General features: G+C 34.2%; 20 protein-coding genes across 35 annotated transcripts; 7 read left to right on the forward strand and 13 right to left on the reverse strand.

Moving 5' to 3' along the window:
* Positions 1–32503: 32503 nt before the first annotated feature.
* Positions 32504–37663, reverse strand: LOC112126484 (immunoglobulin-binding protein 1b). Of its 2 annotated transcripts, XM_024225642.1 has the most exons (4): positions 37509–37663; positions 37267–37398; positions 32965–33525; positions 32504–32904 (listed from the first exon to the last, which is right to left on the reverse strand). In XM_024225642.1, exons 2-4 carry the CDS (start codon positions 37378–37380, stop codon positions 32515–32517), a joined length of 1065 nt encoding a protein of 354 aa, XP_024081410.1. In that variant the 5' UTR covers positions 37381–37398; positions 37509–37663; the 3' UTR covers positions 32504–32514. The 2 variants fall into 2 exon arrangements, with proteins under 2 accessions (XP_024081410.1, XP_024081409.1); XM_024225641.1 differs by having other exon boundaries at positions 37267–37646.
* Positions 37664–42440: 4777 nt separating this feature from the next.
* Positions 42441–72590, reverse strand: LOC106668600 (protein argonaute-2). Its single transcript, XM_024225634.1, has 13 exons — positions 72097–72590; positions 68199–68256; positions 63628–63710; positions 53664–53726; positions 52019–52144; positions 50906–51191; positions 47319–47437; positions 46903–47254; positions 46724–46820; positions 46537–46643; positions 46324–46453; positions 46066–46265; positions 42441–45866 (listed from the first exon to the last, which is right to left on the reverse strand). The coding sequence occupies exons 3-13, from the start codon at positions 63701–63703 to the stop codon at positions 45758–45760; spliced, it is 1665 nt and encodes a 554-aa protein (XP_024081402.1). The 5' UTR covers positions 63704–63710; positions 68199–68256; positions 72097–72590; the 3' UTR covers positions 42441–45757.
* Positions 63966–64428, forward strand: LOC106668606. Its single transcript, XM_014397513.2, has one exon. The coding sequence runs from the start codon at positions 64148–64150 to the stop codon at positions 64337–64339; it is 192 nt and encodes a 63-aa protein (XP_014252999.1). The 5' UTR covers positions 63966–64147; the 3' UTR covers positions 64340–64428.
* On the forward strand, positions 67941–95665 carry LOC106668602 (proteasomal ubiquitin receptor ADRM1). 3 transcript variants are annotated; one of them, XM_014397503.2, is made up of 9 exons: positions 67941–68034; positions 89112–89332; positions 92004–92114; positions 92194–92296; positions 92362–92467; positions 92523–92689; positions 94894–94992; positions 95063–95220; positions 95280–95665. In XM_014397503.2, the coding sequence occupies exons 2-9, from the start codon at positions 89129–89131 to the stop codon at positions 95505–95507; spliced, it is 1176 nt and encodes a 391-aa protein (XP_014252989.1). In that variant the 5' UTR covers positions 67941–68034; positions 89112–89128; the 3' UTR covers positions 95508–95665. The 3 variants fall into 3 exon arrangements, with proteins under 3 accessions (XP_014252989.1, XP_014252988.1, XP_014252987.1); XM_014397502.2 differs by lacking the exon at positions 67941–68034 and adding an exon at positions 88670–88743; XM_014397501.2 differs by lacking the exon at positions 67941–68034 and having other exon boundaries at positions 88886–89332.
* LOC106668601 (coiled-coil domain-containing protein 13) lies at positions 77254–80620 on the reverse strand. Its single transcript, XM_014397499.2, has 11 exons — positions 80320–80620; positions 79757–79837; positions 79446–79683; positions 79215–79387; positions 78985–79150; positions 78693–78916; positions 78534–78635; positions 78369–78478; positions 78235–78307; positions 77910–78017; positions 77254–77851 (listed from the first exon to the last, which is right to left on the reverse strand). Exons 1-11 carry the CDS (start codon positions 80386–80388, stop codon positions 77480–77482), a joined length of 1716 nt encoding a protein of 571 aa, XP_014252985.1. The 5' UTR covers positions 80389–80620; the 3' UTR covers positions 77254–77479.
* Positions 83890–89107, reverse strand: LOC106668604 (E3 ubiquitin-protein ligase RNF181-like). Of its 4 annotated transcripts, XM_014397507.1 has the most exons (5): positions 88863–88991; positions 87603–87647; positions 84390–84589; positions 84214–84323; positions 83890–84159 (listed from the first exon to the last, which is right to left on the reverse strand). In XM_014397507.1, exons 3-5 carry the CDS (start codon positions 84565–84567, stop codon positions 84025–84027), a joined length of 423 nt encoding a protein of 140 aa, XP_014252993.1. In that variant the 5' UTR covers positions 84568–84589; positions 87603–87647; positions 88863–88991; the 3' UTR covers positions 83890–84024. The 4 variants fall into 4 exon arrangements, with proteins under 4 accessions (XP_014252993.1, XP_014252994.1, XP_014252997.1 ...); XM_014397508.1 differs by lacking the exon at positions 87603–87647 and having other exon boundaries at positions 88863–89107; XM_014397511.1 differs by lacking the exon at positions 87603–87647 and having other exon boundaries at positions 88859–88946.
* Positions 86264–87206, reverse strand: LOC106668603 (probable 18S rRNA (guanine-N(7))-methyltransferase). The gene has a single exon (XM_014397506.2). The coding sequence runs from the start codon at positions 87100–87102 to the stop codon at positions 86269–86271; it is 834 nt and encodes a 277-aa protein (XP_014252992.1). The 5' UTR covers positions 87103–87206; the 3' UTR covers positions 86264–86268.
* A 4283-nt stretch (positions 95666–99948) lies between the features above and the next one.
* LOC106668649 (trans-Golgi network integral membrane protein 1-like) lies at positions 99949–108593 on the forward strand. Of its 2 annotated transcripts, none has more exons than XM_014397592.2 (5): positions 99949–100691; positions 104200–104670; positions 107817–107867; positions 107940–108061; positions 108133–108593. In XM_014397592.2, exons 1-5 carry the CDS (start codon positions 100145–100147, stop codon positions 108283–108285), a joined length of 1344 nt encoding a protein of 447 aa, XP_014253078.1. In that variant the 5' UTR covers positions 99949–100144; the 3' UTR covers positions 108286–108593. The 2 variants fall into 2 exon arrangements, with proteins under 2 accessions (XP_014253078.1, XP_014253077.1); XM_014397591.2 differs by having other exon boundaries at positions 99950–100691; positions 107934–108061.
* A 3445-nt stretch (positions 108594–112038) lies between these two features.
* LOC106668589 (ovochymase-2-like) lies at positions 112039–115377 on the reverse strand. 3 transcript variants are annotated; one of them, XM_014397486.1, is made up of 6 exons: positions 115218–115377; positions 113731–113867; positions 113426–113667; positions 113128–113354; positions 112445–112505; positions 112039–112368 (listed from the first exon to the last, which is right to left on the reverse strand). In XM_014397486.1, the coding sequence occupies exons 1-6, from the start codon at positions 115308–115310 to the stop codon at positions 112187–112189; spliced, it is 942 nt and encodes a 313-aa protein (XP_014252972.1). In that variant the 5' UTR covers positions 115311–115377; the 3' UTR covers positions 112039–112186. The 3 variants fall into 3 exon arrangements, with proteins under 3 accessions (XP_014252972.1, XP_014252971.1, XP_014252973.1); XM_014397485.1 differs by having other exon boundaries at positions 113731–113885; positions 115218–115369; XM_014397487.1 differs by lacking the exon at positions 113426–113667 and having other exon boundaries at positions 115218–115369.
* Positions 115378–116209: 832 nt separating this feature from the next.
* On the reverse strand, positions 116210–133964 carry LOC106668574 (transmembrane protease serine 9-like). The gene is made up of 12 exons (XM_014397469.2): positions 133906–133964; positions 133540–133738; positions 133064–133260; positions 132786–132997; positions 131536–131590; positions 131306–131444; positions 118988–119148; positions 117782–117959; positions 117475–117689; positions 116503–116702; positions 116386–116443; positions 116210–116328 (listed from the first exon to the last, which is right to left on the reverse strand). Exons 1-12 carry the CDS (start codon positions 133946–133948, stop codon positions 116210–116212), a joined length of 1776 nt encoding a protein of 591 aa, XP_014252955.1. The 5' UTR covers positions 133949–133964.
* On the forward strand, positions 122455–127849 carry LOC106668680 (trypsin-like). Its single transcript, XM_014397651.2, has 7 exons — positions 122455–122505; positions 124100–124304; positions 124579–124784; positions 124873–125081; positions 125462–125516; positions 127277–127428; positions 127489–127849. The coding sequence occupies exons 1-7, from the start codon at positions 122463–122465 to the stop codon at positions 127516–127518; spliced, it is 900 nt and encodes a 299-aa protein (XP_014253137.1). The 5' UTR covers positions 122455–122462; the 3' UTR covers positions 127519–127849.
* An 11988-nt stretch (positions 133965–145952) lies between the features above and the next one.
* Positions 145953–149101, reverse strand: LOC106668684 (transmembrane protease serine 9). Its single transcript, XM_014397658.2, has 8 exons — positions 149007–149101; positions 148642–148840; positions 148166–148362; positions 147880–148091; positions 146925–146979; positions 146674–146824; positions 146414–146606; positions 145953–146342 (listed from the first exon to the last, which is right to left on the reverse strand). The coding sequence occupies exons 1-7, from the start codon at positions 149047–149049 to the stop codon at positions 146441–146443; spliced, it is 1023 nt and encodes a 340-aa protein (XP_014253144.1). The 5' UTR covers positions 149050–149101; the 3' UTR covers positions 145953–146342; positions 146414–146440.
* Positions 149102–153445: 4344 nt separating this feature from the next.
* Positions 153446–162177, forward strand: LOC106668575 (trypsin-like). Its single transcript, XM_014397470.2, has 7 exons — positions 153446–153522; positions 158827–159031; positions 159161–159366; positions 159784–159998; positions 161316–161370; positions 161434–161584; positions 161655–162177. Exons 1-7 carry the CDS (start codon positions 153480–153482, stop codon positions 161716–161718), a joined length of 939 nt encoding a protein of 312 aa, XP_014252956.1. The 5' UTR covers positions 153446–153479; the 3' UTR covers positions 161719–162177.
* Positions 162178–168240: 6063 nt separating this feature from the next.
* On the forward strand, positions 168241–176099 carry LOC106668651 (serine protease 27). Of its 2 annotated transcripts, none has more exons than XM_024225627.1 (7): positions 168241–168489; positions 171225–171438; positions 171551–171756; positions 171827–172038; positions 175000–175054; positions 175123–175255; positions 175316–176099. In XM_024225627.1, the coding sequence occupies exons 1-7, from the start codon at positions 168447–168449 to the stop codon at positions 175956–175958; spliced, it is 1506 nt and encodes a 501-aa protein (XP_024081395.1). In that variant the 5' UTR covers positions 168241–168446; the 3' UTR covers positions 175959–176099. The 2 variants fall into 2 exon arrangements, with proteins under 2 accessions (XP_024081395.1, XP_014253086.1); XM_014397600.2 differs by having other exon boundaries at positions 168243–168489; positions 171827–172035; positions 174997–175054.
* Positions 176100–176290: 191 nt separating this feature from the next.
* LOC112126119 (trypsin-like) lies at positions 176291–186260 on the forward strand. 4 transcript variants are annotated; one of them, XM_024225629.1, is made up of 8 exons: positions 176291–177203; positions 181369–181585; positions 181749–181954; positions 182025–182236; positions 183927–183981; positions 184049–184184; positions 184246–184510; positions 186123–186260. In XM_024225629.1, the coding sequence occupies exons 1-7, from the start codon at positions 177161–177163 to the stop codon at positions 184472–184474; spliced, it is 1098 nt and encodes a 365-aa protein (XP_024081397.1). In that variant the 5' UTR covers positions 176291–177160; the 3' UTR covers positions 184475–184510; positions 186123–186260. The 4 variants fall into 4 exon arrangements, 3 of the variants coding, with proteins under 3 accessions (XP_024081397.1, XP_024081396.1, XP_024081398.1); XR_002909994.1 differs by having other exon boundaries at positions 176509–177203; positions 184246–184534; XM_024225628.1 differs by lacking the exon at positions 186123–186260 and having other exon boundaries at positions 176509–177203; positions 184246–184655.
* Positions 186261–188614: 2354 nt separating this feature from the next.
* Positions 188615–202471, reverse strand: LOC106668577 (delta(9)-fatty-acid desaturase fat-7-like). 2 transcript variants are annotated; one of them, XM_024225632.1, is made up of 7 exons: positions 202417–202471; positions 201534–201678; positions 201344–201474; positions 198018–198223; positions 197765–197947; positions 197635–197687; positions 188615–189342 (listed from the first exon to the last, which is right to left on the reverse strand). In XM_024225632.1, exons 1-7 carry the CDS (start codon positions 202450–202452, stop codon positions 189053–189055), a joined length of 1044 nt encoding a protein of 347 aa, XP_024081400.1. In that variant the 5' UTR covers positions 202453–202471; the 3' UTR covers positions 188615–189052. The 2 variants fall into 2 exon arrangements, with proteins under 2 accessions (XP_024081400.1, XP_024081399.1); XM_024225631.1 differs by lacking the exon at positions 188615–189342 and having other exon boundaries at positions 197206–197687.
* A 4325-nt stretch (positions 202472–206796) lies between these two features.
* Positions 206797–212464, reverse strand: LOC106668578 (acyl-CoA Delta(11) desaturase-like). Its single transcript, XM_024225633.1, has 6 exons — positions 212333–212464; positions 209081–209225; positions 208775–208908; positions 208496–208701; positions 208254–208433; positions 206797–207094 (listed from the first exon to the last, which is right to left on the reverse strand). Exons 1-6 carry the CDS (start codon positions 212390–212392, stop codon positions 206839–206841), a joined length of 981 nt encoding a protein of 326 aa, XP_024081401.1. The 5' UTR covers positions 212393–212464; the 3' UTR covers positions 206797–206838.
* A 6908-nt stretch (positions 212465–219372) lies between these two features.
* LOC106668643 (trypsin-7-like) lies at positions 219373–240290 on the reverse strand. Its single transcript, XM_014397579.2, has 7 exons — positions 240144–240290; positions 229845–229953; positions 224455–224617; positions 224182–224390; positions 223922–224127; positions 223746–223803; positions 219373–219547 (listed from the first exon to the last, which is right to left on the reverse strand). The coding sequence occupies exons 1-7, from the start codon at positions 240189–240191 to the stop codon at positions 219426–219428; spliced, it is 915 nt and encodes a 304-aa protein (XP_014253065.1). The 5' UTR covers positions 240192–240290; the 3' UTR covers positions 219373–219425.
* A 9114-nt stretch (positions 240291–249404) lies between these two features.
* On the reverse strand, positions 249405–259781 carry LOC106668642 (trypsin-1-like). 2 transcript variants are annotated; one of them, XM_014397578.2, is made up of 7 exons: positions 259520–259781; positions 256707–256818; positions 254261–254386; positions 252957–253133; positions 251435–251631; positions 251315–251372; positions 249405–250241 (listed from the first exon to the last, which is right to left on the reverse strand). In XM_014397578.2, exons 1-7 carry the CDS (start codon positions 259742–259744, stop codon positions 250120–250122), a joined length of 1017 nt encoding a protein of 338 aa, XP_014253064.2. In that variant the 5' UTR covers positions 259745–259781; the 3' UTR covers positions 249405–250119. The 2 variants fall into 2 exon arrangements, with proteins under 2 accessions (XP_014253064.2, XP_014253063.2); XM_014397577.2 differs by having other exon boundaries at positions 249407–250241; positions 252957–253165; positions 254224–254386.
* A 14104-nt stretch (positions 259782–273885) lies between these two features.
* On the reverse strand, positions 273886–287444 carry LOC106668644 (trypsin-1-like). Its single transcript, XM_014397582.2, has 7 exons — positions 287351–287444; positions 282819–282861; positions 279452–279614; positions 278880–279091; positions 276949–277157; positions 276713–276773; positions 273886–275071 (listed from the first exon to the last, which is right to left on the reverse strand). Exons 1-7 carry the CDS (start codon positions 287399–287401, stop codon positions 274941–274943), a joined length of 870 nt encoding a protein of 289 aa, XP_014253068.1. The 5' UTR covers positions 287402–287444; the 3' UTR covers positions 273886–274940.
* Between the last annotated feature and the right edge of the window lie 914 nt (positions 287445–288358).

A 288358-nucleotide genomic window follows, 5' to 3' on the forward strand; every position in this document is an offset into this window, starting at 1 on the left:
AAGGACTGGCGACTTACAGGCAAGCTCAACAAAACGGATCTACTCATTTTCTACCCTATCAGCTAATTTTTAACTAAGCCACCAATGACCAACTAATAAATTCAACCCACTTAGCCACGCCTAACTAATAAAATAAACCAATTTAGCCACGCCCATCAAGTAAAATTAACCAACTTAGCCACAACTAATAAATAAAATCAACCATTTCACTAAGCCAGCAATCTAAGCATAATTAGCTAATAAATTTAAACTACTTAGCCACTTCCAATAGATAAAAATTAACCAACTTAGCCACACCTAAAAAATAAAATCAACCATTTTACTAAGCCAGCAATCTAAGCATAATTAGCTAATAAATTTAAACTACTTAGCCACTTCCAATAAATAAAAATTAACCAACTTAGCCACGCCCATCAAGTAAAATTAACCAACTTAGCCAAACATAAAAAATAAAATCAACCATTTTACTAAGCCAGCAATCTAACCATAATTAGCTAATAAATTTAAACTACTTAGCCACTCCCAATAAATAAAAATTAATCAACTTAGCCACGCCAAAAAAATAAAATAAGCCAACTTACCCATGCCCATCAATTCAAGTTAACCAACTTAGCCACAACTAAAAAATAAAATCAACCATTTCACTAAGCCAACAATGTAAGCATAATCAGCTAATAAATTTAAACTACTTAGCCACTCCCAATAAATAAAAATTAACCAACTTAGCCACTCCCAACAAATAAAATCAACTAATTTAACTAAACCGTCAATATAGACACGTAATAAATTCAAACTATTTAGCATTTAGGTAATACATTCAAAACTTTAATCACGTTCACAAGTAAAATTAATCAAGTTAGCCCACCTAATAAAATCAATTAGTTTTACCTTAGTTTCTTAATAGTAACGTAGTACCTTACACACCATGAGCCAATAAACTCAGCCAATCAGGTTTGTTTGAGATGACTAAAAGATCTATCAAAAACGATTATTGTATACCCAGCCAATGTAGTGTTAATAAGACAGCCAATTTAGCCATGCCCATTTATTAAAATCAACTAATGTAACCATGCCCTCTAAATAACCACTCGTTACCTTTAAACTCAGCCAATGTAGACACTCATGTTATAAATTCAGCCAACTTAGACTCATGTTGAATCGCACTGGGTCAACAATAGGAACGTGTTCACCGATTGGCATATCATGGGTATTGGCATCATCAAATAAAACATAGACACGCTCTATTTGTAAATGTAACAGTTCCACTCACATAGTAACATCAAACAATGCAGCTATGCCCATGTAATAAAATCACAAAACACAACTAAAATACTTAAGCCAACCGAGGCTAGTAAAGTCAACCAATGTAGGTTAGTTTAGCATATTCCGACTAAGAAACGCCCACCTAATAATATAAACCAATGTAGCCACGCCCAGATATCCAAATCAAACAAATTAGACACGCCCTACTAATAAAAACCAACCGGTTTAACTAAGCACTTCCAATGAATAATGTCAAACAATGAAGACACGCCTAGCTAATAAATGAAACCAACCTAGCCACGCAAAATTGACGAATTAAGCGAATAACGATGTAAAATCCGGGTTTAAGTTCACAAAAAGGGTTTTTCCTTAAAAAAATATATTCATTAGAAGAAGTTTACGTGAACTACAACTCAAATTTTCGATTGATATTGATTAGCATATTTTCTTAAATGAAGTTAAAATTAGATATTCAATTAGCTCTTTAAAAATGTAAACAAAGGCAATGGCCTAAAAAGCTTGGCTAATTTTCTATTTAGCCACAGGCTTTGCTTGAATTTTACTAAGCAGAACTAGCCTGTTTAGCTACAAGCTCATTTTCCCCTGGCAACCGAAGTAGTAAAGGGCAAGTCAGATAAGCCAAATAGACATGACTAGATTACAGATAGGACGGAAGCCGGCATAAAATTTGCTATCGCTTCTGCATCGCCGCAGCCACCGCAGACCATTCGATCCATTTCGCAGGTGTGAAATGGGCTGAATTCAGTCGGACAATTAAACGATGAGGAGAGGGTACAATTAGTTAGTTCCATCTGAGGAGGCAGTGTGATCCATTTATCACCGTTGACAGTCTTTGGCCGTGTGACACCTGTTTAAAGAAGACCGGAGAGAAAAAGGCAAAAACAAGCTAGAGCCGGTTTCGCCACAACGGATATCCCAGTCGAAACGGCTTTTAAGTATCCAATTTAAATTTATACAAATCCCCTTTTACGACAGTGAGCGAACACTTCGTTAAATTATTAAATGGTTTTTCGGCGAAATCAGGATATAGATTAAGATCAAAAATGTCAGCCCTGCCTAGCCAGTGCAAAAATTTAAGACGTGTCCTTCCACTAGAAAAGAAATTATATAGGTATAAACGATAATAATTAAATAATAGTTCCTTGGGTGATACATTTCAACCGCATTGATTACACTAACGTCGTATTGCTCGTGTTGAGTACACATTTATTTCCAAGGCCTTTTTAAAAATATTGTAAGAATTTTAATCACCGTTCTCGGAAAACCAACACGTTTTACAGTGAAAAAAGCGTGAAAAGTGCAGATTCATCATAGAATCCCTTTTCAGCTTGTAAGCATTCTTGAATAACGCCATATCAAATTAGCCTCCTTCTTATAGAACAATTACTGCCCACTATTTATTTATTTATAAATTAAATCATTAAGTTATTTTCAAAAGCGAAGTTTTGACCGCTTGGATTCACAAGCACGCACAGAAAAAGGGGCCTTACAGAAAACAAAGCACCATCAAGCACGGAGCACCTTGTTTCCTCCCTCTGGCCCCGGGCATTTTTACCTTCCAATTTACTCGAACGGACGAATTGTTGGAAAAGCCTGCTCCTCTCCTACACTAAATCAAACACTACCCTTAACACCCGCCTATTAGGGCATTTTACGACTTATTAGATTTATTATCTTTTTTATTGCATGAATTTGCCTTGAAAGAAGCCGAGATTCCAGGCAACTTTGAATACAGTAACGATAGTTTATGACCGACCTCTCTCTCTCGTTCTGGTGTAAATCAAATAAGAAGATGTAATAAAAACAATGTTATATTAGTTCGAAGTATAGCAAAACACGGGATGATGCTTCTAATATAAAGTAACTTTACAGATAAGTTTAACGAATGATATAATAACTTTATAGGGCTTAAAAGCCCCCTTGTTTATAATTTGGGTGCAATTAATCGTAAAGCGCAAACAACTGTGTTATTCCATTGTACTATTTCAATTTTATTGCCTGATTATTATTTTAACGTTTGTTTGTTATTACCGTCCATAGATGGTGCGTTAATTATCGAAGTTATGTAATATAATCGTTTTGGTTAATTATGTTATGAGGTTTCCCCTGCGAGAAAAATTACAGAAAATTATGAAATTGTTTACTACAATTTTATCTGTGTTAAAAGCATTTTAAATTAGTTAATTATAATTTTCAACTCAACCAAGATCTTACATAAAAGAATAATTAATTGAAATAAATTATAAATTATAATGTACGTACTCTCAATTCCTTACTCTTTCAACTATTTTTCGGACATGTTAATTTAATTTGTTTGTTTATGTGTCCTTTTCTCTCTCACACTCTCTCTCACTCTCTCTCTCTCTCCCTCTCCCCCTCTCGCTCTCACTCTATCTACCTATCCTTATCTATCACGTCTGTATCCTCTATGTCCTCTATCTAGCTCACTTATTATGTCTCATCTTCTTCTCATTTTCTTTCTGTTTGTTTATTTTTCCTTATATAGTTTACCTATCTCTACGAATCAACTTAACTATTTCTCATTCCCTCACCCACTCTTCTGTCTATCTGTCTGTCTGTCTTCTGTCTCTCTCTCTCTCTCTCTCTCTCTCTCTCTCTCTCTCTCTCTCTTTATCTATCTATTCTACCTACCTATATATCTTTGTTATCTCTCTTGTGGTGTCAGCGAAGTGATGAACCTCTAAATTGGTCTGTCTATCCTCGTTGTGTTTTTACTTATTTAGTTTATATTTAACTACTAACAGAGTCAACTGCCCAACTTGTCGTATAAAACAATATAATATAAATACAAACAGATCAATTCATAATTATAAATAGAATATACAAAACAGATCCTAATACTACGGATATTATGAATATCACTGGAATTATTAAACGAATTCATTACTAACAACAAATATGAGAAAGAAGTCCTCATTCCATAAGTTGTTCTATGGAAGGGCAATTGAAACCTTGCTTTTATTCGTGTTCTAGTATTAGGTATGCGATAACCAATTAAACCTAGAAATTCCGGTAAATCAATGTGATCATGGAACAGTTTCCAAATAAAGATAACTGCGAATAGTTTCATCATGGATTGAAGGAGGTAATAGAGAAAAATAGTGGAGCCAGTAGTCAAATGAAAAGCAATAATAATCGTCATCACCTTATGCTTAATGAAAAGTTTTAGAATTTTATTGAAGTTATCAAAAATATAAGAATGGTGAGGGTACATTGGACAAGTACAAGGCATGATCTGTAAAAATTTGAACAAGAGCAAAAAATAGGCCTTTTAACAACTCTAACATTTCTAAAATCGCCAGTTGTTCTACAGATAAACCCAACCTCTTAAAACGTTTGGAAAATAGCGTATGAATTGCTCAGAAAAGGATAAATGACTATCAAAAAGAACACCTAGATCACAGATGAGAGTAGTGCGAGATATATTCACATTAGATATTTTGTAACAAAATTTAATCATTTGATTTTGAATGATTAAAACTAATTATATTAAATTTTTCAATATTAACAGTAATATACACGTCATTGTGCATTTTATCACAGTCACCAATAGAGGTAATGGCTTTAAATAATTTAAAATCATCAGCAAAAACTAAAACTGAGGAAGATAAACTTGAATCAAAGAGATCGTTAAATATAATATAAATAATATTGGACCAAGGTGGGGACCATGGGGAACACCTGAGTTACAATTATGTCATAGGAAAATTAATCACGAAAAAACCTTCCTTTTCCTGTTATAAAGAACTGATCCATTTCAAAAAGGTCTCCTTGTGTTGATCTGTCAGACGCGTTTCGGCTTTTCGTTAAGTATAGTATTTTTGCCAGGACCAACAGGGAAGATGGCAAAATAATGAAACAGCGAGAATCAGCAGTATAAAATGATCCCTTACCACCAAATTGACAAATTTGTATGTACCTATCCCTTCAACGTTATTTTGTCCGAAAAGTCTATCGCTTACCGCGATACATGATTTATCTGGAATCTTCGATGAACCTCGTCTTTATATATTCTTTAAAACTTCATATTTCCTATGTGCACAGGGTCCTAAATCTTCGCAATCACCGGCTAGCTTAAAAAAACAGCATCAGAAATTATTAGCCACAAAGCATCATGGTTTTCCGCCTGGAGGGACATGATGCAGCAATTCAGCCCTAACATTGAATTTACAAGTGATAACGTCAAAGATTGGCCAGTTTTGGTTACAAAACTCACGTAAAGTATCCAGGCCGTACACATTGATAAATGTCCAGCACAGGCCCATAAGTCATCCAGATTCCTATTGTACAGGAAACTTGCGCTTGATGGAACTTAATATGTCTGAGAGTGCCAAAATTTCCACTGTCACGTTTGCAAGCAGCTTTTTTAAAATTAGATGTGAGTTGCTTCAGCTCAACTACAATCCAACAAGAGTTAACTGCTTCAACCTGTATTCCCTATGCAATAGAAAGGTCAGAGAAGACACCTTCCATTTCTTAGCACAATGTCCGATTCCGGCAGAGTTCAAATTGAGACAATTAGGTCTGTCCTCATTAACAAGAGAATATAGAAAAATTCTCAGTGTTTCAACTTAGTAAATTTTGTTAAAGAAGCCCGGAGTTACAAGAAAGAACTGATTTCATATTTTAATTATTAAAGATGTTTTTATGTCATTTAACATTATATTTAACAGGTCTTTTCTTCCCTAGATATTAATAATGAGATGTTCTCTTCAAATTGTTAAAATATAGAGTAAATAAGTTTAATAATAATAAGTTTCATGTGCTTCTTTATTTAAAAGTATTAATAATAATTTTAAAAAACTTTTTACCCGTTTTTCCGACAGACGTTTGTCATAGTCGTAGTGTGCTTTCATTTATTTTTAAAACTTAACTTTTTTGTCACTAATTACATTGAATAAAGTACATTTTCATTTCATATGTACCTATCTGGATATTTATTTTTTTCTTCACATATTTAACTGAGGGAGGGAGGGAGACAGAAAAACAGACAGCCCGTCAGAAATAGAGAGGAAAATGTACACATTAATATGTTGGAAATTAAATAATCTATAATTCTACTTAGGATTTACACATTTTGAAAGAATTTATCAGATTGATTAACACTGGCTAAGGAAGGTCTATAATTCAAGGCAAGATAGGTATTGGAGATTAATTTACCTTCGCTTTATGAAATCCCATGAATAGCATTTTGCTTCTTCTGTATCCACAAGACCACTTAGATCGAAACTCAAACTAAATAAACTATTATAATTAATCAATAAATAAAAATTTCTTTAAAAACCGACTAAAATCGCTTGAAACGATACACGTGGTATGAGTATGAGCGGAGGATCGAACTGGCCGAGCTATGAAAAAGGACTGAACCCACGTGAATGAGAGGCGGTTCCCATCAGAAAATCATTTTCACACACTGCATATTCTAGGCCCATTAAGAAGGGCGATCTTTTCCGAATGAAAGTCTTCGTTTTATCAAGAAAGTGAAAACATTTGCTATTGTATTGGAGATGAACTGAGAGAAAGCATTCGGATACTTTCGAGCAATTGCCGGTTCAATCTTGTAGTACTGCCACTGGGAATCTCGGCCTCAGGTCTAGGAAGTGTCGGAGAAATTGCTTCATCAGCGATAAATCCATTAACCTTCTAAAGACAGATTGGATTTTCTCTAGTCCTCATTCCGCATACGATTACGCAAAACCGAGCTTACAAGGTTTAATTAATTTTTTGGTGTGTAAATTTTAATTAATCCGGCAAGTCTTGAAAACTAAACGTCAGAAATGCTCTGGCTAATTGAAACGTTTAGATCATAGATAAAATATAACTTCGCGTAGACCGGTTGCTATGCTCGCGATTTGGGCAGTGAGACGTGTTTAGAATTTAGCGATCTTTAACGGTCAGTCAAGGATATAAGCAGTGTGAAACAAGACACGACTACGTTCCATCCAACAGGCAGACCAACATTATCAGAAATGAACTAAAGTTTCATCAAATTTCCTCAATCAAGCATTGCTTTCTATTATGTAACCATGATTCAATTATCAATTTCATTTCAATTCAATTCTATCATATATCATGTAAGACTTGAAATTCTGGCAGTCCAAAATTCCAAACAGAGCTACCGGTAATCTCGGCCTCAGGTCTAGGAAGTCAGGGAGGAAATGCTTCATCAGAAATAAACCCATTAACCTTCTAAAGATATTAGATTTTCTCTAGTCCTCGTTATTCCGCTTACGATTATGCGTATTATTATGCAGCACTGATAATCCAACCTAAGATTAATCAAAAACTAAAAAAAACTGACGACTTACAGAGTTACTTTGAGGAAAAGTTATAATTAATAAAAAATCATTACTTTAATGTTTTCGTGTGTGTAAAAAAGCGGAATATTATGCAACTAAATGATGCTACTATGTTTGAATATTGGCGGTAAATGGGAAAATGTAAATAATAGTAATAATTGAGAGGAGAAATGGCGTCTCATGGACTGAGGTCACGGTAGCTCAAGTGGTAGACCACCGGGTATAAAGCCCGAGGTCGTGTGTTCGAGTCCCGCTCGTGACACTAATTTTTCTTTAAATTCACTAATTTCGTGGTCCGCTTGACCAATTAATACATTACAATTAATTAAGGTTTTTAGTTGAGATGAAAAAAAAGTTAATGGCACGAGCGGGATTCGAACCCACGATCTTCGGCTAGATACGCCGCTGCTCTACCACTTGAGCTATCGTGACCTCGATCCACTCGGACATCAACTTCCTATCTCAACCCCACCTTATGAGTTTTCCCTCCTTTTTGCCATTTTTCAAATGTCGTGTAATCGGATTGGATTCTCGACGACAAATGAAATGGCCACGGAGAGCTTTAGTGAAGTATACTTCATTTTAATTCATTAAATTCACTAATTTCGTGGTCCGCTTGACCAATTAATACATTACAATTAATTAAGTTTTTTAGTTGAGATGAAAAACTCCGTGGCCATTTCATTTGTCGTCGAGAATCCAATCCGATTACACGACATTTGAAAAATGGCAAAAAGGAGGGAAAACTCATAAGGTGGGGTTGAGATGGGAAGTTGATGTCCGAGTGGATCGAGGTCACGGTAGCTCAAGTGGTAGAGCAGCGGCGTATCTAGCCGAAGATCGTGGGTTCGAATCCAGCTCGTGCCATTAACTTTTTTTCATCTCAACTAAAAACCTTAATTAATACTAATTTTTCTTCTCAACTTTCTTTGCATACAAATATGTACAGATTCAATCATACACTCATTACTACACTGATGACAACACAACATAAACACCAAGCGAATAGTCAGAGTGTACAAAACAAAATTTAATGTTTGGGTATAAAAAAGCAAATGGAGCGGTATAATTAATATAATAGGAAACATAAAAAACATAATATCCATTGTGGATATAAAACACATCATACACCTCCGTGACCTACCCAATGCTAAAACCAACAAATAAAACACGATTTGGTCTTTTTGGTCTCGAAACTTCACATCCATCACGTCACAGACCACATGGAAAAATCTCACAGGATAAGCATCCTTGACCTATTAGGCTACAACATAAACACAATTATCGAAGAAATAAACAAACTGTACACGATATAACAAAATCAGACATAAATAGGCAACATTCGCCTATAGAATAAAAGAGACGTAAATCAACTACGCTGAAAGAATGCGAAAAATAAAGACGAGAAGAATTGAATAACTGACAGACCACGAAATAAAGAAATAACATAACGCATTTGATATAACAATCCAGCAGAAACGAGTGAAGCAAAATGATCGAAGATAATGAAAATACAGACAAACAAATATATTTAATGAACTAGACCCTAAAACATGCACTATAGTCAACAAACATCGTATGAAAAATGACGTCTTGCAAATGAAACATACATCGGGCAGATGGCAAAATAATGAAAATACAATGATTCAAAGAAAACATGAATATTTGAAGTAATGACAGAAAAACTATTGTAATAAAAAACAACACAAACAAGTACATAACTCTCTAACATAAAGAGGGACGGAAAATAAACAGATTTTAATATAATTATAATATTAGCATAAAAGAAGAATGGGGGTCGGAATCATCATTTAATGAACTAGACCTAAAACTTGCACTAAAATCAAAAAACATCGTATGAAAAATGACGTCTTGCAATCAAACTCACGCGACTAAGTATGAATCATGTAAGGTTGACACACAGGAACTTACTTTTCGGGGTAAATCGCATGTATTGTCCGGCATGAAGAGAAAGGTTGGCTCCATATAGAGAGCGTGTAAGAATGGCCCCGGTATGATAATTTTACTTGAGCGCTGTATTAAGTGATGGTTATGTTCCGATTTTTTGAGAAAACAGTGCTGTTTTGATAGATATTTTGTTTTGTGTTTCTTTTTTCTGTATATTGAGATTGAATGTATTTATTAGTGTGACTGCGTAGTGCGAGAGGGCCAATGGTATATAAATAGAAAGAATGAAACCGCGGACGGTTAAAACCCGAAGTAAGTTAACTTGAAGCCGCGAAAAGTCGTAAGTTCGATTCTGTACGAAAAGAGTTTAGCTCAAATCTGTGAATAAAAAGAAAAACTGATGAAAACAACAACCGACTGAAACAAATAAACGAAAAACCCCCAACGAATATTAACAAATAAATTCATTAAAGCTTTTATACAGCGTATAAACCAAAAAACGCAAAGGCCTACCATTTAAGATTATGAAATTCAGAAACGCTCTGACATACTGGTTGACCTGGATCTACATTTATTTACTGAAAAGCGTTACTTTACTTAAAATATTTTAATTAAAGCAAAACAAATTGTGAATTCAATAATATATTCGATGAACTCTTGTTTTGACAATTCAATCAAGCTAATTTGCTAAGTTGGATCTGGGTTGAACAAAAATGCCTTCCTTTTGAAAGAGCTAATCACAGTCAAAACTCAAATCCAGGAAACAATAGGACTTGTTCGTACTTAACAATTTAACTGAACCTAATTTAATTTTCCAATTAACGACCAGGTCTGTTTAAATATTCAAAGGAGCATAGGCTGGTTTCGTTAAAGCGCCACTGCTTATGGGGAAATTTTCGTCTGATTAAACTCAACAATATAAATATTTACTAGAAATTTGACCAGGGACTAACGAGAAATTGGTTCAATGAAAGTAATTATTATGTTAGTACTAAGTGGTAAACACGTATTATCATGATGGCGATATTAAAAAGGATAATAAACTTTTCATGGATCGAAGTAACGAGGTTGGTTTTAGTAATAATTAAAATTAACCTTTCACGATAGTGCAAACATAAAAATAATCAGTTTCAATTTGGTTTCTGGTGGGAAATTAAATACGTACTTTACGATATTTTGTATCAGTGAAGATGGTGTAAAACAGAGCGTATAGCTTGATGTTACCAATGCGCCCGCTCAGTCAAATTGAAACCGAAATAGTTAAAATGATTTCGACCCAAGCCAAAAAAATAACAATAATACAAATAAAATACATAAAAAATTGCGAATTAAAACAAAGGTCATGGGAATTTACCTTGATGGACACGTCACATTTCAGCCCGGCGACATGCAACCCATGGTATGGGCACGTACAGATTTGCCATGGATAAACCTCTAATGAGATAAGAGTTTATTAAACGAAATAAAATTGAGGCACGCGCGCAACAAAACAAAAAAATTAAATTGTGGCACAAAAAAAAATCCAAACTGACATTTTCGCCTTTCGTGTTCTTCCGCAACCACTTTCTTTAATCAAATATTTCAAAGTAATGTTAATTAACATATAAAGCAGTCACTTTTAAATACACTTGAAAAAACAAAAATTTTAATATTCTTAAGTGTTTTTCCCTTATATTCTTCATTTCCGTTTGACCGTCTGCTAGTATATACTACACATTATATTAATTAATTGTTATAATAATTAAATTATAAGTAAATAATATATAAGAAAATCTTTTCCGACGATCTTGTTTTGATGAGAGTAATCTGGTCTGAAAATTGTTTATTCCCATGTCAGTCAGCACATCCTCATTTCTCTTTATCTGTCCCCCTCTATCTTTATTCTTTATTGTTACTATATATACACTCTTATCATTTTTATAAATAAATCGTTAATCAATCTCACTGTTTTTTTCATATATAAATAATATTTTTATATATCCATCCATCTTTCTCTCCTTCCTCTTCTCTTCTAACACACTCTCTCTCTCACTCTGTCTGTCTTTCTGTCTCTCTCTCTCTCTCTCTCTCTCTCTCTCTCTCTCTCTCTCTCACTTTCTCTCTCTCTCTCTCGTATAAATCTCTCTCTCTCTCTCTCTCTCTCTCTCTCTCTCTCTCTCTCTCTCTATGTATTCATCTATCTACATAGAGATCTATCTATCTTTTATTTTTTACGTTTTTTCTTCCTCTATAAACAATATTTTTATTTATACATTTGTCTTTCTCCTTCTCTCTCTTGCTCGCTCGCTCGCTCTCCCTGTATCACTCTCTCTCTTTCTTTCTTTACTCCCCCAGAAAGTTCCTTCAGACTTATCTTTTGGCTTTAATTTAATAAATAAATCGTTAATTAACAAATCAAAGTTACTGGTTTCTGAGTGAGAAATAACGATTCTTTCTTTTTATATCTTACTCTTCACTTCTCTTGTTCTCCTCTGTCTTTCTAGGGGTTTTTCTTGGATCTTTTTGGTTGCAGGAAGGAACTTTTCTATAGTGCGCGCCAGATCCTAAATGAAGATGTTTTGGCACGGATTTTATCAACACAAACGATTCGCAATCGTTTGTGAGAAGTTGGTCTCACATTAAATGCTCCTTTGAGACAACCTGCAGCAACAGTCCGCCACTAGCAACTCAGGATAATATGTTGCAGCTAGAAGAGAACACCAATTGAAATGCTTTTATCTTTACTGATGAGTCGCGCTTCTGGCTGTATAGTGATAGCAGGCGCCGAAGAGTCTACCGAGAACAGGGAATGCGTACAATTCCAGTTCGTGCTCCCTTCAGTGCAGTTTCGAGGAGGCGGTGTAATGGGACTGGGCTGGTATTTACACTGGACGACAAACTGGACTCCATATCGTTGAAGGCAACCGTAGACCGTTATGTCCAAGAAATTATCGAGGAAAACATCCCTCAAAACAGGGATCTCGATGGCAGGTATTTCTGGATGACAATGACAGACCTCACGGAGCCCTTCCTCCATTGTCTCCAGACCTGAATCCTATCATCCTATCGAGCACATGTGGGATGCGTTGAAGAGAATGCTTTTCGTTCACCCTCCGCAGCCAGTTGACCTGCAAATACCGAGTGCAGCGCTGCAACATTCCTTATGAAATAACTGACAACCTTATTAACAATATGCATAAAAGGAGCACAGAGGTTTTAGCTAACAGAAGATGTTATACACGGTATTAATTGTTTTAAAAAAATATTGTGTCCAATAAACAAAATTATGGAATTAAAACCTTTTATTTTGTTGTTTTTCAAAATTCCTTCATTAAATTTTCCTTCAGTAAACATGATAATTTCTAATAAATTTTAATGAAATTTATAATAAAATATTGACCACTAAATTTCGTGGTCCGCTTGACCAATTGATATATTTCAATTAATGAAGGTTTTTAGTTGAGATAAAAAAGTCAGTGTCACGAGCGGGATTCGAACCCACGACTATAATTTGTATTTATAATAAAAACAAAACAAAAACGCTATGGAAAGTAAATACCACAAAATTGGCAATATCCCTGTTCATTTTTGAGTAGTTTAGGTAAAAAATTGAATAATTTCATGTAAATTTTTATTCCTAACAGTCCTGTGAAAAATAAAGGTTACAATTGTCAATGAAAAAAGAACAGTAGTCAAACAGTTAGAACAAACAGGCTAAATTTTTCGAAAATCGTGAATTAAGTAGGAATTTAATGTCATACAGACCTTTGTCTTATTTCGTAATCACTTTTGAAATTGTCTTTAATATAAGCCTACTTGTTTCACACAAAAACTATTAGTCAAATTGGTAAAATTCTGCTTTTAATTTTTAACAGCCTTTAAAACAGCAATTAAAAACCGCCTTAGGAGCTAAAAATTTTGGTTGTACAAAACAAATAGTCTGGCAAAGAAATCTAAAATTCCTGCTTGTCAATTAGTTAATAACTGAGCAATTTCTTGTAGAGTCTTCTCTGAAAGTCAAGAAAGACAAAAGAACAAGTCTAATCACATATACCGAAAACCTAGAAGAAAATTAATAATAAAAATGAATAAATGTCACATAACATAATTTTATTTTTATTAATATCCCTTGGCTCATTTCGTAATCTTAGAGCTTAGCATAAAAATCAGACGAACTGGATAAAACATGGATTACTTTGCTTTTTCTTGCACTTTAAAGATCAGTTTTCTCTACCTGGGACAAAATTCTGCTTTTAATACAGTCCTTTCAAATAATTATTTAATGTATTTAACCCTTAGGCATGTATAAATTACAAGATATTAATTGTTTAAAAATTATTGTGAACAATAAACCAAATTATGAAATTAAAACCTTTTATGTTGTTATTTTTTTAATTAAAATTTCCCTTAATTAAATTTTCCTTCAGTAAAGTATGATAATTTTTAATAAATTTTAATGAAATTTGTAATAAAAATAAAATAAAAACGCTAGCGAAAGTGAATACTAGAAAATTGGTAATAACCCTTTTCATTTTAAGCAGGTTGGTTAGGGATGATTAAGGAATAGAATAAAACGCCTATTCATCTCTAAAGTTAATAGAATCCATGTTAAAGTTGGATACGAATTAAGCCCGAAGGTAATTTTCTGAAAGGGTAAATAACTAATATGTCGAACAATAGACAATGTTTGCTGTAGAAGGAGCACCGTGTATTTGAGGGAGAGGCGGGATTGCTGACTAGGTGGGCTGACATGTTCTCAATCGTTCGACTTCTGCAAGGTATCAATTAGTCGACTGAACCTCTATCATTTTCTCTTACAAAAACGCGAGCTTTCAGCTTTCAAAAAGGCTGAAGACGTTTTGTAACTTTATGTACACAAATGGCTCCTAAATGCCATCCTTTTAGCCTTTAGATCAGTCGACTAGAGGCTTACGCCTGTTATTTAACCCGGGGTAAAAAGCAGTAAGTGCGGAAATATTTTAAAATTAAAATGTTTTGTTTGAAAACGTTCCATGTTGGGCAAACGTATTTTTAAAAAACCGTATCAAAATTTTATGCCGTTTAGAATTTGGATTTTGTAATTTGTGATGAAACAAGCATTGATGAAACCGAATAAAGTTAGCGTTTAAATTATTTAATGTAAAAATAAGTAAAAACAAATAACATTTTTTTATTGGCGGTTCATACGTTGGATGTATGCGTGCGTGCATTTCCGTTCTTGTTTGTGTTTATATTGTATAAATAGAAGAGGCAGACCCGACAGCAAATATTCAATATGTACCATTACAACACAAATACAACAATGTGGTTAACTAAGTTATTGTACAGGAGAAACATTATTTACTCATTAATCAAACATTCGACTCCTTTCTTTAACCAAGTTAAATAATGTATGATTATATTATACAAATGCTAGAAATAAATCAATCGTTTAATTTAGGAGATTTAATGTAGGATTTATACCCTAACCCTTGAAGAAAATCGTCAATGGGCATCACATGATAACTTCGTAGAAAAGTGTTCGATGAAACTAGACAAGGTGCATTGTGAGCTTGTCCTTCTAGGATATCGAGTCTGAGCTTTAAACTTAACTATTTTGGGGTTTTTAAATCACTGAATAAACCTAAAACAAGCAATCGTTGAAACAGGCCAAATTTGCAATAATGAGAAGACAGCGCTACCGCCATACCCTGCTTATATCCCTGAAATCAGGGTCATGTTTTAAACAAAAACATTTTCTCTTGAAAGCGTATGGTTACGAAAATAACATAAGAAATGTTACATCAGTTTTTTAAAAATATCTTCTTTTTTAATCCGAGGGTATTTTTGAAACGACTTAATTATACATTTATACCGTTTGATCCTATCTTTAATGGAAGTATAATTACCGTTTTGTTTAATTTATCATGCCGGTTAAGAGGATTACAGATTATTAAGCTCCGGTACATGATAATATCGTTTGCGATTAATTGAACATTCACTAGTATGTAATGAAGTTACATTTAATTTGGTGTAAAATTAAAAGCTACGTTTCGATTATGTCGTATAGAGAGAATAAATACAAATTGATGCAAAAGTTGACAAGCTCGTGTTATAATAATTGGCTGAACAATATTAAATGTTTAGAAAATATGTCTCTCTCTCTAAATAACTATATATCTATATCTATCTCTATACTCACTCTCCCTGACTATTTGATTTTCCTACATTCAATACATTTTACGTTTTTTGTACATCTATAAATAACATTTTTATTTATAAATGTGTCTTTCCTGTCGTTTTCTCACTCTCTCTCTCTCTCTCTCTCTCTCTCTCTCTCCTCTCTCTCTCTTCTCTCTTTTTTTCTCTCTCTCTATCTCTCTCTCTCTATCTATCTATCTATCTCTCATACACACACAAAAATCATGTAAAAATTTCCATGATTTCCAGAATAGTCTTAAAAATCACCTCTTATCAAGTTATGATTGATGTGTTAAATTTAACTTATTTTGTTTTCTTGCCTTGTTTTAGTTTTTTTACTATTTATTGAGTACAAGTGTTATTTCTAAATTTATATAGGCAATTTATAATTCATGAATTGTACTGCATTGTATTGAAAAAGTATTTTTCACTACATACAACACATACTACACACACTTTTTTTGTGTTCACTTATTTTATTTGTAATTTACTTTTTAATTGCTCAATTATTATGTAAATTAGAATATTTACTACAATAGGCAATTTTAAGTAAATACGTACGTAGTTCAATGTAAAATGACTAGATGTAACATATTGACCATAAAAATAAGGTTATTCGAAGTAATTAATGTTTAATAAATTAGAAAAAGAGTAAAATTAATAACCATTGTATTTCACAATAGATGTAATAATGGTCCTTGAGATCAAATTTTGTGTGATTTCGTTAAAGCGTTCAACATCATCATCACCACCATCATCATCTATCTATCTATCTCTTTCTCTCTTTCTATCTCACTCACTCTCTCTCCTTTACATTCTTCCTCTTTCTTTCTTACTCTATCTATCTATCTAGTTATCTCTTACTCCATCTTACTCTCCCTCTCTCGCTCTCTCTCTCTCTCTTTCTCTCTCTCTTTCTCTCTCTCTCTCTCTCTCTCTCTCTCTCTCTCTCTCTCTCTCCTTTACATTCTCCCTCTTTCTTTCTTACTCTATCTATCTATCTAGTTATCTCTTACTCCATCTAACTCTCCCTCTCTCGCTCTCTCTCTCTCTCTTTCTCTCTCTCTCTCTCTCCTTTACATTCTCCCTCTTTCTTTCTTACTCTATCTATCTATCTAGTTATCTTTTACTCCATCTTACTCTCCCTCTCTCGCTCGCTCTCTCTCTCTCTCTCTCTCTCTCTCTCTCTCTCTCTCTCTCTCTCTCTCTCTTCTTTCTTTCTTAGGCTTACTTTATCTCAACTTTCAGTTGTATTTATAATCCATCTATCCCTTTATGTCTGTACATGTATATCTTTCTACCTATCTATTTCTCTTATTCATTTTACTGTTTTTTCAAATATATTTTTTATATGAAATCCAAAAAATAATTGTAACTAGGTATTTGGATAATGTCATCGAATCTTTTATTTTAGTTTCATTATTGATTGTCTCAACTAAAAGCTAAATGTAACAATGAATTTCAGGTTTGGATCGATAAGTATGTTAATTTTAAAAAGGAGAAGAAGAAGAAAAATATTCATTCTGGGACAGAAGTCCCCTTTAGAATAATACTCAAGTTAAAGTAAATGTTAATAACATTTTGACATAAAACTAAACCTTGTCGTAGTGATCAACGTAATAACAATAGACTTACAAAAAACAAAACTAAAATGAGTTACTCTGAATATTAGCACGCAACAGAAACAGAAAATTAACAGAAAATAATAATTACTGTGTAAATTTAAACAAAATTTTGTATAAATTAATAAATTTACAATAACATTGGTCATAATTGAGTTTTGCTATTCAGGAAAAATTCGTTTAAAAATGCATAACAATTATAAAATCTCTATGAAATATAAAAGGAATAAAAATCAAAAATAATTAGTAGAAATAGTAATTATTTTAATGACTTTTAGTTAAGCAGTAATAAATGTTAATAAAATTTAATTATTTTACGGGTGTATATTTTTTCATGTTTATAGATATGTTTTAGATATTTGGAAAAGATGAATTATCTGGATCAGATGGAGGAGATTGTTACTAGTAAAATTATTGCATCAGGAATGTTTAAACTATTTTAAAGGTAAGGTTTTTTGTAATAAAAAAACTGGTTTTCAGTTTAATTTTACGCGTCTTATTATTTTGTTTTCAAAAATACAATGTAAGAGGTTAAATGTAATACATTATCTTAAGCTTGAGTAGACAAAAGGTGTTTGAGAAGTTGTGATGATGGCGGGTCGTACGGGTTGGATCCTTACTTTCCGGCCGCTATCCCGCTTCCGGCCGACGTACCACACAATGAACACATTACCATTATAATTATAATCAAGTCGGCTGTGATGTAGACACTTCATTAATACCCCGGTCGTACGACTTGCGACAACGGCCCCAGTCCGTTCTCTTTAATTAAGTTGACCCTTTTATTAAATTAGGAACCTTTAATTAAGACGTAAGTAGAAACGGGCTCGTTGTGATACAATCGGGCCAATATAACGACAAAATGAATACCCTTTCATACCATGAATGATTAACGAGGGGGGAAAATGTCTACCGGGTTTAAAAGTCAGCTTCCAGGCTATAAATCCAATATTTCTGTTATAAATCCTGCATACCTAGTTGTTTAGTGCCTCAAACAAAAAGTTGTGGCTAGACAAAAAGTGATTCCAAAGTTTCATGAATTACTGCTTAAATAAGGGAAAGAAATTTAATCCTCTTTTAATCGAGTAGGAAAGTCAGGCGGGAGAAGGAATTGTCCTCCGTACCGGGTTAGTTTAGAGAATGTTAATAGATTCTGGATTCCATTGTACGACTGTTAATTGCAACACCGGGAGGGTGACATTTTTCACCACTGGATTCCCAACTTAGTAATTGTCTGGGGCTTCACCTTCAACTACCAAAAGCCTCGAGCAATTCCAGCTTTTAATTTCCGTTGGGAGGCAATATAATAATAACTGAGTGCTAGACGGACAATTAATTAATCCAAACCGCTGGTCATTTACCAACAAAAGTTATATGAAGACAATCCTTAAGTATTAGTTGAGAAAAGGGCTATATTTAAAGAAATTTGCAGTTGCCCAAAGCATGTTCATGATTCGAGAAATAAAATGAAATTTGTCAAGTGTTGCCAAGTTTAGATAATAATAAAATTATATCGACAGTTATTACGTCATAATATAATAATAACAAAACTATCGACAAACGAAAAACTCAAAGAAAAAATGTACATAGCCCGTTACAAAGCTAATCTTTACGCGCAACTCAACCCCTCGAGTCTTCATTTCCAGCTTTTAAGTCGTTCAATGTATGGAACGTTTTTCCCAAAGCAGGACATTGCTTGGAAAAAGCGGTTCCTAGGTCAACTTATTTTTCAGCCTTCACCTTTTTCTAAATGTGTAGCACGGACTTCACTAAGTAGGTCATAGCAAGGAAGAGGTGACAAGCTAAATGAGACAGGAGAGAGAGAGAACTGTAGGTTTGTGGTTGAAGAAGGCCAATTCCCTGGTAGTTGGTAGTCTTTCTATGTAAAGACATCTCTTTCCGAAGCAAGCCATTGCTCGAAAGAAATTATTGTTCGAAAGATCACTCCTTGGATTTTTATGTTAAAAAGTATTTTTCAGTTTCTATTTCAAAGTATGTAACATGCACGTAAATAAGTAGGTCGTTGCTAGGAAAATGTGATAGCCTGGGTGAGAGAAGTCAGAACTGTAGGTTGGAAGCTGAAGAAGCTCATTCCTGGTAGTTGGCATTTGATTCAAAAGGACTGGTATCAAAAGATAGTATCTCTTTGATTTCGACTGAAATTTGACTAAAAACATTGTCCATTTTTTATGCTATAAACGTTTATCGTTGTCTAAAGAAGAGCATTTTATTTTTTGAAAAGGCGGCATTCGGAAAGAGCTAGATCAGGACTGTTCAGAGCTGTAAAACTCTCTGGTGGATACCATTTCTTGGATTTAAAAATGTCTTTTCTAGTCTTTACCTCTTATAATAAAATAAGGGCAAAGAAAGAATTTGGTCAGCGCTAGAAAAAATGGATAGTCTGAAGGAACGAGGTCAAGACTGCTTAGAGGGTAAAAGTCTCTGGTGGTATGATACCACTCCTTGGATTTAAAAATGGCTTCTTCAGGCATTACCGCCTACAATCTATGAAGTGCGGTACAGATAAACGATTTAGTTAAAGAAGAAGAGGTGATAGTCTAAGGAGCGAGGTCAGGACTGTTCAGAGTGCAAAAGTCTCTGGTGGTATGATTTAAAATGTCTTTTCTAATCTTTACCTCTTACCCAGGACTCATAAACCACTCCTTGAGTTATGAAAATAATTACAGTATTATTTTCTTAGTGCCTACAAATTCTTTAGTTTACTATAAATTCACTCGTTTCCCTTTATGTTTGAACGCAAAAATTGTGTACTTCAGCGCTATGATGTGTCGGAGACTGTTTTCTACCGTCTGGAGCAGGGATTAAATAACTCCTGGTCAACCCAAGTTCTTTTCGATATCCTTCAGTGTTGAATACAAAGGCAAAACAATTTCTTGAACCAAATAAATTAAACAACTAGGAAAAGATAATATTTTCCGTTGATGTTATAAACAATGTAAATTTAAATTTTGCCAGTCGTTTTTTCAGGTGAATAAATTTATGAAGTATTGTTTTATATAATTATATAATGAATACAGAATACATTCAAAGAAGTGGCCGGATGATATTTGTAATTTAAAAGTACTCAATACAATTTTAACTTTTAAAAAATGTGGGTTTGTGGGACAGCGCGTTTTTTATATAAACAAACATTTGTCTGTTCGATAATTTCCCATCGTTTGTGGTTTCTCTGTCGTTTTCAAAATTGAACGACCTCAGTGGCCGTCAACATCTCAGATTCCTCTCTGGAAAAAGTAGCCCAAATGATCTTCACCATGCTCATCAAACTCGTCCGCTATTAAATCAGGGGTCAGAGCCGGGAAACAGGATTTCTCCTGCCCCTCCTCGTCTCGCTGCCAATGATCAACTGCTGCTGTACTCCATCATTTGAATTTAATTGAAAACTGAACATTTTCTACGAGATTTTCAACTGAAAAGCTACAATCCAAATGTGTCAACGGTCTCGATTTAAAAATGTTGGCATTGCTCTGAAGCAACTTTGGATTAAAAAGTGTTAAATTATAAACTGGATATGAGAAATTTTATATTTTGCTAATATAACAATCGATACAAGATTACATGGTGGAGTGAAGAGTCCATGTTGTACATAGAAGATTCCAAGATGGAACTTTTAGGTTGCTGCCAAAAAAAATCAGTGTTGCCAATACAACAACCCAAAAAAAACCCTAAACTCATAGAATTAGCAAATTAATTAAATTTGTTGTTGCCATGAAGTAACGTTGATCTATAGAAAAGTGGTAACATATTAAAGTTACTTAGATGCGCAGTCTTGAAGTGAGACCTTTCAGCCACGAAGGACACAGATTACACGAAGACACCAAGAGTCGGGGGCGTGGCTATAAATTTATTCATAAGAAAAGTTTTGCAATGCGAATTAGTTAATTGAAGAGGACAGCACTCTTACGTGTACCCTGGAAGTCCTATGTTTTAAACTTTCAAACTGAACTTTACACTTCTATATTCAAGTAACGGCAATGTAGAAAACCTAGAACATCTTTCAGGGCAATGAAATCATTTTTGCCGGTAAAATCCATAAGTTTCTAAATCTGTATGAACTTTAAAACTCAATCAATTCATATTCTATAAGCGTGTCACTGATTTACTGGTGATAAGTTTAATTTCATGAAGGGGTTGGCCCTTGGGCGTGGACGACGCTGAACACCGTCACCTGTATACGTATACATTATGTATACAGCTTTGTATTCTAATGCCGGCGACACTTGAGAGTCATTAGTCGAACAAAGAGACATCATGGAAGAATCCAATAAACATCTGCTCGATCCACGAGTCGGCGGACAGAATTTATCTACGTTCTTAACGCTACAAAAACAAGCAAAAACAGTTTCATCCTCTTCATCACTTATTATGTTGCAATGCTTTATAAAAATACTGAACGATAAAAGAAAAACAAATACGTCATTTTTATTTTTAACGAACTTATCACATTACAGATTCAAAAAGCGAAACAACAAGAAAATGTGAAAATTTACAAAACAAACCTCGATAGTACTTTTGCGGTTTACTTTCAAGAATCAAATCTTCACGTGACCTCAAAAGATTTGATTGTGCACAAGGCAATAAAAGATCGGTATTGAGACACAATGTTAAAAAAAAAAATGTTTTTGCTACGTGGGTTATAAATTTTAACAAGTCTGTAGCTTTGCAGTAATACCGTCCAAGGAACATAAAAATGTATTAATCCTTTACTCTCATGATTATTTACTCCTTTTTCGTGCGTGTGTTTGTTCGTGGATTTTTTTATGTTTTTAATTTTTCAAGCGGGTTTAATAGTAGCTGTTTACATGTTTGTTCAATGTTTTTGTTTCGAAAGTGTGTTTGTTAGTGTGTTATTTTTTCGTTTGTGTTCTTATGTGTTTGTTTGTGGATGTTCGTTTTATCTTTTTTCATACGTGTTTATTTTTGGCTGTTTATATGTTGTTTTTTTCAGTTTTTTTTCCATACGTGTTTATTTGTGGCTGTTCATACGTTTGCTGGATGACATTTTTTCGAACGTGTCTTTGTTAGTGAGGGTTTATATGTTTGTTTGTTCTTTGCTTTTGTTTTTTCTGCGTGTGTTTGTATATTTGTTTGTGGGTGTTTTTATATTTTTCGTATGTGTAAGTGTTTGTTTTTGGATCTTTATAAGTTTGTTTGTTCGTTGTTATTTTTTTTCGAACGGTGTGTGATTGTGAACGTTTGTATGTTTTTTTCCTGGGTGTTCTTATGTGCTTGTTTGTAGAAGTTCGTTTTATCTTTTTGTAGCTTTTTCATACGTGTTTATTTGTGGTTGTTTATACGTTTGCTCTATGTTTTTTTCGAACGTGTGTTTGTTAGTGGGTGTTTATATGTTTGTTTGTTCTTTGTTATTTTTTCTGCGTGTATTTGTATATATGTTTTTGGATGTTTATAAGTTTTTTTGTGAGTTGTTATTTTTGTTTCGAACAATATTTGATTGTGAACGTTTGTATGTTTTTTTTTCGTGGGTGTTCTTATGTGTTTGTTTGTGGGTGTTTGTTTTATCTTTAATCATACGTGTTTATATGTGGCAGTTTATATGTTTGCTCGATGTTTTTTTCGAACGTGTGTTCGTTTTTGGGTGTTTATATGTTTGTTCATTTTTTTCTGTGTGTGTGTATTGTTTGTGGATGTTTATGTGTTTGTTTTTCTGTATGAATATGTGTATTGTTTGTAGATGTTTATATGTTATTCGTGTGTGTTCTCGGATCTTTTTGGATGTAAAATTAGTAACCATTGCATTTCACGTTAGATGTAAGAATGGTCCTTGAGACCAAATCTTGTGTGATTTGGTTAAAGCGTTCATCATCATCATCATTTCTCTCTCTCTCTCTCTCTCTCTCTCTCTCTCTCTCTCTCTCTCTCTCTCTCTCTCTCTCTCCCTCTGTGTGCGTTCATTCTTCTTTTACTTTTTTCATAAATTCTCTGTACACTGTCTTTTATGTACACTAGATTTAGATTGTAGTTTGTTTTTAGTTGTTTTTTTGAAATTAGATTATCCCCGTTGGACGTACTGCATCATATGTTATTATAAAACTGAAAGAAGTTGTCTTAGAATGGGCGTCGTTCGTCTTAATCGTATTTTAATTAACGGCCTCCCAGTCTTGATTAATCGTGTTGATTTTGGGATACCTGTTAATCTAATCTCCATGTTCGAATAAGGCCCAGTAGTTATTTTGTATCCACCAGTCTCTAATAACCGTGCATTTAATTAAAAACGAGCAATTATAATATTGATAGAGGGACTAAGTCAATTCGAATGGGAAGCTAATAGAAAAATTAATTGTTAAAAATGTCAACCTCGCTCTCTGTCGATTTGTTTTATGCTGCAATCTTGAACTTTTTAACGGAGTACAAATTAATTTTTTTTAATACCCATTCAATCTTTATTGGAACACGGTTCGATTCTGTAAAGGCTTGTTGTGTGGTCTGTAAATCTAAGCATTTTTATGCGCACTGAACCCTGTATGCGTCTTTTCTCTGTGTGTAGACCGGATGAGGCTTTAGACAAACAGTTTGTATACATTAAACTAACGGGAAAAAAAACAGCTTGTAAGAAAATCAAACCAACTGTTTTAATATTGATTTTTCATTCGTACCGCTTAATCATAGGTACCTCCTGTGTTCATGGCACCGCCTTCGTTCTTTTTACACGTGTGATTATCCCAGCGGGGTGCCGTTCGCTTCACACCGGGTCATCATCAGCTGAATAAGCTTATAACATGAATTATTTAAGGTTTGGATAGCACATGATACACGTATATTTTTAATTACACGAGTAAAGATCATTCAGACGCATTGCTTCACTGCATTTTATCTTGACTTATATTCAATTATCTTTTATTTGCTTTTGTAAGTACTATTTTAATAAGTGTTATTCAAAAGACAGCAAAAAGTCGAAATAACTTCCAATAAAAGCTATTCTTCGTACACTATTTTTGATCGGCGAAGTGGATTTTGTCTTTCGGAAAATGTTGGTTTCGATTTGTCTGGCCCGTTTTTGAAGTTCACCAGCTTCGGTGGTGGGTTTGTCCGTTGCCATGATTCACCCTGCTTATATCCCTGGCCACAATAACAAGAATAGGCACACACCAATATGATTTAAAAAAACCCTGTAATTTGATCATTTCTTATCAAAAGACCATACAAAAAAATGTATTTGTAAATTGACCGTCCTCGATCATTTGCCAATACCAAGTATGTAAGAAATTATCAAAAACAACAAAAATACAGATAAATTGAGTAATTCGCCATTGCAAAAATATATTTGTAATAAGGCACTCTCAACACGACACGCAAGAATGGCACAATTACACAGAAGACAAACACTTTGAACCCTGAAGATGATCTCAATAAAGATCGAAACGTTGGCACGATAAAGAAAATCTTTTTCTGAAACCTACATCACACCAGACCGCATCTCACGATTTCTGAATAATTATTTGTAATAAGATCATCTCCGGTCATCAGCCGGTACAAAATTATTTGTAATTTGATTATCTCCGATACGTTTCCGATAGAAATAAAAAAGTATTTGCAATTGCTACTCGGAAAACACACCAATGAAGATGGCGAGAAGCCGAAACGTGTCCGACATAAAAACAGCTTGGCCGGGCTGACCTAAATGATTCGAAACGAGCAAATTAAATTCTGTTGGATCAACAATGATGCTTAAACTTCAAAAGTAATCCTTCTGCCGTAAATTTGATTATATTAACTCGAATAAATAAACTTGATCTGTTTATAAATTGGTCCAAAAATAATTTAATATAAACTACTACCACTGATACTTTGTGTATAAGATTGTTTTAAAGGTAATAAAATTTATATAAAAATTTCCATGAATCTCTAACCTACGCATTTCTATTGTTTAAAACCCTGGAATCATCTGACATTGCATACACGCCGAAAGTATCGCTCGAGCGTTGATAAATTCATCATTTACCATGAGAGGTAACGCTCGAGAGTACTTAAGGGAAATTCTCCATGTACAATCTGCCACGGTACAGCTTCGGTGCTTTCGTACCAAATATGGAACTTTAACGACATTGAGGTCGTCACCATTAAGCACGTCAGCGGATCATTTATTTCATCGTAATACGATTATGTTTCACATGTCGCATCGGCCATTACGTGCCAGAGGTTTTATTTATAATTTTAACATTGTATAACATTTAACAGAGCGAATTGTTTAGAGTTTTTTTTTCCTGAAGAAGTCGAGCGACTTTTCGGCCATAACAGGATTCAGCCCAGCCCGGACGGGCTTCTTTTAGGCAATTCAATTAATAAATTAATTCAATTTCGCGCCTTGGAATTTTTTCTATAGAAAATTCAATTTGACCTAGGTAATTTATGATCATATATTTGTTAAATTACCATAGACAGTCATTAATTTTTTTTTAAATACATATTTCCTAATGCTCTGTATTTTGTGGGTTTTTCAATCTATTCAACCATAAAAAATTACAACTTGGAAATCTTATAAAATTTCTTATTAATTTATTCAATAAATCGATGTATAACTGGCCTAAAGTTGTAAAGGAAGAAGTTAAAATGACAACATGGATGGTAAAGTGGTACAACTTCGTACAACGCGCCCGTTAGGACAAGAAATGTACAGAACAACTATTTAACTTGAAATTATGTGATAGATGTTTTTGAGAAGTTATGTTTTATGTTAAACTCGTGAAAAAATTAAGAAAAGTGTCGAGTACCTTTTTAATTATATTGACTATCTTGGAACTGTGAGTTTTCTTTTTGAGGTGTGCTGGTGTGATTTAATTCTAGTTTGCTCAGATCCGATCATCCTGACCTGCCCATCTGGCTTTTTCTAGTCTGCCAAACTTAATTTGTCATCTTTAAAAGTTATTCTGTGAATTATTTTGTCTGTCAAATTGATTTTATGCATATATAAAAGGTTTCTTTGATTTGTTCTTTTCGGTTGTTGTGTTATGATTATTTAGGTTTTCGATTGTTTGGATTTTCCATTTTTTTATGTCTTCAGGTTAGGATAGTTAAGCAACCATGGGGTTTCTGTGTGTTGTGTAGTTGGCTTTTTCCTTACTGTACTTAAAAGTTATTATTTCCTTGTACCCTGGTATCTCTCTTAAATTTTCATTTGTACATATAACATTTACTCTTGTCAGTGTTTTGTCTCGGAGGTTTTCTTATTCCATTTGTTGTCTTAAGAGCAGATTTTGGTCTAGTTTAATAAATAGATTAGCCAATTTGCACGCATTGACTTTGTTCTAATGGCTTCTTTGATTTATTATGAAAATTTTTATTGTGGCCTTAAGTCAAATGTTGCTAATTGGTTTATAAGTTTTAAAGTTTATAAATTGTCTTTTTATGCAAGGTATTGGTTGAAATGAAAAAGTTAGTGTCACGAGCGGGATTCGAACCCACGACCTTCGGCTCGATACGCCGCTGCTCTACCACTTGAACTATCGTGACTTCGAGCTTCAAGACAACTCAATTGGTTAGAGCAGCGGCGTGTTGAACCGAAGGTCGTGGGGTCGAATCCCGCTCGTGACACTAGCTTTTTCATTTCAACCAATACCTTACATAAAAAGATTAATTGAAAAAAGTGATTTGGTCAATCAGACAACGAAATATAATCGATTTGTAAATGATATTTGTTTTGTTCTGATAGCTTATTTGATTTATTGTGGAACTGTGTATACACACTGGTCATTTCGATTTTGTGGTTTCTAAAGAGTTCCTGCGGTGTTTAGAGTGGTTTTTATTCCCCAGTTTATTATACAGATTAGCTCATTTGTTTTATTTTTCTCTTTAATCGTCCCATTTACCTGCTTCTGAGAAGACCATAATTTTTCACCTATTGTATAATTTTTGTTTATTATTTTGATAATTGTGTTTATTTTGGTTAATTAAGTACTTCATTACTGACGTTTTCCATTTTATACGGAACGTTTTGAATCCTGCACTTGCTGGATTGATTTATTTCTGTAGTTTTTATTTATGATTTTCTTCACTGATATGTCTGATGGGTAGAGTTTGCATGTATGTATACATATATCGTATGTATATATTGTTTCTTTGTGTATATAGATTTGTTTTTGGCAATGGCAAGTTCTGCCAGTCTTTTTTTGTTTTGGCTTGCCTTCTGCTAATCTTTTTTTCTCCATGCGTCACAATTATTATCTGCTTCTGAGGTGTATTGTTTTTGCCTTATTGTAGAATTTTTGTTTATTATTGTGATACTTGTGTTTATTTTGTAGGCTTGTTGTGTTTCAGCGCTGACGTTTTGTGATTGTGTGGTCTATCGTTCTTATTTGGATTTTTCGGTTGTCAATGGCTCATGTCAAAATCTGATGAGTTTGAACCAAGTTTACCTGTTACTATAGATTTTCTCTATAGTAATTTTTATGTTGTGTCGGTCTTGTTTTGTACGTGTAGTTTATTCGATGAAACTGATAATTGTAGTCTGGTCGTTTCTGATTATCTGGCCTGTCAGACGAGACTGGGCATCTTTATTTGTTGTTCTGTGTGTTTGTCAGTCCTGCCCCTTTTATCTGTCTGGAGTGAAATACTGAAACAATTCTGACAGACCAGACTAACGAGAATTGGCAAACTAGGATGATCGAAAACGACCAAACTACACTGAAAAAATAAAAGATGAAATATTTTATCCTTTGAGATTTTGATGAATGATTATTATTCGGGATTTTGTTTTAAATTTTACATACGTCTGTTTTAAATTGATGAAGGAAAGAAACGCCGGTCACTTTCAACCAAGTCTCTATAAAAAGACAAAGTTCTGGAAATAAATCGGCTCACCTTAATTTATCCAACAAAGCTCCGGCATAATAGAAATTCACGGCTTGAAGAGAGAAAAACAAATTCACCAAAATAAAAAACCGCGTGTCAAAATTACATCGAGTGGGCACCGAAGGACATGTCTTACCAGAGTTGCCTTGGCGACTGACTGCTACAACAGCGAGACGAGCCGGGCCGGGTGGTGGGAGCGCGCCGGGGGTTGACTTCCACTTCCTTCCATTCCGCCGGATGATCATCATCAGGAATCCCTGATTTTTTTTTCTTCTTCCACCGTGCGCCGTCTTGCTTTTTTTTCTTTTCTTCTATTTATCTTGATTATTCATCTTCGTATCAATGGACTCGCCAGTCATTATGTTTGTTATAACTCGGGATGATGTTTGTTTTAAGAACTCGAAAACATCAAATGGAGTGGGCGATGTTTCAAGGGCCTACAGGAAATTTGTGGTTTACTACCGGCTCCTTTGGTTTCTCTTTCGCCTCCCCCGATTTAAAAAAAATCCTACGGAAAATTGCCTACATCTTCAAAAAAATCCTTGGGAAGAAGAGTAAAAGACAGATCATGGAATAAAAATTCGGTTGCCTACTTTTTGGACGTTCAGGAATTTACACTCATCATCAGAGTCTTATTTAAAAAATAATAATAATTTTAAATTTTTCATTGTATATAGCTTTTTTTAAGATTTTTGCATCGACAATCTTGAGTCCTTCTTCCATCTTGGTCATGCAGCTTGCTGATTAAACAATTAATGGGCAAATAAAGCAGGAAATTTAAAAAAAAAAATTAACTCGCAAATTATAAAGATCGAAAAACAATAAGCCTTTTTTTAAAAAAGCCATGTTACATAATAAATATTACTATTTTTAAATTCGGAAGGATTTTGAAACAAAACTTGTTAACTTGATATTTTTCATGCCTAACTAGCGCGAAAATTGACCACATTTTCAAAAAAAATCCTTGGGATGAAGAGTAAGAGACCCATACATCATGGAATAAAATTTCGATACTGTTCAAATAAAAATTACATGTAGTTATCATCGAGATAACTGAAAAAAAACCATCTACATATCTCTTCTGAAAATAATAATACGTTAATATTTTAGAGGACGTAATATTTATTTACTTCTGTATCAGATTATTTTATTATACCCTCTCAACTCACCTAATTTTATTATGCCGCGGAAAATTGTTGAAACTGTAAGAAAAAAACATCTAGACGGATCGTTTGGATGGAAAAAATTAGTCAAACAATAACATTTAAAAAAAATGTTTATTTTCTGTAAAATACATACTTTTTATTATTTTTGTCATTATTTGTGCACTTTTTCAACTTTTTCGTGGTATTTTAAAAAATTTACTGCTTTATTTTCACATTACATTTTTTTCGAAAAAAAATATCGAAACAAGCTCACTCACAAAATCAGAAAATGAAGTATACAAACTTAGAATTAATGGAAAAGGTCTTCGTGGCCGCGACAGTGCGTTGACAGACTTATAACTGTAACTTAAGCAGTGGAGTACAAAGTAGTAAAGAGTACTTCCAAAAAAAAAAAATTTTTTTTGTTTTAAACGCCGGATTAACTGAGGTTAACATGACTTCTGATTTTACAAATTACCATCTGTCTGCTTATCTACATCCAGGTCTCAATAAAAGAATAGATATATTTAAAATGGGAATGAGATAGATTCAATTATAAACAGATACATAAATAAAGTGAGATAAATAAAGAGAGAGTGGGAGTTGGCAAGAGTACAAGAAAAGGACAGAAAGGTAAACAAATATAGTTGAAAACTATATGGAGAGAGAATTAATTACATAGGCAGATAGATAGAGAGAAAAAGAATGAGAGGGTGGAAAATGAAAACGTAAAAACAAAAAGAGAGAGAGAGAGAGAGTGAGTGGGGAGGCGGAAAATGAAAAACGGAAAAAAAGACCCAGAGAGATCGCGAGAGATAGATAAATAGACAGAGAGGGAGAGAGAGAGAAAGTGGGAGGGCGAAAAATGAAAAATGGCAAAAAAGATACAGAGAGATTACGAGAAATGATATATAGATAGGCAGAGAGAGGGAGAGAGAGAGAGAGAGAGAGAGAGAGAGAGAGAGAGAGAGAGAGAGAGAGAGAGAGAGAGAGAGAGTGAGAGAGAAAGAGCGAGGGCGGAAAATGAAAAACGGAAAAAAAGACCCAGAGAGATCGCGAGAGATAGATAGAATAGATAAATAGACAGAGAGAGAGAGAGAGAGAGAGAGAGAGAGAGAGAGAGAGAGAGAAAGTGCGAGGGCGAAACATGAAAAATGGCAAAAAAGATACAGAAAGATTGCGAGAGATGATAACAGATAGGCAGAGAGAGAGAGAGAGAGAGAGAGAGAGAGAGAGAGAGAGAGTGAGAGAGAGAAAGAGCGAGGGCGGAAAATGAAAAACCCAAAGAAATCACGAAAAATAGATAGATAGAATATATGGATTAAGAGAGAGAGAGAGAGAGAGAGAGAGAGAGAGAGAGAGAGAGAGAGAGAGAGAGTGCGAGCGCGGAAAATGAAAAATTCCAAAAAAAGGCACAGAGACCGCGATAGGTAGAGAGAGACAGATATATTGAAAGAGAGCGGAAAATGAAAAACTGCATAAAAGAAACAGAGAGATCGCGAAAACTACAGTGATAGATTGATTGATTGATTAATGATTTATTTATTAAAATACACGGGAATATAAGGACGCTAGGACCTGTCTTACATTTAACGTGTAATTACAATTGTAATATTTGTTTATAGTCCCATCATACATAAAATAAAAATAACAAATTATTGTAAAATCGGCAATGAAGTAAGAAACTAAAGACTAAAGTGAGAGTAAGTTAAAGTTGTAAGTTATAGTTTTATACAGAGCATATTATTGTTGAATAACATCGCAAGAATAAATAAACTTTGTCTAAGTACTGTAAAGATGAATAAATAAGTGTAATACAAGGTAGATTCTTGAAAACTAGATTAGGAATTGAAACATAATTTTACAATTTAAAAATGAATAAAATGAGAGAGAGAGAGAGAGGGGGGGAGTTACTTAATACTTATTAATGATGAAGATTCCAAATGTTTGCACGAGTAGAAAATTATGGAAATTTGTTAATTGTCAATCATTCGAGTGACAAAATTTTAGATATACAAGCACAACTGTAACAGTTTTGTAAGGTACTTCTTTCCTATCATCCTCAGTGAGCAATTAAAATTAACCATTACTGGAACCAAGTGCATTTATTATTTATTGCTTTTTTACACTTGCTTAATTTAATTGTATAAATATAAAATTTCAAAAATTTAAAAGGATAAAGTGTTATAGCAGTAGGTAGTAGCATACGCTTTTACTTGCCAACAAATGTAAAATAATTAGGTACTTGGTAGTAATGTGTTTTAGTATTAAAAGAAGTACTTAAATATGGACTGAACTTTTGAAAATTTAATATAAATTGTACTTGATGATGTTTTATATCATGGATCTACATTACTTTTTACTGATTTTTTAATTTGCGTTGTATTGAACAACTGGCATACTTGTCTCTATTTTTAGTTTATCTTTTATTAGTCAAAATAATCAGGAAAAAAGTGTCGTTCCCATTAGTTTTATCTATGATTAAACTTACCTCAAATTTGAAAATTAGGAGTCATAAAATGATTAAAATGCTATTATACTAGCTTATCAATTGTTTCTTTGTCATTACCTTGGAATAATCTTAAAGATTTATTTTCATTTATTGTTAAATAGCATTAAATCAAAAAAGTTTTTTTTTATTCATTTGATAATCAGGTTAAAAGTAAAATACAAGTGTTCAAGTGCAATAAATCTATCATTAGTCTTTTTTTTTTCTTTTTTTTAAAGATAAAGGTGAATGTATAATATAAATAATGTATTAGGTGGATATATTCATAAAGAAGAGTTTTATTAATTATTTTAATTAATGTTTATGTACATATATTACAACATTTAAAACAATTAATAATAATTGCAAAAAGATGCACACAAACAATGCTGTTTGTGACTTGACTCGATATTTGATTGATAGCAATCGATTTTCAAACTAACTTGTACTTTATTTCACTTATATGATTATACTAATATTTATACACTTATATTTATTGAATATTTTTTGTAAAGATTTTTAGTTGGGACATAACTGGACTTTAGTTTACTACTGAAAATCCTAAGGTGTTTGGACTGTCCTTGATATTTTTAGGAATTTGTTATTTTATTATACCAATAAAAATGTTTATTAAACAATAATTCCAGCATATGGTTACTTATTTGAATTGTAATTTAATTTTAAATCAAATGTTGAATCAAAATGTATTTGTAGAACCCAATGATTTTAAACGATTTAAATAAATTTTTATAAAGATTTAGTTAGCTTCTATTGTATCGGTTTCCATAACCACGCTTGTTATCATCCTTGAATTCGTCCATCGCTCTTTGCCTATTGAGCTCCATTTGGTCGTCTCTGTCTTCGCGCGCTTCCTTTTCCTTATTTTCACGTTCTTCCTCATCCCTCGGGCTGATACCTTGAGATGCCATCGCCATTAAGCTGGTGCTCTGTTTTGACGGGTCGGGAAAAATCCCATCACGGACCCTTTTGTCATAGAACTCCTGGACGGTCATTGTAGGCAGACTCGGGTAGCCGGCTCCGTAAACCGCCTTTTGGACCTCATCTTTTGTTATAATGACCGGCATCAATGGCTTAGGTGGAGGGATCTTCCCTCGCCTCTTTGTGTCTTCACTACTGGCCAACGAGTCATTCTGAAAATTAAACAAAAATTTGAACAAAAATTCAATAAAATTTATATTGTAATAAAATACTTTGGCGTTGTTCTTTATGTGTATTAGAATTTTCTTTTCCGACTGCAAGCAATCCAACTCTTCTTCGGCCTTACCGACATAAGATTTAATAAGTTTAAGATAATATTCTCTTTTAATTTCTTCATCGACATTAGGACTTTCTACTGCTTTTAACAACTGCGCCAATTCTTCCTCTAGCGCCTTTTCTTCTTTGTACCTCTGAATTTTGTGCGCTCGGTTTTTGGCAGCAGACAAGATGTCAAAGGTGCATCGTTTCTGTGGTGGTGACTGTTCAGACTGAATGATGGCTTCAGGGGCGGGTATGTCGACGTTGGATATCTCATAGTCGTTACACCTTTGCAAAAAGTCCCTGAAATACGTGTCTCCCGTTTCGACGATCTCTATTCTGTTCGAGTTGCCTGTTAATTTAAGCGCTAACGAGCCAAGCAGCGCTGGCAAGAGGAAAAGGCGCAGATTCTCAGTGGCAATCTCGTCCACGTTCTCATTCGTGCTGAATATCCCAACAGCGGATGTAAGCCGAGTCGCCTCTTCAAAAATCCTCATCGCCTGTTTGACTTTGTTCTAAAAAAAAGGAAACAAATTTAAACTAGACATATTGATGAAAACAAGAAAATATTAAACAAAAATTACATTGTCGTTTCTGATAATCCTGATTGGATTTGACTGTAAGAACCCATTCACCAACTTTTGTATTTTGTGCATAATTCATCAACCGTTTCACTTTTAAAATTTATAAAATGTGATGTGATAATGTCAATAAACTCCAAAAAGTACAAATATGATAAAATAACAATCAGACCAACTACCGACAATGGTGAAATATTTTATCTTGACAGGCAAAAATTGTGACAATGAGCATACATTATAACAAAACTAGCATTCTGATTGACATCTGCTTGGTAAAGATCATCAAATTTGATCATCCCATTCCAAGTCCTGCCTATTCACACTGGCACTATCATACATATTTTGGTATTTCATCACCTTGAAAAAATCTGCATTTTTTATCAATTATTCTTATTTATAAGTTTGTAATATGTAAAAGGCTTTAAGTTAGCGCTCCAAAAATTAGTTTACTGTTAAAGTCACAGTCTGTCCAATGGTGATAGCAAAATTGCCTCGTTTTTAGCAGTCCAAAAAGTATTATCAGAGATAATCAAGGTTTGTCACATATCACACAAGTTGTTTTCCATCAATAAAATCATGCATTAAATATATTTTATGATATTAAGTTGAGTTTTGATCTTTTTTTTTTCTGTTAAGAATGTGTAGTTTGATCATCTCATCTACCTACTCTCACTGTCTTACAGTTTATACATCTGTGTGTTATTTTGTCAATTGTGTCCTTTTCTAAGTTTATGAAATGTCACATTTTGATAGGCCAAAACAGTGCCCAACTCCAGATCAGTATAATCAAATACGATAATTGTTTGTCTCATCAAAATATCACAAAAGTTGTTTTCTATCAATAAAATCACATATTAAACAATATTTGTATGATATTAAGATGAGGGTTAAGAATGTGAAGTTTGGTCATCTCTGATCACCCTAGTTTATCAATTTCTCACTGGCATTGTATTTCAAACATATTTCACTGCTTCATAAACTTCACTGATAAGTCTGTTTTTTTTTTTTTGTCAGTTGTGTCCATTTGTGTCAAGTTTATGAAATAGTTCACTCACTAGTTTTCGTGGTCCATTTGACCAATTAATATCTTTCAATTATTAAGGTTTTTATCTCAACTAAAAACCTTAATTAATTTATGAAATAGGATGACAACCAAAATGACACTAATGACAAGAAAAAAAAACACTGTCCACTGACGAAAGCAAAATACCATATTTTGATAGGCTAAAACAGTACACAAACTCTAGGCCAGAATTATCAAAGATAATCAACATTCATCTCATCAAAATATCACAAAAGTTGTTTTCTATCAATGAAATCACATATTAAACAATATTTGTATCATATTAAGATGAGGGTTAAAAATGTGAAGTTTTGTCATCTCTGTTCATCCTGGTTTATCAATTTCTCACTGGCATTGTATTTCAGACATATTTCGCTGCTTCATAAAATTCACTGATATGTCTGTTTTTTGTCAGTTGTGTCCATTTGTGTCAAGTTTATGAAATAGTTCACTCACTAGTTTTCATGGTCCACTTGACCAATTAATATCTTTCAATTATTAAGGTTTTTATCTCAACTAAAAACCTTAATTAATTTATGAAATAGGATGACAACCAAAATGACACTAATGACAAAAAAAAACACTGTCCACTGACGACAGCAAAATGCCATATTTTGATAGACCAAAACAGTACACAAACTCTAGGCCAGAATTATCAAAGATAATCAACATTCATCTCATCAAAATATCACAAAAGTTGTTTTCTATCAATAAAATCACATATTAAACAATATTTGTATGATATTAAGATGAGGGTTAAGAATGTGAAGTTTGGTCATCTCTGATCACCCTAGTTTATCAATTTCTCACTGGCATTGTATTTCAGACATATTTCACTGCTTCATAAACTTCACTGATATGTCTGTGTTTTTTGTCAGTTGTGTCCATTTGTGTCAAGTTAATGAAATATAGTTCACTCACTAGTTTTCGTGGTCCGCTTGACCAATTAATATCTTTCAATTAATTAAGGTTTTTATCTCAACTAAAAACCTTAATTAATTTATAAAATAGGATGACAACCAAAATGACACTAATGACAAGAAAAAAAACACTGTCCACTGACGACAGCAAAATGCCATATTTTGATAGGCCAAAACAGTACACAAACTCTAGGCCAGAATTATCAAAGATAATCAACATTCATCTCATCAAAATATCACAAAAGTTGTTTTCTATCAATAAAATGACACATTAACCAATATTTTATGATAATCAGTTGAGTTCTGAGGGTTAAGAGTATGAAGTTTGGTTGCCTCTGATATTCCTGGTTTATCCATTCTCGCTGGCATTGTATATCAGACATGTTTCGGTATTTCATCACTTTCACTGATAGATCTGTGTTTTTTGTCAATTGTGTCGTTTTATAAGTTTGTAAATGTGCTGTAAGTTAGAGGAGTACACTATTGACAAAATAACCCATTCTCTGTCCACTGACGATGTCGAAACACCACATTTTGACAGGCCGAAGCAGTGAGTAAATGCAGACCAGGATGAACAGAACTGTTCAAGCTGTTCATCTCTTCAAAATATCACAAGTCATTTTCTAACAATAAAATCATACATTAAATAATATTTTGATATTAAGTTGAGGTCTGAGGGTTAAGAATGTTTAGTTTGGTCATCTCTTATCATCCTAGTCTGTCTATTCCTGCTTGCATTGTCTTATTTTGTCCATTGTGTCTTGTTGTGAAATATGATGAAAGTAAAAAAAAAAACACTATTTATATAAGTATATATTGTCCACTGACAACTGTGCAATGCCACATTCTGACGAGCCGAATGTAGACCAGGATGATCAGAAATTTTATAGTTTATACAACTATAGTTTATCATTTTAAAATCTCCAACAAGTTGCTTTTCTGACAATCAAATATTGTGAGATCCTGGCTGCTGTTTGTAAGTTAAGAATATGTAGTTTAATCATCTCTGATCATCCTGTTTTGCCTATTCTTGCTGGCAATATCGATTAGACATGTTTATGGGACTGTGGGTTATTTATGTTAAAGTTATGTATATGAAACGTGAAGGGATTGGAATCCACAGAAGTACATTATTGTCTGGATAACCCACAACCCGTCCGGCAATGACAAAAGCCAGCGAGCAAAGGCAGACCAGGATGATTGAGAACGATCAGCTACAGATTCGCTGAAACACAATATTTAACTAAACAATTTTGGCTTTAATGAGAGCCTGTATCACATTTCTGATCATCTTGCCCAAATGTGACTCATATTAGTTGGCCAGTAGATCTGACAGAATATACCTATTGTTATATAGATAAAACTATCGAGAATAGGCAGGCCAGTATGACATGAGATGAAATACAGTAAACAAAATGTCAATTTATTGTGCAATTTCACGTTTGCTTCCAAATCACAATCACAAATCAGATAAGTTTTAGAATATTCACGGCTAAAGCCTTTTTTGTTATGCTGGCAGAATGTGTCTGTTTTCAGCTCAAGAGCTCATTAATACTAAAACATAAGATTCTGCTGAAGTTAACATAAATAACTGGAAGAGCAGGCTGAGTACTTTTATGCAACTCTTCCTTTCTATTTACGGCGTCAATCAGCATTAGACAAAATATTACAAATAAACTCATAAAAACATACCTGAACGCATAAACTATTGGTCGGTTCGTCCGTGTTGTGGACGAACTGAAATAGTTTGAACCCTTCGTCGAACAGTTCCAGCAGTTTTTTCTCGTCATTTTCGGCTCCTGCCATTTAAAAGCGTCGAGAGGGCTTGTAAATAGAAAAAATTGTGTTGAAAAGAAAAGAAGAAACAAAGATATTCACAGATTCTATTAATAAAAACGAGGTTTTTGGTAGCCAGGTAGTAAACAACTACTCACGGGCAGCCTCAGTCCTCACGTTTGGCCAACATGCTCACACACCCTTCAATCGTCATTCATAAATTTTTAGCTTTGTGGAATGAAAAAATAACTTTTAAAAAATTAAATAACGAAGCTTTTGTTTTATTTCTATATAGCTCTACTTTGCATATCTATCTATCTATCTTTATATAAGTATCTATACTTTCCAACTGGAAACACGCTTGGCCAACACACTTTCACGACCTTCAATCGTCATTCATAAATTTTTAGCTCTGTGGAATGAAAAAATAACTTTAAAAAAATTAAATAACGAAGCTTGTTTTATTTCTATATTGCTCTACTTTAAATATCTATCTCTATTTCCAACATGAAAGATTTCTATATAAAGAATTATAAAGTATCTATACTTTACAACTTCAACATACAACACGCTTGGCCAACACGCATTCACTTCCTTCAACGTCATTCATAAATTTTTATCTTTGTCGAATGAAAAAATAACTTTAAAAAAAATTAAATAACAAAGCTTTTGTTTTATTTCTATATCGCTCGACTTAGCATATCTACCTCTATTTCCAACACAAAAGAGTTCTATATAAAGAATTATAAAGTATCTATACTTTCCAACTGGAAACACACTTGGCCAACACGCTTTCACGTCTTTCAACGTCATTCATAAATTTTTAACTTTATCGAATGAAAAAATAACTCTAAAAAATATTAAATAATAAAGCTTTTGTTTTATGTGTGGTGATTAGTGACCGTTAATCGATAATTATTCAGAAATCGTGAGATACACCAGACCGCATCTCACGATTTCTGAATAACTTTTGTTTTATTTCTATATAGCTTTACTTTGCATATCTATCTCTATTTCCAACACAAAAGAGTTCTATATAAAGAATTATAAAGTATCTATACTTTCCAACTGGAAATATTTTACCTATGTTCGGCATTCAAGAGAAATCCATTAGAAAATGTATTAGTTTATTATGTAAAAAATAAATAATAATTTTTTAAGAATAATTTTCAATGTAACGTTCTGCATTTTGACCTAACAATTTATTTAATTATCGCACACCCACAAGAAAACACAACACAAAAAAAGAAAATTTTACAAGAGAGACAGATGGAAGTTTACTTTTTTTAGTTATATATTAAGTATATGCAATTACAGTTGTTAATAAAACTAAAAATAAAATAAAAACTCACGACTCATCAATATTGTCTTTCATTTAATTTAAATCATTTACATTTTAGTGGTTACCAAGTTACTTCTTTCAATTAATTATTCCTTTTATGCAAGGTCTTGGTTGAGATTAAAAAATTTTAGAAATAAAATAAAATTTAATTTAAAATTCAATATTTGTTTGTAAAAAAGTTAAAAACAATCTCAAAAAGTTTATTATTCCCCAACAACATGGCTTCTGATCAGATCAACAGTTATTCATTTGCTAATACATATATCAAAATTGTATAGCTGATGATTGTCAGGTGGATTATGTATATGTATATTTTTCCAAGGCCTTCGACAAAATTGATCGTAACAAACTTATTAAGAAGCTAGAAGTGGAATATCTGGAAATCTTCAGCTTTGACCACACTGTTATTTATCTGGCCACACCCAAATAGTTAAAATCAAGTTTTTTTTAGATCTCTTCCCTTTTCTGTTTTATCTGGTGTGCCACAAGGCTCCTACCTTGGTCCTTTTCTCTTTCTCCTCTTCATTAATGATATTCACCTTGTTCTGGTACCAAGTTTTTTCTATTCACTGACCACCTAAAAATATATGCAAAAATTTTGTCTACCTTAGATTGCATTAATGTACAAAACGTTCTAAATAATCTTTCTGGCTGGTGTCACAAACTATTCTTAAATAATTCTAAATTTTTTACTATGACTTTGTCTTACAAAACATCTCCTTTTTCCCACTCTTAAATTGTAGAATTTACTTAGGCTTAATTAATCACAGCTTGTTAACCAGAGTAACTTGTATCAGTGTCATTTTTGATAGTAATCTTACCTTTTAGCTAAATTTACAATAAATCAAAAATCGCTTCTTTAAAATGCTTGGCTTCATCATCCGAAGTATCTATCAGTTCAACAATATTTCTTGCTATGTCCATCTACATAAGTCACTTGTTTGATCAATTTTTAAATATAACTCAATCATCTGAAATCTCCACTTCTACACTGATATAAAACTTCTTCAAATTGTTCAAAATAAATTCCTTCATACATTATATTTCAAATTAAACTATCACTATGATAAATCTTCTCATGCTCCCATTAAATCTTACAGCTGCAGAAGAAAGTATTTTGAGATTATTTTTATTTTCAAATTAATTAATAATTGTACAGATTCCCCAGAAATCGTTGGTTAACTCCAATCTCGTGTGTACGAAGAAAATAAGATTAATATTAAATTATTTGGGTAGCTGCACACTGCGGAATTCATGGTAACGAAATAGTGGATGTGTTGCATATGTAAAAAATATTTAAAAAAGATAAACCTGTCCATGGACGAGTTATGTGCATGCGGAGCAGTGGAAACACTGGAACATATAATGGAATGTAAAAAATATAATTGAGCTCGAGAAGAAATGTTAAATGAGGTGGTAAGTCACCTTCCAAAAAATACAGTAGCAAGCTACGAAGAAATAATAAAATCGGAGTCAAGGTGCATTTACTCCGCTATTGTCGACTTCGTTGATAGAACTGGAGTGAAAATTTAAATAATAGTATAATAAAAGAAATAGAAATAATAAAATAAAGATGGTGGCTCTGGCCTATGAGCTGATGCTGGAAAAAAAGCCTGAGCTAAAAAAAAAAATCCAATTTTATGTACCGCCTTCCACCTCAGAAATCAGTTTCTTGTTTCATCTTGATGTCCTTTGTTTTTTGAGAAAGAAAAAACCATGGAGCAAAAAAAAAAAAATTAAATCGTATAAGATTTGAAAAATATGACCAATCAAGGAATTTGTCCTATGTTAGAACCTAACGATTTTGCACTTGTTACTGAGTTACACGAAAATCACCATGAAGAGCAAGATACTAAAACTATTTCAACAGTTAGTAATTTCAAAAATTTATAATTTTTTTTTTCAAGATAAGTTTTTATGTTGAAAAATATGTAATATTTTTTTGACATTCCGAATTTTGTCAAAGCAGGAGTAGAAGCATCCTCGAGCAGAGTCAAAGAATAGCGCTCCTGAGAACGTCTAAAGCTTATAGGACAGCCCCTACTCACGCCCTCCAAGTCCTTGCTTCCGCTGCACCAATAGACATTGTCCTCCACAGTAAAATTGCAATCCGGCAGCTAAGAGATGGAAAGGAGCCAACAATGGTAAATTTGGATGCGTCAGATAGGGAAAGGCTACGAACTGCACCTAGAAAGCAGATCCGGGAGATCCTTACAGTTTGGATAGACAACTTGTGGCAGGAAAGATGGGACAGAAGCACCAAGGGAAGACTAACCCACGAGTTTCTACCCAGTATTGAGGACCGAGCAAAAGCAAAGTGTTTTCAACCAGATTACTGGATCACACAAATAATGACAGGTCACGGAAATTTCAATGCTTACTTGCACCGATTCCGTAGAGCTAACAGTCCACTGTGTCCCGACTGCGGAGTTGATGACAATGTCCAACACAGACTGTTCAACTGCCCCCTCCTTGAGAGTGTGAGGGAACCACTAAAGCTCCTCTTCTGCCACACTTGGCCACTGACCCTCAACGAACTAATTAAAGAAAAGAGGACGTTTGAGGTCCCCAAGCCTGTTAGCCGAGCTACAGTGGACAAAGTACCTGATTAGTTTTGTCTTTCTTTCTTTTTTCTTATTTTTCTTCCTATGTTGTTACTTGTTAAACAATCTTAGCATTTCCCTGAACTTTTAATTCCGGGCTGGTTACTCCTTGTACCCATAATTGTTATTTATTAATTAAAATATTGCATTTATTAGAAAGTGTGTTCAAAAGGATTAACCAGCAAGGGGGAGACCTATTAGAGTAGATAAATTAATAATTTAAAAAAAATTCCCTTCTTCCTTGGGTCTTCCCTTTCAGGGCAAGGTCGAAGGAAGACTTTAAGCACAATAAGATCCCCTAAACTTGCATCCCAGTTGAATTAGTTTAGTGGCCGTGGTCCGCCGGTATGGGATCTCCCTTAGGTATGGTGGGGAGGTGGATGGGGAAAAAAAAATTCCGAATTTTGTCATGTTTGTTAAATCACACATAAGTGTGTAGTGCTGTTTGTGCATGTGTCCATTAATTTTAAATTCATTAGATTTTGTGGTCCGATTGACCAAATAACATCTTTCAATTAATTAATCTTTATGTAAGGTATCGGTTGAGATAAAAAAAGTCAGTGTCATGAGCGGGATTTGAACCCACGACCTTCGGCTAAATACGCCGCTGCTCTACCACTTGAGCTATTGTGATTTACTTAAAAATTTACTTAACATTATTGAAGCATTGCCAAGACAGCCGTACCGGCGGACACCACATGGAGCCAGGTCAGGACGAGTCAAAATGGGTCAGAACGCAGGTAGTCTACAGCCGATCGGCCTCCAGAATGAGTGTTAATTATTAATTGTAATCGTATATCTTTAATTATATGCAAATTTTTGAATTCAACTTACTGTATTTATTAAAACTGTATAAATGTATCGTATTTGATTTTCTTTACCAACCCAGTCATACTAAGATAATTAATTCCATTTGAAAGAGCATTGGAAATCTTTCATTTGCAAAAGGTCCCTCCGCATAACACTCATTTTAACATCTTTTGTTTCCAAATTTTATTCACTTTATCTCTCTTCTATTAATACCTTAATATTAATAAATACCTTAATTAATTAATAGTCACCTGTTAAATCTTGGCTACATAGTACTACAAGTACATTGCGGTTAATAAATAATGGGAAGTAAAAAATGAATAACAAGAGTAGAATAACATACATAACGTATTTTATTAATGATATTAATGTACACCTAGTACTTACACTAAACATTGCTGAATAAGAACATTTCAATTGCTTTTAATTGAACGAACGGTAATGCTAAACAACAATTCTCACAACAATAACTGCAATTTCACTTGTCTCGCAATAATAATAATAATATGAAGGCACAAGGAAAAACTAAAACTTTATTTTTATATTTCTTTAAATTTCTTGGAATAATATGGAATATTATAAACAGCTTAGAAGACTAATTGATTAATTTCCCAGGTACTTTCTTTCCCCAGTTGTCTTATATTGAACTGGTTTTTTTCTCTTTTTTTATGATATTTAGAAATGATGATAGTAATTTAAAAAAGTTAAATTAAATTAGGTAATACCCTATACAATAAATTAAGATTGCTCTCCTGAACACTAGTGACATTAAGTCAACTATTTTTTTTTTTAAATATATTCTTACTAATTAGCTCATGAACCACATTAATACTACTTATCCACTTCTTAAGATAATTTTTTTTATATAAAAGAAGATATATATTTTTTTCTCAAAAGTACAACATATTAATTTAATTCTTAAAACTATATGCATTTTTTAAATGCGATACTACAGTATATTTGGTGTATCCCCAAAAAGACAGTCCATAATTTAATTTGTATTTTTTTAAATAATTTTTTTAATGGTATTCCAACAAGTAAAACTGGATCTCACATTGAATAAAATACAACTTACTCATTTCTACTATATTTTCAAGGAATGTTAGACATTTGTAATTCCTGGCACACTTATTATACTTACAATTACTATTCAATTTTTAGTACTCTTAATATGTTCTTTATTAGATTAATAAAAGCCCATTGCAATATTATATAATAGATCACAGTGAAGATGGAAATTGGATAATAAAAAGGGCAATGCCGCTTTCAATTTTGACAAGGCATGAATTTGATTGTTATTTGATTTGAAAACCAGGGGATGGTGTATTTATGTCAAAAATCCATACACAACGGACACCAAAATAATTTAGCGATTTCTTTACAACTTTTATCGTTATAAAAATAATTCAATCATCAAAAGCTTAATATAACGATCTCCATTGGAATAACAGTAGAAATAAATTAAAGATGCAGATGCTACCAGCACAAAATAAAAACTATTGTTATAACACACAATGCACAAAATTATAACAAATTTCCCTTTAAATAACGTGACTAGTAACTAAACAGATTAAATTCTATGAAATCCGTATTTAAATAAAGCATTAGAAAAACTTTAATAAGCACTGTTTTCTAACAACTAAGAAAAAAACTAATAATTCAGTCTATAATGTAAAAAAAAAATTTGTTGGATTTATATTTTGAGAAATTTGTTGAGACTAATGATAAAACAGATAGCAATTACATTATATTAAAATTACTGTAGAGAGCTTGACAATATATAATTTAAATAAAATAATATGAAACCCACTTATTCAGCATCTGTTAGGCGATTTTACAAAAATATAAAAATTGGTTTTGTACTGCTGCAATTGGCAAAGCGTAAAAAATTCAAAATCTACCTCAGCATAACCCCTTCGAATTGAATAAATTGTCGACTAAATTAATCAAAACACGATCATTTCTGATTTCACATTCAATGATGAATTTTGATCTGGCTTGAGTTAAGAACAATTTGATCACAGGTTATTGGTACTGTTCAAACTGGTAACAATTTATTAACACGGGATTTCGAGAAATGTTCACCATGGCGTAAGGGATATTTGAAAATGTTATTGCAATATGTACTTTAGGCCGTTTTCCGGAAAATTCTACATGGTCCCGGTCCTTTGCACTGTCAAATTGGGAATGTTATCATCACAGTTGAGAAATTCCCACGCCGAACTCTACAAAACGCACCCACATCCAATGATAAAAACTTAACCCTAAAATTGAACTTTTCTTCACAACTTATAAGTCTATTTGGAGTGCATTATCTATTAAATACAATTTTGTGCTAGTTTATTTGAGTTTTCATTATAAATTAATGTAATACGCTGATAGCACGGAGAAAACTTGATTTTTTTTAAAGATAATTTTTTTTATAAAACATAATTTTTACTGTGAATATGATTTAATTTGTTTCTACTGTCATCACAATATTTTGAACACACCTATAAAAATTTACAGTACATTAAAAATCTGTTTGTGATACATTCAAATTCAATCATTTTTTTAACCTATACACAAGTTTTTTTTATATAATATTAAAACAATTGATTAATTGATAGCAAAAAGGTTACAAAATAATTCTTTTAAGGGTTAAAGGGAATTGATAAAAACATTTATTATGAACCTCAAACCTATGGGCAAGATTTTTTTCCTTAATTGACAGACATTTTTGAATTTATCTAAGGTAACATTGTACAAATTAATGTGCCAAATAAGTGATGAGCAGATTTCCTAGTCTGTCATACGTTTGGAAAGTGTCCCCAATTTAGTGAGCACAATTGTAAACCCCATAGTTCAACTTACACTAAATGTCACACACTTAAGAGGCTGGCAATGACTAAAACTAATTGAATAAATGTCTAAATAGCATATTATAGAAAAAAAAAGTTACAATATATATAGTATAAAAAAAATTATACTGAACTATTAAAGTTTGAGTGGGGGGTCGATAAAAACTAAAAACGTACTTCAAAAAAACACTGAGCGAGATTTTCAGACGTTGAGAGCTGCAATTAAGAGAAAAAGAAAAACCGGCCTTTTTACCAAACCTTACAACTAATAAAATATATTTTAAAATAATAACAACCTTTAAAGAGCTCATTTTAACAACTTAAGTACGACTGAAATGAGCAACATTTTATTTTAAAGCTGTGTAATAAATACAAAATAGATTTAGACATTTATTTAGTGGGCGTTAAAAAAGAAAAGAAAAAAAAAGTACTGTAGTAATAACTTAAAAAAAGTAGTCAAATAAGTAAAAATGTAAATATACGGAAGTTAAATTTACTTATTATATATACAACAATGTTTTGTAAATAATAAAATTGGACTTTTTTCACCCCATTTTAACTCTTGGCAGAACTAATGCAGTTTCATATTTCTTCTTCTCTCATTTTTTTTCCCTTTTTCTCTCTGATTTATATGTATATAAAATTATATATAATATATATAATATTATTATGTAATATAATTATTATCATATTATATATTATATATATTTTTATGTAGAATATATACTTAATATATATATACTTATGAAGTAATATTAAAGTTGGTTATTTCCCATGTATAGTGGCAGGTGGTCTTTGGTGTTTTTTTTTTCTTATGCAAAATACATGACTTTCTTTGTATCGGCATGTACTGTGATGGCCCTGGCCATCGCTCCAGGAGTCCTGTCCTCACTACAGCCTGACTGATGAGATCCTTCACCACTGGAAATAATAAAATGAAACAACCATGTAGTTAAATGTTGACGATATTTAGAAAAAAAAAAATCTATCGTCAGACTTTCTCAAACAGACATTTCTAATAACCAAACATCCCCTCATACACAGACAATTTTATTTCCCCCGGCAATAATTTTTGTCCTGTTGTCCGACAGTAAAACACAAATAAAACAATTTATATTACCTGTCGTGTTCTTTCTCAACGAGGTGATATCTGGCTCTGAAAGCGACAAGATGGGCATAGTACGCTGGAGCGGGTATGGAGACAGACCGCGTACACCTAACGTAAGTATGGCAGAGCTGGTAAGTGAGACACTGCAGCTCATCCGAATCGAAGTGGTTGTCATCCCACAGGACGTGATAATGTGACGGTCGACTCGTCCCCTGTAACAAAAACGTTTCGTTACCGCTGTAAGACAAAAAAGATTCGACTCGTTAATACCTGAATTCCTTGATGGCTGCAGAGGTAAAAGTCAAACTCAGTCGGATGTGTAATGCCAACGTCGACTGTTGTACCTGCAGGAATGTTTCCTGATTTCCCACTTTGTTCTTTCTTGTCGGCACAAAACAATCTAAAGAAAACAATTATAGTAATTTTTTTTTAAATTTATTATGTTTATTTTTATTATTTTATTTATTATTAAAAAAAATTAACCTTGTGTGATGTCGTTTTTGTACGACAATAAAAGTTATTCCAGGCTTGTAATCTCCTTCTAATTTAATACAGGCTTCCCGAATGGCAGTAAGTTCATGTTGAAGTACCTAAAAACAAATTAATGATTTAATACCAGTTGTGGTTTTAAATTTAACTTGCATCTTTAATTTAACAAAATAATATTTACATGTAAAAATTGCCCTTCTGAAACACCATCTCTATATAAAATAATCCTATGAGGTTTATACCCTCCAGTACTCTTATAAAACATAATCAGCAACTCCCTGGAAAAAAAAAAAAAAAATGAAACAATAAAATATAGCAGATTATAATTTTCAAAAATTGGCATGGCTTAAAATCCCGTACCTGACCATCGAAGACAATTCCTGTATGATTTCTTGTCTGTGTTGTTGAACGCGAACAGTAGCAGCATACCTGCTCGGATGGGCGTCCATTGAGCCAACCACAGCGGCAATCGACGGCTTCTTGTTGTCACCCGCCGGAGGGTGGGTGACATCGGCGCCGAGGAAGATGACGGGTTCGTTGAAAACCTTGGGTCTTATGCTCGGAACGAGAATACTGTTGATGCCGCCAAGTTTCACGTTGATCTTGAGGCAGAGGTTCGACAGAGTCTGAGGCGATGTCTTGTTAACATTTTTCGCTTGGACACACTGTGTAGCCATTCCTAATACTGTATCACCTACTCTCTTAACCTCAGCTAAAATAAAACAATAATAATTTATATTGCATATTGTTTGGGACTTAAAAATATTAAAAAATACCATAAACTGGGGTCTTTCCTGGAAGTACTACAACTACAAGTTGTAAAGCTTGGAAAGTTGATTTCAGGTAGCGGAACATAGGTTCCACTTGATCAGGTCCAGTGGCATATTTACCTAAAAAACCATACATTTAATGTATAGCATGCTACAACTAGCATAAGTTTTTAATATTTTCATTTTTCTTTTGCTCAAATTTAATTAATAATCACTTCAACAATTGCTTGTAAAGTAAATCTATGATTTTGCAATTATTCAATTTTACCAGTTTTGAGTTTTGAAGCAATGTTGATTTTGTCATTATTGTTTATATACTCTAAAAATGGATTTGAGTTAATGTGTTTTTATTTGTCAGTACCATTTGTGATCTCATATTTTTACAAGGTGTTTTGTTTAATTTAAAAATGGAGGAAAAATTAGCGCGTTTTTGTCACTTAATGGTTTTTTATTACAGCAAAGGGAAAACTGCAGCTCAAACTGCTAGGAAAATTTGTGAAATGTAGGTAATGGCAGTTTAGGAACCTTCCGCCTTAAGTGGTTTGCTCGGTTCAGAAGCGGAAATTTTGATTTGAAAAACGCAAAATGCTTTGGTCGTCTTTCAACTGTTGATGATAAATACAAATAACCAAATGACACAAGACATATCGCAGAGACACTTAACATATCTCATTTCATATATCTGAGAGCAGCTGGATATGTTTGTCAAAGCGATGAGAATAATTTATTGGACCGCATCTCCATCTGCGTTCTATTCTAAAACGTAATGTTTCCTACTCACTTTTAAAAATATTAATAATTTGGGATGAAAAGAGGGCTTAACATCCAACTATCCGGAGAGCTTTAAACTTTAAAAATTTTCATACTACAGTAAAAACCATTTATCAGGACTTGTTCAGATGATCAAGAGTCCGGATAATCCGAAAATTTATGTTTTATTAGGATCATGTCATAAGAACAACTTTAAAAAATTAATTAATTAATTTAAAAAAAATAAAAATAAAAAACCACATACAAAACACACTTTTATTCATATAAATTCACTAGTTTCATGGTCCGCTTGACCAATTAATATCATACAATTAATTAAGGATTTTTAGTCGAGATAAAAAAGTCAATGGCACAAGCAGGATTCGAACCCACGATCTTCGGCTTGGTACGCCACTGCTCTACCACTTGAGCTATCATGACCTCGATCCACTCGGACACCAACTTCCCATCTCAACCACACCTTTTGAAAAATGGCAAAAAGGAGGGAAAATTCAAAAGGTGTGGTTGAGATGGGAAGTTGGTGTCTGAGTGGATCGAGGTCACGATACCTCAAGTGGTAGAGCAGCGGCGTATCAAGCCGAAGATCATGGGTTCGAATCCCACTCGTGCCATTGACTTTTTTATCTCGACTAAAAAACCTTAATTAATTGTATGATATTTATTCATATATCAAGTTACATTTAAAGTAATAGTCTTTTATTGACTTTTGTTTAAGTCCAGTGGACATGCATTTTGCGAAAAATTTAAAGAAAAAATACCTAATAAAGATTACATAAGAAAAACCGACATATCTAGTATTTTAAAATAGGACACTCCTTTTTTCATTTTATTTTTATTTCAAGAAGATTTCATTTACATTTAAGCATTTATCCTATTTTGTATTATAATTTACATGGAAAGAAAAGTAAAGAAACCACTAACATGAGGATGTACTCTGTTATTATAATAATATTATCCATGCAAATTATAATACAAAATAGGATGTGAATGAAAGGAAATGAATGCTGAAGATGGTACGATATAAGTGAAAAGCTTCCAAAAATGAAATAAAAAGAAAAGAGTTTGAACTATAATTCAGTTTTATTGATTCAACCTTTGATAATATGGAGTTCCACCAAAAAAATTCACCGATTCCCCAGAAAATCACTACTGTCAGCATAAGGATAGTAAATTAGTTTATTAAAACGATTTTTTATTTTGAAATATTCTTTTAAACATTAAAAAATTCATTGCTGTTAATTTTTTTAAAAATTTTTTTGACCATGTCTGCTATTAAATTGTTACTATTTATTTAGTTTAATTTTTTGAAATTTATTTTATGACCCAAATTATTATCAGTGTTGATAACCTACAGTGTATTTATTGGGGCTCATTTGGCCTTTAGTACTGCTCAGAATATCACTGGGTATCTTAACATATTAATTTTTTGAAGGCAAAAAAATATAAATTGAAAAGGGATGCTTAATGAAAAATTAGGAAGACCTCCGGTAGCTGAGTGGTCAGCATGAATGACCCAGTGGTCGTGGGTTCAATTCCCACCGTTGCCTTTGGCCCCTTTTTTCATCCTATCCTTCCCCCAACTACATTTTTATGAAAAAACAAATACATACAGCTAATACGCATGTTCATAAAGCTATTAAAAAAAAAAATTAGCTNCAGGTAGCATCGAGTACAGTCGAAGACAAAAGAACCGGACACTCATATTTTTATTCAAACTACATGTATTATTGTCGTTATATTAATTACAACATACTTATTTCAATGTAAACCAAATTAACCGAGATCAAAAATTCATTAGTTTTTTTTTTAAATTAATTTTAATGGTTTGGTAGAAAACTGATCAAAACACTGGAATATCATTTTTTTATATAATAAATTTAACTAACAATTTATTACAGTTTTGTTTTTAAAATTTAATTAACAATTTATTTCATGCTTTTGCTCATACCATTACACCATTTTCTTAGAGTAGCATCAGAACAGGACACTCATATTTTTTGTAATTTATTTCTAACCATGTATATGTAATTTTGTCATTACATTAATTACAAAATATAAATCAAATTAAACGAGATCAAAAATTCATGAGTTTTTATCAAAATTAATTAATTATGATGGTTAGGCAGAAAATTTATCAAAACACCGGAATAACTTTTTTAAAACAATGAAATTTAACTAACAATTTATTACACGGTTTTGTTTTTAAAATTTAATTAACAATTTATTTCATGCTTTTGCTCATACCATTACACCATTTTCGTAGAATAGCATCAGAACAGGACACTCATATTTTTTGTAGTTTATTTCTAACCATGTATATGTAATTTTGTCATTACATTAATTACAAAATATAAACCAAATTAAACGAGATCAAAAATTTATGAGTTTTTATAAAAATTAATTATGATGGTTAGGCAGAAAATTTATCAAAACACCGGAATAACTTTTTTTAAAACAATGAAATTTAACAAACAATTTATTACATGGTTGTGCTCGTAAAATTTAACTAACAATTTATTACGCGGTTTTGCTCAAAATAATGCATTAAGAACAAAAGTGGCGTTGCAATTGTGATACTGATTTGTGATGTACGCTGTGGACTGTACGTGGCGTGCACTTGACGTCGGATAGATGTGCACACCCTATCAAAATGTGGCAAGGTGTCAGGTAGCATCAGGTGTGTTCCTGGCTTAAGTAAGGTTATAGTTCTTCGTAATAACGCACACACCCAGGAATAAATATTTACTAAATATATGTGCCTACGTGCATATGCTATTTGTGCTTTATACAATTTAAAAAATTAATATTTAAATGTCATCAGCTTTACCTCCAATTCCATTCTTTCATTCCCTATAGATATTGGGTCCCTTGTGTATAGGTTGCTCCTCCCGTCAAAAACTGGTTTCAAGTTCCCGAAGATCTTCGAATAAGCGTGAACCATAGTTTCAATAATTTCTCTGTTGACCTTCCTCGGGCATTTGTCTGGTTGTATCGATATTTCATAGTGATGGACGAACCCCCTCGGCATCGTTATTTGGAAGTGGTTCGCCCTTAGGACAATCGCCCGGCCTTCACGTCCGAGGTTCGGCCTTCTCGGGCATGTGAACACTAAAAAAACCGAATATCAATATTGTTTTTAAGGATTGTGTGGCTATTATTATTATCACTAATAAAATTAAGACATTCCACAAACTGAATGAAAATATTTAAAAATCAATCATACATACTATCGATATAATTTATTATGAAACAAATGTGGATGAATTTTTTTTTTTACAAATATTATAAATTCTTTTATCAGAAGGGAAAATAAAATTACATTTAATCAAACAAATTCCACAGAACAAGAATTTAAAAATAATGTACTTTTCAAACTTATAAATAACGTGTCTACCTTTCTCCTATTAGAATGTTGGAATTCAAATAATAATTGTGCCGGCCTACAGCCACAAAACAATGATTGGTTAAATGAAAAAAAATCATGATTTTAAAAGAATATTCCACATTGTGAATTGTTCAGTTTGTAAAATATGAGTTAATGCGATGTTAAGCTCATTAGCATGACATGAAAGATAGGTCTTAAAATATTATATTGTCAATAACGATTATTTGGTGATCGTGAGATGCAGTCTAGTGTGATGTAGATTTACAAAAACATTTTCTTTATCGTGCCGTTTCGATCTTTATTGAGATAATCTTGAGGGCCTGGGATTTATAAACATTGTTTAAATTTTACAAATACACGAAAAAAATAATTTTAACAATGTTTATAAATCCCAGGTCCTGAAGATGATCTCAATAAAGATCGAAACATTGACACAATAAATAAAATGTTTTTCTAAACCTTCATCACACCAGACCGCATCTCACGATCTTCAAATAATCATTAACTAATGGTCACTAAACACCACACGTTGTCAATAACCCATACTCACTTGGTAAATCAGGAGGTTGATGTGGTGGTTGAGGCTGAATGAGTGCGATGGCTCCCGGGGGCACACCAACCGCCCCAGGAGGCGCTGCCCCTCCTGGAGGCCCTCCAGGCGGTCCCACTGGCGGCGCTGTACAATCATCAATAGAATCTTCAGATATTTATTTTAAACTATGACATCCATTAATTTAAATCTATGTGTTATTTATTCAAAACATAATAATTTTTTAAATATAAAGAAGGTCTTTCTTTACTAGAGAAATTTTGTCAAAATTGTTGATTTGAGAAAAATTGGTCAGGGCTCTAGCATAAAATGAAAACACATTTTTTGCCTTACTTCCTTGCGTAAAGGGTAAGTCGTAAATGTTCATAGTGGAACAAACTATTTAAAAAAATTTACTCAGTACATTTAAAAAATAATAATAACAACACAATGTACTTTGTTAAGAGACACCTACATTAGCAGTACAATGACTAAATAAGTAATCAATATATTTTTTATAAATACGGAAGGGTTAATATAGTTGTACAACATACTACTTTGATTTCTGCTATTACTACATAATTACAATATAATTAAATACTACAGATTAATTGAAATAAACAGCAATCAAGATACTGGAACTGGAGCATTCATTACTAATTATTTTTTCTTATTTATTGGCTTGACAAAATTTTGCCACAGCAATAAAAAGAAATGCAATATTTTAACTTGTATAACAATGATCTAAAATGTATACTTTTCTTATAGATAACATTACGACAGATTAAGATTTATTTGTTGCCCATGTTTACTTCCAGTTTAACTATTTTTTCAAGTTATAGTTTCTCATTTGAAAGTCTGTGAGGCGTATCAATGTTTGAAAGAATTTGTATATCATAATAGCGCATAATTTATTGAAAATAACTTGTCTAAAATCTTATCTGACCAGTAGTAAACAAGCTTATCTTTCCTCTTTCAATTTGTACCATTTTGGTTATCTCCCTTATAAACAGTATTTTACTTTCAGATGTCAAAACTAAAGATTGTAAAATATACAAAAAAGAGCATACTTTTATTCATTAACAAAGAGAAATTAATCACCTAAAAGAAAGCGATTGATTTGACAAACAAACAAATTTGTATTAATTAATAAAACATTAATATGTTTTACACTTTTAAATATGTTTTTGTGAGCATGCTGTTTTTTTTTCTTTCTTTTCCGACCATGCGAGGAATATTATGCATAACATATAACGTGTCAATTTTTAAAATTTATAACAGAAAACAAAGTACCTCTGTAGAGAAAAGTGTCAATCGGATTTATTTTTTTAATATATCTATTTTTTAATCGAATAAACCAGTTTTATACACAAACCACTAAATAATAATGAAAACTAAAAGAAGAAAATATGACAATATTGAATAATACGCTTATTATTAAACTATTTGCTAAACAAGAAAAACAAGAAATATTAAGAAAACAAACAGATCGGATGAAGTTCTTCAAAAATAAAAATAAAAATTTGAGAGAAAAAATTAAGCATTTACAACAAATAATAAGAACACTATGTACACGCCATGCACGTTTTTAAAATATAATTTTTTGAAGAAAAAAAAAATGTTTAAGATTATAACAAATGCAGGTTAATGCGTGCAAGGGACATACCCAGGTCTTGCGGATCCTGCGTGATAGGAAGTGAGCCCTGACCTGGTGAGGACCAGCCGCTCTCTGCGGTCAACATTAACAATAACAAAAGTTCATGGACAGGCGTTTTAAAAATCAGAAAATAAAAAAACAAAAACAGAGCGACAAACAGCAAGTGCATCATCTCGTGCCTCAGTTGCGGCTAAAATATTTATAAAGACACCTTGTTTTTTCATTTGCACATATTTATGCCAATTGTAAACCCTTTGCAAATGAGATGACACTATAAGAAAAAGAAATGGGTAAAGAGAAATTTGTATCAAATCTAAGTCTCACAACAAAAACAGCTTTTAACGAACACGACAATATTCCTTCAATGTACTTTCCACGAGACTTATAAGTTTATTTTGTTTAATAATTTTGCTATATTGTCAAACACAGTAATATATTATTAGATCAAAAGGCCTAATTAAAAATAAATAAATAAAATAAAAAACGTTTTTCCAATCTGTCGTTTATTATTAACAAGTTACTGAATTTTTTAAAAATAATTTGTGCCCTATTAATCCATTGAAATTCTGCGCCCATTTTTTTTTTTTTTTTTAAGATATATATTTTCTGATCCGATATAGTCTGTAGTCCGGAATTTTATATATCAGCATGTATATAAAATTAAGGTAAGCATATATATCACAGAAGGAAGATTATTTTTTTCCAGTCTAGTCAGATTTATATGTAAGGAGAGCCGAATCCACATTTTGATCAATCCTCATCAGAAAAGAAATTATTTTCTATGACAATACTTCTTGAAACATCCCAGCCTTTAAAAAACAATCTTTGAAAATTTCATGTTTAGTTTTATCTCGCTAATTTTATTAAAAACTAGTGTAAACAAAAATAAGGATACAGAAAAGCAAATACTTAGGAGGCTAATTAAAGAAAGCCTAATGAAAATTCTAAATCCTAACAGAGAAATTTGTGTAAGTTTTAGCAAGAATCATTAATATACTTTGTGTTTTTCTATTATAATTAATGATGTTTCAACTGGGATGTCTGCATCAATCTGTCCGCACGGAAATAATTTGACCTTTGACTAGGATCTTGTATATTTATTGCAAATTCACAAAAAGGATTTTTTTTTTCTAAATAGTTATAGTCATTTAATCATTAAGGAGTCATTTATAATCCAATCTGTCTTCTTTTTGTTAAAATGATTTAATTAAAATGCAAATGGGTGATAAAAGGCATCTATTTTACTAAGTCACTCTAAGAAATTAATAAATTTCAGTTAATAACACATAAAATAAAATTTCCCGTGTACACCTGCACCATTTCTGAAACTGAATGAAATTAGGTATAAAAAAAAGGAGCACACACAAAATGTTCTATATAAAATTACAGTTTAAAAAAATACTAGTAGAGACAATTGTCTTATTGCAACAGAAAATTCTGACCCCCTTCTGACAACTAAAATAAATTCATACAACCTTTTCCGTTGTTGCCGGGTAACATCCTCTTATGAAATTAGGATAGATCCCTTCAAGAACTTTTCTTGGTCGCCACTCTTTATCTTGTTAAAAGGGTCCTTTGGTAGTATACCTCCGGAACCCTATTAACACATGCAGAAGAAGATTAATTTCAAATTAATTATCATATGTCTCAAATTAAAAAAAAAGTTTTTTCCTTTTTATTCTTGCTAAAACTTATCACTCACTGAGATATTCAAAATGTGGGAAACAAAAACAAAATAAACGAAAAGTTCAATTCAATCAGAGGCTAATTTGTTATTATTAAAAGAGACAATGTAAAAAGGCAAGTCCCTTTTTGCATGCACAATCTTTGGTAGCCACATCTCTTAGAATATTATTTGAACACATTAACATAGGGCAAGCATAATTTAAAAATTTTCCAATGAAAATAATAAGCATAAGGCATGCTCAAATCTTTCATGAGGTCGGTGAGCAGGAGCGTAAAACTATTAGTTACTTTTTTCATAAAATTCACTCTTCTTTAATTACTCAAGTTAAAAGAGAGAGTGAGAGTGAGAGTGAGAGAGAGTGAGTGAGTGAGTGAGTGAGTGAGTGAGTGAGTGAGAGAGAAAGAGAGAGAGAGAGAGAAAGAGAGAGAAAAAAACAGTAGTGTCATGAATTACAACATTAGTTTTAATTTATTCATACTATTCTTCTTTTGAAATAAGAATGTTTGCAAGACTAAAGATATTAAAGCCGTTCATGCAATTAGTAAATTATTTATTTACAGGTTATGTAAGAATAATACTTAAATATTTAAATTATTTGGCAAACATCATTGCGGGTTGCGCCAGTGAGTGTATACAAAATATATATTTATACCCATTTAATATATAATTTCTATAACATCAAGTATTTAAATAAATTATTGAAAAAATTATTAAACAATAGGTCGCTAAGAAACACATATTTAAATAAATGCATTTATAAGCATACATCATAAACAACACATAAATAAATTCTGTGCAGCTCTAGTAAGAAAAAAATGACAGTTAAAAATAGCTGTATGCAGAAAAATTAGATTATAACATCTTTAATATTATTCAAGGACAGCAGGTTTCTTGTTTCACTTCAAATTTGTAATTGAATAAGGTTTTTTGTGGATATTGAAATGTATAACATTAATCATGAGAATTATAGATAACTTAATCATTCACTGATTATCCTGATCTGTGTATTCTTGCTGGTTTAAACTTTCAATTTTTTTTAAGTATACAATTGAGAAATTGGCCCACAGAATATTGTGAGAGAAAACCAGCAAGGACAGGCAGACAGGCAGACAAGGATGACCTAGACAGATTGACCTAAAGGTTCATCACTTCACTGAACTCACAACAAAATATTGCAATAATGATTGGCTTGACAATTTTCAAATCTAAAGTAACCAAACGCATTGTTCAGTCAAAATATACTGTAAAACAATGTGATGGACCAGACACGCCCAGATAATGTTTTTAGACATGTTGGAGTTTATTGGCTAGACAGCAAAACCATCCAATTTTTTGAGGAAAAATGCAATGTTGTTCATTACTTATAACTCCAAAGAGTCACATTTCACATGCCTTGATATCATGGTTGAAAAATTGACTGATAAAGATTTTCCACTAATCAATAATATTTTGTGGGGGCATAAAATTTAACTAAAAATTAACCTATGTTTTTAGTTGGTCCGAATTAGCTAAAGTGATTTACTAATTTTTATGTAAAGTAAAGTAACTGACTCGGTCTGGGGTATAGACCGGGAGGTCAATCAAGGGTTCAAGTTTCACACTAATTTTTCATCTCGCCCACACTTTGCAGAAAAATTATAAATTAACTAAAAATTAACATTGACTTGTTCAAACAATATGGTAATATTGAACTGCAGGCGTTTATCATAAATTCAGAGATGCCTGGAAATGTATGAGCATGTGATGGCAACAGAAGAATCTAACTTAAAGAAACATACAAAATACGCTATAAAATGTTTATATGTATATAGTAAAATATACTAATTATTATTTAGGGATCGTGAGATGCTGTCTGGTAAAGGTAAACATAAAATATACTTATAAAAATGAGGGAAACTTTGGAGAAAACTATGAATCTTCCAAGAAATAATGAAATATTAAATAATGGTTCTGAGGTTATTGAGAAACTCTTTAAACACACAAAAATAATAAAATTGTGTCAAATAGAACATTTTAAGCAAACATTCAACTTAAATAAGAATATCAGTTGAAACTGCCATCAAGGTTACTTATATTTAAACTTTCCACTGAATCTGTTTTCATTTATTGTAAATGGACCATTGATACTCTTCGTCGACCGATATGAGGAAAGTTGATCATATTCCACTAATCTATAATCTTATTTGAAAGTTGGCATGATAATTACAACTAAAAATGATAATTTGCAGCCACATTTCAACATCTTGGCAAGAAACTACAAGTTATTACTAATTTAGACATGCCCAGAGATGTTTAAACACATGAGGAACTTCCTGCGCCTAGAATGACCAGAAAATAATGTAATTAAAGGAAGAGCATTTGGTTAAATTATTATTTTAGGCACAAATTAGCCATTTTTCTGAAACTTTTTGAACCTCTTTTTAACACAAAAATAAAAATATTGTATTGAAAAGAATATTTTTTATTTAATAATTGTATAAACAAACTGTCGGATGATTTCAATGAGATTATTAATTGAAACTGTCGTTGAGGTTACTTACATTTTAAAACTTTCCTACAAATGTTTTCAATTATTGTAAATGGACTATTACAGTTGGAAAGTTGATTGATCCAATATATTCAACTAATCAATATTCTTTTGAGGGGTTTAAAAGTTAAATGGTTAGGCGTGATAATTGAAACTAAAAATTTACATTTACATCCATGTTCAAACATCTCGGCAAAAAACTACAAGCAATTATCACTAATTCAGACAGCCCAGAAATGTTTAAATAAGTGAGGAACTTCCTTGGCCAAGAACGAACACAAAAGACTCTTATATTAAATTAGTGTGCAGAATATTTTGTTTATTTAATATTTTTTAGTAGAAATCATTGAGAAAAAACATGCCCAGAATATCACATGGTGGTGAATTTTTAAATTTTTTCTCTTCTTTTTAAACAAAGCAATGGTTCTGAGTTTATTTGAAAGTATTTAAACATGTTTTAACACAAAAATAATAAAGTTGTGTCAAATGGAATATTTTTAATTTTGCAACTGTTATTTTCCAATAAGATTATTGATAGAAACTGTCTTTGAAGGTTACTTATGTTTAAAACTTTCCAACGAATCTGTTTTCAATTATTATAAATGAACTATCACAGCTAGAAAGTCGATTGATCCAATATATTCTACTAAATAATATTCTTTTGAAGAGCTTAAAAGTCAAACGATATGAAATGACAATTTGGACTAAAAAATTTATCGATGGAATCCATGTTCCAACATCTCAGCAAAAAAAACTGCACGCAATTATCACTAATTCAAACACGCTCAAAAATGTTTAAATAAGTGAGAAACTTCCTTGACAAAGAACAACAAAAAAGACTCGTAATTTAAAGAAATACGCAGAATATTTTGGTAAATTATTTATTAATAGAAATCATTGGAAAAATATAAACAACATACCACAGGGTGGTAAATTTTTTTATTTCTCTAATCTTTATTTGATATTTCTTGACTGCAATATACTTTAACAAATAGAGGAATAGTTATAGAAACAAAATGATAGTTCTGCATTTATTCCGAAACTTTCTAATCCTTGTTTTAACACAAAAATAATAAAATTTGTGTCTAATAGAATATATTTAATTTTAATAACTATATGAACAAACAAGACGATTTCTGTAAGATTTTTGATAAAACTGTCATCGTGTTTAGGTTTAAAACTTTCCAATGAATCAATTTTCAAATATTGTAAATGAACTATCACATTTTGAAAGTCAATTGATTAAAGATATTCCACTAATTAATAATCTTTTGTGTAGCTTAAAAGTCAAACGATAAGAAAATATAATTTGGACTAAAAATTTATTCATGGAATCCATGTTCCAACATCTCGGAAAAAAACTACTTGCCATTATCATTAATTCAGACACGCCCAGAAATGTTTAAACAAGCGAGGCACTTTCTTGGCCAAGAATGACCACAAAAGATTCTTAAATTAAAAGAAATACACAGAATATTTTGTTCAATTATTATTTTATTAGTACAAATCATTGGAAAAATGTAAACAGAATATCACAAGGTGGTCAATTTTTTTATTTCTCTAATCTTTCTTTATTTGGTATTCTTGACTAAAATATACCTTAACAGATAGAGGAATAGTTACAGAAACAAAACAATGGTTCTGAGTTTATTCTGAAACTTTTTAAACCTTGTATTAACACAAAAATAATAAAAAATCATGTTGAATAAATATATTTAATTTTAATAACTATATAAACAAACTAAGATGAATTCAATAAGATTATTGATAGAAACTATCATCGAGGTTAGTTAGGTTTAAAACTTTCCAATGAATCTGTTTTCAAATATTGTATATGAACTATCACAGTTGGAAAGTCAATTTATTCAAGATTTTACTAATTGTCTTTTGTGTGGCTTAAAAGTCAAACAATAAGAAATTTCAATTTGGACTAAAAATTTATACATGGAATCCATATTCCATCTTGGAAAAAACAACTACTTGCAATTATCACTAATTCAGACATGCCCAGAAATGTTTAAACAAGCGAAGCACTTCCTTGGTCAAGAAAGACCTCAAAAGATTCATAAATTAAAGAAATACACAGAATATTTTATTAAATTATTATTTTATTAATAGAAATAATTGGAAAAATGTGCACAGTACATCACAGGGTGGTTAATTTTTAAAATTGTTCTCTTCTTTTTCTTTAGTTTGTATTTCTTTACTAAAATATAGTGAAATGTGTGTAAGAAAAATGGGGGAAGACTTAGAAGAAACTATGAATCATCCATGAAATCATGCAACATAAGGTGGTTCAGGGTTTATTCATAAACTTAAAATCACATTTTTATAACACAAAGAAACAAATAATAAATACAAATGATGAAATATTATATTTTATATTTAATAATTGTATAAACGACTGCCAGGTGATTTCAATAGGAATATTGATAAAAAGCGAGTACTGTATTAATAATAACCGTCGTTGAGGTTACTTATATTTAAAACTTTCCAACGAATCTGTTTTCGATTATTATAAATGAACTATTATAGTTGGAAAGACGGTTGAAAAGAAGGATCCACGGCCCTTTTGTGACAAATAAAATCGAGAAACTGGCTGACTTAAATCAGGTCATTCACCCTGCCATGGGACAATACACCAAGTGGAAGAAATCGTCGTACCCCGGGGTGAAATAAATCCGACAAACTGAAAGAAGCCGACGGTAATGTTTTAAAGAGAAAATCGCCCACTATGGCGAATAAAGGTGGGAAAATATTAAAATCCCCCTTACGAAAATGGATAAAGATTGGAATTGACCTTCCCCAGATAGGGCCTAAATAAAGCGCGTGGCTACATTATATTAACCTAATTCCGGTCGGTGGTATCTAGTCGGTTAAAACAGATATAAATATTACTTACGTTGGCCGACGGGATACATCCTTTTTTAGGATAATTTGTTTCTAACAGGGAGAAAACCTAAAGGGAATGGTCGGGTCCTCTTAAAATACACTGATGTCGGAGTTTATCAACATGGCTGCTTACTTTGTGACCGTGACGTCACGGAGGGCGACTGGCGACAGATGAGCCATCGGGCGTCCGTCTCCCCTACCAAAACGCGAAACTCCACGGGCCAATTTGCACGACGGGGCGCGCGCCGTTTCTGGTCATCGGTGCAAGCCGAGGGAGGGGATCGGACACACTAGGATTACCAAAAAAAATTCTTTTGATTTCACTGAAAAATTGGTGATCGTCCAGCACTAAAAGGGAAATGAAACAGTAGACAATTTTTAAAAAATTGACGTAGAAGATCTAATTAATTATACATAACATACCAATTCCAATAATAACAATACAAACCCCACCTTGCATGAATAAATCAAGACATATCATACAAACAATGTATGTAGAAAGAAAGAAATTCACCAGGTGCAAAACAATCAAAGAATATTTGGAGATCATGAGATGCGGTCTGGTGCGATGTAGGTTTAAAAAAAAATTTCTTTATCGTGCCAACGTTTCGATCATTATTGAGATCATTTTATACTCATTATTGTATTGTGTTGAGAGTGCCAGTGAGATATTGCTCAATAAATCAATCCCAATAATGACACATCTATGCAGAAAACAAACACTTTGAGCCCTGAAAATGATCTCAATAAAGATCAAAACATAGGCACGATAAAGAAAATATTTTTCTAAACCTATATCACACCAGACCGCATCTCACAACCTCCAAATAATCATTAACTGTCACTAAACATCACAAACAATCAAAGAAGTTTCATCAACATCAACCAAGAAAACAAAAATCTCTCTCTCAGAAGGCAGGAACTAAGAAAAATATGTCTTTGTACTGACCATTTAATTACCATGTTAAAAAAAAGGCAGAAACTTTCCAACTTTGTCATGAAGAAACAGAGAGAACATTGGAGCGTGTTCTTTGCGACTGGAAAGCTTTAGCCCAGAAACGTTACAGCCTCTTCGGAATTTGATGCCTAAATAAATATGTGAAGAGGAACCGTAGAAAGTGCTAAAATACCATAAAGGGTTGTGCACTTTTCGAGGCTTGAAAAAAAAATTCTTGTAGGTTGTAATAGAAAGAAAGGAGAGTTTGTGACCAGTGACACTGCGGGGAAAACATAAAATGAATGTTAGACTAACAATATAAATATACTATAATAAATATTAAGTTATTTTAAAAAAAATAAAAATCTTGGGGGAAAAACTTTTAAATTTGTTAATTAAGTTTGCAAATATGTATACAAATTAAGAGAAACCTAACTAAATGCAGAAGAGAACTAGAATAGAGAAATAACAAGTAATAAACAGATTAGTGGATAGTTCCACAAGAAAATATTACAAAAAATAATAATAAAATTTAAAAAATAGTTTTTGATATTTCATACAATATAAGGATTTAAAAAAAAAAATTATCGCGGTACAATTTGGCTTCTTACTTAAAATGACAATTTACTTAAGAAAGTCATTTTTTTCCATTTATTCAAATAAATGTCCTTCTAATGTGTTTCGCATCACACCATTTATTCTGTCCTTTGGCATATTTAGGGCAGATAGCAAGAAAATTATATAGGTCTTCAATTTACATTAGCGTATGAGACATTATTCTTCCAATGGTGAGAAACGATTAAATTTCAATTTTAATAGGTCACTTTGATCTATCACTAAATGATTTTCCGGTTTCAGTGAATTTTCTTTCAAACTACCGTAATTTTTTTTTTTAACTCATAAATTGCTTTGTTCAATTTGGTTAACATCAAAATAAATATGAATAAAAATACATATTGTTTGAAGTAAACAACAAAATAGGAGTATGCAGATGTTTTGTCTTTGAGTAGGCTATATGAATATTTTACTTTTTATTATCATTTTTATTTTTATTAGATATTAATCCATTTATGTTTAGTGGTCTAATTGACCATATTAATTATTTCAATTAATTATTCTTTTTATGTAAGGTCTTGGCTGAGATGAAAAAGCTAATTTCATGAGTGGGTTTGAACCCAATAATTGTCTTTATCTGTACGTACATTTAATAATGTTTTTTATCCAGCATGTAGTAATTTATTGGAGCATGCAAATGAAGGAAAATACACAACAATGATAACAAAAGAGACTTGACTTTCTTTTAAACTCTTTCCAATTTGCTTCACATATTAGAATGTACATTAAGCATAAAACTTGCTGATTATTATCGTTTTCAATAAAAGGATAAAATTGGTTTGGGTTTATTAATAGTAGTTATATTTTCCTATCTCAGGTATGAGAGATTATTGATTTTTCTCATCCCCGCTTTTCTTTGTTCAATTAACCTCTGGGCTATTTTTTTATTTTTTATTTATGCAAGGTAGATTTTTGGGGAAAACTTTTAGTTCAGTTGTTCAAGTTGGATTTAGGTAGAAGAGTTAGGAGTTAGGGAAGAATGAAAATGATGATGAAAGAGCGGGAATTTAATCGCGATCTGAGCGCGGACACCGTTTCAGACGGGAATCGGAACGCGTCATCAGGTCGGGTCGCCCAATAGGTCGAAAATGGGCAAATAACCTTTACTACTAACTAGACCTAACAAATAATGTCAATCCCGTTTTCCGGTACAATATCAAAAAGTGGTGGATTGACGTCTGCGATAAGCAAACAGCTCAGGTCCGTTACACTCAAACCAGTCAAAAAGGTGCAGATCAAATTCGATCCTTTTCATCCTAAGGTCGAGCAAACGAGGTACGCTATGATCGCTCAATTCTGGCAATTATGTTTTTACCTGATCCAAATGATTTTCCGACCATAGTGGACGTGTCTCTATGTATGATGGGCAGGTCTTGGAAAGGCAGATCCATTTTGACCCTAGAAAAACACAAAAAACAAAATACATTAATTAATAAAAATTGGTTTTTAATTTTAGGTACTTTCTGTACTATTTGTCAACGAAAAAAGTACAACAGACTAATCTGAATTGTTCTATTAAAACCCAAGTGCTCTGCGATAGAACTGATCCTTCTATTACGTTTGGCCTAGGTAGGTTTAAACAATCAAACAAAAATCTAGCGAAGTAAAATTTAAACAGCATATATATAAACCGTTTTGACACATTTTTAGCCAACGGAGAGGAGGTGGTGTTCAACAGTGCCAATCTCTCTGCGCTTGAGATGCTAAAACTCTACAACCAGCACATCACAGTACTAGCACCGAAAGAAGAACCAGCAGTTATAGTCACGACTAAATCGGCGAAGAAGACGTTGAATAAAAGGCGTTAAACTGACTCGAAACCAAACACACCGACGATGCCTAAGAACCAGGTCAAAGAGGGCTACAACGTCAAGTTGATCGACACCCTGTACAACCAGATTCCGGCTTTTACGGACGTCTTTGATGAAGACTCTTTTTACACTTTTGTCATATGCTTCGTTACGGGGACGATTGTCCTCGTCTTTATTATATCAAGATTTGTCACTTTAAAACCAATTGATTGGTAAAAATAAATATTTCAAATTTTAAAACACTGTAGTGTGCAACCTAGTCGAAATGTCAATGTGTTCAATTTAAATAAAATGTTTAAAAAATAGTAATTCTTTTTCTTTATATAACATCCTATTTATCTTTTTAAAATAAATAGGAAAAAATTAGTGTCCAAGTACTTATAATAATTTATAATTAATTTAATAATTTAAGTTCTTTAAAGTAAAGTAAATATTTCTGGATTGTTAGTTCCTTTTGTTTATTTACTTTTTTTAGTTTTGGCATGAGAAAAAGCTGACAAAAGTAAATATAATTTATCAAAACGTACAAAAAAAAATTAAGATTCGTTACATTTATTTATGTCAAGTATATTTACACAATAGAAAAAAAGATTTAATCTACCAAAGAAAGATAATGCCAACATAAGCAACCATTAAAACAAACTTGTTTTAACACAATCACACAGACTCACTGAAGATGGCAAAATAGTGGTGAAGCAGGTCCGACAGACCAAGCTGCCAGCAATGTAGCCAGATTCAGATTCAATACTGTTACCATAATTGGAAATGTCTTTAAACAAATTTGAAAAATCGAAACTATCAATTACACGTTCATCACCCCACAGACAATGGGCGGCAATCTCACAGTTTTAAACGTGGTTAAAATTTTATGATTAATCAAAATTGCACAATAAATTGCGGAATAAATTTTGACCAAATTATTGGGATTTTTGTGTAAATAACCAATTTGGTCACCCTGATCTGCCTGGTGCTGTTTTGGTCGTCAGACTATATTCAGCATTAAGCCTTCTGTAAGTCGTTTCGACAAGAAAAATGAAACTCCAAGATGATCAGAGATGACCAAAGTATGCACTCCTCTTGCTGATTTGTTGTCAGGCTCATTTTGCTATTTTCAGTGGTTTGTGATTGTGTCTACATGACAAACAGTTAAAAAAAAAGACGAATGACAGCACACATCATAATTTACATTTTTATGTACGGTTTTGCTTGATATAAAAAAGTTAATGTCATGAGCAGGATTCAAACCCACGACCTTCGGCTAGAAAACTTAGAAATAATAAAAATAAATCTGAGAATAGAACCTGCCTTTACAAAAAGTGAAAAAAAATGATTTACTTAAGACTACATAGCATAAAAATAAATGATAAAAAGAAATAATGCACCATTGAACGTGGTGAAATGCCAAAACTTGTCTGACAAACCAAAACTGATGATCAAGGCACAGGATGATCAAAATTGAAGAAAATAAAAACAAAAAAAGTTTTTCCTAAAATATTATACAATTATACAAATAATTATACTTGAGTGATAGTGGAGGGAAAGAAAATAAATAAACCCATACAGCATTGTTTCTGGAAGTACAGGTCTTGAATTAATTTGATTTGATTTACTTTTTATTTTTCAGCATTACATACACGGTAGCCAGAACTTATATAGCAACATTAACATGAATTCTATAACAAGTAGCCAATTATATTATAGAAATGATAAATCGTGGAGTAAGTTGTTCAATCTTTATAAAAAAATAGTTCCTACTCACAATTAGTAACTATATAAACCTAAAGTTATATATAACTATAGTTAATAGTTAAATACAGGGTGAATTGCTACTCGTGCTACAAACTTCTCCAGTAGATTCTTCACCCTAAAATGAACAAAAAAGTTCATATTGTCCATGGTCCGATTCTCAACCATTTCAGAGTAATTTCGCTTTTTATCGATTTTGAAAGATATCACGTCCTGGCGTCGGAAAATCGTGATATCTTTTAATCTAAACATTTCTCTGAAAATCTAATAGCACCGTTGAAATTCCCGTTAATTTTTCAATAAGAAGATGACGGTGGCAAAATGTTTGGGCTAATTTTTTGTGTTTTATTTCAGCCAGAACTACAAAAAGAGTGGAAAATTGTGTAAATCGGAAAGTGTATAAAGTAATCCAGAGTTTCTAATTTTAGTCTCAGAAGGCAGCAAATTTGAGGAAAACTACCTGATTTAATAACGCTTCCAACGCACTCGTCATTTTCTTATTTAGTGGTTGTGAGACCAAGATGTTGATGACAAAAAGAGAAAAAATGGTGGTTCAAGGATTGCTAATGTTTGAGAGTGACTTGCTACTCGTGCTACAAACTTCACCAGTAGATTCTTGACCCTAAAATGAACAAAAAAGTTCATATTGACCATGGTCCGATTCTCAACCATTTCAGAGTAATTTCGCTTTTTATCGATTTTGAAAGATATCACGTCCTGGCGTCGGAAAATCGTGATATCTTTTAATCTAAACATTTCTCTTAAAATCTATAAGCACCGTTGAAATCCCCGTTAATTTTTCAATAAGAAGATGAAGGTGGCAAAACGTTTGGGTCTTTCTTCCTTGACCTTCTAGCTGTTTGTAAACTTCTTAAGCATTACATACTAAATGGGCATTAAATTAAATTAAAAAATTTCAATGGAATTATGATTTTGATTCTCTCTAAAAATTAACGGGGATTTCAACGGTGCTTATAGATTTTAAGAGAAATGTTTAGATTAAAAGATATCACGATTTTCCGACGCCAGGACGTGATATCTTTCAAAATCGATAAAAAGCGAAATTACTCTGAAATGGTTGAGAATCGGACCATGGACAATATGAACTTTTTTGTTCATTTTAGGGTGAAGAATCTACTGGAGAAGTTTGTAGCACGAGTAGCAATTCACCCTGTATAACTCACTCAGTATAAAATACATAGAAATAGTGATATTGTTATGGCACAAAATTGACTGGCCCCAGTATGCCCTTCACTCAGTGAATTCAGAGGTTGGTGAGAGGAAAAACAAACAAAAATGCTAAATATCTGGTGAACATAAATAAATTTAAAAAAAGTTAAGCGTCAGTTGTTCTATTTGTTTATAATAGAGAATAAAATAAATAAAAAGGAACCAAAAAAAAAATAAATCCCAGGCCTATCCTCAGCAATCCAAATGGTCTACTGCCGATTATCTCAAATATTCCGGTACGGAGATGATAATTGGTGAAGAACCCATTTAGGCTGCTGAGGAAGTCCATTATAACACAAAGAAATTACACCATGGAACACTCGATTTTAGAAGACACATCAAATTGAATAAATAATAATACAAGGAATATTAATAGAAGAATAAGAAGAAGTGTAAAATTATAAATGTGAATAAACCAAATGTAATGTGTACACAACCAAACATGCCAAAAAGTATTGCCTTCATCAATCGAATATACTAAAAACTGTCAAAAAAATCTCTAAAAAACTATGATAAATCTGTATTTTTATGGTGAACATATAATTAAAGTGTTGAAATTTAAATTGTAAAGTTGGTCTATTTGTTTTGAAATAATTATCTCAAGAATATTTTATTTATTTTTTAATGTAAATGTTTTTAAATTTGTTAAAGTTTTTTCCTTTTTTTTTCTTTTTCTTAGAGCCAGTATATTATTTCATCTAAATAAGCTATTTGCCATTTCTTAAATAACTTATATGATGATTTTTTTTACCAGCTCACTTTATACAGTATATTTTGATTGTACCAAAACTGAAAATAAATATTATTATTAGTCTCTCTTAAGGGTCAATGTGGTACTGGATTAGGATTAAATCACTTGTACAAAGTTTGGTTCAGATGGCCATCTCTAAAACAGATAGGCTCTAAGAAGTACACCCTATGAAGAATGGATTCAGGTATTTCTTTAACCCTTTTTAAACTAAATAAGTAGAAATTTTTTTTGTTATACAATTTAGTTCAACAATACAAATTGTTTGTTTGGTCATGTTTCACAGTAAAGAGGTGGATTATTTCAGAAACAATAAGGTTTATTTATAATAATTAATTAATTAACACTTACTTTTATAGAGTACACTGCCTTTGGTAGTTAAAAGAGATCAAATTCCAAGTGAGAGACCCTGTAAAAACAATTAATATATTTAAGACAATTTCATCAAATAATAATTAGTTGAAATCAGTTATCTTTGTGTTCGAACTTACATTTATTGAACAAAAATAATATAAAAATAGTATCGTCATATCGTACCAGTTGATGACGTTTTATTGCTCATATACTTTAATCTTTTTTATTAATTATACATAAACGAATACTTTCTCATGTCAAATTCTTTTATTTGCATCTGATAATTCTGAAAATCATTTTAAATGGCCTAAAAGCTGATGAGTTTGCAAAATTTTTCATTACCTCGAAACAATTTGTAATTTGGTAATTTAAGAGCGTTTTGGTCTGGCAGTCCTCTTTTAGTCCTGCCAGACATGTTTCAGCATTTTGCATTCATTCTGTAACGAGCAGCTTACTGGTTTCGCTCAGAGAAATCTCTCAAGAATTATTAAATAAATGTTTCGTTGTTCATAAAACGAAACATGCCGCTGCTTGATTACTTTTCTTTCTTTTGAATGTTTCAGTCATGTTAGAAAAAATCCAATTATAAACTTTAACAATGAAATTCATAAATCAAATTCATTTATGTACTTTTTTTAATGCAATAAATTTAATCTATGGATGAAATACTTTCCAACTTACTTGTTGTGAACTGGTTAAATCGTTTTTTAGTCTTTGGTAGAATTTTCAAAAAAATTAAAATCTATTGTAATGTATTTTAAACATACAAAAATGCCACAATATTTAATTGTCTATTTCAAATATTCATTAAGAAAGTAAACAAAATATCTTGATGCCAAAAAATATAAGCATATGCTATTTACTTTTTTAAATTATTATTATTTTTTGTTTTTTTAACTTTAACTTGCTCTCGTAGGAAATCTTTTTTTTATTTTTCAACTAGTTAGAAATTACTATTGACATTAAAAGTCAAATTTTGTTTATTTTGCATATTATTTCATTTATAAAATAAAACTAGCATGTTGTCATTTCATTTATATCGTTTAATGAACATTTTTCTCATGTTCATTTGTTGAAAAAGTTGATATTAATCAATTACATTTTAAGTAACTTTTTTTAATTAATTAAAACTTATTATTATTTTCTTTTGTAAGTAAAATATGAAATATGATATGAAAATGGATTACTTACCAACTGTTACAACAATTGACGTTTGTTATTTTAAATCTGTGAAATTCCAATGGTAACAATTATTATTTTGTCATTTATTTATTATTTCAACCTGATGTGTGTGAAAACAAACAAAAAATCTTGAAATAAAAGAAAAGAATATATTAAGATAAGAAAAGAAAGCATGATTAAAATATTTAAGGATTTTCTTAATAAATCTAAAATAAATTTAAGTAAAAAGAATTTTAGGATATTTTAAACTTATTTGACCATCTAATAAATCATTAGCTAACTGTTTAGTTGTTTATTTTGAATGTTTTACCAATTTGATACAAAAAATAAACAGTGTGTTTCACCACGTCAAAAGTGACTCATGAGCAAGTTTTTATTTTATTTTCTGTGAATTATATATACTCATTAGCTAACTGGTGCTGGTGAAATAATTGGAAAGCAATTGGATTTTATTACATACAGACTTACTATATCTATATTATCATACGTTTTTATTGTTATTTAATTTCTTTTTTATAAATATTAGCATGGCAAACAAAGAAAGAACTAAAAATGTAACATTTTAAGGTTTGTACCTCTTTGCGATGGAACCTCATTATATATTATATATAATTATACTATAATATGCAATGGGTGGTGTTTAGTGACTGTTAATTAATGATTATTTGGAGATCGTGAGATGTTTTGTGATGTAGGTTTTAGAAAAATATTTTCTTTATCGTGCCAACGTTTCAATCTTTATTGAGATCATCTTCAGGGCCTGTGATTTATAAACAATGTTTAAATTATACAAAAAAATGTAAGATATGAAAAAATGAATTTATACAATGATAGAAATTTTAGACTCAATCAAAGTATTTGTTTTCTGTGAAGATGTGTCATTACTGTGTATCGTGATTAAGTATAAAATTTCTATCATTGTATAAATCCATTTTTTTACATCTTACATGTACGTATATAATTTAAACAATGTTTGTAAATCCCAGGCCCTGAAGATGATCTCAATAAAGATCGAAAAGTTGGCATGTAAAAGAAAATGTTTTTCTAAGCCCACGTCACACCACTCAAAGAATCATATCTTATAGATTATATATCATTTTTGAATTTGCTTAAACAATAATATTTAATTAAAACATTTTCCAAGTCTTTCTCATGTGAAAAATTGAAATGGTGAAAATGCAGTACTTTCCAACTTATTGCTTAAATCATTTGTTAATAGATGAAAGTTGGAAAGCAATTGTCATTTTTTATATCCAGACATCAAATTTATGAAAAAATGCTTTATTGTTAATTTATATTTACCTATAAAACCACATTGTTTTCAATCATTGAATGGATATTTATTTGTTTTGAGTGATATAATGATTTCATTCATGAAATAAACAAAACTTGTCAGCTCAAAAGTAGTCAAATTTAATGATTCCACAGCATGTTTTTATTTTTTTTAATGTTTAATTATTGAACAGAATCAAGTATTAAAATCAACTAACATTTATGTAAAACACTTTATTACTTTTGTCTCAAGTAAATGTCCGCACGGGTGGATAAGAAAGTAAACTTTCCAATGTATTCAAACATTTCACAAAATCATTTAGCTAACTGGTGAAATAGTTGGAAAGCAGTTTTCATTCTTTACACCAAGACACAAATTTATGATGGCAATAAACAAAGCTTGTCGGTTCAAACGTAGTCAAATTTAATGACTTGCTAGCATGTTTTTATTTTTTTAAACATATAATTGTTGAATAGAACCATGCTTTAAAAAATAAACTAATATTTATGTAAACACTTTATTACTTTTGCCTCAAGTAAATGTTTATATTGTTGAAAAGAAAGTAAACTACTTTCCAACTATTTCATCACTAAATCATCAGCTAATTGCTGAAATAGTGGTAAAGTAGTTGACTTTCTTTACATCTAGACATCCTGATTCACGATAAAGTTAATTTTATTGTCAATATAACCTATAAAACCACATTGTTTTCAATGGTTGAATCGATAATTATTACTTTTGAATGATGTAATGATTTCATTCATAAAATAAACAAAGCTTGTTGTCAGTTCATAAATAATTTAATGTTTGGGCAGTATTTTTTTTTTTTTTTAGTGTTTAATTGTTGAGTAGAATCTTGCATTAAATTAACTAATATTCATGTAAAACACTTTATTCTTTTTGTCTCAAGTAAATGAATGGATGAAAAGAAAGTAAACTACTTTCCAACTATCCCACCACTAAATCATTAGCTAACTAGTGAAATAGATGTAAAGCAGTTGACTTTCTTTCTATCAAGATTTACTCAAATTCATAATAAAACATTGTTTTATTGACAATTTACAATTTATAAAACCGCATTGTTTTCAATGGTCGAATGGTTGTTTATTTTGAATGATGTACCAATTTCGTTTAGTAAATAAACAATGCTTGTTGTCATTGGAAGAACGAGCCGTATTTAATGGCATTTGGGCAAGTTTTATTTTATTATTTTTGGATATTGAATTTTTTAAATGCTTGCCGCGTATTGAGAAAATGTCCAATGTCGGTTTTATTTTGTATTTAGGGAATTGCGTAGCAGGGTAATTCTCGGGACAAAAACACTAACCGTGACCTACGTCACAGATTCAAGGTCAAGGGCCACGCCATTCCAAGCATTAAAATGGAAAGAAAACATTGAAAAGTGTTGAGAAAACGTTAATTGACTGTTTCGTCCCTTACCAATTTATTGTACGAGTCCTCCAGTCACGGCCTTGGCCGCCCTTTCACGCATAATTCCGAACGCGACGGCTCGACTAGGGGTGGGAAAAAAGCACAAGGGGGCAAACTGAAAGCACAACTGGAGGTTAGGGGTGAGTGCGAAGCTGGAGAAAATCGATATAACGACACACCCCCGTCCGGTGGAAGAGTCACATATTGTAAACAAGGGCCGTTCTCGGGGCGATATCCTTATCGAAACTCGACTTTTATCCTTTCGACGGGATTTCTGAGACGGATGGGAAAAATCGAGGGGTTCTACGTCGGAAATCCGAGTCGAGGGCCTCGGGCTGCTTGGGGTGCTTTGCAGTAGGGACGCGGTCGCGAAGCGTCGGAAGTATTGGAGCTCTAGAATCACCTGCAGTTGCAGGACTTGGACAACAAAATTGCACTCGGGTTTGTTTTCTTTTGGGACGGGGAGGGCCAATGGTGTTTCTGCTCGGGGCTGCGCTTCTCCTATTGGGCTCGGTTTGTTTTGGAGGCGGGGCCACCCTCCGGCACGTGGTCTCTGACGTCGGACACATAAACACCATTTGACAGCCACTCTATTTCCAACTGGACAACAAACTTCACAAAATAAAGTAAAAATGCTATTAAATATTACATTAATTAAATAATAATAACAATAAGTAAATTATACTTGCCCACCAGAGGGGTGAAAACGATAGTAATAAAATTCAAGGTCATATCGATGGAAGGAGAAAGCACTGCAATCAGCATCCCTCACAAAATACTATAGGGGTAAAAAATAGCATTAACACATGCATTAATTTACAATTATAATTAATACATAATCTAATTAAAATTATATTCAAATAATATAAAAATAACTCATACTTTTTCAACACTGGTAATCTTTGAAAATTGTAAGGAGTCTTAAGCTGAAAGTGATATAATTAAAGCCATATTTAAGATAGGAGAAAGCACTGCAATCAGCATCCCTCACAAAATACTATAGGGATAAAAAAAGAGCTTAATTTACAATTATAATTAATACATTGATACATAATCCAATTAAAATTATATTCAAATAATATAAAAATAACTCATACTTTTTCAACACTGGTAATCTTTGAAAATTGTAAGGAGTCTTAAGCTGAAAGTGATACAATTAAAGCCATATTTAGATAGGAGAAACCACTGCAATCAGCATCCTTCACAAAATTCTGTAGAGGTAAGAGCATTAGCAAAAAAAGCATTAACTTGCATTTTGCACCATAATCAAATCAAAATTGTATTCAAATAATATAAAAATAACTCATACTTTTTTCACACTGGAAATCTTCAAAAAATGTAAAGAGTTAATTTTCTTAACATTATATCTTATTAAGGTGAAAGTGATACAATTAAGGTCATATCAATGAAAGTAGAAAGCACTGCAATCAGCATCCCTCACAAAATTCTATAGAGCATTAGGACATATGCATTAATTTGCATTTTCCACCACAATCAAATCAAAATTATATGCAAATAATATAAAAATAACTCATACTTTTTCCACATTGGAAATCTTTGAAAAATATAAGGAGCTTCTTAGTTTAGATAAAAAAAGACAATGGCAAGAGCGGGATTCGAACCCACGATCTTCGGCTTGATACACGGCTGCTCTACCACTCGAGCTATCGTGACCTCGATCCACTCGGACACCAACTTCCCATCTCAACCGCACCTTTTTTATCTCAACTAAAAATCTTAATTAATTGTAATATATTAATTGGTCAAGCAGACCTCGAAATTAGTGAATATAAGGAGCCTTAATTTTCTTAAAATTATATCTTATTAAGGTGAAAGTGATGCAATTAAGATCATATTGATGAAAGGAGAAAGAACTGCAATCAGCATCCCTCACAAAATCTATCTAGCATTAGGACAAATACATTATTTTGCATTTTGCACCATAATCAAATCAAAATTGTATTAAAATATATATATAATATATATATAACTCATACTTTTTCCACACTGGAAATCTTCGAAAAATGTAAGGTCTTAATTTTCTTAAGATTATATCTTATTAAGGTGAAAGTGATACAATTAAGGTCATATAAATGAATTGGCATATATGCTTTAATTTGCATTTTTGCACTATAATCAAATCAAAATTATATTAAAAAAATATACAGATAAGTTATACTTTTTCAACACTGGTAATCTTTGAAAAATGTAAGGAGTCTTAAGCTGAAAGTGATACAATTAAAGCCATATCTAAGAAAGGAGAAAGGCACTGCAATCAGCATCCTGCACTGGATCCTCACTGCTGCTTGTAAGCTTTTATCATCCTTTCTTACTAGGTAATCGCTGTGTATAGAAACACGTGGGATAAACTCTTCCTATTAACCATTAATTTTTGGAATCCCTCAAGGCTCTGTACTTGTCCCTCTCTTGTTTGCATTATTCATTAATGATCTGCCTCAAATAGTCCAGTACTCCAAGTACCACCTTTTTAAAGATGACTTGCAAATTTTTTAACAGGTGTGTTCCTCTAATATTAATGATGTACAAATGATGACATTAATGCCATGGTTAATAGGTTTCCCTTTAAACCAATCTAAGACCCAAGCAATTAATTTCTATGCTTCATCCTTACACGTTGTGCCCAATAGCATTGTAGTCTGTATTGTTGCTATTCCATACTCTACAAATGTTCACATTTGGAGGTTATTTTGACCGAAAAACTTTCCTGGCAACCTCAGCTTTCTGCAATTTGTGACGTTTACTTTGGTCTTCACTCCCTTAAACAACTAAGTTATTTTACACCTGATGAAGTACGCTAAGGGCTAGCACTTTCTCTCATTTTTCCACACTTCCTCTATTGTGACTCCCTTTTTAATTAGACACTTGATGCAGTGGCGATTTGTCGCTTAACGTCTCTTTTTACTCAGTTATTTGTTATGCGCGTTAAATGTTTTGATCATGTGTCACATCTTGAGAATTCGCTAGTTGGGATCACTCTAAAAAATTATTACAAAATGAAGATTATTTTGATAATTTTCAAATTTTCTTCCATCAGATATGAGAAAACGTATGGGTTCATGGGTGCTGCAAAAAATCACTTTGCATTCAATACATAGACACTTTTTTCTCTCTTTTTTATTTTACACATATATAGGGCCGGCAAACTACATTAGTCATTGCCAGCCTTCTCTTCCTTAGATTTACATTTTTTTTTCGCATTTTGATCCTACAAATTTCTTTTTCTGTTTCTTTAGCTGAGTTACAGTATTTTAATCAACTCTCTGTTTTCTTTGTTCTTTTCTAGCCTCTCTGTACCTCAGAGCCTCGTCAACTTTGGATAAAATAACACTAACAATAAACACAAATTCACAGAAACAAGATAAAAACATGGTAGTCTGGTTATCATTTTGTATTATCATATCATCATTTTGGTTATCAGAGACTGTCGAAGCATTGTACAAAGGATAAATAACATTACCCCAGAATATAAATGCAGAAACTATATTTTTGCCCAAATCTGTAGGAAAATGGTTGAGACAAAAATCATGGGAAAAAGGGTGGCATTGTATTGGGTGAAAGGGCACGCAGGCTTATGGCAAAATGAAATGATGGACGTACTTGCAAAGGAGGCTGCCCAACCCTTGACGTTAAAATTCCTAAAGATGATGGGAAAAACTTTTTGAAAAAGTTTTGTAGAAATCTGTGGCAAGAAAAATACAACGCATCAAATGTTGGCAATTATTACAGGTCACTGTTCCCTGAGCTCAAGAAAAAAAACCATGGTTTTTGGAAGGCGATAGCCCAGAAGGAATGTCAAAGGAGTTCTATTCTACTATTTTTAGACTGAAGACAAATCATGGCCTATGGGGTAGCTACAAGAAGAGAATCGGTTTGGCATCGTCTCCGAACTGTCCCACTTGCGATTGCCCTTCAAATCCTTCCCACATAATTTTTGAATGTCCAGAATATGAAAATGAAAGAGACAAACTGCTAAAAAATCTGAGCAAAGTCCTAATTTCCAAACCAATAAACTTAGAATCTGTCCTAATAAGCAACAATCCATCAGCTTTCAACATAATCTATGGATTTCTAAAGTCGATAAACATTTCTTTTTGATTATCTTCAACCATGAAAATTTAGAAGCTGAGAAGATGATGGAGCTGAATGAGTGGGTGTGGGCGCACGGCGGGGACCTGGTCCTGGTCGGCCGATCCCGCTCAACAGTAAAATGAAAATAGAAAACTTCATGGGTAATATGCCATTTTGTACTACTCAAGAGTACTCGATATTCCTCAGTGTAATTAGGGATATGCCCTTCCATTCACGCTAATAAATTACATTCATACTACCCCAGAGTACTCAATATTCCTCAGGGGGTTTTTTGGGGATAAGCCCCTCCATTCACACCAATAAATACATTTGTTCCAATAAATAATATATATCACATACATATTCATAAGACACAAAGATTCTATATAAAATTAAAAATGGCAAAAAGGAGGGAAAACTCTTAAGGCGGGGTTGAGATAGGAAGTTGATGTCCGAGTGGATCGAGGTCACGATAGCTCAAGTGGTAGAGCAGCGGCGTATCTAGCCGAAGATAGTGGGTTCGAATCCCGCTCGTGCCATTAACTTTTTTCATCTCAACTAAAAACCTTAATTAATTGTAATGTATTAATTGGTCAAGCGGACCATGAAATTAGTGAATACAATTAAAAATATTTATTTCTGAGATATTGGAACATCTATGTGCCTGTTGCTGTTCCTTAAGGTCTTATTCTTTGCTGTCTGTTATTATACGCTATTATATTATAATGTTTGTACATTTGTTGATTCACTATTTTTGTTAAAAATATATATGTTCTGATTTTTATGTTAATTGGATTTTTTTGTTAATACTCTAAATTGAGCACGTGCCTTTTTGTATGCTTCTTAAATAAATAAATTCTTTAAAATTTTTTAAATATATATGAATAAGTAACAAAGACAAACAAAGTATCCAATATATCGGTATAAATAACTTTATTATGCCTTATTAAAAATCAAATATTTCAAATTTAAAAAGTTATACATTTTTATAATTAGGCTATATAAATTAATGACAGGAATTTTAAAATTTGATACTTAGTCAAAATTGTAAATTTTTACAACAAAGAAAACAGTTAATTATTTTATTTGCTTTTATTATGATTTTGTGATATCCCTTTCCATAACAAATAGCTACAATTTTTACTAAATTACAATTCTTTACAATTTGTACTGTTTCCATTCCATCAGTATATATACCTAAGTGTTATTCATATAGAGCGATGGAATTTCTAAAAAATTCAATTTAATTTTGCTTCTAAACAGGCCTCGTTTGACTTTCAAACAAGACATACCGATCATTTCATCAAGGTACAATCACAGTCGAAGGAATGCTCGAACTTTTGGCTGAACTTCGAAGATGCTCTTTTACAGTGTTTCTCGTTTCTTCCAATATGTTCATGTAAATTCGCGAATCCTCCTCCCTTTCTTGTTTGAGAGTTTCGAGCCTCGTCTCGAGCGCGAGGACTTTCTCTTGAAGAAGTTCACACCTGTCTCTCGCCATCTCCAACTCAGCGTTGACCGCAGTTGAATATGAAGATTGTGCGGTTTTAGGCACAGACTTCTGATAGACGCTGCTGCAACTGTTTCCCCTACTGCAGCCAATCTTTTCCATTTCCAATTTAGCTAACTTTGTCTCCATTTTAGCACCTTTGTGCCTTTCCCTTCTTAAATCATCCTAGGACGGAAAAAAAACTCAATGAAATTAATAATGAAAATATAAAAGACAAACATACCATCGCCTTTTCTAAAGTTTTCCTTTCATTGTCTAGCCTCTTGTTCAATACAGATACAAGTTCCATCAATCTTAAACGTTCTGCCTCTGACGTTTGAAGAATACATCCCTAATTACACAAATACATTGAATTTTACCAATAATTTCATTACAGTAGATATCATTCAAAAATTTTGATATATTGGTAAATTGTTTAAGATACCTCATAAATCAATTTATGTGTTAATAAAATCAAGTGTTTTTGATGAAGTGTTTAGCCTCAGTGCAAATACAATGTTGTATGTCAAATTTTACACTCTATGATTTGAAGTTTTTTGGCTACTTACAGAGCCTGAAGAATGTCTGTCAAAACTACTTGCAGTAGACATTGGGCGACAGTCATTAAATTCCATTATTTGCCTGAAAATCAAATATGTATTTTAAAAAATTAATGGTTTAACATTTCGATTTGTTTTCTTACACAGGGCTTTGAGTGTCCATTTTATGATCTTGATTTTTACTCTCAAGTCTTTCTATTTTATCTTCTTGCTCTGCTATAACTGCTCTCAATTGTTCTACCTTTGCTTTCTCCTGAAATTGACATGTTTTAAACAAAATGTACCATTAAAATCGAGATATTTTTTACTTGGTTCAATTCAATCGACATGTCGTTAATTCTGTCTTTAAGACTTTTTAAAAGAGACTCTTCACGCTCTTTCGACCTTTCCATCATACCACCTATTTGTTCCTAAAAAAAAATTATTGTTATTTTCATTTCAAAATCTCAAATAAAAATAAAATGTACAGTTAATTTTGAAATCATTTGTTCATCTTGCAATCCTTTAGTGGTTAGGTTGTGTATTTGCGCTTTGCAACCACCCAGTTCATTTGTAAGCACTTTCACCCTTGCTCTCGAAGCGTCCATTTTATTTCTTGTGTCAGACAGCTCCATTTTCAAAGCTTCAACTTCCCTCGTGAGAGCATTCATTTTCTCCTTATCAGCATGCCTTTCCATCGTGGCAACAGATACTTAAAAGTAAAATTTAAGTCAGTTAATAACAAAAGTTTAAAACTTAATTTTGAACTAATTTTCTCACTTGCGGATTTTTCTAAATGAGGTATATCGGTTGTTGACAGCTTATTTGTGAGTTCGCTTACTTTCTGTTGGAGTGCAATAATCTGCTGTGCTCTCCCTCTCCAATTCCCCGTACCTGACAAAGCATTCTGAAGAGTAGCTTCATCTCCTACTTCGCTGGCTAAGACCTTTTAAATAATATTTTATTTAATATTATCCCCGTAATATTTATAATTTATAATCAAAATATACCTTTTGGGATAGTTTAAGTTCGTGTTTCAATTGTTGAACCTGATTTCTAGCATCGCAAAGCTTATTATTCGCTGTGGTTAATTTTTCTTGTAATTCTTTTAGCTGATTGTCTTTCTGCTCGAGGAGAGTTGGCTCGTCTTGCGTAGGCTCTTCTATCACAGATGCTTTGCTCGCTAAAATTAATTTTCAATTGGGGTCAATGTTATCACGGCAGATTTTTAATTTATGTACCTATGTAAACGGCCAACTGAGCCTCAGCGCTTTGCGCTTTCGATTGTGCTGTCCCCAATTTGGCATTTAGCTCCCGGACCTTTTTACTGAGTTCGACGATTTTGCTAGCTGCTAGGTCTGAGGAACGACCCAAACCCCGTAAAGGGGACGGTATGTCTACGGTACCTCTTGAATCACAAAGCTTTTTTTCTGCCTCTTGAAGGCACTTGCGCAAGCGCAAATTTTCACATTGTAACCCCTTTGCAAAAATGAAATTATTCAATATTTTAAACACTTTTTTTATATATCAACTCATCTGTTGATGAACTTACATCGACTTCAGCTTTAAGCTTTTGATTTAGCGAGTCAGGAAACATAGGTTTGAAATCGTGGTTCATGACATTTCTTGTTTCCTTATAAAACCAAGCAAATAATAATTAAAAAAAAAAAAATTTTAATCCCAAACACAACCTAGATGTGCACAATCAAGGTTGTCTTAAATTTTTGTCAGGCATGAAATAACAAGACAAATTTTATTTTTATTGTTCCTCATAAAAGACTTAATAGATTCATTTTCTAATTGCACACTAGCCATTAAATTGATAGATAAAAGATTAAAAAGTCTGAAAAATATTAATGCAAATAATTATAAGTTTTGTTTCATATAGTTTATTACTTTTAAACAAATTTCTACATTGTCTAAGCTCAATAATTCATAACAGTCGTTTTTTGTTTATTTTCATAAATTTTCAGTTTTCAGAAAAATGTTTTTACTTTTCTAAAGACTGTCATTGTAAAGGGTGAAAATTAAATAAAAATCATATGGCCTACATATGATCAAAACAGAATTTAAAAAAATCTTCTCCAGTAATCTATTGAAATTTCCATGACTTACTTTATTTTTATAACGCGCACTGGAGAAATTCCTTTCCGATTCATCTTCGACAACGGATGTGCCCACCATCCTCAGCGGGAAAACTGTACCGGATTACCTATATACGCATACATACAAATGTAATTGTATATGTATATATTTCTAAAACCTAGTCTTAACTCATGTTCAAAAGGAAAATGGAAAAAATGCAAGGTTGACAGGTGATAGGCACATGTAACAAAAATAGCAGCCGTTGTTCCAGATTATTTATTTTAAAATGTAACCATAACAACATACATAACATCAGATCAATAGACTTTTCTATTTTGTAGAAAAGACAAGAAATATAACCCAGAGAATAAGTATTATTTTTTCTTAAAACAAAAACAAATTCAACCTCTATGTTAGTTAAAAACACAAAAATAAAACTAATGCAAAAGAGCATTTGGGTTTCTTTTCTCGGCTAATCATCTAAATTAGAAAAATAAAAACCCATGGAACATTCAGCAATGTTAATAAATAGGGTCCATATAGGGCGCATGTAGGAATGTCACAATATGAGTGTGCTTGATAATTGTAGCGAGTATCTTGGTCCCCTGTTCTGTTCTTGGAGGAAGCCGGATTGTTTAATTGTATGTGGTACTTATAGGTTTATGCTCCTAGCGTGTATTGAGAGTGAATGTATTTATTAATGTGAATGTGTAGTTGAGAGGGCTGATGGTGGAATATTGAGTACCCCATTCACCTTCAATTAGGTTACGTAGTAGGTGTAAAGGTGATGGAGGAATGTCAGACACTCCTCCACCGATTAAGTAAGTGTACGGATGAGAGGGTACATATTTGAGAGAGTGAGAGTGTGAATGGGAGACTTATTATGTTGGGTGCTGAAATGACATAGTCCCTGAAGCCCAACCTCAGTGCTGGATGGATATGATCAAGGTCTGACCCCGGACTGTCAACACCTGGCATGGATGATGTTCAAGGTCCACCGGTAATTTATTGTGAATTACAAAAACTGTGGAATTGCTGGTGTATTGCTAGAAGTAATAGGTTCAACTCTGTACATGTGTGTATGTGTGCTGGGGTGATTGAGCTTATATAATTGAATAATCAGTATTATTAATAAATGATCAAGAAAATTATAGATGAAAAAACTGCAATTGTAATTTTGAGATTTCCTCGTGGGGTCTAAGGGGTGATGAACCACTGAGTTTCACTTTGGTCTGCTCATTCTCAGTGTTTTGGTTTTTTAGACACCGTTCAGTTTCTTGATATCTTTAGTGCTGGGTCTGTAGGTGGATAAGATGACCAAAGTTATCAGAAATGATCAAACGATTATGTACAATAGATTTAGATGTTCAAAACTAAGAGGTTATGAGTTTCATTACAATTTATTAAGTGTTATTATTGGATTTCTTGCTCACTTCCTTGATTACTTTAGATTAACTTCAGGTCATTACCAATTCTTATATCACTTTCCTCAGGTTTAATCACTCAGACCTCGGTCTTATCTGACCTGTCGTAAAAGTTAGTCTTCAAGGGCTGTCAGCTAGGTCATTTCAGCCCCCAATGCATGAAGTTTTTAAATCTCAACCCACTCACACTCTCACTCACTCAAAACAATCTTAACTATTTACATACCATTCTCTCAAGGATGGAGGATAATGATTCGATATTCCTAACCTATAACTAATCTAATTGCAAGTCGATGGTGTATTTTTTTTACCTATCCACCTCCCCGTCATACCTAAGGGAAACCCCATACCGGACCAGGGTCACTAAATTAGTTTCTGGTTTGCAAATTTAAGGGTCTTGGCCTCCTTCAGCCTTGCCCTAAAAAGAGTAGGGAATTATTTTTCGATGGGGTAAATATTCGGCCTTTGGTCCTCTCACATTATACATTCACACTAATAAACATTCATCAGACAAAAATGGGACACAAAACAACATATCTATCATCAACAGTACACAATAAACAACTTGTTTCGTTCAAAAATAGGAACGGGGGCCAAAATACTCGGCGTCGTGTTCACATACAATTCTTATATCGGGTGGTATTCCTACAAGCGCCCTATATACAACCAAGGAATGATACCTTACAATTCAGTGGGACAAATTGAGAAACCGTTCTCTACAAGCTAGTCACATATGTGGGCTTTTGCCCAAAAGTATTGCTTTGTGTCAACTTCGCATGGCCTATTCTTAATCGGGTATGATCCCTCTTCTATATTTCAGATTATCTGAGGGCCACCCGTTGACCATGCCCTTGATATACAAGCACTTCTCTGCCAATCCAGCCCACTGACATTGCCATTTCCTTTCACATTTGTAACATCTGAGGGCCGGATTGTTGATTAAGTCTAGAAATTGGGATGTCACAGTGGTCTCATCTGACCTTCAGACCTACTAGTTAACCTTGATGAAAACTTAGTACAATGTTATTATTATAAAAATGTAAACTATGGTAAAACAATAACTATAGAAAAAGACTTTAAATGAATACAACTGAATGATGAGGAATTTTTTCAAATTGTCTTTAGAGATAATGTGTGGTGTTTAGTGATCGTCACTTGATGATTATTTGGAGGTCGTGAGATTCGGTCTGGCATGACATAGGGTTTAGAAAAATTTTCTTTATTGTGCCAACGTTTCAATCTGTATTGAGATCATCTTCAAGGCACAAAGTGTTTGTTTTCCATGTAGATGTGTCATTCTTCTCTGTCATAGGCACTCTCAACACCTCCAAAAATTTAGAGATAATATTAAAGTCTATACAGACAAGCAGCCTATTGGACTAGGATCCATCATTCTATTTAAAGAACAATGTTTTTTGACAGGTGTAGGTAGATGGGAATATAGGATACGGAAATTAAGATATGAGAGCAGTTCGGAAGATTCGATATTATTGTTGAGAATGCCGCAGACAATTAGTAAATCAGTCCTATTTCTTCCTTCAAGGAGGGAATCTAAAATTACTGAATTTGCTTTGTTATGGAAAGAACTAAAATTAATTCTGTTTGCATCTTTTCTACCATTTGTATGTTAGTGTTGGTACGGGGTGACCAAGCAGAACCAGCATACTCCAGTATCATGACAGAAGTATACAGACAACTGTGAAATAATGAGAGGATCTATACCTAGTAATATGTCGGTTATTTTGCAGATGGTACCTGTATTGTTTGAATAACTGAGTATTATTATCTATTCAAAAGATTTCTTGCTACCTTTCCCATTATTTTAAATTTGAAAATTTATAATAAATCAACTGCCAATTTTAATTGCATAAAGGAAAAATAACTAGAGAAGACAGATTTTTATGACTGGCATTATATTTTTATGTCATAAAAGAATAAATAATAAAACAACTCAGTAGTAATAATTTTAACAGGCAAATTTGATTATAAATACAATAAACATAACTTATTAATACAACACAATGCTTAATAAAATATTTAATTAATAGTAATAAATTTCTATTACTTCAATTTTATATAGGCATAGAATTAGTAACTTAAATAGGAAAATAATTTTTTTTTAAACAAATCGTAATAATGAGCAATGTCTTTTATTTATGATTTTTTTTTTTTTTAATTTTGTATTATTAGTGAAAAAGATATAAATCCTAAACCCACTTTTTTTTATATTATTTTTTTAATCAAATTGGTAAATTTCATACAACCACCCTAAAAGAACTGAATTTATATAATCACAATTTGATCTTGCACCTTAGGAAAACATTGAATTGTGCAGTGCATCGATTTCTTCTTGCCTCTGTTTTTCCCTGATTTTAGCCTTCTTGTATTCTTCATACTGTTCATCATCAGTCTTTAAATAGTCTCGGCAGAGAGGGCAGGTGCTCGTCTAGGGGAAAGTTAAATGTTATTTTAAAATTTTATGAGAAAATATTGTGATTACCTTTCCAAGCCATGGGAGAATACAAGGAGCATGGAATTCATGCGTGCAAGGCAACACTTTGACTTTCTCACCAACTTCAAACTTCTTGAGGCAAATCGTACACTGGATATCTATTTCCGAAGAAGAAGAAAAAAAGTTCCTTTATAATTTCAATGCCATAAATATAAAAATAATACCATTTTTTAAAATAGTCGCTTCGGGCAAATTATCAATAACTTCTTGGGAGGTCGGCGGCGGCAGCCTCTGCGATTCTCCCGCCTCGTCCCACAAAAGTCGAATGAGGTGCCAGTAATGATTCGGGGTCTCGCCGTCTGCAAGCGGCGTCCAGCCCATTTCCTCAAAATAGCTTGCCATTTTTTTTTATCCTACCTCTTTTCTGAAAATGAAAATAAATAACATTAAAACTAAAATGAACCTTGTTCGAAGACACATACACAGACAAGTCTGTTTTTCAACTAATAGAATTTATTCGTGGGGTCAAATCAGATTAAATAATATTACAACTAATTTCTCGTACCTTCCAAAGCATCGTCCTAATTAATTTGAGTCACTTTACAGCAAAATTATTTTCATGTTACAAACTTATATATTAATTAATCCACTATGTTTAGTAGCCTAATTGACCATATTAATTATTCTTTTTATGTAAGGTCTTGGTTGAGGTGAAAAAGTAGTGTCCCGCTTGTGACACTGACTTTTTCATCTCAACCGACCTCACATAAGAATAGAATAAATATCCATCTTAATTTATTATTATTTGAGCTTGATAAGTAGATATGAACTTTATGCCATTGCAGGTAGCAATAAATGTTTCAATTTTTTTGTTATTAATATTTCAATCATGCACTTGCAAGGAATGAAGAAAAACTTTATTCTTCTCTATATTTTGTTTACTTTAAATAAATATTTGAAATCAGTATATTGAGAATAAGCGCATAAGTCAATTTAGAGTAACATTTAGTAAGTATGCTGAGATCAGCACTGTTGGCGACAGCTTGGTTTATGTACCTAACTTATAAGATCAACAGGAAGGTATGTGCCAATATTTCACATCCAACTTAAAAAAATTATTTTCAAATCGACCAAAATCGCTCTCTTAAATTCACTCAACTCTGCTTATTCACCTTAATTATTCAGGTCGCAGGGTCGCGATAATCTGAAAGGAATTGTGCAAGGGGTTGTTTGTTTGAATTTCGAATCGTTTGCATTACCTATAGCTTTTTAATAAAACAATTATGTATTGCACATTTTGTTGATACATAGAAAATTATAATTATTACGTACATACATGTAACTTATTGTGACTTTAATTTTTAATTATTTATGGAGTTTAAAAATGCAATTCTAAACGCTGGTTTCCAAGCTTTGACTCTTATGCATCTCAGCAACATGATTTCCACTCAATGGCTTCAGCAGCATATGTTGTTGAAGGTGGAAATCCATCATCAAATTCTTCTTCTGCCTTCTTCATTAGCAGCAGCATGCACAATTTCTTTATCAGTTAAAATTTCTTGATGTTATTTGTTTGTGTTATCTTGGGCCAACTGAACAAGTGGGCTAAGGATAATGCCATTTTCTATATAGGGGTGTCATCTACAGCTATCAAGTTCATATTAAGATTTTTCCAAGACATTTGAGACGGATGATAAGATATGCTGAATTAAAAATGACATCTTTCAGATTAATTTTCTTCAAAGCTGCCACCGGATCAACTCCACTTTGTTCGTCTGCAAGAATGGTTGAGTGTAAAGTTTCTCGATAGTGCAATTTTGTGTTTTGGATTACATTCTGATCCATGGGTTAAATCATAGCGGTTGTGTTGAGTGGTAAAAATATAGCAAAAATTTTACTATCAGCCTGTCCGGATTACCGTTTCCTTCGGATTAGCCTGTATTCAGATTATCACGACCCTGTTGTACAGTCTAAACTAAGTAATAAGTCTCCTACTATAATAAATATAATCTAAGTGGTATTGAGGAAGAAAGTGTACAACTGAAAAAAAGATATACCAAATAAACTTATATTTTACAATTTAAAATATGTTACATACAGAAATTAAAACTTCCCACATCGTCTTCGCCCTGTGAATTTGGAATCCGCTCTCGTGTCGAGACCTTGCCTCCTCCTCCTTTCCTTCTTATCTAAGATCCAATTACGACTCTTTTTCACCGACTTGCCTTTCAAACTGTCATATTTCTGTCGTTTGTTTGTGTAGGCGACAGTCGAGTCTACCTCATTGGTGCCGAGCGCTTTTGGAAGGGTTGCATTTATCCCTGTCATAAGGACGAGGAAGTATTTTTTCGCTTTGGTCGAGTTGGGGTAATCGACGACAAGACCACCAAAGAAGCCCGCTTTCGTCGCCTGAGTCGTGACCAGTTCGATCTGTTCCGGGTTTTCCGGGTAAAACTGGAAAACGGCTCGGCTCGAACGGCTCAGCGCGGTGTAGAGGAACGAAAAGAATTTGGACAGCCTTTTGACCGGATGGTGCGACTTGTAATCGGCATTGCAGAGCCACTGAAGAGCGCTGATACTTATAGCGCCGTCGAACGTGCCCGCTTTGAAAGGTATCCCCTGGCCCATATCGCTGAGGACCAAATCCCCTTCGACTTCCCTCTCCTTGGCCACGTCCAGCATCGCCTGCGAGATGTCCATGCCTATCCAGACATGGCCCTGATCTTCCAGGACGGACCCGCTGAGCCCCGAGCCGCAGCCTAGGTCCAAGATCAAACACGGCTCGTCTTCGGGCAAGCATAGCAATTCGATCGCCCTCTCGCTCATCTGCACCTGGATTTCGATCATCCTCGAATTCTGAGTGTACTTTCTAGCCTCGGTCTCATTGTAATATATCTCGGGCGGTGCTTGATGCTCTGGTCTTTTACCGGAAGACATAATGTTATTGTATATTTACCTATTGCAAACAGTGGTCCTTTCCCAATAAACGAAATTCTAACTGTTATAAATTATTAGAAAAGACAACCATTGGTACAACCAGCACACACAAAATCAGTAAACTGAGAACTGACCACGATGTCTCGAAAGTCGAAACTCGAACCCCCACGATTCTAGTGTCGATGTTACGTGCAGACCCTAGTGTCATGCTCATGAATCATGACCTGTCAAGTAGTTTTTCCTACCCACTATTTGAAAAATAGTTTTGATTGGAAAAGTCTATTAATCTATTAAATTGAAATATCAAAAAATCAATGAGATAACTAGATAAAAATAAAATTAAGGTTCGAAAAAAGTCGACAAAATTGTTTAAATGGATACCAATTTTTCAATCAATTTTCATAGTTAGAAGAGTACTTTGCACTCACATTTACTATACAAATAAATGTTTCATTGAAAAATAACTAAAGAAATCGATTAAATTGAGGTTTAATTCTTACATTTTGAAGAATATTTTAGACTTTCTTATTCACTATTCGTCTTCCCTGAAAAAACAAAAAAACGAAATATTTTAAATGGAATTTTTTCTCAAATTTCGAAAAAAATCAAGGAAATCTATGAAATTGTCTATCCTTAATTATTAAAAATGCTATAATCTATGTTAAAGTTATGAGAAATTCTATTTGAAGTAGCACCAATATAAAAACTGACAAATTTCGAAAATTATTATGCTAAGAGAAAAATAGACGAAAGTTCTGGAGTAAACAAGATAAAGAAAAATAATACTTTTTAAACAATTTTTTGCAACTGTTTAAATTTTAAAATAATTTAAAAATTAATTTTTGGTAGTTCCTAGGAGAGTTGCTATTGTCTTGGCTATCCAATATTCTATTTCTAATGACATGTTTATAAGTTTTGTAAATAAATCACTCACCAAGAATGATTTATTTCCAACCAGTATTTCTAACTACAATTTTAATGGACAACTGCCAAATAAATCAAAAAAGGAAAGAACAACAATATGCTAATTAAAGAAAACTAATTAGTTTTAAACATTTTTTTTTGCAAATATTGCTATATAGGCTTTTTGTACCAAGTATGCAAGCTAATTTAAAAATTAGTACATCCAACATATTTTTGCTATAATTACGGGTCAGCCAATGTTCTATTTCTAGGGACCTGTTGGTTGTATTTTGTGTAAATAAATCACTGACCAAAAATTATTTATTGGCTTTTTTTAAACTGCAACGAACGGATTACCGTCAAATAAATAAATAAGGCAAGTTTTTGATTTGTTGCAATTAATATACTAAAATAAAAACAAGTTGGAAAGTTCTGTTGTTTACAAAAGGATATTAATTAAAGAAAAGGAACATTTTTTAAACATTTTTCTTCATTTGGGTTTCTTGTACTAGGTTGGCAGTTTCATTTAAAGAATAATTTTTGGTGACTTTTAGGAGATTCTCGTGTTAATTTTGGTTTCCAATATTTTATTTTCTACTTTCTAGTGAGGAGTCGGGCCGCTAGAGCCCAAAACGCAACTTTCTATTTCTAAAAAAACCGATGGCTTCAACAGAAACAAAAGAACGTCATGAATGCATGAATCACATTTTCCTTATTCGATAAATACCTGAAGTCCAGGTAGATGAAACGAAAACTTTTATTTTTCACGTTTTCCCACTTTATGAAAGAGAAATTTTAAAGGATCTTTAAAAAAACAAACAAAAAACCCCATTCTTTAGTCAATTGGCCTTACTCACTTTTCTCCTTCGCCAGGTTTCGTTTGTGATCACTTCCTCCTGTAAACGGCAGAAATTTCATAATGGTCGTTCTTTAATTGTAACTAGAGAAATTTCCCGAATCATTCACCACGCCGTTTCTGTCTCGTCATTCTGCACAAGGAGGCAGTGTTCATTCTCCTGCGAGCCGCAACGTTCGCAGAACCTTCGTCGGAACTGTTCAGCGTTCTCTCGGGTCATTCTCGACTGTTAACGTTTTCATTTCATCAGCAGGTCCTCAGTGAACGATGCCGGGTGGTACGGCGCTTTTCGGCAGTTCCGCCGCGAGGGGGCAGAACAAGAACCTGGTCGAGTTCAAAGCCGGCAAGATGACGATGCAGGGCAAGACGGTCCACCCGGACAAGAGGAAGGGACTCGTCTACGTCTATCAGTCCGATGACTCCCTCATGCACTTTTGCTGGAAAGACAGGACTACCGGTGTCGTTGAAGACGTAATTTTGTTTTGCAATTTTTAGATCTAGACATTTTGATACCTGGTAATAGTATAACTATAGTTATGATGCTCATGATATCTTAAAACAGTTCTGCCTGACAGTCCTCGTAGAGCCTGCAATATATGACTTCCTGAGGTCGGCAGGGGGTTGAATGTACAACTTCGATGTAATCATAATGGTGGTTTTATGCATTACGCACTAATAGTGTAAATTATATGTTTTGACAGCTAACAGTATTGTATGTACTGTGTGGTGTTTAGTGACCGTTAGTTAATGATTATTTGGAGATCGTGTGGCACTCTCACCACGACACCCAACAATGACGCATCTACACAGAAAACACGCTTTGATTCCTGAAGATGATCTCAATAAAGATCAAAACATTGACACAATTTAAAAAAAGTTTTTCTAAGGCCTCCGTCACACTAGATCGCATCTCATGGTCTCCAAATAATCATTTCATGTACTGAAGAAATGATGTTTGTAGATCGACCTGCAGATAATCAATGTAGAGTTCAAATCTTTTTTAAGTTCTTTACTAGGTGAAAGAAAGACAAAAGTGTTGGGATCACCAAGCTTTCGGCAACATTATGTTGCCATCATAATCCTATTCTTAGTAAATAGGCCCTGATGATGGCAACATAATGTTGCCGAAAGCTTGGTGATCCCAACACTTTTGTCTTTCTTTCACCTAGTAAAGACCTTAAAGAAGGTTTGAACTCTACATTGATTTTATGTACTGTTCATGGGGCGAAAAAAAGACCTGGAGCTGCCTACATCAGTTCTGCTCTGATTTCCGTGACTTCTTGACGTTTGTAGTGGACCAACCTGAAGCTTGATAGTTTGAAATAATTTTAGTCAGTAATGACGTCATGCGACCAAAAAAAACCCCATAATCTTATTTGGAGACAGCAGCTAACATCAGTTCTACTCTGATTTCCATGACTTCTTGAGGTTTGCAGTGGATGAACCTGTAGGTGGGTCATTTCTTTCATTTTGGTCTGTAATGACTATGATAGTTCAGTGACATAGGAACCCACACTATTAACAAGTATCTCAGACAGAAGGACAAAAAGAAAAGGAACTATAGGATTCACTCATTGGACTCAGACAATCCAAGAATCTTCTAACCAATTTTGGAAGAAAAGAAATTTCAGAATGTGTCAAGGGGAGCAGGAATAAACTGCGAATCCTAATAGGATTCCTAACAGGACACTGCAAATTAAATGGCCACTTAAAGAAGATTGGAATAATCCAAGATGGCACATGCAGATTCTGCAAAGAGGCAGAAGAGACACCAACACACCTACTAACAAACTGCGGAGCTACACTAGCCCGCAAGAGGAAATGTTTTGGGATGTATAATGTGACCATAGAAGAGCTTCAAGCACTGAAACTGGGCCTATTATCAAGTTTCTTGATGAAATAGGACTCACCGATGTGCTTTAGGCAGAATACAGGGGATACAATAACTCTTAAAGGGCACAGTATACTATACCCTGAAAATTACATCTACATGATACCAAAAACACTGGAGTGTTATTTAGAAACATCAGCTGACATCATTTTTACCCTGTTTTCTTTGACTTCTTTAGGTGTGCAGACGGATGAACCTGTAGCTTGATAGTTTCAAATAATTATTGTCTATAATGACTTAATGAGACCAAAAAACACTGCAGTTTTATTTGGAGATGGCAGCCAACCTCAGTTCAACTCTGATTTCCATGACTTCTTGAAGTCTGCAGTGGATAAACCTGTAATTTGGTTCTTGTAATAATTTTTGCTATAATAACTTCATGTGACCAAAAAAACTCGCAGACTTATTTGGAGTCGACAGCTGGCATCATTTTTACCCTGTTTTCCATGACTTCTTGAAGTCTGCAGACGGTTGAACCTGTAGCTTGATAATTTCAAATAATTTTTATCAGTAATGACTTCATGATACAAAAGAACCCTGAAGTCTTGTTTGGAGACAGCAGCCAGCATCAATTCTACTCTGCATTCCATGACTTCTTGAGGCTTGCAGGAGGATGAGCCTGTATCTTTATCATTTTAGTCTTTCAATGTCTCTTTATGGGACAAAAACCCTGCAGACTTATTTGGATATGGCAGCCAACACCACTCTGATTTCCATGACTTCTTTAGGTCTGTGGGTGGATTACCCTGTAGTTTGCTGTTTCCCAATAATTTTGGTCTTGTAATGTCGCTTCATGATACCAAAAAACCATGCAGTCTTATTTGGAGTGCCTGCAGCTTGATCATTTTAGTCTTTCGATGTGTCTTTTCCCGGTACCAAAAAAAACAAAAACTTGTAGACTTATTTGGATATGGCAGCCAACACCAATTCCACTCTGATTTCCATGACTTCTTTAGGTCTGCAGGTGGATTACCCAGTAGTTTGCTGTTTCTCAATAATTTTGGTCTTGTAATAATCCTTCAATCCCAATAAACCCTGAGGTCTGGCCATCAGGAATGTTGGATTTATTAGTTAAACGTTAATGGAACATCCACTTTGGTAGCTAACAACCCCAACTTAATACGCAGCTTTGAACATTGTTTTATTGTTAACACATTTGTTTGTAAAATATGGAAAACAATTTTATATCTACCTAGTATTAAAGCAATAAATAATTTTGATTATTGTTTATTAATTCTTGTCCTTTTTTAGGACTTGATTATCTTTCCTGAAGACGTTGAGTTCAAAAAGGTTCCTCAGTGCACTACTGGAAGAGTTTACATTCTTAAATTTAAATCAAGAAAGCTTTTTTTCTGGGTTCAGGTAAATTATTGCGCATTTTTAAAAATTACCTTAGATTTCTTGTTTATATAACAATTTATTAAATATAAACCGAATTTAGGAACCCAAGACTGACAAAGATGATGAAAATTGCCACAAGGTGAATGAGGTTCTCAACAACCCTCCTTCTTTGGCTTCTCAGAGGAGTGGTGGAGGTACACCAGGTGAAGTTCGAAAACATATTTGAATAGTAAAAGTCAGCATAACTGAAACTGGCCTTGTTTTGCAGATAGCGACTTACAGAATTTGTTGAGTAACATGTCGCAACAACAGCTGATGCAGTTTTTCGGCGGTGTCGGCCAGATTGGAGGCCTTTCAAGCCTTTTGGGGACGATGTACGTCAAATGAAAATTTCCCTGAGGTTATCAACTAATATGATTAATATTTTAGTCAAAGTGCGCGCACAGGTGGCACAACGACTACCACTAACACGAGTGCGGCTGTCAGCCCGCCGTCTACTGGTACGGCAGCTCCTGCAGTGTCTTCAGTATCGACACCAAAAACCCCGACAACACCAGTTAACAACACTAAACCAGCAACACCTCAAGCACCATCAAGTGAGTCTTTCATTGAATCAACATATATTCAGTCTAGATATGACAACTATATTTTGATTTGTTATTTGAAAACAACTTATCATTGAGATACGTTATGATTATATTTTGAGATTTTTTTCTTAATTTGAGAAAACAGCAGTTTTGCAAGCAAAGAGGGTTTTGGTAGTTGCAATAGTTAAGGTGGTGACATGGCCCACATCACTGTTAAGGTGCCATTCACGATCGCTCCCAGCAGTCCAAACGGAGCGAAGCTGTTCTGAAAACCACGTCAATGGTAAAACTCAAAGGCCACTCCAAACATCTATGGCACGATTACGGCATGGCGCGTTCGTGAATTTTTTTTTTCCTCGGTCTTTCTGTCACTGAGCAAACGTCTCCATCATACATTCTCAAAAAGTTAAAAACGTTTATTCTTTATTGGCGATTATATCCAACTGAGATTTTATTGTTGAGGTGATTGAATTGTATGAAAGTTTACCATGTTTATGGAAAGTGGTGGACAATGATTACCACGATAGAAATAAAAGAAATTCGGCCCTCGACCAGTTGGTCGACCTTTTCAAAACAAAGGATACAAATACAACAAGTGATGCTGTATTGATAACCCCTAAGCGCTGAGCAGAAATCGTAGTCGAGAACTTAAGTTCCTCGTAGGTCATCCCTGTGGCGAGAAATCGTAATGTGGCTGCCAACCTTTTATGTGGAGTGATTTCTCTCATGACTCTTTTGTTTTCTAATCAAGGGGGTAACAAGCTGGAGTAAATATAAATAAGTCTCATACAATTAATTAAGGTTTTTAGTTGAGATAAAAAAGTCAATGGCGCGAGCAGGATTCGAACCCACGATCTTCGGCTTGATATGCCACTGCTAATGGAAAAATGGCAAAAAGGAGGGAAAACTCAAAAGGTGGGGATGAGAAAGGAAGTTGGTGTCCGAGTGGATCGAGGTCACGATAGCTCAAGTGGTAGAGCAGCGGTGTATCTAGCTGAAGATCGTGGGTTCGAATCCCGCTCGTGCCATTGACTTTTCTATCTCAACTAAAAACCTTAATTAATTGTATGATATTAATTGGTCAAGCGGACCACGGTACTAGTGAATTTTAATATAAGACTTTTCATCCACCCTTAAATAGTTCCTCCAGTCAGTGGGTTCAAGGGAAAGATCTTACATCAAATCGATGTGGGTATTACGGCTTCTGTTCAGGAGCCACTTCTTATAGCATTTCCTCTTTGGTTTTTGCTTTTTATATATAAACAAACAGCAGCTTAGCACAAGAGATCGTCATCCCTTTTGAGGAAGTAATTCACTAGATGACGATCGGAGCGACTGGCTGTGGAACGGTCATGAATGCCCCCTTAAATTCCAGGCACTCCAAATGGAACTATACCGTAGGCCGTCCACTGGAGCCGTTTTCGGCCGAACTTGCTTGGGAAGAAACGAATGAGCACGTGTCCATTAGAACCAATTCGTTCGGTCGTGTTGGGCCGTGTACGGCCGAAGCACTTTCCGATCCAAATAAAGTTGGATTTTCCAGTCCTATTCGGCCGAATGGTTACTTCGACTTCAACTGTCAACCACGTGACATCAAACGCTCACCATTGTTTAACAACGGTCTTTACCTTTTGCGTACCTTTTCGTTTCGTTTTCATTTCGATGGATTGCAAAAAATTGATAAGTGCGGTTGAGGAGCAGGCTCTTGGGACATGCGTGATCCACTCAATCATCAGAGAGATGTCCAGCGTAAGCTGTGGTCAAGGATAGCTTTAGAAATGGAACTTCCAATATTTTTGTTTATTTCTTTCATTCCATTTATCCAACAGTATGTAAACTAAGAATTTTCGAGCAGCAACAAATCTTCTACATCCATTTGGGCTGTGTTGTAAACTGATGAAAATCGGCTACAGTGGACGACGGCGTTCGGCTATATTGCCGGTCGTCCGTTTGGTCAAATACTTCGGCTGTTGAATGGCCGTCGTAGTTCGGTTCCAATAGACGAGCAGCCTACAGCTTGGCGCGCTTCCATTTAGAGCGATAGTGAATGGCCACCTTAAGGTAAAGGCCCGGGTTCGAACCTGTCATACTTACAAATGGGTTTTTTCCCCTTCAAAAAACACTGACACCCTGAGGTTGATAGAACAACCTCCACTGTTGTGAACCCTCAATTTAAAAAAAATTTAAACCATCATCGATGTTTAAAATTTCAGAACCTCCGCCTAAATCCACTGCTGGTGAATCTTCAAATCCAATTCAGCTTAGTCAGCTTCAGAACTATTTATCTGGCTTGGTTGGGCAGCAGCAAGGAGGTATATAATTTTTATAAAGGTAATTAAAACTATTCGATGTGTCTTGTGTTTGACAAGCATCAATTTTTAGTCGACTTGTCCACCAGCTTAAATCAAGAGAGCCTCCAGGCTGTTTTGAATAATCCCGAATTGGTTCGGGAGCTGCAAAGGCACCTCCCGTCCGTCGCAACCGATGAAAACAGCCAAGATCAGCTGCGCAATACACTGGCGTCACCTCAGTTTCAACAGGTATTGGAACGTCGGTCAATTATAGTATTAAGCAATACTAGCAATCGCTTCTGTTTTAGGCGTTGTCAATGTTCAGCACTGCACTTCAGTCTGGACAGCTCGGCCCCGTTGTCTCCCAGTTCGGTGTGGGTTCCGACGCCGTTAGTGCCGCAAACCAGGGTAATATGGAGGAATTCGTAAGGGCCTTGCAAGCAGCCACCATCTCTTGCCAAGAAAGCTCGGACAAGGACAAAAAGGAAAAAAAAGAGCCAAAGAAAGAAGACGATGATGAAATGAATTTAGATTAATTATTTTTATTAAAGGAAAAGCAAATATTTTTATTTCTTTTTATAACCTTGGGTGGTACTCGATGCTAGTGCCACAAAGCTTTATGTATCAAATTTCTGCAAGCGAGGCTATTAATGGTTTCCACTTTGTAACACAATATTAAATGGAAAATTATGTACTTATTTGTTTCATTTTTAAATGTTTGTCTTTTGTGTAGTATTATTTTCTAACCAAATCAAATCTAATACATACCGATGATATTTTGATAAAATAAAACTATAAAACAAAATCAGTTAAAATCTTTGGGTTGTTTTTTCTAAATGAAAGACTTGTAATTAAATTAAATATAGGTGCTATATTTTTTAATATCTACTTCCTCCTGGGTCCTTTTATGTATTTTTTTTTTCAAATATTCACACAAAATTTAAAATATTCATTTCACTTTGGTTGAGAGACTAACAATCTAGCCTAGGACATAGCAAATTAGTAATATTTTTTTGACAAAATAAATTGAGTTTTATTAAAGATATTCATAATTAGATAATTTTTAACACATTTATGGCACTAACAATACATCGCCTGGTGAGCCGATTTATATTAAGTAGGACACATTGAATGGAGGCGCCATCAGTGAGTTGTTTCACCATAGTGGTGATAAGTTCTCCTTTCTCCCAAAATATATCTGACTGATAAATCTCAAATGAAAATAGGTCCTGCAAAGGTGTTAGGTAGCTGAGGAGCTCTAATGCAGGTCGCACTCCTAAATGACTGGACTTTACAAGCATTTACCTTAAGTGCCACCTGGCTGTATAATTGAGGGTTGAGGGGATAGTAAATATTCTACCATCGGCCCTCTCACACTACACATTCATGCCAATAAATACATTCACACAACACATACTAGGGACACAAACTATCAGTAATATGTACAATAAATCAACCCTCTTTCTCCAAAAATCGGAACGAAGGACCAGGTGCAAGCTGCCTAATCGCATTTTTCATATTGGGTAGCATACATAAGTGCTTCCTGTGTCAATTTATTAATCCATTTATGTTTTAGTGGTCAATTGACCAAGTTACTTCTTTCAATTAATTGCTCTTTTTATGTAAGGTCTTGGTTGAGATAAAAAAGTTAATGTCATGAGCAGGATTCAAACCCACGACCTTCGGCTAGAAAAATTAGTTAGAAATAATAAAAATAAATCTGAGAATAGAACCTACCTTTACAAAAAGTGAAAAAAAAATGTTTTACTTAAGACTACATAGCATAAAAATAAATTATAAAAAGAAAAACCCAAATACAACAATAATTCAAAGCTAGCTTTTACAAATGTATACAAGAGCGCAAACATGTCAGGACAAATAATGCACTATTGAACTTGGTGAAATGCCAAAACTCGCCTGACAAATCAAAATTGATGATCAAGGCACAGGATGATCAAAAATGAAGAAAATAAAAACAAAAAAGTTTTTCCTAAAATATTATACAAATAATTATACTTGAGTGATAGTGGAGTGAAAGAAAATGAATAAACCCATACAGCATTGTTTTGAACCATCTTCTGGAAGTACAAGTCTTGAATTAATGTGATTAGATTTACTTTTAATCTTTCAGTATTACATACGCAGCAGTCAGATGTTATACAGCAACATTAACATGAATTCTATAACAAATAGCCAATTCATATTATATATATAAAAATGATAAATGGTTGAGTAAATTGTTCAATCTTTATAAAATGAAAGTTCCTACTCACAATTAGTAACTATATAAACCTCAAGTTATATAACTATAGTTCCTACTCTAACTATTAATAGGAACTATCTTTTTATAAAAATTTGTATTACTGTCATCTGATTTCAGTCAGGACCATCCAGGAGACAAACAACCTAATCAGGCATAAGTGTATGACAACCCAAAGCAATTTCTCTTAACTCACTCAGCATAAAATACATAGAAAAAGTGGTATTGTTACAGCACAAAATTGACCTTTTATGTAAGGATATAAAAAATTCAGTGTCACGAGTGGGATTCAAACCCACGACCTTCGGCTAAATGAGCTGCTCTTCCACTTGAGCTATCGTGACTTCGATCCACTCGGACACCAACTGTCTCAACCTACAACTGTTCGAATTTTCCCTCTTTTTGCAATTTATTTGTTGAATGTTCCATGCTTTTTTTCTCAATGGTTTTGTTTTGGGCCTTCTATTTTGTTTATTATTCCATCACCCACATATATAACTGTATTACAAACTAATTGAGGATTAGGAGGTATACCCAATATTATGCCATTGGCCCTCTCACATTACACATTCACGCTAATAAATACATTCATGGAACAACAGACCCAGATTCTTGCTTCTGTGCTTATGCACAATTCTCATATAGGGTGGCATTCCTATGTACTCTACATGGAGCCAAGGAATATCGCACCCTTCAATTCCTAATTAAAGTTTACTTTTTACAAATGGAAAAGTATTGTTAAAGCAATATTTCTCTATAAACAATCACATATATGGTTTTGGCACGAAAGTGTCAACCTTGCATCGCTATCCTTAAACGAATGAAAATTACAGTTCTTCTACAAGTCCTCCAAGAGTCACCTATCATCAGTGCTTATGATGCATGAGAGTTTTCTGTCAATCTAGTCATTAACACTATTACTTTCCAATTTTTTATTTCTACTTCTCTCATCATTACTAGCATTTTGGTCATCATTATCATTATCATTATTAATACAGCCATTATTATTATTGCAATTATTAATACAACTACTATCTTCACAGTATAGAAGTGTTTATTTCAATTAAATTTTTGTAAGATCAAATATTGCAAATTACTAATATTATATCTATGTTGTTGTAAGAATCCAGCTTCCTCTGTACGCCATTAAAGGCCAAAAGAAATGCAATAAATGAATAAATTATTTTCTTTGTGTGAATAGATTTTGTTTATGTACGTAATAGTAATTAATAAAGATAAAATCTATACAAAATTATTATGTTTAGTGAATAACGGATGACAATGAATCATCTGTCCAATAATTAAAAAAAAAAAAAAAAAAAATGACGTTCTTGAAGTATTTTCAGACGATGTTAGAGTTTTGCTATTGGCATATGATCTAAAGTTGTTTCGTGCTGTTAACAATTCTCTTGATGCTGAATCTTCACAGATGTCTCGCACTCATCAACTCATTGTACGAGAAAAATCTTCTATTTTTAAATTATAAGAAATGTTCTAGTATCACATTCAGCAAGTTGCCCAACACTGTTAATTTTCCTTATGAAATTCAGGGTTGCCGAATAATAAGAGTTGAAAATGTGCATGACCTTGGTTTTATCTTCAATTCCAAATGAAGTTTTCAAAAAATGCATTATTCAGATCAGAGGTAGAGCCATGAAAATGCTGGGATTTATGATCAGAATTTCACAGTCTTTTTCTAACATACCATCCCCTGTACATTTATATATATCCTTAGTTAGACCGCATCTTGAATTTTGTTCCCCTTTTTATTTAAAATATATTAAAACAAATGAAAGTGTTCAACATAGACTTGTCCATCTAATATATTTCATGTTAAATTTTATAAAAGGAATTATACTTATTTTCCATCTATTCCTTGATCTCTAAGATACCTTAATATGAATGAATGAATGAATGAATGAATGAATGAATGAAAAAGTACTTTATTAGATAAACAAAAGAGAGTAAAAAAATTGTACATAATCAAAAAGCACATTTCGGCAATGGTTATCAACCGTCTGCCGTAAACCTTAATATGTTAAATATTGATATTTTTAGTTTATCTAGGTTAGCTTTTAAAATAAAACTGTTATTACCATTATGTTCCTAAAAAAAGAAACATTTCATTTTACCTGTTAATCTTTCTGAGAAGTATATTTTTGTTTTATATTTTGCTTATAAGCTTGTAGTTTGTTTTGTACTTTGCACAGTTACGTTGTTTTTCAAAAAGTTTATATATATATTTTTTTGTTCTTGACTTACGTTTTATGTTGGTTTATATAAATTGTATGTTAAAGGATTAATAATCTGTAAATAAATAAGTAAATAAGTCAACGACAAGAGTCAAGGACAGAAACTTTTTGTACTATATAAATTGTCAATGTTATTACAGTACAAATTTTATTGTCTTCTATTCAATTTAACTGTAATTTTACATTTTTCCTGATTAAAGTTCACTTTTTATAAATGAAAAAGTATTGTTGAATATTTTTTTTTTGCAACTTTTACTGGGTAAAAACTTGGAGGAATAGGCGAAATATTTAAACTCAATTGGCAAAATATGTTATTTATTTTGTAATTTCGTAATAAAAAGACACTTGCTCAATACTGTTTAATGCTGAGGCATAAATTTTCCAGAAGTTCCAGAAAATTATTAGTTAACTTTTGTTAAAGCAGAGTGCAGGGCAACTATAAGTGAAGGGTCTGACTACTTTGTGCAATTTAAAAGATTACCTCAGAAGGTTATTATTTTTTGTTTGAAGAGCTCCACTCGTGAATATTATCATTTTTTTATTATTTTTTTAAAATAAAAATTTCGATATGAATGCTCGGTGAGTATCGGCCTGAGTTAAACGATTGATTAAATGGGGATATGCTGATGGGAGAGTCATTTTCTCAGAGGATAAAAATAAAATGATGATGAAGTCGATTTTTATCGAAGTTTTGGGCATTTGTTTCTTCATTGTTTATTTTTCTAATGCTGCCCCCGTATTGGAATCTATGTCGTCTCTTGTATTGAAAGAAAGGCCAGGATGCGACCTTAGCAAAAAAACGGATTTCGTGGAGTTGACTAATAAATACCAGGATTGCAATAACACTTTTTCAGTATTCAGCACAGATTACTTTAGCATTAGGCATGAGGCCTTATGCTTTGGTATGTACGATGCCATTTATCGCCTGTGTGAAGTTAACGACAAATTGGAGGGGGACGTCGAAAAGTTGAACAAGACCGATGACCTGTGCTCGACTGACTGGTCTGCACTTCAACACGTGGAAATTAAGTACAAGGACACAAGACTCGCCAAGCTGTCTGAAGCTTTTCATAGTATAATGTCGGATAAGAACCAGTGCGAAGCGCTCTGCTTCGTAAATTCCGTTGTGAACCCACGTTGTGAGATAGCTATAAACTGTCGAAGATTGCTGAATAGAACTTTGTCCACAGAAACACCGATTAAGCTTAGTAAGTATATTTTAGCAGTAATTTTATGAATTTGTAGAATTGATTTGTTAAAATTAAGTTTGCAACTCGTCAACTGATTGCGTCATGCACTGTGACTAGTATTGATCTATTGTGCAATCTCCATTAATCTGTAGACTCTTCATTAAGCTCAAGGCTTTTTACCAGATCCAAAAGCTCCCGTGCTTATCCTTTTCCTCCCAGGAGTAGGAATCAAAGCTTGATTAGGCCTTCGCATCAAAGAGGACATGTTCCACAGTTTCTTAGTCTTCCTGGAAATATATTCGCTTTTTTCTGCAGCTTTGGGTCGAGTCTTTACATTTGTCTCAGGAGTCTGCAGTGTCTAGCCACCAGTCCAACTAACATTCTAGTCATAACACATCCTAGTTTAGTGGGATAGCTATGCTCCTTGGATGAACTTTTTCTTCTTTGCTCTGGAATACAATCCCATCGATCTGAGGACTTATTTTCAATCCATTGTCTGATGAATCGTGTTTTTTGTAGTCATTGAACTTTCCTTGGCCAGTTTATTGGACTCTTGGTCTACCCCTCCGCTCTGTGCTCTCTGGTAGATTTTGTAGTTTTCCTCCTGTTTTCTCTGAAGGGCAATAATGCAATCCCAAAATGACTGGACTTTACTACTGACGAGGTAGTTGCCTTTAATGCTGTCTTACTATCTGATGGCTATTTTTTTGTTTGTCTCCTTGGCACAGTGTTTAATATCACAGTCTCTGCTTGAAAGACAGTGGCATGTTGCCCAAGCCTTGTATGAATTCTAGTCCCTGGTTTATTTCTATACATACCAGCTCCTGACCCACACGGTCTTAGAGACATCAGTGTACCAGATACAGTCGGCATTAACCGACATCCTTTTTTCCCAGTCTGCTCTCTCAGGTATTTTGATTTTTTGTTGTTGATCCAAATTGAATTTTAAGGTTATGGCATTAACTCCACCTTGCTGCTAGAAGCTTCTCCTGAAAATTTATTTGCTCCTTATGTGAGCCGTTGGAGCCTGTATCTGCATCGGCCTGTGAATTGTGGCTCTCTCCTTGGATGAAGATGCGAATGGTAGTAGACTTAGAAGGACTTCCAGGGCAGAGTGGTCATTCTCATTGCTCCAATAATGCTCAAGCATGCTAGTCTCTGAGCAGTACTGAGAATCCGAACTGCCCTGTATGTCCTGTATAACTGTAGGGACCATCTATAATTTTAATTAGTGGCTGATTCCATGAAAGTATTTGGATATAGCTGACTCCTAGATATTTCTCTCCTTTGAGAATGGAATTACAATTCCGTTTAGCAAGAGAGGGTGAAGTCCTCCTAGTGCACTCTTCTAGTTTATTGTTTTTAGGCATTATGGACAATTTTACTATACTTTTTCACCCAATATGAATATCTTAGTTTTGTCGTTTCTGATCGTTTTAATCAAAAATAGAGAAATTAATGCATGACTTACAAGAAAGCCTTATTTTTTAATTATTTGGAGTTCGTGAGGTGTGGTCTGGTGTCATGTAGGTTTTAGAAAAACATTTTCTTTATCGTGCCGTTTTGATCTTTATTGAGATCTTCAGGGCCTGGGTTTTATAAACATTGTTTGAATTTTACAAATACATGTAGGATGTGGGAAAAAATTATGAATTTATACAATGCTAGAAAATTTTAGATTAAAAAAATGAACTTACACAATGCTAGCAAATTTTAGATTAAAAAAATGAATTTATACAATGCTAGAAAATTTTATATTAAAAAAAATGAATTTATACAATGCTAGAAAATTTTAGATAAAAAAATGAATTTATACAATGCTAGAAAATTTTATATAAAANTTTAATCTAAAATTTTCTAGCATTGTATAACTTCATTGTTTTTTAAATCTAAAATTCTCTAGCATTGTATAAATTCATTTTTTTATGTAAAATTTTCTAACATGGTATAAATTCATTTTTTTTAAATCTAAAATTTCTAGCATTGTATAAGTTCATTCTTTTTTAAATCTAAAATTCTCTAGCATTGTATAAATTCATTTTTTTATGTAAAATTTTCTAGCATTGTATAAATTCATTTTTTTTGCATCCTACACGTATTCGTAAAATTTAAACAATGTGTATAAATCCCAGGCCCTGAAGATGATCTCAATAAAGATCAAAACGTTGGCATGACAAAGAAAATGTTTTTCTTTGTCCTACGTCACACCAGACCGCATCTCACAATCTCCATATAATCATTGGCTAACGGTCACTAAACACTATTTATTAATGAACGTACATATTTGAAAACTTGAAATATATGTACACAGCGCATTCAACAGGAAAAATGCCAATGGTGTGAAGCTAAAATCTGAAATGATTGAAAATGACCTAACTACAGCAGGTCTATCACCTCACAAAACCTAGAAGGAATCTAATGCTAAATATTTTATTTATGTAAAATTCCAAGTACAATGATGGGATTTGAACCTAGAACCAATAGTTTGGCAAAGACAAGAATTGTACTCCTCAACGACTCGGCAACCATAAAGGATTGTTGCCATGATAAAATTAGAATTTTAATTTTTCAAATTTCATTCAAAATAATGTTTCATCCCATCCTACGTCTCATGCCCTCTCTTCTTCTTCTTCCCATCCCAAGGAAGAAGCTTTACATAGGCTTGAAAGTCGATCACTCCGTGACTTCTCACCTGAACTGGATAATAAACTGAGTACCAGAATTGGCTTACTTCTCATAACACGCGTCCTCTGGGTGCAGTACTGGCCATGTTATTAGTGATTTGCGTAGGATTTTGTACCATTACAACAAATTATAAAGTGCATAAAAATAAATATTATTAAAAAAAATCAAGTGATCAGTTTTTAAGTTCAGAATTTATTTTTATTTTGTTATGCGAAGGACGTCTGCCTGCTATGGGAAGTTATTCCCAGCATACTCACATGTGTGAGTGCTGTGCAGTCAGTGTTATATACGATTATATAAACTTGTAGTTTGGTCATCTGATTATGACTTTTTTAAATTTATTATTTTACCACAGTGCTAGCACACTACTTTATAAATTTTCTGTCTGTTCTTGGGGGTTTTGACAATCAGATATAATAAAGCTAGAACATTAAATCATATAAATATTATATTATATAACTTACTGATCAAAAAGTGTTCATCGGATACTTTAAATCAAAATGCCATAACCAATTGGAGAGAAAATGATTGAAAATGGGCAGATCAATACTAAAGCACAGAATGTAAACACTAATAATAATTATTCAGAAATCGTGAGATGCGGTCGGGTGTGATGTAGGTTTCAGAAAAATATTTTCTTTATCGTGCCAACGTTTCGATCTTTATTGAGATCATCTTGAGGGCTCAAAGTGTTTGTCTTCTGTGTAATTGTGCCATTCTTGCGTGTCGTGTTGAGAGTGCCCACGGTCACTAATCACCACACACTAATAATAATAAAAAAATCACTTTTGAGATTATTTTATATATTTTATTTTACAGTTTAATTTGGATTTGTTTATAGCTAGTGAGGTGAAAGAGGCTGCTTCACAGACACGTGTAGAATCGACCCACAAAACTACCTCTAAGCCTGCTTTGACAGAATCTGGAAGAGTTCCACCAGAAGAGGGACTGTCAAATAATATCCAATTTCCATCAGTCGTAGATGCATCTAAGGGGAAAGTTGAAAGCCTTGTCAAAGAGGTTCAACCCAAGCAGGAAATGAATTCGAATCAAAATGTACCCAAATCCTCAACAACGGTAAGCTTGTCAAATTTGCCATCAAACCAGGTCGACACGCAGCCGAAAAATTCCGATAACATTTCACCTCTGCAAGATGAAAAAGATCCGACTTTTTTTGTCGAGCCAGAAGAAAAGAAACCGCCTATTAACGGAGAAATGGAAGGAAACGAAGAAATGGAAGAGCATGTCAAAAATGCTGATGGTGTAGATGATCTCAATATGCAACCGATTGACACACCTGAAGAAAATGAGGGTAAGATTGATTTTGAATTTAATCATGTTTATTTTTAATATTAATAAAAAAATAATAGGGGTTGATATAGTGTAGCTGCTGGAAACACATATCCCTCATTTCTCTAGGCCAAAAATTGCTTTTTTTTTTCTAAAATTAAAATTCACTCAATTATCAAAGAGCCCCATCTCCTTTTTATTGGGCTTTTCTATTGAAAAATATTTCTGTACTATTGGTTTTTGCAAAATAATGTAGGTTTTTGATGTTCAGTGAAAACAAGTGACTATTTTTCTTCAACAAAATATATTTAATCGAAATAACTTCCATTACTATCTATACATTTTTGTCAATGTACGACCATTGCATTAATCACAGAAGAGTAGAAACTAGGGTCTCTGGAATTGATGAACTCTCGAAATGCATTTTCAAAGACATTCTGAACCATTTCTTGCACAAAAAGTTGTTGAGATGTTTAAAAAAGTGATAATCTGTAGTAGAAAGATAAGGTGAGTATGTTGGATGTGGTAAAGCCTCGTAACCCAACTCATGTGTTGTGGCGTGTGTTGTCGTGAAGGAATCCCCTTCTATTGATTCTGGTCATAAATGTCGCAGTTTTCGGTCCATCTCATTAATTTCATTAACGTACTTTTAAGCAATGATGGTTTCACCTGGATTGACGAGCTATAATGAATGAGTCCTGCAGATGGCCACCAGACAGTGACTGTAATTTTTGTAAATGTAAGCTTGGCTTTTGGAAGTGACCTGGTTTTTCACTCTTATCGAATCACTGTCTAGAATGCTGTCTATTCATAGAAATAAATTTGCTGAAAATCGCAGGAGCTATAATGAATGAGTCCTGCAGATGGCCACCAGGCAGTGACCGTAATTTTTGTAAATGTAAGCTTGGCTTTTTGGAAGTGACCTGGTTTTTCACTCTTATCGAGTCACTGTCTAGAATGCTATCTATTCATAGAAATAAATTTGCTGAAAATCGCTCTTAGACATCATTCTGTTTGAATGCACCGAACAGACTGAGTTAAATATTTTTACTAAAAAGATTGTAAGAAAAAGAAAGCGAGATAAATAGGCATAAATAGGATAAAATAATGTAGATAGGGGTGAGCAGGCAAACTTGTGATGTTTATCACTTTAAGAGAAAGCACCGTCCATAAGTGGTTTGCTCTGTTCAGAAGCAGAAATTTTGAATTGGAAGATGCAAAGTGCTCTTTTTGTCCTTCAAGTTCAAGCTTTTGTCTCTAATAACCAACTCTCAACAGCATGAGGCATGGTAGAGACAGTTAATATCTTGTACAAGCATTTCAAAGTATCTGAGAACCAATGTATAAGTTTGTTAAAACAATATATGCATTCCTTGCGTTGTCTGAAAAGAATTTATTGGACCGCCTCTCCATCTTTGATTCCTTCTTAAAATGCCATATAAATGATCCATTTAAAAAAAAATTGATAACTGGGATTAAAAAGTGGTTCCTTTATTCCAGAAGAGGGAAATCCTGGGAAAATACAGGGACCGGATTACATACCAATAAAGGGATGTTGTGGAAATCATAGGATTGTTAAGGGCTATTTTATTATGAGTTTTTTCCATCCAACTAATTCTTAACACTTAGTGTGCACTTGCAACAATTATAAAGATTATTATATAAAGACCAATTGATCAAAAATGAATCGCAAGGGAATTAGATTTCTACCTGTATTGTTGGAGCTCGGCCTGAGATATGCCATCCTACCGTGTCTGCCTTCAGATTTTAACCAATTCCAGGTGCTGAAATTAATTAATTAATTGAAGACTGCAGAAAACAAACCCAGGAGTTTATTGCTCAAAAACCTGAGAATTTCTGGGGCGACTGAATTACAAAATTACATAGAAGTTGACAAAGAGTGGAACAACATGATTCATATTGTTTACAAGTATCTGACATTTTCATTGAATTTACTTCCATAAAATGCTAAGGTCATATTTTACGACTTGATACCTTTACACCACAAATTCACAAGTTCTTATCGGGTGATTGTGGCAAAGTTTTAGTTCTCTTTGGAACGATAGTTGGTTTTATTTTCCGAATACTATGGATTGTTATAATGCGTGGAAGAAACATGTCATTTAGTTTTCTCAGCTATGTTGATGATAAAAAAATCATAAGACCAACTGTTGAGATTGGGTAGACTAGGAGAAATGCCGACGATCAGCTTACAGGTTTTTTCCCTGAGGGTTCACCTCTTAGTTAAACCCTTGGGATGCCGGTGTTAAAAAAATTCCTTTTATAAGGTAATTCATCGGCCCTGTATTTGAACCCAAGACCTTTACTTTACATATACCTTTACAGTGATGAGTGCCAAAAGGCCGCCGATATCCCCCTAATCTACATGTTTAACATTTCCCAGACCATAAAATGTCTGCCATGTTTGATGAAATTGTCTCAAAGTCTCAAAATTAAACGCTGAAAACCAGACATTTCTGTTTGATCCAGTTGTGGATGCAAGCTGGGCCCGTAACTCAGAGGCTCTTGGATCACAATCATATGCTATTTATGACTCTCGATTAAATAAGTTGATGAGTTTGAGGAATTTAGGATTCTCAAAGGTGTGGCGAGTAGTTCTTTAGCTCGTGGCAAAAGGAATTAGTATAGGGTCAAAAGCAATACAAGAAAATAAATAAAATAAAGCTTTATTAAAGCAAAAATTGAAAATGAAATGATCGTAGCTTTTAAAATGTAAACAAAAATTCTTCTTTTTCTTTTAGTTAAAACAAAAAAAATATTTTAGCTGCATTGAAAATCAATGCGATGATTTCAGAATGAAGGGACATCTTCCTTTTTTCACCAAAAGCCTTATCTTAAACCTGTCGTTTGCTCATGTATCCTATACTATTTTATTCATTATTGACTATTAACTCAGTATTTGGTTTCTTCCATTTTTGTAACTTTCCTTCCAAATTTTCGAATTAGAGTTTTTTTTTTGGTATGATTTCAGTTTCTTTGTTTAAACTCTACTATCACATTTAAAATGGTGGATTATATTTCTTAATGAACGCATGTTAAAATTTGTGTAGAAGTTGATGCAATCTTTGAAGCATAGTTGGATGCAAATTTTTTAATAAATCTTTACATTTAAAATGTATCTTATATAAGGTTTTTTGTTCAATTTAGCCAACTTTATTAAGGGTGACTCCCGTGCCAGTATTCAAACTAAAAATAGTGGTAAATCAAAGCTTAATAATTCAATTTTTAAACATGTCAATATTTTGATTAATATTTCAAATTAAGATATAGATTTACCAACTGGTATTAATGGGCATTTTGCTGAAACAGAGGATTCCAACTTCTTCACCTACTTTATTGTGATGACAAGTGCTTGCATAATAGCATATGTTTTCTTTCACAATAAAAACAAGGTGAGCTAACTAGATTGTTAATATTTTCCTCCTTTAAAGAATGAAAATTTAAAATTTAACTCTGTTCATAGTTGCTTGCGTTGGCCCTGGAAGGCAGGAAAGTGAGATCGACACGTGGCAAAGGAAGGCACAGCTCTACAAGCTATTCTAAACTCCACTCGAACCTCGAAGAAGCTATCGCATCGAACACCACAGCACCGTCGTCGACCCATGTCCTCTATTGAAAATATTTTCAAATTCAATAAAATATTTTTTTAACAATGAAGTGGCGAAAAAAATTTCTGCATTCTATCCATTAAAAATGAACCCTCCAACTGTAAATATGTAGATACTGTATACACATTTTCTACTTAATTAAGGGTATGATGTACGACTTTAAATCACTCTATTTTGGTTTGTATTTTTGAATTTTTTGAAGTATTATTAAGATGCTCTATTTATTGTGTTACTTAAGTCCTTTGTTAATGTAGAAATATGCATTTATCTTCTTGTGATATTGTTTCTGGGAAATAAAATTGTTGACCTACGTTTACTTGGCTTCTTAAAAAATTAAACTCTCCTAATCTTCTCCCAGAATATCAGTTTGGCTTTTACTCGCACCATTCCACAGTCCTGGAATTTTTTCACATTGTTGAATCCTACTCCCTCGAGTGCAAAGAATATTGTTTAGGAGCCTTTCTTAAGCCAGGAACACGCTTACCCGATGCTACGCCATGCGACGCTGCCCGACGCCTTACCACGTTTTGGTGGGGTGTGCACATCTATCCGACGCAAGTACACGTCGCGTACAGTCCACAGCGTTTATCACAATAATCACTATCACAATCGCAACGCATCTTTTGTTCTTAATGCACTATTTTGAGCAAAACCTTGTACAGCCATGTAATAAATTGTTTGTTAAACTTAATTGTTTTAAATAAAGTTACTCCTAACCATCTAATTAAACAATGTTTATAAAAACGTATGCATTTTTGATCTCGTTTAATTTGGTTTACATTAAAATAACGTGTAATTAATATAATGACAAAATTACAAGTACTTAGTTTGAAATAAACTACAAAAAATATTCTGTTTTTTTGATACCCTGTTCTGATGCTACCCGACATTAGAAAATGGTGTAATTTTACGAGCAAAATTATTAAATAAATTGTTAATTAAATTTTATAAGCAAAACGGTGTAATAAATTGTTCCAATTTTAGTATATGTACCACCGAAGCGAGTACAATAAATTGTTAGTTAAATTCATTATATCAAAAAATCGTATTCCGGTGTTTTCATTTTTTACCAAACCATTAAAATTAATTTTTTAAATAAAAACTAATTAATTTTTAATCACAGTTAATTTGGTTTCTATTAAAATAAGTATGTTGTAATTAATATAACGACAATAATACATGTAGTTTGAATAAAAATATGAGAGTCTGGTTCTTTTGTCTTCGACTGTAGTCGATGCGACCCGATGAAAATCTGGACAGTGGGGATCGCAGAGCGTCGGGTAGGTTAGCGTGGCATAGCACCAGGTAGATGTGCACGGGGGTAATGCAATCTTATGGAAAATCGGAGTTTGGATTGCATGCGACGCATGGCGTAGCATCGAGTAAGTGTGTTTCTGGCTTTACTGTGGCACAAAGGTCTCCTGTACAAATTAAATATCCTATACTTAATCTACCAGAGTGATTCTTTTGGATTCAACAAAGATTAAATTACTTCAAATATTGCTCTCTGGTAATGGGAGTACTGCTATATCCTTCATTCCACAGACACCTTTGCTGACAGCAGTACTATACTCTGACCAGGAAACTACAGTTACTTCAGAAGATTTCAATATATACATCTCATGTATAGCAGATTTGTTAGACAATAGAAAATGAAGATAAATGAATGCAAGTGTGTCCATGTAACATTTACACTCCGAAGTAAATCTCTCACAGTATACTAGAATAATGTTTCTATCCTTGATTCTGTCTGTGTAATTATCTTGGGTTCAACCCAGACTCAGGATTAACTTGGAATCATCATGTGTTGCTGAAACAACAAAACTTAAACAGACACTGGTTTATTTTAAAAAACTTATAAAGATGACAATCCAAGCTAACAATGGAAAACAAATGTACAAACTATAACCTATTGGACTAGGGTTCAAAACTGTGGGAACCGTTAAATCTTCCAACATCCAGCATCTTCAATCCTTTCAAATTATTTGTGATGTCTCGTGTACAAATTAAAGCAGGCCCTTCGAATATCCAATGTCTCCAATCCTTTCAAATTAAAGTTCATACTTCATATTCAAGTTAAAGTTCATACTTCCTCATCTTCCCCCTCTTCAACTACAGCTGTGTTGCTTATGGTGGACTTTTGAAGGTACTGGGCCTTTCGTTTGTGTGCGATTGGTTTCCCAAGCAGCACCTGCTGGCTTTCTTTTGTAGGGAGAGGTAGCTTCTCCTTTTCTCCTGTGGACTGAACGTCCATCTGAAGGCTTGTCTCCAAATTACTGTGAGTTTTTGAAGAAGTGATGTCCTGCTTCAGGTTTATGTGAATTTCATTTACTTTACTCATAAGATTCCAAGTAGGTAGGGAACTAAATGGTCCACTCCATTCCAAGTACTGCTTGATGTACTAAGGCCGATTACTCTCTGAGGTCGCCCAGTATCAGAGAGGCACTGTTCAAGACAGCTACTTATCCTTGGCTGTCAATCAGTCTCGGCACGGTTTACATAACACCTTTGATTGGGGCGATTGATGCTGTCTAGCCCAAGACTATGAGTGATGGGACTGAACAGGGGGGAGAGGTTCAATAGAACTTTGTTTAGTGACGAGTGGTTTGGCAAATTGGGTACCTCACTCAAAGGGTAGGTCATCAGAGCCCCTTTAGCCTATTCACACCATGCCATGACATGGATAATCAATTATGAATCCTCCTGTCAGGCCGGTGATGAACGTTTCCAAACTGGGAATTTTGAACCCCAAGTTCCTTAGTAACTGGGCAATCACCCCAGTATTGCCCACCCTTCCCCAATAGATCCCAATTTTACAATCCTCTCCTATGAGACCTTTCTTTGTCAGGAATAGTTCTATCACTTTTTGCAGTCCACCGGCAATTCCAGCTTTTGTAATTTACAATGAACATTGGTGGGCCTCAAGTCACCCACCCTGGGTGTTGGCAGTTGAGGGTCAGACCTCGATCTGTCCAGCTGCTGAGGTTGGGTTTCAGGGGCTATCATCGTCTAGGCCAATGTAGTCCCAACATATTCAGTTCCTAAATCCAAACCCATTCTCACTTTCACTCACTTTTAAATTAGTAAAATGAAGTGATCAATTACTGATTGATATAAGCTCAAAATTGTACACACATTACATGGTATTGGCAGTCCATGGTCAGACCTCAATCCAGTTGGGCTCCAAGAGCTATCAACTGCTAGTCATTTCAACCCACAACGTAATCAGTCACCCATTCACATTCTCACTCATTCTTAAATACATTCTTTCTTATTTACTTACCATTCACTAAGGGTGGAATACTCAATATCCCTCCATCACCTTTTATAACCTATTATAACTAACCTAATTGAGGTCTTGGATACTCAACATTCCATCATCTCTCACACTACACATTCACGCTAATAAATACTTTCACTCCAAACACCCTCTATGGACACTATCATTTCTATATACAATAAAACAACCCTGTTTCCTCCAAGAAATCAAACAGAGGACCCATATACTAGCTGCCAGGCTCAAGCCAAGGAATTGCACCTTGAATTAGATGAATGTTGAGCAGCATTTCTCCTCATACTGGACCCATGGACGCTTTGGCCCAAAAGTGTTCGTGTGCAAACCTCACACGACTTAATCGGACTTGTGAAGTGAAATTGGGAGAATAACATTGATTATTTGCTCCCTTCAATTCAAATCAACTATGTAAATAAATGTAAACAAATGTATCATGTAATTAGAATTATAATTTTAAATTGCAGATGATAATAATGATGATAATTTAAAAAAATCACAAGACACATCTTGGAAATTGTGCTAAATAGTTTCACATTCCCTCAAGTACAGCTCGAAATTTGTGTAAAATAAAACTTATAAATAATTATACAATTTTATAGTTTGAAATAAATCATTCATTGTTTTGTTATATTCTTTGAAATGGACCGTGTACAAATCTCTGATTGTGTATCATGTTTCGCTTTTATATCATTTGTTTCTTCAGGCAATAGATGATGATCCAGTGCTCCTACGCTAATGACATAAGCTTTATATATATTGACATGATGGAAGCAAACCGGTCCAGCTGCAATGATTCCTGAAATTAAATTAAAAATAGTCTCAATATTTACAGCTTAATGCTGTATAAATAAAAACAGTTGAGAAATAATTACCTAAGAGAACAGTTTTTTTAGTTGCCTTGTCAACAGCAATGACAGGAGTCCCGCTGAGCCCCTAATAATTTAGTTTAGCTATTAGAACAAGCTATAAATATTAAATTAAAATTATTAATAAAACAATTTATTTAGTAATAAAAATACAAATATAGAAATAATCTAAAAGCACATAAGCTTAGATATGTTTCAGTCTATATGTATTTCAAACTATATTCATGCTAATAAATACTCTTACATTTTGCGTTTTCTCTGTGCAATCCTTAGTTTGTGACTCAAGTGAATATGATTTATGATCTTACGATGTAATTTTTAACTTTAAAATTATTGTGTTTTATAATTAGGCAAATTCACTAATTGCTGCTCTACCACTTGAGCTATCGTGACTTCGATCCACTCGGACACAAACTTCCCATCTCAACCCCACCTTTTGAATTTTCCTTCCTTTTTGCCATTTTTCAAAATGAAATGCAAATGAAAAATGCAAAAAGGAGGTAAAATTCAAAAGGTGTAGTTGAGATGGGAAGTTAGTGTCCGAGTGGATCGAGGTCACGATAACTCAAGTGGTAGAGCAGCGGCGTATCTAGCCGAAGATTGTGGATTCGAATCCCGCTCGTGCCATTGACTTTTTTATCTCGACTAAAAACCTTAATTTATTAAGCAAATTGTTAACATTTAATTACCAAACATGTCTTCTTGCTGTTAAGCCCCACGACACATTCGTAGTAGATCAATGAATGCTTTGTAAAATGTTTATGCTTGCATTTATCCTTGTCCAAATACCAAACCGGTTCAGACTTAGGGAAAAGGCCTGGCGTTTCCAACCTTATGTTTCGATCTGCACCCCAACCGTACGAATTGACATCGTACTTTTTCAAGTCAATACATGAACTGATGTCAGTCTGGCAGTCTGAAATAAATTAACGCCATTATCTTAAAAAAAAAGATAGGGAAATTAAAAAAAATAATAATAATAATAACTTTTTGTCGGAAGACATATTGGTGCTACAATGAAGTTAAATTCAATTCTTTTTTTAGTTTTTATCAATGCTAATCCATACAGATGGTTTATCGAAAAGCCCTGATTGATATAGTGAAAGCTGCAGGATTCAACATTATATCCAACTGTATACTTTGAATGAAAATTCAACCTGTTATGGACTCCGACCCAAACTTTAAGATTGGCCACAACGGCTTTGGTTTTACGATTTTTATCTGTTGCACTAAAAATACCTTGTTTATTACAATGTTCAGAAATTTATTAAAATTTGAGAAATAAATCTTACCAACAGTGTGCTGCACTAATAGCATGCGTTGAACTTATTAAAGCCCCAGAGCAAAGGAAAGATATATTTCTCATAAGTACAATAAGCCAACTGTGTTCAGTGGGATCACCGAAATTAAATTTCATCTTAGGTTTCCTCTGTAACAATTGTACACACTAAAAAGTAACTTTTTTGTAAGAAAAATCAACTAAAGGAAAATTTTTTGCAATCTCTCTTTTGTTCTCTCTCTCTCTCTCTCTCTCTCTCTCTCTCTCTCTCTCATCTCTGTTCGTATACATCATTTAATTTCTTGATATCTGTCTATCTGTGTCATGTGTCTTTGTATATATCTTTCACTCAACCACTCTCTCACTTATCACTTCATTCTCACTACCACTATCCCTTACTATTTTATTTTTATCTTTCCTTTTGATCTTTTATACCATTTACTGTCTAATTTTTTTTTTACTTTATGTCTGTGTGTTTGTTTCTTTCTCTTCCTCTCTGTCAGTTTCTTGCTCTCTTTCCCCTTTCTTTAGTGCAGTTTGTTTAGGAAACTTTTTAAATTGTGAGTATAATGTGTAATTTGGGTTTTCAGTCATTATGGTCCTGGCTAACCTCATTTGTTGGATCGGTGTAGCATAGAAAATAACACACAGACCAAACACTTAAATTTTGAGTTTGACAGATCCAACCAGCAAGGATAGGATGATCAGAAACAACTGAACTGCAAACTTAATTTTTCAAATTTACTTTTATAGTTCTCATATTATATTTAATGTAAAATAGTAATGATTATTCAAAAATCGTGAGATGCGGTCTGGTGTGATGTAGGTTTCAGAAAAACATTTTCTTTATCGTGCCAACGTTTCAATCTTTATTGAGATCATCTTCAGAGCTTGGGATTTATAAACATTGTTTAAATTTAACAAAAACATGTAGGATGTGAATGTATGCTTTATGTATGCTGGATTTTATGTATGCTTTAACAAAGAAGCCGACTCATACAAAAATGTCTTTCTATACTGACTTCCTTCCCCATCCTTTTAAAATCCAACGTATATATACAAAAAACAGCAATATCTCACTGGCACTCTCACTCAATATGACACGCAAGAATGGCACAATTACGCAGAAAACAAACACTTTGAGTGAGCAGAAATACTTTGATTGAATATAAAAAAATATTTTTTTGCATGGTATAAATTCACTTTTTTCCACATCCTACATGTTTTTGTTGAATTTAAACAATGTTTGTAAATCCCAGGCCCTGAAGATGATCTCAATAAGGATCGAAATGTTGACACGATAAAGAAAATATTTTTGTGAAACCTACATTACACTAGACCGCATCTCACGATTTCTGAATAATCGTTGACTAACAGCCACTAATCACCACACAGTAAAATAGTAAGTTATATGGACTAGCATTTGTAGTTTTTGTTGTTATTGTAAAAAAATAAATGATACATATAATACACAAAAGTTTAGTGTTATTTTTGACTAACCAGAGAAACAAATTTGTCAGTTCGGTTTTGCATAATTGATGTAACCGATACCACAATAATAAAAAGTACACTTGTAACAAATATGAAATTCATTATAAATTGAGTCAAAATGAAATTGTTTTAAATCTAAATTTCTTCCAAATTGTGATGTTTCAGGTTTTAAACATTTACTAAGTTTCACTTCGATAATTCTTTAACATGGAGCAAATTAATCTTTTCCACCTATTATTTTAATAGTGCAAATCTATGTGCAAATTTACGTATAATAATGCAAATTATTATTTGTGTGTTGTATTTAGAATAGCATACTTATATAATGTTGTGTTTGACAATGTTGAATGAATTATAGTGTTTTACAATTTGTAAGTAAAGTAAGGTAGATTGTGCGTCCTTAGGGGGTCAGAACAATTTTTTAGTAGCGGCCAATTGCCATTTACATAAGATAAATTCTTTACAAATAGGAACACTTAGGAATATATTTAATGACCATAACAATATAAATAATGTGTTTTTTCCCTGTAAAATACTTCATTCTTGACCGCTCCTCATGATTTCAACAAAATATGAATAATCTCAAAATATGTCAAGCTCTTATTCTCAACTTGGCTTATTTTTTACGGCAATGTTAGAAGTATTTTACAATTTGTAAGTAAGGCAAAAGGTGAGGGCTTACCTCCATTATGAGTCACACCGCCTCATAACACTTTTTATTAACTTTCTTATAAAATTTCAAGTACCCGAAACTGCCAGTTGGCTAATACTACAAGACTCAGCCCCCATGGTAATATACTTTTATAACTTTGAATATGACAGTACTGATGTATTAGAAGTATTTGACCGTTTGTAAATACATTTATACAGTTTTAATTTGTCCAACTTTGATTGCCTATAAAATGAATGTATGGGATTAAATTTGGAGGATTCAACAATTGGTGTAAATTTTTTTAATTAAAATAAATAAATAAATAAAATAAATAAAAAGTATTTTTCTTTTAAAAACAATAACAACCATCTTTTGTATGGTCCACAATCCACTGGATGTAATGATTAACGCGTGTGTAAATCCCAGGTTTGTTCGGTCTCGCGCATCCTATTCCCCAAGAGACGATTCCTGAAATAAAACCATTAATAAATTTAAAAAAAGAAAATATAATTTAATTTAACATACCCGCTATAACAATTCTTCCGTCATCTTCTTGAACTAAAAGTGGCCCACCGCTGTCGCCCTGGAATTAAATTTCTCTTTAATAAAAACACTTCGCTGTATATTCGATGCGCGTTACACCTGGCACGCGTCGACGCCTCCGCTGAGTGGGGCGGCGCACATCATCCCAGGAGTGATCGACATGAACCCAGAAAGTGATGAACAACTCTTGCTGCTGAGGATGGGCACAGAAGCCTCTTGTAGCCAAGATGATTTCGTACCGTTCTCGGCAGTCAATCCCCAACCGAGCACCCGTCCCATGTCACCGGCAAAACTGTGGCCTTAACAAACGAGAAAGTATTCTATTAAAAAAAAGTAAATAAAATTAATAAACTGCTGATACGCATTAATAAAAAGAACAGATATTTGAATTAAATGGGCAATAAACAATTTTAAATTATGCCATATTCTTTTCAATAACATTGAAGAAAAAAAAATGAATAAGGAGAAAATTGAAACAATTTATAAATTAAAATATTAAAACACATTAATTTGATATTTGTTTTTAATTAATTAAAAAAAATAATAAGGGAGAAAAAAGCCAGGACCAAAACGTATGTATGTGACAAAAAGGTCGTGTCCACACTTTTGTAATCTTTTGTGTCTCGGATTCAATAGGGAGCATGTAGGCATGCAATTTGATATGAGAACTGTTCTTGATCAAGGCAGAGAGTTTCTGTCCTCTGTTCTAATTTTTCGAAGATAATTATTTTCTTTTGTATGTAGTTGTTATACTTAACGTTTTCATGTTTTTATTGCATGAATGTATGGAGAAGTCAGACGAAATATTGAAACTTCCTTCACTCTATTGGAGTAAATTGCAGTACATATATTATGGATTATTTACAGTGATGTATGCCCAACATTCACTATTTTGTAATAAAAAAAGAATTAATATAATTTTTAAAAATTAGAATGGAGAATATTATAGTAAATATATAATATCTGCTGTACATTATTAAATTTAACCAAATGCATTTTTTTCCCAACAACTTCTCAACAAGTTTTAATTAATTTTGTTTTATTGAGTTTGACAGTAAAAGATGCTCCTACCTGGAATGGGTAAACAAACTGGAGGCCTTTCGAAACCAATTTTTATTGCGGAGGTAAGTTTTAGCAGGGCAATGTCATTGTTGTACCTTCTCGGCTGGTGAAATTCTTTGTGTACTATAATCCTTGCAATGTCTCTCCTTTCTGCCATTCCTGGTTCCATGTCGACGTGATCCCCATCTGACAAAACAACTTGTATTTCTGTACGTCTTTTCCCTCTGAGGAAGAAGAACGACCGAAAAAAAAGAAGCTATGTTGTAAAAATTCAGCCATCTATTATATATTATACACAGAACATATTATAACTTACCTTACACAATGTGCAGCCGTGAGAACATAAATATCCGAGATAATTGAAGCGCCGCAAAACAATCGGTTTTTCTCTTTTGTGACTAGTGCCACCATCCAGGGGTATTCACGAGGCTTTGTCGGCCACCCACCGACAATTCTACCCCATCCATCTTCAACCCTCATCGTACGACCACAATCTAAATAAATATTCACATCAAAATTTATTTTTGAGAAATTTAATATAATCAAGAGGTTTATTAACTATTAAATTTAATAAAAATAAGTAATATTGCACCAATAAAAAGACCTTAATAGTCTTTCTAATAAGTTTATTTTCTTTTGACTTTTGACTAGAATATAATAAAATGTTCTAATCTTTCATGCCAATTAGAGTTGTTCTTTTGCAAATAATTTAATATAAGATTTAAGAAATAAAATTGATCTTAAACTTATTATTTTTTAAAATTGCAGGATCCTTTATGAATGCTAATTTTTGACCAATGGTTTCTAGTTGCCTCAAATTTTCATATTTTGAATCACATACTCTCACAATTACTGTTTCTTTCTTAAATATTAAAAAAAGGCTATCCACTGATTTATATTGATAAAAGATTTAATAAAAACAAGAATATCAAAACTGTAAAAGAAAGTAGTTTTAAAAATTTCAGACAAAAAAGAAAAATTTGTACAAAAAACTGAAACAATTATATTAAGAGTCATTACAATTTACCAAATAGTTAAATCAATAATAAAGTTTTTATTTATCCATATTTAGACATCTAAGCGAATCTTGAGTTGTGACTTATGAAATTGAAAATTACATTTTTGTCTACTTTTGCTAAAATTTATCGTAATTTTAATAACTTTTTTTTTAAATTTCTGTCTGTCGGCTAATGAGATTTTAATTGTTAAAATAACTACAATTTTTCGGTTGAGAACGCACCAAGCTTTCTTTTAAGATCAGGATTCCCTTGAATCCTTTTTGTTTGAATAATTCGATTTACAATAAAATCGCCGAATTATAACTTAAAGAGCAGCAGTAAACAGTTATGAAATTAAAAAATAAGTGTTTGTTACACAAATAATTTCAAAAGTTGGAAATAAAAATGTGTGTAAGGACCGACTTAGCCCTTAGAAGGTATTTATTTCTGGGAAAGTACAACGAATCTATAATCTAAGGCCTAAGCCAAGTGATGTTCAAATTTTCATGATTCGAGCAACTTACAACAAAATGGACATCGGAACTGCTCCTGAAAAAAGGGGGAGCCGCCTAAAGAGCCCAAGTCCGTGAACTGGGCGTAAGTCGAAAGGGCTGCAAGGCAGATGGAGAAAATCGCGATGAACCGTCTTCCTGGCATGTTTAACAACTGGCCTTCTTCCCAGTCTCTATTTTGGGGTAAAGCCCTTCACTTTTGACAGCCCTTATGAGCCAGGCACTTTCAATAATGTATATTATAAGAAAGGAATGTATTTAAAGACAGATTTTCGTCGCAGGTAGCTAAGGATAATCTTTATAAATGAAGTTCCAAAATAATTACTAAATTAAGAGAGAAATGTTTGATGTTTGGCTAAAGATTTTTGCGGAAATTTTTATCCCGGGTGTTACACATGAGACAGCAAGAAAACGTATAACGTTTTATTGATTTTTTTTGTGCACAACCACCATTTTAACCTGGGTCGAGATTCGTTAGCCACGAGACATTGTTTAAAATTTGTCAGTTTTTAACAATTTTGTGTACTAACAAAATTTTAACTATTTGGTTAGAACTTTCCAAGTTCGTTAAGTACACAAGTTGTTTGAAATTTTTCCAATTTGTACCAATTGTACAAGATGACTTTTTAGCTAGGACCGAAACGGGAACAATTTAAATGACATTGATTTTTTTTTAATAACATTAAATATTATTGTTACGTGAAAAGGAAAGGATCGGCCTTGGCCTTAGGAGGTGAAGCGAGTCGTTTTGCGATGAAAAAATGAAGATAATTGTAGCGATCGATCTAGTGTTGCCGGGATGCACAAATTTCCAATAATTTATTGTAAAATGGTCGTATAAAATACTTCATCGGTTTCACCGACCGAACTCCATCGGACAGGAAATAAGAAGAAAATTCCGATGCGTCTTCGTTTTGGGCTTTGGCAAAAACAGTCGAAGTCCCCAAAGATGGCAGGATCCGGCAGAATTTATACAGGCCTAAGGGTTAAATACATTAATAATATAATTAATTATTTGATAAGACTGTATTTAAAAGCAGAATTTTGGCCCAGGTAGATAAAACTGATCTTTAAAGTGCACGAAAAAGCAAGATAATCAACGTTGTATCCAGTTCGGCTGATTTTGTGTCTGATTTTTAAGCTAAGCTCTAAGATTACGAAATAAACCAAGATAAAATTATGTTATGTGACATTTATTCTTATTTATTATTAATTTGTCTTCTAGGTTTTCAGTATAGATAATTAGAATATTACACTTGTTCTCTTGACTTTCAGAGAAGATTGTACAAGAAATTGCTGTTATTTACAAATTGACAAGAGGAATTTTAGATTTCTTTTCCAGACTATTTGTTTTTGTATAATCAAAATTTTAGCTTAGCTCCTAAGGCAGTTTTTAATTAATGTTTTAAAGGCTGTTAAAAATTGTACGCAGAATTTTACCAATTTGAGTGTAATTAGTAGGCTTATATTAAAGACTATTTCGAAAGTGATTACGAAATAAGACAAGGGATTGTATGAGATTGAATTTCTTCTTGATTCATGATTTTTGAAGAAATTTTAGCCTGTTGGTTCTAACTGTTTGACTACCGTTCTTTTTTAATTGGCAATTGTAGCCTAGGAATAAAAAGCTACATGAAATTATTCATTTTTTACCTAAACTTCTCAAAAATGAACAAAAATGAAATGAAGGCATATTGTCAATTGGTATTGTGGTATTTACTTTCCCTAGCATTTTTTTGAAAAATAACAGAATGAAAGGTTTTAATTCCATAATTTTGTTTATTGAACACAATATTTTTTTAAACAATTAATACCGTGTATGTCCTTTGTTAGCTAAAACCTCTGGGCACATGTTAGGCATACTGTTAATACGGTTGTTACTAATTTCATAAGGAATTTCAGCCCATAAATGTTGCAATGCTGCACTCAGTAGTTGCAGGTCAACTGGATGCGGAGGGTAATCGAAAAGTCTTCTCTGCCACGCATCCCACATGTGCTTGATAGGATTGAGGTCTGGAGACAATGGTCTGGCTCCATGAGGTCTGGCATTGTCATCCAAAAATCGGAAATCCCTGGTTCAAGGGATTTATTCCTCGATAATTTCTTGAACATAACGGACTGCGGTGAGATTGCCCCGTCAACAATATGGAGTCCAGTTCGTCCTCCAGTGTAAATCCCAGCCCAGACCATTACACCACCTCCTCGAAACTGCACTGAAGGGAGCACGAACTGGGCACATTGTAGGCATCCCCTGCTCTCGGTAGACTCTTCGGCGCCTGCTATCACTATACAGACATAAACGCGACTCATCAGTAAACGTAATAGTATTCCAATTGGTGTTCTCTTCTAGGCGGTCGCTGCAACACATGCTCCATAGTTGCTGGTGTCGGGCTGTTGCTGCAGGTCGTCTCAAAAAGGCATACGATGTGAGGCCAACTTCCCACAAATGATTACGATTGGTTTGTATCGATAAAGTCCTTGCCAAAACATCTTGTACTTCATTCAGGATCTGGCGGGATTATGGAAAGGGTTCCGTCTTGCAACCCTTGCATACCAGGCCTCCTATGGCACTTCCAGTCTCTCGGAGTCGGGAAAAATCCCGGTTGATCACCTGTGAGAATCGCCAACTTCCTCGTGCCGGCGACTTCGATGGCTCATTCTCACAATAATTCTCACAACTTCTGGTTCATGATGATGTCTTTCCTTGGTTAAAGAGAATACAACTAGATTAAAATGGAGAAAAGATGAGAAAAGGTGTTTCTTAAGTAAATCCGTTATTAAAAATGAGGATTAACATTTGTTTGTTTTTGGTTTTGTATTTTCTACTTTGTTTTATTCAACTAACAAGAATATATCGGTTAATTTAATTAAAATTAATAGAATAAGAATAAATTACAAATATCCTTATTCATTTTTGATCTGTTTATTTGACGACTGGTTTTTTGGCATTTCTAAAATCTTAGCGTGGTTCTACGAGGCATTGCTGAGAAATACGTATTATAGCCTTTTACAGTAGACTGATCTTAAATTTTCTTTCCTGAAGATTTCACCAGAAGACTTTTGCGAAAGACGAAAAATAATTCAGGCACTTTTGATATTTATGCACGTCATATAAACTAAGTATATGTCAGTATTAAAAATATGAGCAATAACTCGTTTAAATAAACATTAGGCTGGAAATTGTTGTTTTGCATTTGGTCCAAAAAAGTTTTCAACTATTTATGGAAGTATGAAATAGAAGTTGCTCATATACTCACATAATTCCAGGGTAATCTAAGTTTATTTATTGAAAAAAATTCACCAATTATTCTAACACTTCATTCTTAAGGACATAATGCTTAAGGACGATGCAATAGCTATATGATATTTTATTGTTTTTTTCCTTAGCTTCAGCGGTGGCGAACGAAAGATCACTGGTCGATAAAAATGACTCAGAAGGACAAGTTAGTATAAATCCCGAGTCCAATGTCAAAATCGGTCAGTAGACATGAAAACCCTGTGCGCTCTTCTCATCGCTCTGCTGATCCCAGGTAAAGAAAAAGACCAAATTGTAAATCCGTATTAAAATGCAAATATAACTGCTTTTCTTAATGATTTTATGATTTTTTTGTATTAAAATATTCCGCTGACTTGCGCCGTTTAAACAAGGGACTTTTTTTCTTTTAAGCATATAAAGCATTTCTTTGAGGTACTTTGTATAAATCCAATAGGGGTACGCGATTTTTAATTTCTTTAGATAATGTAATATCTGAATTTGTGAATTCGATATTTTCTTATTCATAATGTAAACAGAAATTTTCATAACAAAACAGCCAAAGCTTTTGATTTAATTAATTTTATTCTCAGAACTGAATAAATATTCAGGTCATAAACTTTACAATGTAAAAATGTACATTTTTATTATAGGACTACTAAATTTACATCTCCCAGTTGTTAGTTGTTTGTAACTAACTTATTTGTTGATGATACTCATACAAATTATGTTTTAAAAAAATCAGCTAAATTTGTCTTCCCATTCTTCACATATTTAATATTTCCTATAAACTTGGGATGTTCCAAGAAAAATTCAAACCATAATCGTTTTATAAAAAATGGCTCTACGCAATAATTAGGTAATTATCGTCTAATATCAATGATTTAAATGAGAATGATTTGATCGCCAAAAATCAATATGGATTCCTACCTGACAAATCTATGGATCAATAATTTTTTGATCCAGCTAAATTTATATTGGAAAATTTAGAGATTAGGATACATACTAAGCCTTGTGATTTTATGGATATTGGCTTGTTTTGACCTAGACTAAGTTTGATTAAATTTTACTTACGTCACAATTCTAAGATAAAAAACTAAACTAACCACATACATCTATGATATGATATATGATATAATATATATTACGTTATATAAACCTTTTGTGGCCATCAAACTGCCCAAAACGTGGATCCATCAGACGAACTAACAGCAGAACTACTAAATCTAGGACGAGTGAGGACTAGAATGGTAGTTGGACTGCTAGTTGCACACATGTATAGAGTGGCAGAAACAAGATGATGCCAGGAAGAAGAAGAGACAGCGGAACATGTACTCTGTGGCGGGAAGGCTTATGTAGGCTGAGATCCATCTCGTGAGAGAGGAAAAGCCCTGGTCTGAAGTAAACACGGGAGTCCTAGAAAAAGCTTTCGGATCTGGTAAAAAGCCTTCCTAGTACGCACTTGGATTCTTTGTTCGGACTCTTCTGTCTGGGATTCACTTTCTTGCATCCGGGACGATCTATGACAATGAGCCTTGAATCTGGTGTGTTGCGTTTTAGTATTTTTTGACTTTCCATCATGGGATTCTTTACTCAACATTGACTCAATGATGCACAACATTGAGTCAATGCGGACACGATTTCCGGAACGAAAATGTTGCGGGGCAAAGAGTCTGCGACATGTATCCGAGAATCTGCGACAAAGAGTCCGAACAAAGAATCCCAGTGCGTACTAGGTTTTAAGGAGGAGCTCTAGACAAAATGGAGATACACAATAGACCAATGCTGGTCGCAGTGCGCAGGTCGTAAAGAGGCCGACTCCTTCTATAATCCAAACTTTATTGTGATATGAAATATATTTTTATTTTAAGAGTCGTTATCGCAAAGTGCATGTGAAGAGTCGACGGCGAGCAAAATTGTGGGCGGGTACGAGACGGATTCAGAAAAACACCCTTTCTACACAGCTTTAGTACTTTCTTCGCAACTTAAATCCAACGGGTCGCTCCTGGTTGTGTGCGGAGCTTCTTTGATCAAATCGAATAAAATTTTGACAGCCGCTCACTGCTATGCGGATAGGTGAGTATGAGTATGATTAAAAATCAAAGTCCAATCTGATATACAAAAAATCATATATCCGTTCGTATAAAGAAAAAAAGAATATTCCTTTTGGAAAAAGGATCTTCGGTAAGGTCACAACAGAACAATTCATTAAGTTTTTCCTAGCTTTCGATGTCGATATAATCGAATGAATTGTCGTTCTGTTGTGACCTCACCGAAGATCCTTGTTCCAAGTTGTTCAACAGCAGGTCGATCCATCATCTCATCTTTAATATTCCTTTTGGTTTTTTAGGCGTAAGAAAGGAGGAAATTGGATGTCGGAACTGTCTGCAGTATTCGATCTGAAGAACAGATGCAAAGGTGAATATGGTGCGTCAAGCTCGATAATACGAGTTGAAATTCACCCACTCTATGACCCTCTTACGACTAATAACGACTTAGCCATCGCGACATTGAGTCGGAATGTCTTGTACGACCCAGTTTGTCTTGCACCAAAAGGTATACAGATAAAAACAAATACTATCAATAAAAACAAAAAACACAAGTAGCAAAGATATCATATAATCTTAATTATTTTGCTTACAAGGAGGAGGTGGGATTTCGTCTGCGGGCTACGTTGTCGGTTACGGTGCAACAACGGAAGGAGGGAAATCTCAACCTTGCAAACTCATGAGGGCAGGTGTCAAGATTTTCCCTAAGAATGAATGCCTACAAACGGAAATAAAGCAACTTATAAAACTTGTTTCTGGCATCGTATGTGCAGGTCTTAAAAGCGGGATTCATGACACATGCCAGGTAAGACATTTGCATGAATGCATAATAATACCCTTCTTCTACGAGTCAGATCTCCCTAGTGCCACCTATCGACAATGCTCTCGATAGTTTTTGATGGGTTAGACTATGTTCTATCATTATTTAACCATTGAAATTTTCTTCGCGTAGTTTCTTGTGAAGAATTTTCCGTTGAAAGACTTTTTGACTGTTTTAAATTATCAATAGAGTTTAGCTTGACTGAAATTTCATCCCCCCCCCGATGTTTATTTCTGTCGAACTGAGTCGTTTTATATACCACTTCTCATGTCTCTTTTATAATTAGTTTTTCTTTCAAGTTTGAAATGATGGTATATTTTATTATATTAGCAACAACGTTATAATTTTTTTAATGTGATTTTCAGGGTGACAGCGGGGGTCCTTTGGTACGGTTTGAGAACGGCATTGAAATCCTACAAGGTATAAAAGTCCACATTAAATCTCTCTCTCTCTCTCTCTCTCTCTTTCTCTTTCTCTCTCTCTCTCTCTCTCTCTCTCTCTCTCTCTTTCTCAAAAATGATTAGGGATATTGACAATTTGTATTTTATTTTTGTTATAAATTGCATTAGAATATATTAGAAATTATTGTTTTTTTCTAAAGGAAAATTTAATTAAGGGATTTTGAAAAATAACAAAATAAAAGGTTTTAATTCCATAATTTTGTTTATTTTAATTGGCAATTGTAGCCTAGGAATAAAAAGCTACATGAAATTATTCATTTTTTACCTAAATTTCTCAAAAATGAACAAAAATGAAATGAAGGGATATTGACAATTGGTATTGTGGTATTTACTTTCCCTAAATAATTTTTATTTTATTTTTATTATAAATAGCATTATAATTTATTAGAAATTATGTTTTTTTACTAAAGGAAAAGTTAATCAAGAGATTTCGAAAAATAACAGAATGAAAGGTTTTAATTCCATAATTTTGTTTATTGAACACAATATTTTTTTTAAAAACAATTAATACTGTGTATAATGTCCTCTGCTAGCTAAACCCTCTGTGCACTTGTTGGGCATAGTATTAATTAGGTTGTCCACTAATTTCACTCTTGAGATGTTGCAACCAGGAACTCAGTTGTTGCAGGACAACTGGCTGTGGAGGGTGATCGCAAAGCCTTCTCTGCAACGCATCCCACATGTGCTTGATAGGATTGAGGTCTGGAGACAATGGAAGGGCTCCATGAGGTCTGGCATTGTCATCCAGAAATCGGAAATCACAGCCAATGAAATCCCTGGTTCGAGGGATGTATTCCTCGATCATTTCTTGAACATAACAGTCTGCAGTGGCCTTAAACGATATGGAGCCAGTTCGCCGTCCAGTGTAAATCCCAGCCCAGACCATTACACCGCCTCCTCGAAACTGCACTGAAGGGAGCACGAACTGGGGCATTGTACGGCATTGTACATTATACCCTGTTCTCGGTAGACTCTTCGGCGCCTGCTATCACTATACAGACAGAAACGCGACTCATCAGTAAACATAAAAGCATTCCAATTGTTGTTCTCTTCTAGGCGCTCGCTGCACCATGTTCTCCTGAGTTGCTGGTGGCGGGCTGCAGCAAAGGGGCATTCGATGTGAGGCTAACTTCCCATAAATGATTACGAATCGTTTGTGTTGAAAAGGCCTTGCCAAACATCTTGTTTTAGGATCAAGCACTATGGAAAGGGTTTCATCTTGCAGGAGTACAATATTTCTGTCCTCCCTTAGCGTCTTAATAGGCTGGGTCCACTACCCGGCCTCCTATTGGCACTTCCAGTCCAGTCTCTCGGAGTCGGGATAAAGCCCGGGTGATCACGCTCTGAGAATATCCAACCGCCTCTGCGATATCCACTTGCAGATGACCTCGATGAATCATTCTCACAATAATATTGCAAACTTTTGGTTCGAGATGATGCCTTTCCATGGTTAAAGAGAATACAACTGGATTAACATGGAGAAAAGATGAGAAAAGGTGTTTCTTAAGTAAATCCTTTAATAAAAATGAGGATTAATATTTGTTCGTTTTTGGCAGTATTTTCTGTTTTGTTTTATCCAACTAACAAGAATATATTGGCGAGTTTAATTAGAATTAATAGAATAAGAATAATTTACAAATATCCCTATTCATTTTTGAGTTTATTTTATTATTATACAGAAAGAAGTTAGCGTATATAAGCTTATTTGTGTGTTGACAGGACTCACTTCCTTCGGTAGAGGTTGCGGTCGGGCAAATTCACCCGGTGTGTACACCGACGTTTCCTACCACAGGGATTGGATTGATGCACAAATAGGAACAAGTTTTATATCGAGTCTAATGCGTGGATCGCGATGCGGTAATTTGAGACAGGTGATTGATTCAATATTCGTAGTAGTAAGTTGTCGTTTTTAACGATATCTTTATTTCCAGACCTTTGGTTTCATAGATTTTTTGAGTTGAGTGGACAAACAGGATGGTAAAAGAAAACATTTACAGCTAAGTCGTACAATACAGTATTTAATACGCTTGTTTGTTTTTTAAAAACATTTACAATGAACATTTATTTCTATATGTAATAGTTCAAAATAAAACTAGTATGATGGGACTAGTAGGCGGAAAAATATATAAACTATATAGTATACGATAAATTATATATCAAAATATATGCATTATAAATTAAATTGGTTTTCATTATAAAAATAAAACATTGCCGTAATTCTTATGTTTCTAGACAATATTTTACTTGTAATATACATAGATTTGTTACATTAAAAAACAACGAGAAAAAGAATATAGTTATTATAGTTTGTAGATATTATTTGTTAATTGTTTATTACATTTTATTTATTAATCAATTGTTTATTTTTAATGTACACTTCCTCTCATAGAACATATTCAAAATTATAAAATGCTAAACAACCTAGAAATATTTTTTTAAATTTTTACAACAGTACTTATTTTCTATATTATAAGTGAAATTCTTAATTTGTTCAAATTTAAAATAAAATAAAATCTGGCACTAGGGCACCACGAACTAGTGGGGACACTTCTACTAGGGACTGCCCAACAGATCTCGAGGCTTTGACCTCTTGGTTTGGGATATTAAGGATATTAAGGTAGGGGTTGTTAAGGTTAAAAGTAAGGGATTGGGGTAAAAATGAAAGGGATTTGCGGAATTTTATGTCATCTTCCACAAGGCCATTCATTTTGGATCGAGTGATTGGTTAGAAGTTACGTTTATATTTTTTCGGAGGATTTTGGATTAGGGAATTTTAATGCAATTTTAGCGTCAGAGGGCAGAATCGCGGTGGTTAAGTCCAGAGGTTGGAATTTTCATAACCCTCCAGACCTGTATATCTTATACTTATCTAACCCTTTGCAATCGAGTTCAGATTTCATCACGAAATAACTTCCTTATACATATAAGGAGAGGGAGTGAGTGGATAAGTGAAAAAAGAAGAGGAGTGGTCATAAAAAACACTGCATGCAGATACATCTGTACATGGATATGTCTTATGATGGCTATTTAAACACACTCGCAAATTATCAGGGAACGCTTATTTATTAATTTGAGGATCGTTTTTATTTGGAAGCTCATTACAACTCACAAGGGGAGAGTTTTGTCAACAGCGATGGAGAGGCACGTACTTGTTCAAACCGTACACACTGACACAAATTTGTTTTTATTTAGATTATAATTACAGCATTGGAATCAGTACGGCTAGTTACCGATAACAAAGGACGGTGGGTACTGAAATACGAAATATATTCGCGTGTTTTAACGCTTAGCGTCACATGCGTCATAAGAATCAATCGCGTCGCGTCATAAGCGTCAATCGCGTCGCGTCATAAGAATCAATCGCGTCGCGTCACAGGCGTCAATCGCGTCGCGTCACAGTCGTCAATCGCGTCGCGTCACAGGCGTCAAAAGCATCGCGTCACAAGCGTCAATCGCGTCGCGTCATAAGCGTCAATCGCGTCGCGTCACAGACGTCAATCGCGTCGCGTCACAGACGTCAATCGCGTCGCGTCATAAGCGTCATTCGCGTCGGGTCACATGCGTCAAAAGCGTCAATCGCGTCGCGTCACATGCGTCAAAAGCGTCGCGTCACATGCGTCAAAAGCGTCAATCGCGTCGCGTCACATGCGTCAAAAGCGTCAATCGCGTCGCGTCATAAACGTCAATCGCGTCGCGTCACAGACGTCAATCGCGTCGCGTCATACGTGGTAACATTTTCCGTGTTAAACTTTCGGACTGACCCCCAGCCGTAAGACATATCCATGTCAATAAATATATTTTATTTTCATTAATTTAATATGTGCTTAAAACAATATTTTACGGCAATGTATCATATGTATCATCACATCACTATTAGAAGTTTAAAAAAATTAAAAAATTATTACAATTACTATTATTTGTAATTTGATCTTTAATCTCCTTGAGAATGGAAACCCTTGGAAGGAAATAATTTTCAAATGAAGGGAGTAAATTCGCGTAAAAAGAGGGTCAAAAGTCAAACAAACCAATAAAACATACAGAGCGACTTGCCAGCTCCCATTACAATGGGCTTTAAACCTCTTTCAGCAGAGGCGGTTTGGTTGATTCAACTAAGTTGCCCGGTTGACTCTCAACCAGTTTACTGCCGTGTGAAGACTCGATTTCACACCAAGCAACTTGTGGAATCAACCTCTCTTTCCAACTGTAAGTCAGTACATGTTAGAACCCGAGGAAGCAGGAGCACTTCTTGTGCTTGCTCTTCTTCAAAAAGAGAAGCAAAAAAGTGTGGGTTTATCGTTGTTATAAAATTGGGAAACGGGCATTTTATCTCGAATACTGTTGTGTTATTTCCCACAAGTTTCGCTTCTTTTAATTTTAACACTATACTCCTCACATCTCATGTCCCATATCACGGGTCTAATACCAATATCTTCTCTGCTCAATCATCAAATCAATCAAACTGCTCAATATTGAAACTTGCAATTGCAACGTTTTCCATGGTGAGCTCAGTTGACTCAACTAGGTGACTGGAGTGAAGGACGAATGCCGAGCAGTCTCTTTATAGTTGAGTCAACCAGTGGGGATGAGAACATGAGCGGCACTTGTGCCTGGGCAGACGAGTTGACTGCTTGTGAATGTGTTGGGGCGATTCCCAAACATTTTGCTACCACTTTACCCTCCTTGACACCCTTCCGTTCAACTAGTTGAATCAAGTCGTCTGAAAGAGTCCTTACGATTTGAAGAAAGCATTCGTATTTATCCACAATATGAAGGAGTCCGTGTCGATGCACATCAGTCGAAGCCATTCCGGCTCATATTTCGATAACATGACATCGTATTGGAATGAAAACAACTATAAAATATAGACATCCACTCGAGAAAATCAGGAGTACTGATCTCAATTTACAATTTTGACGTGCATTACAAATGTAACGTAAAATAAATAATTCGAGAGATAATAGGCAGGCCAACATTACCGGATATAGTCAAACATTTGCCTGATAGTTCATGATAGTTTATTAGTAATTTCCAAGTTTTTAAGTCGTGACAGGCTGCAAAAACAGATTTTTAACCACACAATAAAGCCACTTGTGTCAACAAGGCTGGTGTTTGTGCCTGTTTTTATAAATTGTTATCTACGAGTTAAAACCGCACGAATATTGAAAATCTTACATTTTGAAATTTTGGGTTAAATTTTTACTAGTTATTTTGTATTCATTGATTTTTATGTACAGTTTTGGGCATGGTATAAAAGAACTACCAAACTTACTAATGAAAGTGTATTAAATTTTCATTAAACTCAAACCATAATACATAAAATATTAATGTTATCTCACTAAAGAAGACTAGTGCGATTTCGACATTTCAGTACAATTTTATATTTTTCGTTTTCTAAATTGTGAAATTTTGTCGTTTCAACATCTTACAATTAGTTACTAGTCGCTAGTTGGACGAAAAAAGAAAAATTACCTGTGTTATACTTAGTAATCAAACTTCTACATCATGATTATCTTTTATTATGCAATTATTAAAAAGTAGCTATCAAAAATAGAATATTTTAGGCCTGGTTTGTGGAAAAAAGTACCTGTTTGGCTTTGAATGTTTCCTAGAATTTTACGATCTATAACTGCTATAACCACTAACTTCTTGATCGCGCTGCCCCTCTTCTGGATGGCCTAGAACTATCGAAGACACCATTATAGGCACTATAGTAAAGCATTATTAGAATAAACTGTCTGTAATATTTACGTTGGCCTAGCACCAGACGCTGGATTGGTTTGAGATGCTTTTTTAAGTACTCGGTCAATCCAAATCCTGTGGGCGGTTACATCGGAGTATATACCCGGTGAATTTCGTCTTCCACATCCGACACCGGTAGAGACAATTCCTATACGACAGGCATTGGTAAACGTTTGTTAAATCACTTGTTTAGTAAAAAAATATTGATATATTAAATATATATTTGTACTAGAAGTTACCTTGCAGATAATGAACGTCTCTCTCAACCCTTATTAACGGTCCTCCACTATCACCCTGAAAAATGTTTTATGAAATCATCACATATATCAATCACATACTGAAGAGGTTGATAGAAATCAAAACATTTCTGAAGAGAAAATATCTTTTAAATAGAAAAGATGAAAAGTGAGACACACTCACTTCACCATTTATCTTTTCTATTAATTTGATAGTCAAAGCAGTAATGGATTATAACGCAATTAATTATACTACCATTACTATCCAACTACTTAAAATCAGTCAGGAAACAAGAACACTTAAATCTTTATTATAAATTAAGACTTTCATGCTCAAAAATCAACTAATCAATCTAGAACAATTCCCAATGTTTGAAATTAAACCTAACACCAAAATTCGTTCTTGCTAAATTAAATATTAAGAACTAAAAAAGTTACTGTGAGTAGGAACTATCTTTTTAAAAAGGTTTAAAAAGACATCTTTTAAAGACATCTTAATTTTTCAAAGATAACAAAATATTCTATTCATCAAAATTATTATAAAATTAATGATAAATACATGATAAATAGATTTATTTATTGTTTAATTTAGGATTAAAAGTTTGTTAAGTAAATTCACTAATTTCGTGGTCCGCTTGACCAATTAATATATTACAATTAATTAAGGTTTTTAGTTGAGATAAAAAAGTCAATGACACGAGCTGGATTCGAACCCACGATCTTCGGCTAGATACGCCGCTGCTCTACCACTTGAGCTATCGTTAGTGTCGGAAGTTAGAGTCCGAGTGGATCGAGCAGTAGAGTAAGTGGTAGAGCAGCGGCGTATCTAGCCGAAGATCGTGGGTTCGAATCCCACTCGTGTCATTGACTTTTTTATATCAACTACAAACCTTAATTACTTGTTAAGTAAGTACAACAATACGATCAACTTCAATCTTCACGATCAACGAATTGCTACAATTCGTTGATCGTGAAGATTTGGTAACTAACTGCTCCGGTTATCGGTTATATAACTTTTTTTTTTCACTTTGAAAAACTTATTTATGAAGTTACTTACAACTGGTCTGACAAGAAAGAACTTGTAACTGGACATGAGGATAAAACACCTCAAGGCGTTCCTCACATATTGAGAGCTGATGTGCCTCAATTCATAATTTACACAAACTAATTATTGAATTCATCATAAAATTTTGTTTTTATGATTCAATGAAGTATGACATAAAAGGAAAAGGGAATTAAATACTGTTTGTTACCTGACAGGAGCTGCGCGTGCCCTCTAAATCACCCGCACATACGATACCGGCGCGACGTTGTACGATTCCCGCCATATCTGTTGTCAAGCATGTATCCCTAGTAAAGATCGTGATATAAATTTGCAACAAGTGGCAAACGGTTGCTGCCGAGCCATTTTCGTGTGTTCTTCCGAGACCGATTATGTAGGCCGACGTCGGATAATTGTTGTAACCTTTCAAACAGTACGAAAATTATGACGACTTGTCGACAACGATAAAATTTTATTTTAAATTTGTACCTTTCGGTGAAAGACATATTGTGTCGTACTGAACGTTATCCTTGAGCGTAGCGATGGCTAAGTCACAATTGAACGTATTTGTGTTCCACAGAGGATGCATTTCGACATGTATTATGTCGCTGGAACCACCATATTGGCGGTTGCATCTGTCCTGTATGTCGAATACTGCTACATACTCAGTCATCCAATATGTTTTCCTAAAACCCCAAATAACCGAATGAAATATGTTCTTGCAACTATTCTTAAGTTTAATTTCGAACAGATACTTTTTATTTTACATGTACCTCTTTTACTTATATTTCTTGTTCTTATCTTACGTATGAATTAGTTTTCAATTACGATAGGAGAAAAATTCTTGATTGTAATTTTCAACAGATAATTCTTATTTTATATGGGCAGACGTTATTCTAGCTATTTTCTAACTGCTTCCAGCATTTTTTGTTATTTTTATTACGTTTTAATTAATTTTCACTTACGACTTGTCGTAGCAGTGAGCGGCCGTCAAAACTTTATTTGATCTAATTAATGAACCTCCACAAGCAAGAGACATCGTACGATTGAAGTTATGCTTGCGTATTAGACCTGTGTAGTATGGATATTGTTTCGTATTCGCTTTGGTCCCACCGACGATTCTGCTTGCCACCGACTCTCCACACTTCTGAGTTAACAGCCCCTCTTCAATTAAAAATTAAATTAGCTCAATTTTCCGATTTAATTTGATAATAACTTAAAATTTAAGGTAATAATTGTGAAGTATAAAATTAAGTATAGTCATGTCAATTTCAGAAGTATTTGTCTATCTAAAGAATGTACGAATACATTTAAGAATTTTTTGCCTTTACCAGGCAACAGCAGGGCGAGAAAAAGTGCGCACAGAGTTTTCATGTCTACTAACCGAATTTGCTATTGTATTCGGGATTTATACGAACCTGTCAGGCTACGTCATTTATACCAATTGCCTTCCCAACGTCATCTGTTAACACAAAATTAATAAATGGGGGAGTCGGTGGCATGCGTCAAGGCGAGGGCACGGTGTTGACTATTTAATTTAAAAAAATTAATTTAAAAAAAACCGGCACCCCGAGGGTTAAAAAAGAATGGTGGATTCAGTAAATAAAACGTAGTGCAGTGCCACCCAAACGAAGTTATTCTTACAACTTAGAAGCTTCGGTTTCTCTACACATCAGCAAGTTTCATAAATTTGCTACATTACTTTCTAAGTCATGTAGGCATATTGTGACACCTCTGAAAAAACCTGTTATTTTCAATTCCCCAAATGACCTCCAATGTTGGTAGTGCGTTATTTGAGAGGGAGACTAGTTGAAAAGGATCCGAAATGAATGGAACGAGCGGAAGGCACTGAGGGGAAAAGATTTAAAAAAAAGTTTTAAATTTAGAAAATATAAGGGAGGTTTTGGAAAAAAAATACTTTGCACCTCCAAAAAAACCAGAATACAATTTTTTGGAAACAACTTCTCATAATGTTCGCCTTCCTGCCTCCGATTTTTTTACGAAAATTACAAAAAAATTGGTGATAACTCTGAAACGCCTCCACAAATATACCGGCCGATTTATAAGGGTTGAGAACCTTTATGTAACAAGAAATACACAACTAAATAAAGTAAATAACTAACTTCAAAAAATTGCCCTCTGCTAATCCAATCCATAAATAAATATTTTGTTTGTAATAAAATTTCGTATTTATGAGTTTACAGGAGCTAAGAAAAAGAAATCGATTTTCCTTCATTTTGCAAACTACATTAAATTTTACACAAGATAACTACATTTCAGTTGAACAAGTCGCACTTCCAAATATTTTTTTTTTAAAAGATATTTATTTTATTTATCGCTATCTGTACATAATATACATTGAGCAAATAGTTAGTTATAAACTAATCTGACAGACCTGTCAGACAAGGAGGCAGTGGGGAGAGAAACCAACTTTTATTTAATTGGGGGGGGGGAGTAAAAGTTAATTCGGTGGGTTAGATAGAAGGTCACGAGGCCATCGTCGTTTTAAACGGCGTGGAGGATTGTAAGGGTGAGATGTTGAGGAAAGAGTTAGGGCTAGTGAGTTAGGATGGAGGGAGAGTTTAGAGTGAAAAGTGAAGAAGCGTGTATGGATAAGATCTTTCACGAAAGGGATTTTAAGATCTTTATGGATCGTTTGATTTGTGACGTAGAAGGGAGCATTGAGGATACGGCGGAGAACTTTAGATTGAAAAGACTGAATTCGTTGGATATTGGATGATTTGGCCGAGCCCCACAGCTCGACTCCGTAGGTCCAAATAGGTCTGATGAGTGTTTTGTAAGCGGTTAGTTTGTTATGTATGCTTAGTTTTGATTTTGGTCCAAGAAGGTGTCTGAGTAGTCCATATCTTTTGTTAAGTTCTTGCCGTTTTAATCGTGTATGTGGGTTCCAAGTAAGTCTACTATCTAAGTAAAGCCCAAGGTAGCGGACTTGGTTCGATGGTGGTATTATTTTGTTGTAAATGTGCACTGGTGGACAGGTTTGTCGTTTGAGCGTAAATGTAACGTGTTGGCTTTTTTGTTCGTTTAACCTGATCCGCCACAGATTGCACCAGTTGGTAATAAGGTTCAGGTGTTGTTGGAGTGCTTCTGTTGCTAGGATAGGATTGGAGTGTGTTGATAAGATTGCGGTGTCGTCCGCGTAGGCTGTGATTTGTGTGTTTGGATGTGTGGGTATGTCAGCAGTGTAGATGGTGTAGAGGATTGGGCCTAGGACACTTCCTTGTGGAACGCCAGCTTTGATTGGTGTGATAGGTGAAAACTCGGTGCCGATTCTTACTTTAAACCATCGATCTGAGAGGAAAGATTTCACGATAAGGTAGTAGGAATGAGGGAGGATACATTTTAACTTATAGAGGAGGCGGGGTGCCATACTCGGTCAAATGCTTCCGTGACGTACAAAAATACGGCTGAGCAGTATTGTTTGTTTTCTAGAGCCAAGATATCGTGTCGACTACTCTGAAGCACTGCTGAACAGTAGAATGGAGAGGTCGAAACCCAAATTGATGGTTAGGAATTACGTTTTCAGAGTCAAATATAGGAATTAATCTTTTAAGGAGGATATTTAAAACATTTACAAATATTAAAAAAAAAAAAAATGATATCGAATCCAAGGAGGGCAGCACCCAAGAACTTCGAACATGTCATATTTAAAAATAAATTATTGGCTGTTTTGACCCCACTTGATTTTGTGACAGTACTATCAAACATTCCTTTTTAAAAATATAGTTCCTACTCACAGTAAGTCGTTTTCCAAAGATCCGGATTTCGAGCCCTTGCAATCAAGCCGTTCCAATGAGAAGCGGGTTCTAAAACCTTCAAGTTTAAAAATTTTACTAACTTTTTCCGATAATTGGCGTATGGCAAACAACGGAAACCTAATGATTCATATATGGTGGGGTGGCTGAGTCTATTGTTGATTCTTTTAAAGTTAATTTTTTATTCTTTAACTAGCAACCTATCAATAAATATTTCTAGATACCCATTGTTTTTTGCTAAGGTTTTAATAGTTTCTAATTATTTTTTGTAGTAGCAGGTGTTTATGGAAGTTTTAACAAACGGTCTATGAGCCAAATGAAACCAGCAGTCTTTTGGGACCATGGGTGGGAAGAATCCGCTGGAATCATAGTGTCTGTAGTTGTGGGTTTTCTATATACGTCTATTTCTATTAGGTTGTTTATTATGGACAATTTTAGGTCTAAAAAGTTCAAACAACCACCTTTGTTAATTTCCATTGTAAAATTTATATTACGGTGTAGAAAATTAATTAGTTGGAGGAATTCTTTGAGATCATTTAATGTTCCCGACCATATGCATAAAATATCGTCTAAGCGTTTCCAAAAATGAAGATTTAATTTGTTGTTTGATTTGAAAAGATTTTTTTCGAATTTATCCATGAATATTTCGGCACAAAGTGGGGATAATGGATAATGGATAATCAGCTTCTCATCGGAACGGGCGTATCGGCGGGTCACTCTTGCAATTCATGTCGATAGACGTGGTTGTAGAAATCCTTCAACCTGAAGATGAGCTAAGGGCTCGAAATACGGATTTACAAAACTTCTTACTATGAGAAGGAACTATCTTTTTAAAAAGGATTGAACACTGCACTCACTCCATCATTCATCATTTCTGCTATCAAACATTTGTCCTAATCTGATATGTTCTTTATCAATACGTATTTATTACTTCTCAGAAAACTTTTACTCTTTTATTGAAATCCTCAAATTCTTTCCTACCTGCATTGTAAACATAATACACTCAGTCCTTTTAATAAGTCTCGCAAAACCACTTGATCGATTTTGTGAGTTTCAATCGAACAGTTAACAATTATACAAATTCAACAATGGTGACAATTAAAAATCCCTGCAGCAACTAAGTAAATAAGAGCCATTTTATTTTTGTGGACAATTTTGAAATTTGCATGTAATTCAATATTTGAATTGTAATGATTTTATAGTGAAGCCGATATAGGAAAATATTCGGAAAGCAATTTTGTTTGAGCATCAAATCCCATCCCACCGTTCTTTGAATAACAAACACCGATGCTCAGTAGGGAATATTAGTAACATTCGAAAAATGAATGCCAAATAGTTTTAGATTATATAGCCTTTTATCAATACACTGAAAAACACACTAAATAAACTAAGTTCCCCAGGAGCACTCACAAGGAGGTGTTCTCTCACCTCTGCTATGGACGACTCTGGGCGACGAACTCCTACAAATGCTGGAACAAGAAGGATTCTACTGTCTAGGCTATGCGGACTACCTTGCCGTAATAGTAAAGGGCCGCCCTGCAGACAATGTAATGGATCGTATACAACGAGCCCTCAATCTAGTTGACAGGTGGTGCAAAAAGGAGGAGGTTATTAAATCCCCCCCCCGAAAAAAAGAGTCCATTCTTCAGGAAGAAGACAAGAGGAATCCTAAAAACTCCAACTCTAAACGGTTCCCTGATCCCATTTTCCAAGGAGACCAAATATCTAGGGATCACACTAGACCAGCGGCTCATATGGAATCCACATTTGCCTTCCGTGCACAGTATTTCCTAGGTTGCTTTCTTTTCCAGTCCATCCACACTCGTCGTCCTCCTTACATCATCCAATCCCTCCAATTCAACTCCTCACATCTCACTCGTAAGACCCGCTCATCCCGAATCGACCTTATCCTTCCGCAACATACAACCCATACTTTCGAAAGATCCTTTCTGATCCGAGCCCCTAAACTCTGGAACTCCCTTCCCCTTTCTATTCGTCACGCTGCCTCCTTTTCCACCTTTAAATCCCACCTGTATAATCACCTCCTCTCCCTCCAAGCAGAAACCTCAAGTTAACATTTGTTATTTTTGTTTAATGTTCTAGTAATTTTTTCTTCTGTCCTGCCTTATTGGTTACATTGTGCCAAGATTTCTATTTTTTTTTGTTTACTTTTAACTTCATAGAAGGTACTTCCTTTATTTAGTTCATGTAAATTATTCTTAGGGGACACCAGTCCCAGAATAAAGTTATTTTTCTTCTTTGTCTAAAACCATCCAAAGAACCTGAACTGAGAATTGCCTGGGAGAGGAGCAGAAGGCTCTGCGCCAAAAACTGGGTTTTAAACCCCAAAATGACCCTATGATTATATACCTGCATCCCAATGGATAGGTGCGGTGGACCAAGATGAAAGCAATCAGGTTAGTAAATGGCACCCAAAGACAAGTCGGTCACTGGAGCGATGAGCACGGTTATGACGCTAATGAATATTTTAAAACAAATTAATTAATGACAATATTTACATGAACATGGTACCTGGTTGATAGTTATGTGGTTTTGTAGTATTACAATAAAAATGGGCGATGGACAATTTCCAGCAAACTGCCATGTGATCTTTACTCGAAATAACAATATTGCTGACGAATTATATTGTTTTTCATTATCAGTAACAAAGTCACGTTCGCTCTAATCTGTCTTTCAACACTAGATGAATTAAACTTAAAGTATACTGTTTACAAATTTACATCTTTACCCTTAATTTCATAATGGTAGATTTTAAAGAATGGTAACTGCTGTTTTTTTGCCTTTATGGAAAGGAGACAGAGGGGTTGCTTTTTCGTTCTGTTCACAACGAAAACAGTTTTTTTGAAAAATCAAAATTCCATTGTGTAAAAAACTGGAGATTTCATTCTTCACTCCAAATTTAGTTCTTGTCCTTTACTATACCAAACGAACCTAATTTACTTTTTCATGGACTTTGAATTTATATTTTCAGATTGAACAATTTCTCTAGCTATGTTATTATTGGGATCAAATTGCTAAGTCAACATAAGTACAAATATCAATTTATTTTATAACTGTTTTTTTCGAAGGTGTCCTTTTGGTTGGCTCTGTGGATCATGATCTTGTTCTATAAGGTGCATAGATATAATACGCATGTACTGAATCTTGATGTTGGTTTAAACGATTCACATTTGGCCTCCATATTTCAGGAATGACTTTTTTTGCGCAGAATATGGCTGTAATGAAGCACCTTGCGTCCAAACCAGTCCACTGGCAACAATAAAATGTGAGACTGAAAATCAATTTAAATATTAACATGTAAACAATGTATGATGCGCCAATTAACATTTTTACAATATTCCTTTAGGACAATACAAAAATTGACTAATATCGTAAGACGTTCTTCTGTAAACAATAATTGTTATAAGAAGAATATAAGAAGAACCCATTTGGCAGACATATCAGAAAGACTGAATTCATAAAAAACAGAGAAACCGATAAAGATGGTGAAACGCCTTCAGATAAAACCATTTTGGAGAAGATGACTATGATGATCAAAAGAGAACGATTCAGATTTTCCTCTTTGCAGACCTCACCAAAATGTCTCACATTCAAAATAATTTCAGGGTTAGATTAAAAAAAAAGAATGTAACAATTATGCACATGAAAGTAATTACTTGTATAGCTCGTAGACCTTTGTCACATTATTATGTGGCAAAAAGGTCTACAAGTCACAAAACACTAGACCAGACTGCTACCATTGCAAAGGGCTTTACGATTTGAAGATCTTGGTAGAAAGCATTCGTATTTATCCACAATATGGAGTCCGTGTCGATGAACATCAGTGGAAGCCATTCTGTTCCATATTTCGGTAACATGTCATCGTATTAGAATGAAAACAACGAAAAAATATAGAAGTGCCGACATAAATAGGTTTGTAAAAAAATTCTCTTTGCCTTCTCTGAATAGCGACCAGGTTTTCCTTAAAAATTGCACGTTTAACCATCAAAATTTTTCACACTTCCTGTAAGATGTTACCAACAGATTATCCAACATTTTGTATTGATAAACTGAAAATTCGTAGGTAGCCTCCTTTCTACGTTTTGCGTTCTATTGGCAATAACCCCGAAGCCATCAGGATTTAGCTTGTCTGCAAACCTGAATGTACAATGAAGAAAGAGATGAGTTAAAACTAGTAAGATGTGGAAGGTTGTAGCAGAACGCATAATTATGTCAATAGGAGTATTTTTATTATATTTAGTAGAATGGTAGGAAATATGAAAGAGACTAGTATGCCTGGTGAAGAAAAATTTGATTAATTAAACAAGGTCGTCAATATAGTAATTAATTCCATTACATTTAGTGGTTTGATTGACCAATCCTCTCGGACATCAAAAAATGGCAAAAAGAGGGAAAATTCGAAAGATAGATTGAGATATGAAGTTGGTGTCCGAGTGGATAGAACTATCGAAGTCACGATAGCTCAAGTGGTAGAGCAGCGGCGTATTTAGCCGAATGTCGTGAATTCGAATCCCCTCGTGACACTATTTTTTCATTTCAACCAAAACCTTACAAAATAAAGATTAACGTCTTATTTATATTTACTCCAGCTTGTTACCCCCTTGATTAGAAAACAAAAGACAGTCATGAGAGAAATCATCACTCTTCATGAAAGATTAGCAGCCATATTACGTTCTCTAAGTTCACTTAAGTTCTCTACTACGATTAGCTGCTCAGCGCTTAGGGGTTATCAATACTGCATCGCTCGTTGCATTTGTATCCTTTGTTTTGTCGACCAACTGCTTGCGGACCGAATTTCTTTTATTAATATCGTGGTAATCGTTGTCCACCACTTTCCATAATCATGGTAAACTTTCATACAATTCAATCACCTCAACAATAACATCTCGATTGGATGTCATTACCAATAAAGAATAAACGTTTTTGACTTTTTGAGAATGTACGACGGATATGTTTGCTCAGTGACAGAAAGACGGAAACTGCGCTAAAAAAACGCGGGTATTCACGACCAAGCCAGCACTCCAATATTCCACCGTTCAAGCCAGGTTTTCCCATTCACGAACGCGCCATGCCGTCGTCGCGCCGTAGATATTTGGAATGGCGCGATGGAGTTTGGACCGGTCGAATATTCGGCACAGCCGTGCACGCCAGTTCAGTTTTGCCATTGACGTGTTTTTTGGAACGGCGTCGCTCCGTTTGACTGCTAGGAGCTATCGTGAAAGGTGGCCAAGGTGGTTGCCAACCTTTCATGTAGTGATGATTTCTCTCATGACTGTCTTTTGTTTTCTAATCAAGGGGGTAACAAGATGGAGTAAATATAAAAAAGACGTTAATCTTTATTTTGTAAGGTTTTGGTTGAAATGAAAAATAGTGTCACGAGGGGATTCGAATCCACGACATTCGGCTAAATACGCCGCTGCGCTAACCACTTGAGCTATCCTGACTGCGATAGTTCGATCCACTCGGGCACCAACTCCCCATCTCAACCTACAACCTTTCGAATTTTCTCTCTTTTTGCCATTTTTTGGTGTCGGAGAGGATCGAAGTCACGATAGCTCAAGTGGTAGAGGAGCGGCGTATTTAGCCGAAGGCCATGGATTCAGATCCCGCTCGTGGCACTAGCAACCAAAACCTTACAAAAAAGATTAAATAATTGAAATAAGTAATTTGGTCAATAGAACACTAAATATAATGAATAAATAAGACGTTTCATCCATCCTTAAATAGTTCCTCCAATCAGCACGTTCAAGGGAAAGATCTTTCATCAAATTGATGTGGGTATTACGGTTTCTGTTCAGGAGCGACTTCTTACACCATTTTCTCTTCGATTTTTTGCTTTTAATATGTAAATAAATAGAAGAGTAGCACAAGAGATCGTCAACCATTTTGAGAAGGTAATTCACTGGTTGACGTTCGGAGCGACTAGCTGTGGAGCGGTCGTGAATGCCCCCTCAAATTTCAGGCACTCCAAATGGAGCTGTATACTCGACGACAAATGAAAAGGCCGAGAGAGAGCTTTAGTGAAGATATACTTCATTTTGCTTATTAAACACATTCGATTTCGTGGTCGGATTGGCCAAATAACATCTTTCAAGTAATTAATCTTTATGTAAAGTATTGGTTGAAATGAAGTGGATCGAAGTCACGATGGCTCAAGTGGTTAGAGCAGCGGCGTATTGAGCCAAAGGTCGTGGGTTCGAATTTTTTTTCATTTCATCCAAAACCTTACACCAAAACATTAATTAATTAATAGTAGTTAATTTAAAAAAAGAGAGAATTAATCAGATCAAAGCCTACGTGTCTCTAGGGAGGTTTTAATATTCCCAAATGCGAAGCAATCCTGTTCACAAAGAGGCGCTCCCAAATAAAAGAAGCAATTACCATAAATGGAATTTCTATCCCAAGGTCCGAAAAGGTCACGTTCCTAGAATTAATTATGGACAGAAAACTCAATTTTGGCCATCATATAGTAAACAGGATTAATAAGGCAGAATACATCATAAGAGTAGTCCAATAATAGTTATTGGACTACTCTTACCGCTACTCTGAAGAGAATCTGGAATGTCCTTTTAAACAAGAAACGCATTTACAATGCAATTACAAAGCCAATTCTATTGTATGTCTACCCAGTATGGAGTTTTACCTGCAAAACTAATCTAATAAAGATAGAAATAAGCCAAAACAACTTACTAAGACTAGTGATCTCTGCCTGATGGACCATGCATGATAAAGCCAAACGTTCTTGGATACACGAGACAAAAACAAAACTCATTTCGGTGGAAACAAAAGAATTAAAAGTATTTTCCCGAAAACATAACGTACATAGAGTTAAAACTAATATTTTAATAATATTTATAATAATGATAAGTTATATACATATTAACCTGTAATTAAGGTTTTGGTTGAGATAAAAACGTCAATGCCACAAGCGGGATTCGAACCTACGACCTTCGGCTAAATACGCCGCTGCCCCACTTGAGCAATCATGACTTCGATCCACACGGCCACTAACTTCCCATCTAAGCCCCACCTTTTGACTTTTCCCTCCTTTTTGCCACTTTTCAAATGTCGTGTAATCTATTTGATTCTCGGCGACTTTATCTTATTATTTATTAACTTACTTATTATTTATCTCAACTAAAAACCTTAATTAATTGAAAAATACTAATTGGTCAAGCGGACCACGAAAACTAGTGAATTTAATGAGTTAAATGAAGTATATCTTCAGTAAAGCTCTCCGTGGCCATTTCATTTGTCGCCGACAATCAAATTGATTACACCACATTTGAAAAATGGCAAAAAGGAGGGAAAATTTGAAAGGTTGTAGGTGGTGTCCGATCGAAGTCACGATAGCTCAAGTGGTAGAGCAGCGTCGTATTTAGCTGAAGATCGTGGGTTCGAATCCCGCATGTGACACTGACTTTTTTATCTCAACCAAAACCTTAATTAAAGATTAACTAATTGAATAGAATTTATTTGGTCAATCGGACCACGAAACCTAATAAATCTTATATACATAGTTTAATATATATATATAATTATTCATATATTTATTCTACTATTTACATATTTATTTATACAATACTTTATCTATGTATATTTGTGCTTAAAGTGCTGTACTCGTTATTTAACCTTATCTAATAAACCTGCCGTCTTATTATGCACATAAATTCAATTCACTCAATAATTCTTCATTATTGCCTATAGTACGAAACACAAGTGTCAATGGTTAAAATTAATGTATTTATAAAAGTTACAAGATAAAGATATTGAAGGTTGTAAAGTCCCGTTGCTTTCGTACTTTGGTAATTTCTCAGGATGCACCAAACTGTATTTTAAAACTAATATAATTAAGAATTTTTTATTTTTTTCATAGAAGAAGTAAATTATTGTTCAAATTGTTTATTGTCTGTAATATTTTCTATTACAGTATTATATTATATAGTCCTATTTTATAGGAAAGAATTCTGAGAAATTTAAACTGAACAGATGGAAGTTTATGAAAAGATTTAGTAATGTTTCAACAGGAGAACAGTATCCTAGCACTGATCTTACCAGCGATATGTAAAGAATGGCCAAGTTGAGATCCGTAAAGTAACGAGATAATTAATCCAGCAGTTTTAAACTAGAGGGCAATAAAATTTTATTTGGGGTCAAAAATAACACCAGGATTTTTAGTGGTAGTTTTTAAGAGAAGGACAGTGTTATGAATAAACAGGTGTACCATTAGAGATAAGTGATATAGACTATTCAAGTCAGATTGAAGAAGTAAGTGGTCATCATTAGAAGTAACAGACATAAAAAATTTAAGCCATCAGCAAAGAGAAGAACAGTTGAGTATTGTAGAATAGAAGGAGAGTCGTTGATGGAAATATTAAATAAGATTGGAGAAAGACGGCCCCTTGGGGAACACCAGAAGAAACCTTTATTATTTGAGACTGGTAGCTGCCTAGTACAATTATTCACGGTTAATTCTATATCTAGAAATGCAGGACAAAAATCGTCCAGAAATCCCAAGATTTAACCTTTAACAATAACAGGTTGTGGTCGGCTCTATCAAATGCCTTAGAAAAATCTGTGTAGGTGACTGATTACCACGTTCAATTTGTGTTGATCGGAAACTGTTAAAAGTAAGATGATTTGTTAAAGTGGAGAGATATTTAATAAAACTAGCAAGAATTGTTAGAAAATAGATGATGTACGGATGATGTATAAGTAATGATTTTTTTCAAAAAGCTTAGGAATTTGAGAAAGAATAGAAATAGGATGACATTTCGTTAATATATTTTTGTTTCCACTTTTAAGTAAAGGAATAAAAAATCTACCTTTAACAAGTTAATTAAATTAATTAGCTAAGATTAAATTTAACTATTGGGATAACTGCGTTTCATTTAGTTATTCCTATGTTGTAATGTATTCATAAGGGAAAAATACTTTCTCTCTTAGTAATGCCAATGCTAACGACTCATGAAATTTTTTTTGGACGGCTTTCAACCCCTTAAATTTTTCGCCCATTTTGGATAAATACGAGGTCTAAAAGGGATAAGAGTCTAAATATCGAATTTTCATGTATGTATTTCTTCTCGGTATGGTGTGTAACATCAATGCGTTCTCGACGTATGTTATGCTTTTTTGCTATAAAATGGTTATGAGATTGTGAACAAACACCGGGAGGAAATTAGGTAGTACGGATCTCAAGTTACAATTTTTATGTGCAATACAAATGTAACGTAAAATAAATAATTCGAGAAATAATAGGCGGGCCAAGATTACCGGAGATAGTAAAATATTTGCCCGATCATTGTTCATGATAATTTATTAGTAATTTCCAAGTTTTTATACTCGGTGTGTGGGACAGGCTGCGAAAACAGATTATACAAATATTTTTAACCACACAATAAAGCCACTTGTGTCAACAAGGTTGGTGTTTGTGCCTGTTTTTATAAATTGTTATCTACGAGTTAAACCGCCCGAACATTGAAAATCTTACATTTTGAAATGTTGTGTTAAACTTTTACTATTTATTTTGTATTCACTGATTTTTAAGTAGTTTTGGGCTTGGTATAAAAGAACTACCAAACTTACTAATGAAACTGTATTAAATTTGGCATTAAACTCAAACCATAATACATAAAATATTAAAGTAATCTTGCCAAAGAAGATTAGTACGATTTTTACACTTCAGTACAATTTTATGTTTTTCGTTTTCTAAATTGTGAAATTTTGTCGTTTCAACATCTTACAATTAGTTACTTGATGCTAGCTGGACCTTTTGGACAAGCAATAAGGAAAAATTACCTGTGATATACTTAGTAATGAAACTTCTACATCATGATTTCTTATTAAAAATTGATGGGCGATAATCTTTTATTGTACAATTATTAAAAAGCAGCTATTAAAGAAGAAATTGTGGAAAAGCTTCTTTCGGTGCGTTAAGATTCTAGTGTTTAGTTTATAAGTCTAGGATGGTTCTGAAAGAAAAGTAGAAAATACAAACGAATAAAAAATCAACATTTTACACCTGGTTTGTAGGAAAAAGTACCTGTTTGGTTTTGGATGTTTCCTAGAATTAATTAGAATACGATGTATAATTGCTAAAAGTTCTAGAAGAACTTATTTGTGGCCAACTGTCGGATGAGGATGAGAATCCCAAATTTCCGGATTGCGGTACCCTACTCCTGGATGGCGATGTCCGCCTTGCGGATGACGGTGTCCGACCCCTGGATGGCCTAACACTATGGAAGACACCATTATAGGCATTATAGTCAAGCATTACTGATATTAATTGTCTGTAGTATTTACGTTGTCCTAGGACCATACTGATACCCAGGCGCTGGATTGGTTTGAGGTGTTTTTTTAAGTACTCGGTCAATCCAAATCCTGTGGGCGGTTACATCTGCATATATACCCGGTGAATTTGCTCTTCCACATCCGGCACCGGTAGAGACAACTCCTATACGACAGGCAATGGTAAACTTTCGTTATATCACTTGTTTAGTAAAAAATATTTATGTATATTGATTTATTAAATATATATTTGTACTAGAAGTTACCTTGCAGATAATGAACGCCCCTCTCAACCCTTATTAAAGGTCCTCCACTATCACCCTGAAAAATGTTTTATGAAATCATGTACATATATTGTACTGAAGAGGTCGATAAAAGTCAAAACATTTCTGAAAAGAAAATATCTTTTAAATAGAAAAGATAAAAAGTGAGACACACTTACTCCACCATTTATCTTTTCTATTAATTTGATAGTCAAAGCAGTAATGGATTATAACGCAATTAATTATACTACTACCTCCAACTACTTAAAATCAGTCAGTAAACAAGAACACTTAAATCTTTATTATAAATTAAGAATTTCATGCTCAAAAATCAACTAATCAATCAACTATCAATCAATATCTACAATTCCCAATGTTTGAAATAAAACCTAACACAAAAATTCGTTCTTGCTAAATTAAATATTAAGAACTTAAAAAGTTACTGTGAGTAGGAACTATCTTTTTAAAAAGGTTTAAAAAGACATCTTAATTTTTCAAAGATAACAAAATATTCTATTTATCAAAATTATTATAAAATTAATGATAAATACATGATAAATAGATTTATTTACCTGCAAATACAGTAATGTAAAATCAAATTAAATTGTTTAATTTAGGATTAAAAGCTTGTTAAGTAAGTAAATAATACGACGAACTGTAGCATTTCGTTGATTGGGAAGATTTGGTCACTAACTGATCGGGTTATCGGTTATTTAACTTTTTTTTCACTTTGAAAAACTTATTTTTATGAAGTTACATTACAACTGGTCTGACAAGAAAGAACTTGTAACTGGACATGAGGATAAAACACCTCAACGCGTTCCTCACATTTTGAGAGCTGATGTGCCTCAATTTATAATTTACACAAACTAATTATTGAATTCGTCATAAAATTTTGTTTTTATGATTCAAGGAAGCATGACATAAAAGGAAAAGGGAAGTAAATACTGTTTGTCACCTGACAGGAGTCGAACTGGCCGGATAACACGCCCGCACATAGGATACCAGTGCGACGTTGCAAGATTCCCGCCATAACTGTTCCCATGCATGTTTCCCTTGTAAAGATCTGGATGTTGATTTGCAACAAGTTACAAACGTTTTCTGTCGTGCCTTCTTCTTCTGTTAAACCGAGACCAACTACGTAGGCCGACGTCGGATATTTGTTGTATCCTTTCAAACAGTACGAAAATTATGACGACTTGTCTTTTTTATTACAACGATAAAATTTTATTTTAAATTTGTACCTTTCGGCGAAAGACATATTGTGTCGTACTTAACGTTTTCCTGGAGCGTAGCGATGGCTAAGTCACAATTTTTCGTATTTGTGTTCCACAGAGGATGCATGTCGACATATGTTATGTCGCTGAAACCATCATACTGGCGTTTGCATCTGTCCCGTATGTCGAATACTGCTACATACTCATCCATCCAATTAGGTTCCCTAAAACCCCAAATAACCGAATGAAATATGTACTTGCAACTATTCTTAAGTTTAATTTCGAACAGATACTTTTTATTTTACATGTACCCCTTTTATTTATATTTCTTGTTCTAATCTTACGTATGAATTAGTTTTCAATTACGATACGAGTAAAATTCTTGATTGTAATTTTCAACAGATAATTCTTATTTTATATGGGCAGACGTTATTCTAGCTATTTTCTAACTGCTTCCAGCATTTTTTGTTATTGTTATTACGTTTTAATTAATTTTCACTTACGACTTGTCGTAGCAGTGAGCGGCCGTCAAAACTTTATTTGATCTAATTAAAGATCCTCCACAAGCAAGGGACAACGTACGATTGAAGTACTTCTTGCGTATTAGACCTGTGTAGTATGGAAATTGTCTCGTATTCGCTACGGTCCCACCGACGATTCTGCTTGCCACCGACTCTCCACACTTCTCAGTTAACAGCCCCTCTTCAATTAAAAATTAAATTAGCTCAATTTTCCGATTTAATTGGATAATAACTTAAAATTAAGGGTATAGCTGTGAAGTATAAAATTAAGGATAGTCATGTCAATTGCAGAAGTATTTGTCTTTCTAAGGAATGTACGAATACAGTTAAGAATTTTTTTCCTTTACCAGGCAACAGCAGGGCGAGAAAAATTGCGCACAGAGTTTTCATGTCTACTAACCGAATTGGCCATTGTATTCGGGATTTATACGAACCTGTCAGGCTACGTCATTTTAACCAATTGCGTTCCCAACGTCATCTGTTAACACAAAATTATTAATGGGGGCGTCGGTGGCATGCGTCCAGGCGAGGTCACTATTTAATTAAGCAATATTTTTATTAGACAGTTTTTTATTTTCACATTATTTTTTGGTGGGGTGTCGGTGGCCGTCGAAAAAAAAACCCAAAAAAACCCGAGGGTTAAAAAGATTGGTGGATTCAGTAAATAAAACGTAGTGCAATGCCCCCCGAACGAGGTTTCTATCTTATATTAACATTTTATGGTTAGTCTAAAATCACTCAGATTTTTTTAAACATAAAATCGTCATTTTTTAACGCCATTAAAATACAATCTGACCTTCATTTTGCAAACTACATTAAATTTTACACAAGAGAACTACATTTCAGTTGAACAAGTTGCACTTCCAAATACACATTAGCCACTCGAAGAATAACAAATGGCAAAACCCCACTTTTTTTATTTTTTTTTGGAAATACTCAATTGTGGCTCGTGCAATTACTTTTCCATCAAAATTTTCGAGGATTTCACCAAAGTTGCTTTATATTATAAGTATTCGAAGGAAATAGTCACTTTTACATTTTTAGAAATTTCGTTAGTGAATTTCTTTTGCGAGGTTGAAAAACGTGATATCGAACCCAAGGTGGGCAGCAACCCACGAACATCGTACATGTCATATTTAAAAAAAAAAAAAAAAAAAAAAAAAAAAAAAATTAGATACATTCTTCTAGTGGCATGGCTAGCGAGGGGTGGCTGTTTTGATCCCACTAGATTTTTTATTTATAACTTCTCAGAAAACCTTTATTCTTTTATTGCAATCCTCAACTCTTTCCTGCCTGCATTGTAAACATAATACACTCAGTCCTTTTAATAAGTCTCACAAAACCACTTGATCGATTTTGTGAGTTTCAATCGAACAGTTAACAATTATATAAATTCAACATTGGTTACAACTAAAAATCCCGGCAGTAACTAAATCAGTAAGTAAGAAGCCATTTTGTTTTTGTTGACAATTTTGAAAATGGCATGTAATTGAATATTTGAATTCTAATGATTTTATAGTGAAGCCGATATGGGAAAATATTCGGAAAGCAAATCTGTTTGAGCATCAAAAAGGAGCATCTTTGTGTAACAAATACGGAAGGACTATTTGTAATATTCAAAAAATGAATGCAATCCATGTGAGAGGGATTGAAAAGAATAAAGCTGCATATAGTCGTAATCCAAAATTCTCAGATGCATTCAATCACGCTATTATTCGCTCAATTCGTACAAATTCAACGGAATCTTTGGTGATTTGATAATATCGACATCAGTGCTGAAGGAGTTCGTCGTGTCTTGAGGGAAGCTGGCTTGCGAGGAAGGGCAAAAGATAAAAAAACCACTAAGTTAACGCAGAGCACTCTTCTGACCTTTAGGTTTAGACTCGTGGGGCGGTCAGGCCACAGGTAGGTTATTTATTCTTTCACCTCTTCACCATTGCTGCCTAAGGAACTGGATGCCATCCACTGGACAGCCATGGGATGCCCACAAGGCGGTGTCCTCTCACCTCTATTCTGGACGACGCTGGGAGACGACTTACAAATGCTGGAACAAAAAGGATTCTACTGTCTAGGCTATGCAGACTACCTTGCCGTAATAGTAATGGGCCGCCCTGCAGACAATGTAATGGATCGTACACAATGAGCCCTCAATCTTGTTGACAGGTGGTGCAAAAAGGTGGAGGTTATTAATCCCCCTCCCCCCACAAAACCATAATGATTCCATTCACCAGGAAGAGGACTGTAGGAATCCTACACACTCCAAGTCTAAATGGGACCCTGATCCCATTTTCCAAGGAGGCCAAATATCTAGGGATCATATTAGACCAGCGCCTCACATGGGAATCCACATTTGACTAAAACCATCCAGAGAATCTGAAACATCCTGAGAATTGCCTGGGAGAGGAGCAGAAGGCTCTGCGCCAAAAACTGGGGTTTAAACCCCAAAATGACCCTATGACTATACATCTGCATCTTAAGCCCAATGTATATCCCAATCCAGGTGGTGTGGTGGACCATGGTCAAAGCTATCAGGCTAATAAGTGGCACCCAAAGACAAGCCTGTCTGGTGCCATGTGCACAACGTCAACTGCGGCCCAGGAAGTGTGTTGAACCTTCCACCACTTCATATGTTAATTCAAGGAGAAGCCAGAGCAGAGGCCCACAGGCTCATAAATGGACCATCTGCAAGGATAAGCCATGTAAATAAACAATGGAAACTGAGGGAGGAGATACAGACAGATGCCACATTATACATACCAATCGATGCCACTACTTCAAAATACAATTTTACTAAAAACTACAAAATACTGATACATGAACAGGAAGAATGGGCCAAAGGAACATCGCCAAAGGCAAACTGGTACAATAACGGCTCCAAAACCGACAAGGGCACGGTAGCTGGAGTCTTCGAGATGAATCGCAGACCGAACTGAAGATAAGCCTACGTAAATATGCTACAGTTTTCCAGTCTGAAATCGTAGGGATTGAACACTGCGCCAGGAAAATAAAAAGGTTAGGAATACATTCCCGGTAAATAGCCATCTTCTCTGACATTCAGGCAGCACTAACCTATTGCGAGGTGAGTGTTTGAAATGCCATGGAGGGCCTGATAGACACAAATGGCCTGACCTAGCATGGGTCTCTGGGCACTCGGGGTATAGAGGGAACGAAAAGGTTGACAAACATGGTCCACTGGCAACTCTAGGTCCTGAACCCTACTGTGGTTAGCATCCTGCCACAAAAGAGGATACATCTTAAAATTGATCCTTAATGAGTGCAAAACCTGATGGAACAATACCACAGGCATAAGGCACACGAAGAGATTCATAAAAGGACCATCCGCAAAACTTACAAAGGAATTACTGGATGGCAACCCAACCGAACCAAGATTCTGGTTGTACTCCTGACAGGACATTGCCACTTAAGAAAGCACAAGCACCGGATAGGAGTACAGAGAGAAGAACCACTATGCAGATACTGCCAGGAAGAGGTGGTGACCGCAGAACACATTTTATCTTTCTGTCAACGTCTATGTAGGTGCAGGTTCTTGCAACTAGGACAGGAAAAATCGCAAGCAAGATCCCACACTAAGGAACCGCTGCCTAAGCTATTGACGCTGATTAACAACTTGAAACTATCCAGTGAGTTACAAAAAGCAAGGGGAGCACAATTGATCTATTCAGATCGAAGTGCAGAAGGCTTTGTGGCCGCCTCTTTTATTCCTATTCATAGCCCTAGCTCACGGGAAAATAAGCTCAAATAACAAATATAACTGAGGAATAACTATTTAATATTAAGGAGGCTAACTAAAGCCAGATCAACACAAATGTAATAGAGTAAGCAGAGGTAAAGTTCCACAACAAATCTATTAATATTTCGAAAAATAAGAAAACTATAATCGTTTTGCCATGATTTACCTGTTCATCAACATACCTTTCTAACAAAATGACGAGAAGCTCAGCAGAAAAACTTCATACACAGCATTGAGTCGGTGCAGACCCTGGGGGTATATAGTCTGCGCTGGCAAAGTTCCTTTTATACATGTATAAAATATGTGTCTTTGTTCTGTCAGACGATAAGATGCCGAAACTAGCCTAATAGTGAACAATGAGAATAGACAGGCTAGAGAATAGACAACAAGAACAGACAGCAGCTTCACCTTGCAGTCCGGGCCAAATTTACTAGACACTTTGAAGGAAAAACACAGATCGTTTTAGCTAGACTGATTATTCCAACCTAGAACTAATGATAAATTATGCGGAATTAAAACACCTAATATATTCCTGAGCTCACCCAATCAATAACACGGATGTGATTTCTCTAAACTTTTTTTCATTTATTCAAAACTTGTAATAATTTTTACGTTGGCTATAATATAATTTATAATACCATAATTTAAAGGTTTTTTTGTGCGAAGAATTATAATACCAAGAGGCAGTACATACGTTTAAAAAAATATTCATACAAATTTCGAAGAACACACTAAACACCATAAACCATAATTTTTTAATATTTTATACAATTAAAAAATTTTTTTTTGGATTAGTTTATGAAGTTTTGTAGTTTCCGCTCGCCTAAGCAAGAAGTTCCACTATTAGACTATGGTACTTTTCAAACTATAGACTCGAACTATATTTTTCTTCTGGTGTCTCTGTTTTACATTTTGCTCTCACGAAAACGGTTACGACGCTAATGAATATTTTAAAACAAATTATTACAGGGACGATCAGGTTGCAAAATTAACGAGGAACGGTTGGAAATGGCGGAGTCGGACCTGATAATATTAATGCTGATCCCAATGTCAAATTCAGTCAGTAGACATGAAAAGTTTGTGCGGTCTGCTTATCGCTCTGCTGATCCCAGGTAACAAAAAAAAAAAAACTCTGGAAAGAATCAAAAGTTACACTACATATTGAAATCCAAAGCCTTTGGTTTACTAAATTTTTCTTTCATCGGTTCATTTTATAGTTCATAATTTAATTTTGAGATAATGTAATTTTTTCGTCAAATTTTGATTTTGCCCAATTCCTTTATCCGAGTTTGATAATAGGCTTTTTTTTAATCAAAAGTTGTCGCTTTTTCAAATTGTCATCTTTCCCCATTTTGTGATCAAATTTGACTCTGCCATTTTATAAATATTCAAAGCTCGTCTTAAAGTTTGTGCTAGATATTACGAGTTTTTTAAAAGAACAATGAGTACTAAACTGCTTGATGCCTTTTTCATCCAGTTTCCACTGGAATACGGACGACCATCTATCGTTTATAAAATATCGTATATTTGAAATTGTACATTCGAAGCCAACCAGCTTGAAGCATTTGCAAATTGTGCAATTTTTTTTGCAGTGCATCTTCATTTTTTAAAATATATTCCTCAATTTATGCCTATTTATCTACTATTTTTCATGATCACGAACCGCAACACGGGGTTGTAATAAATGAAACGTTTGTTTAGCAAAAGCTGAATTTTTTAATATTTTTTTTATACAATGATGTTTTAAAAATATATGGAGTTATGTAAGTCGATAAATGGGATCTAATATATTAGTACCTGGGAATAATAATAATAGACTAATCTGGTCTCAAGTAGTTTCAGAATTTGTCAAATTCTGCTAGAAAAATCTACAATTCAACCCACTAAACATGGGTATCGGATTACGTATTATTAATAAAATTATACATAAATGTTTATGTATTGCCTTACATAAAAATAAATTAAGCCTCGTATAATTTAAGAAACCCTAATTAATTGTAAATACGGAGAAAATAGAGATCTTTATAAAAACCTTTTATCATGGCGTCAAAATTGCCGCCAAAATTTACAGTCATTAAAAAAAATTTCATTGTTTAATGGAGGAAATAATTAATATAACGTAAATAGCACCGTGACGAGAATATCGAAAGTGAATAATCAAAAATGCATATTGGTTGTGGAAGGACGGTCGTTATGTAAGAATGCTCGTAAGACTGTCACCAGTCGTCTGTTTAAGGTCATTATTTAATAGTCATTTTTCTAAAAATTGATCAGAAATCAGAAAACTGATAATTTAATTTAATCAGAGGATTAAATTTTAAGTTAGTTAAATTGGTACTTTAGCGAACAACATAAATTCTCTGTTGATTGTTTTGGACAAAGAAATAATGAACTGATTCAAATTTCTCCGATCTTCAGGATTGGTAAGAGTGAACGAAAGACAACCAAGATAAAAGGAAGAGGAGTAGCAATTTTTAAATTATATGTTTTTTATGATGTTAAATGTGTAGAATGTAAGCATATTAACAAAAATATCTTGACACAGGACATATTTGATGTATATCCTTTCAGGAATATATGTTAGGTGCGATTTTAGCATAAAACATACAATTTTCTGATTTTTTTATTATTATAGACGGGTGACGGACGTAAGACCACGTATTTTAACGTAATAGTTTAGACAGTTTAGGGTGATCCTAGGTCGAAAAATATTAGAAAAGTCTCCGAGCGTTCTTTCCAATGGATTCTAGGAGTAAAAAAAAATATTTTAAGTAATTTATGCAATTTTTGAACTTTTAACTCCTTTGAACTCCTGCCTTTGTTGGGAATACATTTGAAGATTATTATGTTATATCAGCGGATTTCTTTTTGTTTATAACGTGAGATAAAAATATAATAATATGGGTAATAAAGAAACCGCGGTGGCCAAGGAGTTAGGGCGGTTCTGGGTTCGAATTCCGGCATAGCTAAGTACTTTTTAATTTGACCTCGGCCACAACGCCCAAAGGTGGATGGTGAACCCTCCTATATGACAAGTATTACTTTACCTAGATGGTAAGATCTGAGAAAAAGTGCGAAGTTTTCGAAAAAAATTGTACTAGTTATAGAATGGTCTCAATTCCCGAAAACAATTAATATTAAAATTAATGACACTATATCAATTTATTTATAGCTTAATTTTTTAGGGTGGTTATTAACACCGATTTATGGTTTGAGAGGGGTGATGGCGGCATATTAAGTACCTCAACTTCCTTTACACATTACCTGCTCTCAGTGAGAAGTTCGTAACATACAGGGTATATCAACTTCTATGGTTCACCCATTTAATTCGGAAACGCTTAACTTTAGGAACAAATGGTCTTGTACAAACCCAAAGTTCATTTTGGACTTTTACTGAAAGAAAAATTTTGATAGGATCGACCATTTCTGAGTTATGCCCAATTTTTTTTCTTTTGCAAGTAAAAAATATGTTCTAACTTGTTTTGACCGATTTTGGTATTTATCACCCATTTTGTTTTAGCTTTCTTATCTAATATTTAAAATTTTCAATGTTTCGATGTCCTGTTACGTCTAGTTAAATTTCGAATGACCCCGTCGATTCTATCAAAATTTTCCTTCCAGTAAAAGTGGCATGAAATAAAAACTAGAATCGAACTGTAGAATAAAAACATGGGATCCTCATTTAAAATAACTAAGTATAATAACTAAAGCCACAGCATAAAAACCCTGCATTTTAAATTTTAAATGGGGAGGGCCATCTTGTTACAAAAAGCATGCGTAGCATAAAAGCATAGTGTCTTCCGTCGGGCATAAATCAGAAATGGTCGATCTTGTCAAAACACTTTCAGTAAAAGTAACGTAAAATAAGCTCTAGAATCGAACTGTACAATAAAAATATGAGATTTTTATTTAAAATAACAAAGTTAGTATCATTTCCCAGGTTGATGAAAAAGTTAGGTTAAATCTGTTTACTCCACGCGATTCTTAGCCAAAATTAACTTGGGGTTTGTATTAGATTTTTTTGTGTGCTAAAGTTACGTTTTGGGAATAAAGGGGGGTGGGCCATATTGTTTTAAAAAGCATACTCTCTCACGCATCTTCCGTCTGGCATACCTCAGAAATGGTCGATCTTGTCAACATTTTCCTTTCCGTAAAAGTGGCATAAAATAAGCTCCAGAATCGAACTGTACAATAAAAATATGGGATTCTCATTTAAAATAATACTTCGTGCAGAAGACATGGTCATAACAGAACCCTTTCAAATTGCTGAGCGAATAGTTAATAATACTTTGAATCTGTTTCTAATTCCAGCTGGTATTCGGAGCGTTTCAGGCAGATAAAGGAGGAGGAAGAAAGATATGATTTAAATTTTGCAACCGATGAAGAAGAGGTTTGGAACACTCCCCTCACTCTGGCTGAACTGGATCTTGTTCTGAGTTCGGTGAAAGAATCTTCTCCGGGAAGTGATGAAATCACATATTCCATGATTAAAAATCTATCTCCAGAAGGAAAAGTANGTGAAATGACCTTAGCCGTTAAAACGCCCTTAAAAATTAATAATAATAATATAATAGGTCGTTGATTAAACAATCAGAAACGAAAAAATACACAATCAAATAAAATAAAAGTGATAGCCTACGCAATAAAAGGGAAAAAAAGGAGAAACAACAACTGCCAAAATGCGAAAGAGAACAGAAAAACAGATTATACAATACACTCAAAAACCGTAACAGGTCAACCCTGGGGAGAGTGAAACATCCGAGATGCAACAACCGAATCTCACCCAGGGATGAGCACTCCGCCACGAAGTGGGGTACAGTTTCAATAGAGCGCGAATTACACAAAGAACAGACTCCCAATTCCCTCTGATCCAAATAGCCGAGTTTAAGTGCAAAACCTCACTTTTTAGCTTAAATAGCCATCGCAACTCATTGAGACAAAGACCGTCAAAATTATCTTCATATAGGTCGAACAATGCAGGAGAAATTTGTACCTCCTTGCAAAGTGTGAGATGCGTAGATGCTTGGACACGTGACCGGCATTCTTCGTGATGTTGTTTTTTAATTTGATTAATAAGAATTGAAAAATGATTATGCCAGTCACAGAGGTTGTCTAAGGATATGAGGAATGGTAAGTTGTACTTTTCAAACAAATATTTCCAGTGAGCGAACCATGTTAGTCTTTATGACCGCCAACGATGTTATTTTTGTGTATCTAGTATCGGGAGACATCAGAACTTTCACAATATAGGAGTAGTGAAGCTTAAGTGTATACACCAAAATTAAATCCAAGTTGGTCTCTAAATATAATATATAGTTTGGTGTACCAGATGGCAATGTGAACAACTTTCTTACAAAAAAAGTTACACTTTTTCTATTGTTTCAAACCTCTGGTATCCCCACATTTGACAGCCATAGCACGGAATTGCACGACTTATCGTCTTAAAAATATTATACTTGACTTTAATAGGGATAGTTACTTGGAGTAGGAAGGCTGACCATGTGTTATTTAGACCTAATTTAGCCACTGACGCTTTCCAAGAGAAGTGCTTTGTCCAAGAGAGTCTCGGGGTAAATATGATTCCTAAATATTTATCTTCGTTTACAATCTCGATGAGATTGCCCCTGAAAAAAAAGCGACCCAGAGAACTCAACCTACCCCCTCAACTAAACACCATGATTTTGGACTTCTCTAAATTATCTGTGAGGTTCCACTGTTCACAGGAATGTTCAAATAGTTTGATATTACTTCTTGGCTATGGCTTTCTTCTTATTTCTTCTTCTTCTTAAAAAAAAACAAAAAACAAAAAAAAAACAATATTTATAAATCTCAGGCCCTGAAGATGATCTCAATAAAGATCGAAACGTTGGCATGATAAAGAAAATGTTATTCTAAAACCTACGTCACACCAGACCGCATCTCACGATCTCCAAATAATCATTAACTAATGGTCACTATACACCACACAATTCCATTAAAACGTTACGTCTATCCTCCACCTATCTTTCTTCTTTCTGCACCATTAAACTCGTGTAGGTCCTTTTCTCTGTTACGCTTCAACGAAAACTTTTTAAATATTATAGAGATGTTAAGAGCCATGTTAGTCTTTATTGAGACATACCACATACATCAAGACAGAACAAGGGAATCATACAGTATACGCCAGGTACCTTAGAAATTGCCTTGTCATATAATTACGTATACAAATCGATTTCCTGGTTCAGTATGTAAAGCTTGTTTACATTCTTTTTGCACAAAATTCATAAGTCAGTTAATAAAATTACAACATTTATTATTCTTTTATTAAGCAAATAATCATAATGAAACTGGAATAGACGGTACATCATATAACATAAATATTTATGTAAATTTAAATTAGAAGGAAATCTTTTAATTTAAAACATTTTTACTTTAAGGGGAGTTGTTAACGCATAGCAATGGGGAGCAGCCTGATAGCAAAATCGTCGGGGGGACGGATACCAGTACAGACGAATTCTCTTGGTTCACAGCGCTAGTGCATTATAGAGAATTTCTTTCGAATTCATCGTTGAAAGTTTGGTGTGGGGCTTCTCTAATCAGTCCCAACAAGGTTTTGACAGCAGCGCATTGCTACCGACCCTTGTGAGTATGAACTAGTATTATAAATAGTAGTAAACGTCTGGTTTATAGTGTGGCTATGTAATATAGGATTACTGGACAAATATACGTTGCTGTTGATGACAGTTGATTGCCTTTTGTTCGTTGTTTTAGACGTAACAGTGGAGGAAATTGGATGTCGCACCTAATCGCTGTATTCGATCTGAAGAACAGATGCAAACGCGAATACGCTGGTGCCAGCATGATAATAAAAGTGGACATGCATCCTTATTACAATTCTGCGACGGATAAAAGCGACTTGGCCATCGGAACGCTCCGTCTTTACATCTCGATATCTCCCGTACGCCTTGCACCGAAAAGTACGAGAACTCTAATATTTCAACTCAATGAAGAATCCATTATATTTACTGATCTATTGACCAAATCACTTTTTTCAAATTATTTATTCTTTTATGCAAGGTTTTGGTTGAAATGAAAAAGTTAGTGCCACGAGCGGGATTCGAACCCAGGACCTTCGGCTAAATACGCCGCTGCTCTACCACTCGAACTATCGTAACTTCGATCCAATCGGACACCAACTCCTCATCTCAACCTACAACCTCCGAATTTTCGAATTTTGAAAAATGGCAAAAAGGAGGGAAAATTCGAAAGGTTCTAGGTTGAGATGGATGTTCGAATCCCGCTCGTGGCACTAACTTTTTCATTTCAATCAAAACCTAACATAAAAAGATAAATTAATCCAATGGAGAATTATTTTTTGTAAAAATTGTTATCAGGTTTAAATGGAGTTAATAAATCGAAAACGGCCCACATCCTCGGTTTCGGCGCAACCACGGAAGGAGGGTCAAGTGAACCTTGCACACTCCTGAAGGCTGCCATCAAAATGTATACCAGAAATCAATGCCAAACCACAGAAATTTACAAATACATACAAAACACTCCTGGAGTGATATGCGCTGGTGTTAAAAACGGGTCACGCGACGCCTGCCAGGTAATAGACAGAGATTAATGCATCTCAACTACATCAGGCTATCCTATTTATTGCTTTTTTCTGATAAAATTTCTGAAAATGTCTACTAAGCACAAACGTCTAAGAGAAGGTACGGTGTTGACTATTGTAGCGGCGCATTTAACCGAAAGTCGTGGGTTCGAATCCCGCTCGTGATACTGACTTTTTTTATCTCAACAATACCTTACATAAAGATAAATTAAGGGAAAGAGGTTATTTGTTCATTCCGACCATGAAATCGAATGGGTTGGAATAACGTTGAATTTGGATAAAATCTTGAGGGGTTGTGCATTTTTAAATTGAACACCGAACATCGAAGATAAAAAAAAAAGCCATCAGATAATCCAGCCCCAAATGTTCATTTTTTTCTTTTGGCCTGCTTTGCTCGAAGCGTCTTTTGGTTTTTGCAACTTCGCATAAAGTCTAACTTCATGTAATATATCTTGCATGTAATTTGTCTTATCCTAAATTTAAAAAAAAATTGAATGATGTATAATAATCTTGCAATACCGGCGCAACAATGGCAGAAAACACATTTTTAAAAGTAATACAATAGATAAATTTGCTTAAAACAACCTCCACTCCTAAGGCCTGTTGGTAAGAACGCTCAGACACCTGTCTGATATTTTTTGATCTAGTATCATCACAAAAAGTTTAATTAAAATCTCACGTTCGTAGCCTCCAATTTTGAGGCAAAACAATCGATTATTTTATTTTCCCAAGAATTTGTATTCAGGGAAAAAAATACAACTTTCGAATTTACCTCTTGCAAAAAAATTGACTTAAACTTACTAATTTCTAGTGAACTATTTACTATTACTATTACTGTTACATCTTACTTATTACTTAGGTCAACACTTAGGCCAAGCCTGTAAAGTACGTTTACAGGATTTTAAACAGTAAAGTATTGTCGATTCAGTGTCATTTCTATTCGATTTTCAAAATGTATTTAACCATAAACATTTTGGAAGGAGAAAAATTTGAGAAGAAATTATAGATTTCTTTGGTTTTCTTACAAATTTGTAATTCGGGCTCTTGTAAGATAATTATTATTCAATATTTGAATTATTTATCACGTTGATTTTTTATTAATTATTTCTTCAGTTGTATACAAAATGGACATATAAAAAGTAAGTATATGCGCATGTGTTAATGTTTTTTGCGATAGAAAATAATAGTGGAAAAATACAAATTTTTTTACCGATGTCATTGTGTTGACTTTTTGTCATAACTATTTCATTTTTTTATTTTATCCGATGCAGAGAGAAGGTAGTATAATATTATTTTTTTAAATTTCAGGGTGATAGTGGAGGGCCTTTGGTTAGGTTTTCGAAAGGTGTTCAAATACTTCAAGGTAATTTCATGAAAAAAAAATCACAAACATAATATACAGTTAAAAATGTATTCTTATGTTCAGGAGTCACCTCTTTTGGTAAAGGTTGCGGTCGTCCAAACTCTCCTGGCATTTACACCGATGTGTCCTACTACAGGGACTGGATTGATGAGAAAATCGGTAAAAAGAAGGCAACCCCTTCCAGGAGACCTTTCCGATTTTCTACTGCTCTGATGTAAGGGAAAATAATTCAACGCTGATAAAATTTACAGTTTTTGTTTAAATTCAACCATTATTATTTTTAGATATTTTGTAAAGAAGTTTCTCCAAGCTTCTGGTCTGATCCGAACAGTACGCAACAGAGAATAATTGTCATTGAAAAACAGCGTTTCTCATAAGCTGTAAAAGTGTGGTGATAAAAATTTAATAATTTTATTACATTTTGAACATCGTTCTTATCGCAAAGGAACTATTGGGCTTTATCTCATCTCAATACGAATATCCAAAATATCGTTCAATCTTTTGTAAATGTAAATATTAGAAAGTAATTGTACAACCTGAGTGTTTACGTTCCAGTCGGAGCTTCTTGCCTAACGATAAAAAGTTTACATTTATCCAAAATTTGTTTGAATAAAAGTACAAGAAACTTTGTTTTTCAAATTGTGTCAATTTGTAAAGATTATTGTTTTCCGTTAGGTCTCCTCAATTTTTCAGTATTACTGTCTTCTTTCTTTATTTGCTATATTATATTGCTATGCTATATTATCCATTAACTTTAAGGGAAAACCTTTGATGTAAAAATTGTGTTTTAAATAAAAAAAATCAATCATGTATATAATTTTGTATTTACTTGGTTTAAATAGGTGGAAAAAATTTTTGTTGTTTGTTGATTATTTAAATTATATTTATTTTAAAATGAATAACATATTATATAGCGTTATAAAATATATTTATTTATTTATATTACATTGTACATGTTTAACATTTATGCTTTTAATATTGTAACACCATGAAAAGTCGTTTCGATAACAATGTACGTTAAAAAATCAAAATAACAAAATTATAGAGTATAAATAATAATACGTTAATTAAGCAATGTTATATATAAAATTATGCTGTATTCATGATTACTCAACAGTATTACCATATTTTTTTCAATTAATTTCATTTTTAAAAAATCATGTATAATTAATTGAGTATATGTATAATTAAGAATAACATGATACTAATAATAAAAGTTGGTAAAAACAGTATTTTTTGTTTGATATTTCGGAATATGGATTTTCCATTGTTATAAGATATTCACAAAAATCATGAAATTATTATTATTTTTAGTTTAAGGCAGAATTTTATGGTACATTTTACATATATATTTTTGTAGTTATTATAGCCAAACGACGAACTGATCTTACGCTTAATCATTTTGATGATTGGACACGACGTCCAGAACTTTCTTGCGGGTATTTCAACTATATTTCTAATAAAGATAAACTAAAAAATATAAGTGCAATATGTATATGTATATAAAGAAACTTTAAAATATTGAAAAACATACTTATCTAACATACTTCCACAATTGTATACTCAACACTACCCATTTTCCCTTATTCTGGAAATATTCGAAAATCATCCTCTCCCTGAAATCTGGTCAGTTCAAAAAGTCTCATCATATGTTTACTTGTCATCGTGTCGAAAGAATTTGAAGAAAAAACTCCTTAAAAAGCAGTTGTCAAATTTAAACTAAACTTCACCCAGATCATCAGTTTGACTTTCGCTTCCAACATTCCACAGTTATGGGAGTCTTTCTTCATATGTACAAGCGTTTGAACGCTTGTGACATGAAGGCTTCCAGTACAAACTAAATCCTAACCTTCCAAATACCCTCTAACTAATCCTTCGAATTTACCTAACCGAACGATTTTTCAGAGTTCGCCAAGGACTGACCTACTCTGACTATGTTACTCATTCTTTTACGCATTACCTACTGAACCATGCAGATTTCCCAACTTCACCCTCTGCCGACGAAAAAGCGGTGCTATCCTTTGATCCCGATCTCAAAATTGCTTCGGAGGAGCTCCAAGCACTTGTCCTGCAAATAGCCGAAAAAACACCCATTTACCACTCACCCTTCGAAGCAAAACCTTCCTCAATAATACTCCTACTCCCAATACAGACTGCGTACCTTGGGCTCCATCGACACACAAGTCTAACTGAGAACCAACACACACGATTAAAACGACAGGTATTAAACAACATTTCGATCTACTGTCATGTAAATCTGACGTTTCAAACTAAACTGACTAAAACAAACTGACTTCCTTGTTACGTAACAACAAGGTCAATCAACGCTGCCCTACTGGACCTACAGGATCAAGAGAAAAACAGAAGAGGAAGGGAGTCTTACCCTGAACGCAGTACCGTGAACATCGGCCAAAATAAGGGAACATTTTTCTATTTTTCTTCTTTTCTTCGAAAATAAGGGATCTATTTTGTTTGTTCATTAAGGGAGAAAATTAATTTTTTGATTCATAATTATATTTTGATTGTAAGTAAGTTAAATTTTTATTTTTAATTAAAACGTTTATTGTAAAAAAGGAAATCTTTAGTTTTGAATTTACAAAACAAATTATTAGGAGGTTATATATAAAAAAGAGAATTTTTTTTTAAATTTATTTAAATTTAATACTTTAGGATATTACTGATAATTATCATAAGAAATTATATTGTTCATGTATATTTTTTTTTCTCAATAATAAACCGATTGTTTAGTTATAATTTCATTTCTATATTTGTTCTTTTTTAAATCAAAAACTCCATAAGTAACTACAAAATAAAAAAAATATATAATTGGTGAATGTAAACTAATAATAATCAATTAACTTTACAACCTCCATAACATCCTACAAAGCAATACTAAAACCAATCTGGGCGTACGGACTAGAACTGTGGGCCACTGCTAAACCTCCAAAGAATACTGTCCTTCTATCCCAAAATCCTCAGAACCATAGTCAATGCTCCTTACTACGTCTCCAACCTCACCCTTCACAATGACCTCAAAATCCTCTCGGGCAAATAATACCCAAAATTTCCACTTTCCACAATAAACTCACCCCAATTGAGTTGCCCAATCCTATGCAATAGAAACATCCATATTATCCCGCCGGACGACTGAAGTGATCACCTCGCGACAACAATAATTGTTAACTCTACTTCCGACACATGGTCTATGTCATTTGTAAACCCAGCTTATTACATAAGGTTACAGATTGTAATAAATGCATTAAATTAGAAAAGAAATGTAGCGAGTCCATCCTACGAAGCATCTCCTCTCACAATCTACTAAAAATCTGTTCCTATCATGAAATCTGACTGCAGGTGGAAACCTAGGCTCACGCCACGTTGTATGCAAACGAGTGAAACGACAAGACCAAAACAGACGCTACGTCTACTCTACGTACTCATAGGACATCAATCCAAGCTATCGACGGGAAAAACAAACTTAGATTCGAAAAAACGTTATTACAACGATTTGGACGTATGGAATAGAACTGTGGGGAACTGGTAAAACTTCCGAATCCAACATTGGAGGCTTTTCTATCTTAAGATCTCAGATCAATTATAATTTCTCTACATTATGTCTCAAATAGTGCTTTCCACAGCACCTTAAAATTCTAAAATTGATTTATCCAAAATTTACTAAATACCGCAATAAACTTTCCATTACCTCACGAGTTTTGCCCATGCCTTGTCCAACAGAATCTATCCTCTGAGGCAGTAAACTGTAATTAATGAAATGAAATAGAAAAATAATGTTGGTTATTTGCTCCGCTCAATGTAACAATATACATAGTAAATATGTAAGCTCAAATTACATTTTACATCTAAAAATTGCAGATTGTAATCAAAACTAATTAAAAAAATAAAAATACGACGAGAAAAAGATTTGTTTCATAATTTTCTATCAAGATTCGATATGAAATGTAAATTCTGGAGATGATATTTAAGATCAATGCTCTGATGATTTTCTAGATATGATTTCAGCTTTGGTTGAAGGGCAAAATTAGGTGTTCTCCAACTTACATCCTTTTTTTAAAAATTCTCTGATAATTGATTGCCTGCTCTGTTTATTCATTTCTCAAATCCTACTACTAGAACCCTGTGGTTTTTTCGCTTTTCCAATCTGCTTGATGGTCTTGGAATTCAGAACCAACTTCGAACTGATGATATCCAAGTATCACGCGGCTCCAAGATTTTTATATTTATGTATTTTCTGACTTGATGAATTGAATGCATCTCAAAGTTAATACGTACTCGTGTACGGGGTTTTGAATAATTTCTGTGGTTATCTTTGTACATTCTTTCGTTGCAGTCAGTGTACCTGCGTGGCACTAAATACTAAGCTTGCTGGAGTTTCAAACAATTTCAAACTGTTTAAACCTGTCCTGTCATTTAATTTTTAATCCCTTCCCTGGCGGTCGATTTTCATCCATCTCTTAATAAGCAGTTATTTTACCTTGTACCTTGTACAACCATTTTAGGTATTTTGGCTCTATCACCCCTGAACATTAAAGAAAGAACGTATTTTCATGAATTTTTTACTCTATTGATAAATACTCTATTGTTTAAGCAGGTCATACCTTAATTAGCAGGCCTTGAGTTTGTCGTAGAAGCCCATGATGAATATTGACGATCACGGTTGTTAATGAAATGCTCAAATGTAAAATAGCTTATTAACAGGAAAAGCCAACTATCGATACATTTTCTAATTATTCTTTTATTTTTTCCTTTATTTCCTTGAAATCGGCTTACAACATTCAAGTTGGGTAACAGAATTTTCTGGTTGACGTATATAAAACGCATCCGATGAAGAAAAAGCAGTCTGGTTGAACATACTTATTTTTACATATATACAATAAGATAAATATACAATAAGTATATAATACAATACATATATACACTAAGACAACCCTGTTTCTTCCAAATTCCAAATACATAGTTCGAATTAACAACAAAATACCTAGCGCCGGTTTTTTCCCTTGAGTATATTTTTATTTACGTGTAGAGATTAGTGACCGTTAATCGATAGTTATTCAGATGTCGTGAGATGCGGTCGGGTGTGATGTAGGTTTCAGAAAAATATTTTCTTTATCGTGCCAACGTTTCGATCTTTTATTGAGATCATCTTCAGTGCCTGGGATTTATAAACAATTTAAATGTAAAAATTGTCTGGTCACATTCATTCCCCCAGAGTACTCGATATTCCTCGGGGCGGGTTATAAGCAACCCCTTCCTTTCACGCTAATAAATTACATTCATTCCGATAAATTAACACAAACACAACACTCGATAGGAACATAGAGGTCTGGTCACTTTCACTCCTCCACAGAACTCGATATTCCTCGGGGCGGGGTTGAACCCTCTCCACTCTCGCTAATAACTTACTTTTACTCTCCAGACGTCTATTGAGCACTAAATATAACAAACAGAGCCATTTTACTTAATCTGTCATTGATTTTGATTTTTTTTTTTGGAGGGGGGAATTTTTCTTTCTCTATTATTTTGGAATAAATCGAGGAGGTATACTTTTAATTGATCTGGTTTGCATTTGGTTATGACATCCAGCACCTCTTTATATGCAAGGTACATTTTTAATACGAGTAATTTGTATTAAATAAAATACAAATATAAATGATATACTGTATAAAATTGATGATGTGGGTTCGAATAAATTCTCTTGGGATGGGGGAGGGTGGTCCTCGTCTCCCGGAAATTAGGCTGATGTTACTTTATGTTACTTGCCTGCCTTCAGTTTTTTCCCATCTTCAAAGCTTGAATGTCAATAAAGCCTTTAGTTCCAAACGTTTATTAGTAAATATTTGGAACTAAAGTCTTTATTGACATTCAACATTTGATAATGGAGTTCCATCACAAAAGTAAAACAAACCTTGAAAAAAAAAAATTTTCCCCCCAGCTATTGTTGTTTCTATTCGACCTAGTATTTACTTACTGACGATTCTCCGGCTGAGTAACACTTCCATGGAATAATTTATTGTATTTATCTATAACCTATTGTAAATTACACAAAAGTTGGAATTTCCGCCGAGCTGCGAGAAGTGGTAGGCCCATATACGTGTGTACGAACATTATTTTGTACTGATTTAAATTTGAAAATTATCAGTTAAATTTGTTCACAGCTTAACTGCGATGCCAAATGTTCGCGCGGAGGTGAAAAGATTTTTAATACTTGTTCGACTTCGATTGGTGAATGAATTGAAGACAACGTAATCACGTATTTCAACATTTACTGTTCCTGTTGACACAAGTGGTCACAAATATGTAGTAGAATTAAAAAAACGACAACAGACGTAATATATTTTTGCGTTCTTGTGCAAAGGTTACAAACGCGATTTAAATTGAAGTAGATATTTAGAAAAAAAGCAAACCTTTTTTCCGTGTGGATTATTGAAGCGAAAGTGGAGATACTTGAGATGTGAAGAATGACGAGGTTTCAGTGTGAATGAGCATTGTCACTAATCAACTTCTCCTACAAGTGGCTCAAACGCAAATTAAACACAAATAGAAAATATTTACCTAAAACAATATTTGTATTTGTAAATAATAAATGTCATAAAAAAGTATGCCTAATCTAAATCTACCAATAGCAATTATTAGAAAAAAAGCAAAATTGAAAAATCCTGCTAATGATATTTTCAAGATTCAAGTAAATCAATCGATGAAATTTGATGAAAGTTGAAAAGCCAATTATCTTATGACTATTGGACCTAAGAATATGTATAATATAAAATTAACTGAGATTAAGATTAAGGCACGGCATTAAAATTAAGAAATGGACGCAAAGAGGATATGCTAAGTTCTAATTGGATGCTTAGACCATTAAGTTCAGTATGTTCTATTTTAATGTTATAAAAATTTTATTGCCTCTTTATTTAGCTCTTATAGATGAAGTAATTCGTTTCAATTGACATTAAACAGTCGTTGGAGAGAACAGTATGTTAACAGATCGGTAAATAACGAAGGAGAAGGAGACGTTATAAATTAAGAGGCTATTGACAAAATCGGTTTATTAGTCCACACACATGAGAAAACTATGCGCTTTGTTAATCGCTCTGGTATTACCAGGTAAAATAAGGAAAATATAATTGTAATTAGTTTATTTATGATAGATTTAATTAGTTTTCGTTTAATAATTTTCTTGTTTAAACATAATCGTTTAGGTTGGAGACATTTAAACATTTTATTATTGTAGATTTAACCTTGGTGTTTTTTTAAAAATTTATGTTTAGTTAAAAGAAATATATTGTATTATATTTTAGACAATACTAATAAATAAAGTATTTCATTTATAAATTTATTTTATATATTTTTCACATTATATATAATTCAACCAGCATTTGAACTGGAATGCAGACTAGATTGTCGATGGTGAGACGAAAAAAAGTTAAGTACCCTCGTTCTTCAGTTTCACAGTTTTCAATGTATTTTTAAAATCAAGGAAATGAATAGATGCGCGTAGCAATTTATAATAGGAGATGACATTTTAGAAATTGAATATCCTTAGAAACCTTTAGATAATGTTTAGGGTAGGGATAGGGATGAAAGAGGCGACCACAAGGCCTTCTGCACCTCGACCTGAATAGATCTATTGATCTCCCCTGTTTTTTACAACTCACTGGCCAGCTTCAGGTTGTTAATCAGCCTCCACAGCTTTGCCAGCGGCTCATTAGTGTAGAATCTTTCTTGTGGTTTTTCTTGTCTTAGTCTCAAGAACCTGCACCTACATATACCTTCACAGAATCACAGAATGTCTCTTCCTGGCAGTATCCGCACAGTGTTTCTTCTGTCGGGACTCCTATCCGGTGCATGTGGCCTCTTAAATGGCAGTGTCCTGTCCGGAGTCCAACCAGAATCTTGGTTCGGTTGGGTTGCCATCCAGTAAGTAATTTCTTTGTAAGTTTCCTCAAGTTTCTTCCGGGAATGTATTCCTAGCCTTTTTATTTTTCTGGCGCATTGTAGACTGTAGCATATTTATCTAGGTTTATCGTTAGTTCAGTCTTTGGGTTCATCCCGAAGACTCCAGCTCCTGTACCCTAGTCGGTTTTGAAGCCGTCAGTGTACCAGTAGGAGTTTGTTTAGAAGTTCTACGAGGGAGGGAGTGTTCAAATCAATTTTGATGTGCCTGTGATCAGAATTTGATGGTTTCCTGGATACATTCCAGTTTAAGATGTACTCATCAGCCCCTTGTAAGTTATTGTCATATCTAAGACTTCTTGCCTATATCGGGTGATGAAGGTGGCTTCTGTGCCTATGTTAGCAATATTTAACCCTTCATCAATTAGGTAATCTGGTAAGGACTCACCTCGGTTGTTGATATCGGTACTACTGATATAGTATGGTGGGCATTTGCGTTACATCCCATGTTTTGTAGTTTGTTTCATGTTTTGTTCCCTACCTTACGATGTCATCCAGCAACTTGGGTGGGCACGGTTCTTCTCTTGGGAAATAGGGGTGCATGTCCACTTTCTGGAGCTTCTGAAAGGAGTCGTTGCCCATGGAGGAGGTCCACAAGGTACCTTTCTACTGTTAGATTTCTCCCCAGATAGTCCCTAGGTGTGTATTTAGCTTCCGGTTTGAGTACTTTAGCCTGGCCACACTTGCCACAATTCTCTCTGCCGTCAGTCTTACGGTTTTGGGATCCGGTATGTAGGTACTACAGGCAATTGGCTTGGGTATGTCCTCCCCCTCCCAAGTGTCGAAGACTGCATCCTTCCACGGCTTCAGCGCGTTGTTGGGACTGTCTCCCTTAGCCAGTCAGCATTAACCTGATCCTCACAGGCTATACCATATAGTCTGACCTGTGTGTGCATTTGTTGAATTTTAATTCTAACGTCGGCGATTCTCCGGCCAATACTTTTTCATTGGCCAGCATTATGGCATCCTCAAGGGTGTCAAGCCTTTCGGGTGGCATCTGGTTTACCAGGTAGCCTTTTGTACCACTGATATTTTTACTTGTGTCAAGGCCCCCTTATGGGATATCTCCTTCTTGGAGGGGCTTGGCTTTTTTGGCACTTGCTTTTGGGGGTGCTTCTTCCGACCTTGGCCTTTTTTTCTCAGATTTCGAACAGGCTTTGTCACATGAGTTGACTTTTTATCGTGCTTCTTTTCCTTTTTCGGCGTCAGACGAAATTGTTGTCCATCGCGCATTCACATATTCTACTCCCTCCTTCAACAGGGGTTCTGCCTCGTTGGGTGGCCTCTGGGCCTAACCTTGGTGGTTGTGTTATTGTTTATATATTAGGTTCCATGGTTTCCACGAGTAGCTAGGGATAAAGATTTCAGCCTCAGCAAAGCCCCGCATGCTGGGGTAAGCCTAGATACAACAGGGTGTAGGCCGGTGCCCGTTTGAGGCACTAATTTTTATCACCCCAGTGCCATTCGTCGCGGGTCGCTTAACAATTGGATTAGGGGTATTATAGAAAGAAAAAAACATATAAAAGGGAATTATTTGATGTACAAGTGTAATGCATATTTATATTTGTATAATGTACAAACTGATGATGGCGTGGATGACAAACGTAGTACTCTACAGTAGCTCTACTAATACAGTAGCAACTCTCGGGAAGACAAATAATGACTTGGAAGATCTGAGCTGTTCTTGGGCATAGCACCTGAATCACTTCACCACAATTGGTCATAATTTAATATGGTATGACACAATAATTCATAGACTAACAACTGAGAGACAAAATACGACGTGGATGATCCGAGCTAAAGAATCGCACCAGCTCGATTTACCACAGTTTTTCACAAATTCATTTTTTTCAAAATACGTCAACTTCTTTCGTTTTTACTTTCAGAGGGAATTTTAGCTGAAAACGACTGTAATAAAGGGCATGTGGATAGCAGAATCATCGGCGGAAATGAGACAGATGCAGATCAGTTTCCTTTCTATACAGCTCTTGTATCTGCTTCACGACTCAAATCAAATTCAGGAAAATTGACGGTTGTTTGTGGGGCAGCTTTAGTCACATCCAATAAGCTTTTAACTGCTGCTCATTGCTACGAAGATGGGTAAGCGCAAATCAATGTGCACCAAAACTAGACGGAAAAAGCTCAAATTCTTCTCGAAATTTGTATGTTTTCGATATAACGATCATTTTAATTGTTTTCTTTTGTTCTTTAGGGAGGAGAAACCTCGCAATTGGATGAGTCAGTTATCCGCAGTATTCCAACTAAGAGAAAGATGCACCCGCGATTATAATAGTTATTCCCTGATAATACATGTCCAACTGCATCCTCAGTATAATACTGAAACTACCAATAACGACATTGCCGTCGCTACTCTCCAGGACCACGTCCTCCTCCAACCCATCTGCCTTGCACCTCCAAGTAAAATATTAATCAATATTTTGATTATAAACAACCTAAAATTTTTCTAATTACAAAGTATATTTAACAGATGACAATGGTGTTTCAAAACCGGCCCTCATTCTCGGTTATGGCATTACAGTAGAAAAAGGAGAAAATTCTGCACCTTGCAAACTCCACATGGCACTCATCAAGATTTACGATATGAAAGAGTGCAAGAAAACAAAGGTTGCAAGAAGCGTCGAACGAGTTTCACGCGTACTATGTGCCGGGGTTGAGTCTGGGGCACAAGACGGCTGCCATTAAATATTTATGATAAGTAGAAATTCAGTTTTTTATCTAATGAAGATACAATATATCACTACAAGCAGATTAGACTCTTTCTCTCCAAGGTTTGGATAGGCGTAATTGTACTTAAAAAAAAAGTAAATGATAAATTCGAATGAACAGAAATAATTGAATTGCAGAACGAGCACATTTTTATATTTTACTGATCATATCTGGTTCGCAAATTTGTTTATAATGCTCGTTTGGAGGTAAGCGACGTATGAAATAACACTATTCACTCTACCTAAGTAACCCCTATCATCTAGATTTTGCCAAATACCTTAAATGCCATTTTTTTTTAAATTTGTTGTACATTACAACTACTTTAAAGTAGGTAATAAGTAACAGTGAGAAAGGTAATTAAAACAAAACAAAATTAAAACCAAGAGTGTAGAAAACACCCATTGGTATTACTCCAATGTTACAATAATATTGTTTGTTCAATTGATACGTGTGTCATTATCACTTTCACTGTCATCACTTCCTAGGAGATCTCGCGGCCATTGTCTCTTCAGTCGTCTGGGAGGGTTTGAGGGGATTCGTCGGGATGCGAGGTTTCTGATGTGTTGGTTTACGTTAGTTGGGAGGTTTTTATGAAATTTACGGTAACGGAAACGTATTTCATCTTGTACGAAAGGAATATGTAAATCTGTATGTGTCGTTTGGTTCGACACATAAAATGGAGCATCTAGTATTTTTCGTAGTATTATAGACTGGGCAGTTGGAATGCGGTGGATATTGGAATGTTTGGCTGAACCTCACACTTCCAGTCCGTAAGTCCAAATCGGCTTAACTATGGTGTTGTAAAGCAGCCTTTTATTTTTGAGAGGTAAATTAGAGCGTTTGTCAAGAAGTCGTGCAAGAATTCTAAATCGTGTCATAACCTCCTGACGTTTCAGTCTTGTGTGAGGATGCCAGTCAGGCGTTTGTCGATGTACAATCCGAGGTACCGCACCTTGTCCGCAGTTGGGAGGGGAGTATTGTTTAAGTAAACAGGAGGGGAGATCTTTTTACGAAGAGTAAAGGTAATGTGGGTGGATTTTTCTGTGTTAAATTTTATCCTTTTCTTTTTACACCAAGACTCTAGTAGTATGATGTGTAGTTGGAGGTTTCGAGTGAAATGACAAGATCGGAGTTGCTAGAGAGAATTGCCGTATCGTCTGCGAATGTGAATGTGGTGGTTTCGGGATGAGATGGCATGTCAGCTGTAAAAACCTGGTACAGTGTAGGGGCCAGAACGCTACCCTGAGGGACACCAGCATGGATAGGAAAATATGAAGAGAGGGAATGGCCTTCGATGACTTGGAAGAATCGGTCAGTGAGGTAACTGTGCAGTACGAGATAGTAGGTGGATGGAAGGATGTCCTTGAGCATGAACAGCAGGCCCGGGTGCCAAACTCGATCAAAAGCTTGGCTTACGTCAAGAAAGGCTCCGGAACAGTACTGTCCCATCTCAAGGGAGGATGAAATAATGTCTACCACGCGGTGACACTGCTGGACAGTTGAGTGGCGGTTGCGAAAACCAAATTGATGAGCTGGGATTATGTTTTGAGAATTTAGAATCGGAAGAATTCTTTTCAGTAGGAGTTTTTCTAAAATTTTACCCAACGTAGGTAGTAGACTTATTGGCCTGTATGAAGTAGTACAATGTGTTGGCTTTTTTGGCTTAGGGAACATTCGAATATACGAGTGTTTCCAAGCTATAGGGAAGTAGGTTGTACGAAGAACAGAATTAAATAGGTATGTAATGAATATGATGGCCTTTTTGGGAAGGTGTTGGAGAATTTTTGGGGTAATAAGATCAAAACCTGGGGCTTTCTTGGATTTTAGGTGTTGTATGGTAGAATGAACGTCAGAAGGTGAAAAAGCTTTTGGAGGGAGGGATAATGGAATCGGTGAACGTAAATATTCATTGATAAGTTCTGAATAAGTATGGTCTATTATGTTGACATGTGGGGTGAACACTGTGTTCAAGTAAGCGGCAAAAGCATTCGCTTTTTCCTCATCTGACTTGGCCCAACTGCCGTCGACTTGGCGAAGCGGGGGAGATATTTTGTGGTAAGATAGAAGATTTTTAGCTGCCGCCCAGAGAGATTTGTTTTCTGTTGTTAGTGATTCAGTAAATCGTCTGAATCGGTCGGAGCGATATGCTTGCAATTCGCCGTTCAAAATTCGTGATTCAAAATGATCACTTTACCTTAATTAATTCATCATCTTTTCCCACTTTAAACTTTCTCTAAACAGCTCTCTGAATCGCAGAAGAATCACCTAACAGTAGGCCATACAATACTTTCAAATGAACTCTTGCTTTTGGGCCAACGCCCGCGGCTTTATCATGCAGAGAAAGGTTGGTCGATGGGCCCTCCCTTATTTAAAGGATGTTCCTTGACTCCATCTAGAGAGCGTGTAGGGATGTCACCTGATAGGCATTTATAAGTTTGAATGTGTAGTGCGAAAGAGCCAATGGCCGAAATTGAGTACCCCATCGACCAGGTTAGATAAAATTGGCAGGCAATAGACAAAATGTACACATGTACACAAATCAAACACCGAATTTCCTTCGCTATGCTGATGTTTTCTTGTAAGTAAGAAGGAGATTATTAAATCTGACTGGTAGATTGGGCGGTTGAAGTAAGATTTTCCTCGGTAGACATCTTTAGTTAAAGTTAAAATGTTCTTTAAAATAGTTAATGTTAGTTTTCTGAATGTTTTTTCTATTGGAACTGCATTGGCCGTTTCTTACCGAAGGTTTATCGAATAAAACCCAAAGTCATCACGATGAAGACGGAATGGCGAAACACGTCTGACACACCAAACTACTAGTATTTTTGCATTCGTCAATAAACTTGAATTAAAGATTTACCCGGGAAAAACTAATAAATTAAAAATTTCTTGTTTAAAATTGCTTATATTTAAAAACCTATTGACATATTTCAGGGCGACAGTGGAGGTCCTATGGTAAGGCTTTTAAATAAAAGTCTTGTCCTGCAAGGTACATTCAATACTTTACTATAATGGATGTTAGTACTTTAAAGTTGATTATTAAATTCTGTTGTATAGGAATAACATCTTTTGGGATAGGCTGTGGTCGGGCAAACACTCCCGGTGTGTACACCGATGTTTCCGCTCACAGGACATGGATTGACGAAAACCTCAAACGAGTTATAAAACTACGCCCCTCCAAATCACCAAAGTCAGCAAATAAAACTCACTGTTGTTAAGCATGTTTTAATGAAATTGGTTTCGTTTTCAGGCCTGGTAGACGACCGCATGGTGGACAGCACGGGAGCAGTGGCAGTAGTAGACCGGTGCTGTCCGGGAGCACTCAAGTCCCGCTGCCAGGGATCAGTGGCAGCAATGGACCAGTGCTGTACGGGAGCAATGTAGGTTCGCTCCCCGGGAGCAGTGGATATCATTCTGTTAGCATTGATGGATCGGGGCTGCCCCAGAGCAGTTCACACCCGATTCCCGTGATCAGTGTACATCAGTATAGTACCAGTGGTGGACAGGGGGTGCCCGGGAGCAGTGGGTATCATTATGTTAACATTGATGAACCGGGGATGCCCGAGAGCAGTTCACATTCGATGCCCGTGATCAGTGTACATCAGTACGGTAGCAGTAGTGGACAGCGGTTGCCCGGGGGCAGTGGGTATGTGTATAGTAGCAGTAGTGGACCGGTGTTGTCCGGGAGCAGTGGAAGCCGACCCCCTGGGAGCGGTGGCTATAATTATTATGACATTAGTGGACCGGTGTCGTCCCAGAGCAGTTCATACCCGTTGCCCGGGATCATAGTACATCCGTATAGTAGCAGTGGTGGACTAGTACTGACCGGGGGCAGTGGAGGCCAGCTGCCCGGGATCAGTGGAGAGAAGTATAGTAGCGGTGGTAGTCAGTAACAGTATGGGATCAGTGGCTGATAATTAATAGTCTCTTTGTCCACTAAAAATTCATACTTAAATTATATATGTAGTATTTGATTTTAAATTGTTTACTAATGATATGCCAATTTTTAATAAAATAATTGTGTTATCGATAGATATTACGACTTATTGTTTGAAAACCAGCCTGGGCAGGTGGAGGTAAGATGGAGGAATTACTTTGTATAAAAACTTGTATGATAAAATAAATTGTTAATCACATTTTAAAGGTAAAATTAACCGCACTACAGACCCTGGCACACATTTTATCGTGATATAAAGTCAAAATGAAGATGTCAATGGAATTTCCCGTATGCATCCTATGGTTTATACTTTATAGGATGATTAGTTCACAGCGAAAGATATTTCAGATAAAGTCAAGTCGATCTCAAAAGTAGAAAGAAACAGATTATCTGTGATACTCAATAATCGAAAATCTGAGAAATAAATGCAATAAACTATTGAAACCTTCGTATCTTCAAATTAGAACATGTCTAATTGAAGCAGTTCATAAGGAAGTCACACAGGAAGAAAATAAAGACAATATAAAAACTCCTTATGGAGAAACCTTAGATATTTTGGATATGAAAAGATTAAATAGATCACTAAAATCAGAGAACAATGGAGACAAATATATCGCTACTAATTCGATTTTGTTTATATTAAGGGGTCAGATTGCATTAGGTATGGCCACATAGTAACTCAATGTACAAGTACGCTGTGAAAATTGTGTGGAAGGAGACGAATCTTCTAAGTGCAGCAGCTCGATCATAAAATGTGTACCTTCCAATGATATTCTCAAGATTCAAGTAAATCAATCGATGAAATTTAATGAAAGTTGAAAAGTCAATTATCTTCTTGGTTTCTTATAAATGACTATTGGACCTAAGAATATGTATAATATAAAAATAACTTTTGATTATTATAGCAAGAAGCAAAGAGGAAATACCAAGTTCTAATTAGACGCATAGACTGTTAAGTTCAATATGTTCTTTACTGTTATTGTTTCATAAATTTGATTGAGCTTTTATTGATAGCTTACAAATGAAGAAATTCGCTTCAATTGACATTAAATAGTCGTTGGAGAGAACATATGTTAACAGTATCGGTAAATAACGAAGGAGAAGGAGGCGTTATAAATTAAGAGGCTATTGACAAAATCGGTTTATTAGTCCACACACATGAGAAAACTATGCGCTTTGTTAATCGCTCTGGTATTACCAGGTAAAATAAGGAAAATATAATTGTAATTAGTTTATTTATAATTCATTTTTTTAATTTCCGTTTAATTATTTGCTTGTTTAAACATAATCGATTAGGTTGGAGACATTTAAACATTTTATTATTGTAGATTTAACCTTGGTGTTTAAATGTATGTTTAAGTTAAAGAAATATACTGTATTATATTTTTGACAATACTAATAAATAAAGTATTTCATTTATAAATTTATTTTATACATATTTCACATAATTCAACCAGCATTTGAACTGGAATACAGACTAGATTTCCGATGGTGAGACGAAAAAATATAAGCAGCACTTTTTTTGCTTATGGTTATTTCTGTAGAGCAGGGCTTCCTAAACTTTTTAGCCAGCGGACGCCTTTCACAGAACAAAATCCAGGACAGATCCCTCTCATTCAAGTATTTAAAATGAGACACTCACAGTATGAGGTAAATTAAAGTAATAAAATATAACTGTCATTAGTTTATCATGTATTTATGATACATTTATTTAGTTTTAGTTAATAATTTTCTTGTTTAAACATAATCGTTTAGTTTGGAGGCATTTAAACATTTACATATAATTCAACCAGCATTTGATTTCGTTGTTGAGATGAAAAAATAGAAGCATCACTTTGTTATGCTTATAAAAAAACAGTTATGGTTTTTTTTCTCTAGAGCAGGGCTTCTCAAACTTTTTAGCCAAGGCGGATCCCTCTCATTCAAGTATTGAAAATTAGACACTCACAGTATGAGGTAAATTCAAAGTAATAAAATATAACTGTCATTAGTTTATCATGTATTTATGATACAGTTTTTTAGTTTCAATTAGATAATTTTCTTGTTTGAACATAACTGTTTAGGTTGGAGGCATTTAACCATTTTATTATTATTATTCAGAAATCGTGAGATGCGGTCTCGTGTGATGTAGGTTTCGGAAAACATTTTCTTTATCGTGCCAACGTTTCGATCTTTATTGAGATCATCTTCAGGGCTCAAAGTGTTTGTCTTCTGTGTAATTGTGCCATTCTTGCGTGTCGTGTTGAGAGTTTATTATTATTATAAATTTAACCCTGATGTTTTTTAAAATTTATTTTTAAGATAAAAAAAAATATTTTTCGTTCTATTTTAGACAATGCTAATAAATAAAGTAATCGGCACTCTCGACACGACACGCAAGAATGGCACAATTACACAGAAGACAAACACTTTGAGCCCTGAAGATGATCTCAATAAAGATCGAAACGTTGGCACGATAAAGAAAATGTTTTTCTGAAACCTACGTCACACCAGACCGCATCTCACGATTTCTAATAAATAAAGTATTTCACATATAAATTTATTTAATACATATTTCACATTATATAAAATTCAACCAGCATTTGAATCGGATTATAGACTGGATTATCGATGGTGAAATGAAAAAATATAAGCAGCACTTTGTTATGCTTATGGTTTTTTTCTCTAGAGCAGGGCTTCCCAAACTTTTTAGCCAGCGGACGCCTTTCACAGAACAAAATCTAGGGCGGATCCCTCTCATTTAAGTATTTAAAATCTGATATTTATAGTATGTAATAAATTAAAGTTTTATAAATTACCCAGTATATTCCTAATTAGGAGATGGAAAGTTATGAAAAAATAAAATTAAATTGACATACTTAACCTTATTTAGAAAATCCGAAACTCAAAAATCAAATTAGACAGAACGGGATCAATAGATAGGTAAAACTCTAGCCAAACATTAATGATTAATGAATTAATGGGAAGAGTGAGGCTGTTTTAGCCTGCAAAATTTGGATATGTTGGCTTTAATTTTTGATAGCCGGGGCGGATGTCGGGTTCAACTTCAGTATTTAATTTTACTGGCTATGTAGATAGAAAACCCGGATTCGCATAGGTAAGTTGTGGCAAATGGAAGAAGAACATGTTTTGCTTGAAATTTTTGAAATTTGAAAAAGCGGTTGAATTTTTTTGTTTCTCAGACGGAGAGATAAATGGGCCAAAGTTATCGGACTCTAAAGTAGATTTCAAGGTGAAGTCTGAATAATGCCTATGAAGTCAATGTGATATTCCCTCATGATAGACTTGCTGGCTATATCGAAACTAAAAACGGTTTAACCACCCGATCCTGGTCTTGCAGCAATGTATCTCTCATATTTCATCAACCAACCATTCACAACCTCAAAATCATATAACAAGGAAAACGCTCCACCTCTTCCTTCTTAAGATTCAATCCAAAACTGGATTTTTCTTTTGAAGCCGTAAACTTTGCCATTAGCAACGAAATTGTGATACTCTTCCCTGCAAAGAAAGACTCATTCATTATCACGAAAATATCTGATATATACGACTGTATACATTGCCATTTCTCATCATTGAAAACATTGGTCAATTTGACATTGTGGTCCATCAAAAAAGACTTCAGAACGTAATTCCTGTCATCGTAAAAGTGCTTTTCCACCACTTCTGCATGAGCAGGGAAAAGCAGGGAATGGTCTTGGCTTCCAATATTGTCACATAGTATTTGAAAAGTTTTGACTTCAATGGCCGCGACTTGAAATAATTAATAATTAGAAAAAACTCAGCCAAAAGTATCTTAAAAGAGGCTGACATTTGTTTCATAAAGCATGTCTCTAGAGAGTACAATGACTGCTGCTGCAATCCTTTGATTTTTTAGTTTAGTAATCACTCCGGTCGTCAGCCAGTCATTGCATTTGCACCATCTGCGCACACATCAATGCAATTGGCCATGAAATTTCGTTATTTAAAAAAAAATCGTCCAACAAACGGAGTATTAGTTTCCTCAGAGATCCTGAGTTCAGTAATATTGAAAGAAATAACTGATCATTGAAATGATACAAATAGGTAGTGCACTCGCAAGAGAAGTTTGAGCTTGAAACACATTTTTGAGAAATAACTGCTTTTTATATACAACATCGGAAAAATCCGGGATGTTCCAGATGTAGCAGTTCCTGATAATGAAGAACCACCAGAATTTACAATGAAACTTCTAGGAAACCGATCTATAAAAACCGGCGTCCCACAAGGGAGCATTCTTCGTCCCATCCTTTGTATGATTTAAACTGCTGATCTTCCTATGCACCATAATAGTGTCATCATTATCTACGCGGACGAACAGCAATTTTGTCCTCTAACTCGAATCCTATCCAAGCTATCTCCAACATCCAAAAACACCTTGAGCTTATTGAAGACTGGTGCCAAGTAGAGGACGAGACTGAATGAAGAAAAATGTACTCAGTGCACGTTCACATTGAAAATACAGGTCTGTTGTACATCAACAACAAAGAGATACCAACTTCCATTCAACTGTAGGACTGTACCTAGACTAGTTGACTGACATGGAATCCCCACACAAGACTTAAGAGACATATCAACAGAAGACTTAAAAAACTACGAAGAGTTTTAGGATCAAAATCTGACTTGACCTTAAACTCATCTTCTGCAAAACTTTACTGCGACCACTTTGGACATTAGGAGTGAGACTGCGGTGTTCTGCCAAGCCATCGAACAACCAGCGCATCCAATCCTTCCAATCCAATTGATCCGTTCCCGATTGCAAGTGTTTCACACCAACCTCTCTATCCACCCGAACATTCCTAACATTGTTGTTGTCCTCAATGTCTGATAATGTCTGGATGCAATGCCAAACGGTTCTTTTCTACGAATGAGATTCTTTTGTCCGAAATACCGAGTCTTTTATTCTCTTAGTAGAGTGTTGAATCGCCACAATCTCCACCTGAAAGAGGGTAAAGACATTTTGCACAAGATTTATACAATTCTAGTTCTTCGTTTATTTCTATAGATACCAGCTACTGACCATTTTCGGTCTTATATATAATCTGTACACCAGATTTAACGGCATAAACTGACATTTCTTTCTCCCACTCTGCTCTATCGGCGTTGTAATTTAATTTTTTTAAATCAAATCTGACATTTTGGGTCATGGGTTCCTCTCGAAGCTCGCTCTTTTTTTGTACAAGTATGATATTCGCTAGTCCATGCATTAGCCTATGAATTATGGCTGATTGACAAATTCTGACTTGGATGAACCGGGCTGTTCGTGTAAAAGACGGCTAGCTTTATTACAATTTTTCACAATTTCATTATTTTCTAAGCATGTAAAGTTCATACGTTTTTATTTTCAGAGGGATTGTTAACGGAAAACATCAGCTGTAATGAAGAGGATGTGCACAGTAGAATCGTCGGTGGAGCTGAGACAGATGCAGATCTGTTTCCTTTCTACACAGCCCTTGTAATGGCTTATCAACTCAAATCAAATTCAGGAAAATTACACGTTGTTTGTGGGGCTTCTTTAGTCACATCGAATAAACTTTTAACTGCAGCTCATTGCTACGAAGATGGGTAAGTGCAAATCAATTTCGGCATGAGAAGGTCGGTTACAAACGTGCACCAAAAATAGTCTGGTGGGTGCGAAAGGAGATGGAAAAAGCTCAAATTCTCCTCGAAATTTGTATGTTTTAGTTACAATAATCATTGTAATTATAAGTTTTCTTTTGTAATTTAGGAAGAAGAAACGTCACAATTGGATGAGTCAGTTATCCGCAGTATTCCAAATGACAGAAAGATGCACCCGTGATTTTAAAAGTTCTTCTCCGATAATACATGTCCAGGTGCATCCTCAGTACAATAATGTAACTTTTAATAACGACATTGCCGTCGCTACTCTCCAGGATCACGTCATCTTCAAACCCATCTGCCTTGCACTCCCAAGTAAAATTTTAATCAATATTTTAATTATAAATAACTTAAGTTTTTTCTAATTACAAAGTACATTTAACAGATGACAATGGGCCTTCACAACTGGCCCTCATTCTCGGTTTTGGCAAGACCGAAGAAAAAGGCCAAAATTCTTCTCCATGCAAACTCAACGTAGCAGCCATCAAGATTTACTCTAGAAAGGAGTGCATGAAAACAAATATTGCAAGAAGCGTCGAACGAGTTTCACGCGTATTATGTGGTGGAGTTGAGTCTGGGGCACAAGACGGTTGCCACGTAATACATACTTAAATATTTATGATAAGTAAAAATTCAATTTTTCTCTAATGAAGATACAAGATGTTCGACAAAAAGATCGATTCTTTCTCTCCAAAATCTGGATAACCCCCGAACTTTAGACAAATAAAATGATAAATTAGAATAACCAGAACCAATGGAATTGCAGAACGAGTACATTTGTTTAAATAATCATAGCTGGTTTGCAAATTTGTTTATAATGGTCTCTGAGATGTAAGAAATAACACTGTTCACTGGACCTAAATATCCCTTATGTGCTAGATTTTGCCAAATCCCTTAAATGCCGTTAAATTAATCACCACCCGATTAATAATAGGCATACATCGTACCGAGAAAATGTTGCCCGATGTGTCCGCTCATTTGAAGAGAGTCATTCCATGACTCCATATAGAGAGCGTGTAGGAATGTCATCTGTTAATAGAATTGTGCTTGAACTTGATTGTTCCGAGTTTTGAAGGAAACGTGTATGTTTTATTGTATATAGTTCGGATAGATATTTTATTTTGTGTTTGTTAAGGTTGACTGAACTTATTAGAGTGAATGTGAAGCGCGAGAGGGCCGATGGCCAATATTGAGTACCCCCATTGACCCTCAGTTCGATTAGTTATATAGTGTGTGTAAATGGAGATGGAGGGATATCCAGTGTTTAAATAATTTTAAAGAATTTAATATTGAAGATACTGGTTGATTCTTCCAGACGGCAAGCAATTGACAAAATGCCTCCAAATCAATCTCCGGATTTCATTCGTTTACTAGAGATTTACTATATAATGAAAGATTAGGAAAATGGTACATTACATCTGACTGGCAGTTAGACATAATGCCTAACTATGACTACTAATGCTGGTTGATACAATGGGTATCAGGTTGATCCTCCAGATGGCAGGCAATTGACAAAATGCTCACAAATCACCCAAATATCCTTAGTTGTGCTGGTGATTTGTAATACGTTTATATTAAGAAGGTAGTTTATTAAATCTGATTGGTAGTGGGATTTTAAGATTTTTATAACTCTTAATGTCGGCCAAAGATTACTCTTCCTGGTCGGTTATGGGGTGAATGCGAAATGCCAAAACACGTCTGACACATTAAAATCGTCAAACAGGCTGATCACATAGCAAAAAATGGGCACTCCTCTCTCCAACAGGACCAGAACCAATATTGGTGCACCGGAAGGTTGAGAAATGCTGAAATTGGAAATGGATAAATGTTGAGACAGAAAAATTCAAACACTGATGAAAAGCACCAGTTATGAGACAATCTAAGAGATTTATAAAGCTCTACAAATGAAAGGCGACGGAACTCCTCTATCTCTCTCTCTCTCACCAGGCAGGATTTGAGAAAAATTAGGCTTCCATACCAGCCACTGTCCTCTTAATTACCTAAAGAAGATGGGCAAAGCAGATACAAGCCCGGTTACGGCCCATTTCGGTAGACAATTCTCCTACCAAAAGAAGTGAGCGAATAAGCACCGAGAAAACTCCTTGATCTTATAGGAAAACGTGTATTTTCCAAGTTATGGCTACAATTTAGGTAGTTCCAAAATAGATCTGTATAGGTCGCAGTGGAGGAAGGGATTTTTAAAATTCTTAATCATCCCACCATAAAAAAAGAAAAAACTTTTCCATTAGAAAATTTCTTATCTTTAACACTTATTGACATTTTTCAGGGCGACAGTGGTGGTCCTTTGATAAGGATGTTAAATAATCGCTATGTCCTGCAAGGTATCTTCCAATTCTTTACTATACATGATGTTAGTACATGAAAGTTGATTGTTATACTATTGTATAGGAATCTCATCTACGGGGATAGGTTGTGGCCTGGAAAACACTCCTGGCGTGTACACCGATGTTTCCGCTCACAGGAAATGGATTGATCAAAACCTCCAACGAGTTATAAGGCCACCACGCCCCGCCAAATCGCCAAAGTCAGCATATGAACCTCAATGTTGTTAAGCATGTTTTAATGAAATTGGTCATCGATTTTAGGACTTCGACTAGTAGACAGCCGCATAGTAACATTGATAAGCACGGTAGCAGTGCTGGAACACACTTGCCCAACAGTCGTAAAAAGGGGATATCTTTGAGCGATACACAAACGCTTCTGGGGATTAGTGGACTGCGGGGGAACGGGAGCAGTGGACATCAGTATAGTAGTAGTGGTGGACCAGGGCTGCCCTGGATGCATTCTCAGCGTGGTAGCAGAGGTGGAATGTGAATGTCCGAAAGTGGTTGCAAAGGGCTGCCCGGGACAGTGGGTAGCAGAAAAGTAACGGTGGTGGGCATACCAGTACGGTACCAGTGGCTAATAATTAATAACCGTCCCTTCGGCCACCATTTGAAATTATACATTGGCAGGCAACAAATTCCACACACTTGTAACATAATTTGATTTGAATATATTTTTATATATTAATCAAAATTTTAGGCTTTTTAACGTCTTTGTCCAGAAAAATAAAAAAAGTAAATTGCTAAGGAAAATGAAAAAAAAAAGACGGACAGATAAATTTTTTTAAATTTTGTTTTAGATTAACATTTCAGTATCGCGTATTTTCTCCTCTTGCCTTAATTACATCTGGAAGATAATTTCTCCTCTTCGCCGTACTTTCCACCAGTCGGGAAATGTCTCTTTGCTGGGAGTTAGCCCCATTCTTCAAGAAGACTTTTCAAGATTGTGGAGTATATCAGGAAGTGATGGAAGTTCTTTTATTCGTCTTTTGAGGTTATCCCATAAATGTTTGAGGAGGTTCAAGTCTGGAGAACGGGCTGGCCAGGCTAAGACCCTGATGTTATGGTACTATATACTATGCGAGCGACATGTGGACGGGCATTATCGTGCATTAGAATGGGATTGTCGCTGTTTTCATCGAGGAGAGGCAACGCATGGTGTGCCAAAATTCCATCAACGAGTGGCCGTCAAAGACCCTCCACGGACAACAAAAAACTATGTGGACTCTCCATACTGAACTACGTTAAAAACGTTGGCTCTGGGAAAAATTACAAGCTTTGTACCTTTCAATTCGCCTTCTCCACACTCTTTCATGCCCCTCTGGAGATCGTAGAGCAAATCTACACTCATGTATAAAAAGTACAGCAGACCAATCGTCCAAAGAAAAATGGCTGTGTTCTCGACCAATTGGGAGCCGTGTAACTCTGTGTTCTGGTCGATTCTGGTCCTCTTACGGGGCGAAAAGTCATCAGTCCAGTTAATCATCTTAGAGCAGTATGATCACAAATTGGACACCTCGAACTTCTTGAAGGTGATGAATCGCTTGGACAACAGTAAGGTGTGTTTCTGAAAGTTCAAAAACGGTCATCCTGTGGTTACCCTAGGACGTTCAGAACCGGGCCTTCTATGATAGGACCCAGTTTCTCGAAAACGTCTAACGGCGTTTCCCAGAATTTCGTAGGGAACTCCTGGCAATAGCCGCATACTTGATTGAACGTCCATCATCATTAAGTGCTAAACCGCGCGCAACATCCTCAGCACTAAGTGGCATTTTTAAGTTTAAAAATTGCAACCAAGAAAACAAAGATGAAAACAAACAGTTTATTACTTCAGAATTCAAATGAGACTGAATAAACATTTTAAATTCCGTAAAAAGTAAACATTAAAAAATCCTTTATCCTTGTTTTGGATTACGGATTAAGTGTGTTTACCTCTAATTGATATTCCCAATTTAAAACATAGCATAAACAAATATTTATTGGTAAAAACAATGAGACAAATTAAGGACAGAATTTTCTTTTATCGACCAAAAAATCAATTGGGTGGAATTTTTTACCTGTCAGTGTATTGGTAGTGTTTGATTTTAATTTTTTTACTAATGATATGCCAATTTTTAAAATAATTTTGTTATCTGTAGGTATTTCGACGTATTGTCTGACAGCCTCTCTAAGCAGGTGGAGTTAAGATGGAGGAACTTACTTTGTACAATAATTCTTTTATTGTTTTACATTTTAAGTGTAAAATTAAAAACATTAATATAATATATTATATTTTAAAAAACGCATAAAAATTACAAATAAAAAGTGTACATACACTCTTACAATAATAATTTATTTATATAATATTTTATATTAATATTATACATATTATATTATTCTATTACATATNTCTTTCAGGTTAAAATTCTTAATAAAAATATATAAAAAATATTGTAATTTATAAACATTTTGTGTGTGTATGTTACCTACTTCATAACATTACGTACAAATTGAAAAAATTGAAGAAAGTGTGTCTTCAATCACTCTCAATCTCAAGTAAACATTTTTTCAAATTACTTCAAAAAGCAAGATATGCATTTTCCTCACGTGACATAACTTACATAACTCACTGTTCGATTTCATTTTGAGGTAATGAACCTGTAGCTAAGTTGTGAGCAACCATTCTTCCGGTCATCCTTCTTTTTCTTGTTCTTTCCCATTTCTGCGTTTCAAGATGTTCAATAGTTAGCTGTTTTCTCGAGTGTGCGAGACCTTTAACTTGGCTCAATAGTTTGTAGAATTGCAGGCTGTTACAAATGGAAAATATGAGAAAAAGATTGTTATTTTTTGTTGTGGGAAGCCGAATGCAGGGGTGCTCTTGGCGAGGTTGAGTGAGGCCGGCAAAAGGTGGAAGAGGCTCTTGAGTTTTGATTTTTTTAATTTGAATTGGACTTTATTTTGTATAAATTTTTAAAATACTACATTTAATTATTTAAACGCATATTAAAAAAATAGAAGTGTTATCTTTGTTAAATTTTTTTTTTATATGTTTGTTCTTTAAATAGCATAAATTACGTGTGAACACTTGTGTCCATTAGAAAAGAATATCTTGAAATTGTGTTCTGGAATTTATTTCACATTGAAAAAAGGAAAAAATCTCCAATCGCTTCAGTTATGATCACGTTGAATTGAGTTGGTAGAAGCTCGTGATTTTCCGTAAAGAATTTTGTATTTACAATATTTATAATTGTGATAACTATGTGTGGTGATTAGTGACCGTTAATCGATATTTATTTCGAAATCGTGAGATGCGGTCTGGTGTGATGTAGGTTTCAGAAAAACATTTTCTTTATCGTGCCAACGTTTCGNTTGTAAATCCCAGGCCCTGAAGATGATCTCAATAAAGATCGAAACGTTGGCACGATAAAGAAAATGTTTTTCTGAAACCTACATCACACCAGACCGGATCTCTCGATTTCTAAATAAATGTGATAACTATGTGGAAATAAAATTTACTTCGTCTTGATTTTTTTTTTCAATACAATGAAAATTAATATTATGGTTTATCTTAGGCTTTATATATACCTGGAGAAGTCGTGGAGCATGGATTGCGGGGTTTAAAAAATTATATTGATGTCGCATTTGTATAATGCATTGACTTTCGAACGTTTCATCAATGAAGTGTCCTTAAACATTAAAACTATAACTTTACGACCTACTTCAATATCTATTATTGTATTTTCTAGTATTTTCAAAAATTCCTAAATAAAATATAGTTGAACATTTCGATACCTTTGAGATATCTGTTGCATGCACTTGCGAACAGAAAAGAAACCGGGCACATCTCATACAATTTTAATGTTGTTAATTATATTTTGAAGGGCTCTGGAGTATTGTGACAAGAGTTCATACATTTCTAGATATAAGCCATTGACTTTGTCCCGCACATTTTGCCTTAAGTGTAAATGTTAAAATCTTATCTATACGGCAGAACAATTTTTTGTCAGCTATCTTAATCAGTTTTATTTTGGCTTTTATGCATAAAAGGTTGAGAATGAAAAATCAGAGTCACAACCAGGACTCGAACCGACGACCTCCGGCTTTATACCCCGGTACTCTACCTCTTGAGCTATCGTGAGTCAAGTGGTAGAGCAAAGGGGTATAAACTGTCGTGAGTCGTGGGATCGAGTTCCAGTGGTGAATCTAATGTTTCAACTCGACGATAGATGTCCCGAACTCTTCTGTGGCATAGGAACCCACACTATCAATGAGTACCTTAGACAGAAGGACAAAAAGAAAATGAAGGAACAATGGGATTCACTCATTGGACACAGACAATCCAAGGATCTCCTAACAAATTTTGAAAGGAAAGAAGTTACAAACAATGTGTCAAAGGAAGCAGGATTAAACTGCGAATCCTAACAGGATTCGTAACAGGACACTGCAAGCCAAATGGACATTTAAAGAAAATTGAATAATCCAAGACGGCACATACATACTCTGCAAAGAGGCAGAGGAGACACCAACACACCTACTAACAAACTGTGGTGTGGTGCACGCAGGAGGAAGTGCTTTGTGATGTACACTGTGACTATAGAAGAGATTCAACCACTGAAACTGGGCCTACTCAGTTCCTTGATGAAGTAGGACTCACCGGTGTGCTTTACTTACAGGACGGAGGATGAAATAGCTCCTAAAGGGCGCAGTATATTACACCCCGACTAATACATCTACGTCTACGTCTACGATAGATGACAAGCAATGAAGTACTAAAATAAACTATCCCACAAGAATCGGTCCTTAGATCAATATGTATACTTTCGTCAAAAATGACTCTATGACTTTGAAATCGTCAGTATGACTGCTTTTACGAATCATACAACCAGGGGAAAAAGAATTGACCTAAAAGAAGATCTATAACATAACAGAGATCTACCAACATTTTCTGTTAAAATATCTTTGCCTTAATTTTGGTTATTTGAACTGCAATATTTACAGTTGATTTATTGGTTTTTTTTTGTTAAAATACTATGAATTTATTTATTAAAAAGTAATTATGATTATGACAATGATGTAAGTGTGACGAAATTTACGATGTGATTTGACGATTTCTTATTGTGGTAAATTTAGAAAATTTCTCTCCATACAAGTCCGTATCATCTACTTCTAGTTGTTTTTCCTCTTCACAATTTACTTGTTTCGTTCCGTCCCCGTGTTTTTTGATGCGATGGTTGACCATATCCTGCGTCGCGGATCTTAGGTCGTACGCAAGCCCCATGCTAGCAGCGATTTCAATGAATGTCCTTGTAAAATTGAACGGCGTTTCAAATTCAGCCGCTTTGTAGTCCCAGGGGAATGAGTGGTGGTAGTTGTGCCATCCTTCCCCTCCGAGGACGACGGATACCCAAGTAACTTGAACAGCTCTCATATGTCTATAAAAAAAGAATTATTTTAACAGAAATTATTTCCCACATAACACATTTTCTATTTATGATTGTTCTTACTTAGAATAAGGTTTAGTGCCGAAAAAATGTGCGACACTGTTCACAGCCCATGATGCATGCAAGTTCAGTCCATATTTAGCTAAATACACAACACCGATGCAACACTTTATAGACTCCCCCCAAAGGTAATAAGGGGCAAATGTCATTATTGACGCAAAGAAAAAATGTATAGGGACTAAATATCTACAAATCAACAACAATAATAAATTTTACCAATTCTCTAAAGTAGCATTACATCAAAAATTATTTAATTACCTGTACTGAAACATAACCCAGGGGTCAGATCTTAAATCCGATATATCTATTTCTCTTTCTCCCTTTATTACTTCTGGGTGTTTTGTCATTAGCAACGAACCTATGTGAGAATAAAAGAAACCGTTATTTGCGTTGTGCGGATCGGCGATGGTGTCGCTGAATTTGTGATGAAGACGGTGGTCTCTTGCCCAAATCAAACAAGAATTCTGTGAAAACAAGAGGAAAAATCCATTATAATTAATTACCGATTCGTCCTAGTGTCACCAAGGAATTTATCATTAAAAGCTGTGATGCTGCTTACGAATTCATATAACACTTATAGTTATGCTTCCTATGAATTTATTGAGCTGTTTTTATTCCAGTTATTTTCTAAAGCCTACAATTTATGACAAAGTAACTTCTTAAGGTAAAGAATTGAAGAAGTTCTGCTGTGTGTAATAAATTATCAGTAGAAATTGATGTTACTTACGAATTTATTTAATAGCTGTTTTTAATCTAGATATTCCCTAAAGCATATGCCAGGGCAAAATAACTACTCAAGATACAGAAATTCAGTTAATCAAACCTTTAAACACAGTCGGATCAGGATGATGGGAGATGATGAAGCTACAAGTCCATAACTTCCCAGATCTCACAAAAAATAATCGTGTTACTGGACAAGAACTGATAAATGTAGATAGTTATAGACTGTTGAACCTATTTCCAATACCTTTCGAGGTTAAGTTCTGTCACAATCCAAACCATTTTAGCCTGAATCCTGCAAAGGAAGGTTCATTTGTAAAACTCTGCAGATAGTTGTTCCAATTAACAGTGAGAGGTTTATTTTCTCCTTTTTTGCTGAATCGAGGAACCCAATGACCTTAGATGCCAATGTTTTCCTATTTACTGATTCCATGTAAGTCAGCAGTGGCCTATCAAGGAGCTCATCCGATCTGCGTAGAATGACAACTATTAGACATGTACTGATCCGATTAAACAGTCGTATATTCTCTACAATCTAAAACATTTTGTCTTGGATTTTGTTAGTAATTTTTCTGTTAATTGCAGCATGTTTCTTTGCTGCTTCTTTTATTTCGTTCGAGAATTTACATTTCTAATTTTCATTGGTCGATTTCTACCTGATGACCATCGAATTTGCAGTGTCCTAACAAAAATCCTTAAAATGTCGAGTTTTGTTTTTCCTTTTTATATTTTATGATATTTCTTTCTTTTAAAACTTTCCGAAATATTTCTACTTCTTATTAGTACATTCATTAGTACATACTATACCTACAAGTTCTCAATTTAAGAATTTTCTAATCGTTTATCTAACTGGCATGTCTTTATTTGGTTTATATAGCAATTTTAGCGTTAATAATGTTGATGCATTTGCCAATGAGCTCTTAGCATTTGGTCATTAGTCGTATATCACCAGTTTCCAGTAGAAGCTTAACAATTTTTATCATAACAAATAATGAATGATTAGACAAAAAAAGGCTTAGTAGCTGCTATTCTTCGAGCCCTACATAAAGCCAAAATGAATTAAACAGCAGGTATATAGATATCTGGTAAACAAATTGTAAGGATGGGAATCAAAAATTAAGGAATGTTTATAATATTTCTGATCATCCTGGTTTTCTACCATCGCTGCAGTCACAAGCAGTTGAGAATAAGCAAACCAGATCGAAAATGAACAATTTACAAGCTCATAACTGATCAGCCCTCAAGAAATAACCAAACCTATTGTACAATACTTAAGAAAAAACTTTATTATAAGCCAATTAATGCGTGTGCAAAACTTATTGGTTTGAATCAACTTCAACATTAATAAAACTACAAGTCGTAGTGATGAACTAAAATATATTCTCGAAAAAGTCATAATTACCTGTCCTGCTGTTGCCTGCGCAATCAAAAGTAATATTTTTAAAGGAGTAGTAGCTTTGTATGACTTATGAGAGAAGAGCCTATGCGCTCCCATAGTGACTCCTTCAATTGAAAATATTAAACACAAGTAAGCTAGGAAAATTTTTTAAAATTAATAATCTAGACAAACTAAAGTTTTAAAACATTGTTTTGTCAACTTACTGTATAAATACGTTTGCCACATGGCTTGAAAAGTCAGCATCAAATAGAAACCATAAAATAAAAAGAGGTGGAGGGCGGAGTACTGAAACACTTTGAGCCATATGTACTGTAGTGGGAAATCATCTTTCATAGGCAATTTTACTGGCTGAAAAAAAACACGTTTATTTATGTTTTATTCATTTCATCATAACTTTTGTGTGCATGTGCCTAATGATTTTTCTGTCCTTAAATAAAAGAAATCCATAAATTAAACCTTAATAGTCGATTATTCGGGATTCGGTTCGATGAGTCCTGAGGGAGGGCCGGATTGGCGCTGGGGACGGTGTTTCGGTTGGGCCACCGGCCGACACCCCCCTGGACCTTTCCGGCCAGACTCGTCCGCGACGATCTGGCGAACTTGCACAAATCGTGTACGCCGCCATACCTCTACAAGGCTAAGTTCTTTGAACTTAGAAATAGATACGCCGGTTTTCGTCTGATTTTTCCAGACGGGTCCAAGACCGGCGATGGTGTGGTGTGTGCTGTGTTTAGCGAGGGACTGGCCACCTCCTGGTCGTTGCCCCCTCATTGCAGCGTATACACGGCAGAGCTGTATGCGATTTGGCACGCTCTCGAGGCGGTGCGGACCGGGGAGGGCTCAGACTTCCTCGTATGTACCGACTCTCTGAGCGCTGTCTGGGCGATACGCGACAGGTTCTCTGTAGACCCTCTCGTCGTGGTCTTGTTAGAGAAATACGCGGAGCCGGAGCCTCTCGGAAAAACGGTGGTTGTTGTCTGGATTCCCGGACACGTCGGCCTGGAGGGTAACAACGGCGAAAGCCGGTACGTCCCACCCTCCAGATCGGACCATCTCGATCAGGCCCCCTGACGCTAAACACGCAGTTAAAAAATGATAAAACAAAGATGGCAGCGTCAGTGGGCGGGGTTGTTGGAGAGGCTCTTGCGAGTCAAGCACGACCGGTAGATGGCCCTCAGAGAATCTGAGCAGGAGACGAGGGATCGTCCTCACTCGACTGAGAATTGGCCATACGCGGTTGACACATAAGCACCTGCTTTTGGGCCAAAGCCCGCGCAGGTGCCCCTTATGAAGAGAAAGGTTGCTCGATGTGTCCCACATAATAGAGGCGTGTCATGCCTTGGCTCCATACAGAGAGCGTGTAGGCATGCCGCCGGATTTAAGAAGAGTCCTCGAGCACGGTAGCGAGTTTCAGAGTCCCCTGTTCCGCTTTTTAGGGGAAATTGTTTTTTTTTTTTTATTGTATATAGTATGTCTTATGTGTTGTGTGTCTATATGTTTTGTCCGAGAGCATGTATTTATTAGCGTGAATGGCGAGGGGTAAGGGTGAAATATAACGTCATCATCATCCCTCGAACGATGAGAGCGTAAGATTGTGTGTTCGGGGTCGATGGCGGAATATTTATAAAAGTACTCCATCGACCCCAATGTAGATTAGTTTGAATATAGGGTCGGTGGAGGAATATCAAGTACTCCACCAACCAAACGGAATGAGTGTATTGTATGGATGTATTTATGTGTATGAATGTATTTATTTGTACGAATGTAGTGTTTGAAAGTGTAAATCGAATATAGATATAGTTGGGGGCTGAAATGACCTAGATGTCGGAAGCCCCAGTCAAAAAAAATCGTGAGGTGCGGTCTGGTGTGACGTAGGTTTTAGAAAAACATTTTCATTATCATGCCAACGTTTCGATCTTTATTGCGATTATCTTCAGGGATCAAAGTGTTTGTGTGTGTAAATGTGTCATTTGTCATATGCCAGATAAAGATCGAAACGTTGGCACGATAAAGAAAATGTTTTTCTGAAACCTATGTCACACCAGACCGCACCTCACGATTTCCAAATAATCATTGGCTAACTGTCACTAAACACCACACACACTTAATTGTAGAACTGTATCAATTACAATAATAGCCAGAGAATCATTAAATAATATAATATCATGACATATAAATAAAATTTGTAATGTGTTTGGCGAGAATTAACGTTGTGCAGTTTATCGATGGTGAGTGTAAATATATCCAGGACGACGCATAATAGAAAAGATTATATAAAAGACATAATACTAATCAGATTTGTCAAAATGTAAATAAACTTCACCTTCATATTTCGTCTTCCTTCTTTTTCACCCTCCATGTTGTCTTAGAGTTGTTTAAAGTCGACTGAATAGCGAATTTTAAAAAGTCTATTTTTATATTGTTGTTAGTTTTTGGAAATTACCATTCAATGGTACTTTCCAATGAACATGTTGAGCAACTGGTTTGAATTTAATTAGTTTAATCAAATATTCATGTTCGTTTTAGTCAAATAGTTTGAGACAAGTTTAAATACGATTTTTCTATTATTATTTGTTCATTTTACTTTTTAAAACTGTCACACCTAAATCGATCTTTTGAAATCATTCAACGACAGAACAGGTTAGTTAATAGGACGTTGACTTAAAACTATAGAATATTATTTAAAAAAATAAATTAAACTCTTAAATTTTCGTAATCTTTTGTTCTCACCTAGATTTCCGCGTTTTAGAACAATGAATGTTTGTTTTACCCATTAAGCCAATGTTTTAATGATGTGAACATTTAAAACAATGGTGGGCCAAAAGTAGTTTGTTCTTATTTTTTGAAAAAAGTAGAAATACCAGAAATAGGATGGTACAATTTTTTTGTAAGATTGGGGGGGTCATGGTAGAATTATGATTGACTCCACAGCGACCTGAATAAATCTATTGTGGAATAAATGTGCTCTTTTTCATAAAAGATAAAACACTTTCGTTGGCGCTTCTTTGCGTACCTCTTTTGGTGTGAAAAAATGGCCTACGAAGATGATGTATCCTAACCGTGGTAATGTTTACATTCAGAATGGATATGTGCCGATGTCTGCGAGGGAGGAGTTCCTTTGCCTTCCTTTTTGAGAGTTTTATAAAGCTGGAACTTGTGTTAAGGATCTCACTGCCTATTATTCTGATAATAATAACTGAGTGCCCATCATGTTTGATTAAATATACTAAGACCTAAGACGATGTTTTTTACGCTCAAGACTTCTTATTGATCTTCGAGGATCACAAACTGTAGCGACTTCCAGTTTGGTCGTTTCCGATTATCTGACAACTTCGGCATCTCAAGTGTTAGGTTTGGTCTTCATATTTTTAGCTAAGCTAAAGTACAATATTACGAGAATAGAAGGGATGGTGCAAGAATAATTTGTAATTTGGTCGTTTCTGGTCCTGGTCGGCATACCCTCTTTGTTTTTGTAGGTCAGACGCGTTTCTGGGTGATGGTGATGAGGATACTAGGAAGCGGGGTTTGTGCTCCAGGCACTGTAGCCTTCTAGCTAATTGTACCTTCCTAGTTCCCTAGTTCAGTGCAATCGATTCAATCCTTCTTCTCAGAAGTATCAGGACATTGACTGTTCCTGCTACAATTTCATTCCCTAGGTTTTTGCTGTATGCTAGGTTATGTCGCCATTGAGCCGTTGCTTCGCATTCGAAGACGATATGGGTGGCTGTTTCCTCCTCCTCATTACATAATCTGCAGATGGGCTCATCCTTATGCCCATGTTGTGCAGATGTTTTCTCAGATGCCGATGAACGGTTAATAATCCTATCACTTATTCCTCTGAGTAACAGTGAGTGTGCCAGTCCTGGTGAGGGTTGTTTTAACACAAGTTTACGATGTCTACCACTGCTAGCGTTTATCCACTTATTCTTTTGTTTTATTTGAATCCATTCTGCGATGGAGGATTCGTTATTTGTTTTTGTTATCCAAAGTATAGGTTAGGGGCCTATGTGTGGTCTCGCAAATGCTCCTATGGCCAGTGTTTTCTCTTTTTCCTTAACCAAAATTCCTTCGTTTCCTAGCACCATATCATCAGGTTGTTGTATCTTCCCAGGTTTTGAAGATCTTGGATGCATTCACTGAATTATTATGAGGTGATTTTTTTACATGCTCATGCTTTAATAGCTGCTTGGTTATCTGAACTTACGAGGGTTTTGTTTTGCCAGTATAACATCTTTTAAGATGTTCTAGGGTACAATCTTTGATGGAATGTATTTCTACTTGATAGGCCAAAGTGTACTTTCCTAATGAATTTGACTGCTCAAGTCTTGGTCTTGTACAAAAAACACTCGATTTGGTTCCTTTGTTTATTTTGGAGCCATCGGTGTACCATATCATTGTATGTAATGGTCTCCTGAATTCTTCCTCTCCTTTATAATCTGTTGTGACTTTATAGAATGTTGTAAAGAATTTAATTTAATAGTCAGTCCCCATTTCTAAAAACTAACTACTTACTACTTCCTGGATAATATATTATCAATAAATAATAATATAGTAATAAATAAAATAATATATTATATATCTGTACAGGGCAGGTGTGAACTATTCACCTAAGCTAAATGACTATCTTATGTGGAATGGAAGCACTTCTAGTTTGGTCGTTTACGATCAACCTAGTATGAATGTACTTGCTGCTTTTGTCTGTCTGACAAAAAGCAGCATCTCAAATAGTAGGTCAATTCATCTAAGCTAATGAACATAAGCAAGAGAACAGCAGAGATTACTAGAACATCTAGTTTGGTCGCTTCTGATCATTTTGATCAGCCTATTGTTACTCCTAATAAATAGCAGACAGCTTTAAATATTCTCTTACCTGAGGATGGTAATTTTCTGCAAAATGTTTGGATGCAAATATCTATCTTTGGGAAAGTTCCTTCAGGTATCCCCAATTCCTCTAAGGCTGGTGATTGTTATTTATGCCATAAAGGTGTGATTTGTCAGATAAGATTGCAATATTGCAAAATATATATCAGTAAGAATAATTCAAAAAATAAAAATAAGCCGGCTAATTTTAAAAACTTTTATACAAAACAGTTTAGCTATAAGTTCCTTGAGGTTGGCAGGTCGTGGGCTTTACAGCAGTCGGAGTGTTCGTTGTAAGTCCCATCGAATTATCTGGATGACCCGACAGAAGGAGGGTCAACTGTCGAGGATCCTTAAAGCAGCTGAAAACAGAAACTAGGAGTGGCTGAACGATTGGAAACGTGTTTGTGAATATTGCTCCGGGTAAGTTCATTTTAGGTAGTAATTTTTAAACTTGAGTTGTGGCAATTTTGTTTTTCTTTGTTTATTCTATATAAATTTAAAACCGTCCGGAATAGAGTTACAATAAATATGTATGAGTATTATCTCTCTGATTTTTGTATTTTTAACCTTACCTTACTTCCAACTCAAAAGGTAACTAACCAAATGTCTCGTATCACTTAGCGATAAGGTTACGGTACGTGTTCCTCACATTCTTTAATTAGTTTGATTGTTTATATTTTGAGCCTGTACAGAATATACCACATGAATACAAAGGTTAAGGTAAAAAAACTTAAAAAAATTGTATTTGCTTAATAAATATGTATTTATTATTTAAAGTTTTTGGTTATAGAAAATATCTTTGCCTTAATTTTAGTCATGTTTGAACTGTAATACTTACAGTTGATTTATGTCAGTACTAATGTTAAGAAAACGACGTTTCTTATTATTATGACGAAGTTTACGATCCGATTTGACGATTTCTTATTGTGGTAAATTTAGAAAATTTCTCTCCATACAAGTCCATATCATCTACTTCTAGTTGTTTCTGCTCCTCACAATTCACTTGTTTAGTTCCGTCCCCGTGTTTTTTGATACGATGATTGACCATATCCTGCGTCGCGGATCTTAGGTCGTACGCAAGCCCCATGCTAGCAGCGATTTCAATGAACGTCCTTGTAAAATTGAACGGCGTTTCAAATTCAGCCGCTTTGTAGTCCCAGGGGAATGAGTGGTGGTAGTTGTGCCATCCTTCCCCGCCACCGAAGAAGGATATCCATGGAACTTGCACAGCTCTCAAATGTCTATAAAAAAAGAGTTGTCTTAACAAAAATTATTCACTAGCAGAAGATCAAATCGTATTATTTCTAACTGATCTTACTTAGAATAAGGTTTAGTGCCGAAAAAATGTGCTACACTGTTCACAGCCCATGCTCCATGTAAGGTCAGCGCATATCTGACAAAGTAGACAAGACCGATGCAACACTTTATAGACTCCCCCCAAAGGAAATAAGGAGCAAATGTCATGATTGACGCAAAGAAAAAATGTATAGGGAGGAAATATCTGCAAACACAATGACAATAATCAACTGTACCAACTCTCGAGAGCATTACATCAAAAATTATTTACATACCTGTACTGAAACATAACCCAGGGGTCAGATCTTAAATCCGATAGGTCTATTTCTCTCCCTCTCTTTATTATTTCTGGGTGTTTTTTCATTAGTAACCAACCCATGTGAGAATAAAAGAAACCGTTATTTGCGTTGTGCGGATCGGCGATAGTGTCGCTGAATTTATGATGAAGGCGGTGGTCTCTTGCCCAAATGAAACATGAATTCTGTGAAAACAAGAGGAAAATCCCTTATAATTAATTGTTCATTAAGTCAACCACTTCGTTTTTTTGTTAATTAAATATTACATCTTACAATTTAAATTCAACTGTATTGACTGGCTCTATTAACAATATAACGTAAATCTTCAATTCATCAATTTAATGCCAGAATTAAGCCACAGTAAAAAAGCTATTAACTTATAAATTAAAAGAAAAATTGTGCTGATTATGCTACTTTAGAGTCCCTATCATCTACTAGCATAACCTTAAAGTGAAATGGTTAGAATCAAGGTTATTATTGATTACAAAGGAGCTATCAGTCTATTTTAGGATCTTAAACATCTGAGTTGAACCACTATTTATTTTTACCATGGTTAAGGAACAGGATGAATAAATAAAAACGTTAAAAACAACACAATTCCTTCTAGCATCAACTAGGAAATTATCACTAGAAGTTTTGATGTTGGTTATGAATTTATTTAATAGCTGCTGTTAATCTAGATATTCTCTAAAGCTTATGCTATGGCAAAATAACTACGCAAGGTAGAGAGGTGCAGAAATTCTGTTAATCAAACCTTTAAACATAGGCGGGTCAGGATGACCAAAGATGGTGAAGCTACAAGTCCATAATTTCTCAGACCTCTCACAAGAAATGGATCATGTTACATAAACAAATAGATAAAACTGGATAGTTGTTATTCACCGTTAATACCTATTTCTATTTTAATCAAATATTGATAGATGAATTTCTTTCACAATTTAAAGTATTACGTGTTCTGTAACAATTTCACTTATAAAATTCTGCAGTTGGTTGTTGCAGTTAATATGAGAGGCAGTTTTTCTGCTCTTTTGCAGAATCTAGGAAACCGATGGTTTCTTATTTCCTGAATCCATTTATGCCAGTAGTGGCTTTTCAAGAAGCTTTTCCGATCCGAATTCCGATACTATTAGACTTGTACTGATCTGTACAAGTTGTTTTCTTCTTCCCCTTGGCAGTATATGAACAGACTTTTTCTACTGCTCGCAAGTCCATATGCCTCCGGAGTCTGAAGTGTATAGTTTTTTTCAGATGTTCATTGAGCCTGCAGTACTCTGCCTGTTAGCTTATGTTTTCAAGAAGCTGCACAGTCAGATACCGGATTTTTTTCATTTCTTTGCAGAATCTACTCTTCCAATTTTCATTAGTCAATGACGATCGAGTCTGCAAGGCCCTTAAAGAAAACTTAAAATGTTGAATTTTGTCTTTCATCCTTATGCTCTTAGAAATTTCTTCCTTTTGAAATTTTTCAACATTCGTGAGATTTTTTTTTTCTTGTTACTTCTTACGTTATCTGATACTGTTAAAAATTCTCAGTTAGGGTGAATTCCTATCTGGCACAAGAATGTCTTGTAAATGGTGCAGCTGCTCCCTTCGTTAAAAATACATCAGCTTAATCATTTCTTTGCTATCCTTTTGTTTAAAACCCAAGTGTATTTTTTTGCATACAAACTGGTGTAATTCGGTATTGCGATTCACGGCCTCCTGAAACATCCTCTGATGTATGCCAATGAGCTCTGAGTATTTTATGACCCTATAATGGAAATATTGGGCTAAAATAAAGCCTTACTGGCGGCTTTTCTGCAAACCAAATATAAAGCAAAAATTAATTACACCGCAAACTTATAGAGACCTTATAACAATGGAAAGATTGGTTTAAAATAAAGCCTGAGTGGCTGCTTTTCTACACGCCAAAATTAATTAAACAGCAAACTTATTGAGACTTTGTAAACAAAATGCAAGGTATAAGAAGTCGTCAATCAAAACTAAAACCCTAAGCAAATATTTATATATTATTTATTATATTATATTGAAAAATGGCAAAAATGAGGGAAAATTAAAAAGGTGGGGTTGAGATGGGAAGTTAGTGTCCGCGTGGATCGAGGTCACGATAGCTCAAGTGGGAGAGCAGCGGCGTATCTAGCCGAAGATCGTGGGTTCGAATCCTGCTCGTACCATTGACTTTTTTATCTCAACTAAAAACCTTAATTAATTTTAATTCACATTTATTTTTCTCCATTAGTGTAAATCGGTTTAAAGACGCTCGAATTTTGAGCTCCAAAATTCTTTGTTTTTTAAATCCAGCAACTGCATTTCAAAGCTGCCAATATCAATGTTAAAGGGCAAAAAATTAATTTCTGTTACCGTGGCATTCAGAGGGGTTTTTTTTAACAAAGGCTTTGTTGTTTCTCAAGTCTTTGAACCTGATGAGAAATTTTCTTCAGGAAATGTCTGCGAACATAGAGCTTCCTGATGAATAATACAATGGTAAGTATCTGGTGATTTTTTCTTTAAAACTACTTTTTCTTTAAAAAATAGCAACAATCCTATTTCTTGCACCTGTCATACTTTTCGCCCCGTGTCTGCACTAAACATTTAGTGAAAGAGCCGCAGCCAAGAAGTCAAAAAGCCGCGGTTTGCCGACCTCTGCCGGGGCCGCCTAGGGTAACAAAACCACAGGATGACCACGAAATTAGTGAATTTAATGATTTAAAATGAAGTATACTTCACTAATGCTCTCCGTGCCATTTCATTTGTCGTCGAGAATCCAATCCGATTACACGACATTTGAAAAATGGCAAAAAGGAGGGAAAATTCAAAAGGTGGGGTTGAGATGGGAAGTTAGTGTCCGAGTGGATCGAAGACTCAACAGCTCAAGTGGTAGAGCAGCGGCGTATTTAGCCGAAGGTCGTGGGTTCGAATCCCGCTCGTGACACTGACTTTTTTATCTCAGCCAATACCTTACATAAAGATTAATTAATTGAAAGAGGTTATTTGGTCAATGAGACCACGAAATCTACTGTATTTTACATATTAGTTTGGCCATTTCGTATTATCCTGGTCTTGAATCATCGTAGCTGAGAGTTGAGGACAAGCAAACCAGATCGTAAATGGCCAAACTTCATGTTCATCACCCATCAGTCCTGAAGATATAATCAAACCGCTTGTACAATAGTTAATACAGAACTTAATTATAAGCCAATTAATGCTAAACGGGTGCAACACTTGTTACTATGGATTAACGTCAATACTAATAAAACTACAAATCTTACAGTTAAACTAAAATATTTATAAAAAGTCATCCTTACCTGTCCTGCTATAGCGTGTGCAATCAAAAGTAATATTTTTAAAGGAGTAGTAGCTTTATATGACTTATGAGAAAAGAGTCTATGCGCTCCCATAGTGACGCCCTCGATTGAAAATATTATACACAAGTAAGCTAGGGCAAAAAATAAATTTTGTAATAACCTATACCAACTAGAGTTATGTTAAACTTACTGTATATAAATGTTTGCCACTTGGCTTGGAAAGTTAACATTAAATAGAGACCGTAAAAGAAAAAGAGATGAAGTACGGTGTACGCAAACACATTGAGCCATACGTATTGTAGTGGGAAATCATCTTTTATAGGCGGTTTTACTAGCTGAAACATAACGTTTATTTACCTTCCATATAATTCATGTTTTACATGCATGTGATCTAATTATGCGTAAATAGGAAAATATATTAATTAATGTGTAGAGATTAGTGACCGTTAATTGATAGTTATTCAGATATCGTGAGATGCGGTCGGGTGTGATGTAGGTTTCAGAAAAACATTTTCTTTATCTGCCAACGTTTCGATCTTTATTGAGATCATCTTCAGGGCTCNCAGATATCGTGAGATGCGGTCGGGTGTGATGTAGGTTTCAGAAAAACATTTTCTTTATCGTGCCAACGTTTCGATCTTTATTGAGATCATCTTCAGAACTCAAGTGTGCACTCTCAACACGACACGCAAGAATGGTACAATCACACAGAAGACAAACACTTTGAGCCCTGAAGATGATCTCATAAAAGATCGAAACGTTGGCACGATAAAGAAAAAGTTTTTCTGAAACCTACATCACACCCGACCGCATCTCACGATATCTGAATAACTATAAATATTAATTATGTTAAAAAAAATTATGTTAATGTTAAAATATGTGTAACAACGTCCCGTTTTCATGATCGCACGTGTGGAGGCAGCGTCAGACAATGAAGTACGGACATTATCAGAAATTTAATAATGTGCAATTTGCCAATAGTGAGTGTAAATTTATTACTTAATTGAAAACACTAATAGAATAATATTAACGTAACTTTAATTAGATTTGTCAAAATAAAAAGTAAATCTTACCTCTACATTTTGTATTTTTTCTTTTCGGCTTTCCATGTTGTCTTAGAGCTGTTCGAAGTAGACTGAATATCGGATTTAGAAAAAATCCATTTTTATATACTTATCCAAGTTTGAAAATTACCATCCAATGGCACTTTTTCAATAGAAATGTTGAGCAACGGAGTTGTATTTAATTCTTTTAATTAAATATTCATGTTCGTCTTAGGCAAGTAACTTGAATCATTTTGAAATACGATTTTACTACTGTTAGTTGTTTATTTTATTTTTTTAAATGTCGACAAATCTAAATCGTTCTTTTGAGACTAGTTAAAGGCAGAAAAGGTTGGTTAATACGACGTTTACGCAACCGTACAAAATTATTAAACAATTGATCTTTTAAGGTTTCGTCATTTTTTATACTCAGGTAGATTTCTGCGTTTTAAGACGATAAAACGTAATATTAACGTAATAATATTAATTACGTTAATATTATAGTCAGTACGGATTCAAGGCAAATATAACCCTGATTGTGGTTGCTGCCTTATTAAAAAAAAAAATAAATAAAAAATAAAATAATAATAATTGTAAGCACTTTATGTTTTATTCATTATTCATCTTTACGACTGCTTGCTTATGTTCAAGACGTGTTATTGATCTTCCAGGTAGTGGAGTGAGGACTGTAACGCGGTTGACGTGGTCACGCAGAACCTTTGGATGTCGACGTTTGGCGATTTAAGATTGGGAAATGTCTAAACTTAACTGACGGACGAAAGTAGTGAGACTTTGGAGACTGTTTGACAGAAGTGTTGGCGTTCCGTCAAATTCAGCGGTCAGTTTTGGCCAACGTCGATCTACATGATATACAAAATAACCCTTCAGATCAACAGTTGAAGATACAGAAGTGTACCTGTCAGATCCATACCGTGAATTCAGACATATTTTACGGATTCGTAATAGTTTGTTCGTCCGTAGATTTCTGCGTTTTAAGACAATGACTGTCGTTTTTTTTAATATTCAAACAATGTTTTAATGATGTGAACATTTGGAACAATGGTGGGCCAAGAGTAGTTTTTTTCCTAATTTTTCGAACGAATATATACAGACCAGGATGGTCTAAATGCTCTTATAGTTTGTTCACTGTGTGTGTGGTGGTCTGCACATTTTTCTGGGACATGTCTTTTAGCTTAGATAAATAAAACAAATCAACAGAAACATGTTTGATAAATTAAAAATGCACGGACAGGCAATACTGGTTACGATCATCCTGGTCATCATTATTATTTGATCAGTATCTATTTCTTGCTTTGTCTTTTGATGAGTGGTCGGTCTGTTTTTCTGAAACGTACATGTGATGAGGATGAAGAATAACTCGGAAAATGTGAAGCAACTCGTCTTTTGCGGGCATGGCGCTGGACAATATTAAAGATGCACTTTAAAAAATATACAAATTTCAAGAAAGGACATTTCCGGTCATCCTTGCATGTCTGTCCTCGTTGTTTTGGACTGCCAGACCTGTTTCAGCATCTCAAGTGATAGGTTTGCTCCAATTAAATTATCGGTTTAACTAGGCTGTCTATCCACTGAAGATTGGTAAATTTAGAAGAAAGTAGTCAAACAAGAATAGAAGAGTATGATGATTTCTTGCTTGTTTCCTGAGAAGAACGGCCCACCACTGAAGTTTAGACAAGGCAAAAACAGTTCTGACAGACCAAAGAAACGAAAGGTCAGGAAGAAAGAAAACGATCGGACGTTAGCAACTTTTAAGGTGGCCATTCACGATCACTCCACGGCCAGTCGCTCCGAACATCAACCATTGAATTACCTTCTCAAAATGGATGACGATCTCTTGTGCTACTCTTCTATTTATTTACATATTAAAAGCAAAATATCGAAAAGAAAATGGTGTAAGAAGTGGCTCCTGAACAGAAGCCGTAATACCCACATCAATTTGATGAAAGATCTTTCCCTTGAACCCGCTGATTGGAGGAACTATTTAAGGATGGATGAAACGTCTTATTTATTCATTATATTTAGTGTTCTATTGACCAAATTACTTCTTTCAATTATTTAATCTTTTTTGTAAGGTTTTGGTTGAAATGAAAAAGCTAGTGCCACGAGCGGGATCTGAATCCATGGCCTTCGGCTAAATACGCCGCTGCTCTACCACTTGAGCTATCGTGACTTCGATCCTCTCCGACACCAAAAAATGGCAAAAAGAGAGAAAATTCGAAAGGTTGTAGGTTGAGATGGGGAGTTGGTGCCCGAGTGGATCGAACTATCGAAGTCAGGATAGCTCAAGTGGTTAGCGCAGCGGCGTATTTAGCCGAATGTCGTGGATTCGAATCCCCTCGTGACACTATTTTTTCATTTCAACCAAAACCTTACAAAAAAAAGATTAACGTCTTATTTATATTTACTCCAGCTTGTTACCCCCTTGATTAGAAAACAAAAGACAGTCATGAGAGAAATCATCACTACATGAAAGGTTGGCAACCACATTACGATTTCTCGCTACAGGGATGAACTACAAAGAACTTAAGTTCTCTACTACGATTTCTGATCATTGTTAGGGGTTATCAATACCGCATCTCTCATTGCATTTGTATCCTTTGTTTTGAAAACGTCGACCAACTGGTTGAGGATGGAATTTCTTTTATTTCTATCGTGGTAATATAATCATTGTCCACCAATTTCATAAACTTTTATACAATTCAATCACCTCAACAATAAAATCTCGATTGGATGTCCTTACCAATAAAGAATAAACGTTTTTTACTTTTTGAGAATGTACGACGGATTTGTTTGCTCAGTGAAAGAAAGACGGAAACGGACAGAGTTCTCGCCAGTGCAGAAAATTAAATGCAGAAATGGTGTTAATAGATTAAGCCAGCAAAAATAGAATATGATTTTTCCTGATTATTTTAACAAACATAAATTTTTATCGGGCTTCTGCTGGTGTTGCTATCCTGTAGTGCTGGTTCGCCTACTTTGCCCTACTTTGCCTGCACCTCAGGTATATTCGTGTTTACCCATCGGTTTGCCAGGGTCGCTTGGTGGTTTGCTCGACACCCGGTGCCGCTGGAATGTTTTCACGCACGTTCCAGATCCATATGCAGGCAATGAACAGCGACGACCTCAAGGCTCTAAAGGAGAGAGTGAGAACCTAACTCGGCAAATCCTTAATGCCGAAGTCCCTGAGGTCTTTTTCGTACGCTCAGGTATGCATCCCCCTGCTCCCACTACTACAACAGGTCCCACAAAGTGGCATTTCCGCAGTTCCATGAGGGCTTCTATGAGCACCCCGTAATTTTATGCTTTGAGGACTGCCACAGCTTCCATCGCGCCCACAACCTTTTACGCCACCTCGAGGTCTAGGTTAATAACTCCATCTTCGTCGGGGTGGTGACGACGTCCGGGGGGGAGACCTTGACGGCGACCTCGTAGCCTGTCATGCAGACCTGCGCCGAGTACTTTAGTCGTACCGGTCACTATCTGTGAATGATTCTCTGGGCACGTCAAGAGGACGTCAAAGAGTCTCTGTGCCGACCCCAACTCTTACATTTAGCCGGCACGTTCAATTCTGCCCTTCTAAATTAATTTAACTAACTTAAAGATTATAAGCACGAGAATAGAAGATGATACTAGAAAAACTTCTAGCATGGACATTTCCTTCCATTCATTTTATGGACTTCCTTACTGTATGTTCTGTCAGACCGATTTTGGAATTTCATTCATCTCAGACGATAGTTTGGTCTTTTTAGTTATGTTAAGGGGCATAATAGAAATGATGCTATTAGATGAACACCTAGTGTGGTCGTTTCCGATGTTCCTGATCTGACTAAGCTCGCTGTTTTGGTCTGTCCAACATGTTTCGACCTCTCAAGTCGTATATGTGGTCTATTTAGCTAAATTAATTTGCATAAGCACAAGAATAGAAAGGTGATACTAGAAGAGCTTTCAAGTTTGGTCATTTGTGATCATCCTGGTATTCACTACTTTGGTCAGCAGATACTTTTAGTGATTTTACGAATTTCATCCTATTGTCTGTTGCTGGTCCACCATTGTGCGAGAATCTAAAGACCAGTATGGTCGTTCAATAAGACTAATAATACTAAAAAAAATCTACCACATAATATAATTTTATGCGATATATGCCTGTTTCGGTTTCCTTTCGTCTCTTTGATAGCCCATGCTTACCCGGCAATCTCACCGCATCCCATCGGGGATAAAAAGTAAATACATTGCCTTGTAGGTTTCTGCGCGCGTGACAGAAAACCTGATAGATGGTAGACCTGGTGGTAATCATCTGCCAAATGTTTGAAGTCCATTAGACACCTTTGGCGAAACAGGAGGAATAATTGTAAATAAAAACATAAGCCGATTAGTTATAAAAATGTTTATACAAAATAGTTTCGTTATATGAAATTTGAGGTCGTGGTGTTTTCAGTAGTCGGCGTGTTCCTTGTGCGTCCCATCGCCGTATTTGGACGCCCAGTTTTTGACCATTTCAGTTGATGTCGTCTTCAAATCGTAAACCAAGCCGAATTTCGCAAGGAGTTCTATCATTTGGCAGCTGAAGTTGAGTTTGTTGCCGAATTCGCTCGCCTTGTAATCCCAGGGGAACGTGTGATGATAGTTGTGCCATCCTTCTCCCCTCGTCAGTGCTGACACAATCTTGGATTCTACAGGAACGATCTCTCTGAAATGTTGAACACATTCGGGTGTACTATTAGAAACAAATGGCCTAGTTGTTTCTGAGAAGACATTACAAAGAATCGAGATGATGTCATGATTTAAACGTCATAGGGAATTGTATAATGGTTGGATAAAAATCCTTATGGGTTTAAGATCATTCTAGTTGTCACTAGGTCTGTCAGACGTGGGCTTTATTAAACTAAGCTAACAAAACACGTACAAGAAAAACGCAAGTTCAGAATCGGGAACTAATTGTGGTTTGTATGTACCTTAAGCTACATCATCACCAATCCTGATATGTGCATTTTTCTGTTCTTAAAATGTCAGGATAGACAAATAAAGCAACGGGTTTTTACAGATCAAATCAGTCACACTTTTACAAGATTTTAGTTAGGTCGTTATCTATCATCCATGGTGGGATAAATCAGAAATAGCTCTGATGGGCCAAACGAGCAATAATTGACAGATCAGGATGAAAGGAACGATCGCAAACTTTAGGAACTTTAGTTTGGGCGTTTCCAATCATCCACGTTTGTATGTAGTTGCGGTTGTGGTCTGTCAGACGTGTTTTGGCTACTTCAGTGTAGAGTTGGTTCTATAAATCTAAGTTAAAAGACGTACGATATGGGACGAAGCAGGAAACAGGGATTGATGAAATATAAGGACTGTTAAACAATTCTGGTATGTCTATACTGTAGTTTTGTTCTGACATTGTAGCTGTAGACCCATCCTGACATTGTTAGCTTTTGGTTTATATGCTACATTGTAAATAATATCAGTGGACATTGGCTAAAACCGAACACTGAAAATGGAGAATAGCAGTAACACATCTGTTAGTCCTAAACCATAAATTTGGCCTATCAAGGTGATTGGAACGATCAAACTGTAAAAACTTCTCGATCACCCTGGTATACCTATTCCCACTGTTGTGGTCTGTCATATGTAATGAACCATATCATTAATGATTATCCTGTGTTTTGGTTTGTCAATCGTCCCTTTTTGTCAAAATTGCACAAAATCTTCTTCTTGATCTCCTGACCGACCAAACTGGCAATTATAAGAAGACCAGGATGTTTAAAATTGGCCAAAATTTCAAACTGCAGGTGTATCAACTAACAGACTTCAAGAAGAAATCTTACAAGAATAAAATATTAACTCCTTACCTTGTATACGGTTTGGTCCCATAGAAATGAGCCAAACTGTTAACGCTCCAAGTAAAGTGCAATCCCAGTACATATCTTAGTACAAATCCGATGAAAAAGCTATGCCAGAAAGGAAATCCAACGAGAACACCCACGTAAACGACTAAGGCATTGAAAAAGAAAAAAAGCGGGAAAAAGTACCTGAAAAATATATATTTTTTAAAATTTAATTACCACTTCGGGTAAATTGTTTCGTGACTTACTTATACTGGAACATTACAATTGGGTCTGAAGTCAGGTCGGACAAATCGACAGTTTTCCCCTTTCTTTTCACATCTGGGTGTTTGGTACATAAAAGCCAGCCCATGTGTGAAAAGAAAAACCCCCTCTTGGAATTGTGAGGGTCGCCGTCTGTATCGCTAAACTTGTGATGTGTCCTATGATCCCTGACCCAGATTAGCAAAGAGTTCTTAAATTAAAAACAAAAAATATTACGTCAAATCAGTATATAAGCAATATTTTGTCGTATATAAATCTAATACCTGTCCGGCCAAAGTAAATCCTATTAGCAGGATGATTTTAACTGGAAGTGTTGCTTTGTACGACCGGTGTGACCATAGTCTGTGTGCACCCATCGTCACCCCAAGGTTTACATAAACTCCAAATGTAAAATAATCTAAAGAAATATATAAATTTAAACTTTTTTGTCATTTAATTAAGTAAAAGCTCTTATTTTAACTTAATATTTAATCTAATATTCAAAACAAGGGTTCCTGTTGTTAATATGTGTAGATTACTCTTTTAAAAAAAGCTTCCGTTTATTTTATTATTATAAGTGTCTTACTTACTAAAAAAGAAAACCATCACGCCGGTCCAGGAGGTTATGGACAAATAAGCCCCGATTAAGCTGAGCATGTGCAGGACGATAAATGCAAAGACTAGCAAGATAGATGTCTTTGGCTTATAAGCTTCTTTTTCTTTTATTTCGTTTTCCTGTAAAAAAATCCATTTTTTAAATAAACTAAATGATGAAAAACATTTTAAGAGGCATCCGATAGCTTGGTCATATCAACCCCGAGTGCGTGCGAAATATTGCAACACACATTAATACGCATTTACACAAATAAATACATTCACACCTTTATACATTGCATCCATTATATTTGGAGGACGGAGTACTGAATATTACTCCATCAACCTGCACACAATAACAAACCAATCCAATTGGGGTAATTTTATAAATATTCCGCCATCGACCCAAGTCACGTACAAAACTCGAGGGGCGATGTGGATGCTATTCCAACCATCAGCCTCTCCCCATTCACTCTAATAAATACACTTACTCATACAAAACGGAGAAATACAAAACGCATATCTTGACGGCTACATACAATAAAAATTTTCCAATTCCCCTAAAAAGCGGAACAGGCTACCGTGATCGAGAACCATTCTTAAATCCGGCGGCATCCTACACGCTCTCTATATGGAGCCAAGGCATGACAGCTCTATTATGTGGGACACATCAAGCAACCTTTCTCTGCATAAGGGCCACCTGCGCGGGCTTTGGCCCAAAAGCAGGTGCCCGTGTACAATTGTTATTATCTTTCTGCCTAAAAGATCAATACGAACCCAGTGAAACTGAGATAAACTGTTCCTAGCAAGAAGAAATATCGAGACAATTTTAGAATTTAACTACTTGTTTATTTGTTATAGGCACTTTGCCTAATTAATGTTACCAAAAATTTAAAATTTTCAGAAATACATTCGTGAAATGTAATGGCCATTATATTGTTATCTTTTTCGCACCAAATAAACACTTTTTCTATTAAAAATTCAACCTTTTTAATCTCAAATTAAACTTTTATTTCTTCAATTTATTACAATATTTTTGATTTCAAATTAACTGTTTTTAACTCCGAATCAACCTTTTTTAATTTCAGATTTAGCATTTTATTTACCACATAAATAATTAAAAGTATTTTGGAGATTGTATCATATACATATAAGCATGAAAAGTAAAATCCCTGTAAATTTGAATTTTTTTAATATAAAATAATTGGACTTTTAGATGAGTCCAGAGATGAATATTAATTACTATTAAATATAATTAAACATAAAAACCTGTTTTTGTTTAATTTGAGAGTTTTTAAAATATAAAATAATTAGGGTACCTACTCAAAATCACATAAAATTAATTACAACTAAAGTTTAAAATTATGTAAAATTACATTACATTAAATTAAATTACATTTTAAGACATCGTTAAAAAATGTCTTAACCAAACTGAAATATTTCTCAAATTAAAAGACGAATCCTTTATTTTCACATTTTATTTTGTATAATTTTTTATTTTAATTGTTATTAATTTTCATGCCGTTTCCTAAGAGTCCAGTTATTTCATATTGTACATTTTAAAACTGCAGAAATTTTCTTTGCTTGCCTACATTTCATACCGTCTCCTAGGGTTTTTGTTTTAAAGAAAGGGTTTAAAGTTAATTCGGAATAAAAAAAGTTTTTAAAATAAAAATGATTAATTTCAAGTATAAAAGCTTAATTGGTTAATTTATTGGGAAAAAGGGACAATTTTAAATTATCAATGGTCAATTTGAAGAGGAAAAGGCAGGAGGAAAGAAAAATTTGGCAGGAAAAAGTTTATTAAAAAAAACCTGTACAAGCTGCACATCTGGAGAATATGCTATATGTTAATATCACAGAGCTTTACTCGACCAAAAATCTGTATTCCGAAAAGTTTACTCTTTCCTATATAGTCGACCCAAGAGGCTATTGGGTTGTAGAAACGAGGTCTTAGGGCAAAAACACAAAACACCAGCTTTTTTCTAGGTCTAAAATAGTCATACGAGACGCTGATAAGATTCCACCTTGCAGGTGGATAGAGATGGTTATCTTTTTATAAGATCCCACACATCAAACTGAGTGTAATAAAGCAATTTGTCAAAACATTACCAGTAGAAGTACCTTAAGAATCTCTTACTAAAAACCATTCTAAAACAACTCTTTAACCTCTCTCTACAAAAGAAACAAAATTTCAGCAGGAATTTTCGTATAACCACAAATCCAGAAAAAACCACCTGTCGACCCTAAACGCTTTGGCGTCATACTATCTCCCAAGTTGCCCAAAAGATAGATCTATGGGACAATGGGTTAAGAAAGTCCTCAGTTCAATGGGTTTTTATTCCAGGACAGCAATGGATCATCGAAGAAACCAACTCACTAAGCCTACTACTTGTTCGGATTATAATGATGACTGCTGATTAGACACTGCAGACTCCGGAGGAACCAGGAATAGGAAAAAACGAGATGAACATGCCCGCTGATGGTGCAAAGACTGCTGCTTTACTCCTGGGAGAGGAAAAGCTGACCCTTGAAGGCCCTTTACAAAGCTTTGGTATCTGAAATACCTGAACAAAATGCCTTAAGCTGAATGAAGAGTTCGAAATAATAATGGAAATTACACAATGGACCACCGAAGATTTGAGAAAGAGGTGATACTTTAGTAAGAAATCATACAAAACGCACGTAATTTTGTAGTTTTTGTTTAATTGTATTTATCTAGTAACACGTTGGTATTGCAAATTTGAAATAAATCCTTTCAGTATTTACCAAGAAAATTGGTTTTAATTAAAAAAGTTAGAAAATTGCGCCTTTGTTAGTGTTTCATGTTATCGTACTGAAAGTAATTGTAATACAATGCAAATTAAAATAAAAACATTCAAAGGCAGAATGTGTAGTATAATTTAATTTCTGCAAACGTTTTTCTATAAATTTAAAAAATTATATAAAAATATGTCATTTAGACCCAAATCAATGTTCAATAATCAAAAGTGTCATTAAATTTATTATTACTTGATATTTTTATTTCTGTTGTTTTATTTTATTCTTGTTTCCTTAAATTCTATCGGTAATAAAAATACCGACTGACTTGAGATATATCTTCACTTTCCGGTATTAAAAGTTTTTGGATGGAAAAAAATAATACGGAATTTTTTGAAAAAAATCATCTCAGCATCCGAGAACAAACGTTTAATTTCGATTAAAAATTTATAGGCAGAATTCAATATGCCTGTTTTGAATTGACTCACGTTCGTTTCCCAAATATTCCCATGGGATTGTAACGAGTCGACCCCTGCTGCCACCATCATGATCGAACACCTACTGTTTCAGGGCTCCAAAGAAACGCGAGCGTAGTGGGATCTTTTAAATCTACGCCGGCCAAACTCCACTTATTAAATTCAATTCAATTCACCAACGTTGGGGTAAATAGAAGGGGAAAAACGACTAAAACCACAAAGCAGGCAGATTTCTTTGTAATGTTACTATGTACAAGAAACCACTTGAACAGTAATATCTATACATATACACTGACAGGGAAAAAATTTCACCCAGTGGATTTTTTTTCATTTTCTCAATAAAAGAAACTTTTGCCCTTAATTTGTTTCATTACTTTTATCAATAAATATTTGTTTATGCTATGTTTTCAATTAGGAATATCAATTAGAGATAAACACACTTAATCCTTAATCCAAAACAAGGATAAAGGATTTTTCTATGTTTACTTTTTACGGATTTTAAAATGTTTATTCAGTCTTATTTGAATTCTGAAGAAATAAACTGTTTAGTTTTCATCATTGTTTTCTTGATTTAATTGGTCTGATTTAATTTTCTTCGAGCAGTGGACTTGCTGGAGCTGATGAATCGCTTGCCGGTTTCGCAAAATTCTCAAAGTCAAAAACGGTCATCCTGTGGTTTTGTTACCCTAGGCGGCCCCGGCAGAGGTCGGTAAACCGCGGCTCTTTGACTTCTTGGCTGCGGCTCTTTCACTAAATGTTTAGTGCAGACACGGAGCGAAAAGTATGACAGGTGCAAGAAATAGGATTGTTGCTATTTTTTAAAGAAAAAATCACTAGATACTTACTATTGTATTATTCATCAGGAAGCACTATGTTCGCAGACATTTTCTGAAGAAATTTTCTCAATAGGTTCAAAGACTTCAGAAATAACGAAGCCTTTGTTAAAAAAAAACCCTCTGAATGCCACGGTAACAGAAATTAATTATTTGCCCTTTAGCATTGATATTGGCAGCTTTGAAATGTAGTTGCTGGATTTAAAAAACAAAGAATTTTGGAGCTCAAAATTCGAGCGTCTTTAAACCGATTTACAGCTATTGGAGAAAAATAAATGTGAATTAAAATTAATTAAGGTTTTTAGTTGAGATAAAAAAGTCAATGGCACGAGCGGGATTCGAACCCACGATCTTCGGCTTGATACGCCGCTGCTCTACCACTTGAGCTATCGTGACCTCGATCCACTCGGACATCAACTCCCCATCTCAACCCCACCTTATGAGTTTTCCCTCCTTTTTGCCATTTTTCAAATGTCGTGTAATCGGATAATTAATTGTAATATATTAATTCGTCAAGCTGACCACGAAATTAGTGAATTTAATGATTTAAAATGAAGTCTACTTCACTAATGCTCTCCGTGGCCATTTCATTTGTCGTCGAGAATCCAATCCGATTACACGACATTTGAAAAATGGCAAAAAGGAGAGAAAATTCAAAAGGTGGGGTTGAGATGGGAAGTTAGTGTCCGAGTGGATCGAGGTGACGATAGCTCAAGTAGTAGAGCAGCGGCGTATCTAGCCGAAGATCGTGGGTTCGAATCCCGCTCGTGCCATTGACTTTTTCATCTCAACTAAAGACCATAATTAATTGTAATATATTAAGTGGTCAATCGGACCACGAAATTAGTGAATTTAATGGGAATTAAGTTTACAGCACAAATGGTCTCCTTTGAAATATCTGGCGAGGGAAGATATGTTGATTTTTAACACCTGGATGATGATGATCAACTGAAGAAACTAGCGTTTCCTGTTCTTTCCTTATTTGCGTTTACATATTTATGCGAACAATCATTTTCAAGCATGAACTATATCAAGAGTAGATTAAGAAATCGGCTTATCGATGAGAACTTGAAATCGTGCCTAAAATTAAAAACAACATACAAACCTGACTTACCCCTACTTTGCAGGGAAATGCAAAGCATTGTTCACATTAGTGGAGTATTTGTAGGTTTTTTAAGGATACCTTTTATATTATTTAACTTGTTATATTTTTAAATAAATATTATCTTTATATAAGATTTATACCAAGTTTTATTTAATGTAGCGTTAGTTAGACTACTTAAGACATATTCAGCAAAGGCAAGCTCCAGAGTGTACTTTTAATTCTATTTCCATAAAAATATGTACTAAAGCAAAGCTTAAGTTTATCAAAAGGCTCTTTGAATAAACTTCAATTTGTATTTTTGTTTATATTTGGCTCTTTTGGATGACGAGTTTGCCGACCACTCTAGGGCGTCCACAAACGGTCCTTCTATGATAGGACCCAGTTTTTCGAAAACGTCTAATGGTGTCTCGCAGAATTTCGTTAGAAACTCCGACGGCAATAGCCGCATACCTGATGGAACGTCCATCATCAATAAGTACAACACCGCGCGCAACATCCTTAGCACTAAGTGGCATCTTTTAGTTTAAAAATTGAAATTAAGAAAAACAAAGATGAAAACTAAACAGTTTATTGCTTCAGATTTCAAAACGTTTTTTGGCAGAATGAATGTTAGGAGAAATTTGCAGGGCTGTTTCTACTTGCCAAAAAGCACTTTAATTAATTACTTAAATGGTACAAGCAACCAAGAATTGGTCAATCTGCCCGATACGCCTGGAATAATAAATATGAACTACTACAGAAGTTCACTTACTTTTTTTCATTGAAATTTATTTTACTTGTTAAGGCATATTATTTTCTTCAATGATCATCATTTTACTAAGTTTTTACTATATGTTAGGATTAATAGGTTATTTCTTATAATGTGTTGAACTTTTTTTCTGAATCTTTTTGATATATGCCTATTTACAAATACGACAATAGAAAAACAATAAATATTTATTAAGTGCACGACCTGCAGATGGCCCCCCGAGGATCTGAGCCGTAAAGAAGGAATAGTTCTTAGTAAATTAAGAATAGGTCATACTTGGTTGACCCATGGGCACTTGCTGGTGGACCAACCCCCCGCACGTTTCCGTTATGTAGAGAAAGGTTGCTCGATGCGTCCCCGATAGACGAAGCATGTCGTGCCTTGGCTCCCTACAGGGCGCGAATAGCATACCGTCAGATTTAAAGATGGTTCTGGACACAGCAGCGAGTTTCAGAGTCTCCTATTCCGTTTTTTAAGGGAATCGGTAATTTTTTTATTGTATATAGAAGTTAAGTTATGTGTTCTGTGTTTCTGTGTCTTGTGTGAGTGAATGAATTTATTGGGGTGAATGGGGAGGGGCTGATTGTGACGTAGCATGTCCATCGCCCCTCATTTTGCGTGCGTGACTTGGGTCTACGGAGGAAAATTTTAAAATACCCATCGACCCAAAATTAGAGTAGTTTATTGTAGTGAACAGGCAGATGGAGGAATATCGAATATTCCATCTACCAAATAGTATGAGTGCGATCAATGGATATAGGTATGAATGTATTTATTGGTGTGATTGTGTATCGAGTGTGTAGCAGTATTTTGCCAATGACCAAGCTATCGGATTCCCGTCATTCATGGATGACATGGAGACATGGATTCATGTCAAAAAAAGGTATATAGACATGGATCTCTTTGTTCGGGCCTGTTTTCAATTAATTCACTGGATTGTACACAAACAAACTTTCGAGAAGAAATGTTTTATGAATTTTAGTTGTTATAAAAGTGTTGTCGGCCTTGGATCAAAAAATGTTATACAAATCCAAACTTCTCGTTTTTTATTATAAATGGCGTAAAAGCCACAAATCCTTGTTGTGTATCATACAAATCAATGTTAATTATCGGTTTTATTAGTTTTACCTCACGGACGTCTGGAAATGGGAGAAAGGCGAGCCTAGTTTGATAAGATTATGCATTGGGTTGATAGCCAATCACAAATGTAATCAAAATCCAAGACGGATGCCTACGTCTATCCAGTAAGACTTGTTGAAGTCCATCCCAAGACACTAATGCATATTTAATGAGAACGTTATGGAATAGTAGGCAATTTCTGCTTCTATGCATCCTAGATTCACATAATTTCCTCATTTTATGTTATACAACATTCGTAATGCACGATTTTTTTCACTCTTTTCTATTTTTTGTTTAAACTGAATATAAATAAATAAATTATTATCGATAATATATTATTTTGTAGAGCAGTCAACCTTCATATTTAATAAAAAATTGGACAATTTTAAAACAAGGCATTATCTTTTTTCTCCTTTTTTACAAATACACAACACCACAAAGTAAACTTATACCGATTGAAAATTAATTTCATTTATAATCAACTTATTGAAAAAAAGTGACATTCACTTCCACAGAAATTCAACACTCGCAGGGTGCCAATTTAACGGCAATCGGAGCAAGTGGCACTTAAATTGTATTTGCGTTAAACACAAAGGTATCGTTTGATCCCGATAATGTATCTCCTTTGACATACATCATACTGTCATATGATGCTTAGATATCGATCCGTCTAACCACTATTGAACAGCGAAGACGACGCTAGCAAATTGGCATTGGCGGAACAATTCGATTAGTGTGGTGAACTTTAGTTATCTCATTACTTCATTTATCTTTTATGGAAATTAATCCTTAAATTTCAGAATGGAGCCACAAGATTGATACATAGATAACAAATGATGTTATATTACTGATAAGTGTAACAAATGAAAAATTATAGAAAAATAAATAATGCCAATCGGCGGATCCACGTAGAAAGGTTAGATAAATATTGCACGAAAAATGTAAAGATTTATGAAATTATTTTCGATCTGATCCCTTCTCTCTCTCACACTCTCTTTCCCTTTCTAAATCTCTCTCTCTCTTCCTCTTTGTCTACATCTCTATTTATCTAACAATTTATCTATTCATCTATATACCCCTCTATCCACATATCTATCTATTTGTCTATTAATCTAAATATCTAGATCCTTTCACTCTCTTTCTTCATCTAATCTCTCTGTCTATCTCTCTCTCCACGCCACAAGCTTTCCCCCTCTTTCGCTCTGTTTTTTCTTTCTCTCAGTTTCTCTTTTTCGATCTGTCTATTTCTATATCCCTCGCTACCCATCTATCAAATTAATCTATATACCTCTCGCTCTAAGTCTCTCCTCTCCCTCAATACCCAACTATCTATTTCGTTATCTCTTACTTTCTCCTTAGCTCTCATTCTCTCTCTTGCTCTCTTTTTTTCTCACTGCCTTTCATTCTCTCACACTAGATACCTCTCTTTCTTCCACACAAGTGTTAAGAATCATTCATTAAGTAATCCCTCTTACGATCTCTCTTTCTCTTTCTTTCTACCTCACTTTTTCTCTCTTCCCACCTATTTTTCTCTCTTACTTTCTCTCTTTCCTTATCTCTCTTTCGCTCTCTACCCAAATATCGATCGACTATCTATCTACCTCTCACTCTCTCCGAAGATCTCTTTATTTCTTCTCACTCCTCCTCATTCTTTATTTCCCTCTCACTCCTCACTCAATCTCTCTCTCTCTCTCTGTTTTTTCTTTTCTTTCTCGCTCTCTACACAAATATCTATCTGACTATCTATCTACCTCTACTCTCTCCGAAGTTGGCCTTTATTTCTTCTTACTCCTCTCTCTCTTTCTATCCCGCTCACTCGATCTTTCTCTCTCCCTCACTCTCTCTTTTTCCTTCTCTTTCTCGCTATCATTCTTTCTCTCACACTCGATATCTCACTTCTCTTTCACACACTTAATCCCTCTTACGATCTCTCTATCTCTTTCTTTCTACCTCACTTTTTCTCTCTTTCCACATATTTTTCTCTCTCACTCCCTTTTTTTTCTTCTCTCTCTCGCTCTCTTTCTTTCTCTCTGTCTTTCCTTCTTTCACACCCGATATATCTCTTTCTTTCACACATTCAATACGATCTCTCTTTCTCTTTCTATCTACCTCACTTTTTCTCTCTTTTCACCTATTTTCACTATCACTTTCTCTCTTTCCTTCTCTCTCTCGCTCTCTACCCAAATATCTATCTGACTATCTATCTACCTCTCACTCTCCCCGAAAATCTCTTTAGTTCTTCTCACTTCTTCTCTCTCTTTCCTTCTCTCTCTCTCTTTCTTTTCTACTCTTTCTCACTCTGTACCCAACTATCTATCTATGTACCTCTCACACTCTCCGAAGCTCTCCTTTATTTCTTCTCACTTCTTCTCTCTCTTTCTTTACCTCTCACTCGATCTTTCTCTCTCTCTGTCTCTCTCACACACACGAACACCCTTACTTTCATAATCGCTCTCGGATACAGACCAATATAAACATAAAGAAAAATCTTGAAACATAGTACAAAGCGAAACACTATTGAAAACTTTTATGTAACAAGACTCAAGAAAGTTTATAATTCGCTGACAATGTTTAAAGTTAGTTTAGTTTAATTTTAGTTATGTTTAAAATAACTAAAATTTACGATAGACGTTACGATAGGAACAACCAAATTTCGTTCAAAAATTTGAAATTTCATTTTGGGGAAAAGTTTCCACCCTCTGTCTCTTCGGGTTGGAAGGCGCAAGTTCTTAATTTTATGTTAATAAAGTCCTTGTAAAAAATAACCAACTCGAACTTCAATTATAAAAAATGTTATTGCCACGAAAATGCGGTGTTCATGTTTTTAATTAAAAACCTGTTTTCATTATACAATTTAAAAAAAAAGTATAATGAACGTATTATAATCTATTCACTTTTGCGCAGTTTATTTAATCGATTTAGATAAAATGAATTTTACAAATATGGTCCTTGCATTGTTTGATGCTTGGTTCATCCAGCTAAAAGGATTACATTGTAAAAAAAGCACGCCTGGGATCTCCCCAGTGCAACCCCGCCATGAAATATTCACTTTAACAAAAAAAAAAAAATGTTGGCAATTTGGTGCTCATTTTTCTAGAAGCTCTTCTTCGCTTAACCTTCTCGAAGAGATACACAATTTTATTATTATCATGTTTTTTTAAAACTTTTTACTTACTCCTCAGTGTATATATTTGCAAAGGTTTCATAGGAAGGGATTCAAATACAAACATAATTATTTAAACAGTGAAATATTTTTTATATAAGAATACTTAAACATAAGGAACTAAAGGTTGAAACAACCTAATCAACACAAAAACAACCATCTGCTGCGTGTTTGTTAATCCAATCTAAATATCGTGCTACCCTCGTGTACACTCCAGGGGAACCAGGGCGGGCGCATCCGTTACCCCAAGAAACGACACCTAAAAAAAATCACAGGGTAAAATCCAAATTTCCAAAAATTTCAACGCTAATTTAATTAATTTGTACAAGTAGATTTTACCAAATACATGACTAGAAAAACGCACAGACCAATCACTAAAGTTGATAAAATGCCTAATTGCATATGTCGACACAGTTAGCGATACGAGACATCTCTGATACACTTTTCACCTTAAGGTCTTAATTCTAACGTCATATTTAACTAGACATAAGCAATAGAAAACGCACGGGCAAACCTCTGAAAATGGCTAAAGGAAATGCACACTTGAAAATCGCGCGTACCAATTAGGAACGAGTTCAAAAGACCAAGATACATTTTTCAGCTTAAGCTTTTCACTATAACGATCTATTTAACTTGGCTAAAGGACATGCACAACAGAAAAACGCACAGTCAAACCTCGGAAAGAGGAAAATATCGAAACGTGCTGGAAACAGACAAAATCAGAGATAATAGAACGAAGAGGATTCTCTTTCAACAAAGTCGGTAATTCTATTGGCATATTTAGCTAGAGTAAAGCACACGTATGCCAGAAAAACTCACAAAGCAATTATTGAAGATGAAATGTCTCGACCTGTTTAGCATGGCCAAAAGCTGGTCGACAACTAAAGATGAAATAAAGCGAAATATGGTTTGCCAGACTAAAAATCGATGCTAGACTGAGCAGGATATCCTTTCGACTAAAAGTGTGGAATTCTATCGACCTATTTAGCTAAACTAAAAAACATACAAATCTGATAAACCCACGGCCAAATAATAGAAAATGATAAAAAGCCTAAACGCAACTAACCGACTAAATACAGATCAGGATGCACCTTGTACTAGAAATTTGGAAATCTATCGATCAAGTGAGACGAATTGAATTTATTTGACATGGCATTTTCTAACAATAAATAATTTGGGTACAAATATATTTTTGAGGGAAAATGGCGGGGCCCTATGCGTCTTCTTTAGCATATCTCCATTTGTTTACCGTACCTCCTGAAAAACATGTTTGTCGATGTTGGTAGAAAATTTTCGCGAAAAAACTCATTTACCTTTACATTACCAAATCCTTTCATTAACAAAATCATTACGGTATTGTTCAGAACTGGGAAAACTACTAATTAATTTTATCAAAAACTAACAGTTATAATATATACATATGTTAGCAAAATAAATAATTAATTTAATCAGTTGGTCTGATATAGTATAAACAGCGAAATATTTAATTTAAAATAAATAAGTAAATAAGTTTGTTTAACGAATTAGTAATAAAATGACAATTTAACAAATTAACAGTTCAATAAATTAACAAATCAGTAAGTTAGTGGATAAATAATTTTATAAGTTATTAAGTAACAGATAGTTAAGTGAGTACGCTTATGAATAAGAATTTTAGACAAAACAAGACAAAACAGCGAGAAGATTCAGGAGGATAAAATATGTTTTATCCTCCTGTGCTTCCAAGATCTTAGATAATCATATGTGATCGATTAAGCTAGACTAAAGGACAAACACGTCAGAAAAATGCACAGGTCAATCCATGAAAATGACCACCACCAAAAGCTTGAAAGTCGCTCCACCGATTTAGGCTAAATATGAAAGTCAAAAAAACGCACTGGCCAGTTACTCAATATAGCCGAATGCCAAAACCTAAAAACAAGAATAGACGATATATAATTTTTTTAAACAGAAAATGAAGCAATCCAAATCCCGTAAAAATACTTCATCACATGGCGCTTACGGTATCCTAATAAGAAAGTATTATTTGGCCATCTCTGACTTTAAATTTTATTGTAAAAACCCTTTTATCCAGTATTTCATTATCGCAATGTTTTTTTTCTATCTCTCCGTATCGCGTATCTGTGTTTATGGATGGGTTAACTCATAATTCGATAGGGAATTGCTCGACGAGAATAATTTTCCCGTGCACATACTCGTATATCCGTGTATAATTTGTCCGATGCGGAAGGGGATCTCACGGCGGCTCAGATAGACTGTCCAACCGTAACACAAACGGCGTGAAATAATCAGTTCTGTCATTACGGACAATGATTCTGTAATAATCCTTAGAAAAACAATAATTAAATTTTATATATACGTTAATTTCGGATAGGAATCGTCTCAGAGTAGGGATCACGGGGTTACTTTTACGCTTAGCTTATATTAATTTAAAAATAAGAACTCTTTTTACAAACAAGGATTTTTTTATCATCATCGAGTCCATTTTATTTTTAAAAATACTCTCAGCTGTTATTATGAATTGTTGCAGATTTGACCATTTATTCAAAATGTTCGTTTATATTAAATGCTCAAATATGCTCCCTGCGAAAAAGCCACAGCATAAAAACCCTGCATTTTAAATCTTAAACGGGGAGGGCCATCTTGTTACAAAAAGCATGCGTAGCATAAAAGCATAGTGTCTTCCGTCGGGCATAACTCAGAAATGGACGATCTTGTCAAATCACTTTCAGTAAAATTAACGTAAAATAAGCTCTAGAATCGAACTGTACAATAAAAATATGATATTTTTATTTAAAATAACAAAGTTAGTATCATTTCCCAGGTTGATGAAAAAGTTAGGTTAAATCTGTTTACCCCACGCGATTCTTAGCCAAAATTAACTTGGGGTTTGTATTAGATTTTTTTGTGTGCTAAAGTTACGTTTTGGGAATAAAGGGGGGTGGGCCAAATTATTTTAAAAAGCTACTCTCACGCATCTTCCGTCTGGCATACCTCAGAAATGGTCGATCTTGTCAACATTTTCCTTGCAGAAAAAGTGGCATAAAATAAGCTCCAAAATCGAGCTGTACAATAAAAATATGGGGTTCTCGTTTAAAATAGGAAAGTTAGTGCCATTTCCCAGCTAGATGAGAAAATTATGTTAAATCTGTACCCCACGCGATTCTTAGGCAAAATTAACTTGGGTTTGTATAAAATCATTTTTTGGTAAAGTTAATCGTTTTGAGAATAAAGGGAGTGGGCCATATTGTTTTAAAAAGCATACTCACTCACGCGTCTTCTGTCTGGCATACCTCAGAAATGGTCGATCTTGTCAACATTTTCCTTTCAGTAAAAGCGGTATAAAATAAGCTCCAGAATCGAACTGTACAATAAAAATATGGGATTCTCTTTAAAATAGGAAAGTTAGTGTCATTTCTCAGCTAGATGAGAAAGTTATGCCAAATTGGTTACCCCACGCGATTCCTAACAAAATTAACTTGGGATTTGTATAAGACTTTTTTTGCCAAAGTTAATCGGTTTGGGAATAAAGGGGGGCATATTGTTAGAAAAAGCATACCCCCTCGCGCGTCTTCCGTATGGTATCACTCAGAAATGGTCAATCTTGTCATAAATTTTCTCTCAGTAAAACTAACATAAAATAAGCTCTAGATTCGAATTATACAACAAAATATGGGATTTTTATTTAAAATAACAAAGCTAGCGTCATTTACCAGATAGATGAGGAAGTTATGTCAAATCTGTTAACTCACGGGATTCTTAGCCAAAATTAACTTGAAGTTTGAATAGGATCATTTTTTGCCAAAGTTATTCGTTTTGGAAATAAAGCGGGCATCTTGCTGTTTCACGAAGCATACCCCCTCATGCATCTTCCTTCTGGCTTAACTCAGAAATAGTCGATCCTGTCAAAATTTTCCTTTCAGTAAAAGTAACATAACATAAGCTCCAAAATCGAATTGTACAATAAACATATGAGATTATCTATTTAAAATAACAATGGTAGTGTCATTTCCCAACTCGATGAGAAAGTTATGTTGAATCATTTACCACCATGCGATTCCTAGCCAAAATTAACTTGGGCTTTGTATGAGATCTTCTTTTGCTAACGTTAGTCGTTTCCGAATTAAATGGGTGGACTGTAGAAGTTGATGCAGTTACTTACTTCATAATGTCCATAAGTTGCCATAATGGGCGCTTGAACTACCGCTTGATTACCGTTAGTTTTGCCTAGTTACGCCTCCATACTTTAAAACAGGCTTCACTGTTCCGTCAGGATTATTTCAATATGTATTAATGGCTTATACCATTAACCAATATTTGACCTCTTGAAAGCTGATTAAAAATTAAAGGTGTTCGAGTTTTTCTTTTTGTTTTAATATAAATAACCACCTAATTATCTTTGAAAAAAAAACTTTCGTATTTAACAGATAATCAATACAAACAATTTTAAGATTTACCTATGAGTTCAAATCTGCCGTCCTCTCGTTCCTTTATCAATGGGCCACCGCTGTCACCCTGCACAAACAAAAATTGGCGTTGATATTTGACATAGATTTTAACCCTTTTAAAGATTTTGATCGGTCTGGTAATAAATCAATCCTAAAGAAAAAAATTGTCATGAATAATGTCGTGCCTGGCAAGAATCCTTCAGTCCTACGTCGTATCCTGCACACATCATGTTGTCAGATATCATCGTTGGGGTGTAGCTTGTGTTGGTCCTGCAGTCAGCGTTGTTCATGACGGGTACTTCGACTTCCTGGAGAAGACAGGATGGCTGTCCATCTTCCCTTAGCGTACCCCATCCTGTAGCTATAGCTTTCGTGCCCTCGTAGGTCTCTTCTGTAAACATCTATGATTGGTTATTTCATATTTTTCAGTACAAAATTCCAGTACCTGTAGTGCTGGGGAGGCAAATAGGGCGTATGACTTCCGTATTGACGGGAACCCTGTCGTTCAATCTCAGGATGGCTATGTCGTTGTCGAAATTGAGGAAGGTGAAATCGCCTGAAAACGCCCGTATCACGAATCTCGTCTCGGGCTTCTTCGTTTTGTCGCATCTGTCGTGTTCTCCTAGCGTCACCTTTATCATGAACCAGATGAATCTGCTCGTCAACGGTCGGAATCAGTGCGAAATCACCGGAAAAGAGATAAGTGACTGAAATTTACCCTCGTACGCAGTGAGCGGCTGTTAGGACGTATCTGTCGTTTATGAGCATCCCGCCGCAGTAGAATCTGTTGAAATAGGAGAGACGGACCATCCACGGGAACTCGTTGCTCAATGTCGCTTCGCCCCCTACGATTCGGCTCGCGTCGTTCCTTTCCCCACATGCTAACGCACATGAAAGTTTTCATTAATTTTATACATAAGAATAAAAACCAAAATAGTCCGACCTCCGAAAGACAGACATTAGTGTGAATGGTTATGCCCTTCCTAACTCCTATCACATTTAGAATTTCTGCCATACCTACCCTCTTCATTTCATCTTTTTTTCTATAATAATTAATTTATTTTATCACTAAAGGGTTTTGCTTTATACGAGATTATCTAAAGTTCTAAACCAACTCAAGTGCCACTAGGGCTTGTGCACAATACTAAGAAAACAAGAAGAAGAAGAAAAATGTCTTTATTCTGGGGCAGGTTTCCCCTAAGAATAATATACATGAAATAAATAAAAGAAGTTCCTTCTATGAAATTAAAAATCAATTAAATAAAAATCTTGGCACAATGTATACAAATAAGGCAAGCAATAGAAAAAGTAACAGGAATATTAAAAAAATCAAACATTAACGTTAAGCCTCTTAGAGGAAGAGGAGGTGATAATACAGGTGGGATTTAAACGAGGAAAAGGAGGAGGCGTGACAGATAGAAAGGGGAAGCGAGTTCCAGATTTTAGGGACTCGGATTAGAAAGGATCTTTCGGAGGTATGGGTTGAATTTTGGGGAAGGATGACGTCAATTCGGGATGAGCAGGTGTTACGAGTGTGATGTGAGGAGTTGCATTGGAGGGTTTGGGTGTAGAAATGAAAGAAGGACGACGAGTGTGGATGGACTGGAAAAGGAAGCAACCTAGGCTATACTGTGCACGGAAGGAGGGGTAGAGCCAGGAAAGTTGGGAATACAACGCCGACACCCGGGATCCCGAGGTGCCGAACACGAATCTTACGCAACAGTTCATACTACGCCTAATCGCGTGTTCCCCTCTTCCGAGAGACCACCGTATGCCACGCAGCTATAAGCGAAGAAGGGAACTTTGGACCGACGAAATAGGCTGAGGGAGGCGATACAATGACGGGAAATTTGGGAAATGTGAGGAAGCCAGGAAAGTTTTTGGTTTTTAACCGAGCAGCAAAAGGGAATGGAATGGTTATTTAGCATGGGAGGCGGAATGCTGGAAACGGAATTAAGGAGTTGCCTGGACCCAATAATCATGGCGGTGGATTTGGACAGATTAAGGACGAGGGAATATTTATGGGTCCATTCGTTGATGGAATTTGGACCTTGAGAATAGCCGAGTGAAGATCGGAAGGGTGGAAAGATATATTTGGGAGTCATCGGCGTGTAGGTGGCAGTTACAGGGCTGCATGGAGTCGGGCACTATAAATGGAAAAAAGTATAGGAGAGATGCTAGAGCGTGGGGCACCCCAGATTTTAATTGGAAGGAGGAGGTAAGGCCATTGGAAAGGGAGACAGCTTAAACGGACAGAAAGTCATCATATGCCAACGAGGGCTTGCGTATAATATTAAGAAAACTATTATGATCACTAAGGAAGAAAATGCTAAGAAAACAGCAATGACTGGAAACAGACAACGTAAATCCACTTCAGCCTCTTCTAAAAGCTAATTTAAGTATATTGTTTTATATATGCTGTAGGTGTATCACTATTTATTTTAGACCAGATATAAAACTCAAAATGCCAACAAAACGGCAATCAGCGTGAACAGACAACAATAACAAGAGCGATAGCGAGTTGCTTAGGGTTGAAAAGATAGGAACGAAAAAACAGACAAAATCAGCGAAAATAGAACAAACAAGATTTTCTTTTCATCAAAGTGTGTTGTCTTGTTGATGCATTTATTCTTTAAAACGTATGGTTTTGCACAAGGTCCACTTCCACGCTTGTGAGATTTACAAGTTTACTTCCAACTACTTTACAGATCGTTTGAAAATATGCAAGATTTGTCTGGCCTTTTTGAATTTGCTAGTTACTGCTCTCAGCTGAAGAAAACGTACATTTTTCCATTTGCATTAAAGGGAAAATGCTTTAAAAATTGGAACAATTTAAACTAATCGGTGAAGGTGAGAGTAGCTGAGATTCTCCCAGACAAAGGAATGGACTTTTCAATGGGAAGAAGGTCTCAAGTTTACGGCCGGTCGTAGACTCGTTTTTATGTCGGGACGTAAAACATCGGGGAGGTCCTTTCTGCTTCGAGCCATGGTGCTAATGCAAGCCACATTAACGTTCACCACTTTTGTAAACGTCCTCTTGCCTTCCTGATATTGACTCTCCTTTATCCAAAATCCTTTATCTTCTCGAGTTGGGAATTTTCGGGCACAAACATTTCCAGACAGCGAAGCAAAATTGTAAATTTCATTTTTCTGAAAACGTCAGAAAATATTTGATGATCTGATTGTTTGTAGACTGTTTCATTGTATCGATCAAAACCTTTAAACTATACAACTTTAAGCTGTTGTACAATTTTATTAGTTAAAATAAATTATCCTAAAGCAATTGATGGAAAAAACTATTCCAGAGAATTAGTTGTGTTTCAACTAGCTCCTTCATACCACTTTTATTTATTTTTTTTACTTTAGTTTTTCTGCGAGGGTTGGCAACATCAGAGATCATACCAACCCCTCAGTGTGCCGATGTTTTTCAAAAAAAGCCCATTTTAAGTATGTCGGGTTCGAAAACAGGGCCGCTGGATTCGAACCCGGGACCTTTACCTTACAGTGATGAGCGTCGTGCCAACGCCTAAACCGTTGCGGCCGCTACTGCTTTTATTAAAGCATATTTAGTAGATATTTTATTTACAAAGTAACCAACAAAAAACAATTTTTTACTGGATTTGATTAAATTTTAGGTTGTATGTTACACTGGACAATAATACGTTTTAGAAGTAATTAGGGTAAAATCTTTCTAAAATAACTAACTGAACCCAAGATTGCCTGAAGTTTTTTCTATGGTTTTTGTCTACCTTGTTTGATCTGTCAATTATGACTCTATTTTTAAACAATATTTAGTCATTAAAGTAATTGTGTCAACAATTTGTTATGACTAATAGAGAAAGTGTGGTATGTGAATCTGTAGCTGGAAAGCCCCAATCAACCTTTTCTGCTTCTTGCTGATTTTCAGTCAGACTGTTTCTCCTTTTAAACATTTGTTTAGTGGTTAGTCTGCGTGTTATTTCGTCAGTCGTGACCATTTTGAAAAATGGCGAAAAGGAGGGAAAATTCAAAAGGTGGGATTTAGATGGGAAGTTAGTGTCCGAGTGGAACGAAGTCACGATTGCTCAAGTGGTAGAGCAGCGGCGTATTTAGCCGAAGGTCGTGGGTTCGAATCCCGCTTGTGACACCGACTTTTTTATCTCGACCAAAACCTTAATAAACTGAAAAGAATTATGAAAAAAAGGTTATTCTAGATAAATCTGCAAGTTGATTGTTTCCTCTTATCCTGGTCTTCCCATTCTCGCTTCTTGCCTTATATTTATATCATTTTATATGTTGTTTATATGCTTGTATCTTTAGTGCTTGCTCAGCATATTATTCTCTCAGTTGTGTACTGACATGACAACAAGTTTTATAAATGTGAAGGGCTGTATTTGTATTATTTTTGTATCTCAGCTTGTTTGACCATTTTTTTTGTTATATATTTTAATTTATTCAATGGAAGGTCAGTGTGCTATCACCTTTATTTTTATACGTCTGTTAGTGTTAAAGGGTTGTAATTATGATTTATTGGTGAAAAGGTTTTCGTTCGTTCTTGTCTATTGTGTATTTTTTATTGTTTTCTCAGGTTTTGGAGATTTTGGATGCATTCACTATCTATTTTTACGTACTAATGCTTTTAGGACTGTTTCGTTGCCTCATCGTACCAGGATGCTTTGTATTTTCTATGGAACAAGCATTTATAGCATTTATTTTAACTTGAAAGACAGGTGTACCTCCTGAATGAGTTTGATTGCTCGGATTGGCCAGAAAATGCCTGATGGTGAGTGTTTTGTGGCCACCTGTATACCATATTGTAATTGATTTTCTCCTGATTTATTCTTCTCCGTTATAACCTGTTAAAACTTTATGGGATGTTGTTAAGGATGTATCCGAGATCATATAGTATGGGAAGATAAAACCAATTCTGACTTCGTGGACCTGGCTCAAAGAGAGCTCTGAAAAAAGTATACATTTGCTAATTTTGTAGTACATTTTTTCTTGGACATAACGCTATAATAATTTTAGCGAAGTTCCGTTCTTTTCCTTGTCGAGCAAATGTTTTTGTAAGAAAAGTCGTAAGATTGAGGTCCTGGGAGATTGACCTCAGTTTTTCTCTTTTTTGAACTGCATTTCGTTTCTTCCCCTTCTTTTTCGCCCTCTCGAGGAAATCTAACTTCCGCTTTTAATCCTAGTTTTGCTTTTTTCCGTCCAGACAGAGTCTGCGTTTAAGGGTTCTTATTTCCAAGCGTCGTTTTGCCCTTCCGTTTCTTTTATGTGCTGTTTGAAATGTCGAAAAACCTTTTACAAAAGGAAATTCTATGGCAAATTCAAGAAGCAACCGGTCCGATTTCACCACCAACGACGCCAGAAGTAACAACGAAATTTAATGGCTTTAATAAGTAAAATGAAGTATATTTAGTTAGAAGTATATTTAGTGAAGACTAAACCTCTCCGTGGCCATTTCATTTGTCGCCGAGAATCGAATAGATGACACGAAATTTGAAAAATAACAAAAAGGAAGGAAAATTCGAAAGGTGGGTTGAGATTGGAAGTTGGTGTCCGAGTGGATCGAAGTCACGATAGCTCAAGTGGTAGAGCAGCGGCGTATCTAACCGAAGATCGTGGGTTCGAATCCCGCTCGTGACACTGACTTTTTTATCTCAAAAAATACCTTACATAAATATTAATTAATTGAAATAAGTTATTTGGTCAATCGGACCACGAAATCTAATGGATTTAGTAAATCTTATTGTACAAATGGTTTTATTAGAATGTAAACATTTATTTATTCTATATATTATTGTAAAATTAATGGTTGGTCTAATTATACCAGTTTTAATAAAGAAATTTAATTAAAAAGAAACAATGAAACGGAAAGTCATTATTTACTAATTATTCAGAAATCATGAGATGCGGTCTGGTGTGATAGGTTTCAGAAAAACATTTTCTTTATCGTGCCAACGTTTCGATCTTTATTGAGATCATCTTCAGGGCCATCTCTCTTCTTCTCACGATTTCTGAATAATTACCGATTAACGGTCACTAATCACCACACACGTCATTATTTACATTAATATTGTTTATAAATTAAATTTTTGTTTTCTCCAATGTTTGTTCCATACTTACTACAATCGCAGATTCTTCTCTCCACCAAAGGTGTTATGGTCGTTGTTCTTCTGTTGAACATGTTCGAAATAAGTCCCTTTGGTTCTTCGTGGCTAATTATTTCGCACACCTATATGTCAAACCAAAAACAGAATTGTTTATATAAAATAGAAAGGATTAATATTTTGAGAAATGGGAAAGAAGTGAGCTGTATAGGTCAAGTGTAAAAAGGGCTCTTATACAGGCGGGTTTGTATGCCGCCGACGCGGCCATTTGACATTCACGCCGTATCGCCGGTGGCTTTTCGTGTTGTATCAATGTTAATCCTGACCCCCTCGTCAAAAAACGTTCACACATATCATTCTCTGAGCCGGAATGAACGACTCGCTTTAGATTCAGGTAAAACACACATGAAACAAACCGAAACTTTTTGGAGTTTTTTTTTTACAATTCCTGCCATTGTTTTCTAGAACAAAATCATTCCGAGAATATTATGACATAAATGTATCCAGGTTATTAACACACCTATTGTAATGAGACCCCTATTGAATAATCAACGATTTCAAAAGTTCAATACGTTCAATGTCGAATGAATTGTACAAATGCAAAAAGAAATCGATTTTGTTAAACTTAAAAAAAAAAAGAAACAGGGAATAATAATCCTCGTAAAACGAAATATTCCACATCTTTGATTCCCGTTTTTTAATTCTGTTATTAACTGAGATAATTAACGGTTGACATTTTGCGAAATCACAGCCCACCGGTAAATTTTCTTGATCGGAAATTGAACAATCTTGTTAATTGTACATCGCTCAGTTCATTATTCGAGTGTTCATTATCAATTCATTCGGAAGAGACCTATTAAAACGTCCTAATAATAGAACTGTGACAGAGCTCCAGGGTGAACGTCCTAATTATACATGGACGCCCTTTCGAACCGAAAACAAAAATTTACATAGAAAAATTCCTTAAATTAGAATAGCGACGAGAAAACCTCTTGGCCGGACCATCGATCTGTTTCAAGGGCCAAATCATCACCGTTATACATAACTACCAAAAGAAATACATCTGCAAGTTAAGTCGATGACACGTAGAAAAACAGTAGAAATAATACGATTTATTAAATCCATTATATTTAGTGGTCTATTGACCAAATTACTTATTTCAATTAATTATTCTTTGTAAAAATATGCTGAGTAACCAGTAAAGATACAAGCGACATAAAGATATAAAATGATATAAATATAAGACAATAAGCGAGAATGGGAAGACCAGGATAAGAGGAAACAATCAACTTGCAGATTTATCTAGAATAACCAATAACCTTTTTTCATAATTCTTTTCAATTTATTAAGGTCTTGGTTGAAGTGAAAAATTAGTGACACGAGCGGGATTCGAACCCATGACCTTCAGCTAAATACGCCGCTGCTCTAACCACTTGCGCTATCGTCACTTCGATCCACTCGGTCACCACTCACCAACTCCCCATCTCAACCTACAGCCTTTCGAATTTTCCCTCTTTTTGCCATTTTTCCGACATCGGTGTAAGAGTGGATCGAAGACACGATAGCTCAAGTGGTTAGATCAGCGGCGTATTTAGCTGAGGTTGGGGGGTTTGAATCCCGCTCGTGATACTAACTTTTCCATTTCAACGAAAACCTTACATAAAAAGATTAAGTAAGTATGATTTATATTGTCATCACAGCAGGGATTACTGTATTTTTCAAAAGAGAGGTTACTTCAAAATCAAATCCTTAAATTTTTCTTCTGTGAAATATGTAGTATTACGCTTCTAAGCGAATTTATGAATTTACATAAAAAGGAAAAAATCCATGTAATTATTAACGCGTCGGATGAAATGAATCATCTTAACATTATGTCAGTCCTATAAAAACCTTAAAAACAGCAAAGTTCAGAAATCCGTCGAACTCTAAGATACTTAATATCCTCTGTCCTTCTATTGCTCCTGAAAAATTTTTCAAGATATATTACAGCTTTTTTAAATAGATAGAGTACAGTTTCATGTAAAATTGTTTAGAAAACTGTCCAAGGTTTTTGTACAAATACAAAAAATAATTACCTTTTTATCGAACACTGTGTACCAAAGAGCGATTATAAAAAAAATGTGACCAACTCGTAACCCTCACCAAAGAAATAGGTTTATAGGCAAGGGAAATGTCACACGAGATTACAAGTAATGACAGCAGAAATAATTAGAAAGATATTTATAGCCCGACAAAAACCTTAAAAAACAGTAAAGTACAGAAATCCGTCGGAACTCTGAGATACTTAACATCCTCTGTCCTTCTATTGCTCCTGAAAAATTTTCCAAGATATATTACAGTTTTTTTTTAATAGATAAAGCAAAGTTTCGCTAAAATTGTTTACAAAACTGTCCAAGGTTTTTATACAAATACAAAAAATAAATATAAACTTTTTATCCAACATTGTGTACCGAAAGAGTGATTGTGGTCGAGTGGTCGATGGGGTGATGAACCTATAGTTTGGCATCTACTCATCATCTTAGTTACTTAAAAATCAAACCCTTAAATTTTTCTTCTGTGATATATGTAGTATTACGCTTGTAAGCGAATTTAAGTATTTACATAAAAAGGAAAAAATCCATGTAATTATTAACGCGTCGGATGAAATGAATCATCTTAACATTATATTAGTCCGATAAAAACTTTAAAAACAGCAAAGTTCAGAAATCCGTAGGAACTCTGAGATACTTAACGTCCTCTGTCTTTCTATTGCTCCTGAAAAATTTGCCCAATTATATTAAAGTTTTTTTACTAGATAAAGCAAAGTTTCATGTAAAATTGGTTACAAAACTGTCCAAGGTTTTTGCACAAATACAAAAAATAAATATAACCTTTTTATCGAAAACTGTGTACCGAAAGAGCGATTGTAAAAAAAATGTGACCAACTCGTAACCACTCACCAAAGAAATATGTTTATAGGCAAGGGAAATGACACACGAGATTACAAGTAATGACAGCAGAAATAATTAGAAAGATGTTTATAGCCCGACAAAAACCTTAAAAAACTGTAAAGTTCACAAATCAATTGGAATTTTGAAATACCTATTCTACCCCTGTTATTCTATTGCACTTGAAATATATTAAGGTTTTTAGAAAGAATAAATATTTCTGTCAAATCTGTTCCAAAACTGCCCTGGGTTCCTATACAAGCATAACACAAATATAAAACTTTTTGTTAGATTTCCTCCTGTGGTCGACGGGGTTTGACATCTACTCATCATCTTGGGTTGCTATCTACGCTGACTTTATCAGTAAATATCACATAACTGATAAAATAAGCGTCGATAAGCAGAGCAACATGATGGGTAGCTATCAAACTATAAAACTTTTTATTCAATTCACTAGTTTTCGTAGTCCGCTTGACCAAGTAATATCTTTCAATTAATTAAGGTTTTTATTTGAGATAAAAAAAGGCAGTGTCACGAGCGGGATTCGAACCCACGGTCTTCGGCTATATACGCCGAATGTGGCAAAGATTGAAAAATGGCAAAAAGGAGGGACTTTTTTATCCAACGTTCCATTGAGAGCAAATAGATCGGCCAAAAAATGTGGCCAACTTCATCTTACCCACTCAATAGAGAAGGTTTATATGCAAGAGAAATGAACACAGTTTTACAAATGTAAAGCCAGAAGAAATAAACAGTAAAATTTATGTTCAGTCATCACAGTAGGGCTTACCGTATTATTGGAAACAAAGCTTTATGGAAAAAAGAAAACAAATTCACAAAAGAGAGAAGAGAGAGAGAATGAAAAAAGTTTTTGAACTAAACTTAAAAACAAGCTCTGCTGTCATGTGACCTCCTTTGAGAACAACAACATTTAACAACGGTACTCGCTCTGTCCGAAGGCGTCGAAAGTAGCTTGTAAGAATTTGCCCGTAAGGTGAAATTTTTGAACGAACGGCATTCATAGAAAGAACCAAATGTGCCATAGAGGACCTCATCAAATTGTACAAATTTAGACAAAAATCAATCATAAATAAAATAAGTAATGTTAGAATTTGCAGGTCAAATGTCTTGTTTTGTACAAATTCTTGTTGTTTCAACTTCAACTTGGACTTCCTGGCCTAAATTTGGAATTTACAGGTTGAACCGGTTCCACAAGCGACTTCCTAGGGAAGGAAATAGCGTTTGAAGCTTGCTTTCTGCCTCTCGAAGGCTAAAGTCCTATTGTGATTCAGACGAGGACGGTGACACGTGACAGTTGTGAAGATTCGCAAATGTAGTTGTTGCTTATGCACGGCTGTTTCTTCTTTGGAACTTGCGGGAAGAACTTAAAAATCTTTCATTGCAATTAACTTATAATATTGATTTAGAAAATTTTCATTCCGAAGTCTTATTTTCGTTCAAAATCAGAAGAATTACTGGACGAACTTATTTTTATTTCTACATTCACAACCTATCCTTTTTTTCAGCAAAAACGTATAAACTTAAGAGTGGGTGAATAAATTAGTAAAGAGTTGTAATGAATAATGCAAATAATAGTAAAGTCCATCAGACAGAACTAACGTATAATCTTAAGAATGCTGAGGGTTGTTAACCGTTCATTGTTCGCTCAGTCGAAAAGGTCAAATGCAGAAATAAAGAAAATCATCGAGTCAGTGTTAAAAGTATTTGTGACTAAGTAAGTCCACAAAAACAAACAGCTCCAAAATCCATTGAAAGTCTGGGATATTTAACTCTTTGTTACCACGAAATTTGTGACAAAATAACACACCTTTCTATATTAAAGTAGAAAAAATGTATAACTTTAGAATTATGTAATTGTACATAAAAAAGACGAAATTTATTAGAAGTTTTTTAATATGTACTTACTTAATAATCTCTGTGCTTCGATTACTCCTGATAAAATCTCGGTGCAAATCTTAAAGATTCGCCAATGAAGAAAGAACGTTTAATAAAAAATTTATCAAAAACTCCCAGTGTTCCATATAAACTAAACAAATGTATAAACTATACTTATATACATAATATAGTAATCTCGTAAAATTTCGCAAGTTGCAAAAATATACATTCATCTGGTTGCTTCAAAATTTGTGTGAAATAAGTTATGATAGTAAGATAATTTATATTAGACAAAAAAAGAACATTGACTTTAACGGCATGGTTGGAAAATAACCCCTATAAATAATCATGTATGAAGGTTTTTTAAAAGATTTATACTCAATTAAAGCCATAAAGTTCCGAAATCCATTGGAAATCTGAAATAATTAATATCTTTTTTCTTTATATTATCCTTGTTAGGATTGACGAAAAATTATAAAGTTTTTACAACGAATAAAACAGAAATTCGAAAGGCGCGTTGAGATGGGAAGTTGGTGTCCGAGTGGATCGAAGCCACGATAGCTCAAGTGGTAGAGCAGCGGCGTATTGAGCCGGAGGTCGTGGGTTCGAATCCCACCCGTGACACTGAATTTTTGCATTTCAACCAAAACCTCACATAAAGATTAATTAATTGAAAAAAGTTATTTTGGTTTCGGACCACTAAATATAATGGATAAAACAGTCAAAGTTACAAAACGACCCAGGATTTTAAGACAAACACAAAACATAAATAAAAACTTGGCTATTGGTAATCGTATATCATAACATTGTTGATTCTTTGGAAGTCAGGCTTTAATCCTTTGCCGATTTGAAATATGCTGTAAGATCATTTAAAAATAAAAACTAAACAAATATGTAATGTAATTATAACTAAATGAATAATTGCAACATTGTGTTAGCTAGTTTTTCATAGTAAATAATATCATATCTACAGTAAATAATTAAAAAGATTTCTGTCAAGTTGGTTACAAAACTGCCCAGGGTTTCTATGCAAACGCAAAAATAAATATACATTTTTTATACAGCATTAGTACCAAGAAAGCGCTTATAAAATGTGCCCAATTTTATATTCATTTATTCCCTCAACAAAGAACTATATTTATTTGCAAAGTTTAAAAACTTCATAACTATAATATTATATCAGAATTTTTTTAATAGATACAGGCTAATTAAATCGTTAAAAAATAAAATAAAAAAAAATCCGTTGTATTTATTAAGTTTATAATGAAATTTGTTAAAGAAATTGTAGTGTTTCTACGTAAAAATAAATATCAATACATTTCTAATCGTACATCATAAGATAAGCGTTGATTGTTTACTTAAACTTATCTCCCTTAACATCGTGTTAGCAAGATTTTTTTTAAATAAATATTTTTACTTGCAAAAAAGAAGTCCAGAAATGTATTGAACGTCTGAAATGCTTCATGTCTTTTGTGTTTTGTTCCTAATGACCCTGACAGGATTTCCGTGGATAATGTTTTTACAAAAAATAGAGCGACGTTTACTATGGAATTGATTACGAAACAGTCCAGGTTTCAACAAAAACAGTTTTAATATAAAACTTGATCCTTACATTATTTAAAAATCAAGTTGTTGAAGTTTTTTGTGTGATATTTATGAATTTTCAAGTTAAGAGACAAATTTTCCGCGTGCTTATTATAGCATGGAATATAATGAATCATTGTAACTTATTCTAGCGTAAAAAAAATATTTATAGACCGAAGAAAAACTAAAAAAAAACAGCTAAGTTCAGAAATCCATTGGACGTTGTTCCAAAGTTGTTCAAAAGAAATCACACGATTCAATACGAATTACAAAAAAGTGCATAAAACTTTTATTTTGGCTGAGGGAGAGGAGAAAACTAATTATTTGCCAGAGATAAACAAAAGTTTGACACTATTTATAGAATATAATGGCAACTCTTTCACTATCTGTTGATACTAGGGTTAATTAAATCGATCTGATTTAAAATATTAATCATAATTTTTTAAATGTGTGGTGATTAGTGACCGTTAGTTGATTATTCAGAAATCGTGAGATGCGGTCTGGTGTGATGTAGGTTTCAGAAAAACATTTTCTTTATCGTGCCAACGTTTCGATCTTTATTGAGATCATCTTCAAGGATAGAAACGTTGGCACGATAAAGAAAATGTTTTTCTGAAACCTACATCACACCAAACCGCATCTCACGATTTCTGAATAATCATAATTTTTAAAAATCCTTTTTTTTGTTAAACTCCTTCAAGGTTTGTTAATAATGCTCCTATTGTTAGTTCAATCCAATAACTATTGTATTTTTATTTTAATTTGTAATATTTTACTTATTAGATACATATTTAAATTGTAAGCCCCCATCACCACCTGCATGTTGATGTACAAATATTTTTATTAATTATAGTAATGAATGTCCTCAAATAATTCGAAAATACATGAGAAGTATGAAATACTTAATACTAGGCTAAAAGTAGTTCAAAAATTTAAAAAATACCCCATCAAACACAAAGCATCACCTTTTGTTGGTAAATATTCGGTTTTCGCGACATTGCGGGAGGGTCATTTGGTGGCAGGCAATGGTACGACCTATTGGTCTTACCCGTATCGATTTTCATTCATTTAGATCCTGTCAAAAATATCTTAACTTTGTTCCCTGAAAGCAATGAAAGACAGTTTAGACTCTGAAGCTTGTTACCGTCGGCCAATTTATGATGAACCTATTTGCTTAGTGTCCACGTCTTTCCTTCATCGCTTACGTTATATCATTCGGGCGTTATGACATGTTTGACTCGAATGAAGTTCTATAGCTTTCCTCAATTCGTCATCATTCAAGACAGAAGGTCTACCAGATCATGGTTTCAATCCCCTCATTACCGTAAGCTAACTTTTTGAATCACTTTCGGACAGTGCGCTTACTTTTTGCTTCATCACCTAACGCAGTGCCAATTTTACGAGTGGCCATAATACCGAGCTAAAATTCGTGATATAGAAAATGTTTTATGATTTACAGTGAACTATTTAAAACCCTTTTTCTTAATGAACTGACGGATTATTCTCATGGTATTACGTTACCTGAATAAATTAAAAGTATGGTTCGCTAAGCGAAGAATGAAGATAAACCTAACGAAAAGCGTACAGGTAAATTTTACCTCACGTAAAAAATATCTGTTCTGCAGAAATGGAATCCCATTGCCTACCATTGTCCTTTTCATGGATAAACGGCTGACTTGGAATTCCATTAAAAACAGCAAGCAAACCGACGTTATAAATTATTAAAAAGACTACTCGACATTGAAAACAAACTTTTAATTTACAAGACAATGCAATAATCTATTAGCACATTTATCACTTCCAGCCCTACCTGACAAACCTCCAAGACGATTGAAACAAAAGTGACCCCCGAGACCATCTCAATGAGTGAAGATTGCAAAGATTTAAGTGTGAAAGAGTGTTGCCACTGGGCAATTACTCCTACAAAAGGCTCAAATGACAAATTCAACATGTATGAACATATTTACTTAATTCAATATTTGTAGTTATAAATATCAAATAAATCTAATAAAAAAGGTATTACATGATGTAAACTCCTATGCAATTATAAATGTTGATTAACATTTTTATTAATGGTTTTTATCGTTTTTAAACAATAAGAAAGCAATCCAGTGTTTCCATAAACATTTCCATTTAAAACTAAATAATAACACTACACAAAAAAAAACACTCTCCTTGATTTAGGATATCCTTATTTTCAATGCCAAACTTTCCACAGGTAATTTCCAAATCAAACTCCTAACACTGTTTCTTCTGTAAAATATATAAGATTGTAAGTTAATTTTTTTTTTTTTTTTAATTAAAAGCAAATTTAAAAACTTGTAATCAATTGTAATCATACAGTGTAAAAATGTTGATTTTTTATAACTGTTTAGCTAAAGTTAATTCAATAGTTGCGTCAAAATATCAAATCTATCAATTATCTCTTACACTTTTTCTTGTGTTAAATATGTCATGTAAGAATATGTTTTTTAAACTATTTATACTCCGATAAAGTCCTAAATAAATTAAGTTCTTAAGTACTTAATAACATCCTTTGTGTTTCTATTGCCGCAGAACTGACTTCCCTAGATACATTAAGGTTTTTAAATCGGCTAAAACAAAGTTTTGTATGAAATTCGTTACAAAACAGCCCAATAAAAAAAATTTCTTAAATATACACAAATTCGTCATTAGTTTTGATTTCTAATAAACCTCAAATTCCAAATTTAAACTTAATAACGAATAAAACAAAGTTTCTTGTAAAATTGTTTTTGAGTTTCCGTACAAACACACAAAAACCATTATCTTCTGTAAATGTACATCAATAAGATATTTACTAATTTCGTGGTCCGCTTGACCAATTAATATATTACAATTAATTAAGGTTGTTAGTCGAGATAAAAAGGTCACGATAGCTTAAGTGGTAGAGCTGCGGCGTATCAAGCCGAAGATCGTGGGTTCGAAACCCGCTCGTGTCATTGACTTTTTTTATCTCGACTAAAAATCTTAATTAATTGTAATCAATAAGATAGTTGATTTCTAATATGGTGGCTAAACTTTCCATTGGTTGCGTCAAAGTCAATGTCTTTGCGTATGTAATTCATGCTGTATTTAAGTAGCAACATAATTTATATAAAAAAGAGACAACTTTGCCGTGTAATTATAATGGTTTTAGATGAGATGAATTGTTGTAAACTCATTTTAGCAAGGGTTTTTTTATAACTATTTATATTTAGTTGACAGATTTTTTCAAAATTTTTAATCCATAATGTAAAAAATGATTTCAATGTTGTAATTTATAATAACATTTTTGTTTGTCTGTAAAATTCTGCCTATTTGAAAGGACTCTTGGTGCAAAAAGTACATCAAAATCGGTTTAAATTAGAGATTTTTAAGTAGTGTCTTTGCGTAGGTGATTCATGCTGTATTTAAGTAGCAAAATAATTTCTATAAAAGAGACAACTTTGACATGTAATTATAATGGTTTTAGATGAGATGAATTGTTCTAACCTCAAGCTACCACGTGATTTTATAACTATTTATATTAATATTGACAGATTTTTTCAAAATCTTTAATCCATAATGTAAGGAATGTTTTCAATTTGCAATAATAATAGTGATAATATTTTTTCACATCCTACATGTATTTGTAAAATTTAAACAATGTTTGTAAATCCCAGGCCCTGAAGATGATCTCAATAAAGATCGAAACGTTGGCACGATAAAGAAAATGTTTTCCTGAAACCTACGTCACTCTAGACCGCATCTCACGATTTCCGAATGATAATATTTTTGTTTGTCTGTAAAATGCTGCCTACTTGAAAGGACTCTTGGTGCAAAACGTTAATCAAAATCGATTTAAGTTAAAGATTTTTAAGTAGTGTCAATTGGGATAAGGTAAGAAATAAAGTTGGTTGTTGACTTACTACCGAGGCGAAGACTAGTAAAAGAAGGCGAAGGTGCATCTTTGGCATGGGTGGAGGTTGGGTGCTGAGATTTCGCCGGTTCCGAGACGATGAGGCCAAACAAGGCGTTATCTTAAGACGAACATCGTCCCTCGAATATAGCGGGGCTTCTGGTTCGTCCTTTCTGACGAAGCGACCCAAGCGGGACCTCGAAGAATATCCAGGTTCTTCGCCCCTCCATGTCTTCTGATATATGGGTCACGGCAGGATTCGAGATAAAGCGGATTCCGAGGATTTGCAAGGTGCGCCTTTTTCTGGCCATCGGTGACTTCAACGCCGAGGGAATTTCTTCAAATAATGAGAGCGAAGCGATTCGTAAATTGTTTTAATCTTTTTCGAGATTGGTACTGTGTGTTAGTGCACAATTAACATAGTAACTTTTATCACATTTTTAACTGTTATATATATGTTTGAGCTATATAAAATAATATAATACATATAATATTGTATTTTATGTCACATGACAATTATAATTTTACAGCATGACATCGTTGGTTTTCAGTAGCTGCAGCCGATTTCAACCAATTCTTCAGTAGTTCGTATGTTACCTCATATAGGATTTTCGTAAGGATCCTTAGTTTTATATTTTTCTATGTTATTTATTAATAAAATTGTCAAAGCTACTAAATGCTGAAGTAAATTTACATCTTAGCAATCAACACGTCCAATTTAACGATACCTCTTTAATCATAATCCCACAGAACCGAATTTCATATCATATGCTACGCTGGATAAATAATTTAAATGTAAAAGTAGGATAAAGGAAATACGGAACTGAATTTCATTCTATTATTACTTAGTTTAGTTATTATTATTAATTTTTAAGGGCATTTTAATGACTAACGTCATTTCACCCCCTAACATTTAAACCTTCTATCTTAGAATTAATTATTCTTTTTATGTAAGGTCTTGGTTGAGATAAAAAGTCAATGTCACGAGCGGGATTCGAACACGCGACGTTTGGCTAAATACGCCGCTGCTCTACCACTTGAGCTATCGTTACTTCGATCCTCTCGGACACCTACGCCCCATTTCAACCTATAACCGTTCAAATTTTCCCACTTATTGCCATTTTCATTCTTTTCTATCTTAGGTTAGCTCTATCCATTCTGAGTGCTTCTCTGACTCCAAACATTCACTCATAAACTAATATATCCAAAATCCTATTGCCATCCAAGGTTTTAATTTATCCTTTTAAAAGTCTTAATTTGGAATGCCAAATGTATGCAAAAAAATTAAATTATAAACTTTATTCTTGTTCTTTAATTAGAATTTCGAGTTTTTTTTCCATAATTTTTCCCATAGGCGTGTATGGCCAATAATAATAATAATAGAGGGGCGCCGGTGGCCGCGACGGTTTAGGTGTTGACACGGCGCTCATCACTGTAAGGTGAAGGTCCTGGGTTCGAATCCAGCGGCCTTGCATTCAAAACCGACATACTTACAAATGGGCTTTTTTCAAAAACACCGGCACTCTGAGGGTTTATATGACCTCTGCTGTTGCGAATCCTCGTAAAAACTAAAGGAAAAAATGAAGGAGCTCGAGGTATGAAGGAGCTAGTTGAAACAGGACTAATTCTCTGGAATACCCAGGTTTTTTATAATTATATATTTGTATAAATAAAAAAATAATAAAAAATTAAAAAAATAATAATTCAGTTAGACGAACAACAGTTACAGCCAGAATCTAGGCTCATCGCTATCCTTTTATTCTTCTATAAATATTATAGATAAACTAATGCTACTTAACAGTAATAAGAAACAAAAACACAATAACACATTTTTTCTTTTTATCCACTTTTTTGGAAGGAGCTATTTTTCTTATTTTAGTTGAGATTTTGAGCATTGTAGTTTTTACCCAGCAATTTGTATTTTCTTCTTATTCATTTTTCCGCTCCAGCAGCCTCAAAAATTCCTGAAAAAAGAAAGAAATCTTGCACGCTCTCATTAAACACTAGCAAACAATTCACGGGTATAACAATTTGGGAAAAGGCCTAAATCTCATTATAAATTCCAATAAATTTGAGAAAGTAAAGTAAAGTGTAAAGTGCTCTTCGAAACAAACACTGGGAACCGAGTAACTCCTTTAAATTTCCTTTGCCTAAATGGCTTAGTTTGTAACTTTATATTGTGTTCTAATGTGTATTACTTTCCAAAACGTATTCCTTTTTTTACTTTTATTGATTTCTGTGTCAATACGTTTTCGTGTTTATTTTTTTAATGCGTATTTTAAGTTCATGTTGGTTATGTGTGAGGCCGCCTAGTTAGTTTTTTTTCGATTCGTTTTTATTTGTATGTACTTTAATTCTTTCTTTAGTAACTGTGCGTATATTACAGCCATTGTTGTATGTTAGGTATTTATGTTTCACTAGTCAGTGATATTGGTTTTACTCTTTATTATTTGAACTCCAAGGTTACAATTTTTTGTCTATGTAGATGACTTTAATCTCCGTGAATATTTTATTCTTGTTTTCAAAAAAGAGAGCGGATTAAATTTTAAAAGTATAAAATCAAGACCTGTAAGTTACTAGCTTCACCCTGCTATCAAAATTAACAAGGAGATAAGGAACAGGAAGGTACAATAAAAGAAACCTGTTTGTGAGCATTTAAATCTCGAGGGTACATCAATCAAGCAAGCTATTAAAAATTGATGTATAATAATAGTTAAAAAAAATATTAAAACAAAAACATGCTAGAACGACGTGCAATGAACAAAAACAGATTTTTGGTGGGAACCTAGTTCGAAACATTTTATTTAAACCAATTGTCAAATTTTACAAATCTGTTCAATAAAATACAAAAATTGCACAAGATTCTATGACTGATCTGCCACAAATTAGATAGATGTGACGGAGGACATTAGGAAAATCCTTGCCCGAATCAGATTTCACGCGATTTACTACACGATTAACTGGCCCGTCTGACCTCGAGTGTCGGTGTCAATAATGTGTTCAATATGGATTATCTATTGAAATGTCTAACCCGCCAGTTCAAGGATAAGAATTTTTTTTATTAAGGAAACTAAAAACACCTTCAAACCAGGTTGAATTTTTTCTATAGAAAAGGTTTTTCTCGTATAATCCATACCGTTTCGTTACAAACAAACCAATAAGCAAAAGAATACATTATGACTTTTATTCCCACAGACCTAAGAGATAGAGCAAGAAAAAAAGGATAAATAAAAAAATTACACCGATATCGTTATCCTTGTTGTTCAATTTACGTCGGTTCGGTCCAAAAGACCCTCGGAGCGGCGGAATTATGTTCGTTAGTGTGACATTCATACGGAGGACAAACAACACGGTCCATTACGTTTTGTATAGCGCCGAAGGGACGAACTACTGGTATAACAGACAATTACTTGATTTTGAAATAATAGTTCTATTTTAAATTATAATAGCTTCTATAAATCTGAAACACCGGGAAAGTCTTGAACTTCATCGTTCGTTCTGCCTATTCAAGTTCAAAATTAATCTTAAAAACGATAATGAATACGACTTTTTTTCAAACCGAGTCTGAGCGTTCTCCTTAGGGCCCTTTTTAACTCTCTTTAAAAAATATTAACTTTTTAAATGAATATTTAAATCTAGGCAGGAACTTACGATGGTAGAAATGCATTATTTCCTTTTCTCAATGTGTGATACTAACCTGCACGACAGGAAAGTAAAGTATTTAGTATCCAGTAATACTGGATGTGTCCCGTTTAAAATGAATGTATTATGAATTTTTTTATTACTGTACAGTAGTACTATTGTTATTATATTATTGTTATTGACTATTACATATTATTATTTCTTTAATAGGTTGTTTTTTACATTCATTTTTTTACATAATTGTATTCAGATGTTCCAGGGCATTTTTGCAACTTTTTGCACCTAAACTGCATTGAATATAAGGAACATTTATACAGGGTGTGCATTTTTGACGGTATGAATTTCTCTTTAACCACTCACGCTATAAAAAAATACCTGTTTAATATTTTTAGTTTAATACTAAGTTTTATCAGCTTCTATTAATTGTGTATTTATTTTTAGTTTAGTTTCAAATTTTTACCTTTTTTGGAGAAAAAGTATGCAAGGTACATATCTAATTTTATTTTTTTTTTTGTTTTGAAAAACCTAAAACTCCTCCAACATTTCGGAGATAGGAAGTCGTTTTTCGCAAATATACAGTAAAATATTCAGCTCCTTGACGAAATTACACTGCCGGTTTCTTTTTGCTATAACTTTGTAAATTTTGACCAATTTAAGTAGTTAAAATCCGATTGCACCATTGTTTTCAGCGTAAAAATTCCTTTAAAATGATGTGCCAGTATGCAAAGTACAGTTCAACTTCAAAATTTCAAATACGAACAGATACATACTGACTCATTTTTGCGTCAATTTAAAATCCGATTGCATCATTGTTTTTAGAGTAAAACATCCAATACAATTTACATTTATTAGCTTTCGTGGTCCGCTTGCCCAAATAAATCCGTTTCAATTAATTTGAAAAATGGCAAAAATGAGGGATGGGGTTGAGATGGGAAGTTACTGTCCGAGTGGAACGAAGTCGCGATAGCTCAAGTGGTAGAGCAGCGGCGTATTTAGCCGAAAGTCGTGGGTTCGAATCCCGCTTTAGACACTGACTTTTTATCTCAACCAAAACCTTACATAAAGATTAATTAATCGAAAAAATCTGTTAAAATAATGTGTCAGTATCTTTAGCGTCATATTTGAAATTCTGAAGTTGAACTGGGCCTGTGGCCTGCCTTGTTTAATTTTTCTTCAAAAAAGTAAAAATGGGAAACTAGTCTAAAAAATATTAAAACGTATTTTTTGATAGTCATTGGTTGAAGGGAAATTCAACCGGGCCATCTAAAAATGACACCTGTATGTATTAAGTATACATTAAACACACAATAGTTTTACACATTATTAGATGCAGGTACATGAGTTCAATAAAGAAGTAAGGAAACAAGTATATTCAAGTACATGATATACACAACAAATCAACTAAGAGATAAAGAAAACATCTTTTTTTACATTATTTATCACAACAATGTGTTAAACCAGTTATATTAGCAGACATGGAACATTTAGTCATGGGTCGTTAAAACGCAACAGTTCAGTTAGTTCCTTAGTTTAGGTTTGATACTAAACTGCATGACTTGAAAGTAAAGCATTTAGTAGCTAGTAATACATCCACAAAATCATAAACAAGATAAAACTAAATAAAATCTGTGTTTGCTATAGACAAAGACATATCCCAAGCATTTAACATGTTATGGCAACAAGGGCTTCTGTGAAAGCTCAATGGCATCCTACCATCTACTTTTAACCTTATTATAAAATCTTATCTTACTGACCGCCATTTTCACACTTGCCAAAAAATCTCTTTCCCCTCAATATACCAGATTCTCAATGGTGTCCCACAGGGTAGCGTACTCGCTCCCCTACTGTACTCAATTTACACCCCATCACTTCCATTTTTACCTTTACCGATGACACATGAATACTCTCCTCCGATTAATATTTATTTGTAGCAACACGTAATTTACAAAATCAACTTGAATCCTGGCTCTCCAATGGAGAATCAGGGTAAACGGAAGGTAAATCAAAATAAATTATTTTTACCCTGAACAAAAAAAAAAAAACTCTACCCCCACTATTTTTCAATTTTCTTCCTATACCCGTTGCGAACCACGTATGATACCTTGGACTGTACCACGACAAACGATTTACATGAAATGCTCATAAAAGACACAAAGGTAAACATTTAAATTCACATTGATTAGAATGGTCGGACTCGTGTCAAATATTTTTCGACCTGGAATTACCAAGAGAAAAGGGTTATTAAAATCTGTTGTAACAAAGAAAAATATTGATTTCTAAAAATTAGTAGCTCAAGATACATTTTTTTTATAGATACAACAATTTAATTTGTAAATATTTGGCAATGCTTAATTTTTTTTTAACGATAGTACTCAACAGGGTGCCGATGTTTAAAAAAAACCCCATTTGTATGTATGTCGGGTTCGTATGCAGGCCGCTGGATTCGAACCCAGGGACTTTACCTTACAGTAATGGCGCCGTGTCAACGCCTAAACCGCTGCGGCCAGTTACAAATCAAATGTAGAAACTGAATAATTTATTGCTTAAATCTTAATTTAAAAAAGCATGCTCAAAGTATACCCGTTGCGAACCACGTGTGATACCTTGGTTGGTACCACGACAAACGATTTACATGGAATGCTCATAAAAGACTCAAACGTAAACATTTAAATTCAAGATGCAGTCTACATATTTTACAAGATTACTAATAATTTTGCTCGTTTTGGTAGGACATATAGCATACATTGGTTAAAACGATCCCACATTCCACCCACACCAACACAAACTTTCAGCACTGCGACACATGATACACAGACTAAAAACAATCCCACTCGACACCGAAAACTACAACAAGAACTACAAACAATAACAAACATTGCAATAAAAAACGGATACAAAACAAACACCATACAGAAACCTCTAAAAAACAAAACAAAACAACGAAACACAAATCAACAGCAAATGGACAACATTCCCATACACAGGAAAAGAAACCTACAACTAACAAATCTGTTCAACAAACTCGGACTGAAAAACAATATAAATACTCAATTAATTGTACACAAGTTTTTTTCGAAATGAAAAATTGTGTACAATTAATTGAGTATTTATATGTTTAATAAAAGCTGATGAAATGTAGTATTAATCTAGAATCACACCTGTGAATCGCACACAGTCCCGCTAATCTAGTATAATCGTTAATAAAAAGTGTTTCTATATGAAGACGCGATTTGCTTATAATTACAATAAAATCGGGTAGTCGAAATGAGAAGTTTGTGGCATGGGCGTTCGAAGTCACGGTAGCTCGAGTGGTAGAGCAGCGGCGTATTGAGCCGAAAGTCGTGGGTTCGAATCCCGCCTGTGACACATATTTTTTATTTCGAAAAAAATTTGTACAATTAATTGAGTATTGACAGACAGTTTTTCACTGAAGATGGCGTAATGCCGAAACGCGTTTGAATAACTCAAACAAAAAACAAAAAAAAAACCGCGAGTGAAGACAGATCCAGTAGTGCCCGTGTGCCGGTTCAGCATGAGTTCGCCAACTCGCAGACCAAACCCCCATCATCTACAAATATTAGTAGCTCAAGATAAATTTTTTTATACAAGAGAAATTGTATTCAGTTTAATACAACAATTTAATTAAAATTTGTAAATATTTGGCAATGTTATGTGTGGTTTATGTTAATGTTACAAATAAAATGTAGAAACTGAATCATTTATTGCTTAAATCATAAATTAAAAAAAAATAAATACGTATTTTTTAAATCAACATTGCTCGAAATAGTTGAAAATTAAAAGTGTTTCAAGTTACTTTATTTAAACTTTAACATACGCCCGGTTCCCTGGATGGATGCAATGAATAATTAAACTAAAAAACTTTTCACCTTGATTAAATCAATTTGAGCTGCGTAGAGCCAGCGGGAGCATCAAACTGCACGGGTGAGAGGCCTGATGCAAATTAAACAAGCGCATGTAGTGCGCCTGGGGCGTAAGTGGCTCAGGTTAATCTTGAGGCCTAATTTGATAATTGAGACAACAGAAGGTGAAGAGAACTTATTAGCTGAAACTATGTCGTTTCCCTTCGGATTAAAACATTGCAGTTCGAGCCCTTTATAACGGGTGTACGCTTTAAAATCTATATCCCTCGGAGCGGAATAACCGCCTGTATTGTTTTCACTGCGATAAAAGTGGTAAAATATTTTATTTTATAGATTTTGATGGGGAGGTCTTTCTATCCAATTTGGATTCTGGAAAACAAGTAGAATTTAAAAAAAATTCGTTATACTCATAACTCGTTACACAATACACAATTCTTATTTTTTCCAACGTCTGAGGAATAGCTAGAACATCTCACAACGAAATTCAAAAATGTAAATTATTTAATATTGCATTATTCCATAGCCAAAAAAGCAATAAACAAAACCCTATGAAAAACATGCCAGTGCAATAATTATTTTTCATTCTACACGAGTATTGGTCCAGAACAACTATATTTAAAATGAGCCACATTATCAGTTTTTTTATTGATAACCTATCGCTTCTTTTCAGCCGATTTCTTCGAGGGCATGATCTTTGAGGTGACAGGCAACAACAACAAAAATTGTGCCTATCGATGGGACGTTTGATGTCACGTTTGACAAACTGCTACAACAAGAAAGCAAATTAACCTAATCTGCATGCGTTCTCATGCAGCTGCGCAAATATGAAAAGTGAAGAAAGTAAAAGGATAGTCGTAAAAATCGCTTAAGAAATAAAAAGTAATGTATGTCCAACTTCTTATAAATTTTATCGTTCACACTGCCTAGATTTTTTAAACAGTCTCTCTCTCTCTCTCTCTCTCTCTCTCTCTCTCTCTCTTTCTCTCTCTCTCTCTCATTCTCTTTTTCTCCCTCTCACTCTCTCTTTCTCTCTTTCTATTTATGTTTTTCTCTCAATCTTTGCTTCTGTGCTTTTTTGTTACAATTTTTATCTACGTAATCGTATCTTTAATATCTTTATCCATCTATTTATCTACTTCACCCAATCCAATATTTCTGCTTCATTCCCTCTTTTCATCTCTCTCTCTTTCTCTCAAACTGACTCTCTCTCTCTCTTTCTCTCTTTCCCCCTCCTTCCCTCTCTATATGTCTGTTTCTTTCTCACTCTCACTGTCTCCCTCTCTCTTTTTCACTTGCTTTCTTTCCCATTTTCCTCCGATCATTTATATTTCTTGCTATGTATTCAACCATCCATCCTTCCATCCATCTATTTATCTACACATATATTTACCCATTTATATATCTATCTCACTTTTCCTTTCTCCCTCTGTCTCTCTATTTTTCGCTGCCACCCACTCTCACTCACATTTTCCCTCGATTACTCTATATTTATACGTTTATTTTTGGATTTTTTAAATCTATTTAGTAGGATTTAAAATGTAAAAGAGCGATTCATATTTGAAAGTATTTCATTTTATTGATTTCATAGAGACCAATCTGATCACCTTTTTTATAACTGACAGTGGTATAATATGAAAATCAGAAGAAACAGGCAATAATTTTAAACAAAGGAATACTTCTTATAAAGAAAACGAATTTTCTATTTTAAAATTTCCTTTTTTAATGTTGTAAAAGTAGTTATTGCATTTATATGCAATCAATTTGCATTCACATCAAAAAGAAATTTTTTTTTTAAAAACTGTTAACAAACAAGAAAATATTTTTCTTAACATATTTCAGTGACATGTTTTGAACAGACAAGATCAAGATGGTTTATCTAATTGCTTCGCTTTAAAAGATAATAAAACATAAATCATTATTGTTTAAAACATATCATTATTTACAATGATTCAAAACTGTACAAAATCTGTTTAGGTTTAAGATTAAAACAATTAAATAGCGAGCGTTTAAAACTAGAAGACAAAAGAAACAAATTATTATCCTAAAATTAAAATTTTCTAATAAATGAATAATGGTAGACTAATACCACCAGGCACTATAAATATAGTGAGGTCCTTAAATATAATTATAGAAATTTAAAATTACAAAAATCCTTATCAAATTAATTTATTACACTACTGAATTACACTAAAACAAGGAAAACGGTATTTTTGGCATTGTGACAGTTAACAGAAGAGAGTTGGAACCTTAAAGCTAAAATTGAATAAATTAAATATAAATATTTTGATTTTTTTGATATATTTAAGTAATCACATGCAAATTTAATCGAAATAAAGTTTATAAGTAGTAATTATAATGAAGATCACATCCGAGAAAATTTCACTCTGTAAGACGAGTTTTTTTATTTCGATGTTTTCCTGAAGTTCAGTCTTCACAATTTGAAATGTAGTTTTTTTCACAGCACTAACTGACGCAAGCACAAGCGTCTTTCATGTTACGTCTCACCCAGTTTAGATAACTGGTCACCCTCGTGTAAACGCCTGGGTAGCCAGGCCTTCCGCAGCCAACTCCCCACGAAACAATCCCTTGGAAGAAAAAAAAATTCAATCTGTGTAAATAAATGTTTTGAAATAGATAATAGGTAAATAAAAAAGTGGCAATCTCTGGTCCGCTGATGTTTTCCCGCTAGGCTTGCCTTCAGGAAAATGGTGATAAACAACAGCGAAGTTACCGTTATCATCCAAAAAAATTTGTTCAATAAAATATAATGTACAATTAAATTAACTTATTAACGAAATAAAGCTGATAGGTTTTTTTTCGCTCCCAAGTACTCCTTAAAACAGCTTTTTGGTGAAAAAATTATCAAATTTTTCGTCTTCAAGTGAACGCGATATTTATTTTAAAATTACAAAACTACAGACAACTTTTAAACTGCAGACGATTTTACAGCTTAGAACTCTATACACTGTATCTTGAAAAATGGAATAAAAATCCTCTACACTGAATTTAATGGAAAAAAATAGTCTCAGTTAATAAACTAGAATTTAAAGTATAAAATAAAACTATTTCTGTTCCTGTAAAGTTCCTGAATTTTTTCTCATTTTTTCTAAATATAATGACACAACATATAACTTGAAGGTACAATTATTTAGCTTTTCAATGGTAGTAAAATGGTTTATAATCGATAAAATCCATAGGAATTAAGTATGATATGCTGATGAAACCCAAAAATTTCATTTTTTTGTTGGATATAGAAGATCATATCCAATAGCTTTAAAAGAATTGCTTTGTTTTTTCTAACACAAATTGTCTATTATACAAGAAGAATTTTTTAATTTTTGTAACTTTTTATACATCCAATCTCATTTCGTATAATTGTTCAAAACATTTTCTTATCTTTTGTTTAAAAAAACCGACTGATATACAATAAATAACCGTGAAATACAGAAAAATAAATTTAAAAAATAAAAGTTTTTAAAATAAGCAATAAAACCTTAAAACAAACAAGGCAATTCAAGCGAAAAAGTCCTGCGAGTGTAGGAAGTCTATTAGAAGAAAAAAATTAATTATTATTATCACTGTTCGGTTTTATAGCTGCTTATAGTTAACAGTATTCTTAAAATGAACGATAAATATAATAGTGGCACAAAGTACTTACCAACAATCTCGAACTTTTCTCCCTCGGTGTTCAACAGCAAGGGGCCTCCGCTGTCACCCTGTAAGACAACATGAGGATAACCGTGGTCAAAGTGCAGAAAGTCGAAGTTAAGCTTTTTACCTGGCAAGAGTCCTGGATACCTTTCCCGGCGCAGACCATGTTGGGTGTTATCCTGCTAGGCCTGTATTTAGTCGCGCGGCACTGCTGCAGAGTCAAAATCGGTACCTGAACCTCTTGGACAATGTTGGCCAGGTTGCCCCCTTCCGAAGTTCTGCCCCATCCGACCACTGTTCCCACTTTGCCGGCAGGATCCATGGCTGAAACATTTCGAATATTTACTTATTTAAAATTGACTTTGGACGAAGTGAGTTATGAGTTTAAACTGTCTTGTTTTCGGTGCCTTGTTCATAAGTCAACAGCATGATCATCTTGGCATAGCCGTTTCAATCCCCCCCAATAGCACCCTTTCAATCTAACTCGGGTAAAATTCAGATGAATATATTTTTCCCATTTTTTAACATGGCTATGCTTTCGGGCTAGGAACCCAAATGTTTTTGGCGTGACCATGTTTGCGTGCAGTAGGCAGTGGTTGGGTCAGGTTATGTAGAACTAGTGTTTGCATTAAGTCAAAGTAAAAAGTAATGTATGTAATTACTGTCATACAGGAGGGAATATCGTTGCTTCTTTCATACTATTCCCAGTTAAAAATCCACAAGCTGTGCTGAGATTAGAACCCAGGATGTGGTATATACGAGTCGGACACCATAACTACTTGGCTACCACGGTTTCACCCATTAATTAGCATTATAATTCAAGTTAGCCTAGATTCGGTTAGGTAGCGTACTTATTAACAAAGTATTAATTAATCTAAAATTGTTTCCATTTGGTGGAAGAAAAAAATGGTTAAAGATAATCTATTATAACATAATGGATTTAGATCTAACTGTAAGCTGAAAAGCATAAAAGTAAATATTAAGTTAAGCCTATCAACTAATAAACTGGTCTGAAGAAGTTTTCGCGCTTTTGTTCTTTCCAGTCACTTTCACCGTGTCCAGCTGAGCTTTCTGTTTTGGCTCTGGCCTTTACGACCACCCGAAAGTGAAATTGCAATTGCCCTCAGATGCCAGATTCTTGATTTTAGAGGATGATTTAAAAATAAATAAATAAATGATGTTAAAAAGGTGAAAGTTACAGATCTGGATTGTTACGTGGTATAGCTTGCGTTACTTTTTTTTCCATTATGCTAAATTACAAAGGTAATTGTTACATGTTTTAAAAAATAAATTGTAAATAAATAAATAAAAAATAAATCTTATTTGCCCATTAATTTTTATAGTTGACTCCATTTTAGTATCATAAGTGCTTAATATTCCAAGTTAAATCTATATTCTATCTATGAAAGTTTAAAAAAAAATTGATTTACGAGAAGTTGACTGAAATTTCGTTTTAAAAATATTACACAATTTGTTTTTATAGTAAAAAAACAACCATACGCTGTTTTACGGCTGAATAAAGCAAAAGATTCCGGTTACATCTGGAGCGAAAGTGAAAGCGACTGGAGGCGCAGAATGGAAAACTCCCATTCGCGAGTGTTTGCGGACGAACGGAGGTTTTACGTGGTTGAGAACGAAACAAATCGGACCTGAGTTGGGAAGGCAGACTGGACGGATGTTCTTGGTGAAAGACACCGGCTTCCTCAGTTTCAGGAGGGCTATGTCATGATTGTACGAGTTGACGTCGAAGTTTCTGTGTCTGATTATTGATGACACGGCTCGCATAATCGCCGGGCTGTCAGTGGTGACGTACTGGTCGTGATCGCCTAGGATAACTCTAATCTTAGAGCGCTTTAGCCTAAAAACAACACGAGATTAAATGTTCCATTAACACCATTTATAACAGAAATAAAAAAATTTAATCATTTAGCTTTATTGTAACAGGAAAAAGTAATTAATAAAGTACTTTGGCTTGATAAAAAAATATTGCATTAGTTAAAGGTTTTTAAATCTCTGATCATAATGATCCTTAAAAACTCAACAACAAAACAATTATGTCATCATCATTACGATTCCTCATATTTACTTGTTGGATTATATATTTATATATTAGCTATGTAGAAAAAATTAAAGAGGGGTCGGAATTTAGATAAAAATAAACAAGAGATAATGATAGAGAAAAATTCAGAGTTAAGGAAGAGAGTAGCGTAGGAAAAAGCTTACAGAGAATGTATATTTCAGTATGTATGTGGAAGGTGTGTCAGAACAGTGTAGTATCCAGTTTAGGGTTAGTGAGATAGATAGATAGATAGATAGAGAGAGAGAGAGAGAGAGAGAGAGAGAGAGAGAGAGAGAGAGAGAGAGTGACTGACTGAGTGATGAAGTGGGAGATGTAATCATGAAAAAGGAAGAGTGGGAGTGAGGTGTATGGCAAACATAAAAAGCTAGATGCTTGATCAATCTACTTACCAGATATCTAAATCTGTATCTACCAGACAGTGAGAAATATTGAGAGTGGGCGAAAAAGAATTCGGGAGGGTGTGTGGGGGATAATGACAGAGTATCGAGCAGATCGAGGTAGAGATTAAGAGAGAAGGAAAGATTTGGAAAGTGCATGAGAGTAGACAAAGAAAAATTTCGAAAGAAAAGACAGAGAGAATGTGAGAAAGGAAGACAGAGAGAATGAGCGTGATTTTCTACGCCACATTTAAGCATAAATGTAATATTTTATGCAGCAGTTCATTTTTTATAATAAAAAGATAATCCAAAATCATAGTTTTTATGGGTTTTATCCCGTCAATCATTATTTTGGTGTTGAATAATTATAAAACCTTTCGGCAACGAAATTGGACAAAATAAACCTGTTTTATGAGAGAAGTTGTGAATTTGCAAGATATTTTTTGTGAGAGATTTTACCTTCGAACGCAATGGGCTGCTGTGAGGACATAATCACCGTTGAGTAGGCTTCCGCCACAGTGGAACTGGCCGTCGTAGACCAATCTGGCGACCCACGGATATCTGTTGACCCCCGTCGGCCTTCCACCGACAATCCTGATCTCTTGGTTCACCAGTCCGCACTCTGCCAACAACACGAACAAATCCGTGAGCACCTGCCAGTAGGATGACAAAGTTACAAAATAACAAAGGCGTAGTGTTTCCACAATTATTAGAATTGCACTTTCGGACCAGGGGAAAACCGGGCTATGGGCCGATATGTTTGCAGGGACGTTAATCAGAAAAAATAAGAAAATGTTGAAAAGGCTATGGCAATTTCAAACAGGTGAGTTTTCAGGGTTAGGGTTCAGATCATGCAATCAACCTGTTGTTGATTTTTGTTGACTGATTTGAGCTTTTTCGCTACATTCAATTTTCGGACAGTGTATTATACCATCAATGATCCTTTTAATTAATTAATCTTTATGTAAGGTATCGGTTGAGATAAAAAAGTCATTGTCACGAGCGGGATTCGAACCCACGACCTTCGGCTAATTACGCCCCTGCTCTCCCACTTGAACTATCGTGACTTCGATCCACTCGGACACCAACTTCCCATCTCAACTCACTTTTTCAATTTCCCCTCCTTTTTGCCATTTTTTTTCCAACCAATACTTTACATAAAGATTAATTAATTGAAAGAGGTTATTTGGCCAATCGGACCACAAAGATCCTTTTAATTATGGATATAAAATTGCTCTTTGCCGACCAAAAAATTACGAAAAGTAATGATAGATATACAGGGACAACACGGAATGAAATAGCTACTTGACAGACCATTGAAGATGACGAGTGACCAAATGCACCTAACAAACCGAACCAGCGAGCATAAGCAGACCACCAGAAAATCTGCAAAATCCCCTAAGATCAGGCGCCAGTCTTTGTCCTAATGAAAGTTTAAACTGTTTATTAGTATGAAAGAGCGACCTTGACGCGTTCTCACTTTCATCGAGAGGACTTTCACTGGGAAAGAAAGCTTGTAAAAAGCTCGGCCGAGCTTCCACGCCGCGAGTTTCTTCTTCTTTTTTCTTCTCGAGTGAAGAAACGGCCGGGACAGTTCGCCTGGGATTTTCCTGGAAAACGCAATTTAACACTGAGAGTATTACTTTGCGGGGGGGGTCGAGGTTTATGAGCTCGGGGACCAACACAAATATTGCATCTAAAGCAGGAATAACATTAATATGAAACATTTACTTTAGACTCATATAGTCCACTTTCCGTCCAATACCAACATTCGATTTCAATCTTCCCTACATCTACTCTTAATATGAATTTCACCACGAACATTCGAATGTAGAAATATCTCAAAGATAAAACCAACAGTTAAGAGTTACTTATCAATGTAAACCCCAAAGTTTTTCATCATAAGTCTACTCTTTGATGTCATAAATCTATATTTCACTTCATTTATTATTGAGAATTCTTCATATTCTGTGGGTTTAAGTATAAGGAATATAAAAAAATGTTTAAACCATTCTGTGACTCTGTTAGAAAGAAATATTAGAGAAGTATCTAAACAAAAGGTGATGGTGTTAATGACATAATCAAGAAATGGTATATGTTCATACAGAAGCTCGGTTATTTTATTCTTTGTTGCGTTAAATTTCATTAATTAAACTGAACATTCTCTTCACAAACGTTCAACTCTAATTTAATTTAAAGCTAATTCCTAAAGTGTTCTTTTTTATTAATTTAATTATATTTTATCAATGTAATTAGCATATCACCTTATCTATTAACGCCTAGTAATTTAATTTTTTTAATACCAGCACGTTAGGTTTGTTTGTATGAAATAATTAAAAATGTGTTCAGAAATGGTTAAATGTCATTATTAATCAGAACAAAGGAAAAGTCTTTGTATTATTAATTCCTATTTGTTTTTTTTTTTAAACGAGGATCCGCAACAGCAGAGGTCATATCAACCCTCAGGGTGCCGGTTTTTGGAAAAAAAAGCCCATTTGTAAGTGTGTCGGGATCGAATGGAGGGCCGCTGGATTCGAACCCGGGACCTTTACCTTACAGTGATGAGCGCTGTGTCAATGCCTAAACCGTTGTGGCCACCGACGGCCCCAATATATTAATTCCTATTAATGGTACCGTAATCACTTACTGATTAAAGTTGGCTTTTTTTAACGAGAGAATATTGAAACTCATTCAAGCATGAAAGGCTTAAAAATAGTAAATGTATTTAATTATACCGTTCTCGCTGTAATTTTACACAAAGAGCTGGCCAGCTTTTGCCCATAAGTTGCCGACAAAATTTCAAACCAATTCTATCGAACCGCCGAAGAATATTAATTCAATTCTGATACCCTACTCGTCACTCAAGACGTTCCGAATTCAATTCGAATAGAAAGAAAATTATGTTCGAAAGGCCAGGGTTTGGGACTAGTAAAAAGACTGACTACAAGAACAGTTCGATGGCGTTTCCTTCTCCTCCGCGTCCGTGTCCGAGAAGCCGAAGAAGATATCGTCGAAGAGGAGCCTCTGGGTCGCGTTGCGCTCGGTCACCAGTTCCTGAAAAATAATTAACGATATAACAAACTAAAAACCCCTGACATGTAATAATGTCAAATGTAAATTTGATGGAAATTGTTTGAACTGCTCCTTCCATTCCCAGTCAAAATCTACTTAAGACTGAACTAAACATTATTTAAATAATATAAACTTGATTACTCTACATTCGAAAAACAGACGATTTTTATAATTTATTGAAGTCGTGAGGAGCGGTCAAGAATGACGTAGTTTAGAAAAACACCTTTTTCATTTTGTTCCTACGTTTCGACCTTCATTCGGGTCATCTTCCAAGCATAAACTGTGGTGCTATAATTTTGGTGTCTTATTGGATTTGTGTGAGTGTTGTGATACAAAACCAATATGACTACCAAGAATAGTACCACACTTTATGCCCTGAAGATGACCCGAATAAAGGTCGAAACGTCAGCAAAAAATGAAAAAGGTGTTTTTCTAAAGTACCTCATTCTGCTGGACACGACTTCAACAAATTATAAAACAACAAGTCACTAAGAAACATACACAAACGATTTTTTTTTTTTTTAAATTTATTGACAAAAATTTTGCCTAACCAAAACTGTATAATTTGCGAAAGCTACTGTACGAATATTTAATTTATTTTTAATTGTAATTTATTCTAGGTAAAATTTATTCGTTCAGGATAAGCTTAAATATTATATTCACCCGAGGAAAACTAATGAATTTAAACCGTTATAAACATGCTGATTGGTAAGGAGATTGGACGGATGACCCAATGTCACGTTTCGGCCATTCACCGTTACCTCTTGTTTTAAGACAAATTTAACCAAATATGTGATCTTCAAACCCAATGACACACACAGCTCGTACAAAGCAACATTTTTGTAAATCAGGGTAGAAAAAAAACTCAATTCAATATTGCTGACAAATGTGACAAAATACCGGATCTACCTATGAAGGATACATTTCTGGAATGGAAGCTTAGAAACAGGGAAAAACTTATTGTACAAAGTGTAACAAAACTTATTTCAATTTCTTACTTGCGTTACCGAAATGGACCACTCTCTCTTCGTCTCGAGTGATGATTTTTTTTATCCGGCTTTTTCACACGACCTAGAAATCACCGTCAACACTGACATGGCCCAGATTGTAAAATTTCGTCAAGTTAAGTATCATAAAAGCATAAAATAGACAGACAAGTGAGAGCGAAACAGAGGCACGGAAAAAAAGAAGGGGAAATCGTGATTATGAAAGGGAAAGACAGGGAGAAAAAGAGAGTGAGAGTGTCTGATGTCTGAGATGGTCAGATGCACCATAAAAAGATTTAATAAAAAAGTCATCATACAGGTAGAAAGAAAGGGAAAGAGAGAAAGAGAGAGAGAGAGAGGGAGAGAGAGAGAGAGAGAGATGCGTAAATATGGGCAAATGTAAAAATAGTAAAATAAAACGGCAGAACGAAAAATAGAGCAAGCGGGACAGTGAGAAGGGATAGAGAGTGACAGAGAAAAAAGAGACAGTGGAAGGGGGACAATGTGGATACTTAAGAATAAATCAATAGGGTAGTGCTTATTACGAAATAGCGAGAGAAAAGAGAACAAGGGTGTTTGCGTGGTTTTGTGTGTGTGTGTGTGTGTGTGTGTGTGTGTACATATATATATATGGGTGCGGGTGGGACTTGCGAAAAGAAAGAGAGGAAATGGAGAGAGATAATACTATTAGTATGGAATATATTGATGAATGGATAAAAAAAAATTCGATAAAAAGTGTGTGTGTGTGTGTGAGAAGAGAGTGAGAGTGAGAACGAGAGAAATAATGAAGGAAATGCAAATGTTTTAGGAAGGGGAAAGATTGCTGAATGAATAATAACGAAATATTGAGATAAAAAGTAAGAAAGAGAAAGAGAAGCTTATTGAAGGATTAACGATTAGACAAAAGAGATAAAAGTAGAGAGAGACGGAGAGAGAAAAAAGACACAAAGGACAGGAAGAAAGAGAGAGATAGAGAGAGAAGAATGACAGAGTGCATATAATGAAAGACACTTAGAAAACGTAACAATAGAAATATAAAAAACGATATAGGGAGAGAGTAAGGAAAAGAAAGAGAAAGAGAAGGAGTGAGAATGAAGGAGACAGGCAGATAGAGACAGGTAGAAAGGGAGAGAAATTTGGAAGTATACGTAGAAGAGAGATAGAAGAAAAATATTTAGAGAAAACCAAGAAAGAAAATAAAAACAGCTAGAGGGTTGATTAATAAATTCATAGAAAGAGAACAAAAGAGAAAGAGATAGATAGAGAGAGAGAGAGAGTGAGTCACAGACAGACTAACTAGAGAGAGATAACGCAGTATACATAGATACACATGAAAACAGAGTTAAATATTTATTTAAAAAAAATATATATATAAAGAACTCTAGAGATAGAGGGGGGAAAATAAATTAAGAAATGTAGACAAGAGAGAAAGAGTGAGACAGAGACAAGCAGAAAAAGTGAGATGAGTTAAGCTAACCTTCAAAGGTAATCGACATAAGATTTCCTAGATTAATATATTATTCAAAACAATCTTCTTTGATTATGATGTGAAACATTTTGACATTTTCATATCTCCTTGTATATCAATAAAATCTAATGGAATACAAAGCTACTAGATATTAAACAGAAAAGGACGAAGTAACGAGAGCAATTCGTTGTTATCAGGATAATTAGAAAAACTTGGTTTATTAGTTTACCTGAATCGATTGTTCAATCTCTTTCGACGCTTCTTGCTGTGGCCTGAGAGATGCTGAGACTAGAGAGAGAAAACTGATGACGATGATGTTGGTGGCGCCCATTTCAGGGAGAGCTCGCGGGCTGAGCTGCAGAACCACAGTGAGAGGCCCTCCAGTTTCTTCTGACACCTCTTCTACCCCCCAGACCGTCTTCTGCCACGGCTCAAAGAAAGTGAACGCGATCATCAACCACCACCTCCTGGGGTCGAGAAGAAAAGTCACTCCCCACCGCTGACCAGGAAATTTAAGCATCTCTATCTTTTTTACTCTTTTACATACCAAATTTGGTTCCGTATGTCCAACTATAATGCATCACTATGGAATGGATTAAACAAATCAGTGTTTTATTATTTAAATTTGTTAAATCAAAAGACTTGTAAATTTCAGGAAGAAGGAAGCTTAAGGCTTTATTTGATTTTCTAATCGATTCCTCATAAATAATGCACAAGATAAAAAAACCATTCCGTTAAATCAAAAAACAAAATACGAATGAACCTAATAAAATACTACAACTTGGAAGAAAAACGTATATGTAACAAGGGTAATTAATTTAATAAAAAAAAGGTTAAAATAAATATTCTAGCCGAAATTCATACAATTTTTATTTTTTAACAAAACGTTTTTGACCCCATGAGCCCCTTCTTCAGTGTTAATTTATCATCCTATGAAAAAATATTTTTGTTTAAATTCATTTTTAATCTTAAAATATGCATTATTTGTACTGTGAATTGCATTTACATAGCCAGTGAACTTCCCAACAATGTGTAATTATATTTTTGTGTAATTATATTTTCATTTTTACATATCTATATTATGATTATATTGTGCAGAACTTTTTCCATATATTTTTACAAATTTACATGATTAATATAGATATTTATGTATACTTTTTTAACCGATTTAATCTTTTCTTATTTTTTCTTATAAAATACGTTTTATATTTTTCAAATTTATATATGTTTGTTGCCATCTAAGTGTAGTGAAAGACCTGTGTCATTTTATTCTATTTTATGCTACATGTATATTAGTATGATATATTTTTAACAAATTAACTGTTTTTCCTGTATATGTCTCTATAATAAAATATGGAATCGTCTACCACCTTTATATAAATGATAAAATGCATAATTCTAATGTTGTATATTTGCTCACGTGTAACTGTAAAAAGACAGATAGGAAAAACAGTTAAAATTTTAAAAAGTAGATTATACCAACATCAAAACAGCATAAAAAAATATAATGACCCAGGCCTTTCACAGCACATAAATAATAACAAACATATTATAAATTATGAAAAATGTAAAATGTTTTTTAAAAGAAAAAAATGATACAAGATTAAATTGATTGGAAAAAGTGTACATAAATGTCTGTAATACATAAATAACTAATCAAAAAAGGTTTTTCTTAAAAAATAAAATTTCATGTTGCAGTACACCGTTCAATAACCTACAATATAAATAATAAACTTTTAAAATAAATAAGACAAAATTTAATTCTTATTAAAAAAATCTTATTATTGTTTTTTGGCCTTGTTTTTATTTAATTATCATGGGAAAAGGACAAAATTCGGTTACATTATAAAAAAAATATTTTCTATTCGTTTTGATACTCATTTGACCTATGCAATGTGTGCTTTTTAGATGGCCTGACTGAATTTCTCGTGAACAATGATGCTATAAAAAAATACATTTCAATATTTTTAGTCTAATTTCTAATTTTTACGGAATGCTTTCAAGCACCTTAATATAACATAATATCTACCATCAGTTGTATTTGAATAATAAATAAACAAAATAGAAGAATTCTTAGGCAAAAATATTCTACAATTGTAATTCATTCGTAATGTAAGTAAGTATAACTATTATTTGGTTAAGAAAATGTTCAATTTCATTTAGAGAAAGTATAATTTGCTTTTATAGAGGGTGTTGTTTTTAGATGGCCTGGCTGAATTTCTCTTGAACCAATGTCGTAATCAACAAACAAACCTGTTTAATATTTTTTAGTCTGGTTTCAAATTTTAACTTTTTTTGCAAAAAAATTAAACAGGGTACCTCAGGCCCAGGGGAATTTCAAAATTTCAAATAGAAACCACATGTGTACGTAGATGTATTAGTCGGGGTGTAATATACTGCGCCCTTTAAGAGCTATTGTATCCCCCGTTCTCTGCCTAAAGCGCACGGGTGAGTCCTACTTCATCAAAGGACTTGATTAGTAGGCCCGGTTTCAGTGGTTGAATCTCTTCTATGGCACATTGTACACCCCAAAGCGCTTCCTCTTGCGGGCAAGTGTAGCACCACAGTTTGTTAGTAGGTGTGTTGGTGTCTCCTCTGCTTGTTTGCAGAATGTGCCGTAATGGATTATTCCATCTTCTAACCTATATATCTTGACATATCGTTTTAAAGGATTTTTTACACTGAAAACAATGGTGCAATTGGATTTTAAATTGGTCAAAAATGGCGAAGTTAAGGCAAAAAGGTTGAAAAAAAACAGCCATTTGGTTTTTGCTCCTGTTCACCACTCTTCACCCGTGCTCATAGCGATAGATAGATAGATTGACAAACATTTTCTATCCTTTGCCGCAGTTCTTCAACTGAGGTTGCTCGGTTATGATTGGCGCAGACACTGTTTTTTAATGTCCCCACAGAAATTAGGCAAGTGGAGTTAAGTGGGTGACGGAGGAAGCCAGTACGTCGGGCCATGAGGTCGTATCCCGGAAGTGACGGTTGAATTGTGTGCGGGGCATACATCAAGCTTGAGAATCGTTATTTGTCATTGTTGCAGAGGAACAACATCTAATAGTGATGGTAAAACCTCCCTCAAAAAATTGAACTGAGCACCATTTAAATTATTTTCGTAGAAATAAGCCCACAACCAACTAAGCGATGATACTGTGAACTACCCGAGTACGATACTCTCGGATTGTCCTCTGCCCACGTTCGAAAATTCCAACGGTTTAGTATGCCATTAGAGGTAAACTTGGATTCATCTGTTCATGTATGGACGAACATTTTCTTCAGCCTCCCAACTCGACATTTGTTCAAGGAATGCCTGTCATAAACAGTCCCGAAGTCCTTGGGCAAGATGAGAGCGAGACTGCTTAAAAGTTCAGGGTGCATCTCTAATTTATTTTTTTTTAAACATCACTTCACTAAATACATATAGTATCATATCATACACTAAAATCCTTCCAACATTTCAAAAAGAGGAATTCGGATTTACACATACATATAGTAAAATACTCAGCTTCTCGTCGAAATTACGTAGCCGGTAGTTTTTTTTATATAACTAATTTTTTGACCAATTTAAAATCTGATTGCACCATTGTTTTCAGCGTAAAAAACTCTTTCTCTCTTTTAAATGATGTGACAGGATTTTTGTAGCTGAACTGGGCCCCCTGCATAACTTTTCCACGATAAAAGGTAAAAATTTGAAACTAGACTAAAACATATTAATTTTTCTGATAGCGTCATTGGTTCAAGAGAAATTCAGCCGGGCCATATAAAAATGACATTCTGTATAGTCTTCTTGAAAAATAAAATATAATATTATTATTTGAACGAAATTCTTACAACGCAATAACAATATTATCTTACCAATCTTATTAACGTCAGATATTAGGTTACGGATCAGTTAGATGGAAAATACACTAAGTATAGTGTTTTTCCATGTAACTGACACACACGACCTTTATATAAAGTTTTGATGTAAAAAAAATATATACTGGTATGAAGAACGGATTTTATTGTTTAAATTCAAATTTTTATAATTGTGTATAATTTTTTTAACAGTACTGTCAGTTCTAAGTATAACCGGAATCGCTTATTTCCCGACGACTTAGAAAGGGAGGAGATATTTTCTTTCCGAAATACAACATAATATTTAAAGGCCATCGGGGGACACGGCGGAAACGTTTGGATCTGAAACTTTCATCTTGGCTCATCCCTATAAACTAACTATTCTATCAATATTTGAGTAGACCGGGTTAAAAATCCTCTTCGAACCTTTTTATCTCTTTTAATCCACTGGTCTAAATATTTCAAAACTGTTTTACAGTGCAGGCTCGTAAAGCGATCTCATTTGCGCTAAAATCGAAATAATTGAGCTCGCGGAAGGGTTCCCCCCCCCCTTGAACTTCATTTGCTGGTTTTTCACTTTTTTTAACCATTTTTAAAACTAGTATGAGATATTTATTAAATTAGTACTGATGTGTTCGATCATCATGGTTTGCCTATCCATCCATTGACTGTCCCTGTTATTTTTAATGTTTTCGGTATTCTAAAACACTCTCTCGCTTTCTTTATCTCTCTGTCTGTCTGTCTCTGTCCCTCTCTCTCTCTCTCTCTCTCCCTCCTTCTCTCTCTCTCTCTCTCTCTCTCTCTCTCTCTCTCTCTCTATCTATCTATCTATCTATCTATCTATCTATCTATCTATCTATCTATCTATCTATCTATCTATCTATCTATCTATCTATCTATCTATCTATCTATCTATCTATCTATCTATCTATCTATCTATCTATCTATCTATCTATCTATCTATCTCTCATGAAATACCGTCAGCGATAGTACTATGATGAATGTAAGAGCATAAATATATTCTGATACAAAAAATTACAAAAAATTACGATCACATCAATAACGTTTAAAACTATACACTCTAAACAATCTAATTATCTATTTGTTTTGTTAAATATAATAAAGAAATTATAATATTTTACTTAAGACAAAAGAATATATTCAAAGTTTCTATTCATAGAACATAGAACCAAAAACATACGACAACTCTTTCTTAATTACTAGCATAAAGCTACCAACATGATGTTCCGAATAGTATTCCTCTGAGAGTATTTTTCGTACTTTCAAAAGAAAATATTGTGATGGAAAATAAACAGCAGAAAATCATCGATGAAAACATAAGTTGTAAACTATATAACAAATTGTTTTGTTGCATTCTCTAAAACGTAAACTAAAAACTAACTAATAAATTAAGTTAAAGTCAATTAAAACTCTCAAAAATCTTATAATGTTCCGAACAGTATTTCCTCTGAGAGGAGTTTTCGTACTTTCAAAAGAAAATATTTTGATGAAAAAAAAACAACAGAAAATCATATAAACATAAATTGTAAACTATAATGGAAATTATGTTTTTTTGGTGCATTCTCAAAATCTCAAATAAAAAATTAACTAATCAGTTAAATTAAAGTCAAGTCTAACTCTCAGAAATTCTTGTCAAAGTTTGTATCGTTTTTTAAATAATTTTTATTCGTTGTTATATCTAGATAAATATTATTTTATACATTTATAAACCAAAAAATTTCGTATTGCCAAATGTTTAGTAAACAATTTACAAAACTTTTCTTTTTTATTTAAAAAAACAAGCGTAAATACGAAACGTGTTTTCATTAATTATCTAAATAGTGAAATGTACATTTAACGTTAGTGGAAGGAAGGTCTACGAGAACTAAATTTGTGTGAGTTAAAAAAACCTTAAAAACCTCTCTCTCTCTCTCTCTCTCTCTCTCTCTCTCTCTCTTTCTATCTCCTATTCTCTCTCTTTTGCTTTTCTTCCTTCTCTCTCTCCCTCTCTCTCTCTCTCTCTCTCTCTCTCTCTCTCTCTCTCCCCTATTCTCTCTCTCTTTTGCTTTTCTCCCCTCAATCGCACTCTCTCTCACTTTTGTTTTTCTTCCTTCTCTCTCTCTCTCTCCTATTCTCTCTCTTTTGCTTTTCTCCCTTCTCTCTCTCTCTCTCTCTCTCTCTCTCTCTCTTTCTCTTTCTCTTTCTCACTCCCTTTTCTTCTCTGTATAACGTTTAGGAAGGACTAAAATATACTTAAAAACTTAAATATATCAAGACACAAAACGTTAACATGACAGAAACTTACGGTTATACAAATCAACAATAATAAAAGGGGGACACGTTCTCATATTAAAATGTGTTCAAAAGACAGGTACATCACGCGCAGATAATGATGATAATGATGATGTTGTTGTGGATGATAATAAGAAGATACTAGGAAGCGGGGTGCTATTTTTCTGAGTTTCTTAATTCAATTCAATTTACTCAATCTTCAGTTTAAGAAGTAAGTAAATCAACTGTCATTGGTGCAATTATTTTCTTGTGTCTTCTTGGTATCCTGGGATATGTCTACATTGAGCGGTGCATTCAAAGATAATATGGTTTCTACTTTTGTCTTTCTCATTACATTATCTACAAAAGAAGTCAGTATTGAATCTACCGATTCATGCATATGCAAGTGTATAACCTTATTAATCCCCGGATTATTGTTGGTTGTTTCACCATGAGTTTCCTGTGTCTTAGGTATTGGCTGATACCTCTGAACTTTGTCCACGTCTTCTATTATTTTGAGTTGTTGTTTGATCCTGCTCAAGTATAGATACAGGGCCATCACGACATGGACTTCAACGTGAAAATCTCTCAATCTAATACGAAACAAGAAATGAAATCTATATCTAGCATGTTTTCACTTTTAAAAGGAGAATTCCATACTTCTTTTAATAACGCTAATAATAATAGAAAGCGAAATTCCGACGTCAATGCAATTAGAATGAAATCGTTACTTCATTCCAATGCGAGCTTTATAAAAATCAGTGTGATGCCAGTTACTCAAGCTGTCACTTTCAACGGATAAGAAGAGAAAAGTAAAAAGACATTCAACTTTAGTTATCACCGTAACGAAATTTTTTTCAGGAAAACTGCGCGTATTTAGTTTAGAATTTGCAGAAGTTTTGTCAGTACGTTCAATTTACTTTAGAACTAAAGTAATGCTTAATATTTTGTTAAATTTCGCTCTGAGACATAAAATATCTGACGTTAAAAACAAGTGAAGATTAGTTATAATACAAATACTCCAATTGGTTACATTTTTATAAATTCCCAATTCCCTATCTGCTTCAAAAAGTCTTTTGGATTTTTGTTTTGTTTTTGAACTCGGACTGCAGTCCTCTGTAACAAAATTTTTTTTTTATTTTGGTGAAATATCTACTTCTTAGACTCATCAGAATTATAATTGATCCATTTCTAGAAGTAAGCATTAATGCTGGTTTATATTATTTCAAGGAAAATCTAATCAAATGTAATAATTTAATGTAAGTAATAAAAATTGTAAATATCTGTAACTATTGCGATGGTTACATGTGCAGCTTACGCTAAAACAAGATAGTTAATTTTTTTGTAGCTTGAGTTCTTTACGAGACCACATGGGGTATGCTAGCCTCGTATGCTGACTACCTGAGTATATAGATTACATTTAAAAAAACGATATGTGTATATGTAAGATAACATACATCATAAATTATTATTCGGAGATCGTGAGATGCGGTCTGGTGTGACTTGGGTTTTAAAAAAACATTTCCTTTATCGTGTTAACGTTTCGATCTTTATTGAGATCATCATCAGGGCTGAAAGTGTTTGTTTTCTGTGTAATTGTGGCATTCTTCTGTGTCGTGTCGAGAGTCACAAGAATGACACAATTCGCAGAAAACAAACACTTTGAGAGCTGATGATGATCTCAATAAAGATCGAAACGTAGGCTCGATTAAATGTTTTTCTAAAAGCTACGTCATACCAGGCCGCATCTCACGATCTCCGAAAAATCATTGACTAACGGTAACTAACCAACACATCATAAACTAACTATTGAAATTTTTTTTTCTTGTTTTACACTTTTAATTTGTTTACACAATTGCCACATTCTCATTCGGTCGTTCAATGACCATAGAAACCATGATAGATAAATTGTCCTATCTAGTGATATTTAACGATTGTAGCATTTAAAAACTCTGTTTGATTATCGTTTAACAAGTCCATTTTCTAAAAAGAAGTTTTTCTAGGTGGATATAATTTACATATTTCTTCCATTATAAAACTATACAATTAAATATTTAAAATAAACTGTTGTATTTTGTCGTACTATCCGATTGTCAATGTGCCAGAGTTCAACATACTGACGTTTACCGTTACCTCCAACCGACCTTGACTTCGTAACACATCAGGTGAGAGTAATCGAGATGCTTCCGGGCCACGGCCGAGAAGCCTTGGCAGTGACATTATGCCACTAGCTTGAAGAGGGGGCGGGTTCCGTGGATGGTGGATGGTGGATGGAAGGGGATTTTCGGCCTGGTGAAAGTGCTCTTGAGGTGAAAGTAACTTGTTACCAGGTCACCTGGATCCTTGACTTTTACCAGCGACGAATCCGTGGCCCGAACCTTCTCTGACCGCTCACGAAAGGAAAAAAGTGCCGAAACAGATCGGTAACAGGGGGTATTGTTGAGTTTTTTCGAACTTTTCAGGGTATGAGAGTATGTGGACTTTTCCGTACGTTACCTTTCTTTCACAATAATCTAAAAATATCATATACATCTCTTCCCTCTTCTCTATCGGCCACGGTTTTTTAATTCAAATTCATCATTTAACCCCGTACCCTAATAGTTCGTTTTTTAAATTCAAAGTTCAAGTCTTCAGTCATGTAAATTACATTAAATTTTAAATTAGGATCGATTTTATAAAACTTGTGTTAAAAAGTGTTTTTCTAATAATCATGATCATGGCTGATAATAAAGGCTTTAACTTACTTGCTCTTTCCACTTGTCACCCGGTCCGTCATCTAATTGTATATTATATCTTCCTTTCTCCATATCTCTTTCTCTCTCCTCCTCTTTCTTCTCACCCCTCTCTCTTTCTCTCTCAGTGCTCCCTTTCTCTCTCTCTCACTCTCTCTCTCTCTCTCTCTCTCTCTCTCTCTCTCTCTCTCTCTCTTTCTATCTCTCTCTTTATCTCTATCTCTACCTATCTATCTCTCTATCTCTTTCCTCTTTTCTGTTGCTCTCGCTTTCCTCTCCCTCTCTCACTCCCTCTCTCTCTTTTTTTTTATCGTAAACTTATTTTCCAACTCCAAGAAGGTTGTAATCTAGTTTTTAAGAATCTTACGAAAAATCTATATCTGATTTTGTTACTGAACACTAATATGCTCTGTATTAAAATATAAATTATAAGTTCAAATTATTCCCAGTTTATTTATTTCCTTCATTGTCGTTAAATTTATTATTTCTATTTTATGTCTGTTGCTACTATAAACACATATTATAATTGTAATTAGACGTTAAGTGTAAGAAAGTTCCTAGATACCTAACTTTTGCGTGTATGTTAATAAATTAATTGTTAATCAATCTTCTTACCCTCTCACTACATGTATATATATCCTCTTACTCTCTCTTTCTCTCACTCCCTTTCCCATTATTCTTATTTTCTCTTTCTCTTTCCTCCCACTCTCTCTGTCTCTCTCTCCCCCTCTCTCTTTCCTCTCATTTTTGGTCTTCCTTTCCTCTCAATCTCTCTGTCTCTTTCCTGTCACTCTTTCTCTCTCTCCCTCTCTCATTCCTCTTATTTTCTCTCTCTATTTCCTCCCACTCTCTCTGTCTCTTTCTCATTCCTCTCATTTTCTCTCTCTCCCCCTTTCCTTTCACTTTTTTCTCTGTCTCTTGTTCTTCTGCTGTTTCTTTTCTCCCTCTCTCTTACTTTCTCGCCTCATCGCACCCTCTCTCTTTCTCCCTCTCTCATTTTATCCCACTCTTTCCTTCCTCCCTCCCACTCTCTTTTTCCTTTCAATCTTTCTATATTTGACTTATACCATTCTTCTTCATTGTTGTTCTTTTAAATTCACTATTACTCTCTTTCTCTGTCTTTCTCTTCCTAATACACACATACACAATCTCTTTGACCAAGGATAATATTATTAATCTAAAATATTTGAGATGCTGATTTACTCTTTTTGTCGGAAAACCATTGCGTACTTATTTCCTATTTATTTTTATTCTCCACCAAAAATTTCTCTATTTATCTCTCATTTTATGAATGTCCCTCTTTCTTATTCTCTTTTTATTGATTATTTTAAAGACTTTTAAACTGGAAGTAAACTAAAAGACGTAATTTGAATTTAAATAATAATAATAATTACACAATTAATTAAGCATAAGCTGATAAAAATAATTAAATTTAGTAATAATAATAATTTAATAAATAATNTAATACATAAAACTATACTTTCGAATCCAGAACATAAATAAATTTCCCAATGTTCAAAATCTTTTAAAAGTTTACATCTTTATTGTGGGAATTCTTAATTCTTTGGTTTAAATTTTACATTATTTTTTCCTTTTACAACAAAAGAGAAAATAACAACCAACGTTCCCGATTGGAAGCAAAGTTAAAAACTAGCCCCAATTATCTTTCTCGTTGTGGGCATCCAATTTTAAAAACGACTTTTGTGATACCGCCAGTCGGAGCGAAAGTCGCCTTGTTTTGCTCAAGTAAATGGAATTCCTGCGGTGAATTCATTCGTACACTTTAAAGCCAGATCTGACCGGACGCATCTAAAATCGGCATTGAAAATCGGATAAACCGATGTTGGCTTTTTCATTGAACAATTGCAATAAAGCAATGAGCCCGACATCATCGTTGTATCATTTAATATGGGAGGAAACATAGATTGCCTTGCTTACTGATTAATGGACTTTCCAATACACAAAAAAACACACACAACGAATTAGCATGCTGTAAATACTTAGTACATTCACAAATACTTTTTTTTTAAGTACATAATTTTACGTTTTTATATTATACAGACTTGGCTCCGGCTTAATACTTTTTTGCCATAAAGTCTTTCAATTAAATTGAGCAGTGCCATAGAATATTAATCACATATATCACAACAAAGTCAAAGAAAAAATCACACTAAAATAATTATAAATTAACGAACATATTTACACAATGATTAATTCACTACTTTCGTGGTCCGCTTGACCAATTAATACATGACAATTAATTAAGGTTTTTAGTTGAGATGAAAAAAAGTTAATGGCACGAGAGGGATTCGACCCCACTTCGAATTGGTCAAGCGGACCACGAAAGTAGTGAATTAATGATTTACACTTCACTAAAGCTCTCCGTCGCCATTTCAGTTGTCGTCGAGAATCCAAACCGATTACACGACATTTGAAAAATGGCAAAAAGGAGGGAAACTCATAAGGTGGGGTTGAGATGGAGAGTTGATGTCCGAGTGGATCGAGGTCACGATAGCTCAGGTGGTAGAGCAGCGGCGTATCTAGCCGAAGGTCGTGGGTTCGAATCCTTCTCGTGCCATTAACTTTTTTCATCTCAACTAAAAATCTTAATTAATTGACAATGATTAATAGTATAAAAATAGGGCCAAATTAACCAAATTATTTCTATTAACTAAATAAAAAATTATCTTCCTGCATGGGACTTTTTTTTTAAACTTAACGTATAATCATTAAGAATTGTCCTTACAAAAACAAAATGGAAACAGCATGCAAACATGTCCGAATTACGTAATGAGAACTTCAAATTTAACTTCTAAGCCACGGTGTTTTAATTGAAATTCATTATTTCACCTCATAGCCTAACACTTGCTTTTTTATATTTAAACTTCAAGACTTTAGCCATGTAAATTATATTAATTTTATGCAACTGAGAGTGCTTTGATGAAAATTTAAATCCCTGTTTTCCTTTTTTTTGTAATGAACAGCAGTGAATAAAATCGGAAAAAAATCAATTTTACCATTATTAAATCGTGATATTCCATGCAACACATAGTTTATTTTCACCCAATCTTTTTGATATTTTAAAAATTTTCGTAGAAGTAAATCTCTAAAAGCTAAGGTGAATAATACGAAATTTTATTTCCAGTAAAGAGTTGGATATGATTTTGGTAATACCTAGTATAAAACATACAGTTTTGATTACGGATTCAATTTTTACGCCAAAATTAAGGTGGTTGGCATTAAATTTTGATGTCTTGATTTTCAGAAAATGGGGTGTGAAATTATGTTTCAGGCACCCTGCTAGCTAGTTTTCAGAATTTTGTTCTTTTGTTGTCGAATATACTTGTACATACGATTATTCATAGTAATGGTTGAGTCTCACCTTGAAGAAGAGCCAGTGCCTGGCTCGAAACGCTGTGAATAACTGTGATAAAAAATGTGAAAAACTGTGAAAAATAGTTTAGTATAAAAAATTGATCAAAAGTGCCAAAAATAATAATTTATAAAATACATTGCGCTTTGATACATTTGGTATAAACAAAAATTACTCACTTTTACTTGTAGTAAGAGTAGTAAGAGAAAAACGACTAATTTATCGAAACAGTCCACCAAGTGTTGTAACACTTACTTAACTTTTGTTCAAAAATTTAAGCAATCAATGTATTTCAGATCGAAATGTCTTAATAAAAAATTGAGTTGAACATAACAAAAAAACAAAAACTTTTCATTCTTTCAAAAATCGGCCACGTGCAATCTATTCCATTTTAAAACCGCGATCTATCCGTTCTACAAATAATCCAAATTGCATACAAAGAAGAATTTAGCCGTGATTGCAATAATTTACATAGAGGGCAATGTCGTTTTGGAATTAAACGCGGTTTGAGGAGCTAATGACGGGTCAACCTGTTTGCTCAGCGTTCTGTCTTCATCTCCACCAGGAGACAATTTGCAAGCTCATTTGCTTCTCGGTAAGCCGATTAACAAGGAGCTTTAAGCCAGGTGAGAATGGTGGTGCCATCTCTTGGCGACAAACCAATACAGATTTATAGCACTTTGCTTAAAAACATACCGTAGTCGCTTACTAAGCAGTTGTCACGGATGATAAATCACGGCTTTAAGTTAATATAGTGGGTACTGTTTTATATTTGCAAAGAAATGTCAAAGCAAAAGTATCGATCTGATATATCAGAGATTTATGATTCGTGAAATGCACTAGTTTCAAATGAATTTTTCAATCACCAGACCTATCTTCCTTTGCTTTTTCAAGATATCATAATATATGATATGACGGTAACCAACTCTCTCTTTCTTTAATCCTATTAATGATCTCTTTGTCCATCAGGACGCATAAAAACATTAACAAGATAAAAATGATGCTTGATTAACATTCACATTATTCAATAGTATTCGACATTCTTCGTTGTAATTAAAGATAATCTATTCCACGCACGCTAATAAATGACATTCACATTATCCCAGATTACCCACCGTGATAATTAGGGATAAGTTCTCTCTTTCACGCTGATAAATTACATTCGTACATTCGTCATTACCCTAGACTACTCGCTAGTCCTCGAGTTATTGGTATTAAGCTCCCCCCGATTCTCGCTAATAAATTAAATTTATACGCAAAACACTCGATATTCCTCGGGGTAATTGAGAGATGAGGTTCACGCTGTTAAATTACACTCAGACACACAATACTACAATCAAACTACCCAAAAGTGTCCAGTCATGCTAAAAATTACATTCACACACAATACTACAGTCACACTAATCTAGAATTCTCCATATGCCTTGGTTATAATTAGGAATAAGCTATTCCAACCACGCCAATATTAATTATATTGTATATTCAATTATATTCACACTACCCCAGTGTACTTGATATTCCTCGGGGTAATTGGGGATATGCCCTTCCATTCACGCTAATAAATTACATTCTCACACTAAACTTCATTCACACTACCCCAGAGTACTTCATATTCCTCGGGGTAATTGGGGATAGGCCCTTCCATTCACGCTAATAAATTACAGTCACACACTAAACTTCATTCACACTACCCCAGAGTACTTGATAATCCTCGGGGTAATTGGGGATATGCCCTTCCATTCACGCTAATAAATTACAGTCACACACTAGACTTCATTCACACTACCCCAGGGTACTCCCCAAAGCAATAGGCAATTGATATAAATAATTCATTTTATTTATAATTATTTTTTTAAACTAATCCTTATTTCCAATACAAATAATGTTTTAATAATTCTGAGTAAAATTATAAATTTGCGTTAGAGTTTTTAAAAATATCAATTTAAAAAAATCTGTTTTATGAAAACTGCCGGTTTAAATTGGATGTTCGTTATTTGATTAAACAATTGATTTTGTTTATATTCTAGTTTTCATTTCTTTTTTCTTTTTTTTACGAGGGTTCGCAACAGCGGAGGTCATATCAACCCTCGGCGTGCCGGTGTTTTTGAAAAAAAAACCATTCGTAAGTATGTCGGGTTCGAATGCAGGGCCGCTGGATTCGAACCCGGGACCTTTACCTTACAGTGATGAGCGCCGTCACGTTTTCATTGATGTTAGACTTTTTTGTATCAACATTAAGAAACATCGGCTTTTACGTAAATCTGTCAATTAATCCCTAAAGCATTATTATTAATTTGTATCATATAAATTTTAATAAATCTTACATTTGAATTTCATTTCATCAAGGGTTGGAAAAAAATTATAACAATTGCATTCATAATTAATTTATTATAAACAAAGCAAGGTTTAAAATAACAGATTATCACAGATATTTTACATGTATATTTTTCAATAAATAATAACTATTTGGTCAATAAATATGAGGTTGCTTGTCTGCGAAAAGAAGGCTGTCAACCTCGGCAGGTTCATGGAAATTAAGCGACTCTCCCTTCCACGTCCGATGTCTGAAAGGGTGGAATGCAATTATGGGTTTTTCTGTTTAACCGGGCACTGTTCCTCTTTGGTTTCAGTTAAATAATCAATAAGACTGCCGGATGAAATCTATCACCCAAAGAAAGCTGTATTTATTAATGCCCCCTTTCCAGAACGGTGGAGTTTAATCAAAGGAGTTTGTCTTTCTCCAATCATGCGAGACGCTGGTGCAAAATAATTTGCAATTCTTCAGTCTTGAAACTGTGCAAACGAACATTTTGAGGAAGATTGTGATTAATAGCAAGTTATTGATTTACTTCGATGGATGTTTAAGTTTAAATCTCTCATGGGAGTTCACTTTGATAATATATTTTTAATTAAATCTGCATATAATGGTTTAAATCTTCAGTGGACAATTTAAATTTAAGGGTATTGTGAATTTAAGAAATATTCAGGTGATTGTGGGTACTGGGTGTCATAAGGATCATTAACATCCGTCTGAGGTTGTCAGAACTTTTGGTCAGAAGAACTGGCTTCTGGTAAATGTCCAAATCTTATGAGCCCAAGTTTTGAGGACGACCTTTTTCGAATGTACAGATTGTTTTATATTTTATCTCTAAACAAAAATTTTAAAAATCTATAATATGTCAATAGAGGATCGAAAAAACAAACATAACTCGGGTTATTTCCATCAAAAACCATTGTTTATCCATGGCGGACAAATAAATTGAAAAATTGTGGCAGACGTCAGAATGAATGACAAATTGTTTCCCGCCGTTAGCCCACTTGACGTGCTGTTCGTCCTACTTCCCATCGCACGACAAAAGCTCGCCCGATGGTTTATGCGGTGTGAATAAATTAACTGAGTATCGGAAGGGTATGCAGATCAACGCAGTGTTTCAGTTCGCCGGTGGCGTGCAGGTGCATTCGTCGCCGATCTGTTTCTGTATCCACGACGTGTATTTGTCAACACGTGTATAGACACCGGGGTAGTTGGGTCTGCCGCAGCCTCTTCCCCAGGACACGATCCCTGCGACAAAAAACAGTGAAAGTTAAAAGTACAAAGTTTCTACTGTGTACAGAGTGTGAGGTGTAAAAGGCGACACAACTCCATCGTCGTTTAATGTGACGTGAAAGATACTGAGGAAGAGATAGTGTTTAAAGAACTAGAAAGGATCGAAAAGTTAAGATGGAACATTAGGAAAGAAATATTCAGGTGATTGTGGGTACTGGGTGTAATAAGGATCATTTACATCCGTCTGAGGACTTTCAGTCAGAAGAACTGGCTTCGTAGATGTCCAAATCTTGTAAGTTTGTCTCTTAAGTATATGTGGGGAATCCACATCGGTCTGCTCTAGGTATAGTACTATAATTTGTTTGGTCACTAACTAGTATTTTTTTTAAAGAGGGTTCGCAACAGCAGACATCATATAAACCCTCAGTGTGCCGGTGAAGCCCTTTGTAAGTATGTCGGGTTCGAATGCACGGCCGCTGGATTCGAACCCAGGACCTTCACCTTACAGTGATGAGCGCCATGTCAACGCCTAAACCGTTGCGGCCACCGACACCCCCAGTAGCGCCTTGTTAGTTGATGAACAAGATTTTTCATTGTTAATGTATTGTTGTATTGTCGGTATTGTTGTACTCCCCGGAAAGTGACCCTGGACAGGAGACGAGTTAGGAAATAAACTTTAGCTATCGCCAAGTCAGCTGTATAGATGATATCGAGAAGTATGTTACTGAATCAGGTAGCTGAATGTTGACGACGTTGTGCATAACTATCCACATTTGGATCAGACAAGATAAACTGCGCAAAGTTTCTGTTTAGTCTGAACAGAAATCGCAAATTTCCTCCAAATCATATTTTCTAATCTTTTCCTCGAATAAAATAAAAATATTTCAATACAAGAGGTGTTATTTAACCTAGAGAGAAAGTAGCAAAAGTTGTTTTCTTGATTCTAAGAACAAAGTGGATAAAAGGAAATGAGAGAAAATAGCTTGCCTGCAAAACTATTAGTTACAAAAGCTAAACTTTCCCTGTTCAACGACGTTGTTGGCAAATAAATCTCTAATAGACGCGCTTTTTCATTTTTAAGTGCTTCAGGGTAAACAAGTGGACAACATAATAAAGCAACATCAAGATAATTATTATAAATTATATTTATGCGGAAGCAACAAAACCTTTCCAAAGGTGAAACCATTTTAACTCTTTTACGTAATCCACTTACGTTTTCGTAGTCAATTGACCAAGTTACTTTTTTCAATCAATTAATTATTCTTTCTATGTAAGGTTGAGATAAAAAAAAGTCAGTGTGACTTGCGGGATTCGAACCCACGACCTTCGGCTAAATACGCCGCTACTCTACCACTTGAGCTATCGTGGCTTCGATCCTCTCGGACACCAACTCTGCATCTCAACCTACAACGTTCGAATTTTCCATCTTTTTGCCATTATTTTACGTAAGTTTAAGTTTTAAATTAAAACAGCAAGGTTTTCACTTCAGCCTGTTTAAAATTTGGACCGCGGAGAAACTTTGGCGGATTGATTTTGTCCGTGGAATTTCATGGTCATGTACATGCGATCTTTCATATTTTGCTTTTTTTTTTTCAAATAGAAAAGTCACATTGCGTTTAAGGGTAAAGCAAAGTAAAAAATGTAAGTACAACTTACCTATAAGTTCCATGTGATTTGGTGCAGTGTGATTTAGGTGAATAGGACCTCCGCTGTCACCCTGAAAAAGCGTTACAAGTCAACATAGACGAATACACATAATTATACACCTGATTTGACTAATGAATCATTATTATGATTTTTACTGTTTATCTGCTTTAATTAATATCAACGTATTATCTTGAATGATAATAAAATAACATTGAGCAAGAACAAATCGAGCCGTTTTGGGTTACCTGGCAGGCGTCTTTCATTCCGCCGGGCTGACCAGCACAGAAATTGGTCTCGAGGATTTTCTTCGGGCAGTAACCGTATCCTGTGGCGCATTCTTCCCTCGTCAAAAGCGGTATGGTGACCTTTCTCAAAATCGGCGTCGTTGGGCCGTTTTCCTTCTGTTTTCCCCATCCGGCGACGATCCCGTCCAAACCGGAATAATTGGCGTTCACTGGACAGTGTAAAACGATTTATCGTAACAGTACGTAAGCAACAAGCTGCGGTAATAGGTTGTGACGTGTAAATCGATATACAAAAATTGATTATTTATAAATGATTAATCTACACGTAAATTACGATAAGTTAACGGATTATCTTTATCCTGATACAACTATGGTAAGACTAACTTTAATTATCCTCCAATTGACTTGGGATGTTAGGTCGACCGGAATCGGAAACAAACAAACTAACGATTATTGGTTAAAATGTCAATGATTTCAACAAAAAATGATTGTTTCATTTCACCTCTCTACTTCCTTCTCACTCTCTATTTCACACTCTCATTCTTTTTTCTCTTTTTGTTTTTTCACTGTCATTCTCTCTCTATCTCTCTCTTTCTCTCCCTCTCTGTTTCTTTCTTTCTCTAGAATTAAAATTGGTATATCATTTTAAGCTGTTTTATTTTTCTGGTATTCTTAAATACCAAAAAATAATTATTGTGTAGCAATAATATGTTTATGTTTCAAAAAATAAAGAAATAAATCACTTTTGGATGATTATAATTGTGTAATAATAATTTTTTTGACAGTAACTTTAGGACGTAGTGACATAAAATAATTACCAATGTATTTTCACTTTAGGGCGTTGGTGACATAAATTTGAAAGAATTTAAAATTAGATGATATTCAGTCATGCATTTATTTATTCATTCTTTCTCTCTCTCTCTCTCTCCCTCTCACTCTCTCCCCCTCTCCCTCTTTCCTCCTTTCTCTGTATATCCGCTCTTTAGATTTTTGTTTTTCTCTTTGTCTCTCCCTGTTTCTCTTTATTTTCGCACTCTCTCCCTCTCTTTTTCTTTTTCTTACCCTTTCTGTTGGAATTGCATTTATTCAGTCATGCATTTATTCATTCATTCTCTCTCTCCTTCTCTCCCTCTCCCTCTCTCTCCCTTTCAACCTATCTATATATCTATCTTTTTCATATCTATTCTCTTTCGCTCGCTCTCTATTTAGAAATAAACCAACATAATGTCAAAATGTAGGAAAACTTACTCCAGTTCATTTATTTGTAAAAGTATACAAATATATAATAATTTATTTATCTGTTTAGCAATAATAAATAAATGCATCGGGTTTCATATAATTATTTCTTTGGCCAATGCATAAAGTAAGGTCAGAAAAAAAATAAATAAATAAAAATTTTAGTATGATATGAATTCAACAAGGAAATGCTTTCATTCACATTCACATTCACTTTCTGTTTCTCTATCTCTCTCTCTCACTCTCACTCTCTCTATCTCTATCTATATCTATCTATCAATCTATTTATCTATCTATCTCTATCTCTATCTATCTATCTCTCTGCATGGAAAAAGTATTTTTCTCAGTTATTATATTATTATGGCTAAATTATTCAGTAAACTAGAATATTTATTTTATTAGGCAATATAAAGTAAATACATATGTAGGTCAATGTAAAACGAATGGATGTAACATATTGACCACAAAAACCAGGTTATTAGAAATAATTAATGTTTAATGAATTAATAAAAGAGTAAACTAAGTAACCATTGTATTTTACATTAGATGACAGAATGGTCCTTGAGACCCAATCTTGTGTGATTGATAAATAAAGCGTTCATAATCATCATCATCTCACATACATACAGCCCCCTGGATTATAGAGGGCAGAGGTACTAGTTTATAATAATAATTTATGGTTAAAATGGTTTTACCTGTTGTTGGAAGACAGGCCGTCCTTATAAAAGGGCCGTTGTGTTCGACCGGAGTTTCTAGTTCGATAATTCCGATATCATGTTGAATCTTGACAACGCTGAACCCTTCGTGCATTGTGGCCCTTTTCAGCTTGAGAAGCCTCTTCCCCGGCTCGTTCTTCTGGTCCCTGTCGTGTTCGCCCAGTCCGACTCTTATGTCGGTGTAACGCTTACTGAAAAAAGAAAAACAACCGAAAAAATTCACAGTGTAGATCGATTTATTAAAGAATGTCAGGGGGAAATGCGAAATTGCACGGCGTTTAAATTTGAAATAGCATAAACAAGTCAAAACATAAAAGTTGGGCACATTGTAAGGCTAAGGACAATTATTATATTTCAACCTGTCATTTACATTCCGAACATATTTTTCATCCTCGGGTGCAATTTATAAAGCGGGGACGATTTCACTTCCAGGACGAATCTTGGCATGATATATAGGCAAAAATTTACTATTTTTTTTACAAAGTTAAACAAGAAATCGCCAATACGGCAGACAATTGTTGTTATTATTATTATTATAGTATTACTCTTACCCGTACAGACAATGTGCTGCGGTGAGTAGATGTCTGCTCGTAAGAAGTGATGCTCCGCAGTAAAAAGTGCCATTCAAGCTCAGACTTGCAATCCAAGGGAATTCATGAGCCTCCGATCTTTTCCCACCGATTATTCTCTGTTTACGGTCTCCCACTCCACACACTTTTAAAACACAGTTAATATTAATAGCTATTAAATTATTATAATATCAGTCGGCAATAGAAAAAACATGGGTTAAAACAAAATTTCGGTTTAGAATGTATCACAATCCTTTCGATTATGAAAATATATTTAAAAAATATATTTTTCACATGTATTACACAAAAATTGTTTTAAATAATAAATAAAATGACATCTTAACTACAGCCTATTTAAGTAAAATATGTATTCCATAAATAGAATCAAGGAGGGTGGCATGTCTATTGTCCTTATGAATAACGTGGTAACACATTGAATGCTGGTACGTTTATGCTAATTAATGTTGGAATCAGACAAATAATAGATTTCATATGGAACCGATACAAAAATGTTTTAAGGTGGTATTGCCTTTTTCATAAAAGATTTGTATAACAGCACTAGTTTATAATCCACTACTCTACAATAATTTCTCGCTGAGAAAAAAAGAGAGGAAGACAGAAAATGAAATAATACACTTTTCTTTAGTGTGTGTGGTGTTTAGTGACCTTTAGTTGATGATTTTTTGAAGGTCGTGAGATGCGGTCAACAAGACAGGCAAGAATGACACATCTACAGGAAAACAAACGCTTTGAGCCCTGAAGATGATCTCAATAAAGATCGAAACGTTGGCACGATAAAGAAAATGTTTTTCTAAAACCTACCTCACACCAGACCCCATCTCACGATTTCCCAAGCACTGTTTTATTCTATATAGTAATTGATACCCCATCTTCTATTTCCTTTTTGTGATTATTAAGAGTGAAAGTGTTCATTACACTGCATAAAAATGTCACTGGTTTTAGATTTAAACACTAACTAAAACAAAGGCTGCCACACGGACATTTAATTTTGGACCAAAGCCTGCGTCTGGAGTGTAGGGAAAAGTTGTTCGATGTGTCCCCCTTAATTGAAGGATGTCATTTTTGGCTCCATATAAAGAGCGTGTAAAAATGCCACCCGATATGGAAATGGTGCATTTTAGAAAATAGGACTGTTATTTTTTTAATATATATATATATATATATATATATATTAGTCGTGTTACAAACTTTGCCTGTAAATTCTATATTCAAAGTGGAACCAAAAAGTTCTAATTAACTATGGTCCGAATCTCAACAGTTTCGGAGTTATTCCTCTTTTTCTTTTGATTTTTTAAAATTTCACGACCTTGCTTCATATACACAATGATAAGTCCGATAAGTAAGTATCGATTGATAAGTAAAAAGTTTTGGACGGATCCGTTGATACCATTGAAAACTACGATTTAGTAGCGAGAACTTTGAAATGAATTGTTTTTTTGTTTTTTTCAAATTAAAGAAATTGATGGAGGAAAGAAAAAACCGGGGCTGATGGATTGGTAAGGTGGAAAATTAAAAAAAAGTACTAATTGTATTTGAATTCATCTTCTGTTTTTTGTTTCGTTTTTTTGTGGAGAGTGAATGTATTTATTAGAGTGAGTGTGTGGCGTAGGACGATGGCTGAATATGGAGTACCCCATCGACCATATTAGCTATACAGTATGTGTAAAGGGTGATGATGGAATATCAAGTACTCCACCACCTTAACTGAGTGAAGGATATGTAAGTAGGAATGCTTAAGTGAGTTTGAATCTAGAGACTGATTGCGTTGGCGGATGAAATGTCCTAGCTGTTGATAGCCCCTGGAGCACAACCAATATAAATCTTTTATAATGGCATTCACGCAGTTGCCGTTATCATGGAATAGCATGTTTTTATCATTTATGCGTCTATCTATTAAAATAAATTAAATAAATATCAGCTCTCGAGTTGTCGGTGCTTTTGAAAAGTAGCCCATTTGTAAGTATGTCGGGTTCGAACCAAGGACATTTTTTAAGGACATTATATATTCTTTAATTCTTTTTTACGAGGGTTCGCAACAGTAGAGGTCATTTCAACCCTCGGGGAGTCGGTGTTTTGTAAGAAAAAAAATTTTAAGTATGTCGGATTTGAATGCCCGCTAGATTCGAACCCGGGACTTTTACTTTACAGTTATGACCGCTGTGTCAATGCCTAAGCCGTTGTGGCCACCGACGCCCCCAATAATCGGCTATTGTGATCGAAGAAATATTTAGTTTTTCACCGGGATACCCAAGGAAGTGGATAAGTAATGCTGGTAATGTATGCAAAAGCGCCGTGCGTCCTTCTGCAAAAGGAGACGGCAGTAAATTTAAATCAACGGCTAAACGGATTACAACTAATTTTCAGCGTGTTCCTGGGTGTTGCAAACGATACAACCCGATTGAGGATTGAATTTTTGCCCTTTTAACGAAATTATACAAAAACCGGGATGAAACACCAGCGACAACAACAACAAAAAACAGACGTAATTGCTGAAATTGTTTCCAATGTCGACCCTCACCGATATCAGATTATATTTATTGTTTTGGCTGACCGCTGGTGTAACCCTCTATCGAATATTTCCTTCTTACTCTCCTATTGGATTCAACCGAGATAAACGAATACTTTTTTTTTGTTTTTTGTTGATTCCTATGCAAATTCGGGTTTATCAAAAATGAAAAATCTCAATACAAAATTAGGCAAGTACGAGCCTTTTGTGATCATGACAGTATGAAAATATTAAATCAAATACTTTTTAATCACAATAATTTTTTTATAGTTGGTAGTTTATTTGCAATAAACCAAAGCAATTTTTAAATAAAAACCTTGTCAAATATGAAAGATATATACTGAAATGAACATTTTGAAAAGAGTAATTACTCATCCATAAAAAGTGGGTTAATAGAGGACATATTTCCCTAAACTGTTCCTATAATTAATATTCAAAAAGGTGACAGTCTAAGCAAACTGCATATTGTTATTCCATTTCCGGGCTATAATTATGCTAACCGTATACCGCTGAGAATACCAAAAGGCAGTCTTTCGAATTACAAAAGTCATTTCTCAACGAAGATATTTTGAAAGAATTGAGCCAGCGTTTGTTTCAAAAGGAGTTGGAATTTTAATGTTTTATTATTGGACGGGTGAAACACGTCTTGAAATACTGTCTCATTTATACAACTAAATTTAAATATAAAAAATTCGAACGTTTCAGTTAAGTTTGATACGATAAAAACGGTTTAGTCTGATTATCATAAAACAGTTGTTATATGGTAAACGAATTATTTAGAAGTTGGAGCACATGAAACCTGTGGGGCTGTTTCCTACTTACCACAGTTGCAGCTCTTCCCCGATCTGATGTTCTTTCCGGAAACCTGAAATATAAATTTTATTTTACTTCATTCTTTATAACAGTCTGAAAAGTTTTGCCGTTGGTTTTAAATATTCTTCTTTATTTTAAAGCTTCTTCCCACAGCAGCTGTAATGTTAAAAAACTTAATACCAATATTTTTTTTAATAGTAAATACTACTGAATACAATATACTTAAAATCCATAATACAAAATATATAGTTTTTTAATCAAGCAATTTGGCTGAACATTATTGTGTCATAAATTAATCAACTTTATACTTAAAAATTGATGAAAAACTGAGGGATCCTACAGGAAGACTTGAACAAAGTAGTAATGGATATATATTAATATAATATATATTATATTGAATATATTCAATATAATATATATTATATTGAATATATTCAATGTTCTTACTCGTTCAGAATTTATTTATCGAACATGCTTTAAGAATATTATAATCACTTATAAAATCATTAGGCAGTGGTAACATCATCAGTGGTAAAACATCGCCGTCAGTTTAACATTTCTATTTTATTTTGTTTTTTAATCATAAAACTGATTATTTTTTATTTTGTGGAGTTGAAAAGCTATTCCTGCGATCAAGTAAAAACAGTGTTGATAAGTTTAAGAGCTGTATTAATAAAATTAACGGACAAAAAATAGTTCCACAAAAGTGTAAACATAAGCCAAAATAATAAATAAAGGTGTAATTTTATTGTTAAAATATTTGTAAGTAAATATCGAGCACGGATTTTTCGTTGAATATGATTTACTGTTTAGTAAAAATAAATGTGAAAAGTTTTTCAATACATAGCTAGTTTAAAGCGTTTTATTTGGAAATTGTTAAAATTTATCTGGACAGAGAATATAATGAGGTCGATCAAACATGAAAATGTTAGAGAGTACAGCGAGAATAAGCGGACCAAAATTTATTAAAGATTACTGTCATTTGTTTTGATTTATAAGAAAAAGTCGATTTAACAGGCAAAAACTTTCAACGACTCTCCGTAAAGAAACGTTTGTGTTTAAATCCATTATATTTAGTGGTCTATTGGCCAAATAACATCTTTCAATTGATTAATTTTTATGTAAGGTTTTGGTTGAAATGAAAAAGTTAGTGTCACGAGCGGGATTCGAACCCACGAACTTCGGCTAGATACGCCGGTGCTGTACAACTTGAGTATCGTGACTTCGATCCAATCGGACACCAACTTCCCATCTCAACCTACGATCTTTCGAATGTTCCGTCTTTTTCGCCCTCTTTTTCCCTCTCGGCAACATATTTTGTTGTTACGAAAAAAATGATGATATTTCATTCTGAAACGGTGAATTGGTGAAGTAGAATGGCGTATATGACAACAAAACGCGTTAAACCGGACCAGAAGATGTTAAAAAAACTTTTATCCTTAGTGTTTTATTGTTTGATATATGATTTAAAACAGAAAAATGAGTTGTTTTAAACAGGAGATTTTTACATAACATTCTTGAAAGTGAAAGATTTAAAAATTTAAAAAAAAAAAGAAGAGCAATTTCACTTTGGTATGGAGAAGATGGTTAATGAGGCCAATATAAAATGACGTTTGTAAACAAGCGAGCATAAACGAATTAGAATTGAATAAAAAATGTGTTTTCTATACTAATTTATTAGTGAATAAAAATATTGAAATGTGGAATGAATTGTTCAAAACAAAATTTTTTAAGAACATTTGAAAACAATAAAGACGACTACATTTGTTTCAAAGCATGGATAGTTCATCTTAGCAAAGAGTAAATGCACAATCAGGTCGTTCACAAATGACAATGTTTGATTACAGAGCATAAGCGGACAAGGATTTTTTTTTTAATTATTCATACTTGTTATGAATTATGACAAATAAAACAAAAAATGTGGACATTTACCGATAGAACCCGTATTTGAAAAAATTTTAAAATGAAACATCAAAATTTTAAGCACAAAATTAGATACATTCCTGTATTTAAAAAAATAAAATTGAAATACCACAATGGCAACTGAGCGGGTATAAAGCGGACCAAAATCTATTTATAAATGTTTTTCCTTAGAATTTTTATGATATCGGTAATGAAATGTTTAAACATTAAGAAAACATTCGTCTTGGAATAGATGACAAACAAAATGGCAATTTTTTACAATAGAGAAATCATTATCTTACTAAATTTTATTTAAGAATAAATATCGGCTTGGTAAAAAGTTAAGGAAAATTAAAATGAGTATTTACGTGTTTTTGTATAGAAAACATATAATTTTTTTAAGAAAACTTGAAAATGGAACGTTTAATAATTTGGGATAAAAATAGTTAAATTTAATCTTTCACTTGTGATCAGATGAAGAGTGTTTTCTATAATTTATAAGAAAATGTGTACGTTTGTCATTATAAAACGTTTTATAAGCACACTTTTGGGAATTGAATATTTAAAAATGTTAAGCAAAAATGAATGAATGATTTGTGAAATGAATGCCAAGATTTTACAAAAAATAGTATCAGCAGACGATAATTTCATAAAAATTAAATTGATATGATGTGATTTATTGGAAATTAAAACAGAAACTCTAGGAACTTTTATAGAAAATCAGTATTGGAAACGAAAAACTTACAAAAAAGAAATTTTAATAAGCTAGGAAATTTCGTCTTAGAGTAAATTAGAATAAAATAAGAATAAAGAAGAATAAGATAGAAGGAGGACAACCACAAATGATAATGTTCGACAACAGAGCAAATATAAGCGGATATTACTCGTCAATAGTATTTTGTAATGATTTATTACAAAATAAAAAATTAAACGTGAACGTTTTTGTAAACCTTTCAAAAACTCTTGGAAATAAAATATTTGCGTATCTAAACAAAGAAGAATATAATTTATTTTTCAAATAATATATATCAAAAACAATACTTGATATAAAACAAGCAATTTAAGCAATTTTTAAAAGCATTGTGAAAAAAGAAATTGTGATCCTTTTGCAATAAAATAAAATTAATATTAAAAAAAACAGAAGACCACTTTTCGAAATAAAACATATATGTATTTACTAAAAACAAAGAAATTTCGCAATGTCCAAATTGTTAATAATGTTTATATAAATTGGACTCAAACAGAAAATTGAGTGGGTTTTAAATAGAACATATTTATAAAGAATTCTTAAAATGAGATTTAAGAATTTAAAAAAATTACTTTGGAATAGAGTAGAGAGATAATGAGGCCATTAAAACTTTGCAATGTTTATATCGATATATATTGTAGGTAAAAAAGAAGATTTGCAGGTTTCCATTAAAAAAACCATTTTTATGAACACTGATGAAAATAAAAAACATTTAAGAATTTTTGAAAAATTTGAAAATAAAAATTTATTTGTTATATGCCTTATTAATTGAACGAGTATTTTTTTTTTAAATAAAATTCAAGATATTGCGGGTTTTTTAAAATTATGTAAAGATTTTATTTCCAGTGATTTTGGATATAATTTTCTTTGAAATAAATTAATTTAATTTTTTGGTTTAAATTCATAAATGTATCAATTCCAAATGTATTCTTCAAAACGATTTCCATTTTAAAAAAAAGTTCACCTTTTCCGTTTTACTTGGCGATAAATCATGACGGATATAATTCATTTTTAATAAATTCAGGTCCGCTTAAGCTCGCTCTGTTCTCAAGCAATGTCATTTGTGATCGAAAATTTTCCATCTATTCCATGCCAAGACAAAATTTCCGTTTTGTTGTTTTATGCGTTTTTTTAATATATAGGTAGATTCTTTAATCTTCATGATTTGTAGAAACAAACAAGTTGGTTAGAATTTGAAATGTTTAACAGAAAAATTTAATATTTCTAACACTATGATTTATTATTTGAAGGTGTTTTTAACTGTCAAATTCACGATTTTGCGAAATTTTTGCCATCCTGTACCATTTTTAAGTTGTGCATTTTCTGGTAAAACTTTTAACTTTGAATTATTATTATACATAATAAATGATTATTAATATATTTTTTAAATTAATTTATTCGTAATATTTATCTTATTTTTGACATTTCAAAAACATTTATTGATAGATTTCAACAAAACGATGCAAAAACCTAAAAGAAAAACTGCGAGTTTGAAAATGTCATCTTAGCAAAGATGTTTCATAACAGCATTAACATAACTGGTCCAACAGTTATCGAAAAAATAATTTTGAATAATTGAAATTTGAATAATTGAATAAATTGAATAATTTTTCTATGTTATGACTTATTGCGAAGTAAAAACACAACAATGTAAGTGTTTTTCTATGAAATATTTTATATCACTCTCGGTAATGAAAATTTTAGCAATTAAAAAAGTTAAATTTCATCTTGGCAAAAGTTAACCAGATGGAGGATCAAAATGGCAACGTTTGATAGCACAGCGAGTATTGATTGGTCCAATTTGATTTAAAAATAAATATTTGGATGTTATGGTTTAAAGAGAACCCAGAAGTATGCCCTAGACATCAAATATGAAATTTGAATGACTCACATGAATGGTGAGGACGATCAGTGCGACTGCAACCGGCAATGGGGACCGCATGGCTGTTGGTGATCTTGAGAGCGAAACCAACTGATGTCCTCAGCGTAGGATGTTCACATATTATATACAGTGTCATCACCCAAGGCCCTGTCAAAGTTGTGCAACCACCCCCACTTTCTCATCAGGCACGGTCAATCTTTTGTTTACACCAGTCAAAACCCGGGTCTCGTCGGGATGCCGGCTGTTTTCTTGTGGGCCGTAAGAGGTTCGCTCTAATCACAATAAACCTTCTGTCTTGTTAATTTCGTCCCAGGGCAAACAAACACCGCACTTTCACTTATTCAAATTCCTAACGTTACAATTACCATAAATAACGCTGTGTCGTTTAATTTAATGGCCAACTCCCTAAATCTAATAATAGGCAAAAGCAGAACCATACACCTAGTCCTGGCTATGCAAATCGCTTGAATTTCCTTCGGCTAATGATATTATGCTCATAACCAATATTGCAATTTATACCGTATGTGCTTGTCCAATTTCCAACAATTTTAAATATGCCAATAACCATGTAATAGTGCTAAAAAAATATATCCTTAGTTAAAAAGCAAAATTGGCTCAGTTTTATTTTACGTTAATTACACTGTCAATAATTATGTTTCAATATTCGTAGTTTTAAGTTAAATGTAGTCGGACATAGAATAGAGGAAAACAAACTGTTGTAGGATATGGGAACTAGAAACAATAGACTTGAATCCAATGAAAGCTCAAGCAGCAAGCAGACTAGACTAATTAAATTCTAGCTTAATTAATTGCTATTTAATTAAACTAAGCCTAGCACCGACTCGTCTATTCGCTCCGGATTGACGGATCCAGTCACAAAACATTTTGAAAAAATAATATAAAATCCCAATTGGCCAATTGGCTTTTTCTAAACTTTCACCGTTTAGAAGGTAAAAAAAACAATTGACTGTTACGCTTTCCTCGGGGTATTTTGTTGTATACAAAAATTGTCCTTTA

Source organism: Cimex lectularius, unplaced genomic scaffold, assembly GCF_000648675.2.
Source record: "Cimex lectularius strain Harlan isolate CLEC.00 unplaced genomic scaffold, Clec_2.1 scaffold111, whole genome shotgun sequence".
NCBI classification, from domain to species: Eukaryota; Metazoa; Arthropoda; class Insecta; order Hemiptera; family Cimicidae; genus Cimex; species Cimex lectularius.

Excerpts from the sequence above, each read along its gene's own strand:
- LOC112126484 (XM_024225642.1), bottom strand. The coding sequence starts at position 37,380 with ATGGCAGGAGCCGAAAATGACGAGAAAAAACTGCTGGAACTGTTCGAC. Across the intron at positions 33,526-37,266 it reads CCAATAGTTTATGCGTTCAG|AACAAAGTCAAACAGGCGAT; the intron begins GTATGTTTTTAT and ends CCTTTTTTTTAG. Across the intron at positions 32,905-32,964 it reads ACATAAAGAACAACGCCAAA|AATGACTCGTTGGCCAGTAG; the intron begins GTATTTTATTAC and ends TTTAATTTTCAG.
- LOC106668600 (XM_024225634.1), bottom strand. The coding sequence starts at position 63,703 with ATGGATCTGCCTTTCCAAGACCTGCCCATCATACATAGAGACACGTCC. Across the intron at positions 46,644-46,723 it reads CAGAAGGGCAATTTTTACAT|GTACTTCAACATGAACTTAC; the intron begins GTAAATATTATT and ends ATTTGTTTTTAG. Across the intron at positions 46,454-46,536 it reads CAAAAACGACATCACACAAG|ATTGTTTTGTGCCGACAAGA; the intron begins GTTAATTTTTTT and ends TGTTTTCTTTAG.
- LOC106668606 (XM_014397513.2), top strand. The coding sequence starts at position 64,148 with ATGCCTAAGAACCAGGTCAAAGAGGGCTACAACGTCAAGTTGATCGAC.
- LOC106668601 (XM_014397499.2), bottom strand. The coding sequence starts at position 80,388 with ATGGTGGGCACATCCGTTGTCGAAGATGAATCGGAAAGGAATTTCTCC. Across the intron at positions 79,151-79,214 it reads AACTTAAACTATCCCAAAAG|GTCTTAGCCAGCGAAGTAGG; the intron begins GTATATTTTGAT and ends ATTATTTAAAAG. Across the intron at positions 78,917-78,984 it reads TCATTTAGAAAAATCCGCAA|TATCTGTTGCCACGATGGAA; the intron begins GTGAGAAAATTA and ends TTTACTTTTAAG.
- LOC106668604 (XM_014397508.1), bottom strand. The coding sequence starts at position 84,567 with ATGGCAAGCTATTTTGAGGAAATGGGCTGGACGCCGCTTGCAGACGGC. Across the intron at positions 84,324-84,389 it reads AGCGACTATTTTAAAAAATG|ATATCCAGTGTACGATTTGC; the intron begins GTATTATTTTTA and ends CTTCGGAAATAG. Across the intron at positions 84,160-84,213 it reads TTCTCCCATGGCTTGGAAAG|ACGAGCACCTGCCCTCTCTG; the intron begins GTAATCACAATA and ends ACTTTCCCCTAG.
- LOC106668603 (XM_014397506.2), bottom strand. The coding sequence starts at position 87,102 with ATGTCTTCCGGTAAAAGACCAGAGCATCAAGCACCGCCCGAGATATAT.
- LOC106668602 (XM_014397503.2), top strand. The coding sequence starts at position 89,129 with ATGCCGGGTGGTACGGCGCTTTTCGGCAGTTCCGCCGCGAGGGGGCAG. Across the intron at positions 92,297-92,361 it reads GAGTGGTGGAGGTACACCAG|ATAGCGACTTACAGAATTTG; the intron begins GTGAAGTTCGAA and ends CTTGTTTTGCAG. Across the intron at positions 92,690-94,893 it reads AACACCTCAAGCACCATCAA|AACCTCCGCCTAAATCCACT; the intron begins GTGAGTCTTTCA and ends TTAAAATTTCAG.
- LOC106668649 (XM_014397591.2), top strand. The coding sequence starts at position 100,145 with ATGATGATGAAGTCGATTTTTATCGAAGTTTTGGGCATTTGTTTCTTC. Across the intron at positions 104,671-107,816 it reads CACACCTGAAGAAAATGAGG|CCAACTTTATTAAGGGTGAC; the intron begins GTAAGATTGATT and ends TGTTCAATTTAG. Across the intron at positions 107,868-107,933 it reads TATTCAAACTAAAAATAGTG|ATATAGATTTACCAACTGGT; the intron begins GTAAATCAAAGC and ends TTTCAAATTAAG.
- LOC106668589 (XM_014397485.1), bottom strand. The coding sequence starts at position 115,310 with ATGAATTTCATATTTGTTACAAGTGTACTTTTTATTATTGTGGTATCG. Across the intron at positions 112,506-113,127 it reads ACAGCAAGAAGACATGTTTG|GGGCTCAGCGGGACTCCTGT; the intron begins GTAATTAAATGT and ends CTAAATTATTAG. Across the intron at positions 112,369-112,444 it reads TAAAAAAACTGTTCTCTTAG|GAATCATTGCAGCTGGACCG; the intron begins GTAATTATTTCT and ends ATTTAATTTCAG.
- LOC106668680 (XM_014397651.2), top strand. The coding sequence starts at position 122,463 with ATGAAAACCCTGTGCGCTCTTCTCATCGCTCTGCTGATCCCAG. Across the intron at positions 125,082-125,461 it reads GGATTCATGACACATGCCAG|GGTGACAGCGGGGGTCCTTT; the intron begins GTAAGACATTTG and ends TGTGATTTTCAG. Across the intron at positions 125,517-127,276 it reads CGGCATTGAAATCCTACAAG|GACTCACTTCCTTCGGTAGA; the intron begins GTATAAAAGTCC and ends GTGTGTTGACAG.
- LOC106668574 (XM_014397469.2), bottom strand. The coding sequence starts at position 133,948 with ATGAAAACTCTGTGCGCACTTTTTCTCGCCCTGCTGTTGCCTG. Across the intron at positions 132,998-133,063 it reads AATATGTCTTTCACCGAAAG|GTTACAACAATTATCCGACG; the intron begins GTACAAATTTAA and ends ACTGTTTGAAAG. Across the intron at positions 116,329-116,385 it reads CGGAAGAATTGTTATAGCGG|GAATCGTCTCTTGGGGAATA; the intron begins GTATGTTAAATT and ends GTTTTATTTCAG.
- LOC106668684 (XM_014397658.2), bottom strand. The coding sequence starts at position 149,049 with ATGAAAACTCTGTGCGCAATTTTTCTCGCCCTGCTGTTGCCTG. Across the intron at positions 148,841-149,006 it reads TCTCGCCCTGCTGTTGCCTG|AGGGGCTGTTAACTGAGAAG; the intron begins GTAAAGGAAAAA and ends TTTTAATTGAAG. Across the intron at positions 146,980-147,879 it reads GCCAGTTCGACTCCTGTCAG|GGTGATAGTGGAGGACCTTT; the intron begins GTGACAAACAGT and ends AACATTTTTCAG.
- LOC106668575 (XM_014397470.2), top strand. The coding sequence starts at position 153,480 with ATGAAAAGTTTGTGCGGTCTGCTTATCGCTCTGCTGATCCCAG. Across the intron at positions 153,523-158,826 it reads TATCGCTCTGCTGATCCCAG|GGGAGTTGTTAACGCATAGC; the intron begins GTAACAAAAAAA and ends TTTTACTTTAAG. Across the intron at positions 159,032-159,160 it reads GCGCATTGCTACCGACCCTT|ACGTAACAGTGGAGGAAATT; the intron begins GTGAGTATGAAC and ends TCGTTGTTTTAG.
- LOC106668651 (XM_024225627.1), top strand. The coding sequence starts at position 168,447 with ATGAGAAAACTATGCGCTTTGTTAATCGCTCTGGTATTACCAG. Across the intron at positions 171,439-171,550 it reads GCTCATTGCTACGAAGATGG|GGAGGAGAAACCTCGCAATT; the intron begins GTAAGCGCAAAT and ends TTTGTTCTTTAG. Across the intron at positions 175,256-175,315 it reads CGCCCCTCCAAATCACCAAA|GCCTGGTAGACGACCGCATG; the intron begins GTCAGCAAATAA and ends TTTCGTTTTCAG.
- LOC112126119 (XM_024225629.1), top strand. The coding sequence starts at position 177,161 with ATGAGAAAACTATGCGCTTTGTTAATCGCTCTGGTATTACCAG. Across the intron at positions 181,586-181,748 it reads GCTCATTGCTACGAAGATGG|GAAGAAGAAACGTCACAATT; the intron begins GTAAGTGCAAAT and ends TTTGTAATTTAG. Across the intron at positions 183,982-184,048 it reads TAATCGCTATGTCCTGCAAG|GAATCTCATCTACGGGGATA; the intron begins GTATCTTCCAAT and ends ACTATTGTATAG.
- LOC106668577 (XM_024225632.1), bottom strand. The coding sequence starts at position 202,452 with ATGGAAAGCCGAAAAGAAAAAATACAAAATGTAGAG. Across the intron at positions 197,688-197,764 it reads GGCACTAAACCTTATTCTAA|ACATTTGAGAGCTGTGCAAG; the intron begins GTAAGATCAGTT and ends CTTTTTTTATAG. Across the intron at positions 189,343-197,634 it reads CTTCTTCGGTGGCGGGGAAG|GATGGCACAACTACCACCAC; the intron begins GATGGCACAACT and ends TCGGAGGGGAAG.
- LOC106668578 (XM_024225633.1), bottom strand. The coding sequence starts at position 212,392 with ATGATGGTGGCAGCAGGGGTCGACTCGTTACAATCCCATGGGAATATT. Across the intron at positions 209,226-212,332 it reads GGAATATTTGGGAAACGAAC|GAAAACGAAATAAAAGAAAA; the intron begins GTGAGTCAATTC and ends ATTTTTTTACAG. Across the intron at positions 208,909-209,080 it reads CGTGATGGTTTTCTTTTTTA|ATTATTTTACATTTGGAGTT; the intron begins GTAAGTAAGACA and ends ATATTTCTTTAG.
- LOC106668643 (XM_014397579.2), bottom strand. The coding sequence starts at position 240,191 with ATGCCAAAGATGCACCTTCGCCTTCTTTTACTAGTCTTCGCCTCGGTA. Across the intron at positions 229,954-240,143 it reads TACTAGTCTTCGCCTCGGTA|GTGTGCGAAATAATTAGCCA; the intron begins GTAAGTCAACAA and ends TTTGACATATAG. Across the intron at positions 224,618-229,844 it reads GAGAAGAATCTGCGATTGTA|CATGTGGGGAAAGGAACGAC; the intron begins GTAAGTATGGAA and ends CATGTGCGTTAG.
- LOC106668642 (XM_014397577.2), bottom strand. The coding sequence starts at position 259,744 with ATGATCGCGTTCACTTTCTTTGAGCCGTGGCAGAAGACGGTCTGGGGG. Across the intron at positions 251,632-252,956 it reads AGTCTGCCTTCCCAACTCAG|CCATGGATCCTGCCGGCAAA; the intron begins GTCCGATTTGTT and ends GAAATGTTTCAG. Across the intron at positions 250,242-251,314 it reads AGAAAAGTTCGAGATTGTTG|GGATTGTTTCGTGGGGAGTT; the intron begins GTAAGTACTTTG and ends TTTTCTTCCAAG.
- LOC106668644 (XM_014397582.2), bottom strand. The coding sequence starts at position 287,401 with ATGCGGTCCCCATTGCCGGTTGCAGTCGCACTGATCGTCCTCACCATT. Across the intron at positions 277,158-278,879 it reads GGCCTGTCTTCCAACAACAG|TGAACGCCAATTATTCCGGT; the intron begins GTAAAACCATTT and ends TACACTGTCCAG. Across the intron at positions 275,072-276,712 it reads AAATCACATGGAACTTATAG|GGATCGTGTCCTGGGGAAGA; the intron begins GTAAGTTGTACT and ends TTTTTGTCGCAG.